The sequence below is a fragment of the Narcine bancroftii genome, chromosome 1, assembly GCF_036971445.1.
Source record: "Narcine bancroftii isolate sNarBan1 chromosome 1, sNarBan1.hap1, whole genome shotgun sequence".
Classification (NCBI taxonomy): Eukaryota; Metazoa; Chordata; class Chondrichthyes; order Torpediniformes; family Narcinidae; genus Narcine; species Narcine bancroftii.
In genome coordinates this window covers 128,725,183-128,934,011 of record NC_091469.1, presented here as the reverse complement: position 1 = coordinate 128,934,011, position 208,829 = coordinate 128,725,183, and the positions used below count along the sequence as shown (strand labels likewise).

The 208,829-nt window shown below is 41.3% G+C and overlaps 1 protein-coding gene across 6 annotated transcripts; it reads left to right on the top strand.

The window, feature by feature from the left end:
• The first annotated feature begins 700 nt into the window (after positions 1-700).
• Positions 701-152,381, top strand: LOC138763992 (splicing regulatory glutamine/lysine-rich protein 1-like). 6 transcript variants are annotated; one of them, XM_069939134.1, is made up of 13 exons: positions 701-1,107; positions 36,806-36,939; positions 46,006-46,121; positions 50,520-50,726; positions 55,877-56,055; positions 60,378-60,508; positions 61,951-62,041; positions 80,743-80,871; positions 131,836-131,976; positions 132,268-132,651; positions 140,141-140,900; positions 149,792-149,891; positions 150,632-152,381. In XM_069939134.1, the coding sequence occupies exons 1-13, from the start codon at positions 992-994 to the stop codon at positions 150,718-150,720; spliced, it is 2,577 nt and encodes an 858-aa protein (XP_069795235.1). In that variant the 5' UTR covers positions 701-991; the 3' UTR covers positions 150,721-152,381. The 6 variants fall into 6 exon arrangements, with proteins under 6 accessions (XP_069795235.1, XP_069795227.1, XP_069795254.1 ...); XM_069939126.1 differs by lacking the exon at positions 150,632-152,381 and having other exon boundaries at positions 149,792-150,389; XM_069939163.1 differs by lacking the exons at positions 701-1,107; positions 150,632-152,381 and adding an exon at positions 45,619-45,741 and having other exon boundaries at positions 36,852-36,939; positions 149,792-150,389.
• The last annotated feature ends 56,448 nt before the right edge of the window (positions 152,382-208,829 follow it).

Below are 208,829 nucleotides of genomic sequence, written 5' to 3'. Positions count from 1 at the left end.
GTACCCCGATTACATCCACAGTGATCGGGGATCCTCGTTCATGAGTGAGGAGTTGGGCCAGTACTTCCATGCCAGAGCCAGTGGGACCACCAGTTCTAACCCCAGGGGTAATGGATAGGATAGTCACTGTTTGGAAGGCTGTGCTCCTGGCCCTGAAGTCCAGTCAGTGTCGTGCTGGCAGGATGTCCCACCAGAGGCATTGCATGCCATTCACTCGCTCCTTTGTCCCACCACCCCTCACCAATGTATGTTTGCCTTCCCTAGGAAGTCGGTGAATGGTTCCTCGATTCCTCCATGGTTGGCCACAACAGGTCCAGTCTTTCAGACTGACCCGTCGGTCGAAGAGGTGCACCTCATTCATGCGAACCCTCCGTACGGTCCCCTGAAGACCACGAGGAGCCTGAAGATTAGTGCTCAGCAGCACAAGGAAGCGCCTTCCTCTCTGCCATCAGATTTCTGAATGGACAATGAGCCTGACTTTCTCTTGGAGTTTTTATTTTGTCAGGTGGTTCTCTGGATGTTTGCACCGTGACGCAGCTGCAAACCAATGAATTTTGTGACATGTTCATGACAATAAAATCTGAAATGCCTGCTCACTCCTTTTACAGTTGCAGCTTTTATGTGATCATTTAACGAGAGTCAATACATTTTGCCTTGCATCGTAAATAAATGAGCGCATCTGGTTCAAAGGAACCCCCCCCGCCCCGCGCGCCACGGGCATTTGCGCGCGGTGGGAAGACCCAGTGCAGGGCTGAGTGTCAATCATTCGCCGCGCCGCGGGGGCTGCTGGGAGAGAGGCCTAACGCGGGGCGCTTGTCCAAGCGAGCGGCGAGAGGCTGCAGTCCGAGAGTCGGAACAAATCAGCAGGCCGAGGCAGAGAGACACGTTCGCACACCAACACAGTCGCGGAAAGCGGGAGTCGAGGCGCCTTTCGCTTCTCCAGAGCGAGGAGTCGCGGGCGGGCGGGCGGGCGGACGGGGCCGGCCGCATCATGATGACCGCCGTGGTCCAGGTCTCCAACGTGTCTCCGGTGGCCAGCAGCGAGCAGCTGAGGACGCTCTTCAGCTTCCTGGGCGACATCGTGGAGTTCCGCGTCTTCCCTCCCGAGTGAGTAGCCGGGGCCCCGTCGTGGGTGCGCTGGGGCCGGGCCGGGGAGAGGAGCAGGCCGCCGGCGCGCTTTCCTGCCCTCGCCCCCGGCCGCTGCAGCCGAGCATTCGCGCATCGGCGCCATTTTACGTCGCTCCCCACACCCCACGCCAGCTAACTGCCCCTTAATTCGTCGTGTCCTTGCTTCGGGTGTGAGGGGGAGGGTTAGAGAGGGTGAGAAAGGTTCATTGCTGCGACCGTTCAGTTGGTGTAGGGGGGGGGTGCTCTCCTCTGGGGGGGTGGGGTGGGGGGGGTGGGGGGGGTGGGGTGGGGGGGGTGGGGGGGGGGTGGGGGGGGGGTGGGGGGGGGGTGGGGGGGGGGGTGTGGTGGGGGTGGGGGTGGGGGTTGGGGGGGGTGGTGCTCAAATGCACCTGAAAATAAATCGAGATCCTGCACGGTAACAGGCCCTTCCAGAACTTGGATGTGTTTTCAGACATGTTTGGGTTGACTGCATCTGGTGGTCTCGACATCGGAGAGACTGGGTGCAGACTGGGAGGTCGCTTTGTTGAGCGGTCCGCTGCGATAGCCCGGATCTCCCAGTGGGCCACCCAGTTCGATTCCCAATCCCATTCTCTTCGTGACTTGCCCTCTGCGCTGCCAGACTGAGACCACCTTCAAATTGGAGGAACAGCACCTCGTGTCCAGTGTGGGCACCCTCCAATCAGGTGGCACTTATTCCGTTCCCCCTTGTTGCCAATCCCCCCAGCTCTGTCGCTCTCCCTTTTCCCTCAGGCTTTTATGTGATCATTTAACGAGAGTCAATACATTTTTGCCTTGCATCGTAAATCAATAAGCGCATCTGATTCAAAGGACCCCCAACCCCCCCGTGCCACGGGCATTTGCGCGCGGTGGGAAGACCCAGTGCAGGGTATATGTTTCATGATATAATATATGAAAAAAATAAACATTTCCGTGTATTTTGGCAGATAAGTCGAGTCCCCATTTTTGGCCTCATTTTAATGGTTTTATCATATATTGGGCACACAAGTCGACCCCCAAAAATCATGATGACTGAGCTGGAGGGTGCTGGCTGAGGGTGGTTAGCATATAGGCTCCAGCAACACATTGAAAGTATGAAGTTAGTTTTAAAGTAATAGAAATGCCAAGAAACCCAACAACTGAGCTGCTGCAAGAAAATTTGATATATGAGAAGTTGGTAATAGATTGGAGAAAGCAAGAAGAGATTATAAGAAAAATACCAAATCACAGAGTCAAAATCGATCTTATCTCTCCTCTTAACTTATCCAATTAACACCTTTTGTTGTTTTGGGACTCCTGCTGCCAGTCTTCAATCTTTATTCTTCTGACGCCTTCCTGTTCTTTGCTTCGAAGGGTCTGAAACATCACCAGTTTGTCTTTACCTCTTATGTGTACTGCAAGACCGGCTGAGTTCCTTCAGAATTTCTGTGTGTTTTTACTACAGTCTCTGTCTGCAGACTTCCATGTTTTACTTTGATGTATTTTGATAAAATAATAGGAATAAACAGAAATGGGAATTGTGGAAATACTGATGAACCTTTGTTTCAGTTTAAGGATCCTGCAGGGGTGAATGAAGTCGGTAAAGATGGCACATGCATATTTGCCTTAGTTGAATTGTTTATTGTCACTTGGAACAAAGGACAAACCCTTTCAATTACACGTGGCAATAAACTCCGTGTTATTTCAGGCAAGAAAACCTGTACTTAAATGCATCAACTTGTGCAGTAACAATGAAAAGTGAAAGGTTGTGTGAAATACAAGGTGCAGCATAAAGAAAAATTACAATTTTAAAAAAAGTGTAGGGGCATTATCTTTTACCAATGAGGGTCTATTTAGTGGTCTGAGTATAGCAAGAAACAAATCATCATTGAATGTGGAGATCTGTCTTTTCAAGTTCAAGTATCTTCTGCTCAATATAAAGGGCAAATAGGAAATATTGTAGATACTAGAATACTGGATTAACACACAAAATGGTGGAGGAACTCAGTGGATCAGGCAGCATCCATGGAAGACAATAGATAGTCAACATTTTAGCTTTAGCCCTTTGCTGTCTATTATTGGCTTACATGAATACTGTCTGACTCATTGAGTTCCTCCAGCATTTTATGAATGCTCAGGGTGGCAGGGTCCTTTATGTTGGCAGGAGGTATGGTACAGACAAATTGATGGAGGTTTGCCTGATGGTTTGAGCTGTGTTCACAACACTCTGAAGTCTTGGGCAGAACAGTTCACATATCAAGCTGTGATGCATCCAGACAAGAAAATTTTAGGATACTTGCCAAGGCATAAAATATAAGCTATTGTGGTGTAGAATATTAGTTTGCACACAAGAGACTGCAGTTGCTGGAAATTGAAGCTAAATACACTGATAGACTAACTGTTTTACTTGGTTCTCTCTCCCTTTCGCATCTGCCAGTCTACTTGCCTTTCACTCATGTTTCGCCTCTTCCTGTTTCACCAGTCCTACACGGGGCCTCTGTCCCACTTCTCCCACCCTTTCTTGTTTCTCAATTTCATTTCTCCAGCCTTGCTAAAGAGTTTTGGCTTGAATCATTGGACATTCATTTTTCTCCTACTGATCATGCTTGATCTATTGAGTTCCTGTAGCAGGGTGATTAGCATTAGTTTATCCTCATTTGGAGGAGTACTTTGTGCACTTCCAATTGCCATATTATATTCTTGCATGTGATGTAGAGGAGATTCACTTGGCTGCATCTGAAATAGCGCATTTCAGCAAAGAGAGGAATGGATAAAGTGAATGCTTACAGTCATTTTCCCAGGGTGGGCGATCCTAGAACTAGAGGCATCAGTTTATCGTGAGAGGAGAGATTTCAAAGGGGCAACTTTTTTATGATGATGGTAGTCCCTCTCAGGAATGGACTGCTGTAGCAGCAGGTACAAATGTCTTTGGGTTAATAGGCAGGACCTGGAAGGATATGCATCAAACGCAGATTAAAAAATAGACTAGTCTAGAATTCCAACTTAGTTTTGTGCTTTGACTATCATTTTATTTATATGTTCACTGGATAGGTTTTCTTTGGAGGTGAGTAGGCTGAGAGGAACCTGATTGAGATGTCCAAAATTATTAAGGTCATAGACAAAGTAGATAATATTTTCTCTGGCAAAAGATGTGTATAATAAGAGGCCCTAGGTTTAAGGCAAGTGGTAGGAGATTTAGAGGGCATTAGGGGATTTTTTTTAACCCAGAGTGGTTTGAATGTGGAACACGCTGCCTGGTGGATGCTGTAGTTCAAGCCAACTATTTTCATTCTATGCGTCAGTTTTTTCATGCATGAGTTAAGGTGCGCCGTACAACTCTTGTACCCACCCCCCCATTCAATTCTTGTAAAAATATTTTAATATGACACATTTAGCATTTTCTCATGATATATTGATTTAATATATGAAAAAAAACCATTTCCGTGTATTTTGGCAGATAAGTCGAGTCCCCATTTTTGGCCTCATTGTAATGGTTTTATCATATATTGGGCACATAAGTCGACCCCCAAAAATCATGATGACTGAGCTGGAGGGTGCTGGCTGAGGGTGGTTAGCATATAGGCTCCAGCAACACATTGAAAGTATGAAGTTAGTTTTAAAGTAATAGAAATGCCAAGAAACCCAACAACTGAGCTGCTGCAAGAAAATTTGATGAGAAGTTGGTAATAGATTGGAGAAAGCAAGAAGAGACTATAAGAAAAACACCAAAAAGGCAATTGCTGGCCAGAACTGGAAAATCACATTGCAGAATGGGTACGTGAATAGAGGCAAGATTGCTACATGGTCATGTGAAATAAAAATATTTGCAAAGAAGTGGGCAAAGTCGCATCCAGAACACAGCAAAGATTTTGAAGCTACAGTAGACTGCTGCAACCATTTCATGTCAGGAAAAATCTGGTATTATGACTAAAAATTGCAGGCAAAAGGCAGTAAACATTGTGGAAGACTCCAAACACCCCTCATGTAAACTGTTCTCCCTTCTGCTATCTACCGGGCACTTGTGTCCAGATTGGGCAACAGTTTTTTTCCCCAAGCCATCCAGCTCCTGAATTCCCAGAACATGCATGGATAGTGTACCGTGGAATTTAACTGTATATGTCTTAATATTTTAATGTGTTTAACTTCCATTCTAACTTGTATTTATGTAAATATGTTCCATGGTTCTGGAGAAACACTGTCTCGATTTTAACGTACGAGCATGGTATGAACAATAAATCAAAGTGACGACTTGAAAACTGCAAACCAGAAGTACAGGCCATGAAAGGGCCATGTTTATTGTGCATGGCCAATGGGGTGAAGTTAAGACCCATGGTAATCTTCAAGCACAAACTTAAATCTAAAATAAAATTTTCATCAGATATTTTTGTACATTTTCATGAAAAAGGATGGATGCATGAAAATGGTGTAAAGCTATGGATGGACAATGTTTGTAATGTGGCCAGGCGGTTTACACAAGGAATAGAGTTTGCTGGTCTGGGATATGTTTTGTAGCCATTCAACTGAGAACACTAAAAGTAGATTAGCACTAAATAATACTTGTATGGCTGTTATCCCGGGTGGTTTGACAGATTCTATTGCAATCTCTTGATGTCTGCTTGAATAAGCCATCCAAAGACCCTGTGTGTGATGAATGGAATACTTGGATGATGTGCAGAAAAATAAGTTACAAAAGGCCAGGCAAGCGTTCTGCATTACTTGATGTGCTGTGATTTTGTGCTCAAAACATGAGATAAAGTGCAAGTAGATTGTAATAAAAGCGTTGAAAAAGTATGATTTCTCGTGTGCAATGGGTGGCATGGAAGATAATTTATTGTGGGATACTGACGATGAAGCCACCTCATCACATACAGACTGGGACCCGTATGATGACTGTTTAAACAGTGAGAGTATGGATGTGCTTGCTGCTATGTCTCAGATGATGAGAGTGATTTTGAAGGAATCTAAATGTTTTTTTTCCAATAAAAATTTTGTTTTAATATTCTGGTGGCATTAAAATTTGTTGTAGTCGGGGTTTTGGGTTATTTTTTCCCCAAGGGTTGGCTTTTATGCTGAATTAGTCTTCAAAGGTCAACTTGTTCACTGAATTGGTGTTGAGTGGTATTTTGAGTTGAATTTAAGGCCTAAAAAGTATACCTGACATATAGTTGACTACTCACCCCTCATTTTTGAGGGTTTCATGACTTGACTTGAACGCTGAAATATACGGTACTTAACTTAATGAGACTTTGAGTCTGTTTTGATTTCGCCAAGCTTTTACTGTTTGGAGTTAATTAGTTACTGAGAGCAGCAGAGCTCTTCAAATTTGAATCAATGATGGCCTCATTTTGTTTTTAATCAGTCTCATGGCTGAAAATGTTTGTATACAGCTGTACGTCATTCAGAAACAACAGATATAACTGGACAATTTTACTTAGTTCTGGAAAATGTTCACAGGGTAATGATGGCCATGTAGCGGCAGCTACTCTGCTACTGAAAGAACACACAACCAGACGGGTTGAGCTCAGTGAGTAGAAAAAACTGGTTTATTGCTGGCTGCCGGGCTGGACTTATACTCCCAGCCCGGACCTGGCTGAGAACTGCGCTGGGGGGGCGCCGATGTCACTAGGGCGTCATGTGGTCCCCCAGCGCAGGCATCTGAGGCTGGTGCTGAGAAGAAGGGGAAACCCCCGATGGCGACATTTTGGCCGGCTGCCCTGCCGCGTGGATTACAAGCGGGGCTGGTTTGCCTGCCTAGTGGCATGCTGCCACACAGCCCCCCCCCCCCCCCCCCCCAGAACCGGCGCCAATGGCCTTTTTAGCTGGGCGGCCTCGCTTCTTGGGCTGGGTCACAATCACTGGTTTGGTGGGCTCGAGGTGAGCTAGCTTCAGCCTCTCCACAGTAAACAGCTCCCGCCTGCTGCCGATGTCCAGTGTGAACGTAGATCCTGAACGCTGGACAACCCTGTACAGCCCCTCATAAGGTCTCTGCAGAGGTGCTGCAGGCGGGCCCCGCCGAATAAAGACGTACTCTGCGGAGTGCAGCTCGCTGGGGACGTAAGATTGCCGTGTGCCTTGTCTGGGCAGCGGTGGTGGTGCGAAGGAGTCCAAGTGGGCCCGGAGGTGGGGACGTAGCTTGTGCGGCGACCGCTGGGGGTTGTGAGGTGTGTTGATGAACTCACCGGGCAGTGCCAGTGGTGCGCCGTAGACCAGCTCAGCTGATGACGGCTGCAGATCCTCCTTGGGTGTGGAGCGGATGCCCAGGAGCACCCAAGGCAGTTCGTCCACCCAGTCGGGACTGGCGAGTCGGGCCATAAGTGCCAACTTAAGGTGGCGGTGCAGACGCTTGACCAGCCCATTGGCCTGCAGGTGATAGGCCGTGGTGCGGTGTAGCTCTATCCCCAACCTGTTGGCGAGCTGTGTCCATAGCGCAGAGGTGAACTGGGCCCCCTGATTGCTGGTGAGGTGATTCGGAACACCGAACCGGGAGACCCATCCATGCAACAGTGCTCGGAACCAGGAGTCCGTAGAGGCGTTTGGCATCGGGATCGCATCTGGCCAGTGAGTGGTGCGGTCTACCACCGTGAACAGGTAACGGTTGCCCCGGGAAACTGGTAAGGGCCTGACTGTGTCCATGTGAATGTGGCTGAATCATTCCTGGATGTGCTCGAACTCTTGCACGGGCACCCTGGTGTGCCTATGCACCTTGGACGTCTGGTAATGGGTGAGTGTTCTGGCCCAGCCTGCGATCTGCTTCCGCAGCCCATGCCAGACGAACTGCTCTGCCACCATACGGACCGTGGACCTGATGGACGGCTGCGAAAGGTCGTGGATGTGACGGAAGACTTGCCTGTGCCACTGCTGGGGAACCACTGGCCGCGGGGTGCCCATGGAGACATCACACAGGACGGTGCCTTCACCACTAGGAGTTGGGAGGTCTCGGAACCGCAGGCCCATGATGGCAGTCCTGAAGGCTCGCTTCTCGTCAGATTTCTGGTCCCGGGCAAACTGGTGGAAGTCGAGGCCAGGTGTCAGCACGCAGATGGCCAATCATGAGAGTGCATCGGCGACCACGTTGTCCTTCCCCACCTTGTGCCGAATGTCGGTGGTAAACTCGGACACGAAGGAGAGGTGACGCTGCTGGCGGGCCGACCAGGGATCCTTTGCCATCGCGAGCACCTGAGTGAGGGGTTTATGGTCGGTAAAGATGGTAAAAGTCCTCCCCTCCAAGAAATAGCGGAAATGTCGCACAGACAGGTACGTGCCCAGTAACTCACAGTCGAAGGCGCTATACTTGCCCTCTGGTGGGTCGAGAAGCCGGCTGAAGAATGCCAGTGGCTTCCATTGTCCATTCACCTGCTTCTCCAGGACGGCGCCACTGGCTGTGGCAGAGGCACCGACGGAGAGCACCATATGCAGGTTGGTGTGCAGGTGGGCAAGCATGGGAGCCTCGCGAGGGCGTCTTTGGTGACCTCGAATGCATTGCAGGCCTCTGGGGTCCAAGTGAGCGTTTTGTGCATTGCTCTGATGAGGGCGAATAGCGGTTGCATGATGTGAGACGGTGAACCTCCATGAGAACTTTCACCAGCCAATTTGGAAGTGGACCGTCTTGTTCCTATACATCCAGATCTTTGTTGCGTTGGCCGCACGGAGGGGAGGTCCTCTAGGTCTGTTCCTGGACTCGATGGCTGTGGCCGAGATGATGCTGATCTGGGCCCCAGTGTCGACGAGGAAGCGCCAGCCGCTGACTGAGTCCCGCAGGTAGAGGAGGCTGTGTCTTTGGCCAGCTGCCGCAGCCATTAACAGCAGCCGGCCTGCTCGTTACCCTGGAACGAGCAGGGCTGACGACACTTCCGAGCCTTGGCTCCCCAACGCTGGTGGTAGAAGCAGAGGCCCGGAGTGGATGCCGTGCCCCTGGTTATGCTCTTGGTGGCCCCTGTAGGGGCCGGGTGTTTTACTGCAGCGCTAGGGGCAGGCTTGGCATGGTCATGCCTGTGCATCATGACCAGCTGAACTGCCAAGACCTCCGGGAATTGCTCGAGCCATAGCACTTGGGCCTTCTGAGCAACCTTCCTCAGGTCGGTAAAACTCTCTTGGGCCAGTAACGGCTGGATATTGTTGGGCAGATGGTCGAGGAAAATTTGCTCAAAGAGTGGGCAGTTGGTGTGATCACCCATGAGTACGAGCATCTCGTCCATCAGCTCCACCGGGGACCTGTCCCCCAAGGCGTCGAGGTGCAGCATCCAAGTGGTACGCTGATGTCTGGCAGTCCGAGGGATCCGGTGAGCACTCGCTTGATGGTCCCATATTTGTCTTCGGTGTGCGGGTGCTGAACGAGGTGCAGCACATGTTTGGCGGTGGCCTGATCCAGGTCAGCGACCACGTGGTGGAATTTGGTCTTGTCGGATGAAATCTGGCAGAGGTGAAACTGCGCCTCCGCGTGGCTGAACCAGGTCTCCGGCTCCTGAACCAGAAGTCGGGCGAGGAGGAGTCACGCGATGGAGTAGTGGCCGGACGGTGAACTCCAGCCCTCCCCAGAAAAGTCGGGAAAAACAAGAGAAAACACAAAGGCACAGAAATAAAAGTTACAGAAAAGTGAGTATAAAGGTGGAAAGAAGATGGCGACAAAAAAAGAAAAGTCGAAAGCAACGGTAAGAAGAGAGAAAGAGAAGACAAAGGAGGAAAAAGGTGAAGGCCTTACCTGTCCGAAGAGGCCCGCTGCGGAGAGAGAAACCCGCTCCCTCAGGTCGGTAAATAATGGACTACAAAAATGGCTCGCAGAGCCGAGTAAAAGTGCGCAACCGCGCATGCGCGAAGTTACGCGCATGCGCGATGCGAATGAAAAAAAACACACCGACGGGAGGGGGGACCAGCTGGGGAGTCGATCTCCACAGCCAGCAACGACAGCTGCAGAACACCTGCAGCAAGAAGAGACCACAGAAGACAACAGAAACAAGAAAGAAGAGGAGGAAAGGGCAACAAAGAAACAACAGATGGCCAACCCAGAGGAAGAAGAAGAGGAAGAGTATGGTGAAATAGAAGAAGAAAAGAGAGGCAAGGTAAAGGATATACTTGCTCTTATTAGAGGATACATGGAATCATTTAAAGAATGGCAAACACAGGAATTTAAGGATTTAAGAAAAAGAATAAACAACACAGAAGAGAAAATAAATAAAATGGAGATGACCTTAACAGAAATGGGAAAGAAAATGGACAAGATGGAAGAGCGGGCAGTAGCAGCAGAAATGGAGGTAGAAGACTTAAAAAAGAAATTGGAGAAATCTAATAAAAAAACTAAAGAGACACAAGAACTACTAGCTCAAAAAATAGATACAATGGAAAACCATAACAGAAGAAATAACATAAAGATAGTGGGCCTTAAGGAAGATGAAGAAGGCAAGAATATGAGGGAGTTTATAAAAGAGTGGATCCCTAAGACCCTAGGATGTCCAGAACTACAGCAAGAATTGGAAATAGAAAGGGCACATAGAGTATTGGCCTCTAAACCACAACCACAACAAAAACCAAGATCTATTGTAGTAAAATTCCTAAGATATACTACAAGAGAAAAGGTACTGGAGAAGACAATGGAAAAAGTAAGAGAGGGCAACAAACCACTGGAGCATAAAGGGCAAAAAATCTTCATTTATCCAGATATAAGTTTTGAACTCCTAAAGAAGAGAAAAGAGTTCAATACAGCAAAGGCGATTTTATGGAAGAAAGGGTATAAATTTATACTAAAGCATCCAGCGGTATTGAAAATATTTATTCCAGGACAACAAAACAGACTATTCTCGGATCCAGAAGAAGCACGAAAATTTGCAGAACAATTACAAAAATAGACTGAGGGAGGAAGACGGGTAATGAGAGTTAAAATGATCACAATTGATATGTATGTGGGTAAAGACAAAAATAGACTGAGGGATGAAGACGGGTAATGAGAGTAAAAATGATCACGATTGATATGTATGCGGGTAAAGAGGTATAAGAGTGAATAGAGACAAGGAGCATACGTGAATGTATCTGTACTTAGAGGAAAATATAGATAGTATAGACAAGAATTAATAAGGGAAGGTAATGGAATAGAGAGAATAAGGAGGGAATTAAAAGAGTGACCTTGGTGACATATGGAAAGTGAAATCTTTTCTGGGGGAGGCGGGGTGGGGGGAAATAGCGGTCACTGCAAAATCAGTTGACGCTTGCGAGTGGATTCGCAAATCCAAATGGAGAGGGGAGATGTGGTTGTCCGACAAGGGATAAAGGACAACTCAGGAGGTGAATGGGAGATTGGGGATAAATAAGATAGAAATAGGAGAATAAGGAAAATGTTGGATGTTGTAGGAATGTTGTCTTATAAAGAGTTGAAAATAAGAAAACAGAAATGGAAAAGGAGGAAAGGTAATGATGGAAAAACGGAAAGAGAAGATAAACAAAATATAAAAGGGCTACGCTGAACTATATGTCTTTAAATATTAATGGAATACATAACCAAATTAAAAGGAATAAACTACCAAATTTAAATGAATAAATGTATTCCATTAGAAAAAATAACATATTGGTTAAGAAATAATATTGAAATATTCGAACAAGTATAGGAGCCTTACATTAAATACAATAGCGAAAACCTACCGGGGACAAACATTACCTAAGTTGATGGAAGGAGAAGGAAAGAAAAGAATGGACTCAGTAGAATTTCTGGTGTAATTTTGTTGAATGACAACATTGTCTGACTGGATTAATGCAACCTAGATTGTATACCTAAAATGGATGAGAGGGGGGGTGGGGGGGTGGTTTGGGAGGAAAGGGGGGGGGGGGGAGAAAAAGTCACTGTATATGTGTGAAAAAGAAATTGTGTATATCATGGCTAATGTGATTTATGGTGTGAAAAATAAAAAAATTTATATAAAAAAAAAAAAAACCAGAAGTCGGGCAGCTTGATAACTATTGCACTGATCCCAGGTTCGTTCATGTTGGGTTCAAAGACGTTTGAACCAGTCGGGGTCACCCACTGTAGCGGCAGCTCACTGTTACTGAAAGAACACACAACCAGACGGGTTGAGCTCAGCGAGCAGAAAAACTGGTTTATTGCTGGCTGCCGGGCTGGACTTGAGCTCCCAGCCCAGACCTGGCTGAGAACCGCGCTGGAGGGTGCCGATGTCACTCGGGCATCACGTGGTCCCCCAGCGCGGGCTTCTGAGCCCAGTGCTGAGAAGAAGATGAAACCCCCGACGGCTCCGTTTTGGCCGGCTGCCCCACTGCATTGATTACAAGCGGGGCCAGTTCGCCTGCCTAGTGGCATGCCGCCACAGCCAGAAATTAATCTTGTCTAACATTTGGGACTGAGGGAAGCTCATAAAATTTCATGTTCAATAATGAATTTGTTTTCAAGTCAATAACTTTCATTTGTATGTTACTAGACATCTTCATGTTTTTTTTTGTTCACTGAGTGAAAATGGGTTTATAAATGCAAGTATGCAGTCTTATTCTTCAAGCAAAATGACTTTCAAATTACTCTTGCAATAACCTGATTTTTTTCAATATATTTTGTAAAATTCCCAATATCTTCAGCACATTGACTCTCCTGTTTAAGTGTGGAAACTGGCTCAAATCCTCATTTTCTAACTGAGAGATGAACAGTTTTAACTTTATCTTGAATGAATTGATATTGACTTCATCGTGAATGCATTGATATCATTTATCAAGGAAACCATTTGTTGTTTCCCTGGAGTTTTAAATTTAGATCATTGAGATGGCTGGTAAAATCAACTAAAAATGCAAGATCAAATAGCCATTTGTTATCACATAAACAGGCTCTTTCCTCAGGCAGCTCATTTTTCTCTTCTAGAAAATTATGAACTGTATTTTTCAGTTTCCAAAATTTACTCAGAACCTGTACTTTAGAAAGCCAGCGCACCTCACAATGAAGGATGAGATCGCCATATTCCAAATCTAACATTTCACAATATTCTCTGAATTCTCATCTGTTAAATCCTCTTGCTCTAATTTTATTGACGCATTACACAACCAGTAACATAACATGGTGCAAATTTAAAGTTTTTCCACACAGATATTTGGTGACCAGGCTTAATTTTTCCCCATCAGAGGAAGTGTTCTGTTTTTTGGCCAACGCTAAAGCAATTTCATAGGACGCTTCTGTCATCGACAAAGTTTTCACATCTTCTTTTAACAAATGTATTTTGTCTTTTGATTTCTTCATTTTTCTTAATCACATTCTTTCTGTAACTCAGATCCAAGTTTTCCTTCTATTTCAGCCTGGTGTGTTTTATAGTGTCAATTAAGATAATGTCTTCTAATATGTGAGAAAGTGTTTTTACAACGGTTTTCCTGATTGACCCGCTATAATAACTTATTTTTCCATTGTTCATTGAATTCACGCTTACTATCACTTTCTGCTTTTCTTTTGCTCATTTTCTTTAGCACTGTGATGGGGAACTGAATGTAAGTACAAAGATTAATTTTCAAATAAGTACAAAACTGCAAATGTTCATAGTCTAACAAAGCCCAACCCTGTGGCAGACGAGCGTCAATTGTAAACTGACTGGGAAAAACCTGCGATGCATCGGTGGTGCAGGCACCTGGCGCTTCCAAATCAAACAAGATTCAAACGTGTATTGAACAGTTATGGAACAACTGCAGAACAAAAGTCCTTTCCTCATTTGACTCATTGAACATTGTCTATTTTATTGAAAACAGTTTAATGTGAAAGAAAATAACATTTGTCAAAAGATGTGCACAAAATAATTAAATCGCTAAAAAATAATTGCTACATTTTAGATTTATTCTCTGTAAAACCCATTTCTAGTTCTCAGGTACTTGAATTCCTGCTATAGATTTTTTCTACAAATTGATTTTTGATTTTTGTGTAGGCATACTTTTATTATTATTGGGGTGCAATGTGCCACTACTAATCATCCAATACACCACTTTTGTCACATGCGCCATAGGTTGGCCATCCCTGCTGTAGTTGATATTCAACCAGAACATTTGACTGTAATTCATTAGTTTCCTGCCTGAGAATAACAGCCACAATTGATGCCACTTTCCAAACCAATAGCTAGCTTGCCCAGCTTCAGAATTGTCATTCGCCCCTTTCACACTGGCACCTTATCCTAGTGATTAACAGCCAATACACCAGTTAAGGGACCAGTGTGACACTCTGAGTCAGCACACAGGCATCAAATCACCACGGTGATGGACCGCCTAGGTAGGTTGTATCATCCCTGGTGTCATCTGATGCCTGCGTACCAATTAGCCCAGTGTGAAAGGGACATGGATTATCCAAGGACAAAGTAGTGACACGTTGATGACGTTTTTGTGTGAGTGCAGGAACATGAAGGAAACAAAAGATTAAAAAGAAGGTATAAACTTTGTATTCAGTTTACAAAATCTTGATCAATGTATTATGATCTTGTATTTAAACAAAATTAATCATGTCTGATTATAACATAATTAAGTATTATGTATAGCACAGTATGAGCCCTTCAGCTCCTGTTGTGCCAACTTATACAAACCTTTATAAATTTATAAAGGACTGGGAAAGTGGTGGCAGCAATAAAACACTTAGGGACATAATTTATAAAAACCCATGGGAAAGTCACAGAGAGAGAGAGAGAGAGAGCGATGGTGGGCCTACCCTACCAGAATTATGTGTGGTAGAGAAAGGGTTATATGCACAGAGCACTCATGGAGGGTTTTCTCTGCCACACGAAATTCTGGGAGGACAGGTCTGCCATCACACACTCTCTTTCTCTGCGACTCTCTCAGGGTTTTTATAAACTGTGTGCCTGTGTGATTTATTGCCGCTATTGCTTTTCTATGGTCCTTTATAAATTTATAAAGGTTTATATAGGTTGGCACAACAGGGGCTGAAGGGCTCATTCTGTGCTATACATAATGATTAATTATTTTATAATTAGTCTTGATTAATTTTGTTTAAATACAAGATCTTAATTAGCGGATCCGTCACTTAGACATCGCTGGTGGAGGATAGGCGCCCCTCTCCCCAGGGATACTTGGTGATGTGGAAGGACGCAGAGAACCGGTTAACAGTGGCCCAGTGTGAACAGCAAAAATGGCTTCTTTAACTGGTTCATTAAACAGCCAATTTATAGGTTAGCCAGTGTGAAAAGGGCATCTGTTCTGTATAATTCAAATTGTTCACTCTTCCTGATTGGGGTTGCTACATCTTCTGAATGCAGTTTGGGATTTTTTTTTTTTTTTGCTGACCATAACCTAGTTCAGGGGTCGGCAATCTTCAGCATTAATAGAGCCATTTGGGTCTGTTTCCCACCAAATAAAACCCAGCTGGAGCCGCAAAACCAGTTTGATCCCTAAGAAAACACCGCATATATAGGTTAATTACAGGAACTACTGACATGGTCTTTGCCCTCAGACAGCTTCAAGAAAAGTGCAGAGAACAAAACAAAGGACGCTACATCACCTTTGTTGACCTCACCAAAGCCTTCGACACCATGAGCAGGAAAGGGCTTTGGCAAATACTAGAGCGTCTCGGATGCCCCCCAAAATTCCTCAACATGGTTATCCAACTGCAGGAAAACCAACAAGGTCGGGTCAGATACAGCAATGAGCTCTCTGAACCCTTCTCCATTAACAATGGCGTGAAACAAGGCTGCGTTCTTGCACCAACCCTCTTCAATCTTCTTCAGCATGATGCTGAAACAAGCCATGAAAGACCTCAACAATGAAGACGCTGTTTACATCCGGTACCGCACGGATGGCAATCTCTTCAATCTGAGGCGCCTGCAAGCTCACACCAAGACACAAGAGCAACTTGTCCGTGAACTACTCTTTGCAGACGATGCCGCTTTAGTTGCCCGTTCAGAGCCAACTCTTCAGCGCTTGACGTCCTGTTTTGCGGAAACTGCCAAAATGTTTGGCCTGGAAGTCAGCCTGAAGAAAACTGAGGTCCTCCATCAGCCAGCTCCCCACCATGACTACCAGCCCCCCAACATCTCCATCGGGCACACAAAACTCAAAACGGTCAACCGGTTTACCTATCTTGGCTGCACCATTTCATCAGATGCAAGGATCGACAACGAGATAGTCAACAGACTCGCCAAGGCAAATAGCGCCTTTGGAAGAGTACACAAAAGATTCTGGAAAAACAACCAACTGATAAACCTCACAAAGATTAGCGTGTACAGAGCCGTTGTCATTCCCACACTCCTGTTCGGCTCCAAATCATGGGTCCTCTACCGGCATCACCTACGGCTCCTAGAACGCTTCCACCAGCGTTGTCTCTGCTCCATCCTCAACATTCATTGGAGCACTTTCATCCCTAACGTCAAAGTACTCGAGATGGCAGAGGTCGACAGCATCGAGTCCACGCTGCTGAAGATCCAGCTGCGCTGGATGGGTCACGTCTCCAGAATGGAGGACCATCGCCTTCCTAAGATCGTGTTATATGGCGAGCTCTCGACTGGCCACCGTGACAGAGGTGCACCAAAGAAGAGGTACAAGGACTGCCTAAAGAAATCTCTTGGTGCCTGCCACATTGACCACTGCCAGTGGGCTGATATCGCCTCAAACCGTGCATCTTGGCGCCTCACAGTTCGGCGGGCAGCAACCTCCTTTGAAGAAGACCGCAGAGCCCACCTCACTGACACCAACACCCAACCCCAACCAACCAATTTTCCCTTGCAACCGCTGCAACCGTGTCTGCCTGTCCCGCATCGGACTTGTCAGCCACAAACGAGCCTGCAGCTGACGTGGACATTACCCCTCCATAAATCTTCATCCGAGAAGCCAAGCCAAAGAGAAGAGACTTATGCCATGTACATAAGGACCATAATTTGTTACATTTATGAAATAAAGGAACTACAAACAGAAATGACTGACATTTTATTTCTGTTTGTAACAAAGCAAAACAACAAATTCTTTTGAACTCTTTATTTAAAAAAAAGGACACTGGCATGTATAAGTTTCAAATAAAATACACAATGCGGGCTGTTTGAGTTCATTCTTATTTTTGGAAATATTCGCTTTAATTATAAAGAGCAAACAAAAAAATGCGAGTTTGTATTTTATTCTGAAGGTTGCCGTCATCCCTTGATTTCCTCAGTCGCATAGCTACAGCAGTCCACTGCCAACCTAAATATAAAACACAACTACATCAGTTTAGGGTCCAATATAAAAACGTATATTTGCAAAATAATAACTCATTAATGATTTCTTTCACCTGGTTAATGTGACTTCTGCTCCTGAACCTCACGCACAGCTGATCAATATCAGGGCAGTAAGATGTCACTTTGATCTTCACGCAGGATTGCATGCTGTCATCTGTGAAGCGTGAGCAATGTTTGCTTTTTATGTAGTTCAAGCTGGAGAAAACCTGCTCACATAAGTATGTGCATCCAAAGATCGACAGACTCTGAATGCATATTTTGTCATGTTCATATAAGTGTTGGGAATTGAATTCCATGTTTCGAACACAAATTTGTGCGGTTTGGGGAAGTTTTCAATTTCACTTCATTTGTGCTTCTGAGCAAGAATTGCCTTCTGACGAGCAACGTCTTCAAGATCAGCTGTCAAGCTTCTGAACTTAGACACCTATAAGTTTTTGCCAGCTATATCAGCCAGTTTGATCTCAAGATCGGTTTTAAATGCAGTCATATTCAACAGGGATAAATTGATGTTTAGGGGAGTGACAGGGGAAGGACAAAATGTTTTTTCCTCTCTGAACTCACAGAATCCTTCCCCAAGCGCAGTTTGCATTGCAATGATTGCACGCTGTAAATGCTCGTAATTGATCTGATGGTGTGCTTCTTTGAACTTTCTCAAAGAGGGGAAGTGAGACAGTGTACCTCTCTATACATCTCTAGCAAACACTGTCATCTTGCGCTCAAATGCCAAAACCTCCTCCAGCATCTCCAGGGCTGTGCCTCCTTTCCCCTGAATACTTTTGTTCAGCATGTTAAGGTACACTGTCATATCCACCATGAAGTGCAGATTTTCCAGCCAATCTGGCTGTTTTAGTTCCGGAAAGGTGAGCCCTTTGCTTTCCAGGAAAGTTTTTACAAGCTCAACTGCTTCAGCACCTCCTGTTTGGACAGCCACCAGACTTTGTTGTGCAGCAGGAGATCAGAGTATGTGCTTTCAACTTCTTCCAATAATGAACAGAACTGTCAGTTCTGCCATTATTTTGTTCATTATCTGCATGACAAGATTCATCATTTCTGTGCATTCCGGAGGAAACGTTTGTGCGCACAATGCCTCTAGATGCAGAATGCAGTGAAATGTCAGCAGTTTTCTATTGAGTGACTTCTGAAGTAAAGTCACAAACCCCTTCTGTGCTCCTGTCATACTCCGTGCCCCATCAGTAGCCACTGACACCAACTGGGTGGTGTTTATTTCTTTGGTCTTTAAACAATCTAACACAGCCTCACAGATGTCCTCCCCCTGTATTTGGCCTTTGAGTGGTATCAACTTAATGATTTCTTCCTGTGGCCCAGCAGAGTTCACATATCTGCATAATAGCGCTATTTGCTGAATATCACTTACATCTTTTGATTCATCACAGGCGATTGAGTACATTGGAGCCGAATTAATGTCCCTAATTAGTTGACTGGTGATATTTGCTGCCATTTTTATGGTCCTGTCCTTGACAGTCTTTGCAGAGAGTGGCATATCTCTGATTTTCTGAAAATTTCACTCTTGTTTTTGAAGTCTGAGAATAGATGTTTTGATATCTTGATAAACGATTCTTTTATATGTTCCCCATCTGTGAACGGCTTCCCATGCCTGGCTATCTCCTGAGCTGCCACAAAACTAGTAGAAGTCCTTGAATTTGTAGATTTCATCCACTTCTTCAAAGTATTTTTACTCTTATCAGCTTTCCGCACCAGTTCCAAAACTGCTCTTTTTCTTTCACCTCCAGATGGGTATTTTTCAGCAAAAGCTGTGTTTATTCTGGAAATGTCTTTCAACATTAGATTTGTTTGCTAATTTCTTGCCACATATTAAGCATACAGGTAAACCAGCTTTGTCAGCAGTGAAAGCAAATGAATCTGTCCATGAAGCAATAAATGTTATTTTCATCAGAAACTTTGAATTTATCTATGGTTAGCTTACCAGGGGTCGCAAGTTCAAAACCAGTCACTTGTCAGGTGGCGACAGGTGACGCATACAATGGTATCAACCACTACAGTGCTGTGACGCAAATTTTGAACGACAAAATATTAAAACACGTTTTATTTTAATGTTACAAGATCACCTTAATCTCCAAAATAATAATTATTACATTGATAAAACTAACTAAATAAAAAAATAATTATTTAGATAAAATAGCCTTTTACAGGTATTCACATTATTTTTTCAAAGCCACAGGGAGCCACGGCAGAAGGATGAAAGAGCTGCGGGTTGCAGACCCCTGACCTAGTTACTCTTAGGAACATTGAAATCTCAGACTATTTTTGTTCTATTTTTTTCACAATTTTTAGTAACTATTCCCAAACACCCAGAATATAAACCTCTCCATCCTGAACCAACCTTCTGATGAAGAGCAGCTGACTCTCCCTTCTGCAATTCCCAAGGTGCACTAGTGGCATTTGCATTTGTCACATGGTTAGTCAGCACTAAAAATGATTTTTCCAACTTTTTTTGAATATTTTATTTATAATAAACACATGCAAAAATAGTTTTCATATATCACAATGTTACAAAAATTTATTAGATGTTAATTTTATATAGAAAAAAAGAAAATAAACATAGAGAAAAAGAAAAAAGACAAAAACAATCTAACACACTCCCAACCCCCTCCCCCCCAAGTTACTCACCATCAGCCCAAAAATTTAAATAAAACTACAAAAATGTATATTAAAAAATAAAAATACTAAAAACCTAAAGATTATATAATAGATATATATTGAATATATATATATTATATATATATATATATAATATATAATAAACTATGTTTTTTTGTGAAAATGTTTTTACGTGATCTTTTGAGTGTTTCCAAGAGCAATCCAACTTGTGTATATATATATATTATATATATATTATATATATTTATATATATTATATATTTATATATATTATATATTTATATATATTATATATTTATATATATTATATATTTATATATATATTATATTTATATATATATTATATATATTATATATTTATATATATTATATATTATATATTTATATATATTATATATATTATATATTTATATATATATATTATATATATTATATATACACACAAGTTGGATTGCTCTTGGAAACACTCAAAAGATCACGTAAAAACATTTTCACAAAAAAACATAGTTTATTGAGGGACGGCTTCATGGAACTGGAGGAATTATGAATAATTTCAATCCTAATATTTGAGCATGCATGCTCCAAATCTGCAAGAAAGTAGAATATTTGCCTCTCAAATTATATGTGATTTTTTTTTTCTCTCTAATGGAATACAGCTTTGAATTTCTGTTTACCATCTTCCTAATATTTAAGAGACATCGGACTTCCAAGTAAGAGCAATACACCTCGCTATCACCAAGGCTAATTTAACAAATTTTAATTGGGAATCTGATAAATCTAATTTAGGAATTCTCAAAATTCTCCATCAAAAATAGCTCAGGATTCAATGGAAAAACAACACCTGTAACCTGTTGCAAAAAATTGCTAATAGAAATCCAAAAAGGTTTAACTATTAAACAACACCAAGTAGAATGAAGAAAAGTTCCAATTTCTTCACCTCGTCTAAAACATTGATCTGATGTATCCGATTTCCATCTATTCAATTTTTGAGGTGTAAGGTATAATTGATGTAAAAAAAAAAATTATATTGAAATAATCTATATCTTACATTATTTGTATTAGTCATTGTATTCTTGCATAAATTTTACCAAATTTGGTGATGCATTGATATATTTAAATCATGTTCCCATCTTTCCTTAGGCCTAAATAAACCTAGTTTAGTCATTTTTTTCCTGTAATTTCATGTATACCAATGAAATAAATTTATTAACAATTCCATCATTAACCAATTGTTCTAAATCAGTACAATTCATTAATATCATTCCTGGTCCTAATTTATCTCTCAAATATGCTCTCAATTAAAATAACAAAAAAGAGTATTATGCGGAATATTATATTTAGTTCTCAATTGATCAAATGACATCAATTGACCACTCTCATAACAATCCCCTATTTTACAAATTCCTTTACAATACCATATATTTAAAAAATGATTATCTTTCAAAAAAGTTATAAAAGGATTGACTAATGGCATTTTTGGTGACAGAGAGCCTCCGTTATTTTCTGAATTAATCTTATTCCAAATATTAATCAAATGTTTCAGAAATGAAGCATCCCTGTCAGCAGTCATCAATCTTGGTTCCCATTTATAAAAAATTTCTTCACCTATATCTTCTCCAATTTTATTCAACTCAATACCTACCCACACTGGTTTGATATTTCCAAATTTTTTCTTTGGCTTGGCTTCGCGGACGAAGATTTATGGAGGGGGTAAAAAAGTCCACGTCAGCTGCAGGCTCGTTTGTGGCTGACCAGTCCGATGCGGGACAGGCAGACACGATTGCAGCGGTTGCAAGGGAAAATTGGTTGGTTGGGGTTGGGTGTTGGGTTTTTCCTCCTTTGCCTTTTGTCAGTGAGGTGGGCTCTGCGGTCTTCTTCAAAGGAGGCTGCTGCCCGCCAAACTGTGAGGCGCCAAGATGCACGGTTTGAGGCGTTATCAGCCCACTGGCGGTGGTCAATGTGGCAGGCACCAAGAGATTTCTTTAGGCAGTCCTTGTACCTTTTCTTTGGTGCACCTCTGTCACGGTGGCCAGTGGAGAGCTCGCCATATAATACGATCTTGGGAAGGCGATGGTCCTCCATTCTGGAGACGTGACCCATCCAGCGCAGCTGGATCTTCAGCAGCGTGGACTCGATGCTGTCGACCTCTGCCATCTCGAGTACCTCGACGTTAGGGGTGTGAGCGCTCCAATGGATGTTGAGGATGGAGCGGAGACAACGCTGGTGGAAGCGTTCTAGGAGCCGTAGGTGGTGCCGGTAGAGGACCCATGATTCGGAGCCGAACAGGAGTGTGGGTATGACAACGGCTCTGTATACGCTTATCTTTGTGAGGTTTTTCAGTTGGTTGTTTTTCCAGACTCTTTTGTGTAGTCTTCCAAAGGCGCTATTTGCCTTGGCGAGTCTGTTGTCTATCTCATTGTCGATCCTTGCATCTGATGAAATGGTGCAGCCGAGATAGGTAAACTGGTTGACCGTTTTGAGTTTTGTGTGCCCGATGGAGATGTGGGGGGGCTGGTAGTCATGGTGGGGAGCTGGCTGATGGAGGACCTCAGTTTTCTTCAGGCTGACTTCCAGGCCAAACATTTTGGCAGTTTCCGCAAAGCAGGACGTCAAGCGCTGAAGAGCTGGCTCTGAATGGGCAACTAAAGCGGCATCATCTGCAAAGAGTAGTTCACGGACAAGTTTCTCTTGTGTCTTGGTGTGAGCTTGCAGGCGCCTCAGATTGAAGAGACTGCCATCCGTGCGGTACCGGATGTAAACAGCGTCTTCATTGTTGGGGTCTTTCATGGCTTGGTTCAGCATCATGCTGAAGAAGATTGAAAAGAGGGTTGGTGCGAGAACACAGCCTTGCTTCACGCCATTGTTAATGGAGAAGGGTTCAGAGAGCTCATTGCTGTATCTGACCCGACCTTGTTGGTTTTCGTGCAGTTGGATAATCATGTTGAGGAACTTTGGGGGACATCCGATGCGCTCTAGTATTTGCCAAAGCCCTTTCCTGCTCACGGTGTCGAAGGCTTTGGTGAGGTCAACAAAGGTGATGTAGAGTCCTTTGTTTTGTTCTCTGCACTTTTCTTGGAGCTGTCTGAGGGCAAAGACCATGTCAGTGGTTCCTCTGTTTGCGCGAAAGCCGCACTGTGATTCTGGGAGAATATTCTCAGCGACACTAGGTATTATTCTATTTAGTAGAATCCTAGCGAAAATAAAGAAGCAAGAAACCTAAATTTTGCTGCATTGTAATAATTCTTAAAATTAGGAAGTTGTAATCCACCCAGCTCATACCTACATGTTCCATTGATACTCTTGCCATTTTTCTTTTCCAAAGAAATTTCCTAACTTGTTTATTTAATTCCTGAAAAAATTTTTGAGGAACAAAAGTTTGAAACAGATATTGAATTTTTGGACAAAATATTAATTTTAATACAGTTAACTCTTCCAAGTAAAGTGATAGGTAAATTAACCCATCTCTTCAAATCATGGTTTATTTTCTTAAGTAACAGAAGATAATTCAATTTGTATACATTTTTCAAATTGTTATCTATACGTATCACTAAATACTTAATCCCATCATTAGGCCATCTAAATTGAATATCCCTTTGACATTGTGTAGAGTCACCTTGTACTAATTCCATAACTTCACTTTTATTCCAATTAATTTTATAACCAGAAACTCTTCCATATTGTATCAATTGATCATAAAGTCTAGGTAGCAACAACTGTGGTTGGGTCAAATATACTAAAACATCATCCGCAAGGAAACTAATCTTGTGTTCAATTTGATTTAACCATAAAACCCTTTAATTGCTTTTCTGTACGAATCATTTATGCAAGAGGCTCTGTAGCCAATACAAACAAAGCTGGCGATAAAGGGCATCCTTGCCTGCTTAATCGAGTTAAATTAAATGATTGCAATATCTGCCCATTAGTTATTACTTTAGCTTTAGGATTTTTATAAAGTGCTTTAATCCAATTTGTAAAATTAGATCCAAAGCTAAATTTACCCAAAACTTTAAATAAAGTATCTCATTCTAATCCCATTCAAAAGCCTTTTCTGCATCTAATGCTACTATTGCACTTAAATTTCCTAATTTTTGTGGAAAATGAATTATACTTAATAATCTTGCTGCATTTTCAGAAGATTGCCCATTTTTATAAAACCAGTTTGATCTGTATTACCTTCAATATAATTTTATAATCAACATTCAACAACAAAGTAGGTCTATATGAAGTTGATTTTAATGGATCTCTTTCTTTTTTAGGAATAACCATAATTATATCTGTTGAAAAAGTCTGTGGAAGAATGATCAAGTCTTTAACCTCTTTATAGAATTTCACAGGAAAACTATCTTCTCTTGGTGATTTATTATTCTGTAAACAACTAAGTGCTTCTTCAACTTCATGTTCAGTAAATGGTCTATCAAGCACCTCCGTATTTAATTCAATTTATCTAGGTAGAATTATTTGTGACAAATAATTATTTATGCTAATATCATTATGTAATGATTCCGAAGTATATAATTTTTCATAAAATTCCCTAAAAGTTTCATTTATTTCCTGAGTTTTAAAGGCCACTTTGGTAGTGGGGTCGGTACAGTTATAGCTCGAGGTTGAAAGAAGATTCACGCACCAAGGGAGTGTAATCAATGCTGGCTTTATTGGGCTGTAGCTCTGCCTTTTATAGGCAGCCGGCCCTGCCACGATCAGGGCATGGCTTGAGCGAGCCCAGCTCCTGATAGGCTTCCCCAAATATGTGGTCCTGGATTGAACCTCCTGTGATCCGCTGGCGGTGATTGGTCAATTCGACCGCTATCCCTGCAGTCTATGGGAGTGGGCATCTCATCCCACGTGCTGTCGACCTAATTGCTGTGTTTGATGGCTGTTTGCTATGTTGGCCCGCAGAGCGGCCGGGGCTGCTAGACGACCACCTCTCAGAACCAGCGATCGGGATACTGTCTTTTTGACAGCTGACCCTATGTTGTGGGGTTGGGTGAGTAACTGGCTGGTCAGTGTCCAAGTGGGCTGGTTTCAGCTGGTTGAGCATGAATGTCTCCACCCTGCTGTCAATGCCCAACATCCAGGTGGAACCATTTTTCCTGACAATGCGGTATGGCCCTTCATAAGGCCGTTGAAGTGGTAGTCTGTAAGCCCCATGTCAGATAAATACGTAGTGACAGTCTGTAAAGTTCTTTGGGATAAAGATGGTGGCTTGCCAGTGAGCTCTGGGCTTAACTGGAGCTAGTGAGCCCAGGCGCTTGTGTAGTCGAGTCAATATGGCCACCGGGAGCTCCTCCAGGTTCTCGAAAGCCGCCATGAATTTACCCTGGATGACTAGGGGCACAGCATAGACCAATTTGGCAGAGGCTGCCTCAAGATCCTCTTTCGGTGCAGTGCAGATGCCAAGCAGGACCCAAGGGAGTTTATTGGCCCAGTTTGGTCCGGTGAGTCGGCCATCAGAGTTGTCTTCAGGTACCACCAGCCCATTGGCCTATGGGTGGTATGCTGTGGTGTGGTGGAGTTGAGAGTCACCAGGGCATTAGCTAAGGTGGTCCACAGGCTGGAAGTGAATTGGCCCCCCAGCCAGATGTTAAGTGTTTGGGGACCCTGAAACATGCCTGTGTACATTTCTCCGTATAGACACTGCCTGTGGCCATCTAGTCATCCAGTCAACCATGGTCAACAAACAACATGCACCTCTGGATATCGGTAGGGGCCCCACAATGTCTATGTGCGTGGGTTGTGTGGATTTGAAGGGCTGTGGAGAGGGTTTAATGTGGGTCTAAACCTTGGATGCCTGGCACTGAGTATATGTTTTGGCCCACTGCATGACCTCTTTATAGAGCTGTGCCAGACATACCTGATGGCTACCATTCTAACTGTAGTCCTGATAGCGGGGTGAGCCAAATTGTGGACCGAATTGAAAACTTGCCTCCTCCATGTGACTGGAATGATGGGGTGCAGTTTATCTGTGAGGTGTTGCAGAGCAGTGTGCGATCTGGATGTCCTCTTGTTGCAGGCCGGTAAGGGCTGTATGGTATGCTGGTACGTCAGGGTCTGCCTGCTGTGCATCTGCCAGGGCTGCATAGTCGATACCCGGGGCAGGGGGGGGGGGGGGGGCGGAGTCTTGCACTGCTAGGATAGCTGGATGGGATAGGGCATCAGCTACCACATTGGACTTGTCAGCGATATGTTCATTGTCGAAAATTCAGATATGTAGGACAGGTGCCGCTGTTGCCTGGCTGACCACGGGTCTGACACCTTGCTGAAAGCAAAGGTAAGTAGTTTGTGGTCTGTGTAAAGTTTGAACTTCCTGCCCTCCAGGAAGTAACGGAAATGCCGAATTGCCAGGTATAATGCTAACAACTCCCTTTCAAAGGCCCTGTACTTGAGTTCTGGTGGCCTGAGATGTTTACTGAAAAAGGCCAGCGGCTGCTACTGTCCGTTAAACAGTTGCTCAAGTACACCCCCCAACCGCTGTGATAGAGGCATCTACCGTGAGGGTGGTTGGGGCATCTGCCCTTGGATGCACAAGGAAGGTGGCTATGGCTAGGGCATCTTTGGATGTTTGGAAAGCCTCAATTGCCTCCTGTGACCATTGAAGGTCTTTACTGGACCCTGCCATGAGAGGAAATAGGGCTCATGATGTGGGCCGCTGCAGCTACGAAGTGATGATTAAAAAGTGACCATTCCTGTAAACTCTTGCAGTCCCTTCACAGTCAATGGTCTGGGGAAGGAACAAATAGCATCCACTTTGGTGGGTTATGTGCTGGCCCCATGTTGGTCAATGCGATGGCCCAGGAAGGCACTTGGCCTGATTGATGGTTAAACCAAACTCACTTAACCTGGAGAACAATAGTCTTAAGTGAGCAGCGTGCTCGATGCGGGTGTGGCTGGGGCTGGCTATTAAAATGTCATCACGATAGATGAAGGCAAATTGCAGATCCCGGCCCACTGCGCCAATCAATCTCTGGAAAGTCTGAGCTGCACTTTTCAGCCTGAATGGCATGTGGAGGAATTTAAACAATCCAAAGGAGCTTATGCTGACAGTTTTGGGAATGATAACCCCTGATGAGGTCCACCTTAGAGAATAACCATTCCCCTTGCAGATTAGCAGTGAAGTCCTAGATATGGGATACGGGATATCTGTCCGGCGTGGTGGCCTCGAGGTATAATGGGTTATAGCTCTAGGTTGAAAGAAGACTCACACACCAAGGGAGTGTAATCGACACTGGCTTTATTGGGCTGCAGCTCTGCCTTTTATAGACAGCCGGCTGTGTCACCACCCGGACGTGGCTTGAGCGAGGCCAGCTGCTGATTGGCTGTCCCGGATGTGCGAGCCCGGATTGGACCCCCTGCGATCCACTGGCAGTGATTGGTCAATTCAACTGCTATCCCTGCGGCCTATGGGAGCGGGTGTCTCATTGCACATGCTGTCTACCTGATCATTGTGTTCGACGGCTATTTGCTGTCTTCAGACCTAACTAATGTCTTTGAAGACCTCTCTAACAAAGAATCTAAACAATAATTAAAATCACCCCCTTTTAAAACATTCTCATATGCATCAGCTAAATTTATAAAAGTACCCTGTATAAATTTTTCATCATCTAAATTAGGTGCATAAATATTCAAAAAAGTCCACATTTCAGAAAATGCCTGACAATTCATTATATATCTACCTGCAGTGTCCGTAACAACATTCTGAACTTTAATTGGCAATTTTTTCCTAATTAAAATTGCTACTCCTCTAGCTTTAGAATTAAATGAAGAAAAATTACTTGACCTACCCAATCTCTTTTCAATTTTGAGTTTCTTCTAAAAAAGCTATATCCACCCCTAGTTTTTTTTTTATATAAGGTAATAACTTTTTTCTTTTTATTTTCCCATTAATCCCATTAATATAAAAAACTAACATTTTAAATAGCTTTATTCATTTTTCCTTATTTTTAATTCCCTTTTCATCTCTCCCAGGAAGAATTCCCCTACAATAATACGATCTCGAGCGTTGCCTCCTGCAATCCAAAAAAAATCTAGAAGATTAAATAAAGAATTATAAAAAAACCCTAAATATAACACATGTATTTACTACTAAAAAAAAAACAAAAATCCCTACCCAACAAGTGCCATAGAATACAGCACTATCTCCCTCTACAGGTCATGGTAATACCTCAAAAACACACGTAAACAGTAGCGATATTAACAAACAAAAGTTTACCAATTGAAATTTTGGATGTAATGACTAATAAACAGAGGAGGTATGTGATGATAAATTGTAAAATATATTTTGAATATTGGACTTTGAATATATATGCACCAAATGTAGATGATGGAAAATTTAATCAAGATGTTTTTATGGAGTTAGCTAATGCAAAAAGGAAAATAATAATGGGAGGAGACTTCAATTTTACCTTTGATTCCAAGTTGGATAGATCAGGAGGAATAAGGTGACAAAGGATGTGAAAAATTTCATGAATGAAATGAAACTTGTTGATAGTTGGAGGACGAGTCATCCCAATATTAGAGATTATTAATTTTATTCTTATAGGCATAAGACATATTCCCATATATAGATATGTTTTTAATTGCCTCTCAACTACAGACAAGAATTCATAGTATTGAATATCAAGCAAGAATATTGTCTGAACATTCACCTTTATTTATGTCAGTTTTACTGGAGGAGGAGCAAAATATAGGTTATAGATTGAGGTTTAAAGAAGCATTGATGAAAAGGAAAGATTTTTGTGACTTTATAAGGCAATAGATAAATTTTTTTTTGGACCTGAATGAACATTGTGTAACTAATAGGTTTGTGGTATGGGTTTCTTGGAAGGCTTATTTAAGAGCCCCACGCGTACAACAGAATAACGCACAGCCACTACAGTTAAGCAAGCGCATTACCAGAGCGCATAGCCTCCAACAACGTCCCAGTCCTCCAGCTACAGGTCAGACACCAGCAATTAGGAAAAGCGCGTGAATAAGAGCCCGCACTTTTTATGGCACCCGACACCCGAGGCTGGAAAGTGACATCACTACTGCATCCCAGAGGCTCAGTGTGAAGCATGCAGTGGGAACTAAAAGCTGTGGTTAAGCACAATAAAGGTACTGATTCCTGACTCTACTGACTCCAGTGTCATTTATTGCCACTTGTGTAAGGTCGTGTCGTAAGATAGGCCTCTACAGAGGACAAATAATAAGTTGTATGGCTACGGTTAAAAAAAGAATATATGTCTGAAGTTAATTCTTTGGAAAAGGAAATAAAAAAGATGGAAAAAGAATCGCAAAATCGAGGGAATGATGAACAAAGGAAAATTTTGGATTTAAAGAAACTGAAGCTTAATACAATACAAAAATATAGAGTAGAGAGGGATACAAGATAAACCCGACAAAAATATTATGAAATGGGAGATAGAGCACAAAGTTTTAGCGTGGTAATTGAAGACTGAACAAGTATTGAGAACAATAGTAGCTGTAAAAGAAGATTCAGGTCATCTTACTTATAAAACACAAGTTATTAATGTGTTTATGAAATTTTATAAGAACTTATATAAATTGAAATCTTTGAAGGATGGGGATAAAATAGACGAATATTTGTCCAAAATTACTTTACCACAGTTAAGCATAGAAGAGCAGACAGAATTAACAGTTACAGAATTATGCTATATTGATGTCTTTACTAAACAATAAGGCTCCAGGGGAGGATGGTTTCTCTCCGGAGTTTTATAAAGAATTTAAAGAGTTATTAATTCTGATATTTGTGGGATTGTTAGATCAAATAGAAGATCTTTGGGACTTAATAATTAATCCATCAGACAGGATTTGTTAAAAAGAGACATTTAGAAGACAATGTGGCCTGATTATTTAGTATTATACATGCAGCACAAACCTTTATAAATTGGATCAAGGCATTATATAATAATCTTAAAGTGAAAGTAGTAACTAATGGACAAATGTATGATCCATTTTTATTTGGTGAGATCTAGTAGACAAGGTTGTCCCTTATTCCCAGCTTTGTTTATTTTAGCTATACGGCCACTGTGAGGTAATTAGGAGTGATTTAGAAATGAGTGGGTTTAAGGTCAGTCATGAGGAGTACAAAATTAGTCTATTTGCAGATGTTTTGATATACCTGACAGAACCAGAGAATTCCTTATGCAAATTACATTTAAATTTGGAAGAATATTGTAAGATTTCAGGTTATAAAGTAAATTGGGATAAAAGTGAAGTTATGACCTTTACACAAGGAGATTATACACTTTGCCAAAGAAATACTTAATTTAAATGGCCAAAAGAGGTGATTAAATATTTAGGGATCCGGATAGACAATAATTAAATAATTTATACAAACTGAATTATTTACCATTGCTTAAAAAAGTCAAAGGCTTTTAAAGAATGAATCACCTTGCATTAGTAGGTAGGGTATGGTATTAAGATGCATATTTTTCTGCAGGTACAGTATCACTTTACCAATATTGCTACCAAAAAAGTTCTTCTCCTCCCCCCTCCCCCCAGAATTAAATAAATATATACGAAGATTTATTTGGAAAGATAAAATGTCAAGAGTATAGAAAGATTAACATGGAAATATGAATTGGGAGGTTTGCAACTTTAAGAATAATTGTCAAGTGGCTCAATTGAGATTTCTTACTCTTTATTTGAGGGATCAGGAAAAGTGGCATGGGTCAAAATAGAGATGGATAAAATAGGAGAGAAATTAGCAGAAAAATTTATATGTGTTACAAGATCAACCAGCAACCACAAAGAAGGCATATCACACAGGGGTAAAGATGAACAATTACTTTATTAACAAAATTTCACCTTCAAACTTTAATTCAATATCCCCCCCCCCCCCCTTTTATAAGAATACCCACTGGTTAATATACAAATTTCTATAACAGTGTAAAACTCATACATTCCAGAAAAAAACACACTTTGGCCATAAAACCATTGGCAGAGCTGATAAGAAAAGAACCTATGATAAAGCGAATAAAAGTAAAAGAGGAAGAATTTTAAATTAGCTTATTTGCAGATGATATAGTATATTTAACAGACCCAGATAAATCAATAAAAGGGTTATATACAAAATTGAAAGAAAATGGGGCGATATCAGGATATTGATAAAAATGAAGTGCTGACAAAGAACAAAGTCAATTATACAAAATCACAAGCAATGCGTATCAGGATGGATAATAATTTAAATCATTTGTATAAATTAAATTACCAACAGTTAATAATGAAATACAGGAAGACTTAGAGAAGTGGAAAGCTCTACCACTAACTCTAATAGGGGAGAGTAAAGTGCTTGAAGATGAATGTATTTCCACGGATACAATATCTGTTCCAAACGTTTCCGATTCCCTTGATGGGAATTTTTAATGAAATTAAATCAATTAATAAGAAAGTTTCTATGGAAGGGTAAAAAATCAAGAGTGGCTTTGGAAAAATTAACAAGTGGGATTGCATCTACCAAATTTCTAAAACTATCAGATTTTTATCAGACAGGAGATAAACTGGCTTGGCTAAGATAGAATTATATAAATTAGGAGAAAAGGTCCCTGAACATTTATTCTATAAATAGGATGAGAAACTGATGCAACATAACAATCTACCAATACTACATCATATACTAAAAATATGGAAGAGAATACATCTGGGGCGAAAGATGATAAATTATCAAATACCAAAAATGTTACTAACGTAAAGCCCATTAATTCCTTTTACAATAGACATTTTTTAAGGAATGGGCAAGAAAAGGAATTAAACAATATTTTCATACTATCAGTTGAAAACTTATTTAAAAGAAAAGTTGGGAACTAGTCTGAGATGACCTGAGTGTAGCTGCTATGAAACTTAATTACAGACACTGTGATTAGTAAAAAAAAAATCACAAACATGTAGAGCAAATTGCAATACAAGGAAAATGATGAAGCAATATATAAACCCAAACAAGGTTGGGGGAAAAGATTTAAATGTACAAATAAAGAATAAAACATGGAAGGAACTATGTGCAGGTACCATGATTAATACAATAAATTCTTGGCTACATAGATTATATGTTACACCTCAAAAATTAAAATAATGGAAGCCAACAATATTGGACAAATCTTCTGTTCTAAACAAGAAATTGGAACAACAGTACATGTAATTTGGGCATGTACAAAAGTAAAAAAATTTTGGGAGGATTTAAACCTAATATTAAATAGAATTACAAAAAATAGGATACTAAAAGATGCAAAAAGTCTTTGTTAAACAACATAAAAGATAAAGAATTAGGTCTAAAATTAGACAGGGTTCAAAAATGGTTTATTATGATTGCGCTTTGCAGCAACAAAAGGGTGCATAATGATAACTTGGAAAATGGAAGCAACCTTAAAAATACAACAATGGTACATCGAAATGAACAAGTAATCCATTAGAAAAAACTACATACAATCTAAAAGACAAATATATGCTCTATTTTAACAAATTTGGGAACCACCCATAGAGTATATTAGAAACCGACAGTTTCAGACCTCCATCTCTTGCGATAAGATACAAGTATGAAAAAAAATAAATATAAAATATTGGAAGACACGGTTTATTTTTCTTATCTCTTGTTTCTTTCTTTCATTTCTTGCTTTAAATTATAAGGGGTGGGGGGAGAGGGTAAAATGAAAATGTCGCTGAGTTTATTTTAATGCTGAATATTTGTATATATTGTTATTGACGTGGTTCACGGTGAAGTACTAAATAAAAGTTAATTGAAAACTTTGCAGTATGTGCGATCTTTCACCTGAAATGTTAAAAATCTAATAGCTTGGTAGGAAGGTGGAGAATGATTAGGGGCTGGGGGTTGAATTAAAGCAGCTCGCCCAGAAGTGGCCTCTTAGTCAATTACCCAGCGGTGCCAACCAGCCCTACCAGAGTGTGACTAACTACCTCCAGGCACTGTGGGCAAGCTGCTTTAATTCAACCCCACTCCCCAATCCTCCACCTTCTCACCACCAAACTATTAGATTTTTAACGACCAATTCATTGGAGGGACATTTAAAAATCTAATAGTTTGATGAGAAAGTGGAGAATTGTGGGTGGGGAACGGGGTTGAACTCTGCCCATAATGCTGGTTAACAGCGTAACAAGGAAGAGTTTAGGAGCTCCCCACCCCTCACCATGATGAGCAGAAGACCACCTTGGCTGAAGCTCTGGTTTAAGGTAATTGGCATCAGAATCTCAAAGGGCTGTTAAGGATTTTATTTACCTCACAATTCACTGTGATCCACACTCCACTGCCTGAAAAAATGGGGTTCTTAGAGAACATTTCAAAGCAAATAGGCTGAGTTTGTGTGTCCCAAGGGCATGTGGGTGGTGGTGGCAGGTTGTGGGGGGGGGGGGGTGAAGAGACTGGAGGAGGGTGACAACCTATCTTCATTCCCTGAACTTCATTGCTGTCTTGGCCTGTGTTTACCACGAAGACGGGTAAAGTCATTGCCTTCTAATGTAAACTGCAGTCACCTTGCTGTTTCCCAAGAACCTCTCACATCTCGGTGGTGTCCCGAGTTAACATGCTTAATAAAAATAACCTTGTTCTTGCAAATTTCGCAACTGAACAGAAATGTATCTGCATTTTCAGTGTGGTATTTATGATTTAATGAATCTGAATCGATTGAAAAGCTTTTAATCGTGTTGTCAAGGCTTGAGCAAAAGCAGACCCTTGACAGGGTGTTCTCTTTTAATCGATGTAATTAGAGGAAAGGCAAGGCCAGGGAACTGTGTGGAAATAGAAATATACATTTAATAATAGATTATATAAAAGTAGATTACATCTTAGAAATTTGCAGATGCTTGACTTTTACCTAGCTGTTTTTCATCTCCAATTATATCTCTCAACACGAGCCTGAAGGCTCAGGGGATAAAATGCTAATGTGACCAGACCAGTTACACAGGTGGTCATCAGTGTCAGAACCCAGTGTCAGAGGTCGCAGCCGGCTTCAACGCACCCCACTACCAGCCCAACCCCTCCCATCTTCTTTCGCCCCTCTCCACTGAGCTATTGCCACCTGGCCTATCAATTCTATCCTGCCATTGCAGAGCACAGCATATACATTCGCACCATTGAGTAATACCTGGGGGGCTCGGACAAGGTCAGGGGGAGCTTACTAAAACTCAGCCTAGGAGCCCGAGTGGTAGTTAATCCGCCACTGCTTGAGCCTTTCATCAAAATGTGAGCAAAATATAGGCAGGTGTCCAAACAAAATAGTGGTGAGGAGGGGGAGCAGGGGAAGGAGCACAGGTCCACAGACCGGAGGTAATAGGTGGATAAGGGAGGAATGGCATACCAGCAAACAGAAACAGGGGAAGGGAGGGTTGTCTCTGTGTTTGGAGAGGGAAGGGATGGAGAGCTCATGGAAAGGGGATTAGAGGGAGAATGGAGAGTGGTCTAGCTGAAACTGGAGAAGTCTATGTTAATGCCATCCGGTTGGAGTGCGTCCAGATAGAATGTTAGGCGTTGGTTTTGCAGTGCATGAGGGCATGAACAGACATGTTGGCATGAGAGTAAAGTGCAGGATTGAGATGATTTGCTTCTGAGTGATTCCTGTCATTGATGCAAACAGAGTGGAGGTGTTCAGCAAAGGGATCTCCCAGCCTGTCACCAGTCTCTCTGATGTTGACTTCTTCTTTCTGTTGGACACTTCCTGTTCTCCCTCTCTTCCCCATCCTTGTCTTCTTTCCTCCAGTTCTCTTCCCCTTCCCTCTTCATTCACAAAGCCACTCCCCCTTCCCCCTGTTTGCTTATGTGGCCTCCCTCCCTTATCCAGCTGTTATCTCATGCCCCTCCTCAGCACCCATCATTTTATTTGGGCACCTGCCTACATTTTGCTCATACCTTGATGAAGGGTTCAATGTTAGTTATGTATCTTTACCTTTACTAGATAAAGTACACTGTTTGACCTGCTGAGTTTCTCCAGCGTTGTGTTTTTACTTCAATCACAGTGTCTGCGGACTTTCATGTTTTACTTTGGATCCTTTATTTATGTTACTAAGCTGTTCTTCGGGAACATAGGAAATAGGAGCAGTAGGCTATCTGGCTTGTCGAGCTTGAGCTAATCATGGCTGTTCTGGCTTGTAATCAGCTTCATTTACCTGCCTTTTCTCCATGACCTTTAATTCTCTTACATCTAACTGTGTCTTGTATATCTATGGCAACCATACTGCACTGCTGCAGCTGCTCTGAAGTCCTGCTATCTTGACATTACGCCAACAAACCTATACAGGTTTAAGTGCCCTGGAGAATAAAGCTGATGGAATTTGTTTTAACGCCAGCATATCTATGGAGGTCCATTCCCAGTGCCTATGTGTGGCAGCCCCGAAGAACACAGGAGATTGTGGACTCTAGGGGAGCGGCAGACTGACTCAGCATCCGAGCAGGAGAACACTACCCTACTGAGAAGGAGAAAAGTGGGAGAGGACCTACAGATTGGATCATAGCAGTTGGCTAGCGCAGGGATTTGTGGTTAAAACACACTCACCAGGCTGCAGGCTGCCTGCTGAGACTGGGTCTTGAGAACTCAGTATCAGGACCAGGATTTGAGAAGGTGCCAATGGCGATCAGGGCTCCCAAAGTACCTTGGGCATTAACAGCTTCAGTTCAGAACCAGGGGCAGAGGAAGGTAGCTTGGATACTGGAGCTTGGGTTCACCGCTGGGGCAAACAGGAGGCTATGGAGGCAAAGGGAGTGTAGGAGGCAGGGACATCGGAGGAGGAGCTGGGATGCACAAACACTCAATGTCTCTGAAGGGACTCTCTTTTGCTTCTCTTCCTCTTCTTGATAAGCTGCTAGATTAGTTGCAATAAAGGATGTTGAACAGAGTAGGTACCTGCAGGACTGAGAATAATTGGATCCTTTATTTGACTTAGCTACCCTTCAGGTACATAGGAAATAGGAGTAGTAAAGGTCATCTGATTTGTCGAGCTTGTGCTATTCAGTAAGATCATGGTTGTTCTGGCATGTGTTCAACTTCACCTACCTGCCTTTTCTCCATGACTCTTAATTCTCCTACAATGCAAAATTCCATCTAACTGTGTCTTTAATATACTCAATGAGGCAAACCCTGAAGCCCACCTATGTTAGACTTCTTCATGAAACTTGTGTGCACTAATATCTACTGGATTTTGTAGTAATTTTGTTCGTATCATAAGCGAGGCTAATGATGAAGACAACCTAAATTCTAGCATGGCAACAGGTGGATAAGCATAGCGTTTAGTGCAGCGCTGTTACAGCGCTAGCGACCCAGCTTCAAATCTGACACTGTACGGAGTTTTTATGTTCTCCAGTGTCTGTGAGGGTTTCCTCCGGGTGCTCTGGTTTCCTCCCATGCATGAAAACACACCAGGATGTAGGTCAATTGGGTGTAATAGGGCAACACAGATTCGAAGGCCAAAAGGGCATGCTACCATGCTTGCATGTATGTTTATATATATCAAAACAATCTCATTAAATTTGTGGAAAACCTCTCATCTTACCTAGACTGACCTTTTTCTGACTCCAGTTGCAAGTCATTGCAGTTCAGTTCATTGTCTCTGAGTTAACATATTAAATTACTTCTTCCATCCTCATTGTATGTTTAATATTTGACCTTGTCTGTGCTGTTTATGTCCTAAGAATTAATTTTCTTAAATGCCATTTGTCCAACACATTCATTGTCTTAGCATCTCAGCCTTGTAATCTCCCTTTCTCCTTCTTTTACTGTTGTTTCATACTTTACTATTTACCAATGTGTTCAGCATTTTAGTGTTTATATTTTGATATATATTAAATACATGTTTATACACAGTGAGCACTAATGGCAGAAGTACCAAATATATTTAAATAATTTGTTATTGCTTTATTGTAACAGTGTTATTAAACTAATACTGACTTTTTCTGTTTGCAGCAATTCACCTATCCCAGTTTCGTCAAGGGTATGTTACATTAAATATCACGATCCCGTGAGTGTTGGTGTGGCCCAGCATCTAACAAACGTGGTTTTTATAGACAGAGGCCTGATTGTTGTACCCTTTAATGAAGGTAGGTACTTAAGGCTTTGTTGCAAGTTCATCAGCTCTTTGATCTACTTTAATTGCATATCTTTTTAGCTGAGAGAAAGTTTCCTGGAAGTGGACAGTGGTCTTTATTGCATTTAACACAGACTATTCTGCTGTCAGGGATAACAGGTAAATCAGGAAGTATTAAAAGGTAGATTTTTAATGAAACTAAATATTGTATCAGAAGAATACTTCAAAGATTCACAGCGGGGAAACAAAACTCTTATTACGTGTGATTGAGTGCATACATCCAAAGTCCACATCCACATCTCTTTCTCCAGCAAAATTCATTTGTCTTATGATGTTTCAAATCCAGGAGATTTGGGATGTGTTGTAACCTGTTGTTGTTGTAGTAGTAGTAATTCATATGTCATTGCACTCATTTATTTTTGGCAAAGATAGTATAATCTACCCCTGTACCCATTTTCATTAAAAAAAAATAGGCAAGACATTTCACATACTTGTTTTAATATTTATAGTTTATGACTTTTTGTGCCTTTCATTACTAATATTGTAGAATGTACCTTCAACCCTTTTTAAGGAATTAATCTGCATTTCGTTCTGGTACTTATTTTTGTTGAAATCCAGTTAGCCTACTAAATTTAGTCCCGACAAAACATTAAAACAGGGATGTACCTTAATTGAGCTGTGTCAAGCTGCTCAAGGTTTAGCAAAAGATTTGTGAGCAGACCTATATTTCTTAAACAGTAAAATTGCCAAAGCTGATTAAAATAAAATAGCCTTCACATAAAATTACACGTTTTCCCTTTATATGTTTTCTTTCTAAAATGTTTTTTATATATATATAAATATATATATACTAATATAAATTAAAATGAGGTAGTTGTGTATCTCCTGTACTTGAACAAAATGAATAAAATATCAATTTTTATTTTCAATATGCCCAATTCTTTTCCTCCCCCAAAATCAGTTTGTTAAACAAGCAGGAAAGTGAGATTGCAAATGCATGAATCCAGCACAAAACTGACAAATACACATTCATTAATTTTGTTGTTGTAAACCATAAATGGTTTTGGACTAAATCTATAAATTGTATGTTCTATTTTGTTTTATGACAGATATAAATATTTTTTAGGGTTGTTAGTTGACATTGGGCTCTTGAAAGTGCTTGCCAATACTCGCAGTGAGGAAGCTGTAGTTGAATGGTGGGACTTGAGAAATTTAGACCTGATTTATGGCACATCATGGAGCCCAGAAAGAAGTTGTGTAAATTCACATATTAAAAAAAAGCTAGAATAGTTCGCCAGCATTAAAGGAATATGTGGTGTAAATCAAGTTTTATACTTTAACATTATTTAAAATGAGTGTATTTCCACACTAAATTACAAATAATGCTGTTACCTGGCTGCCAAAGGTAATAATGTAAGCAGGTATTTGCAGGTGTCAAGGTTGCCAAGGAATTTTTAATTTCCCTGCTGAAGTTAAATTAATTAACGTTATTTACTTGCTTCATCATGGCATCTTCCCGAAAAACTTAAATGTCCATCATAGACAGTTTGACTAGAAAACCTAAGGGAGAAATTATAATGCTGGACTTTTTGTTCACATCATAATTATCTTTAGATTTCACCAGTAGAGAAAATATTTTAAAGGAGCGGTTTTGAAATTCTATCAAATTAATTTTCATCTAATTACCTATTATCGATGCAGATGCTGTTCTGTTCATGTTATTGTGCAGACTACAAAGATCATATGGCTGATAAAAATATACTTCGGAGCTTATTTGGAACTAACATTAAATGAACTTTTGCAGAGATACAATTCTTTTATATTTCTTCAAAATTACATTTTTAACACTTGAAAATTAATATTTTTGTCGATGACTTTTTGAGGCATTCAATATTAATGGAGTTTGGCATCTTGTAGGAATAAATGGATTTTTGTGATCTGTACAAATCCACAAAAATGTAGTAAGTCATCTGAACCATTTTTAATTGGTTCTACTTATTTATGTTGGCATACGTTACAATTTTAAAAGGTGGTTCAGAATTAAGGAGTTTTGAACAATAAAAAGCTGCATTTTCCTTCATATAAGCCAAACCAGTGGCTGGTTCTTTTCTTGCAGGTATATAATGTTGTCCGGTAATTTGAAATGCATTCTGATTAACTTAAGATTTTTCTCTATTAACCATATTGAATGGTAGATGGAATCCCAGTGCCGATATTAATTTGGTTTTGTATGTTTTCTCTGTGATGTGTGTGCATTAGTAGATGACTAGACTGGCGAAGGCAGACCTGTTCACTTGCCTACTGTAGGCATTGTTTGCCATGCCACTAATGCTGCCAACCAAGCAAAGCCTTCACGGGGGGAATAATGACTGGAGACTGCCCGCCGACCTCTTCCAAGATGGATGCCCTGTCTTTTTTTTTTCATTTGTCCCTTGTATGCGTCTTCTCTTTAGGCATTTTAAACTTTTTCTGTTTCTGTACTGTGTTTGTAAATGTTCTCTAACTAAAATGCTGTTTAATGAATCCGTTCTGGTGTGCAGCATGTGTGTATGCTTATGTGCGTGCATGACGTATGTATGTTTATAATGGAAATCAATTTTATTTTAGATGTAGAATTAATTATAAGATTTTAGTTTTAAAATGACAAGATAAATGTATATTAGTGTTATTTAACATTTTGCCAAAACATGTTTTAAACTGTAAGATTTTGTTTTCCACAAAATTACTTGTGAACTTAATATGTGGCCTCGAAATTTCCAGCTGATTTGAGACATTTCACTTGTTGGTTCCACAATATTTACTGTAAATGCTACAGCAAAACCCCTTATCCTGTATGAGAAAATGATAGCTATATGGTTATTTGTATATATTAGTAAGTAAAATAATGTAACTAAGTTTTATGGACAATATTAAATGCTGGCTATAGCAAAAAAAATGTCTTATACCACATACCGTATATTTCGGCGTATAAATCGAGCCTCTATCCTCAAAGATCCCCCCCACCACCTAGGCTATGGCCTCTTCACTCTGCTATCATCGGGGTAAAGGTACAGGAGCCTAAAGACGAGCACTCAGCGACACAAGGACAGCTTCTTCCCCGCTGCCATCAGATTCCTGAATGATCATTGAACCAAAGACACTGCCTTACTTATTGTTATTTTTTATATCGTAATGTCATAAGATGGTTGTAATATGTATATTTGCTCTCTGGTGCTGCTGCAAAGCACAGAATTTCATGACTTGTTCATGACAATAAATCCTGATTCTGATCTTGAAACCCTCAAAAATCTCTCAAAAAATGGAGGTCGACTTAAACACTAGATATACTTTTGAGATTTTAAATTCAACTAAAAATAAAAACCACTCGATGCCAATTTGGCATACAAGTCAACCCTTGAAAAAGCCCCCCAAAACCAACTATAACAAATTTTCATTCAAATTTTTATTGGAAAAAAAAGACATTTAGAATCCTTCAATATCACCATCATCATCTGAGCCAAAGATGGTGGCAAGCACATCCATACTCTCACTTCAGCTTTGTCATTAGTGTCCCACAGTGAATCATTTTCTGTTCCATCCATTGCACAAGAGCCACCTCACTTTTTTAACGATTTTATTGCAGTCTCTATTTTCATTTTGTCCCATGCTTTGAGCACCAAGTCCCACAGTACATCAAGTGATGCAGCCTGCCTTTCCCCACCTTTTGTGAATGATTTTTCTGCACTCATCATCCAAATATTCCATTCTTAATGCATACAGTCTTTGACTGGCTTGTTCAAGCAGACATTGAGAGGTTGCAATATAGACATCAAACCACCGGGGATAACCGCCATGTAAGTATTATTTAGTGCTAATCTACTTTTCATGTTCTCAGTTAAGTGACTATGAAACATATCCCAGACCAGTAAACTCCCGTTCCTTGCATAAACCACCTGGTCACCTGTTCCACACATTGTCCATTCATAGTTTTACCCCATTTTCATACGTCCATCATTTTTCATGAATTTTCATAAAATTCTGCAGGGAATTTATATTTTAGGTTTAATTTTGCGTTAGAAGATTACCATGGGTCTTAACCTTGCCCCGTTGGCCATGCACAATAATATCACAGTAAACCTGGTCCTTTCATGGCTTGTACTACTGTTTGCAGTTTTAACCCCTTTCCATTCCACTGTTCTATTGCCAATCATGTCGAAATTCATGGGGGTTTCGGCCACGTTTCCAATATTTGCCAATGCAGATTGGTGTTTCTGCCAGTTACATATGATAAACTGGTGAAAATTTGCAACTTTATAATCAATATCTTTCTGAACAATTTTTGTCTTTTTTTTATAATACCAGATTTTTCCTGTTTATGAAATAGTTGCACCAGTCTACTGTAGCTTCAAAATTTTTACTGTGTTCTGGGTGTGACTTTGCCCACTTCAGTGCAAATGCTCTTATTTTATTTCGGGTGATTAGGTAGCAATCTTGCCTCTGTTCACATACCCATTCTGCAACGTGATTTTCCAGCTGTGGCCAACAAGTGATCCCTCTTCTCATTGAACATTGTCTTTTTGGTATTTTTCTTAAAGTCTTTTCTTTCTCCAATCTCATATACATCATATTTTCTTGCAGGCACAGTTGTTGGTTTTCTTGGCCATTTCTATCACTTTTAATTTAAAACTCACTTCATACTTTCATCGTTTTGCTGGAGCATCCCATGATGACAGCCACCTTCAGCCAACGCCCAACAGCTCAGTCATCATGGTATTTTGGGGGTCAACTTATATGCCAGCCAATGCCCAAGTCATCGTTATTTATGCCTGATAGATAATGAAACCATTAAAATGAATGAGACTGAAAAAGGTGTGGGGGGGGGGGGGGTGGTGGGGGTGGGTGGAGGGTTCGACTTGTATGCCAAAATATACGGAATCCATTTCCAAACTGGTAGAATTCAGTTTTGTTTAATGATTGAAAATCTTCAGTGCTATAATAAGTGATTTATTCTTTTACTGCAGAGTATGAATTGAGTTTAAAAACGTGAACTTGATTTCCTGCTTGTGTTTAATGCCTTCACAGAAATGCTGGCTGTGCTTTCAGTTCATTCAAAAACTTATCTTTTTTTTTAAGTTAATTATTTTCATTATTCCTATTATGATCATATCAGTGCCAAATGGAACACTAATTTGGACTAGGAAAGTGCAATGTACTATGTGATCTTTATTTCCAAAATAATACTTTCTGCATGTGGTTCCAGGTATTTTTACATATGTAAAATCTAGCTGCTCGGTGATATCCTTTATAAAGTAAGAATTAATGTTTCTCAATATGACACATTGTCTGGAAGAATTTGTCCTAATGAACTGAACCTGTGTCTTTTTATTACAATCTAAGTTTCGGCATTTTTTCCAAAGTGTACGCAGTAATTTGTACTGAGGTGCAATTTCTTGGGTGCCATCAGTTCTTTGGTGTATTACTCAATACTTTTATCTATGTATGTGATGTGACAATAAGAGCAAGCTGGTTAATGAAAACAAAGCATTGGAAATGTTCAATGGGCCAGGCAGCTTCTGTTAAGAGAGAAACAAAGTTAATATTTTGCAAAAACCATCACTTGTCTGTACTACTGTGGAGAATAATTTTGTCCAGTTTGATCTCAATTTTATCCTTACTCAGAACCCATCCATATGATTTTAAACACAGTTCATGGATTAATGACGCAGTATGGAAGTTAACCCTTAGTCCAGCCATTCTCAACCTTTTCTACCTACAGCCCCCAAGATGTAAAGTCGGTTTTTGCTTTTTTGCCAGTACTTCTCTCTTACTGACTACAAAATATTTTTAAAAAATAATGTGATGTGAGGTGAAAAGAAAACAAGGCTTTAACTTAATCATGCTTTTACCCCCGCCCCCGGGGGATGGGCATGTTGTCCCTGTGGAGAATGGCTGCTAGACCTCAGATTAATGTAATAAATATACATTTATCACGTAATAGCCCTACCAGATTTATATGGAGCTGAACAGCAGGTCCTCACTTAATGTTGTTGATAAGCTTTTAGAAAGTGTTACTTAAAGTGAAACGATGTTAAACGAAACCGCGGTAAAATACATTTACATTTTTTCCACATCCATGTTAAAATGACATGGCAGTGAACGAAGCAACATTATTCAAGGACTTACTGTACTTGACTTCTTTTACTGATTTAGAAAATAGTTGTTAGGTTGAAATGGTATTAAAAACTATGCTTTGAGCATTGACAATTTAAATGTTAGACTGAAACTTGTACTTTAAAATCTGAAATATTTAACTTAAGTGATAACTATGAAAAAGGATTTTTGGAGTCGGTCCTTTAAAACCTGCTGGAGGCTCATGAAGAGGCAATGTCATTAACTTGGACATTGTTTACCAATTTATCCTGACGTTGCTGCTCAAGAGTCCTTCCAGTAACCGTAGAAACATGGAGAATTTGACCTGTCTAAGAATAGATGAAAAAGAGATGTGATGTATTCTCTTTAATCCAGCTTTAATGTCAGATTTGCCCATTGAATTCCAACCACAAGAGAATTTTTTGGGAAGGACCAAATAACTGGAAAACTATGATATTTCTCCGAATTGTATTGGGTTTTGGTTGTTGGGTGGAAGTGAAATCTTGAGATTGTTTCAAAAATTTACCTCTCGCTTCTTCATAAAGCTTTCTGTTTTTATTCAGAACCATGGAGCAGAAGCTTTACAGTACTTTTTATTGTAAAAAGCAGGATCAGGATACTCAATAGATGAGAGGGCCAGGTGGAGGAAAAGCCAACAAATGAGCATAATCTGATTCCAATCTGGCATTAATAAATACATTTCAATTTTTCTATGCCTGGTGAAATTTGTGTTGATTTTTTCCCACTTTGGAAAGGTAGAATGCTTTGTTATCATTATTTAGATTGAGTTCTTGCAGTGCATTAGAGTCCAGTTTAAAATTCAGTTCTGCCATGTCAGGCTCTCAGACATTGGGAGATCTGGCAGTGACAAGGAGTTGGGAGAAGGCACCCGTAAAGGTGGTTTTACAGCTTTCTTTGTGAGCCAGGGAACTGGGATACTTTTAGTCCTTGAGGAAGCCTTCAGCCTCTCAACCACTTGAGGGAATTCACAGTTGCCTGAGATTCTTTTCCCGTATTATAACCGACATTTCCTTCTCAGCTCACTGAACCAATAGCTTCTCTGGCCAGTTGGAATAGCTGTCAGTTGTGACATCTTGCAGATTGATTCCCTCTGGTCACATATATTTGGTTAGTTGTCAGAAGTAGATCTTAAATTATTGCAGTTAAATGCTCCTGTTAAATTTCTACATACCCTCCTGAAAGTTCTGCAGCTTCCAGAATAGATTGCAAATAATGTTGTCAGCATTTTTCTAATGGACTTTAATAAAAAAAAGGTAGGATATTAATGAATTAGTTGAAATGTTGAAGCTTGGAACCAAAATTAAATTCAATAATAATAAAATTCTTTAGGTTCAATAAATATATGTAGCTAATCATTTTACTGCAGCAGTTCTCTTTACAAGAAATGTAGGTGGTTATATTTTTCATGCTTTGGGCTTAACAAAATATTTAGCTGATAACAAGCGCGCTTCCAATTTTGCTACCAATTCAGTGCCATTTCTCCTCTTAATCCTTTGCTGCTTCTGTTGACTTCTTATGCTTATTGCTTCTCTCTTTCAAATACACTAAATCTTTTTCTCCTTCTACACTTTTGTTTTTGTTCTTTGTCTCGTGCATATTCTTAAATGGCATTCTCCCACTTGCTTGATTCCTCTTTCTCATTTTCCTTAATCTCATCTTATTCTTAGTCTCCTAATTAGTGACAATTCTATGTCTATTTGAGCAGTTGAGTAAGTAACAGACTTAGCTACTTTTCTGACCCAGAAGTTTGTAGAATTGAAGGTGCATGATTGGGACAGCAGCTTTATTTTTTGCAGCATTTCTGTTGAATATAATTAATTAGTTTAAAATAAATAATTACTCTGTTTGTGAAATTTATTTGTTTAGCTCATTAAGTCACATTTAATTTTTATTTTGTCTGTTAAGACAAATAAAACCAAAGTTTTGCATAATCTATGAATTTACCTGATGTTTGCTTTGTTTCAGAAGTTCCAGATTTAGAAGTAGCTCCCAATGAACTGAGACTTAGTTAAGATGATTTCTTGTACCATTTTCATATTGGGAGTTGTTGAGCAGTTACTTTGCTAATTCCAGCTATGTATACCATAGGATCGGGATGAAAGAAATTCTACCCTTTTAATTGTGCCTGATTAGAGAAGCTAGGAAAACATTTTTTAAAAAGCCGCACTTCAGTCACTTAAGGGCTGCATGCATCTGAGAATGGGATTAGTCCATCCCATTTTGCTATCGCAGTAACTGATATCCAGTTAACTGAGAATTCATTTGTCCTGATACATGCTATTCTGACACATTTATCGGGTAAACAAATAACAAATTTTAGAACTGCAACTTTATAACTATGATATTCAGGGAAAAATTAGTTACATGAAACATTTGTAATCTCATAACAATTATGGTTTCTTGCTGTGAGTGTTTAACTGGTTTTTATTTTTTTAAAAAATCAGCTCTCGGATTTTGGCTATGTGTCATTTTATTGGGGACTAAAAAAAGAATTTTAAAAAATGTTCTTCTTTTCTGTATCTGATGTTCTGTGTGCTAGTAGTGATGCAGCCAACATGAACGGTTGTCGTGTGTAACACAACTTTCGAACACTGAGAGTGATCGCCTGGGGAAAACGTCCATGCTTGATATCGTATGGTACATGACCAATAAGTTTCAAGTACAGGTGACCATAGCTCAAAGTGTTAAATTATTGTCTACATTTTTAATTATTAAAACAATTTTCCTGTAATATATGGTTGCATACAGTTTTGCACTTAATTTTATTACAGAGTAGGTTAAAAGACATCTTTATGTTTGTATGTATTTGGAAGGAACTAGAAGTGAGCTCTCAGATTAGACAATCTGTGTGATTGAGATGGGGAGCAAAAAAAAACACAATTTTTATTGGATTCCATTATCCTAAGTAATTGTCTTGTTTCTTTCACAGGTAAAATCCCAGATGAATCCAAAGCTTTGCCTCTTTTGGCTCCTGCCACTCCTGTTGCAGGATTGATTTCTGGTGCAGGGTTGCTCCCAGTACCTACTTCAAATCCACTTGCCTCTGTGAGTAACACTTTGATGCTTAAACATCTTTTTGTACTTGTGTTGCAGTTCAAAGGAAGGATAGCAAATGACAGCTACATTTGAAAATTAACATAGATGCTGTTTGATTTTGTAACACATAAGTTAAGCTTGATAAAGGAAGGAGGTAGCTGGTGATGTTGTTGGTAGTTACCTATGGGCACAAAGGAACTGGAAGCCAGTGGCTGCTTATGCTTATCTGTAAGATCTTTCCAAAGGGTGTAGGAAGGAGCAATCCATCCAAAGTTCCCTCAAGAGAACACTTTTCCTCCTGCCTCACTCTCTGATGTTGCCAATAACACTTGGCTTTCCTCTCACTCTAAGCACTTTGTTCAGTTGTTTCTTTCAGCAGGTTTATGGTCAGCATGCAAAATAGTTTGTGTTTCTATGGATCCTCCAGCATAGCAAACTAATTCAAGGGGTTTATTGGAAGCAGAATTTAACTAAATAAATTAAATTGTTATTTGCTCCGAAAAATGTTTAAAAGCTTGATTTTAAAAAAAAAAAAATAGACCCTGAAGGGATTCTCAAAGGAAGAAAGATGGGGAATAAAAATCTAGACCTTTCAACCTTAAATCTTACACAATACTGTGATGTAATATTTGTAGATGTATTTGGGAGATAAATTGGTAAAATTAGAGTAGGTTACATACATACACATATTTTAAAACAGGTGTTGTTTTAAATACTGAAGAATCATATTCAGTGACTTTATGGAAACTATGGAGAATGCTATGCACATTTCACAAGTAGGTGCTAATTGAAATGATGTCATGAAATAAATGGACTGGAGACAGGTCGTCTGTGTTGAACATTTTTACAAGACTTCTGACCTATCTGCAAAGTGCTCACTCAAAGGTCATTGAGACGTTTGTTTACCAAAAACAACAGATGGGAGCAGAAGACTAACTCCTGTTGTTTGCTGGAGAAGGATGTGGCTGGCAAAAAGAGAGATAGAGAGACTAAACAGTCACAGTTGAAACAAGCAGGAGAAGCTGGTTGGAACTGAAACAAAAGATCCAGAGCGGCAGATGGCTGGAAGTGCTATCTGTCTGATGTTTCTCTTGGAATAAGTGCTACAGAAAGGAACTCTGGTAGCCTGAAAGAAAGAGGTTATCATCTGGAGAACCCTGATGGGGCAACTTTCATCAGCAAGACATTGAGGTGACTAATGGTGGTACCTCAGTTGTGGAAATCCTGGAACAACAAATCTCTCTGCAAACCTACAAAAACCTTCCTGAGCGGTAAACATTTACCTTACGAGCACCAAAGCCTGGTGAACTTTATACATGTTAAATTCTGTGCATAGTATATGAATTGCCTGCAACCAGAGAACTTGGAAGAAGAAGTGAGATTGAACTGTGAACCAAAGAACCTTTCTTAAATTTACACACACATTACATACACGTGTGTTTAGAATTAAAAGGGAGTTAAGTTGGGTCAGTTAAGTTAATAGAGATAAGTTAAAATTTGATTCTTTTTTCATGTTTAAAGATATTTAAAAACAACTTGTTTAAGTAATTACTTGTCTTGGTGAATGTCTATTGCTGCTGGGTTTTGGGGTCCTTTGGGCTCATAACAAATACTGATAATAGAGTAATTTAATTTAATGGTTGGAAAAGGTGAGAATTGGGAAAAAAAACCCATCATCTCAGAGGATCATAGAGCTGGTTGAAGTTACAGAACTCAGGAAGAACAAGGATATTTTTGAAATTTAGAGTGAGAACTTTAGGATTGTATTGTTATTTAACCTGCTTAAGTGACCGCAGATATGGCAAATAACAGCAGGTTAATGACCAAAACAAAATTGCTGGAAATATTCAGCATGTCAACCAGCATCAATGTGGAGAGAAGCTAGGTTAGTGGTCCAGGCGAGGACCCTTCATCAGAAGTGACGAAGTGAGAAGACAAATATGTTTTAAGTTGCAGAGGGGAGGTACAACAAATGAAATGTCTGATGAAATGTAGACTAAAATTTCATCTTTTCAATCATCTGTGTTTCTCTCGCTGTGAATGATTAAGTTAAAAACAGCTTAAGTTTACACAGGTAGAATGAGAGGTATCAAGAACTACAGCAGCAACAACACATTTCATTTGCATAACATTTCAAGGTAGAACATTATCCAAAGATAATTCAGAGAAATGGTGCCAAAAATAGCAAGCAACATTAAGAAGTATGAGGGCAGGTTGGGTTAAAGAGCTGGGTTTTAAGGACAATCCTGACAGAAAAAAGAACTATAGAAAGAGGAAAGGTTGAGTCGAGGGAGATCCAGAGGTTTGAGGACTTGACCACAGAAGCAGTGGATACCAAAAGTAAATGGATTACTTTTTGAGGTGACGAATTGGCAGAATTTGAGGAAAGGCATAAATCTTGAGTAGGTAAGCAACAGAAAATTATAGAAATGACCACAAAAGGAGTTGAAAGAAAGGAAGAGCACTGTAACATTGGCATTTGTTGAACCTGGAGTTGTCATTGGTAAGCAAGTACAAGACTGATGGTTGAACAGGTACAGGGGAGTTTTTCAAATTGAAGAACTGTGGAGGTGGCCTGGTATGTTTTGGCATGATCAGCTCAAATTTTGAATGCATGACAAAGGGTTTCAGCAGCAGATGAACGGAGGCAGGGGCAAAATTTGGGGAATTTTAAAGAATAGAAATTGGCACAATTTCCTTGTTAAACTTGGTATCCATACTCACATAAATATTCAGATGTTAAATTCAAGGAACAGTAAACTGTGGGCCCTTTGATCCATGATGTTGTGCTGATGTATAAAAATCTTCTACATGATCAATCAAATCCTTCCCTCCTTCACAGGTGATAACCCTCCATTTTTCTTATATCCATGTGCCTATCTCAGAGCTATTAAATATGTATATTGTATCAGCCTACACCTCCACATCCTAAACACTCGCCATTCTCTGTGTTTAAAAAAAACTATCTCTGACATATTCCCTAAACTTAAACGGATGTCCTCTAGTATTGTCCATTGCTGACTTGGGAAAAGCTGCTGGTTAACTATGGCTCTCATAATCTTACACACCTCTAAATTTCCCATCGCTACTGTTATGAGCCCAGAGGACCCCAAAATCCAGCAACAATAGATATTCACCAAGACAAATGGTTACTTAAACAAAGTTGTTTTTAATTATCTTTAAACATGAAAACAGAATCACACTTCAACTTATTGCTATTGACTTAACTAACCTAACTTAACCCCCTTCTAATTCTAAGCGCACGTGTATGTAATATGTGTGTAAGTTCAGAAAAGTTCTTTGATTCATAGTCCAATCTCACTTCTCATTCCTCCAAGTTCACTGGTTGCAGGCAATTCTTATACTGTGCACAGAATCTAACATTTATAAAGTTCACCAGGCTTTGGTGCTTGAAAGATAAATGGTTACTGCTCAGGAAGGTTCTTGTCAGTTTTTAGAGAGAGATTTGTTGTACGCTATACACCCACAACTGATTCCTTTTCAATCAGCCACTTCATTGTCTTGCTGATGAAACTTGCCCCATCAGGGTTCTCCAGATGATAACTTCTTTCTTTCAGGTCACCACAGAGTTCTTTTTTGTTTCTCTTATTCCAAGAGAAACATTAGACAGCCAGTCCTCTCCTCTTACATGAACCACAAGGGCTTTGACCAGGCTGAACTAAGCACTTAGAACCTGTCTTCCAAATTGGGTTTTCCATAAGCTCGCCAGCTTGTCATGTTCCAGTCCCAGCTGCTGTAACTGTCTGTAACACTCGAACTGATCTCTCTCTCTCTCTCTCTCTCTCTCTCTCTCTCTCTCTCTTCTCTCACACACACACACACAGAGAAAGCTTGTTTGACTCTGCTTGCAAAACCACATGACCCTCTTAGAACAGCAAGTTCCCTTCCAGACAGAATGCGGCTCCAACACAAGCTCTTTCACCTGTTGCCTTTTTGTAAACAACAATCCATTAGTGATGTCTCTTGGGCACTCTTCAAAGCTTTTGCAAAGGCTCTGAGGCCCCGACATGTCTAGCATTATCAGAGTTCCAGTATTTTAAATAAGATGTGTTTTAAAGTGTTTGTATGTGACCTACACTAATAAACCTTGCCCCAATTTATTTCCCAAAAACCTATCTATATTCTGTCACACTACAAAGAGAAAAGCTCGCTTCAGTTTTTTTCCCCAAAAGAAATGTTCTCCAATCCAGACAGCATCCAGGTAAATTTCTGCACCCTCTCCAAAGCCTTCAGGTTTTTCCTATAATGAATAGGTGACCAGAACTGACTATGAATATGCAGTGTTTTGAAAGAAAGTAATTGTATTTGAAAAGGAATGGTTTTGACAGTTTTGATTGTCTTTAAAAAGTTGCTGAATAATTCTCAAGTTACATTTTTTATTGATAGATTACAGGAGTTGAAGTAACCGCAAGTGCAATGGGAAATGTTGTTGGTTCTGTCCCTATCACTACACTGGGAGCACTACAAGCTGGACTCGATCCTTCCCTAACAGCATTAGGACTAAACTCTCAACCCCCAACAATGGGAAATGTTGACCCTTCCAAGATTGAAGAAATTAGAAGAACTATTTATGTTGGAAACTTGAATTCACAGGTAGTTTATTATGCTGGTAAAGCTTTCAAGCTGTTGAGTCCTTTTTCTTTTTATACTGTTCTGTTCCTGGAAAAATTAAATGAATAATAGCTTAAAACATTACAACATAATACAGGTCCGTCACCCTACGATGTTGTCCCAACCTATGTAAATCTCCTCCACAACAATCATCCTTCCCCCTCACACCCGTAACCTGATCTAATTGTATTTCATTGTAATGATGGCTGACAGTTGATTGCAGTTTTGGAAGCATTAAATTGTAGTAAGTGATAGCTCTGGTTACTTTTTTTTGTGGAGTATATATTGCCTAAGGTTTCCCACTTTGGATCATTATGATTGAAGGTGGCATGTGGTAATAAAAAGGAAACTTTGTAGAACACAATAGATTATCTTGTAAATTCAAGAACAAACAATTTGAAATGATAAGTTCTGTGAGAAAGTCAAAGATAAACAACAAAAGAATATTTTTCTTCAGAATGACTGTTGAGAATTAATAGGCTTATCAACAATATTGAAAATTTTAAAAAAAATTATAGCTAAGCATACAAAATATCAGAGTCTACAGATATGAATCTCAAAAAATACCGACCAAAAATTGAGCAATTCAGAAAAAAAGGGGACTTCAAGAAGGTAGAATTACAGAGCTGGGTCATTATGTTGTACTTTTGCTGAACTTTGATCAGATGGTGCTCCGCATAGCCAAGAGATCTTTTCTACATCCCCGAGTCTTTCTTCTCTACTTGGATTCTCATCTTTTATGTACTAGGTGGCATCTTTCCATTAAATTATAACAATAAAATGTTTAATTTTATTAAATTTTTCTGGAGGTAAAGCGCAACTAATCAGCATGTTTCATAATCCTTTAGAATCATAGAACAGGACTGAACAGAAAAAAGCCCTTCAGCCCATCTAGTCCAAACAACATTTAACTGCATTTTGTCCCATTTGATTTGCACCAGGACCATGGCCCTCTATGCCCCTCCCATCCATGAACCTATCAAATCTCTTAAATGTCAAAATCGAACCTATATCGAAGACCTCTGCTTGCTCTGAGTTGGAAAGGTTCCCTTTAAACACTTCACCTTTCACTCTTTTTACCCATTTACTCTTGATCTTGTCTCATCCAACCTCTGGAAAAATTCTGATTGTATTTACCCTATCAAAACTCCATATATTTTGGTATACCTCTTATCAGATTTCCTCATTCCTCAAACCTCCAGGGAATAACGGCCTTACCTGCTTAATCTTCCTCTGTAACTCAGGTCTTCAAAGCCCAGCAACATCCTTGTATATTTTCTCTGCACTCAGCAATTGTCCTAAAACGCAGAAATGCTGAAGGAACTCAGCAGGTTTCACAGTATCTATAGGAGGTAAAGATAAATAACTGATGTTTCAGGCCTGAGCTCTTATAAGTAAAAAGCAGGCAGGTGCCTGAATTAAAAGGATGGGGAGAAGGAGAAAAAGGGCAAGGGAAGTGCACAGACAACATATAAATGGTGATTATTGGACATGGATAGGACAGGAGAGGAAAGATGAGAATTGATGGGGGAGGGAGTGGCTCTGTGAATTCAGAATTGGAGGAAAGGAGATGGAAAAGAAGAGTGAGACAGAGCTAGAGGAAAGGAGAAATAGAGATAAATTGGGGGATGGATTAATGGAAACAGGAGAAGTCATTGATGATACCATCCGGAATACGAGGGTGGTCCCGGTCTGGGAGTGCATGAGACCATTGACAGACAAATCGGTATGGGAATGGGATGGTGAATTGAAATGGGCTTCTACTGGGAGATTCCCGCAATTGTGGCAGACGACAACGACGCGATCTCGCAGCCTGGGTTCAGCCTCTCCACTGCAGAGCAGACCACATTGGGACCACTGGTCACACCAGTCAACTACTGGAGACCTTTAAGTGAAATGCCACTTCACCTGGAAGGACTGCCCTGGGCCTCGAACGATGGTGAGATGGAGGTGTCGGTGCAAGCACTTACTGTGGTCACAGGAGTAGGTGCTAGGTGAAGTTCAATCTGTGAGGTGATGCATTTTGGAAGATCAAACCAGAAGACAGAGCACAGGGTTAATGGTCAAATACATAACAGTGTGGAGGCACAGATGAACATTGGAGTCCAAATCCATACATCTCTCAAGGTTGCCGCACAGGTTGATAGGATAGTTAAAGCATATGGGATGCTGGTCTTTGCTAATGGGGGATTGAGTTCAAGAGTATTGTGTTCATTTCTGGTCAGGAAGGATGTGGTAATTGTGGTCTCATTAGTGATTTGTAGAGTTGTAACATGACCTCCTGACTCTTGAACTCAATCCCCCATTAGCAAAGACCAGCATCCCATATGCTTTAACTATCCTATCAACCTGTGCGGCAACCTTGAGAGATGTATGGATTTGGACTGTGCTCTGTCTTCTGGTTTGATCTTCCAAAATGCATCACCTCACAGATTGAACTCCACCTGCCACTTTTCTGTCCAACTCTACGTCCTGTCTATATCCTTTTTTTAAAAAATTTTTAATTTTTCACACTATAAACCATATTGACCAAGATACATACAGACAATTTTTTTCTTGAATATATACAGTGTCATTTTTTTCCCCCCCTCCCTTCCCTCCCTCACCCACTTTCCCATTTATTTGTTCAACTGTCTATATCCTTTTGTAACATTCGACAACCTTCAGCACTATCCACAGCTCCTCCAACCTTTGTCTCATCAGCAAACCTACTGACCCATCCTTCCACTTCTTCATCTAGGTCATTTATAAAAATCACAAAGAGCAGGAATCCCAGAACAGATTCCTGCAGAACTCCAGGCAGAATAATTTCCATCTACTACTACTCTCTACTTTCTATGTGCAAGCCAATTTTTAGGGTTAGACCAAAGTCCCACTGATCCCATCCCTCATGACTTTATGAACAAGTCTTTCATGGGGAACTTTGTCCAATGCATTACTAAAATCCAGATAGACCACATCTACTGCTCTTTCTTTATCAATTTCTTTTGTTACTTCCTCGAAAAACTCAATTAGGGTCCTGAGGCACGACCTTCCCTTCACAAAGCCATGCTGACTATCCTTGAGTAGACTGTTCTTCTTCAAATATTCATAAATCCCATCTTTAAGAATCCTTTCCAATAGTTTGTACACCACTGACGCAAGACTCTCCAGTCTGTAATTCCCAGGATTCTTCGTATCACCTTTTTTAAACAAGAGGAGCACTTTTACCATTCTCCAATTCTACAGCATCTCCACTGTGGCCAAGGAGCACTCAAAGATCATAGCCAATGCCCAGTTAGCTCTTCCCTCCCTTCCCATAGCCACCTGGGGTATATCGTGTCCAGTCCCACGGACATGTCAATCCTGATGTTTTTAAGATAGAACGCCATTGGATTCTTCTTAATCCTACTTGCCAAGGCCTTCTCGTAGAGACCTCCTGAGTCCTTTCTTATGTTCCTTCCTTGCTACTATACAATTCACATGATCCCTTCCTGTTTCCTGATAACTAAATCTAATGTATGCTTCCTTCTTCCTCTTAACTAGCTGTCTTGTTTGTCAACCATAGTTCCCTTTTCCTACCACCTTATCCTTGTTTCATTGGGACAAACTGATCCTGAACCCAGTGCAAGTAGTCCCTAAACATCCTCCACATCTGTACTTTCTTTCATGAACATCTGTTCTCAATTTACTCTCCCTAGTTCCTACCTCATCCCATCATAGTTAGCTCTTCCCCAATTGAACACTTTCCCATGTTGTATGCTATGCTAAAGCTCAGGGAGTTGTCACCAGCACTGAAATGCTTCCTTTCTTTCGGAAGCAGGAGAGACTTAGCAGGTCAGGTAGTATCAGTGGAAAGAAATTGGCAGTCAGTGTTTTGGGTTGGGTTCTTTTTTACAATCATAAAAAGTGGGCTGCAAGAGAAATGCTGGGAAGGAGCCAGTGATGGGAATAAAATGAGATTAGGAGCAAATCTTTCGCTGCTCTAAGTTCTATTTTCAATTCCTTTTCTCTGTCTAAGCTTTTATTCACTGTTCCTTTTGGCTGATTATCCATTTTTAAATTATTCTGCGTAGCACAGTGGGGTATTTTTTGATTTTAGAGGCACAATGTTTAATTTCCATGGATTTTCATGTTACCTGAAAGAACCTCAGTTCCAATTTGATTGTTGGAATTGTTGCATATGCAAATTAAATGAACAAAATACCTTTTTGAGCTGTCAGAATAATATATCAAAAGCCTACTGTTTGAGGAATCAAAACTTAGGTTTTAAATCATAAAAATTAAACCATAAGAAGGTTTTTGCAATGTATGGCATTAACTTCCTCAATAAAAGCTGTTCTTCCTTCTCCCTTTTCACTTCTGAATTATTCTTCTTTATTCACTCACAGCTCTGGTGATTTAGTTGGGCAGCTTCATGGCAGGATCAAGGTTCCCAAAAGGTTGAATTGATCGTAAAAGGAAGGCATTTATTTCGCAAGGACTAGGTTATAAAAGCAAGGATGTAATGCTGAGGCTTTATAAGGCATTTGCCAGATGATACTTGGAGTATTGTGAGCAGTTTTAGGCCCCACATCTAAGCAAGGATGTGCTGGCATTGGAGAGGAGGTTTATGACGATGATCCCAGGGATGAGAGGGTTAACCTATGAAGCATGTTTGATGTCTCTGAACCTGTACTTGCTGGAGTTCAGAAGGGGGATCTCATTGAAATCTACTGAATGTTGAAAGGGCGAGATAGAGTGAATGTGAGAAGAAGATGTGTCTAGTAAAGGGAGAATCTAGGTCCAGAGGACACAGCCTTAGAATAAAAGGATGCCCCTTTAGAGATGACAAGATATTTCTTCAGCCAGAGAGTGGTGAATCTGTGGAATTCATTACCACGTTCAGCCATGGAGGCCAAATCTTGGGTATACTTGAAGTAGAGTTTGATAGGTTCTTGATCAGTAAGAGGGTCAAAAGGTTATGGAGAGAAGTAAAAAGAATAGGGTTGGGTGAAAAAATACATCAGCCCTGATTTGAATGACGGAGCATGGCCTAATTCTGCTCCAAGGCCTTATTATTTGCATGTCACTTTGTAAGATTGCTGAATTATATATATTGCTGTGTCATCCAGTCCTCTTATTAGAGTAATATTAACTCTTTTTCTTTTAAGACAACAACAGCAGACCAGCTACTTGAATTTTTCAGTCAAGTGGGTGAGGTGAAATTTGTACGTATGGCTGGAGACGAGACACAGCCAACTCGATTTGCCTTTGTGGAATTTGCGGAGCAGCCTTCTGTTCTACGAGCCTTAGCCTTCAATGGAGCCATGTTTGGAGACAGGCCTTTAAAGTAAGTTTTGATTTTGTTTAGAAACTGGGCTTACTGGAAGCACATTTCCAAAGTTTGATTTTATGTCAGAATCTGGAAAAATATTTGTGGATACAGTACAAAGGCTCTGATTATCCGAAATGATCGGAACTGGGTATGTCGGATAGACTTTTTTTTCAGATAACTGATCTTTTTTTTAAAAAACAGCACAGTAGCAACAGCAAATCATTTGTATCAATGTTTAATTCTCACCAAAATGTTTAATTCTAACATATAAATAATAATAACATAACAATTTACAGCACGGAAACAGGCCATTAGGCCCTTCTAGTCCGCACCGAACCAAACACTCCTCTCACCAAAAAAATGACCTCCCAGCTGCCACCGTTGCTGATCCCCGGGGAGGCTTCCTGGGTCGGTGGAACACTCACTGGCGAGTCGGCAGGCTCCTGTCTCCCTGTTCACCAGAGCACCCAACGCACAAGCCTCAACTCCAAATCCTCCTGTAGGCTTGCCACACACGCACACCGGGGATCCGGTGTGGGTGTGCGGTAGTAGGCCAAGGGGAAAGTTCAGAGACGGTGTTCCAGTTGTTATGAGCCCAGAGGACCCCAAGACCCAGCAGCAATAGATATTCAACGATAAATGGTTAGTTAAACAAAAGTTGCTTTTAATTATCTTTAAACATGAAAGCAGAATTATACTTTAACTTATCCTATTGACTTAACTAATCTAGCTTAACCCCCTTCAAATTCTAAGCGCATGTGTATGTAGTGTGTATGTAAGTTCAGAAAAGTTCTTTGCTTCACAGTCCAATCTCACTTCTCGTTCCCCAAGTTCACTGGTTTCAGGCAATTCTTATGCTGTGCACAGAATCTAACATTTATAAAATTCACCAGGCTTTGGTGCTTGAAAGGTAAATGGTTACTGCTCAGGAAGATTCTTGTTGGTTTTCAGAGAGCGATTTGTTATACGCTGGACAATCACAACTGATTCCTTTTTAATCAACCATTTCAGTGTCCTGCCAAAGAAACTTTCCCCCTCAGGGTTCTCTACAGAGTTCCTTTTTGTTTCTCTTATTTTAAGAGAAACATTAGACAGCCAGTCTCTCCTCTTGCATGAACCACAAGGGCTTTGACCAGGCTGAACCAAGCACTCACAACCCATCATCCAAATGGGGTTTTTCCACAAGCTTCCCAGCTGCTGCTGCTGACTGTAGCGCTGCAAAACTGAATTCTCTCTCTCTCTCTCTCTCTCTCTCTTTCTCTCTCTCTCTCTCTCTCTCTTTCTCTCTCTCTCTCTCTCTCTCTCTCTCTCTCTTTCACTGAGATAAACTTGTTTTATTCTCTCTGCTTGCAAAACCACATGACCCTCTTAGAACAGCAAGTTCCCTTCCAGACAGAATGTGGCTCCAACACAAGCTCTTTCATCTGTTGCCTTTTGTAAACAACAATCCATTAGTGAAGTCTCTTGGACACTCTCCAAAGCTTTTACAAAGGCTCTGAGGCCGATGTGTCTTGCATGAGCAGAGCTCTAGTATTTTAAATAAGATGTATTTTCAAGTGTTTGTATGTGACCTACACTACAAACCTACCATATTTTATAAAACATATCTATTTACAGTGTGCCAAGGAGGGAGGGAAGGAGGGACGGGGATAGGAGGAAACGAGAGTAGAGGGAACACCACTGAGCCCGAGGTCCTGCCCCTGCCTGGAAGGCCTCTCTCCTTGATAATGCCGGGATAAGGGTTTCTGGGAGCTGGGAGACAGTGGTACGCTGTTTGAAAGGGAGAGTTGGAGAGAAAAGTTAATGCAGGAAGGTAAAGAAGGAATAAAGAGAGAGAGAGAGAGAGAGGGGAGGGAGTTACCTGAAATTAGGACAATTGTTATTCTAATTTTGTCGAGTGAATTCTTTTTCAAACCTCTTGGAAAAAAAAAATTTCAGGCTCCGATAAAAGGTTGGATAAATGAGGATTTCTGATTTGTTTCAGATATAATTTATCCGAAGTTTTAAAAATTTTTCAGATAAATTAGGACTTTGGAGAGTCCGATTTCGGATAATCAGAGTTAAAGCCAACACGATTGCGTAGCATTTAGTTCACTCAACGTTTTTGCAATACCACTTCAAATCTGCCCCTGTCTATAAGGAGTTTGTATGTTCTCTCTGTGTCTACATGGTTTTCCTCCGGGCATTTGCTTTCTTCCCAACCATCAAAACGGAATGGGGGTTGTGGGTTAATTGGGGTATTTGGGTGGGACTGGTATGTGGACCTGAAGGGCCTGTTACTGTGCTGTATGTTTAAATATTTTTTTTTAAAATCCTATATAATTTTAATTAAGTAGGGAAGTGCAGATGTTGCTATTGTAGTGCAATACACAAAAGTGCTGGAGAAGCAGTAAAGGATAACAAATGTTTAAGGCCTATATTTCTTATAGAAGCTACATTGCCTGCTGAATTTCTCCAGCACTTTTGTGTGTTATATAATTTGGTAATTTTTTTCCCTTTAATTATAATTTATATACTGTATTTTAATTTGTAAAAAAAAACAGCTGGAACTACATTATCTACAGAAAGTTATCGTAGATTCTGGTGATGTTATTACATCAGAAATTTGTGGTCATCATAATATCATGGCTGCAGTTGATAGAAATGAATCTGATTTGGATTTTGTTGGTTTATACATCAGTGTTACCAAAACAGCTGGTAAAATTATCGTCCCTTTTGCAATGTTGGGTCATTAATGTACACGTGAACATGCAAACTGAACGTTGATTTAAAACCTTCCATATAAAAAAAATTGATGCAACTACAACAGTTATTACAGTTTCAAAGTGTCAGTGGACTTGACCTCCAACCTTCAGCGTGAAGTGGAAACATTTGGATGGGAAATCCTGTACTCCCAATAGCAGCCTATCCCAGGGTACTATAGTACTAACATTTTTACTGTAAACTCTTCGTGTCAAACAAGTTTCCCACTTAGTCAGTGAAAATCATCCTGCAGTTTTAGCATATGAACTGCAGGACATTGTTACTCATGCTATTTAATCTTTGATGTGTAAAACATGGAAGTTTACTGTCTTTGAACTATCATCAAAAAACTTGATACTCAAAATCATGCAAGGAAATGCGCTGTCTGTGTAATTTATATATTATTGTCCAAGCACTAGAAAAGTGCAGTTGATTTGTAAAATTTTTTTTTTATTTTTCACACTGTGAACCATATCAACCAAATATAAACAGTGGCATTTTCTCCCTTTTTTTCCCCCTACCTTCCCCCCCCCACACCCCCCCCCCGCTTCTCACCCCCCTCCAAAACCAATAAACATTCAACATATACAATACAATAAACCCATTAAACAATGTCATCACACAATGAAAAAAAACAAGAAAAAATGTCATCGACTTTTACACACTGGATCAAGTCATTTTGTCTTATCATTTTAGGGGGTGGAGGTCCATGGTAGGCCCTCTCTGTTGTGTTCCATGGTTCCCAAATTTGTTCAAATACTGTGACTTTATTTTTTAAATTATATGTTATTTTTTCCAATGGAATACATTTATTCATTTCCATGTACCATTGCTGTATTCTCAGGCTCTCTTCCATTTTCCAGGTTGACATTATACATTTTTTTGCTACAGCTAAGGTTATCATAATAAATCTTTTTTGCGCTTCATCCAGTTTGAGGCCTAGTTCTTTACTACTTTTATTACTTAGAAGAAAAGTGCAGTTGATTAAAGGTGACTAATTGCTTTAGTCCATCAAGTCATTTGATCAACTGCTTGTGCTTAAAACAGGGGCAAATTATATTTTGGCTTTAGCTTTGACCAAGTATATTTCCGGCATTTTATGGTAACAGTTAATGTGCTCAGTGGACTTGAGAATTCCAGACTAGACAATCTATTGTGTTAAATCACTGGATACATTTTCAATTTGATCAAATTACTTTGTTGCATGTTTTCAAAATGAAAGTTAAGCTCCACTCTTAGGTTTTGGTGAGAGATAAGGAGCTCTATCTGGAATCAGAAAAAAAAATCTGCAAAATTTAGGGACACAAGAGACTGCAGAGGCTGTAATCTGGAGGAGAAAAAAAATAAAGAAAGTCAACAGCATGGAAAAAAAGAATTGTTGCTTTGAAATACTGATGAAATTTCTTAGCTAAACCGTCGACAATTCTTTGCTGCTTGACCTATGGAGTTCCTCCAGCACATTGTTTATTGCTGCAAAATTCAGATATGTTCCTTATTAGGAATTAACAAATTTTCTTTTTTTTAAAAAAGTAAGGACTAGAAATATGCATGTTTCCTTGTATTTTAATGCAGTTGTTTGTATATTTGCCATTCAGAATCAATCATTCTAATAATGCGATTGTGAAGCCTCCAGAGATGACTCCTCAGGCTGCTGCTAAAGAGCTTGAAGAAGTGATGAAGAGAGTGAGGGAAGCTCAGTCCTTTATATCAGCAGTTATTGAACCAGGTAAAATAAATGGGAATGTAAAGAAGTAAATAATGGATTTTCATGCTGGAGACATGAAACTCAACATTTCTATCCACAACCTCTATTTAGCTGAATGCTTGTTTACATTTTAATGACTGATATTTCAATTAGAACTACAAATCATAATTACATATAATATCTCCCCAAACTGGATTAATTTTAAATTGAATGTCTACTTTAAACTGCTTTCTGAGTCATGCAACAGGGAACAAGCACTTCGGCCAAATAGTCCATGCCAACTAATATCATATTTTGGGCTAATCCCATTTGCTTGCACTTGATCCATATCCCTCTAAGCTCTTCTTATCCATAAATCTGTCCAAATGCCTTTTGAATGTTGTTATTGTGCCCACTTCCACAGTTTTGTCTGGCAGCTCATTCAAGATGCGGACCATATTCTGAGTGAATAAAATTCCCCTCAGGTTTCTTGTAAATCTTACTTACCCCGTTAAGTTCTAGAATCATTAGTAAAAAGTCAGTGAGCATTCACTTTAGCCAATCCCTTCATGATTTTGTAAACCTCCAAGATCACCCCTCACTCTAGGGCACTCATTCTCAATTGGGGCCATATGACCTCCCTGCGGGGGAGAGAGGGGTGAGGTGGGGGGGAGAAGCAGCACATGGTTTGCCATGAGGATGTGCGCCGCCACAACATAAAAATTTATTTCCTGTTTTGGTGTTTTCCAGTTAAAATGTTGTTAGGTTAAAAGACGCAATAGAACATATAAAGTTAGACAATTATGAGTGATCCCCTGAACATATCAACTGGCACGCACTGTTCTGTCTAAGCTGTGCATGTGCCCATTTTTTGGAACCGATGCACATAGGAATGTAATGTATGCATAAAAGGATAGTTACCCAGTTCAAAGTGTAGAATAAAATCTGAACTAAATATGTAACTTTGTAGAATGCAATGATACTTGTATTAAAACATGCCAATATAGTTTTATTAGCCGTGAAAGAGAGGCTGTGCCAAAATGATCTTGAAACAATTTCAAGTTTACATTTGCACAAGCATTCAGTGCGCACATCCTTTTGTCACAGGAAAGAAAATTTGCACAAAAGATTTTTGCACACACTGACTAAAAATTAAAGGGAGCTTTGCTGGAATGTAATTCTTTTCACTTTTGTAAAGTTTTTCATACATGTTATCAGTTTATTTATTTAGAAACAAAATGAACAAAATCCAGTCACAAGCAAAAATTGGCAGCATAATTGTTAATTTTGTTTTCTCCTTTGGTCGTCAGTGTTAGTGTGCTATTCAGGGTCAACATCAAGAAAAGGAAACATGGCCCACAAGTAAATTAATTATAAAATGACAACTGTGTTTAGTTCAGTAGCTCTCTTTTTATTGCCACGACATATTTAATTCACACATTTCAAGTGAGATAGATATAATTTTTTAAATTTTCTTACTCAAGTGGCGGAAAAGGAAGATGGAGAAACAAAAAGAAGATCCCGATCTTATTCCCGGTCACGAAAGAAAAGATCTCGGTCCAGTTCAAAACAAAGGTGGGATATTAAAACAAATATAGTTTGGACCCAGCTGTGTAAACTCTCAAAAAAATTATGACCTGCATACAAACAGATGTGTTAAAGATAGAAATCCCCTCTTAAAACTGGTAGTTTACGAAGCTTTTGATATGGAAAGTGATGTTATTGTCACATCATGCATAGTGGTTCTCAATATATATTTGATAAGATGCAAGACTGGAACATTTTATTGTGTCAATGTATGCACTATCTCTTGACATGTATATAAATAGGACATGAAAGTTGCCATTCTTACTCTATTTAAAGATGCTACAGAAACAAATAAATGAAAGTTTATGATTAGCCTATTCAAAATGCTGATTTTGAATGTGGACTGAGCAAAAGCCTTGCCACTGTTTCATTTTAAGAAGGAAATTGATTTTTGTAGACAGCTTAACATAAGGAAACCCTTGGCATGATGTTGATTTTAGTAAGACATTTGTAATTATGTGATATGGTTCAACTCAAGTGCTTATTGGCATCTTTTGTGGCGCCTTTCTTGTGATCAGCATCCAGGAGTGGAAAGGATGCTGATCAACACTAAACAAAATGAAATTAACCATGACTTAATAGTCTTCTAATATTGTGGAATAGGTGGGGTTTACGGACTTCAAAAATATGTTTAAATATCAGGTAACAAATTTTACAATATTCATTTAATATTGATAAGCGAGCTAAATTCTAAGTTAGTCGGTGTTCACTTTATTCTGATCTTTTCATAATTGAGCTCAAATATTTGGATCCATCATTTGCTTTAAATACTATTTCAATGCAATTAATTTATTTTAAGGTATAATGGTTATATGATGGATGGGAAGAAGGCCATTCATCCCTTAGTGTATGTGCCACTAAAGGATAGTGAAATTTCCTCACCCTTTTGCCACTGTCCTGGAAATTATTTTCCGACAGACATTCGTCCATTAGCCAAACCCAGTGTTCTGTTTGAACCAACAAGGAAGTGAGTTCTAAAACATACTTTACGTAACAAAATGAAATGCTTAACTGCCCTTGTTTTGCCCAAAATTTTTAATCTGTCCTTGAACGATGTAAATAGGAATAACTTTCCTCTGTTTACCCCAGTAAAACCTTGTACATCTCAGACAAAACTCGCCATCTCCTTTGCCTCAAGAGAATAACCAGATGTAGCTAAAAATACCTTGTCCCTCGAAAAATCCTAGAAAAGGCAGTAGATTAAAAATACGCATTGCTACACTGGTCAATGTTCATATTAAATACCTTTGATTGACCATGTATTCTACAGTTTAAACATTTTTTGTTCATTTCATTGCACTCATTTCTTCTTTCTGTAAGTTGATTAGTTTATTTTGTGAATGACTTGGTCAGGTCTAAAGCAAGCAAAGCATGAAGTTAGGTGGAATAAGATTGGGAAATGGTTTCACCAAAACTCACTAGGCTGGCTACCATGTTGCAACTTGTCATGAATGCTATTTCCTACAGTAACATTTTAGTCATACTTTATACTAGTGTGAACAAATAGATTCCCGCCTGAAAACTGAGTGCTGTGATAAATTTCACAACTGCTAACCATCATGTTTTTTATTATCATTTCAATAGACTTTTTAGTATTTTGTGACAATAAGGAAACGTTCCTTCCTAGTCCCTGAACAAAGCACAAATATATTTAATGAATACTGCCTAATATTTTAATTGACTGTTCTGTGATGAACCCTGAATGAAGGTTTACATTAACAAAATAAAAGAGTTAAAAATCTGTTTTATGCAGCATACCTCTAATTGGTAAATAATAAATTAGCCTGCCATTTTGTGGTATTTTCTTTCCCTTAACTGCAGCTGGAAGTAACTTGCTGAAACATGATACTCAGTGAGTACGATGGCGTTATGCAGGCTACCTCCATGAACTCAGAATGGCTGATCTGATGATACATGTGAGAGAAATTACAGGTTGTTGCTTGTCTTTTTTTCCAAGATCTTGAATTAGCCACAGTAAGCGTGACTTAATTGAATTGTTTGAAACTTGCATTCAAGTTCCTTTAATAGTAATTTTAGTGGCGGAGCTTTTTAAAATGGGCTTAAAATAACAAAGAAATCAAGAGATTGTAGGAGTGTCTCGTATAAGTAGGCAAAAGAATGAAAAAACGTTTGGAAGTATTAATGAACAGCAAATGAAGCAGTTACAACGACAAGCTATTGAATATAGTTTCCTGTGCCGTGTTGATTCTATATTTTCCCTAACAATGAATATTAAGTATTTCACCTGTATATTCCAAATACACTGCCAATAACTGGGATAAATTCCATTTTCAGTGGCTTCCAATCAGTTATTTGTTAGTATGATATAAAATGTGAAACAAGGAAAACTAATCACCAATATATACCTTCACTTTGTTTGCTGGCTATTGGAATTATGGATACTTCCCAAATCTTTATGTGAAATCCAATTTATATCTAAATCTTAGTTGGTATTTTGAAAATCTGCATGATTTAAATTAAGTTTACATGTTATCAGGGATAGCAAAATATAAAAGGTTTTAATTTGTATGGAAACGCCCTGCTTCCTTTTTGAGCAAATCATCCATCTTATTTCTAATGCTGTGCACATTTAAGTATAATACCTTCAGACCAGTTTTTGATTGCATCGTGCCTCTGTTATGCCTCCCACTACAATTGTGTCTCATCATCTGCACACTATCTTCGGGCGGCATGGCAAGCGTAGCTTTTGCCAGCGATCGGGACTGGGTTTTAACCCCCCCTTCACTGTCTGTAAGGAGTTTGTACGTTCTTTCTGTGTCTACATGGGTTTTCCCTGGGGTCTCCAGTTTCCTTCCACCTTCAAAACATACCAGGGCTGTAGGTTAATTGGGTGTAATTGGGAGGCACGGGCTTGTGGGGCAAAATGGCCTGTTACCATGCTGTATGTCTAAATTTAACTGTTCCTTAAATTAATCTAGTGTTCTTTTGTTCAGCCCATTCAGCTGTTTGAGCTGTGTGTTTACTGAACAGAAATGTTTTCTGATAGTTATTCAGTTAAGTTCATAACTTATTCACAAATATGTGTTACAAGATCAAACCAGCAACCACAAATAAGGCATATCACACAGGGGTAAAGATGAGCAATTACTTTATTAACAAAAATTCACCTTCAAACTTTAATTCAAAATCCCCCCTTTTATAACAATGTCCACTGGTTACTATGCAAATTTCTATAACAGTGTAAAACTAATAAATTCCAGAGCCTAAATATAACATATGTAATTAAAGTCTGTTATATTTCCAACCAGCCCACAGTAAAACTTAGGCACAAAACAAACACAAAACACTCAACACATATACCAATACACAGCACAGAACTCTGTAACACCTTCCCTGCTAAAAAAAAATTGGTCCACAAGAACAAATTTTTAACAATTAATGGAAATATCACATAAACAAAATAAAATAAGCATTCCAATTTTATAGTAAGTATGTGATTAGATTCATATCTACCCAGATTATCATCTTGACAATCTGCTATTACATTATCCATCCACTTTATGTGTGTAATAATTAAATCATACTCTTGTAACAGTAGCTCCAATTCAATAACCGTCTTCTTATTTTTCATTTTAGACAGAAAAACTAATGGATTATGATCAGTATATTTTATTAACTGGTTTTGAGCAGTACAAATATACACATCAAAATGTTGCAACACTAAAACAAGCGCTAATAACTCCTTCTCAATGATTGAATAATTTCGTTGATGGTCATTATACTTTTTTGAGAAGTACGAAATAGGATGTTCTACTCCATCACCATCCTTCTTCTGTAACAGTACAGCACAAACCGCTTCGTCACTGGCATCCACGGCTAAAGAGAATGGCTTTTCAAAGTTAGGGGACACAAGTACAGGCTGATGGCATAAAATGGCCTTTAACTTCAGAAACGTTTCCTGGCATGCATCTGACCAGATAAATTTTTCTTTCTTTCCAAATAGTTTTGTTAATGGGAGTGCCATTTCTGCAAAGTTTTTACAAAATCTACGATAGTAGCCAATCATAGCTAGAAATCTCCTAAGAGCTTTCTTATTACCGAGGATAGGGAACGCAGTGATAGCCAATACTTTGACTCCAACCGGTGCTACCTGTCCCTGTCCTACCACATAACCCCAGATAAATTACCGTGGCATGTCCAAACTCACTCTTGTGCAAATTCACTGTGAGGTATGCTTCCACCAGTCTCTGAAATAACTGCTCTAATCCAAGCATGTTTTCTTCCCATGGATCCGTACTAATTACTAAATCATCGATTATAGGCTCCTGTGTACTCCAAACTCTGAATTACTGCATTAATCATTCTTTGAAATGTGCCAGATGCATTTTTCATCCCAAAAGGATACAATCCCGAAGGTGTAACAAATGCAGAAATCTCCCTGCCTCTCTCTGTCAAAGGAATCCTTTTAAAATCCTTTTAAGAGATCAATCTTTGTAAGAAACTTAGCCTTCCCCACCTTATCTATACAATCATCTATTCTGGGGATAGGGAATGCATCAGTCTTTGTCACCATGTTTACCTTTCGATAATCTGTACAAAACCTAATTGAGCCATCTGGCTTAGGCACCAGAACACAGGGTGAACTGTAATTTGAACTTGATTTTCAGATGATGTTATTTTTGAGTATATAATCCACCTCTTGATCCAACAATCTGATCTTTTCCTGCTTAACTCAGTCAGGATGCTGCTTAATAAGCTTAGCATCACGGACCTCCACATCATGACAAGCCACAGTAGTTCTTCTTGGAACATCTGGGAATATATCCTTAAATTTCAGAAGTAATGTCTTCATTTCTTCCCTTTCTAATTTAGTTAAATCCATTAACTTGGTGTCTAAGTTTTGCAAAACTGGAATTTTCCAGCCTGGGGCTTATCACTTTCTGTGCTCTATGACCTTCCATGAAACTTATCTCCTCCTTACTTTCCTCTATAACTAGCACCTTGGTTGGAATCCTAGTCTCCTTCTCAGTCATTTTCTCAAAGTAAGGTTTAAGCATGTTCACGTGACAGACCTGTGTCTCTCTTCAATGATCAGGCATCTCAATGACATAGATGACCTGGTTAATTTTTGATTTCACCTTATATCGTCCTGAAAACTGAATTCTCAAAGGGTTTGACTGCATTGGAAACAAAACCAATACTTTGTCGCCAGGTTTAATGTCCCTAATTTTTGCTTTTTGATCATACCGAATTTTCATTTTTCCCTGAGCAGTTTTTAAATTTTTCCTTGCCATCTTGCAAGCCTGATGTAATCTGTTTTTAAATTTGAAAACATAATCCAACAGATTTGATTGTATATAATTATGTATCCACTGTTCCTTAAAGAATAGTAATGGACCCCTGACTTCATGACCAAACACCAACTCAAATGAACTAAAGAGACTCCTGAGTTGCCTCTCTAACAGCAAACAATAACAAATAGATTCCTTCATCCCAATCCTTTTTATTGTCCACACAATAAGCCCTCATCATATTTTTCACAGTTAAATGGAACCTTTCCAAGGCCCCTTGACTTTCAGGATGATAGGCAGACGACACAATTTGATGGGTTCCCAATTTATACACTACCTGTTGAAATATTCCAGACATAAAATTACTCCCTTGGTCCGACTGTAGGCCAAACAATGTGAAAAATTTTAGCATACCTTTCACAATCATCTTCTCTTTAATATTTTTCAGGGGAATAGCCCCTGGAAACCTTGAAGCTGTGCACATGAGTGTTAACAAATATTCATTTCCCGCTTTGGTTTTTGGTAATGAGCCAACACAATCCACTAACGCTTTTGAGAAGGGCTCCCCGAAAGCAGGGATGAGTTGTAAATGTGCCACTGGTGGTCCTTGATTAGGCTTGCCCACCAGTTGACAAGTGTGACAGGTTCTACAAAAGTTCACAACATCCTTTCTTAATTTTGGCCAATAGAACTGTTTCCTTATTTTTTCTACTGTCTTCTTCACGCCAAGATGACCTCCCAAAGGTGTACTATGAGCCAACTTTAATATTTCATTCCTGTAAGTTTTGGGAATTACAACTTGTCTTATTACCACCCATTTTTACTGGCAGGTATCACTTGTGGTCTCCACTTTCTCATCACTATTCCATCTTGAACAAAGTAACCTACTGGCACAGTTTCAATTTCCTGGTTAGACAGAATCTTGTCTCTTATCCCAACAAGATCAGGATCCTGCTTTTGTCTAGCTATTACTTCTTCTCTTGACAATAGCAAAGCTGGATCCTTAGGTTTGTCCTCAATGCTTGCCTCCACTACAGGATCATCACAGACTTTCTTTACCTCTACCTTTTTTCTAGACATGGCTCTAGTAATGGCACATGCAGGGTAGGTTTCCAAAACCTTTTTGGACTCATAAACCAATGGCTTACTTGTGAGTTTCACCACAGGTATGACTTTACCCTCTGCTAAACCATTCCCTAACAAAAGCGAAATTCTATCCACCAGCAGACTTGATCTTATCCCTCTCGTAACCGGGCCATTAACTAAGTCTGATTTCATCACTATTCTATATAAAGGTATAGGCTCTGCTTCATCACCAATGCCTTTAATTAAATTCACATCTCCAGTGTCGGTCTCCTCACCAAAATTCAAAACGTTGCTTAAGGGGCTTCTCTAATTGTCTTGGGTAAACTTATACCTCTCATTTTGTTCATTTTAGATTGGTCACAGTGTTTGAGCTACCGAAAGAAAATAGACACACACCGAGAGCAGTTCAGTTTATACAAATGTTTATTACTAATTCAAAAGCTGATTTCACATTACAATATGCAAGCCCTTCCCAACTATACTTATCAACGCTTGGACTGGTCCCAACTGCCGAAACGAGGCAACGACTGCACACTTGTAGTAGGTTGTCAGGGCGCCGCTAGCAGCTTCTCCACCTCCCCCGACCGGGACGTTGCTCGGACTCTGGCTGTTCTTCCTTCTTGACAAGGGGTGTTCCCACCCCTCGGAGAGTCTAAATTTCAGCAGCAGGACCACAGGCTTATATACCCCAAAAACAATTAATCATGCGCCTACTCCTTCTAATATTTGTCAGTCAAAATCAAAATTGAACATTATATTCTACAATTTAGAAGATTAATATTATGGAACCAGGATGTTATGATTTCCTGGTTTATCTCGTAGATACAAAGACTTGTTAAAACTTCTCGAGGAAGACAGGTTGTGACCAATTGGTCAATTTCAGAGTGTTGCATTTGACAACTGCTTTCCCTGGGCCTCACAGTGGAATTCCATTTCAAAGTGTATCTTCAGATAAGTCCCCATGGCTGAGTTTAATTACATCTGCTAGTCCTGAAAGTAAGGTGACCTGCGTGTGGACCCAGTGTCGTCAGTTCCGCATAAGCAAAAAGCATCTGGGCACATGGTTTTAATCCTCCATTACATTCCACCCCTTGGTCACAATTTGTCATTTGCGAGGCCTAACCAGTATTTGAGTACAGAGGGAGCGAAAAAAGAGAAATCAAAACAACAATTACAAAGATAAGCAATGACGCGAGCAACCAACGGAGGATAGTGTGGCCCACTCCCCCAAATGTAGCAGTTAGCCATGAGAAAGGATTCCAACCAAGGCTCAAATTATCCCTATTGGCCACAATACCCAGATACTGGAGCTCACGAACAGATTTTGAAACATGCTGAACGATAAAATATTTATATAAGCTGCACTTGAGACGGGTGACCGAGGACTTCCTTGGTGTAATGCATCGGACCGTTTCCCACGGGGATCTCCCTCGGAACGTCCTCGACATTACAAATCCAATTGCTGGCATCAAAGCAGCTGTTAAGCCAGATCACCAGGAGTGTAAAATGGAGAACCTGGAACAAAGAAGCCTGACACATGTCACTCACGATACCGTAAGCGTTCAGTGTTTAAACAGACTAAATCATCCTCAATAGCTACCCACCGAGTGTTACCCTGGCAGGTGTCACTATTTCCCCTTTTACAGGAGGGCCACTACCTGGTGGTGCCACCCATACCTTTAGTCCAACATTCTCTAGTTCGGGAATGGGGGGCAATGACTGTTATTCCTCTGGAATAGGCTGTAATTCAGGAGTGTGAGGAAGTCGGTGGAAAGGTGTACCTCCTTTTAAAGGGCGATGATTCAAATTGTCGACTGCCTGCTGCAGCACATGGCACCACCCCTTCTGGGTCCCCAGAATTTGTTCCTTCAGTAAGCCGTTCATTCGTTCAACTAATCCGGCAGCCTGCAGGTAATAAAGAATATGGTGAACCCATAAAATACCGTTGTCATTTGCCCAATCACAGATTGCTTTCCCGGAGAAGTGCGAGCCATTATCAGAGTGAATCTCCTCTGGAACATCATAATGATAAATCAAATGGTTTAGTACTTGGATAGTGCTAGCTTGGTCAGCCGTCTTGGTGGGAAAACCAAAAACCAGGCCTGAAAAGGTGTCAACCATTACTAGGACGTAATATTTACCCATGCAGTCTAGCATGGGGCCTATGTAATCAATTTGCCAGACCACAGCTGAGTGGGCACCCCATTTTATTCGGCCATGCGGACCAGGTGGAACGGTATGGAACTTCACAAGCTGACATTCTGGGCATGTACGTACGACCATGCGGACATCATCCTGATGGACGGGTAAAGCATGTGTACGGGCCCACATAGCTGATCCCTTCTCCCCCAAATGACCACTCTGTACATGTGCCCATCGAGCCAGGGGGACGGTATCAGCACGGCTGATAGTGGCAAGCTGATCTGCTACTGCATTATGTTGTGCCATGTTAGTCGCCATATTGGTATGGGCATCAACGTGATAAACGGTTATCTCACGGTGGTGGGAAGCATCCCACAACAGCTGCCACAACTCTTTGCCCCATACTGGGCGGTCATATATCATCCAGTTGTTCTTTTGCAAATCAGGCATCCGTACCACAAGTCCATTAGCCACAGCCCAGGAATCAGTAAAGAGGCGAAGAGGGTGATCATGGGGATCTAGTGGTAAAGTGACTGCCTTCAACTCAGCATACTGACTGGAGCCACCATCCTCCTCCTCCGATAAGTGAGTTCCTGACCTGGGATGGTAAGCCACCTGTTCGTGTATGCGGCCCACCCCTTCAGGCCCTCTGGTCGCACGACTCTGAATATACCACTTCCATTTAACAATAGAAGACAGCTGAGTCCTCTCGATCTTTAGATTAGCATCATTATCCAGGACCCAGTTCATTATAGGAAGTGCAGGTCGCAATTGAACATCTGCATCGCCTGTCATTCTTTTAGTCTCCAGCAGGGCCCAGTAACAGGCTAGTAACTGTTGTTCAAAAACAGAATAACGAGTAGCAACCTCGGGCATGGTACGTGACCAGAATCCCAGTGGGACTCGGCAACCCTCTTGTTTCTGCCAGAGGCTCCAGAAGGCCACATCATCAATATAATGGTGAATCGAGAGGGAAGGCGATACTGGCACCGTCTCCAGGTCACGGGCAATTAGGCTGTGACAAATGGTGGGAGAGTGTACATAACCCTGAGGGAGGCGAGTGAAGGTATACTGGCGCCCCTTCCAGGTAAAGACGAACTGCTCCTGTGAGTCCTCAGCTATAAAAATACTGAAGAAAGCGTTAGCAAGATCAATGACAGCATACCATGTTCCTGAGTTCCCAGTAGCAATGTTTTCAATAAGGGTAACAATGTCCGGAACTGCTGAAGCAAGTGGTGGGGCATGTTTGTTCAAAAAGCGATAATCAACTGTCATTCTCCAGGAGCCGTCCAGCTTCTGGACTGGCCATACAGGGCTATTAAAGGGCGACGTTGCGGGCCTCACTACCCCTTCTTCTTGCAGAGCATCGATGGTGGCATTAATCTCTTCCTGCCCCCCAGGGAGATGATATTGTGGAATGCACACTGGTTTCATGGGGGCTGGCACCATCACAGGATTCCACTTAGCCTGACCCACTTCTAGTTTTTTTGTAATAGTTCGAATTCCAAATTCAAATCCCCCTTGCCTAGTATTAAGGGCCATACCGGCCAACATATTAATACCCAGGATACACTCGTCAGTAGCAGCCACCAGGGCATGTAACCAGACAGGGGAAGGGCTATCACCCACCATGGCACAGACTTTTATTTCCTTTTCCAGGGTGACCGCTCCTCCCAACCCCTCTATTCGAAAGGCCGGTCCAGTCCAGAGGTAGGGGTTACCAGGAATCACCGAGTGCTCTGCACCGGTGTCGACCAAAGCCAAGTATTGGTGATCATTACCCCCACCTCAGTGGATTGTTAACGGTATGTAGGGCCGCGGATCCCTGTGTGCGCGCCGTGTCTCAATGGAGTAGACACGGGAATCCTGCCCACACCTTCAGGCTTCAGAAGGGTTTGGGGGCTTCCAGGACCACATGCTATTATTATCCTTAAGAGCCTGTTTAACCCATTGTTTTACCTCATCACGGGTAACTGGAGCAGGAGAAGCCGGCTCGATAGAAGCAGCAGTGGGAGCAGAAGGCACAGCTGGGCCAGGAGGGCTCAGCAGCTGGGAATGATGTTCCCCTCCTTTTCTCTTATAAAGGGCATAAAGGACCGCAGTAGGTTTCCCATCAATATCACTTTTAGGTCCGCCTAACTTTAACAAGGTTAGAAAAAGGTCCTTTCTTGTCGGTCCGTTATTAGCAGCAGTCCCTCTCTTTTCATCCTGATTGTCTGATGTAACCTGGGTTGTACGTGAGTGGATTTTACCTCCCAACTCTAATTCTCGAAGCCCAGATAAGGCGTGCATCGCCTCAGACACAGGGTGCCCAATTAGCGGACTAGTTACGGACAGAACCAATCCCCGTGTGGTGGGTTGGGCGGAACGAACCAATCTGGTATGCATTCCGGCCGTGAATATCTCTTCATCAGGGCTCCCCCCGTGTACCCACAGCCTCAAACGCCCTGCATACAAGGCAGAGGCCAGGGCCTGCTGACGAATTACTGCTATACCCTCCTCTGGGGTTCTCCAATTGTTTTGCAAATGTAAATCCCAATCTATTGGTGATGGGTATACTCGTAGCAGGGCATCCCCTAGAGTGGCAAGTAAGTAATCCATCTCTCTCCCTCTACCCCGCAGCTCAGCAGAGACCCTGATATCAGTAGATAATGTTCCTAATCCCAACAATTCCTCAGGGGTTAAATATACATTACCCTCTCCTTGTTCCCAGACACGCAGGAGCCAGGCTGCCAGAGTTTCTCCCGCCTTTTGCCTCAATCGATCTCCAATGGCAGCCAGTTCTTTTATAGAGAAGTCACGGATCATTGACTGCTCTTTACCTCTTCTCCCACTTTGACCCACAAGGTCCTCCACCCAGTCTAGGGGAGGAGGCCATAGAGCATAAGCAGGGGTTCGCATACCTTCCCTTGGGTCCTCTAGTGAGATCAGGGGATCATCTTCCTCTTCAATCTTGTCAGTTACTTTCCACCCCTCTCCCTCTCCGTCTGTTTGTAAAATCTGCTGCTTTATAGGGCGGGCGTGAACAGCGGGTGGAGATGGTAGTATGTTAGGCACATGCTGAGGAATATCTGCATTATTACCATTGTCATTCCAGATATTCCCGTCCCAATCATCAATTACATCAGGATCGTTGCCATTCCTTATCATGGCATGAATACGATGTGGATCGGGTTCTACTCCATGCCTTTCTTTATCTGCACAGAGCTGCTGCCGGAGTTTAATATTACGGCAGATCGTCTGGACGTGCTTATCCTCCCATTCTTTGGCTCGGTCCTGACTGGTGCAAACAATCTCGCTCATCATGGAACAGCATTGTCGCATGGCTTCTAGCTCCTCCTCTAATTGCTTTCTTTTGCACTGATATTCTACTTCTCTTTGAATTGATTCTGCTTCACGCTGAACGGAGTGGCGTAATGCTGTGGCCAGCAACCAAAAACCATTCGTCAGCGTCCCCTTTTTATCAGGAAATTTACTTTCTCAAAGGAGAGTGGAACCCGCTCTCCCAGAGGTGCACTTCTCATCCCAACTAAGGTCTTTGTCCCAACAAAGACCACCCATCGTCTTTGGAAGTCCATCCAGGAATCAAGAACTGCTCAGGGCTCACTTCTCTCTTTCGGCGAAATATCTTGAGACCAACCCTGCTCGCAGCGCCAATTGTTTTGGGTAAACTTATACCTCTCATTTTGTTCATTTTAGATTGGTCACAGTATTTGAGCTACCGAAAGAAAATAGACACACACACCGAGAGCAGTTCAATTTATACAAATGTTTATTACTAATTCAAAAGCTGATTTCACACTACAATATGCAAGCCCTTCCCAACTATACTTATCAATGCTTGAACTGGTCCCAACTGCCGAAGCGAGGTAACGACTGCACACTTGTAGTAGGTTGTCAGGGCGCCGGTAGCAGCTTCTCCACCTCCTCCGACCGGGACGTTCCTCCGACCAGGACGTTGCTCCGACTCTGGCTGTTCTTCCTTCTTGACAAGGGGTGTTCCCACCCCTCGGAGAGTCTAAACTTCAGCAGCAGGACCACAGGCTTATATACCCCAAAAACAATTAATCATGTGCCTACTCCTTCTAACATTTGTCAGTCAAAATCAAAACTGAACATTATATTCTACAATTTAGAAGATTAATTATTATGGAACCAGGATGTTATGATTTCCTGGCTTATCTCGTAGATATAAAGACTTATTAAAACTTCTCAAGCAAGACAGGTTGTGACCAATTGGTCAATTTCAGAGTGTTGCATTTGGCAACTGCTTTCCCAATTACATCTGCTAGTTCTGAAAGTAAGGTGACCTGCGTGTGGACCCAGTGTCGTCAGTTCCACATAAGCAAAAAGCATCTGGGCACATGGTTTTAATCCTCCATTACACCAGTATCCCGCAGGATTTTAACTGGCACTTGATTGGATCCTTCTTTAACCCAAATGAAACCTTCAGTCATGAATGGTTTAACAATATCCCTAACTTTCTCACTCTGAACACAGGCGGTTGGTACCACCCCTTTCTCTTTCTTCCTTTTCTGTACAGAACAATTTGCTATTATGTGTCCTGGCTTCTTACAATTGTGGCAAATAACACTCAAAAAATTTTCCTTCACCCATTTCTCTTCCTCTCTTCCTTTAACTTCACTTCTAAATTTTCTTTCTACTCTACTTGGATTATCAGCAGTATTCCTTTGAAAGGTTTTCCCTGGTGTCCGCTTAGACTCATGAGTTAAAGCATATTCCTCTGCAAATTTAGCCAATTCTTGCCAAGGTTTTATATTTTTCTCTGCCAAGTACACTTGAATATTGCCAGGAACACAATTTTTAATCTCCTCAATCCTCAATAAATCAAAGTTATTTTCTACTTTCATTGCGGCACACCACGGATCAAAACACATACCTTCCGATAAGCAAAATCCAGGTAAGATTGGGTTGCTGCTTTTTTTAAACTCCTGAACTTTTATCTATAAGCCTCTGGGACTAGTTCATAAGATCGGAGTATAGCCTGCTTAACAAATTCGTAATCAGCTGCTTGTACAGTGAGACACAAATACACCTGTTGGGCTTTCCCTTTAAGAACACTTTGTAGCAGGAGTGACCACTGGTCTGGTGGCCATTTTAAATTTATAGCTACTTTCTCAAAATGCTGAAAATACTGGTCTATTTCAGCTTCCTCAAATGGAGGAACTAACCTCACTTCTCTACTGACCAGAAACCTCTCTTCCTGACCAGCATGTGGGTTTTGGGTTTCTCCCTCTCCTTGGGTTAGGGTCACCTTTAATTTAGCTAGTTCTAGCTCATGCTTCCATTCTTTCTCTCTCTCCTCCCTTGTGGCTGCCCTTTCCTCCATTTCTGCCTGCCTTACTGCTTCCCGTTTGGCTTTCCTTTCTGCCTCTCTTTTTTCCTCTAACTCTAATTTTCTCAAAGCCAACTTTACTTCCTCTGAAGTTTTCTCCTTTGGAAGCTGTTCTAATGCAACTTCTTCAAATACCCCCTTTCCTACATAGTGCTTAACAATCTTTCGGGCAATTTCCTTCTTTTTCATCCCAGTTTTTACTGTAAGAAGTTTTAACTTGCCAACTATAACCATCAGTTCTGACGTTTTAGCCAGTTTTAAATTAACCATTGAAGGGTTCGCAATGAACTGGTCAATATTCATAGTTGTTGGTTTTTCTGCTGGTGGTTTATACCTTTTTCTTTGGCTTGGCTTCGCAGACGAAGATTTATGGAGGGGGTAAAAAGTACACTCACTGTTTATTTTTAATTTCAAGCTGGAGGTTGAGTCAAACTCAGACGACTGATAACTAAGCACAAGTCAATCGCTCCTAAAGCTTCCAAATTGTTTTTTTCCCAGACAATGCCCCAAATTATGTTACAAGATCAAACCAGTAACCACAAAGAAGGCATATCACACAGGGGTAAAGATGAACAATTACTTTATTAACAAAAATTCACCTTCAAATTTTAATTCAAATCCCCCCTTTTATAACAATGCCCACTGGTTACTATGCAAATTTCTATAAGTGTAAAACTAATAAATTCCGTAGCCTAAATATAACATATGTAATTGAAGTCTTAAGTTATATTTCCAACCAGCCCACAGAAAAACTTGCACAAAGTACACAACACCGAACTCTGTAACACATGATTTGAGGATTTCTTGATCTACAAAACCAAAATATTGATTTTTTTTGCTGTTTGATCTTGACGTGTAGGTGACATTGTCAGGGCAGTGTTTATTACCTGTCTTTAGTTGCAATAAGAATGACTGCCTAACAAGTATTATTGGGTAAATTTTGATCACTGAAGGACATTAGAAAACAAATTGGACTTTTAATTAATTTTCTCAACTTGGTGGAATTTAAGCTTGCAAATCTTATTAGTTTGTTCTAAAACATCTTGTGGAGCTGAAGAGCTGTGACTTACCATGACGTGTGTTAGAACCCGCATTTTCATCAAAATAATATTGACATCAAAAATGCATTCATTACTCTAGCAATAGTCACATCTAGAGCACAGGATACACTTCTGGTCACTACAACAGCTTTTGTGTGACTTCCAAAGGATTTTACTTTTGCTTATTTAGCAATATATCCCAGACCAGCATTTTCATTTTATTTCTCTCTTAATCTGTTTGGGGATGGTGAGAAACCAGTTTTGTAATACCCTATGGTTCTTTCATTTTCTCCACGGCAAGTTTTGCTGTGCTATGATGTTTGATTAGGAAAACTTGGTTTATCAACTGCTTGAATCAAAGTTGGTCTGCAGTTAGATTCATTGAATATTTATCATAACAATATAAGAAAATTATTTTATTTATATTTGTTTAAAGTCACAAACCTTGTGGAAAGAATCGTTAAGAAAATATAACCTCACTTTCAAGTGTCAAAATATTTTGGAGTAAAACAGAACATTTGAAAGCTTCTCAAAGGATACTGAAAATGTATAATGTTGTGGTAGAAGATGTTGGCATTCATTTTCAAAACCTTTATTTTTCTCTTATGCCAGGCCATTGGCAAGACTATGTATAAACTCCAATAGTTTGCTAATAAGCACAGGCTTGCTAATTTTGTAAAATAAAATGAGTTAGCCACATAAAATCTCAAGACCCTAACTTGCATTTAGGTTGACTAACAGCACGCTATATTTATAGATCATGTGAATTTGGTGATGGTTGGTGAAGAATCAGTTGAGAAATGAATTTCCACTGTTCTATTCAATGAATTCATATTGCTGTCATGACCAGACATTTTTGTCTTTGTTTTTCTCTCTCCCTCCCATTTCCACCCCCTTCTTGTTGATGAATAAGAGAGTGGTTAATTTGTAGACTTTTAGTTTTATTGTTGTCTAACACAGTCCTGTGGAATTTCAGAGGGCTCTAGGGCAAAGGAGAGGAGAGGGCAGATTTTGAATGGATTGAAAGAAAGTGTGGAGGGAAGAATAGAATGAATGAGTTGACATGCATTTCAATTAAGGGAAGAAAAGGCAAGGACAAATAGCAGGGTCCTTGAATAAGAGGGGAAAATATAGATTTTTGAATGGAGGTTAGGGAAATTCGGGGAAGGGGTAACAAGAAAAGAAGATTCAAAGACTCTTGACTTTGCAGATCAGTGGGGTCAAAAGGAGGTTGGATGGAGGGTCAAGAGAGGAGGCCATGGACAAAACCATCACTACCTGAACCTTTCTGTGTGCAAGTCTGATATGATTTATTGTCACATAATAAAACAGAAATGTAATATTACATAAAATTGCCTTTGATCTGCCATAAGACAGACAAAGGTTCATTATTAACATTGCCCAGCACCAGCACCCCTTATGGTCAGAGAAAAAAAAGCAAAAGAGACACCGACTTTGCCTCCAGCATTCCCACTGCCTCTGCTGCCCCACAAGACTCCAGTTCAGTTCAAGCCATCAACAACCCGAGCTCAGATACAAACCTCCAATAAGGATCCCTACAGTGCCCTGGAGCCTTGGGAGGCCCTTCTTGCACTCAGCACCCTCCCGATTCCTGGTTCCAATACCTGGTTCTCATGAGCCAGTCTCCAGCAGCCCATGTCCTGATATGAGCCTTTTGACCTTGTTGCCAGCAGCCGGCAGGTTGTGTGGGTTCCTCACCCACAACCCGGCAACAGCTCGCCACCTGTGTGTTTCCTTCAGCCACAGGGCCCCTCGCTGGTCTGTCCCTGTGGTACTGTCCTTAGGGTTGTCTCTTCTGCTTTTACTTCTCCCCGTTACTGGTGTCTTGCATCAGTCTGCTTCTAACCTGGAGTCTGCAACCCCTTGTGGCCTCTGCTGTACACAGGCTTGGGCACAGACCCCCCCCCCCCCCTCCCCCGACCCACTCACTGTCACAGGATTTTAAATAAAGCTGTTTAAAGCCTGTATGGAACAGTTGGTGGTAGGACCCTTCAAGGGAATACTATGCTTGCTTTCTAGATACACACAAGTGACAGTGCTGCCATTTGTTTTTCTGCAGGTCCACTTGTATGTTAATATCCTTGCAGCAGAACCTGCTCTCCAGTTGGGGCCACTTCCCACAAGGATATGACTTTACTCATAATTATGGTAGCTAATGTCACTTACAAGTGACTTCTGCTTCTCAGCAAGAAGTTCAGTACCTGGGACTTTGCTATTTTTTAATTGGCATTCCTTTACTGCAGAGTAAAAAATTGAAAGGCTTGGATGGATTTTGATAATTAAATGAAGCAAAGCATAAATAATCCAAACATCATTCTAAAAATGTTCTTGAGAATAAATATCTTCTTAAAAATGGTGCACAAGAAATTGAAACCATTGTTTTTTGTGTCAATTCTATCCTCCCTTCTAAAGCTTTTCACTGAACTCGAGAATGGACTTCCAGTTCTTGAACCTCAATACTGTAAAGTTAATATATACACACCTTAATATGGCCTCTGATACAATGTAATTGCATTTGAAGTGATATATATTCTAATCAAAACTTGATTGCGTTTTATTTAGTTGCATGTTGCTTGTCCAATTAATATGACATTTGAAGATTGCAAATAAGTGCCCTAAACCAAAATTTGCAGTACACAATTAGCTTCTAAAACTTGATTAATATATGCATTTAAATATGCAACCTTTTGGGAGAGAGCAACATTTTTGCTATGTGATTAGAGTCCACATTTATTTATGATTTTTAAATCTGCCTCACTTTTCGTTCTCAGATTTCTTAGGGTAAGCCCACATTCCTTTCTAAAGACCTCAAGCCTGTTCCCTCCAAATGAAATGCAGATTTCACCAGTTCATTTTCCTGAGCAATTGTGAAATGGGTAATTTCTCGTCCATGTGCAATTCCCAAGTTTATGCTTCCTTAAATTAAGTGGGGAAAGCAGTGATGACCTTTCCAAATTTATTAAGACATTTTTTTAATGAGGAAGTGGAATCTCTTACATTAAATGTAATTTGTCGCTTCATTGCATCAAAATTGTTTTTAATTAATGATTTTTGATTATGATAATAAAAGAAGACAGTCTAAAATTGGTCAATGTGCATTCAGCAATAAGGACGTAATTCCCCTTCACAATCCTAACTATCCTTATCCGATTTCTAAGTGTGCATTTTCTAACAGAGTTTATTTACATTAGTTGTGAGCCAGATCGATTACTAATAATTCCCCCCCTCCCCCTTGTAGTCCAGAAGATGCTACCTGTATAAATATTAAGTGTATAGTCAGCATTATTTAAAAGTACTGGAGAAACTCAGCAGGTTATGCAGCATCGATGAAGAAAAAGGGCTCGGGCAAAAATTTTGACTGCCTTTTTCTTTCCATTGATGTTATATGACCTGAGTTTTTCCAACATTTATGTGTATTGCACAAGACCCAGTATCTGCAGATTTCTTGTCAACCACAAATTAATAAATGCTCATATGCCATATATTGACAGGTAACTGGGCATGATGACACATTTTATTGTGCTTTGTGTGGGATGAAAGGAGTTCATCTTTATTATAGATGTCTGTTTAATGCTAACTATTACTGTATTTTGTTATTTTAATCTTAATATACCAGATGTTTATTTAAAAAATAATGGTAAATACAGGTTAAACTAAAGTGAAAGAAAAATTGTGATTTGTTTTCTTTTGAAGTAATTTTAGTTGTTAACGTTCTTTAATTTGCTACATACTTTTGATCCTTCTCAAACATTTTGTCGCAAACTGTTCTTTATTCCTGGCTTAATTCTTCAGACAATCCAGGAGTAGATCGCAACACAGATCTCCCTCAAGGCACAAAGATAAGCGTGATTCGAAGAGTCCTCAAGCAAAGCGCTCACGATCAAAAGATAGACAGACATCAAAAAGTCCATCCCAATCAAGGTAAACCAATTTGGTTTAAGGTTTAAATAATCAAAATTGCACCTTGTTCTTTCCTGAGCAACATATTGATAATCTTAAGTTAATGTCCTGTCAGAACTGAAAAATGTATGCTACTGATAGGCTTGACAGCAAACCATATCTAAATAGTTCGATGGATTAAAAGTGCAAGTTCAGAGTAAGCTGCAGAAATTACCAAATACTGCCAAATCCATCATGGATTCCATTGAAGACATCTGTGTGAGGTGATGCCTCAAGAAGCAGCCAACATTATAAAGGAACCCCGTCATCCTGGTCAGAACCTCTTCTTTCTCCCACATTCAGAAGGAAATCACAAAATGCAGGAGCAGAAGCAGGCCCATTGGCCCATCAAGTCTACTCCACCATTCTAATCATGAGCTAATCTATCCTCCCACAATCCCACCCCCCCCCCCCCCCCCCGGTTTTCTCTCTGTACCCTTGATGACCTGATTAATCAAATACCATCTCTGCCTTAAATTCACCCAACGACCTCACTTCCACAGCCATCTGTGGTAACAAGTTCCACAGACTAATGACTGTCTGAGAAAAGTAATTTTTCTGCATTTTTGTTTTCATTTGATGCCCATTTATCCTGAAGTTGTGCCCTCTTGTCCTAAACTCCCCCACCTTGGGAAACATCCTTGCCACATCTACTCAGTCCAAGCCTTTCAACATTCAAAATGCCTCTATGAGGTCCCCCTCATCCTTCTGTACTCTACGAGTGCAGTTCAAGAGCTGACAAACATTTCTCATATGCTAACCCTTTCATTCCTGGTATAATTCTAGTAAACCTTCTCTGAACTCTTTCCAACTACAGCGTATTTTCTCAAATAAGGAACCCAAAACTGTACCCAGTATTCCAAGTGAGGTCTCACCCGTTTATTATATAGAGTCTCAACATTAAATCCCAAGTGCATGACCGTCCACTTTCCAGCATTGCATTTCATCTGTCACCCCTTTGCCCATTCTCCTAAACTATCTAAGTCTCTCTGCAGCCTTTCTGTATCCTCAGCACCAGTTAATAGGATACTTATTTACCCTCAGACCATTTAGGCTCCCAAGTTCCTTCTCTCGTGAACTTCAATACATTCACTTCTCTTCCAAGAGGCCCATGGAAGTCCAGTATGCCACTGCTTTCCATAGTTAAGAAAGATCGAAAATATTGATTCAGTTCCTCTGCCAATCTCCTTATCTCCCATTACAATTTTTCCAGTGTCTTTTAAAAAAAAATAGGTCTACTTTGATCACTTTTTAATATATTTTAAAAAGAGTTTAGTATTTGCTAACCTCCTTTCATAATTCATCTTTTCCTTCCTAATTGCCTACTTAGGTGTCTTAGTTGTTTTTGAAAGTCCTCTATCTTCCCACTAATTTTTCCTTCCTTGTATGTCCTCTCATTTGTGTTTACTTTGGCTTTAACTTCCCTCATCAGCCACAATTGTCTTATTTTTTCATTCACAAATTTCTTTCTTTTTGGTATATACCTGTCCTGCACTTTCCTATTTTTTGCAGAAATTTCAGCCATTACTGATCTACTGTCTTCCCCATTATCACAAGGCCACAGGAACAGAAGGAGGCCATTCGGCCCATCAAGTCTGCTCCTCAACTCCATCCTGAGCTAAATTGCTCTCTCCTCTACCGGTAGTTCCAAATTCCGCCCTTTTTCCCATATCCCTTGATACCCTGACTAATTAGCTACCTATCAATCCCCTCCTTAATCTCCACCAAAGATGTGGCAACGAATTCCACAGATTCACGACCCTCTGACTAAAGAAATTTATCTTCATCTCTATTTTACACGGGTACCTTCTAGTTCTAATTCTGTGCCCTCTTTCCCTAGATTCACCCACCAAGGGAAACGTCTTATTCTCATCTACTCTGTCCAATCCTTTCAGTATTCAAAATGTTTCTGAGATCCCCTCTCTTTCTTCTATTCTCCAATGAATACAGCCGATAAACGTTCCTCATATGTTAGCCCTTGCATTTCCAGGAATCATCCTTGTAAATCTTCTCTGAACTCTCTCCAACATCATTACATCCTTCGAAGATAAGGGTGCCAAAACTGCACACAGTCCTTCAAATGAGGACTCACTAGTGCCTCATAGAACCTCATCAACAACTCTTTACTCTTATACACTATTCCTCTTGAAATGAACGCCAACGTAGCATTCACTTTCTTTACTGCTGATCCATCCTGGTGGTTAACCTTTAGGGTATCCTGCACAAGGACCCACAAGCCTCTATGTACTTCCAAATTTTGAATTTTCTCCCTATACAAATAATAATCCACCTGTTTATTTACTCTTCCAAAATGTACAACCGTTTCTCAACATTGTATCTCATCTGCCATTTCTTTGGCCACTCTCCTAAGCTGTCCCAAGTCTTTCTGCAACCTTTTGGTTTCTTCAACACTTCCTACTCCACCACCTATCTTGATGTCATTTGCAAACTTAGCCACAAAGCCATTTAATCCATAATCTAATCTAAATCATCAATATAGAGAAGCTGCCCCAACACCGACCCCTGTGAAACACCACTAGTAACCGGAAACCAACCAGAACAGGATTCTTTTACTGCCACCCTTTGCTTCCTGCCTATCAGCCAATGCTCCACCTAATCTTATATCTTCCATGGGCTCTCATTAAGCAGCACCTTATTGAAGGCCTTTTGAAAATCCAAATACACAACATACACAGCCTCTCCCTTGTCCATCCTATTTGAAATTACCTCAGAAAATTCCAGTATGTGGTCTGGCAGGATCTTTCCTTCATGAAACTGTGCTGACTTGGACCTATCATGTCGTGGATCTTGAAGATTGATTCCAATAACTTTTCAACTTCCGATGTCAGACTAATAGGCCAATAATTTCCTTTTACTACCTCCCTCCTTTCTACATTTGTGACCATCCAGTCCTTCAGAACCATGCCAGTCTATTGATTTCTGGAAAATCATTTCCAATGCCTCGACAATCTCCAAAGTCGCCTCCTTCAGAACCCGTAGGTGCACCTCCTCCAGTCCAGGAGACTTATCTATTTTTAGTTCATTCAGCTTACTAAGCACTATCTCTCGAGTAATCTTGACTGCACTTAATTCTATTCCCTGAGACCTCTGACCATCAGGTATATTGCTATTGTCTTCCTTGGTGTAGACTGACGCAAAATACTCCTTTAGTTCCTCTGCCATCTCTCTGTTACCCATTATAATTTCTCCAGCATTATTTTCAATCAGTCCTATATCTACCCATGTCTCTCTTTTATATATTTTAAAAACTCTTCATATCCTTTTGTATGTTATTTGCCAACTTCCTTTCCTAGTTCATCTTTTCATTCCTCATGATTTTCTTTGTCTTTTTCTGTAAGATATTAAAAGTTTCCCTGTCCTCTGTTTTTCCACTCATTTTTGCTTCCTTATATGTCGTCCCTTTTGCTTTTATTTTAGCTTTAAACTTTCTTGTTTGCCACATTTGTGCCATTTTTTCCATACATAATGTTTTTTTCTTGGAATATATCTATCCTGCACTTTCTTTATTTCTTGTAGAAATATCATCCATTTCTGCTTTGCCTTCTAGCTTACTTTTCCAGTCAACTTGGGCCAATTCCTCTCATATCACTGAAATATTGACACACGTGATATCAGCTTTTCCCTTTTATATTTGAAACTGAACTCAATCATATTATGATCACTATTTCCTAAGGATTCCATTACCTTTAATTCCCTAATCACCTCAGGTTCATTACACATCACCCACTCCAAAACTGCCAATTCCCCACCCCCCGGTGGGCTTATCAACAAGCTGTTCCAAAAAAAGCATCTTGTTGGCATTCTACAAACTCTCTCGCTCTCCTCTCCCTCTCTCTCCCCCCCTCTCCCCTCTAGGGATCCAGTATCTTTGTGACTCCCCAATCCCCTTGCATGTTAAAATCCCCCAAAATTATTTTGACACTTTCCTTCTGACACACTTTTTTTATTTTCAGCTGTAACTTGTAGTCAACCTCCTGGCTGTTGTTTGGGGGCCTATATGTAACTATTAATAGGGTCCTTTTATCCTTGCCATTTATTAATTCAACCCATTAGGATTCTACCACTTCTGACCCATGTCCCTTCTTTCTCGTGATTTAATGTCATTGCTTACCATCAGGGCCATGCCACCCCCTCTACCTACCTGCTTCTCTTTCCTATACACAATGTACCCTTGAACATTCAGCTCCCAATCACATCCATCATTAAGCCATGCGTCAGTGATGGCCACAATGTCATATCTTTTAATCTGTGGCTGTACAACAAGGTCATCTACTAATGCTTCACGCTTTTAAATACAGTACTCTTAGACCAGTATCTGTTGCCGATGTTGCTGTATTTGTGTTGTACTGCAAACTATTGGTCTTTTCCCCTGCCTGTCCTTTTTGTCATCTTTGCTGCACATTATTTTTGACTTTTTTTTCTATTTTCCTCTTTCTTGACCCTAACCCTTCTACCCTAATCTCTGCGCTCACATTTGGATTCCAACCCTCCTGCCAAACTAGTTTAAACCTTTCCCCAATAGCTCTAGCAAACCTGCCTGCTAAGATATTGGTTTCCCTTCCAATTCCGGTGCAGCCAGTCTTTTTTTTAAGCCCGACCTTCCCCAGAACAGATCCCAATGATCCAGAAATCTGAACCCCTTCCCCTTGCTACAAATCATCAGTCACACATTCATTTGTCACAACTTGCTCTTCGTACCCTCTCTGGCACGTGGCACGGGCAGCAATCCTGAGATTACCACCCTTGAGGTCCTGCTTTTTAACTTCATTCCTATATTCTCTCTTCAGGACCCCATCCCTATTCCTATCTATGTCATTAGTGCCCACGTGGACCACGACATCCAGCTCACCACCACCTCATTCCAACCCCCTTCAGAATGCTATGACATCCCCGACTCTGGCACCTGGGAGACAACAAAATCATGGAGCTCTCTCTCATTCATATTACCCCCATTCACATATCTAACCAATGAGTTCCCAGTCACCATCGCTTTCCTCTTCTATCCCTTTCCCTTTTGAGCCAGGGGCCAGCCTCTCAGCTGGAGACATGACCACCTCACTTTGTCCATGGTAGGTCGTCCCCATCAACAGGATCCAGGACAGTGGAAGGAACCCAAAGGAGGCAGTTATTACAATAAGATAGTGTTCACTTTGAAACTTGAAAAGGAGAGGCTAAAGTCCGATGTGTCAGTATTTTAATTGGGTAATGGAAACTGGCCAAAGTCGATTAGAAAAGTTAGCGTTTAAAAAGATTCAGAAACTCTTGTTGATAGGAATGGCCACAGGGGAACTCTGCACTGTCTGTATCTTCCCCTTCCCTCTCCTGACAGTCACCCAGCTACCTGCCTCTTGAATGTTAGGGGTGACTGCCTCCTTGGAACTCCTGTCTAAAACTGCTTCTGCCTCCCTTATGATCTGCAGTTCATCCACTCCAGCTCCAGTTCCATAACTCAGTTTGTAAGGAGCTGCAGCTGGATGCACTTTTTGCAGGTGTAGTCAACAGGAACAAGTACACTGTCCCAGATTTCCCACAACCTGAGCAATCCACTTCCCCAGCTGACTCCATTATCTAAATTTAATTAAAGGATTTAAACTACCTCACCTGGCCTTACCTGTCTGGTAGCAAGCAAGCTCTTTCTCACTGAAGCCTCTCAAACTGAAGCCTCTCAAACTGAAGCCTCTCAAACTGAAGCCTCTCAAACTGAAGCCTCTCAAACTGAAGCCTCTCAAACTGAAGCCTCTCAAACTGAAGCCTCTCAAACTGAAGCCTCTCAAACTGAAGCCTCTCAAACTGAAGCCTCTCAAACTGAAGCCTCTCAAACTGAAGCCTCTCAAACTGAAGCCTCTCAAACTGAAGCCTCTCAAACTGAAGCCTCTCAAACTGAAGCCTCTCAAACTGAAGCCTCTCAAACTGAAGCCTCTCAAACTGAAGCCTCTCAAACTGAAGCCTCTCAAACTGAAGCCTCTCAAACTGAAGCCTCTCAAACTGAAGCCTCTCAAACTGAAGCCTCTCAAACTGAAGCCTCTCAAACTGAAGCCTCTCAAACTGAAGCCTCTCAAACTGAAGCCTCTCAAACTGAAGCCTCAGAGCTCCACTCCTACCCTGTGCCTCTTGAGCCAAAGCCTCAGAGCTCCACTCCTACCACGTGCCTCTTGAGCCAAAACCTCAGAGCTCCTCTCCTCACTGGCCACTTCTTTAGCTGTCCCTCTCTTTATTGGTCTTTGCCAATTATCTTAATTACTCACTCTCACAAATCAACACTGCTTAATCCTTTAGTTGCCTTTTTGACTCTTATTAAACCCGAGCAACTCACCTCTCTCTCTCTCTCTCTCTCTTTGCCATCTGTTGCTCTTCCCCTCTCCTTAACTTTGCTGCCATTCAAATGGCACTAAACCCTGTTTCTGACCCTTTTTAAACCTTAACTTTTCTAATTGACTTTGGCCAGTTTCTGTTACTCCATTAAAATACTGACACATCAGACTTTAGCCTCTACTTTTCAAATTTCAAAGTGAACTCTTTCATATTGTGATAACTGCCTCCTTTGGGTTCCTTTACACCTCTCTTATCACCTCTAGTTCAAGGTGGGCATAATTGGGAATTAAATATTTAAGGGTATCAGGTAATACAAAAAGATAGGAAGGTAAAGGTGGTGGGGGAGCACTCTTAATTAGGGATGAGATCAAGGCAATAGTGAGAAACTACAAGTTCTAAGGAGCAGAATGTTGAGTCCATCTGGGTAGAGATTAAGAATAGGAAAGGAAAAAAACATCACTGGTCAGAGTTGTCTATTGCCCACCAAATGACAATAGCACAGTGGCACAGGCAGTTAACCAAGAGGTAGCTGAGGGATGTAAGAACAAGATGTCATCATGGGGGACTTGAACTTCCACGTAGATTGGGAAAATCAAGTTGGTCGAGGGAGTCTGGAGGATGACTTCATAGAATTCATCCATGATGGCTTTCCTGAGCAACATGTTAAGGAACCAACAAGGGAGAATGCTATTTTAGATCTAGTATTGTTCAATGAGATAGATAACAATGTAGTGGTTAGGGACCCTCTTGGAAAAATGATTGAATTTCTCATACAGATGGAGGGTGCAATAGTGGGATCTAAAACTAATGTATTATACTTGAACAGAGGAGACTACAACAGGATGAGGGAGGAATTGGTCAGCGTGGACTGGGAGCACAGGCTGGTTGGCAGAACAGTTGAGGAAAAGTGGAAGACTTTCAAAGAGATTTTTGACAGTGCTCAACAAAAATATATTCCGTTTAAAAATAAGGGCAGTAAGAGAGGGAGGAGTCAGCATTGATTAACTAAGGAAATAAAGGAAAATATAAAATTAAAAGCTCATATGTACAAAGTAGCCAAAAGTAGTGGGAAACTGAAGGATTGGGAAAACTTTAAAGGGGAACAAAGGACAACTAAATGGGAAATAAGGAAAGGGAGGAAGGATTGTGAAGATAAATTAGCACAAAATATAAAAACAGATAGCAAAAAATGTTATAAATATATAAAACAGAAGAGGGTGGCTAGAGTCAACATAGGTCCCTTGGAAGATGAGAGAGGGAGATTGATATTGAGTAATGAGGAAATGGCCAAGGCATTGAACAGATATTTTGTGTCATTCTTCATGGTGGAAGACAGTTCCAGCATGCCACAGAGTGGAGATAGGGAGGTGAAGGCCTTGATAAAATAATTGTTACAAAAGAGATAGTGATGAGCAAACTAATGGGACTGAAAGCGTACAAATCCCCTGGTCCTGATGGGATGTATCCCAGGGTACTGAGGGAAATGGCGGGAGTTATACTCAATGCGTTGGTAGTCATTTACCAAAATTCTCTGGTCCCTGGGCAGGTCCCAGCAGATTGGAAGACAGCAAATGTCACACCACTTTTTAAAAAGGGATGTAGGCAGAAGATGGGTAACAATCGACCAGTTAGCTTAACATCTGTAGACAGGAAAATACTTTAAGGTGTCGTTAAGGATGAAATAGTGAGACATTTAGAACAAAGGAATTCCATCACACAGATGGAGCCTGGATTCAGAAAGGGCAGGTCTTGTTTGACAAACTTGCTGGAGTTCTTTGAGGATGTAATGGGTGTGGTTGATTGAGGGGAACAGGTTGATGTTGTATATTTAGATTTCCAGAAGGCATTTGATAAGGTGCCGCACAAGAGATTTATCAATAAGATACAGATGAATGGAGTCGGGGGAAGTATATTGGCATGGATTGAGGATTGGTTAACTGACAGAAGGCAAAGAGTCAGGATAAATGAGGGTTTTTTTGATTGGTGAACAGTGGTAAGTGGGGGGCCGCAGGGGTTGGCCACAGCTGTTCACCATTTACATTGCTGATTTGGAAGAGGGGACAGAGTGTAGTGTAGCCAAGTTTGTGGATGATAATAAATTGAGTGGAAAAGCAAATTGTACAGAGGATGTGGAGAGGCAGCAGAAGGATATCATTAAGTTAGGTGAGTGGGCAAAGGTCTGGCAGATGGAGTACAATGTTAGTAAATGCGAGATCATCCACTTTGGTAGGAAAAGTAGAAGAGCAGATTGTTATTTAAATGGTGAAAAACTGCAGCATGTTGTAGTGCAGAATGGCTTGGGAGTGCTTGTGCATGAATCGCAAAAGTTGGATTGCAGGTACAACAAGTTATTAAGGCAAATAGAATGTTGGCCTTCATCGCGAGAGGAATTGAATTCAAGAGGAGAGAGGTCATGCATCAACTATACAAGGTACTGGTGAGGCCACACCTGGAGTACTGTGTGCAATTCTGGTCTCCATTCTTGAGGCAGGATATGCTGGCCTTGGAGGCAGTCCAGAGGAGACAAGGGGATTGACCTACGAAGAGAGACTAAATCGCCTGGGATTCTGGAATTCAGAAGAATGAAAGGAGATTTTATAGAAACATAAAATTATGAAAGGAATAGATAAGATAGAGGCAGGAAAATTGTTTTTACTGGTAGGTGAGACCAGAATTAGGGAACACAGCCTCAAGATTCAGGGGAGTAGATTCAAGGCGGAGATGAGAAAAAACTGTTTTTCCCAGAGAGTAGTGAATCTATGGAATTCTCTACCCAGGGAAGCAGTTGAGGCTACTTCATTAAACATATTTAAGGTTCAGTTAGATAGAATTTTACTTAAAAAAGGAATTGAGGGATCTGGGGAAAAGGTAGGTAGGTGGAGTTGAGTTAATGATCAGATCAGCCATGATCTTATTGAATGGCTGAGTAGTCTCGATGGGCAGGATGGCCTAATCCTGCTACTATTTCTCATGTTCTTATTACACAGCATCCAATCCAGAACAGCTGATCCCCTGGTGGGCTCATTAACAAGCTGCTCTAAAAGTTCATCCTGTAGGCATTTCACAAACTCTCTGTCCTGACATCCCATACTGAGCTGACTTTCCCTATCTACTTTTATGTTAAAATACCCATGATTATCGTAATACTGTCCTTCTGTCATGCCGTATCTATTTCCAGTTGTATTTTGTAGTCCACATCCCGGCTGCTGTTTGGAGGCCTGTACATAACTGAATTGGTGTCCTTTTACCTTTACCACTTCTTAATTCAAAAGATAAGGATTCTACTACTACTGATTCCATGTCCCTTTCATATTTTTGCTTACCAGCTGAGCCACGCTGCTCCCTCTGCCTACCTACCTACCTATCCTTTTGAAACTCCTTGTATCCTTGGGATGTTCGTCTTTTAATGACATCCATCCATCCTTTAGCCACGACTCAGTTATGGCCACAACATCATACTGTAGCTGGGCTGCAAGATCACCTTGTTTTTAATGCTGCGTGCATTTAAGTAGAATACCTTCAGACCAGTTATTGAATGCACTGTGCATCTGTCATCCCTCCCGCTACTATTTTGTCTCATCGCCTGCCTGCTGTCCTTGGTGCACACTATCTTCAGGTGGCATGGTTAGCGTAGCGTTTAGCGCAACACTGTTATAGCACCAGCGATTGGGACCAGGGTTTGAACCCCCTTGCTGTCTATAAAGAGCTTGTATGTTCTCCCCGTGCCTGCATTGGTTTTCCCCGGGGTCTCCACTTTCCTTCCACCCTTCGAAATATATTGGGGTTGTAGGCTAATTAGATGTAATTGGGAGGCATGGGCTTGTGGGCCAAAATGGCCTGTTACTGTGCTGTATGTCTAAATTTTACTGCTGTTTCCCCCCCCCCCCCCCCTTCTTCAGCCCTAACATTCTGGTTCACACCCCCCTGCCAAATTAAATTAAATTCTCCCTAACAGCTATTTGAAACCTGCCCATCAGGATTATGGTCCCATTCGGGTTCAGGTGTAACCCATTCTTTTTGTATTGGTCGTACCTTCCCCTAAAGAGATTCCACTGATCCAAGAATCTGAACCCCTACCCCCTGCACCCGTTTTGTAGCCACACATTAATCTTCTTGATCTCTCTATTATTGCCCTCATTAACATGTGGCATAGGCTCAAATCCTGAGATTACCACCCTGGGAGGTCTTGCTTCTCAAATTCCTCCTAATTCCCTCTATTTCTTCTTCAGGGTCTCCTCATTTGTCTTACCTATGTCACTGGTTCCTACATGTACCAAGTCTAGCCTGTTCTGCCAGCCGAGAAGATCATTGCTGATCTTCTGCCTCAGTGCAGTGCTGCAACATTTCCACTTTCTCCCTTGATTTACATAATACCTAGTGATCTATTAATTTTGGTATTTAATGATTGAACTTCCACAGCTGTGCAGTTAGAGTGGAGAATTCTTAAAGTTCATGTACCCTTGAGTGAAGAAATTTGCCCTCTTTTTCATCTTTTATGGTCTGCCCGTTATTTTCAAACTGTGCACGCTGGACCTTGACTGCAATGACATTGGAAATATCCTTCCTGTATTTAACTTTTTATGTCCTTTAAAAATATTGAACATATCAGTGGGATTTTTTAATTCTTCTGAAGCCCAAAGAACATCATCTCACTCTATTCAAATATCTTATTCAGCAAACTTACCATTCTTTGATTCACTGAAACTTAACTGTGCTCACTTCTATGACCAAAACTGTACATAATACTCCAGGTGCTATTCATGTACCTCTGATTACCATAAAACTTACTTACGCCTTTGATGAACCCTCCTCTTAATAAAGGTTAACATACAACTTTCCATCAAGGGATTGATGGTGGGACCCCATTTGTTTGTCATGTACTCAAATGACTTGGCTGAAAAAGTAGATGAGTAGGTTAATAATTTTGCAGATAATAAAAAGATTGATGGAGTTGTGAACATTGTGGAGTGTTGTCAAATAATGTGACAGGATATAGATCAGATACAGATCTGGTAGAGAAATGGCAGATGAAGTTTAATCCACATAAATGTGAGATGTTGCACTTTGGGGGACTAATATAAGGGCAATCTATACAGTTAAAGATAGGTCTCTTAAAAGCACTGATGTGGAGAAGAGAGATCCAGGGTGAGATCCATATCTCATTGAACGTAGCCACACAAGGAGATCGGGTTGTAAAGAAGGCATATAATATGCTTACTTCATTGAGTATAAAAGTAAGGAAGTCATATTGTAGCTATGTAAAACTTTGACCAATCAACACTTGGTGTTTTCTATGCAAGCCTGAGCATCCTATTACAGGAAGGGAATGAAAAGTATGGAAGGGCACAAAAGAGGTGGTGTCTACTTTAGAAGGAATGAGTTATGGAGAAAGTTTGAACAAACTGGATTATTTTTTCTGAAGTGCAGGAGGCTGAGGCGTGACCTAACAGATGTGTATAAAATCATAAGGCATCAATAGGGTTGACATTCAGAATCTTTTCTCCAGGACAAAAGCTTCATACGCTAGAAGATGTGTATCTAAAGTGAGGGAAAGGAAGTTTAAGGGAGATGTATTGGGCAGAAATTTTGCATAGACTGGTAGATAACTGGGGCGGGCTGTCAGGAGGAAAGGTGGTAGCAGATATAATAGCAGTGATTAATAGGCCTTTAGATGGACACATGAACATGAAAGGATATCTGCTTGGTGCTAAAAAGCATATTTTTAGTTTGATTTGGCTGTCATATTTGGCATAGACTCATGTGCTCTACTTTTCTTTGGTCTATAGTCATTCACAACATATAATGTAGATATGCTTGCTGCAGCCAAACAAGTGCTTTTATTTTTTTTAAACCCACTCTAATAGTACACTTTAATAACCATACAGAAAGAGATAATATGTGTAAAACAGATGGATAAATATTCACAATTACAGTAGTGTAAGAAAAAAAGTTTCAATAGTGCAGACAAGTTTGAGTGGTTTATGATTTGGGTCGTAAGGGGAGGTTCAAGAGCCTGATTGATGTGTGGGGGGAAACAACTGTTCTTGTACTTAGTGATGCTTGACTTCAAGCATGAAGAGATTGTGACCAGGGTGATGCAGATCCTTTGGTGCTGCTATGTCCTTGAGGTTGTGCCTCATAAACGGATGGATTTGGCTCTGTTTGCTATCTTTCTCCGCCTTCTGTGTTCCTGGGCATTCAAATTACCAAACTAATCAGTACACTTTTCATGGTGCACCTGTAAAATTTGGCTTGAGTATTCAAAAATGTCCCAAATTTCCTCAAACTTCAAAGAAAGTAGAGATGCTGGTGTGCCTTCTTCACAGTTGCTTTAATGTGCTGGGCTCTGAAATGTGAACCCTCTCCATCTCCATCCTATCAATGAGGTCCATCAGTCTCCCTTTCCCAAGATCCACAGTGTTAGAATATAGAACATTACAGCCTAGTCCAGACCCTTTGGCCTTCAAAGTTGTGTCACACCCATAACCTTTTATTTTTCTTGCATCCATATGCCTGTCTAAGCATCTTTTAAATGTTCCTATTGTAACAGCCTCCACACCACTACCCATGGCAATGCATTCCAGGCACCCATCTCTCTGTTAAAAAAAACCTTTATCCCTTATGTGCAGGATAGCTTATCAATACGTGGAGGTACCAGCTAGAGAGAGGGAGCTGTGTTGGATTTACTGTTGGGGAATGAGATGGGTCAGGTGACGGAGATATGTGTGGGGGAGCACTTCGGGTCCAGTGATCATGGTGCCATTAGCTTCAAGGTAATTATGGAAAAGGATAGGTCTGGGCCCAGAGTTGAGATTTTTGAGTGGGGAAAAGCTAGGTTTGAGGAGATGCGAAAGGATTTACAAAGGATGGATTAGGACAATTTGTTTTCTGGGAAGGATGTAATAGAGAAATGGAGGGCCTTTTAAAGGAGAGATTTTAAGAGTATAAAATCTTTATAAACCTGTTAGGTTGAAAGGTAAGGTCAAAAGTTTGAGAGAGCCATGGTTCTCAAGGGATATTGGAAACTTGGTTCAAAAAAAGAGGGAGTACTACAATAAATATAAGAAACAGGGGAAAGAAGAGATGTTTGGGTACTATATTAAATGTAAAAAGAATCTTAAGAAAGAAATTAGAAAAGCTAAAAGAATGTATGAGGTGGCTATAGCAAGCAGGGTGAAAATAAATCTAAAGGGTTTCTACAAATATGTAAATAGCAAAAGGAAAGTGAGAGATAAAATTGGTCCAATAAAGAATCAGAAAGGACAAATGTGTATGGAGCCAAAAGAGATGGGGGAGGTCTTGAACAATTTCTTTTCCATAGTATTTACTGAGGAGAAGGATATTGAACTGGGCAGGGTAAAGGAAGCAAAGGGAGTATATATGGAGACTATAGTGATTAAGAAAGAGGTAGTACTGGAGCTTTTGAAACATATAAATGTGGATAGATCTGCAGGTCCTGACAGGATTTTCTCCAGGACCTTGAGAGAAGTTAGTGAGGAAATAGCGGAGGCTCTGTCAGTGATTTTTCAAATGTCATTAGAGACGGGTATAGTGCCAAAGGATTGGCATGTTGCCCATGTGGTTCTTTTGTTTAAAAAGGGTTCGAGGAGCAAGCCTAGCAATTATCGGCATGTGGTAGGTAAATTGATGGAAAGCGTTCTTAGAGATAGTATATATAAGTATATGGAGGGACAGGGTCTGATCAGGGACACTCAACATGGATTTGTGTGTGGAAGGTTGTGTTTGACCAATCTTGTTGAATTTTTTGAAAAGGTGACTAGGAATGTTGAGAGTAGAGCAGTGAATGTTGTCTATATGGACTTCAGTAAGGCCTCCGATAAGGTTCCGCATGGGCAGATAGGAAGGCAAAGTCCCTGGGTATTAATTTGGAGATATTCAAATGGATTCAACAGTGGCTGGAAGGAAGGTGTCAGAGAGTAGTAGTAGATAATTGTTTGTCAGGATGGAGGCCGGTGACAAGCAGTGTACCTCAGGGTTCAGTACTGGGACTGTTGCTGTTTGTCATATATATTAATGATCTGGAAGATGGGGCGGTAAATTGGATTAGTAAATATGCAGATGATACTAAAATAGGGGGAATTGTGGATGATGAAGAGGTTTTTCAAAGATTGCAGAGGGATTTAAACTGCTTAGCGGAGTGGGCAAAAAGATGGCAGATGGAGTTTAATGCTGATAAGTGTGAGGTGCTTCATTTTGGAAAGAATAATCAAAGCAAGGCATATGTGGTAAATGGGAGGGCATTGAAGAATCCATTGGAGCAGAAAGATCTAGGAATAACAGTACATTATTCCCTGAAGGTAGGAGCGCAGGTGGATAGGGTGGTGAAGAAGGCCTTAGTATGCATGCCTATATAAATCTGCATAGAATATAGGAGTTGGGAAGTAATGATGAAACTGTACAAGGCATTGGTGAGGCCAAATTTAGAGTACTGTGTGCAGTTCTAGTCACCAATTTATGGGAAGGATATTAACAAGATAGAGAGAGTGCAGGGAAGATTTACAAAAATGTTACCCGGGTTTCAGCATCTGGAGTACAAGGAAAGAGTGAGCAAATTAGGTCTTTATTCCTTGGAATGTAGAAGGGTGAGAGGGGATTTGATAGAGGTGTTTAAGATAATGAGAGGGATAGATAGGGTTGATGTGGAAAGGCTTTTCCCATTGAGAGTGGGAGAGATGAATGTCATGGGTTGAGAGTTGACGGGCAAAGGTTTAGGAGTAACATGAGGGGGAACCTCTTCACTCAGAGAGTGGTTACTGTGTGGAATGGGCTTCCGGGAAAGGTGGTGGAGGCAGGGTCAATTTTGTCATTTAAGAAAGAGTTGGATAGGTATATGGATGGGAGGGGGATGGAGGGATATGGGCAGAGTGCTGGTAAGTGGGAATAGAGGAGGGTACTTGGATCACTGCGGACTAGAAGGGCCAAATTGGCCTGTTTCTGTGCTGTAATTGTTATATGGTTATGTCTCCTCTAAACTCTCTTGCCTTCGACTTCTCAGGAGTTAAAGTTATAATTAACTGATGTAAAAAAGTTATAATTGACTAAACTATATCTCAGATTAATTAATTTTGTAACACTACACACATATTCATCCATTTCTCCTGAGACAACATAAGAGATAAATCCTTCTCCCACTTATTCTTCATTTTATATCTTCTTTTCTTTGGCTGAGCAGGAGTGTGGGTATGACAACGGCTCTGTATACGCTTATCTTTGTGAGGTTTTTCAGATGGTTATTTTTCCAGACTCTTTTGTGTAGTCTTCCAAAGGCGCTATTTACCTTGGCGAGTCTGTTGTCTATCTCGTTGTCGATCCTTGCATCTGATGAAATGATGCAGCCGAGATAGGTAAACTGGTTGACCGTTTTGAGTTTTGTGTGCCCGATGGAGATGTGGGGGGGCTGGTAGTCATGGTGGGTAGCTGGCTGATAGAGGACCTCAGTTTTCTTCAGGCTGACTTCCAGGCCAAACATTTTGGCAGTTTCCGCAAAACAGGACGTTAAGCGCTGAAGAGCTGGCTCTGAATGGGCAACTAAAGCGGCATCATCTGCAAAGAGTAGTTCACGGACAAGTTTCTCTTGTGTCTTGGTGTGAGCTTGCAGGCGCCTCAGATTGAAGAGACTGCCATTCGTGCGGTACCGGATGTAAACAGCGTCTTCATTGTTGAGGTCTTTCATGGCTTGGTTCAGCATCATGCTGAAGAAGATTGAAAAGAGGGTTGGTGCGAGAACGCAGCCTTGCTTCACGCCATTGTTAATGGAGAAGGGTTCAGAGAGCTCATTGCTGTATCTGACCCGACCTTGTTGGTTTTCCTGCAGTTGGATAACCATGTTGAGGAACTTTGGGGGGCATCCGATGTGCTCTAGTATTTGCCAAAGCCTCCAGGAAAAATAAGGATTGGTTCGACGAAAACAGCCAAGAAATCCAGGAGCTGCTGGCAAAGAAGCAAGCTGCCCACCAGGCTCACCTTACAAAGCCGTCCTGGCCAGAGAAGAAACAAACCTTCCGTCGCGCATGCAGCCATCTTCAGCGCAAACTCCGGGAGATCCAAAATGAGTGGTGGACTAGCCTCGCCAAGCGAACCCAGCTCAGCACGGACATTGGCGACTTCAGGGGTTTTTACGAGGCTCTAAAGGCTGTGTACGGCCCCTCACCCCAAGTCCAAAGCCCGCTGCGCAGCTCAGACGGCAAAGTCCTCCTCAGCGACAAGACCTCCATCCTCAACCGATGGTCAGAACACTTCCAATCTCTTTTCAGTGCCAACCGCTCAGTCCAAGATTCCGCCCTGCTCCAGCTCCCTCAACAGCCCCTAAGGCTAGAGCTGGATGAGGTCCTCACCCGGGAAGAGACATATAAGGCAATTGAACAACTGAAAAGTGGCAAAGCAGCAGGTATGGATGGAATCCCCCCCCAGAGGTCTGGAAGGCTGGTGGCAAAACTCTGCATGTCAAACTGCATGAGTTTTTCAAGCTTTGTTGGGACCAAGTAAAACTGCCTCAGGACCTTCGTGATGCCATCATCATCACCCTGTACAAAAACAAAGGCGAGAAATCAGACTGCTCAAACTACAGGGGAATCACGCTGCTCTCCATTGCAGGCAAAATCTTCGCTAGGATTCTCCTAAATAGAATAATACCTAGTGTCGCCGAGAATGTTCTCCCAGAATCTCAGTGCGGCTTTCGCGCAAACAGAGGAACTACTGACATTGTCTTTGCCCTCAGACAGCTCCAAGTAAAGTGCAGAGAACAAAACAAAGGACTCTACATCACCTTTGTTGACCTCACCAAAGCCTTCATTTTATATAGGTCAACCTTAACTGTCTTCTCTTGTAACAAAGCGTACATTTCAGAAATGAACTCTTTCTTCCCACTATCATCAATTAAAATCTCAAATTTAGTTTGTCCAGCTAATACCAAATCCTGTCCAAAGTTTTCTGTCAATAATGCCGATACTTGATAGCAATCAAATAAAGAGCTTGATGATATCCCAAATTTTTCTCTAAGTCTAATAAAAGAAAGAAACATACCAGCTTCAAAACAGTCCTCCACCAATTTAATACCCTTCAGTTCCCAAGCTTTCAAGTAGGGGCTATTAAATGAAAAATAATTATTTTATTCTGATATAATGGTGTCTTAGCTGAAATTTTATCTTTAATTCCTATAATTTGATCCCTTTTATAACAAGTCTCCATTAAATGATAACAAAGGTAGGATGGAGATTAAGGTAGAAGGTAGAAAAGAGAATGTATGTGAGGGTCATTCTCTGAAATGCATATATTTTAATGCAAGAAGCATAGTGAACAAGGTAGATGAGCTTAGAGCATGGACAGATACTTGGGGTCACAATATTGTGGCAATTAGTGAGACCTGGCTACAAGAGGGGCAGGACTGGCAACTTAACGTTCCAGGATACATTTGTTTTAGATGTGATAGATCAGCGGGTAAAAAAGGGGGAAGAGTTGCTCTGCTTGTTAAGGAGGACATTACGGCCGTGAGGGGGCAAGATGGTTTGGAGGGATCGTCCAGCGAGGCTATTTGGGTGGAATTGAGGGGTTAAGGAGGCATGAGGGTGTATTACAGACCTGCAAATGGGTCAAGAAAACTAGAGGAACAAATGAGTAGAGAGATAACGTATATGTGTGAGAATCATAAGGTAGTGATCATGGGAGATTTTAACTTCCCTCACATTGATTGGGATACCCATACAGTTAGAGGGCTGGATGGGCTAGAGTTCGTTAAATGTGTTCAAGATTGTTTTCTGAATCAATTAGTAGAAGAACTGACTCGGGACAGTGTAATACTGGATCTCCTGTTAGGGAACGAGCTAGATCAGGTATCAGACATTAATATTGGAGATCCAATTGGGTCTAGTGATCATAATTCTGTTAGTTTTAAGGTAGTTTTAGGGAAGAGCAAGGAGGGGCCTAAAGTTGAGGTTCTGGATTGGAGAAAAGCAAATTTCGAAGGAATAAGAAGGAATATGGGGAGTATTGAGTGGGACAGGATATTTTCAGGTGATGGTGTAAATGAAAAATGGAGGATATTCAAAAAAGAAATTTTGAGGGTACAGAATAGTTATGTCCCAGTGAGGATCAAAGGAAAGGCTGGAAGTCAGAGGGAGGCTTGGTTTTCGAGGAATATTGGAAATTTGGTTAGGAGAAAAAGGGAGGTGTACAAGAGGTATAAAGAACAAGGAGTTGACAATTTGAAGGAGGACTACAAGGAGTGTAGAAGGAATCTTAAGAAAGAAATTAGAAAGGCCAAAAAAAGGCATGAAGAGGCTTTGGCAGACAGAGTAAAAATAAATCCAAAGGGTTTCTATAGGTACATTAAAAGTAAAAGATTAGTGAGGGATAAAATTGGACTCCTTGTAAATAGGGAGGGTAGGCTGAGTGAGAAGTCAGAGGAAATGGGGGAAATTTTGAATGATTTCTTTGCCTCGGTATTCACTAGGGAAAAAAAATATTGAACTAGTTGAGGTAAAGAAAAATAGTGGGGAGGTAATGAAGCATATAAGGATAACCGAGGAGGTAGTGATGGCTGTGTTGAAAAAGATAAAGGTGGATAAATCTCCGGGACCGGACAAAATATTCCCAAGGACACTCAGGGAGGCTAGTGAACAGATAGTGGAGCCATTAACAGATATTTAGGATGTCGCTGACCATGGGGGTAGTGACAAAGGATTGGAGGGTGGCGCATGTGGTTCCGTTGTTTAAGAAAGGGTCTAAATGTAAACCTGGGAATTATAGGCCCGTGAGTCTGACGTCTGTGGTGGGCAAGTTGATGGAAAGTGTTCTGAGGGATGGTATTTACAAATATTTGGACGTACCAGCATGGTTTTGTCAGGGGTAGATCATGCTTGACAAACCTGATTGAGTTTTTCGAGGGGGTTACAAAAAAGATTGATGAAGGGAAAGCTGTGGATGTTGTCTATTTAGACTTTAGTAAAGCTTTTGACAAAGTTCCCCACAGGAGGTTAGGAAAACAGGTGGAGGCATTGGGTATAAATGAGGAGGTAGTGAAATGGATTCAGCAATGGTTGGATGGGAGGTGTCAGAGAGTAGTGGTAGAAAATTGTTTGTCCAATTGGAGGCCGGTGACTAGTGGAGTTCCTCAGGGATCGGTCCTCGGTCCACTATTGTTTGTTATATATATTAACGATCTGGAAGCAGGGGTGGAGAATTGGATAAGCAGATTTGCGGATGATACAAAGATTGATGGTGTTGTGGACAGTGAGGAAGATTACCGTAGATTAAAAGGTGATTTAGGAAGGCTGGAGGTGTGGGCTGAGAAATGGCTGATGGAATTTAATACAGATAAGTGTGAGGTGTTACATTTTGGAAAGACAAATCTAAATAGGTCATATGCATTAAATGGTAGGCTATTGAGATGTGCAGAGCAACAAAGGGATTTAGGAGTTGTGGTAAATAGTACCCTCAAGGCTGATACTCAGGTAGATGGTGTGGTGAAGAAGGCATTTGGAATGTTGGCCTTCATAAATCGGAGTATTGAATTCAAGAGTAGGGAGGTTATGATGAAATTGTACAAGGCATTGGTGAGGCCAAATTTGGAGTACTGTGTACAGTTTTGGTCACCAAATTATAGGAAAGATATAAACAAAATAGAGAGAGTGCAGAGAAGGTTCACGAGAATGTTGACAGGATTTCAAGATTTGAGTTACAGGGAAAGGTTGTGCAGACTGGGTCTTTTATTCTCTGGAGCGTAGAAGATTGAGAGGGGACTTGATAGAGGTGTTTAAGATTTTAAAAGGGACAGACAGAGTAAACGTGGATAGGCTTTTTCAATTAAGAGTGGGGGAGATTCAAACTAGAGGGCATGGTTTAAGATTGAAGGGGAAAAATTATAAGGGGAACATGAGGGGAAATTTCTTTACGCAAAGGGTGGTAGGGATGTGGAATGAGCTTCCGACAGACATGGTTGAGGCGGGATCATTGGTTACATTTAAGGAAAGACTGGATAGTTTCATGGATAGGAGAGGACTGGAGGGGTATGGACCGGGTGCTGGCCAGTGGGACTAGGAGGGTGGGGATTTGTTACAGCATGGACTAGTAAGGCCGAACTGGCCTGTTCTGTGCTGTAAGTGGTTATATGGTTATATTCATTTTAATTCAATTTACTCTCCCTATCAAAGTCAGAGGTAAATCCTTCCACCTGTTTAAATCAAACAATTTTATTTAATAAAGGTACGTAATTTAATTTATATAAATTTTGATCATCTCTATCTGCCGTTTACACCTAAATATTTAATTTTGTTGGACCACCTAAACTTAGTAAGCTGTTTACAATCTGAATAATCCTGATCTGAAATTGGTAATATCTCACTTTTATCCCAATTAACTTTATAACCAGACATTTCTCCATATTGATTCAACAAATTCTGAAGTTGCCCCAAGGAATTTCTAGGATGTGTTAAATATATCAACACATCATCTGAAAACAAGTTAAATTTATATTCTTCCTCACCAACTTTAATTCCCTTAATATCAACATTCTGTCTAATTACTTGAACCAATGGTTCTATAACCAATGAAAATAAATCCAGAGACAGTGGGCAGCCCTGTCTCGTTGATCTAAACAAATTAAATGCAGATGACACCTGTCCACCTGTCCATTTGTCACCACCCGAGCAGAAGGATTTTTATATGAAGCTTTCACCCAACCAGTAAAGTGTCGTTCGAATTTAAATCTTTCTAACACATCAAATAAAAAATTCCACTCAACACGATTAAATTGCTCCTAATTGGTTGGTTAAGTTGCTGCTTTTCCTTCTCTGAAGGAAATGCTTCTGTCCAATCAGCGCATGCTGGTCGCTTCCCACTGCCACCAAACCTCTTCCCCTCAAACGTCATCATTTCGGTGGTCCTCTTGTAGTGACGTCAAGGAAATGTGGTTTGACGGACCCAACGCCATTTTTTTTAAATAAAAAATGAGGAGAAATTTAATCAGAAAGAGGGATTCTCAGAATTAACCATCAGAATTAACCATCCATTGTCAACAAAGTATGTCAAGGAAAATATTAAATCAAAATCTAAAGGCACACAAGGTGGCAAAATATAGTAGCAGACCAGAAAACTAGGAGTTTTTCAGAAGCACATCAGAGGATTAAAGAAAGCATGGAAGGAGGGTAAACTGGCAAGCAATATTGAAATAAATAGCAAAAGCTTTAGTTAAGTAAAAAGTCGCTACGGTAAGTGTGGGATCCCTGGTGATGAGATGGCAAATTGGCAATGAAAAAAATGGGGGAGGTACTAGAGGATCTCCCAGTGTTCAAGAAGGGCTCCAAAAGTTAATCAGGCAATCATCGGCTAGTGAGCCTGACATCGGTAGTATGTAAATTATTTGAAGGATTACTGATAGATAGGATATATAGATATTTGGATCGTCATCAACTGATTAAGGACAGTCAGCATGGATTTATGCGTGATAGGTCGTGTTTAACAAATCTTGTAGAGTTTTTGAGGAAGTTACCAAGAAGGTTGACAAGAAAAAGGCTGTGGATGTTGTTTATATGGACTTAAGTAAGGCTTTTGACAAGGTTCCACAGAAGGTTAGGACACTAGGATACATAGAGACATTGCAAACTGGATTTGAAATTGACTTGGAGGAAGAAAACAGTGAATGGTGATAGTAGTTCTCAGACTGGAGGTCTATGTTGATCTGTGTTGGGACCATTATTATTTAACTAAATAAATGACCTAGATGATAACGCGGTAAATTAGATCAGCAAGTTTTCTGATGACACAAAGATAGGAGGCGTAGTGGACCGTGAGGAAGATTTTCAAAGCTTCAGAAGGATCTGGACCAGCTTGGAAATTTGGCCAGTAAATCACTGATAGAATTTAATACAGATAACTGTGAGGTGTTGCACTTTGGAAGAGCGAATCAGGGTAGGAAGTGCACAGTAAATGGTAGGCCATTGAGGAGTGCGGAGGAGCAAAGAGATCCTGAAGGTGGCGTCACATGTGGACAGGGTTGTAAAGGAAGCTTTTGGTGTCTTAGCCTTTATAAAACAAAGTATTGAGTATAGAAATTGGGATGTTATGTTGAAGTTATTCAAGTCATTGGTGAGGCCACACATCGAAAACTGTGTACAGTTCTGGTCGCCCATCAGCAGGAAAGATAGCAATAAGATTGAAAGAGTGCAGAGAGTTACTCAGATGTTTCCTGGTCTTCAGGAGTTGAGTTACTGGGAAACAGGTTAGGACTATATTCCTTGGAACGAAGAAGAATGAGGGGAGGCTTGATAGAGGTTTATGAGATTATGAGGGATATAGACAGAGTAGATGTGAGTAGGATGTTTCCACTTAGATTGGGGGAGATAAATACGAGAGTTCATAGTCTTATGGGTTATATTAGTATGGTTATGGATAAATATGTCTTTAAAAGTGGTCACTTCACAGAGTAACACTTCACAAAAGACATCTCATTTAAAATTCAAGAGCTTTGCTGAAGCTGGACATTCAGGCCCCGGTTGGCTTTGCTTAAGCAATGAAGAATGTGAATTTATTGTTTATGGGGAATAATGTCTATGCTCAGAGGCTGATAACATCTTTCAAAGGGTTTGGAGCCCTGTAAGAAGTCATTTGGTTTTAAGAAGCAGAGAGAGAAAGAGAAGTCGATTTTACAATAGCAGTTGAGGCTGCAAAATGGCAAACTGGCAGGCTTGCTGAAAAACTCCAATTTGAAGACGCATTGTGAATTCTGAGTTCAGCCTGTTCAAAACCCTTGTAGTCCTTACAGGGGGAAATGGCTGGCTAGAGTGTTTCTCCTGATATAACGGAAACAAGAGAAACTCTGTGGTGACCTGGAATAAGAGGTTATCATTTGGAAAACACATGATGGGGCAAGTTTCTTCGGCAAGTCACCGAAGTGATTGATTGGAGGAAATCAGTTTGTGTGTGTCCAATGGGCAACAAATCTCTCTCTCAAGCCAACTTGAACCTTCCTGACTGGTAACCATTTAACTTTAAGCACCAGAGCCTGGTGAAGATTCAGAAATATTATATTCTGTGCACAGTATAAGAATTGCCTGATGCCGGTGAACTTGGAGGAGTAAAAAGAATGATTGGATTGTGAAACAAAGAACTTCCCCGAACATATACACAGTACATACATGTCCGATTAGAATTAAAGTTAATAGTATTAAATTAATCTTTCTTTGGCTTGGCTTCACGGACGAAGATTTATGGAGGGGTAATATCCACGTCAGCTGCAGGCTCGTTTGTGGCTGACAAGTTCGATGCAGGACAGGCAGACACGGTTGCAGCACTTGCAAGGGAAAATTGGTTGGTTGGGGTTGGGTGTTGGGTTTTTCCTCCTTTGTCTTTTGTCAGTGAGGTGGGCTCTGCGGTCTTCTTCAAAGGAGGTTGCTGCCCGATGAGGAGTCACGTGATGGAGTAGTGGCCGGACGGTGAACTCCAGCCCTCTCCAGAAAAGTCGGGAAAAACAAGAGAAAACACAAAGGCACAGAAATAAAAGTTACAGAAAAGTGAGTATAAAGGTGGAAAGAAGATGGCGACAAAAAAAGAAAAGTCGAAAGCAACGGTAAGAAGAGAGGAAGAGAAGACAAAGGAGGAAAAAGGTGAAGGCCTTACCTGTCCGAAGAGGCCCGCTGCGGAGAGAGAAACCCGCTCCCTCAGGTCGGTAAATAATGGACTACAAAAATGGCTCGCAGAGCCGAGCAAAAGTGCGCAACCGCGCATGCGCGAAGTTTCACGCATGCGCGATGTGAATGAAAAAAAACACACCGACGGGAGGGGGGACCAGCTGGGGAGTCGATCTCCACAGCCGGCAACGACAGCTGCAGAACACCTGCAGCAAGAAGAGACCACAGAAGACAATGGAAACAAGAAAGAAGAGGAGGAAAGGGCACCAAAGAAACAACAGATGGCCAACCCAGAGGAAGAAGAAGAGGAAGAGGAAGAGTATGGTGAAATAGAAGAAGAAAATATAGGCAAGGTAAAGGATATACTTGCTCTTATTAAAGGATAAATGGAGTCATTTAAAGAATGGCAAACACAGGAATTTAAGGATTTAAGAAAAAGAATAAACAACACAGAAGAGAAAATAATTAAAATGGAGATGACCTTAACAGAAATGGGAAAAAAAATGGACAAGATGGAAGAGCGGGCAGTAGCAGCAGAAATGGAGGTAGAAGACTTAAAAAAGAAATTGGAGGAATCTAATAAAAAAACTAAAGAGACACAAGAACTACTAGCTCAAAAAATAGATACAATGGAAAACCATAACAGAAGAAATAACATAAAGATAGTGGGCCTTAAGGAAGATGAAGAAGGCAAGAATATGAGGGAGTTTATAAAAGAGTGGATCCCTAAGACCCTAGGATGTCCAGAACTACAGCATGAAATGGAAATAGAAAGGGCACATAGAGTATTGGCCTCTAAACCACAACCACAACAAAAACCAAGATCTATTGTAGTAAAATTCCTAAGATATACTACAAGAGAAAAGGTACTGGAGAAGACAATGGAAAAAGTAAGAGAGGGCAACAAACCACTGGAGTATAAAGGGCAAAAAATCTTCATTTATCCAGATATAAGTTTTGAACTCCTAAAGAAGAGAAAAGAGTTCAATACAGCAAAGGCGATTTTATGGAAGAAAGGGTATAAATTTATACTAAAGCATCCAGCGGTATTGAAAATATTTATTCCAGGACAACAAAACAGACTATTCTCGGATCCAGAAGAAGCACGAAAATTTGCAGAACAATTACAAAAATAGACTGAGGGAGGAAGACGGGTAATGAGAGTTAAAATGATCACGACTGATATGTATGTGGGTAAAGACAAAAATAGACTGAGGGATGAAGACGGGTAATGAGAGTAAAAATGATCACGATTGATATGTATGCAGGTAAAGAGGTATAAGAGTGAATAGAGACAATGAGCATACATGAATGTATCTGTACTTAGAGGAAAATATAGATAGTATAGACAAGAATTAATAAGGGAAGGTAATGGAATAGAGAGAATAAGGAGGGAATTAAAAGAGGGACCTTTGTGACATATGAAAAGTGAAATCTTTTCTGGGGGAGGCGGGGTGGGGGGAAATAGCGGTCACTGCAAAATCAGTTGACGCTTGCGAGTGGATTCGCAAATCCAAATGGAGAGGGGAGATGTGGTTGTCCGACAAGGGATAAAGGACAACTCAGGAGGTGAAGGGGAGATTGGGGATAAATAAGATAGAAATAGGAGAATAAGGAAAATGTTAGATGTTGTAGGAATGTTGTCTGATAAAGAGTTGAAAATAAGAAAACAGAAATGGAAAAGGAGGAAAGGTAATGATGGAAAAACGGAAAGAGAAGATAAACAAAATATAAAAGGGCTACGCTGAACTATATGTCTTTAAATATTAATGGAATACATAACCAAATTAAAAGGAAGAAACTACCAAATTTAAATGAATAAATGTATTCCATTAGAAAAAATAACATATTGGTTAAGAAATAATATTGAAATATTCGAACAAGTATAGGAGCCTTACATTAAATACAATAGCGAAAACCTACCGGGGACAAACATTACCTAAGTTGATGGAAGGAGAAGGAAAGAAAAGAATGGACTCAGTAGAATTTCTGGTGTAATTTTGTTGAATGACAACATTGTCTGACTGGCTTAATGCAACCTAGATTGTATACCTAAAATGGATGAGGGGGGGGGGGTGGGGGGGTGGTTTGGGAGGAAAGGGGGGGGGGAGAAAAAGTCACTGTATATGTGTGAAAAAGAAATAGTGTATATCATGGCTAATGTGATTTATGGTGTGAAAAATAAAAAAATTTAAAAAAAAAAAAAAAAAAGGAGGTTGCTGCCCGCCGAACTGTGAGGCGCCAAGATGCACGGTTTGAGGCGATATCAGCCCACTGGCGGTGGTCAATGTGGCAGGCACCAAGAGATTTCTTTAGGCAGTCCTTGTACCTCTTCTTTGGTGCACCTCTGTCACGGTGGCTAGTGGAGAGCTCGCCATAGAACACGATCTTGGGAAGGCGATGGACCTCCATTCTGGAGACATGACCTGTCCAGGCAGTTGGATCTTCAGCAGCATGGATTCGATGCTGTCGGCCTCTGCCATCTCGAGTATTTCAATGTTAGGGATGAAGTCGCTCCAATGAATGTTGAGGATGGAGCGGAGACAACGCTGGTGGAAGCGTTCTAGGAGCCGTAGGTGATGCCGGTGGAGGACCCATGATTCGGAGCCGAACAGGATAAAATAGTAAAATAGTTAATAGTAATAGTTTTATAGTAAAATATTTGATAGTTAATAGTGAAAAGTTAATAGTAATAAGTTAGAATTTGATCCTGTTTTTATGTTTAAAGTAAATGAAAAGCAACTTTTGTTTAACCATTGCCTTGGTGAATTTCTATTGCTGCTGGGTTTTGGAGTCCTCTGGGCTCATAACAAGAGCTTTAGACTGAAAGGAGAGAGGTATAAGGGGAACATTAGGGGAAAGTTTTTCACTCAGAGTATGGTAGGAGTGTGGAATGAGCTGCCATCTGATGTAGTGAATGCAGATTCAATCTTGAGTTTTAAAAATAAATTAGATAAATACATGGATAGGAGTGGTCTGGAGGGTTATGGAATGAGAGAAGGTCAGTAGGACTAGCAGGTTTTATTGGTTGGCACAGACCAGAAGGGTCAAATGGCCTGTTTTTCTGTGCTGTAACATTCTATGGTTCTAGAAAATTATTTGAACAAATACTTTGCATCGATGGATTAATGACTGAAAACATCCCAAAATGCAGACAAGATGCCCACACCCAATTGCCTGTATCCAAGGGTTATAAACAAAATGGTTACAAAGATAACAGAACCATTGTTAGTAGTTTTGTAAAACCTATCAAGTTCTGGCAGGTTACGAGCAGATTTTAAAACTGAATGTGACTATCTTTTTCAAGAGGAGAGGGAGTATTTTGTAATATCCCATATTTCTCTTTTAATTGATCAAATATCATAAAAATTGAACCTCTAAAACAATCTCGTATTTTCTTTATACTTTTTAATACCAATTGTCAAGTAAAGAATTATTCATTGTAAACAGAAGAAATTGATTTTGTTTTAAAGTCATTTGAGCCAACTGATAATTCCTTATACCTCTTTCCACACGTATTCCATTCTATATTCAAAACAAATGTTTTAAAATTGGTACCTCTTTTCTACCTTTAAAAATTTCAAAATTCCATTTATACAATATTTGGTTTGGACTTTCTTCACCTATATTATTCATCTCAATATCTACCCAAGATGTTTTTTCTTCCCTTTGATACCAAGAAGACAAAAATCTTAATTGAGCTGCCTTATAATAACTTTTAAAATTTGGTAATCTCAAACCTCCTGATCTTTTTTCCATATCACCTTTTTCATACTTATCTTTGCCAATTCTTCTCGCCATAAAATCAATCTAATATTCTTATTTAATCGTCTAAAAATCATTTCAGGCACCTGAATTAGTAATGTTTGAAATAAGTATTGAATTCTAGAAAAAATATTAATTTTATCCCAATTCATCCATCATAATAACATTACTGGTAATTCCTTCCATCTTTTTAACTCTTACTCCAATCTTTTTAAAAGTGGTAAATAATTCAATTTATACAAATTATTCTTATTATCCCCAAATATTTAATCCCCTCACTTTTCCATTTAAATGTTATTAATGTTTTATATTGTGTATAATCTGCATTAACCATCGGCATCATTTCACTTTTATCCACATTAACCTTGTATCCTGAAACTAATCCATATTCTGTTAATCTTTCATTTAGTATATCAGTGAAGTTTCAGGTTTAGTCAAAAATGCTATAACATCATCTGCAAAAAGACTAATTATCAATTACGATCATATTTGAAGAATAAAATAGTCAATTTGAATATGTTATAACAGATACCTTTATTATTCTAAGGTTTATAACTACTATGTAAAATTAATTACAAGATATAAAGGAAAAGAAAGATTTGTACAAAACTAAATTGAAGTAGGAACAGGATTTAAATATACAAATTCAAGAAGAAATATGGATGAAACTGTAGACATAGTGTAACTAATACAATTAATGTTAGATATCAAATGGTTCAATATAATTTTTTACATCAAATGTATTACACACCCTACAAGTTGAATAAATTTGATCTAAAATTTTCTACTCAATGTTTTAGATGTAAAAAAAGTTGGTAATTTCTTGCTTTGAGTATGGTTGTGTGAAAGAGTAAAAGATTTCTGGAAATAATTATTATGTTGGATAAGATGTTAAAAGTGAAGTTTAAGTGATGTTAAAAGTTGGAACTAGATAAATATAAAAAGATTTTTGAATCTAGCAAATGCAAAAGCAAGAAAGTGCAGCTAAATAGTGGAAATTGGAAAATAATGTAAAAATTGAAGAATGGTTTAATGACGGGGTTAATTGGTCAAGGGGCCTATAAAAGGAGTGAAAGGGGAGGGAGCGGCCAGTGAGGAGTGGGGCAGTGAAGGAGTGGAGACTTGGGACTTTGGCTTGAGGGACTTCGGTAAGAAGGAGTTCCCTGTGTGGTAAGATGTCCTTTTTGGTTAGTCTTTTAGTATTATTTGTTTAGTTTTTCTTTTTAAATAACCTATATATGTTGAGAAAGGAGGTAAATGAGTCAGCTGGGGTAGTCAAATGCTACAATTGTGGGATGTGGGAAGTCAGAGACAGTACAGCTGTTCCTGACGACTACACCTGCAAAAGGTGCATCCAATTGCAACTCATGAGCCATCGTGGTAGGGAGCTTGAGTTGCAATTGGATGAACTGAGGATCATATGGGAAGTAGAGGCAGTGATAGAGAGGAGTTACAGGGAGACAGTCACCCCTAGAACGCAGGAGTCAGGGAATTGGGTGACTGTAAGGAAAGGAGGGAGAGTGTCAGTGCAGAGTGCCCCTGTGGAAGTGCCCCTCAGCAACATGTATTCGGCATTGGATACTGCTGTGGGGGAGCAGCCAACCAGGGATGAGTCATGGGGGTAGGTCTCTTGCACAGGGGCTGCCCTTGAGGCTCAGAAGGGAAGGAGGGAAAAGAACAGGGTAATTGTGGTTGGGGACTCACTTGTCAGAGGGACAGATATGAGGTTTGTTGCCCCATCAGGCTGGAGGGAGGGGTGTGGAAATTAAAGAAAATTTTTTTTTTAGGGTTAGGGTTAGGGATCCAGGTTGGTCTGTTGCCTCCCTGGTGCCAGGGACAGGGATGTCTCTGATCGAGTTCACAGAATTCTGCAAGGGGAAGGTGAGCAGCCAGAAGTCGTGGACCATGTGGGGACCAATGACTTAGTTAGAAGTGCGGATGAGGTCCTGAAACAGGAATACATAGAATTAGGCAGGAAGTTAAAAAACAGGACCTCTAAGGCAGTAATCTCTGGATTGCTGACGGTGCCATGCACTAGAGAGGGTAGTAATAGGAGGATGTTGAGGATGAATACGTGGCTAAAGGGCTGGTGTAGGGGGCAGGGGATAAGATTTTTGGATCATTGGGATCTCTTCTGGGGAAAGTCGGACCTGTACAAAAGGGACCGACTCCACTTGAACTGGAGGGGGACCAATATCCTGGCAAGCAGATTTGCTAGAGCTGTGGGGGAGGGTTTAAACTAGTTTGGCAGGGGGGTGAGGAGCAGAGTTTGCGAGCAATGTCAAGGGTGCATGGCCACCTAGTCAAGAATGATAAAGATAACAAAGGAAGGATAGGAGGTTAAGGTAAAAGGTAGAATAGGGAATATATGTGAGGGTCATTCTCTGAAATGCATGTACTTTAATGCAAGAAGCATAGTGAACAAGGTGAACAATCCAAGAGCATGGATTAGCACTTGGAATCATGATGTTGTGGCAATTAGTGAGACCTGGTTACAGGAGGGTCAGGACTGGCAACTAAATATTCCAGAATACAAATGTTTTAGATGTGATAGAACAGGGGGTAAAAAAGGGGGAGGAGTTGCTCTGCTTGTTAAGGAGGACATTACTGCTGTGAGATGGCATGATGGTTTGGAGGGATCATCCAGTGAGGCTATTTGGGTGGAATGGAGGGGTGGAGGAGGCATGAGGGTACTAATAGGAGTGTATTATAGACCACCAAATGGGCCAAGAAAATTGGAAGAACAAATTTGTAAGGATATAGCATATATGTGTAATAAACATAAGGTAGTGATCATGGGAGATTTTAACTTCCCTCACATTGATTGGGATATCCATACAGTAAGAGGGCTGGATGGGCTAGAGTTTGTCAAATGTGTGCAAGATAGTTTTCTTAATCATACGTAGAGGAAACGACTCGGGACGGTGTAATACTGGATCTCCTGTTAGGGAACGAGATAGGTCAGGTGTCTAAGGTTAATGTTGGAGAACAAATTGGGTCTAATGATCGCAACTCTATTAGTTTTAGGGTAGTTTTAGGGAAAAGCAAAGAAGGGCCTAAAGTTGAGGTTCTGGATTGGAGAAATGCAAATTTCGAAGGAATGAGAATGGCTTTGGGGAGAATTGAGTGGGACATGATTTTTTCAGGAAAGGATGTAAATGAAAAATGGAGAATATTCAAAGAAGAAATTTTGAGAGTACAGAGTAGATATGTCCCAGTGAGGATCAAAGGAAAGGCTGGAAGTCATAGGGAGCCTTGGTTTTCGAGGAATATTAGAAATTTGGTTAGGAGAAAGAGGGAGGTGTACAAGAGGTATAAACAGCAGGGTGATGAGAAATTGAAAGAGGACTACAAGGAGTGTAGAAAAAATCTTAAGAAAGAAATTAGAAAGGCCAAAAAGAGGCACGAAGAGGCTTTGGCAGGCAGAGTAAGAATAAATCCAAAAGGTTTCTTCTTCTTTGGCTTGGCTTCGTGGACGAAGATTTATGGAGGGGTATGTCTCCATCTGCTCCAGGCTCGTTGGTGACTGACAAGTCCGATGCGGGACAGGCAGGCACAGTTGCAGCGGTTGCAAGGGAAAATTGGTTGGTTGGGGTTGGGTGTTGGGTTTTTCCTCCTTTGTCTTTTGTCAGTGAGGTGGGTTCTGCAGTCTTCTTCAAAGGAGGTTGCTGCCCGCTGAACTGTGAGGCGCCAAGATGCATGGTTGGAGGCGATATCAGCCCACTGGCAGTGGTCAATGTGGCAGGCACCATGAGATTTCTTTAAGCAGTCCTTGTACCTCTTCTTTGGTGCACCTCTGTCTCGGTGGCCAGTGGAGAGCTCGCCATTTAACACAATCTTAGGAAGGCGATGGTCCTCCATTCTGGAGACATGACCCACCCAGCGCAGTTGGGTCTTCAGCAGCATGGATTCGATGCTTGCGGACTCTGCCAGCTCTATAGGTACATTAAAAGTAAAAGATTAGTGAGGGATAAAATTGGACCCCTTGTAGATAGGGAAGGTAGGCTATGTGAAAAGTCAGAGGAGATGGGGGAAATTTTAAATGATTTCCTTTCCTCGGTATTTACTAGGGAAAAAAAATATTGTACCAGTTGAAGTAAAGAAAAATAGTGGGGAGGTCATGAATCATATAAGGATAACTGAGGAGGTAGTGATGGCAGTGTTAAAAAAGATAAAGGTAGATAAATCTCCGGGTCCATACAATGTATTCCCAAGGACACTCAGGGAGGCTAGTGTACAGATAGTGGGGCCATTAACAGAGATATTTAGGATGTCACTGGGCATAGGGGTAGTGCCAGAGGATTGGAGGGTGGCTCCTGTTGTTCCGCTGTTTAAGAAAGGGTCCAAATGTAAGCCAGAAAATTATAGACCTGTGAGTCTGATGTCTGTGGTGGGTAAGTTGATGGAATGTGTTCTGAGGGATGGCATTTACAAATATTTAGAAGAACAGGGATTGATAGGAAGTAATCAGCATGGTTTTGTCAGGGGTAGATCATGCTTAACAAACCTTATAGAGTTTTTCGAGGGGGTTACAATAAAGATTGATGAAGGGAAAGCTGTGGATGTTGTCTATTTAGACTTTAGTAAAGCTTTTGACAAAGTTCCCCACAGGAGGTTAGGAAAAAAGGTGGAGGCATTAGGTATAAATAAGGAGGTAGTGAGATGGATTCAGCAATGGTTGGATGGGAGGTGTCAGAGAGTAGTGGTAGAAAATTGTCAAATTGGAGGCTGGTGACTAGTGGAGTTCCTCAGGGATCGGTCCTGGGTCCACTATCGTTTATTATATGTATTAACGATCTGGAAGAAGGGGTGGTGAATTAGATAAGTAAGTTTGCAGATGATACAAAGATTGGTGGTATTGAGGACAGTGAGGAAGATTACCGTAGTTTAAAAAGAGATATAGGAAAGCTAGAAGAGTGGGCTGATGGAAATTAATACAGATAAGTGTGAAGTGTTGCATTTTGGAAAGGCAAATCTAAATAGGTCATATACATTGAATGGTAGACAATTGAGGAGTGCAGAGCAACAAAGGGATTTAGGAGTTGTGGTAAATAGTACCCTCAAGGCTGATACTCAGGTAGATGGTGTGGTGAAGAAGGCATTTGGAATGTTGGCCTTCATAAATCGGAGTATTGAATTCAAGAGTAGGGAGGTTATGATGAAATTGTACAAAGCATTGGTAAGGCCAAATTTGGAGTACTGTGTACAGTTTTGGTCACCAAATTATAGGAAAGATATAAACAAAATAGAGAGAGTGCAGAGAAGGTTCACGAGAATGTTGGCAGGATGTCAGGGTTTGAGTTACAGAGAAAGGTTGAGCAGCCTGGGGCTTTTTTCTCTGGAGCGTAGAAGATTGAGGGGGGGATTTGATGGAGGTGTTTAAGATTTTAAAAGTGACAGACAGAGTAAATGTGGGTAGGCTTTTTCAATTAAGAGTGGGGGAGATTCAAACTAGAGGGCATGGTTTAAGATTGAAGGGGGAAAATTATAAGGGGAACATGAGGGGAAATTTCTTTACGCAAAGGGTGGTAGGGATGTGGAATGAGCTTCCGGCAGACATGGTCGAGGCGGGATCATTGGTTACATTTAAGGAAAGACTGGATCGTTACATGGATAGGAGGGGACTAGAGGGGTATGGACCGGGTGTGGTCAGTGGGACTAGGAGGGTGGGAATTTGTTCCGGCATGGACTAGTAGGGCCGAACTGGCCTGTTCTGTGCTGTAAGTGGTTATAAATGAAAATTTGTTTCCCATTAGAAAAAAATCACATAATATGAGAGATGATTTTGATAAATTTTATCAAATTTGGGAGCCATATATGAGATTTATGAATATAGAGTAATCCATACCTTCTAATCCAATCCCCCCTCCCCAAAAATATGGTACTTTCATCCAGAAATATGGTATTATTAATATGGTGGTTATAACTATTATGAATGTGTTCTTTTTTTTCTATCTGTAGGGGTTAGGGATGGTGGGAGGTTGGGTGGTGAAAAATGAAAATTATTTAGTAGATTATGTAATGATACTGCAAGTTAATTTGAAATGTATGAAAGATGCTAATGAATAAAATTTTCAAAAAAAGAGGGAGTCAAATAACGGGGAACTATTGGCCAATTAGCTGAACATCTATTGCTTAAGTCTTTCTTTGGCTTGGCTTCGCGGACGAAGATTTATGGAGGGGGTAAATGTCCACGTCAGCTGCAGGCTCGTTTGTGGCTGACAAGTCCGATGCGGGACAGGCAGACACGATTGCAGCGGTTGCAGGGGAAAATTGGTTGGGTGTTGGGTTTTTTCTCCTTTGCCTTTTGTCAGTGAGGTGGGCTCTGCGGTCTTCTTCAAAGGAGGTTGCTGCCCGCCAAACTGTGAGGCGCCAAGATGCACGGTTTGAGGCGATATCAGCCCACTGGCGGTGGTCAATGTGGCAGGCACCAAGAGATTTCTTTAGGCAGTCCTTGTACCTCTTCTTTGGTGCACCTCTGTCACGGTGGCCAGTGGAGAGCTCGCCATATAACACGATCTTGGGAAGGCGATGGTCCTCCATTCTGGAGACGTGACCCACCCAGCGCAGCTGGATCTTCAGCAGCGTGGACTTAATCAAGAAATAACTGACTTAATTTAAAGAGTTAATTTACAATTGTACCAAGTTAACAGAGTTTTGTGTGAGCTAAATCATGTTTGATAAACTTGCTAAAATTCTCTAGAAGTAATGTGCAGTCAACAGAAGGGAACAAGTGCATTGTATTTACATTTCCAGAAGGCATTTGATAAGGCACCACTTCGAAGGCTGGTGCATAAATAAGATCTCACACTATTTGGGGGAGTGTGTTAACATAGATTGAAGTCTAGTTATCACATAAGAGGAGTCAGAAAAATGGGTATTTTTCACTCTGAAACACTTGATTTAGTGGGCTGACCTATGAATCATCTTTGGTTAATGACATTATTAATGACTTGGGGGAAGAGGTAGAATATGAGGTATATAAGTTTGGACAAAGGATTGGCAGGATTTAATGTCAAAAAATGTAAGGTCATGAGCTTTGATTGAATGAATCACAAAGCTGGCTTATCTAAATTAAAAGAATCTACAAAGTATACAGGATGAACCTCTCTAATCTGCTGCTCTGTGATCCAGCAACCCTCATGGTACAGCACGTTTTGAATCTGCTGCCATTAGTACTAAACTCCTTATAGACAGCATGGGATTTGAACCCCGGTCCCAATTGCTGGCACTGTAAAGATGTTGTGCTAATCGCTACATTAACCGTGCTGCCCCACAATATTATTTCCTGCTTTAAGCTTTGTTCCATCTTTGATATGTTTATATAGGGGGCTCCCTTAGGGGTGAATTTCTGAGGTCCGGCAATGGCCAGGTCCCAATGTCGCCGGACTAAAGAGGTTTAACCTGCTAATGTAAGTGTGTGTGATGCGCGCACACACACACACACACACACACACACACACACACACGCACACGTACTTGTCTAATATATATATTATATATTTTTTTTAAAAAGCTAGCATGCAGATACAGCAAGGATCTAAGAAGTCTAATGGCATATTGGCCATATTTTCTTTGAGACGAGAGTTTAAATGTAGGGTTCGTTCGATACAATTGAACAGGAAGTTTGTGATCTACACCTGAGGCACTGTGTACTATTCACATTCTGCTTAAACTAGCACAATTTTGCAAATCTTTATAACTTGATAATTGAGATTTAAAAGTTTTAAATTTAGACATGCTGCACAGTAGCAGGTCCTTTCAGCCCTTGATGGCCAATTAAACCCAATCAACATACAGCCCTGGTAAATGTTAAATCAGAGCACCCGGAGAAAACCCACACAGACATGGGGAGAATTCCTTGCAGACAGTGCCTTATTCAAACCCCAGTTGTTACTGCTACAACAATGTTAAACTAACTGCCGCCATGTTCATTAATCTGGTGAGCTTCCCTTTCTGTAATAAGGCAACATCATGCTATCAGGAAGCAAGTACAGTCCCTTTGACAACTTTTGAGGTAATTTCCTTGAGCCACCATCTTTCTCCACTACAAAATAGGAGCTCTTAACCCTTTAAGAATAGGACTGAAATCAAACCCCTTAAATCTAACACTCTCTTCCTGTTTTCATTTCATGTGTTTCACCTCTTTGTGCAGTGGCTCAGTACCTCTTTCAATCCCCTGCAGGCAGGGTGTATCTAAGTTGGTACCTGAGATTGCAAATTTTCTTTCACAGCAACCAAACATTTAAATAATTTTGAAGATCACTGATGTGCAAATCATAACCTCGAGCACAAATTAATTATATTTAAAAAGCATTCCAAAGATAAGTTATTGAAAAGTGCACAGTTAAAACCCTTGCATTAAACTGAGGTAACCTGGTAAAGATGCCAACATCCTAAAAATGAACAAAATGTTCTGCCTCTCCTGCATTGTGGTTTTATTATTTTCTGGCTGTAAAATGATGCTGCTGTAAGACGTAAACAGTTCTAGATGCTTTTCATTACCACACTGACAAATACATCCAATATCGTCTTAATTTTACAAAAATACCTTGTAGCATATCTAACTTGCAATCTACAGGTTTATACTGAAGAAGACCTATGAAGTTAAAATTAGAAACTGTAGGTCAAGCAGAATCTCAAAAGATGTTTGATATTTTGTTTAGTGTGCTTTTCACCTGAACTCAATTTACATGTTAGATTGCATTATTCTCTCAATCCAGCAGGTGGGGCTTGCAAGCAACATTTACCAGTGCATTTAGAACATCGATAAAAGAACATCAAACATGGACATAGAACATTTACAGCACAGAACAGTTCATTTGGCCCACAATGTTGTGCCAATATAAATATATATATATATATATATATATATATATATATATATGCACCCACATATACCTACCAAAACAAAACTGAATTCTCTCTACCTCATAATTCTCTATTTTTCTTTCATCCATGTGCCTATCTGGAGTCTTTTAAATGTCCTGTTGTTCCAGCCTCCACCACCATCCCTAGCAATATATTCCAGGCACCCATAACTCTATGTAATAAAAGTTAACCCTAAATTTAACTCTGTACAGATGACCCCACATGCATGTACTCTTCCAACCTCCTCTTGCATGACAAAGTTAACCATTAATCCTGCTGCAATCACCTGTTCCAGAAGGACATTCCACTCAGCCACCATTCTCTGAGTGAAGAAGCTTCCTCTTACGTTACTTCTAAAGTTTTGCTCCTTAACCCTTAACTTATGACCCCACATTTCAATCTCTCATACCCTCAAGGGGGAGAGCCTATTCACATCTACTCTATCTATTCCCCTCATAATTTTATATACCACTATCAAATCCCCCCTCGACCTTCTACACTCCAATGAATAAAGACCCAGTCTACTCAATCTTTCTCCATATTCTAGATACTGCAATCCAGGTAACATTTTAGTAAATCTTCTCTGCACCCTCTCCACCTTATTGATATCCTTCCTATAATTTGGAGACCAGTACTGCACACAATATTCCAAACTTGGCCTCACCAATGCCTTGAACAGTCTCAACATCACTTCCCAGCTTCTATATTCAATGCTATGATTTATAAAGCTCAGCATACCAAAAGCCTTCTTCACCACCCTATCTACATGAGAATCCACCTTCAAAGAACGATGAACCGTTATTCCAAGATCTCTCTGCTCCTCTGCATTCCTCAATACCCTCCCCTTCACTGCCTATGTTCTATTTTGATTATTCTTCCCAACATGAAACACTTCACATTTATCTACATTAAACTCCATCTGCTAACTTTCAGCCCACTCTTCTAAGCAGTCCAAATCCTTCTTCAGTCCATGAAAACCCTTCTCACTATCCACAACTCCCCCAATTTACCACCCCATCATCCAAATCATTAATGAAAATGACGAACAAACCCGATCCCTGAGGTGCACCGCTCATAACTGGCCTCCATCGTGACAGACAGTTGTCCACCATGACTCTCTGGTGCCTATCTTCTAGCCACTGTTGAACCCATCGGACTATCTCAACATTAATCTCTAGTGCCTGAACCTTCCTCACCAACCTTCCACGTGGAACCTTATCAAAAGCCTTACTGAAATCCAAATAGACCACATCTACTGCTCTATCTTCATCAACCTTTCTTGACACTTCCTCAAAAAATTAAACAAGATTTGTCAAACATGACTTTCCCCTCACAAACCGATATTGGGTGTCCCTGATCAGTACCTGCCCCTCTACCTCTAAGAATTATTTCCCTAAGTTTACCCACCACCGACATCAAACTTACTGGGCGATAACTACTGGGCCTACACCTGGAGCCCCTTTTAAACAGAGGAACCACATTTGCAATACGCCAATCCTGCGGCACCACACCTTCCTCCAGTGACTGTTGAAAAATCACTATCAGAGCCTCTGCTATTTCCTCACTGACTTCCTTAAGGTCCTGTGGAAAATCCAGTCAGGACCTGGAGACCTATCCACCTTTATATACCTCAGAAGTTCCAACACCCCCCTCTTTCCTAATCCCTATGTTTTACATAATTACCTTTTTCGCCTCATTTATCCTACATAATTCCATATCCCTTTCCCTAGTTAATACTGACGAGAAGAATTCATTCAATATCTTCCCCATCTCATTTGGCTCCTCACACATTCATCTTCTTGATTCTCCAGTGGACCAATTCTATCCTTCATTCTCTTTTGCTAATCAAATATTTGTAAAAAGCCTTTGCATCTCGTCCATACCTTGCTTCCTGTATTTAATGTAGTCCTCCCTCTTATCTCAAACCAACTTCCTAATCTCCCTTGAAAACCACGGCTCTCTTGAACATTTTGGCCCTGTTTTTTATCCTAACAGGAACATAAAGATTCTGTACCCTCAAAATCTCACCTTTAAATTCCCTCCAATTCTCCTCTACCTCCTTCCCAAAAATCAAATCAGCCCAAACCACTCCTTGCAAATCCCTTTTCATTTAATCAAATCTGGCTTTCCTCCACTCAAAAACCTTAATCTTTGGACCAGACCTATCCCTTTCCATAATTATGTGGATCCAAAGTGCTCCCCAACACACATCTCCATCACCTGCCCTATTTCATTCCCCAACAGTAAGTCCAACACTGCCCCCTCTCTAGTGGGTACCTCAACACATTGCTGCAAAAATCTATCCTGCACACATTTTACAAATTCTAAGCCATCCATCCCTTTCACTGACTGCGTCTCCCAATCTATATTAAGAAAATTAAAATCCCCAACTAACACAACTCTGTGCTTATTGCACATATCAGCTATTTCCTTACACATTTGCTCCTTTAGTTCTTGCTCCCCACTAGGTGGTCTATAATACACCCCTATAATTGTAACCTCACCTTTTCTATTTTTTAATTCCACCCACACCACCTCCCTATCACACCTTAGCACTACTGTAATATTTTCCCTGACAAGTAATGCCACACCCAACCCCCACCCCTCCAATTCTATCACACCTAAAGCAGCGAATTTCCGGAATATTTAACTGCCAGTCACAACCCTCCTGCAAATAGGTTTCACTAATTGCCACCACGTCATACTGCCAACTACCTATCCACACCTCAGCTCGTCCAACTTCCTTAGAGTATTCCTTGCATTGAAGTAAATGATATGATTAATTTGCAGATTATATTCTTGTAATATTAAACTCCAGTTTAACAATCTTTTGTTTTTATTGTTCATTTTTCAGTAAATATCACAATTGGTTCATGAGAGGTACCAAGATATACATCAAAATTCTGCAGAGCAAATATTATAGTCAACAGTTCTTTCTCAATAGTGGAATAGTTCCTTAGATGAACATTGAATTCTTTTGAAAAGTAGGCAACTGGGTGGTCAATTTCATTATGTTTTTGCAATAAAACTGCACCTGCTGCTAAAGAAAATGGTCTGTCAAATTCAGGACATTTTGCAAAGCATCTCCTTTAAATTTTCCAAAGCTGTCGACAAACTTTAGTCCACACAAATTTCTCCCCTTCAAAAGATTGGTTTAAGGAAGAGCAACCTCAGCAAAATTTCCGCAAAACTTCCTATAATATCCTGCCATTCCTAAAAACCTTCTCATTGCTTTCTTTCCATTGGGAATAGGAAACTCAGAAATTGCATTCACCTTAGTTTGAATAGGCGCAACTTTACCATGACCAACTACACGACCTAAGTATGTTACAGTGGCATTTGAAAATTGACTCTTTACTAAATTAACAGTTAGTTTGATTGGATAATTTTACAAACAATTGGTCCAATTCCCTTGGATGTTCTTCCCATGTGTCACTTTTTGTGACTAAGTCATCAATATAAGCATCTGTATGTGTTAACCCTTGGATATCCAAATTAATCATCCTTTGGAATGTTGCAGGGCCATTTTTCATGCCAAGAGGTAACACATTATACTCATAAACTGGATGGAGTTACAAAAGCCAAAATATTCTTTCCTCTCTCAGTTAAAGACACACACCAGTAACCCTTGAACAAATCCAACTTAGTAAGAAATTTAGCTTTCCCAATTTTACCAATACAGTCATCTATTCTCAAAATTGGACAAGTATCTATTTCAGTTACTGAATTAACCTTCCTGTAATCTGTACAGAACCTAACAGTTCCATCTGGTTTCGGTACCTGAATACAAGAAGAACTCCCATCTGAGTTTGAAGGTCTAATAATATAATTTCTCAACATATATTCCACTTCCTGGTCAATGATTTTACTCTTCTGAATGTTTATTCTATGTGGGTGTTGTATTATGGGACTTGTTTCTCCAATGTCTACATCACGATAAATCACTGGTGTCCTTTTTGGCACATCAGGAAATAAATGTGTGTATTTCAAAATTAATTATTTCAACTGCATCTGTTCTTGTGACTTAAGATGGCCTTACTTTTCCTCCATATTTTCCAAAATTGCTGAGTTAGACAGGAACTCAGGAACCATGATTTCTTTCAGGTTACCCTCAAAAAATTATTTTCCATAATCTTATGATCCATAACTTCCTCAACCCTGTCAGCAACTAACACGTTTGATACAGATTGTTCTCCACTACCCTTATCCTTAGGTTTCAACATATTTATGTGTCAAACCTAAGTTTTATTCCTTCGATCTGGAGTATTAACACATAGTTAAATCAAAACTGATTGATATTAACTACGTACGGTCCAGAAAATCTAGCTCTCAAAGGATTGTCATGTGTTGGAAACAAAATCAAAACTTTACTTCCTATCTTAAAATTCCTCACTTGAGTTTTCTTGTCAAATAAACGCTTGATTTTACCCTGAGCTATTTCTAAATTCTCTTGAGCCAAAGTCCACACTTTTTGTAACCTATCTTTAAATTTAAAAAGCATAATCCAGCATTTTCAACTGCACATCCTCATTAACCCACTGTTCTTTTATTAAAGGTCCTCTAACATGATGTCCAAACACAATTTCAAAAGGGCTGAAACCTAATGAATCCTGAACAGCCTCCCTTGCTGCAAATAACAATAAATGAATACCTTCATCCCAATCTTTTCCATTTTACGGACAATAAATCATCATCATATTTTTAAGAGTAGAATTAAATCTTTCCAAAGCTCCCTGAGTTTCAGTATGGAACACAAATGAAGTGATCTGTTTTATTCCCAACTCATAAATTAACTGCTGAAACAACCCAGACATAAAGTTAGATCTTTGATGACTCTGGATCTCTTTAGGTAATCCAAAAACTGTGAAAAACCTTTACAGATCCTTTACCACCATTTTGGCTTTAATATTCTTTAATGGTATAGCCTCTGGAAATCTCGACGCTGTACACATAATTGTTAATAAATACTGATTTACCAGACTTAGTTTTAGGCATGGGACCTACACAATCCACAATATCCCTAGTGAAAGGTTCCCCAACAACAGGAATAGGTTGCAGTGGAGCTACTGGACGATCCTTGTTATGTTTCCCCACAACATGACAAAAATGACATATCTGACACCAATTTACAACATCCTTCCTCAAACCAGGCCAGAAAAATTGTCTCAAAATCTTATTCATCGTTTTTTTTTTAAACACCAAGATGACCACCCAAAGGTGTACTGTGGGCTAGATTAAAATTTCATTCTGGTAATTTCTAGGAATGATCACCTGATGAATCACGCACCACCACCACCCCCCCCCCCCACCCCCCACCCCACCCCCACTCTTCATTAGCAGGAATATCAAGAGCTCTCCATTTTCTCATCAACAATTCACCCTTCAAGAAATATCCACAAGCCATTTCTTTCATCTCCTGTTCAGTTTTTGCTTTATCAATAAGATCTCTATCTGTCCTGTGTTGCTGAATTAACTCTTTCCTTAGCAAAGAGAAATCCTTTATTCTCACAATTACCCTGCTCTTTCAAAATTATTTCAGAAGTGCTGGGCAAGTCTCTTTCACTGGATCTTTGACAGCTCTCATAATTTTCTTACACAAAGACCTTGTAACAGCACATGCAGGATATATCTCACAATCCCCTTCAACGTCATCCTTACTCGCCAATTTGTTAATCTCAAAACTAACCCAACTTTATCTTCCTCCAAATCATTCCCTAATTAAAATGAGACACCCTGAATGGGTAACTTTGAAATTACTCCTACTACAACAGGTCCTTTAACTAATTGTGAATTTAGCACTATGTTGTGAAGACATATTAACACCACCTCACCTCCGACACCTTTAATCAAAGTTGTCTCTCCTGTGTCAGTCTTTTTAACAAAAGTTGAACCATTTTCCAGTGACTCATCAGCCCTAGTATCTCATAAGAATTTTAACTGGAACCTTTGATTCTCGCTCCTTTACTGAAACCAAGCCCTCTAACACAGAAGGTTTGAAAATATCCATGACACCCTTAGCAGGTTTGGAACATCTACTCTCATAAATTCAATTTTCTGAATACATGCTTCTGGTAAAACTTCCTTTTAACCATATAACCATATAACTGCTTATGGCACACATGTCAAACTAAGGCCCGCAGGCCAAATTTGGCCCGTGATATAATTGTATTTGGCCCGCAAAATCATATCAAATATGTATTAGAGCTGGCCGCCGCGCCAGTATAGCGCATGCACAGCTAATACTACAAATCCCAGAATGCTTTGCAAATGCGTTGGCGCCGGCCTGTCAGCCCGCTAATCGCCCCCACCTCCTCTGTTTACTTTCGTTAGCATCTGCGACCTGTCGCCGAACTCACATGTAATAAACCCCTTACGAAAAATGGCCAAACGAAAGACAGAAAACAGGACCTTTCAAGACAGGTGGGAGGCAGACTATATGTTCATCATTTTAAAAGACAAAATTGTTTGTCATTGAAGCAAGTTGTTTTTTTTTTGACTTGTTGGCTTGTGAAAAAAAATACATTTAAAAGGAGCCTAAAGGCTATAGAGAAATATTATTTATTGAATATTTTATTTCTCATTTGTTAATGCTTCTTCTGGAAAGAGTTTAACCAAAACTATTATTAAACATTTATTTTAATAAGAAAAGGTTTAACATAACATATGTTGAAAGAAGGGAAAACATGCAGATGTTGTTGAAAATTTTCAATAAATATTTAGTTTGGCCCATGACTTAGTCCAAGTTTTTAATTTTGGCCCTCTGTGAATTTGAGTTTGACACCCCTGGTTTATGGCGTGGAAACAGGCCATGTCGGCCCTTCAAGTCCACGCCAGTTCACTTGAACAACTCCACTAGCTTCCCCCTCCTGCTCTTCGCCCATAACCCTCCAACCCCTCACACCCATGTACACAACAAACCTTCTCTTAAATGACAGAAGGGACCCTTCCGCAACTATCTCTTTTGGAAGATCATTCCATTCTGCCACCACTCTCTGAGTGAAAAAGCATCCTTTAATATTTCACCTAAAGTTTTGCCCCTTTACCCTTAACTTTTGCCCTCTTGTTCCAACCTCCCCTGCCCTCAGGGGAAAGAGTCTATTTACGTCTACTCTATCTATTCCCTTCATAATTTTAAATACCTCTATCAAATTCCCTCTCAGTCATCTCCATTCTTGTCTCTTTTTCAAGATTAGATCATTCGCAATAACATGACCAGGTTTCTTACAAAAATGACATACAAAACTAGAAGTTCTGTCCTTTCTCACCTTACCTTCATCTTTTCTCTTAACATTCTCTCCAGACTTAATTTCAAGTTTACTGGTCTTCTACACATTAACTTTCTGAACAGGCTTATTAATCTGTTCAACATTAACTCTCTGAAAATGTTTAATATTCTGAATTGTGTTTTTGTGAATTAGGGCAAATTTGTCCACTATTCTAGCTGTTTTCTGCCACGTCCCCACATCTCTTTCATTCAGGTATAATTTCATCTCATTTGGAACACACCTTTTAATTTCCTCAATTAATATCAATTCTCTCAATCTGTCTAAATCATTATTTATTCCTTTTGAGGCGCACCAATGGTCAAAACATACAGATTTTCTCAGAGCAAAATCCATATAAAATTGATTCCATGTTTTCAAACCAAATTCCTGAATTTTTGTCTCTGTGGTTCTGGAGCCAATTCTGCACACAACTGGCCGAATCGCCGTAGTGAATAACCAGCGGGGTAGGGCATAGGGGCTTTTCCCCCACCATGCAGAAGTTCCAGGCTGCAGGAGCGCAATGCCAGGGGAACGGCCAGGCGTCACAGCAACATTATGACATCACTCCTGTGAGCCTGTCAGCTCCCCTAAAGAGGAAGGCATGTGGTTTAAATAAACGGCAGTTACTTGTTTACTTGCTTGGTGTGGACGGCGTTTATTTCAGCAGCTTTGCCTTTAGCAGGGCTACAACAGAGCAATTAACAGACAAATTAATCTTGAAAATTGTTGATCGTTTGAAAAATCTCTCCAAAATTGGACATTCGCAGAACATATGAATCTGAGAGGTTTCAAAAGATTTACATTTCTCACAAAAATGATCAATATCTGCATAGAAATGGGATAATTTAAGTTTAGATATACGAGTTCTGTGCACTATCTTAAATTGTAATAAAGCAGTGACTTGCACAAAACGAGGAATCATTAATCAAGCTGAGAGTGGAGTACCAATCTTCGTCTGAAAATGTTATATTCACGTCTCTTTCCCAATCTCTTTTGATCCCAGCTATTGGGACTGAATTTAAGTCCAGTAAATTATTATGAATCCACCATGAAAATAAAATTGTATATTTAAAAAAAAACAGATCAAGAGTCTTCGTATTAGAAAATCGTGGAAAATCAGAAAGCTTGGACTAAACAAAATGACTAATTTTTAAATATCTTTAAAAAAATGCACATCGGAAAGATTAAATTTGGCTGATAATTGTTCGAAAAAGGCAAAATTGTTTTGAATAAAAAGATCCTTGAAACTTTGAATACTTTTTCTATGCCATTCTTTCTTTCAATACAATTCCTCATACTCATCATTTGACGGAAGATATTGATAGGCAATTCTATTATGGCAAAATCACATGTAACACAATCTTGACACCCCCGCCCCCCACACCACTTGCACTTATACTGGTGGTTGTTGGATAGAGATCAGGAACAAGAATGTTTGTGAATTTCTGTGTAATCCCATCCTAACTACAGGATTCTCGTGAAATTTTAGTGCCCTTAATAAAGATTACCAACCAAGAAAAGCATTGAAGTAGAGCCTTCTCACCCAGGTTTCTTATTTGCTGACTTGATGACCGTATAGAATCATTTATTTTTTTTTACACAGTCGCTGGGTTCCAGGAAATTAGTGCCATTTTCCCAAAACGCAGTCTGTGTAAAAAGATTGGAACAGGAATAACGAGTCATTCCTGTTCTGATATTTTACCTCTTTGACCCCTAGTAAATTTCCTGGAACACCTGCAGTCTAAAGTTAACTGTAGGCATTCTGCAAACAATGGATGACACGCAATTCACTCCTCTCAACGTCGCTGCAGTAGCAATGTTCGTCCCACGTACTTCAGACATCGACATCGCCACAGCGGAATTGGAAGTTCCGCCTCTAATTACAGTACTTCTAGTATTCTGTCTGAACACGCGGTGTGATACGGACATTTGGAGTTTCAGTGGTTCCTGTGTGAATGGCCACTCACGGAAAGTAGGGAGATGCTTCAGAATGGAAAAATCATGGAAGTTCCATTCTTGAGGGAACCTTTAATTAGAGTAAAATTGAGAGTCTCTGAGCCCTGATATCTCATTCATTTATTGCATAAATACAAACAGTTTTCTCTCAAAAGATTCCAATAATAAACTGAGAAGATAATGAAGATAAATACAAACACCCCAAAATACAGAAACGTAATCTGAGCCATCAAGAAATTCATTAGAAAAGTAATGGGCGTTCACACAGCCTTTGATCCTCCAGTGGCAGGAAACATCTTGGATCTATTCAAGAAAAAACTTCAAGCAAGTTCCAGGAAATGTTTGGAACTCTATTTTGGAGGACTTCAATTGTTTAGTCGCACTATAAACAATTAATGATATTTCCATGTAAATAAATATTAACTGCAACTGAATTTTGCTCAATTTAAAAATTTCAATTAATTTATTTTAAAATTTTGACATACAGCATGGTAACAGGCCATTTTGGCCAAAGAATCCATGCCACCCAATTAACCTACACCCCCAGTACATTTTTAACAGTGGGAGGAAACTGAAGAATGTAAAAACTCTTTGCAGACGGCGTGGGATTCGAACCCAGGTCCCCATTGCTAGCGCTGTAAAAACGATGCACTAACCGCTATGCCAACTTGCTGCCCCAAACAAGTATATGATCAATCTATGATTTCCTTTCTCCCTTTACCTAACTTTTCACTGGAGTGACCTAATAATTTCAAAAATACATAAAACAATTCGTCTCTTTCCCTGCATTTGCATTTCTCAAATTAGTCTTGTCTCAATACATGCTATTTCAGCACCAGTAACCTGGATTCAAATCTGGCACTGTCTGTAAGGAGACTGTGTCTTGCATTTGATTCCTTGTGTGTTCTGGTTTCCTCCGACATTGCAAAGATACGCGGGGTTGGAAGATTAATCAGGTTTATTTGGATAGCGCAGGCTCGTGGGGCCTGTTACTACGCTGTTTTTAAATTAAAAAAAAAAGATTTGACACCTTTTGTTTATTGACTGTAGAAATCTGATCTCTGTGCAATGCATGAATGATTTGCAGTCTTTTGTTACTTCCTCAAGCCTTACTGAAGTTAACATTTTCTGGTTCTTAACTGTATTCTTGTCAAGCATAGAGATAGAAGTGTTCTACACCATGGAAGCAGGCCCTACAGCCGAAGTAATCCATGCTGACCAAGCTAGTTACATTGGCCTGCGTTCAGCCCATATTCCTTTCAACCTTTCTTATCTGCATATCTGTTCCAAATATCTCTTGAAGATTATAATTGTCTCCACTTCTACGACTTCCTCTGGCAGCTTGTTCTAAATATCTACCACCATCTGTATGAAAAGATGTATCTCAAGTTCCTTTTAAGTCTTTCTGATCTTAAATACATATGCCTTTGGTTTCAGATTCTCCTATCATCGGAAAAAGATCACGACTATTAACCTTGTCTGTGTCCCTCATAATTTTATAAACTTCCATAACTTTCGTCCTTGTCCTCCTAAGATCCAGGGAGAAGATTCAAGATTACTTTATTGTCATGTGATAAAACAGAAAATGTGATATTACACAAGATTTCCTTTAGTCTACTATAAGACAAAGATTCGCAATCAGCAGAGATTGCCCAGTGCCTATGACAGTCATTCTAGCGAAAGAGCTCTTATGCAGCCCCTCAGCCTTTAGTCCAAACAATCAGCAACCCGAGCTCCAGGTGCAAGCCTCTTATACAATCAGAAAGCCTCGAGCACCATCAGCATTCTCTTGCATCCCAGTTCTGATACCTGGTGTCCCTTTAGCCAGTCTCCAGCAGTCCACAGCCTTGGCCATAGTCTCCAGCAGGCTGCAGCTGATTTGGGTTCCTCGACTTGAGTCGCCAACAGCCCACTGCCTGCGTGGTCTTCTGCCTCAGACCTCATTGCTGGTCTGCCACTGCCATCACTGTCCCATGATTCATCTCCTCAAACAGGGGGTGCTCTCCCTGTTTTTCTGGTGCTCTGTGTGCCAGTCCTCTGCTTCCCTGGAGTCTGCAATCACTCGTTGCCGCTGTCGAATCCAGGCCATCTTGGGCCCAGCCTATCGATCCTCTCCTTATTATTCAAGCTGATCAGTTCAAGCATCATCGTCATGGTTCTTTTCTGCACCCTTTCCTTTTTAAAGATATATTTCCAGAAGTCAGAAAAATAAAGTGGCGGACAATGCTCCAAATGTGGTCTCACCAACAACTTATATGTTTGTAATGTGACATACCTGCTCCTGAACTCAATGCCCTGACTCATGAATGCCAAACTCCTTCTTCACCACTCTGTGTACATGTGTTACATCAAAATATGTACCTGTATCCAAAAGCATTACCTCCGCATTCTAGCATTCACCATGCAAGTCCTGTCCTGATGTTACCTACCTCAGTGCAACACCTCACACTTTTCTATCTTGGCCCACTTTCTCAGTTCAAGATCCTGTTATAATCATGGATAACATTTTCTGTCCACTAAATGTCCACCGACATTGCTATAATCTGCAAATTTGCTAACCCATTTCCATCCAAGTTGTTAATATAGATAACAAACATTTGTGGACCCAGCACTGATTCCTATCACAGTCACAAGCCTGCTATTTGAGTAACAAACCTTTACTACCACTCTCTGTCTACAATAATCAAGCCTTTGCATCTAATTGACTTACCAGATGAGTCTACCATATTGGCCTTTGTCAAAAGGCTTGCTGAAGTCTACGGACAACAGTTATGGCCCTGCTGTCATCAGTCTTCTTGGTAATCTCTTAAAAGAAAAAATAGCTTCATGAGACAATATTTCCTGTACATAAAGTCATCCTGATTATCCTTAATCTGTCTTTGCCTTTCCAAATGTAAATAGATAGTGTGTCTCAGATTCTTCTCCAATAATTTACCCACAACTGATGTTCTCCTGACCTCTCTTGTAACTTTTTAAAAATAAAGGCACATTAGCCACTATCCATTTTTGCGTCATCTCACCCATACTTAATGACGATGCAAATGTATCTGCGCCTGCCTTTTTTTTCCTTAGCCTCCTCCCATAATGTCCATTATGCGTTTTAAGAACTCTAGCACTACTGTTTGTCTAACATGGGCTTTCTTCATGCATCACTGATTACTTCTCTGAGTTCCCTAGTCTCCTGCACAGTAATAAATAACCTCACCCTCCTATGCCTTAACACATAGACAACCTTGTTGATCTTTAAGAGGCCTATTCTTTCCCTAGTTGCTTGCAATATATTTATCCATTATTTATATGCCTATGTAAGCTTCTCGATAGTTTTCGTTAGTCAAAACATAATTCTTTTCCCATCTTAAATTCATCATTAAAGATTAGCTCATGTTTTTTTTTGTCCAATTTGAAGGCTTGGCTGTTTCTTCAACCTTGCAATCAATGGCACTAAGACCAAGGAGCTAATTGTTGACTTCATAAAGGGAAAACTAGAGGTGTATGATCCAGTGATCATTGGGGGATCAGAGGAGGAGAGGGTGAGCAAATTTAAGTTCTTGGGAGTCACTATTTCAGAGGATATTTGCTGCACCCAACACACTAATACTATAGTAAAGAAAGCACGTTAGTGCTTCTATTTCCTCAGGAGTTTGTGGAGATTTGATATGTCATTGGAAACCTGGGAAAATTTCTACAGATGTATGGTGGAAAGTGTGCTGACTGGCTGCATCATAGTCTGGAATGGGGACTCCAATATCCCTGAGCGTAAAGCCCTGCAAAAATAGTGGACACTGCCCAGGATATAATAAGCAAAACACTCCCCACCATCAAGAACATCTACAGGGAACACTGCCATTGGAGAGCAGCAGCAATTATCAAGGATCCACACCACCCAGCACATGCTCTATTCTCGCTGCTAGGAAAGAGTTATTAGTGCTGCAATACGAACCACCAGGTTCAGGAACAGCTGCTACCCCTCCACCATCAGATACCTCAACAATAAATTCAATCAGGGACTCGTTTAAGGATTCTTACTTTTGCACTTTGTTGATTTTATTTTTCTCTGTGTTGTAGTCAGAACAGGTTTTCTGCCTCACCCACAGGAAAAAGAATCTCAGGGTTGTATGTGATGTCATGTATATATGCTTGACAATAAATCTGAAGCCTGAGGACAGGAAATCTTGGTTTCTATAATGATCAGAAATAAAAGAGGCGTAGAATTTCAGGATCATTGGATTTGCTTTTGTTGTGATAGATGTATCAGTCGCTCATTGAAATAATAAATTGGAGGATTTCATGACCTTTCTTTCATTTGCTTTTCATTTTGTAACTCCCAGTGCAAAGTCCAGCTTACTTGATGGCATTAGTCCATTTTAGAACCAATTCCTTGTGTGAAATACATTCAGTATATCAACAGATTGACATAAATTTAATGCAAACTTTTATGAAGGGACAAACAGCCATATTCCTTCTATGCAAAAATTGAACCTTAATTAAACTGTAAATTCTCAGCTGCATATTAAATTTACTATCTTTAATGGAATTCGTTTAAATGAGTATTTTTCAGTTAAAATCTATATTGATTCAATTTAAAGAACTAACAATGAATACTTTCTATCCTTGTAAGTCCTAGCAAGCTTGGACAAAATATTTTGATGAATGCATGATAGACATACTGTATATTTTCTGTTTTACAAAAATAATATTTCTGTACTTGCTATTGCACTGCAGAAGTGTCCATCCGTTCAACAGGGAAAAGTCCCATTCCCCGTTCCCTCAGCAACCTATTCTCCCTCATTTGACTTTAATTCTCTTGCCACTTAGCTATGTTTAGGGATAATTTACAGTGACCAGCTCATCATTTGGAAGTGGCAAAAACCCATGCAGGGAAAACTTGCAACCCCACATGCATGGTGCCCCTTAGCAGGATCAATCCCAGGTTCATGGAGGCATGAGGCAGTAGCACTATGCACTCATTAGTGTGAGTTGGGAAAAATATTGGAACAAAACTGGCATTAATTATAATTATTTGAAGTTAATCATTTTTAAAATTATGCGAACACTAGCTAATTTCCTGCTTAATGTGACTTTTTTAAAAATATATAATCTCTTTTCAAAAACAGAGAAAAAAAGCCTGAAGGAAGCACTAAAGGGAAGGAAGAAAATAAAGATGGTGATGGGGAAAATGGGAAGAAGAAAGAAAAAAACTCCAGTACCCCACCAAGAAGAAACAGTTCATGTAGAAAATCACGAAGTTCAAGCAAGTAGGTGATACAATGATAATCTAAGGTATTTAATTATGTTAAGACTTTTTTTTTAGAATGACCATGAATGTTTAATTATGTTGACATCTTTTTTTTAGAATTACCATGAATGTTATAGACTCAAAGTAAGAAAAGTAGATTTACTTACTCCTCCATCCAGATAATTTGAAGTGATTCTGTGCACCCATGTTCCTCCTTCACCATTTCCAGTATTTCTAGAAAATAGTTAAAAAGCATTTACTTATTTCCCATAGTAAAAGAATGTTCAAAGTATCACAATTCTATTTACAGAGAAAAATATGGAAAGAAAAGCAGAAGTTTATCAAGAAAAAGATCCAAGACACCAAAAAGGAGGTCCAAGACTCCGAAAAGGAGGTCACGGACACCGCGAAGAAGGTCTCGGACACCACGGAGGAGGTCTCGGACACCACGAAGGCGATCTCGAACACCACGAAGGAGATCAAGATCACCTAGAAGGCGGTCCAGATCGCCAAGGAGGAAATCCAGGTCACCAAGGAGGAGGTCCAGGTCGCCAAGGAGAAGGTCCAGGTCGCCGAGGAGAAGATCCAGGTCGCCGAGGAGGAGGTCCAGATCACCAAGAAGGAGGTCCAGGTCTCCAAAAAGAAGGCCAAGGACACCAAAAAGAAAGCTTTCTAAATCTCCATCTCCAAAAAGGTGAAACAAATTGTTATAATTGACCATATTAACAAATGTGATTTATTTTAGATGTGATTAATGCAGATGCATTCATATATTGTGCAATACACAAATGTGCTGAAGTAAAGGGTAATCAACATTTTGGGCCTGAGCCCTTCATCAAGCTATGAGCAAAAAAGCAGATAGATGCCTGAATAAAAAGTTTAGGAAAGGAGAGGAGGGAGGAAGAGACAAGGTTCACAGGGAATATTTGTCACATTCCTCTTTTTTTATGCTCTTGATAAAATAGCACTGGGGTTAAAATCATTGATCAAAAAATTTTTTTTAAATTTCGTATAAATGAGGATTTCAGAGAATACGATTTTTGATAATCGGAGTTGTACTGTATTTCTTTCTTTTTGCCTTGTTATTAACTGGGCCTTCAAGGTACATTCTTGATTGTTTTCTGAGGTCAGTTGTCTTGTGTCATTAAACAATGACTTGTTCTATTTTCAAAAGATGAATCTCCTCCTCCAATTGTATGTATCTTGATAAGCCTAAATCCCTTTCTTCAATAACTGCATTAATTTCTTAAGCAGTTAATATTTTCTTCCGCTTGGCTTTGCAAATTCTATTTATGATTACCTGTCCATGCATGTCAACTGCTCTTTGTTTTTTTTCCCCATTGATCACTTTCAAAACCGAAGCATCATCAGATTCATTCCCATTTTTCTGAAACATTACTTTGTTTCCAAATACAAACTTAAAAACCTTTTGGTCACTGTCTTCTGGAATATCCATACTTTGAAGTTCTTTTCAATATTTTGTACTCTGAAGGCAGTTGCACCATATTGTCATTCAAATGCTTCTTTATACCATCAGCGCAACTTTATATGTTCGCCTGTTGGTAAAACATGCTGCAAAATTTCTTCCTTTTTTTGAATACTTGTAATACAAAACTCTCTGGTCTAGCAATTCCCATGGTTTAGCATGTTTTGAAATTTTAGTGCACATCTGTATGAATGAATCAATTTTAAGTAAGATCTAATCTGATAAACTAAGATCTGTGCTAAGATCAGCTAATTAACTACTAGTGCAACTTTTGTGATCTGATAATTTTTTAAGTGATGGAAATTTTGACTTACTAGTGGTTCTTGCAATGCTTGCATTATGCAGGTATTTATAAATTTTTAAACCACAATAATTGTTACATTACATTAAATTTTAGATTATTTCAAAAGAAATTATACATGTGGTATATATCATCCCACCCACCCTCCCATTCTCCCATATCCCAACCCCCCCCCACCCCTAAAAAAAAAGAAAGAAAAATTGGAGAATGCCGAGAAAATTAAGCATTTATACAATAAAGTCTGTTGGAGGTTACCAAGAAGTGAGGTCTTCAAAGAGTCAGTTATACATGCAAACTCAAGATTTCTTCATTGATCTTGTCTGCTGGTGTATCTTTCAATACTTCATTTTCATCCATTTTTGATGAAAACAATTCCTTCTTTACTGGTTTAGATGCAAGATCTTCAAAGAACTGTTTGTATTCTTTTGAAGGTTTTTGGTCGTTATCGAAGCACTCAGGAAAGTTTATCTTGATTGGTTGTTTCAATGGTTCATTGAGTTTCACAACAGATATTGACACTGTTGTTGACTGCTTCTGAGCAATATCATTCTTTCTTCCTAATGGTCCATTAGGAAGCATAGTTTTGATAGTATAAGGTATTACTTCTATTGGTTCCAGAGCCTTTGATACATCTAAACCAATTAGCATCTCTATCTCAGAGCTATCTTCCAGTATATAAACCTTCCTCAGAAATGATCACCGATCCACATCATTTTGATATGGGATGTTTCCTTTGTGCACAGGCATAGTTTTCTGTCCAGCAACCGATAACCCTGAAGCAATGACCTTTTCTTGTCCCATGGTTTTCAATAGAATCTTTAATCTTCAAGATAAAACTTATTCATATGTTGCAAAATGATGTTGTGCACCTGGTTCAAGAAATCCATATGTATGTACCATTGCATTCCCGTTCTTGGCCTTGTAAGGCACTATTGAGAGTTTGTAGTTATCTGCACTGACCCCAGTAAGACCATTTGTCAATACTGAGGCTTCAGCACCATTTTCAACTGCTTCTTGTCATTTGTTCTTTTGCCATGTTCCTTTTTCCTGAAAGATATGTCATATTTTGGAGTGTTTTTGACTACATATGTTTCAGTTGAGTCTCTTTTTGCAATCTTTGCTGATGTGTCCTTTACACACAGCCAAAACATACTCCATTTTCCTTCAAAAATATGATTTTCTCACTAGGCGCGTTCTTTTCCATTTGTGCACATTTTTCCAAATTATGCTTATCATTACAGAACAAACATTTCTTCACAACTGGGAAACTTTCATTTTCCTTATCTGCAACTAATACATTGGTGGTAAAGGCATTTCCCTTTATCTTCAGTTGAGGCTGTGACTTGGACATCTCAACTTCTTTACTTACTGTTTGAGTACCTTTGATAATTCCATACACTGGATCTGTGACAATGTCCACTTGCCCTTCATTGAACTCCACCAAATCCTTAAAAGTAGCCGTTTCTTGTATTCAACAACTTGAGTAAATTTATTTACAATGATTAGCATGTTATCAGATATGTCAAGCTCTCAAAGATGGCTGATCTACATCATGACAGTGCAACATCTTCTTAGAAAGAGGGCATAAGCTTGTAGACTCTTTATGTGTTCCGGTCTTATATTAGACCATGAAAGAGTCTTCTGTACATAAGCTGTAGAAATTCTATATTTTATGCCATAATGCTTCTTTAGTAATGACTTAGCCTGTTTGAATTCTTCTTTCAAAGTTATATGTTGGCAGCTCTTGACTGTGACAGAATATAGATATGTTTTTGGGAGATAAATTGGGGCAGATTTTAGTGTAGGTCACATACAAACACTTTAAAACAGATCTTATTTAAAATACTGGAGCTCTGCTCATGTTAGACATGTCGGCCACTGCCCTTTGCAAAAGCTTTGGAGAGTGTCAAGAGACTTCACTACTGGATTGTTGTTTACTACAAAAAGGCAACAGATGAAAGAACTTGTTGGAGCTGGAGACAGTCTAGAGGGGATCTTGCTTTTCTAAGAGGGTCATGTGGTTTTGCAAGCAGAGAGAGTCAAACAGGCTTTTTCTCTTGAGAGAGAGAGAGATGCACAGAGATCAGTTCTCTAGTTTTACAGCCAGCAGCAGCAACTGGAACTAGAACAGGACAAGCTGGCAAGCTTTTGGAAAACCCCATTTGGAAGAGGGGTTGTGAGTGCTTAGTTCAGCTTGGTCAAAGCCCTTGTGGTTCATGCAAGAGGAGAGGACTAGCTGTCTAATGTTTCACTTGGAATAAGAGAAACAAAAAGGCACTCTGGTGACCTGAAAGAAAGAGGTTATCATCTGGAGAACCCTGAGGGGGCAAGTTTCTTTGGCAAGATACTGAAGTGGCTGATTAAAAAGGAATCAATTATGGATGTCCATTGTAAAAAGTTTTCTCTCTGAAAACTGACAAGAACCTTCCTGAGCAGTAACCAAGCACCAAAGCCTGGTGAACTTTATAAATGTTAAATTCTGTGCACAGTATAAAAATTGCCTGCAACCAGTGAACTTGGAGGAATGAGAAGTGAGATTGGACTGTGAATAAAAGAACTTTTCTAAACTTATACACATATTACATACACGTACGCTTAGAATTAGAAGGGGGTTAAGATAGGTTAGTTAAGTCAATAGTGATAAGTTAAAGTGTGATTCTGTTTTCATGTTGAAAGATAATTAAAAGCAATTTTTGTTTAAGTAACTATTTGTCTTAGTGAATATCTATTGCTGCTGGGTCTTGGGCTCCTCTGGTCTCATAACATTACAAGATCTTGTGGTTGTCCACATGTGAACTGCTCCAAATAATATAAACAATCCTCCGAGCTTTTACACTTAATTTCAATACTGTGTTCAAAGCTTTTCATAAACTCTTGCGTCACCATCAAAAACTGGAATCATTTTCCTGGCCAGAGAAGAGAGTCTATAATTGAATTAATGATGCAGCTATTTCATCTTGTTGTGCCTGGGCAAAAATGACTTTATTCATCCAGATGTCTAATACCTGCTGGGACCTAGTGGTATTCAGTTTCGCACAGTGGCATTTGGCTCACATCTCTGTCCAATGTGATCAATATTGGGGTTTGAGATCTAGCACTACCGTGCCTTGTCCTGTCTAGTTTAGGCCAAGCACGTATTATGGTTGTAGCACTGGCTCAGTACCGTGCCTTAACCTGATTAGCTCAGGACTAATCATGTCTTGTGACCATAGCACTGGCTCAGCCTTGGTATTCAATATTTTATTTTTTTGTTGTCCTTCCTCAAAGCGTGATTCTTTAGATAATTTACTTCAAGCACCAGATACCACTGAGCCTCCTAGTGCTTTCGACCTGACCTGTTTAACAGCAATTTCTGAGTCCAGTAGCAGTAGCTCCAATTGAATCCTTACCTGCTCTTCCTGCTGTTCAAAGGCATATCTCATGTGAAACAATTGCTGCTCCTTTTGCCTCTTTAACTGCCTCTTCTGTTCTAGATTGCTCAAAAACAGCAATTCATACATACGGCTGCTCTTCATCGCTTACATCTTGGTCTTCAATACCATTATTCTCTCAGTGCTGGTCAAAAAGCTAGGCCTCAGTACCTCCCTCTGCAACTGGATCCTTGACTTTCTCATCAGAAGACCACAGTCAATACGAATTGGAAACAACATCTCCTCCTCACTGATTATCACACAGGTGGACCCCAAGGATACATGCTTATTAGCCCACTGCTCTACTCATCATTGCTAGCCACAATTCCAATAGCCGCTTTCAGGTGGCCAGAATACCCCAACATAAAGGCGCCTAAATACCCGAATGCGGCTTTTGGGAGGCCACCTGAAAGCGGAGAACCCTGACCTGAGGAGTACTTACCCAACCCTCCTCGGATAGGTGTATTCTCCACTTCTGAGTGCTCCCCCAGGCACCTGAAAGAGCGGGACTACGGCCACAGTTGACAGGAGCCGACGTTTGCTCTGCGGTGCCTCTCCCTGCTGCAGTCTTTTCAGGTGCCAGAACAGCGCCTTCATTGCTGCCGTCTGAATGTCGCTTCGCGCACACCCGAAGCCAGCTCCGGAGCCACATTCTCCCAGCTATTCCACCTGAAAGCGGCTAATGCTATATACGAGTTTGCCGATGACACCACAGTTGTCGGCAGAATCACAAACAGCAGTGAGGGAGGGAGATCGATCAGCTCGTTGAATGGTGTAATGACATCAGCCTTGCCCTCAATATTAGCAAAACCAAGGAGATGATTGTGGACTTCAGAAGGAAGTCAAGGGAACACGACCCAGTCCTCATCGAGGATTCAGTAGTGGAGAGGATCACGAACTTCCAATTCCTGGGTGTCAGCATCACCGAGGATCTGTCCTGGAGCCTCCATGTTGATGCAATCACAAAGAAGGCTCACCAGCGGCTATAGTTTGTGAGGTGTCTGAAAAGATTCGGTATGTCACCGAAAATTCTCAAAAACTTCTACAGGTGTAGTATGGAGAGCATTCTGGCTGGTTGCATCACTGCCTGATATGAAGGCACCAACCCCAGAATAAAGTCCAGAGGGTTGTAAATTCGGCCTACAACATCACAGGACATCTACCTGAGGCAGTGTCTTATAAAAACAGCCTCTCTCCTCAAAGGCTCCCAGGCCCTCTTCACTGCTACCATCAGGGAAAATGTACAGGAGACAAGGGCAGTTGCTTCCCCACTGCCATCAGATTCTTGAATAATCAATGAACCAAATACACTGCCTTACTTTTTGTGCACTACTATTTTTTATATTTATAGTAATGTTGTCAGATGGTTATAATATGAATGTTGTACTGTGATGCTGCTCCAAAATACCGAATTTCATGACTTGTTTATGACAATAAATTCTGATTTGTTCTTCTAAGTTGAAGTTAATGTGAAGGAATTTTCTTTTTGCTTCAAGAGCTGCCGTATAAGCCTGAATTTTTACATAAGTAGATGCAGTACTTGAAACACTGGAACCCGATCTGGAACTCCTCTTACTTCTGCTTCCAGCATTTGACACACTATCCATTGGTCCTTTATGTCAGATGATGTCTCACTATCTGAGCCTGTCTCCATTTTGGTTTGCCTATCCCCCTCACCACCATCTTGAGACACAGCTTCAGCCATTTCCTTGTGGCTGATCATTGTTTCTATTAATATATTTTGCAGTAATACTGTGGGATCTGTATTTCCAGCAGCTGTAACCTTCTCCCTGTCTATATCCTCACTCTGCCTTGCTTGATGAGTTGCTTTGTTTCCACTTGTCTCTAATTGCCGCCTTTGCAAATTCTTCTATAAGTTTTGTGACCTTCATCTTCTCAAAATGTAGCTCCTTAGGTACAGCAGCTGCCATCTCATCCATCCAGTCTATCGTCGCACTCAGTCATCAAACATGCACAACAATTACTCGAAAACTAAAACAGTCCTCAAAGGACAAGCGGCATTTTCTCCAAACTATGTACTAACTTGCAATATGACACAGAAGGAATCCTTTAGTAAGGCTTACCACTTCTTCATTGGTCTTTGTGCTGTTGATGTTTGTGCCTCTTTCTTCGATATGCTCTAAACAGCCCGTTCGATCCAGTCTGAATACCAAATCTAATTTCCAACTTTCTATGTCTTAAATTCTGTACTTTATTGACTACTGAGTCAATAGTTCCTCTTTTATTGAGTAATGAGCCAATAGTCCTTTTTATTGACTAAATATTGCAACGATCTTCCTTTATAATCACTTGGAAAGACTTGAGTATCGTTTATGGCTCGTTCAAAAAAAAGTCTGTACTAAAGTTGAGTTTTTTCAACTACATTATTACAACTTATTATACGGTAGCAAAACTATAATTAAAAACAATTAATTATACTTAAAACAATGATTATAATGGTCAATAAAAGTATTCAGACCCATTCAAGTCTTTCCATCTTCGTTGAACAAAGGAAACTTCAAAACTGAATGTTATCTCAAAACACACAGAAAGCTAGCCATAACTTTGAAGCTGACTTTTACGATGAAACACTCAAAGAATGTATAAACAATATCCCCTGGCTGCTTGCAGAATATGCTTACAATCATGATTCTTTTTGGGGGACACTGTGTCTTATTTCCATCATCCTGCCTCCTCTTCAGAAGGTCATGAAAGTGAGTTTTTCTTGAGGAAGTTCAACTTTCTTGTCCTGCATTATGCTAGTGAGTTAACCAACTGTAATGCAATTATTTAGATTTAAATATTTGAGCTTCTAGGAGTTGTTGCTCTGCATTTTCAATATATTCCATTGATGGGATCCGAAATGTAAATGTTTCTCTGTGCACGGATAAGATTGAATCCGCACGTTCTATTACCTGCTTTTGTTTCCAATTACAGAATTCATAGTATTTTATTGTTTTCAGTACAAAATGCTTCTGTTTTTCAGGAATAGAAAAGAGAAAAGAAAAGACAAAGACCGAGAACAAAGCAAAGATGGAACTGAGAACAGAGAACATTTAAGCAGCCAAAGCACAGACAAGAGTAAACGCGATCATTCCACCTCAAAGAAGAAGAAAGAGAAGGAAAAAGAAAAGGAGCGAGAGAAGGACAAGAGCAAGGATAAAGAGAAGGGCAAGGAAAAGGACAAAGAGAAAGAAAAGGACAAGGAGAAAGAGAAGGACAATGAAAAAGACAGGGAGACACAGAAGGAGAAAGACAGGGAGAAGGGAAAAGAGAAAGACAGGGAGAAGGAGAAAGACAATGTAAAGGATGAGAAAGGTGAGGAGCAAGGCACATTAAGGGAGGTGAAAGATGATGGGAAAGATACAGTGGAGGAGAAGGATGATGGAATAGAGGAGAAAGATAAAGACAAAGATAAGACTGAAGAGAAAGATAAGACAGAAATGAAAGATGAAAAAGATAAAACAGAAAAGAAAGATGAAGAGAAAGATAAAACAGAAGAGAAAGGCAAGATGGAGAAAGGGAAAGATGAAACAAAGGAAGAGAAGGGTGTGATGAAGGAGGAGAAAGATGAGGCAAAAGAGGAGAAAGACAAAGGGAAAGACAATGTGAAGGAAGAGAATGATGGGGTGAAGGAGGAGAAAGAAATGTTCAAAAACTTAAAGGAGGAGGAGGAGGAAAAGGAGACAGAAGTGAAGGACAAAGAGGAAGACTGCGAAGGCAAGCTGGACAACAGTGATCTCAAGGTGAAGTTCAAGGAATAAAGTTTCTTGATAACTTTGTGTCAACAAAATAATTTGATGCAGTGTAGGGTTAATTTATGCAAATGGTTGATTGTACATCTATATTATGACAGAGACTGGAAAAATGATGAGGCTCTGAAGGGTGTATATAGGGAGTTAGGAAGGAAAATAAAAGAGCATGGCCTCGAAGTTTTGGACTGCTGCCTGTGCCATGCTGAAAGAAAGGGCAAGAAGAGAAAGTTATGGCAAATGAAAGCATTGCTGAGGTGTTTATGTAGGGGCGGGGGTTCAGGTTGTGGATCATTGGGATTTCCTCTGGGAAGGTATAAACTGTACAAAAAGGGATGTGTTGCACCTGAAGTAGAGTGGGACCAATATCCTTGCAGGCTGGTGTCCTAGAGCTGTTGGTGAGGGTTTAAAGAATCTTAAGCAGGGGGGTGGAAACCAGAGTGTTAGGTCAGATGATGGAGTAGTTGGTCACAAGGTAGATGATCTGACTGAGGAAGGAAAGGCAGTGGATAAAACATAAATGCAGTAGTAAATTGGATGGGTGGAAATATGTGTACTCTAATACAAGGAGTATTAGGAACAGAGCAGATGAACTCAGAGTGTGGGTCATTACATGGAACTATGACATTATGGCTGTTATAGAAACTTAGTTGTCTCAGGAGCAGGAATGGATGCTTAATATGCTGGACTTTACATATTTCAAAAAGGGCAGGGAGGTAAAAGAGGTGGAGGATTTGCATTGTTGATGAGGGGTATCATGGTTGCAGAAAAGGGGGAGGTAGCAGAGGAATTGTCTACTGAGTCAGTGTGAATGGAAGTCAGGAACAGGAAGGGGGCAATAACTACAAGGTCTACGTTATAGCCATGTCATGTTGTTCCACCACCCACCCACCTAATAGCAATAGGAACATCAAGGAGCAGCTAGGGAGGCAGGTTCTAGAAAAGTGCAAAATAATAAGGTTGATTTTAACTTTCCTAATGTTAATTGGCGCCATCTTAGACTGAAAGGTTTGAACAGAGTGGAATTTGTTTGGGGTGTTCAGGAAGGTTATGTAGAAAGGCCAACTAGAGAAGAGGCTATATTTCATCTGGTATTGGGAAAAATACCATGTCAGGTGTCAGATCTTTGTAGGCAAACATTTCAGACAAACTGATCATAACTCTCTCTCCTTTACCATAGCGCTAGAGAAAGACAGAAATAGAGAATTTAGAAAAACATGTAATTGGGGTAGGAGAAAATATGATGTTATTAGGCAGGAGATTGAGAGCATAAATTGGGAGCGCATGTACTTGCGGGGAATGTATTGCAGGAATGTGGCAAATGTTCATGGAACATTTGCATAATGCTCTGCACAAGTATGTTCCATTGAAGCAGGGAAAGGATGGTAAGGTGAAAGAACCATGGTGGACAAGGGATGTTGAAAATCTAGTTAAGAAAAAAAGAAGCTTAAGAGAATTTTAAGAAGATAGGAACTGATAGAAATCTAGAAAATTATGAGATTACCAGGAAAGATCAAAGGACTTTAGAGATAGAAAGGTCCATGTGAAGACCTTGGTGAGCAGGATGAATAAAAATCCCATGGTGTTCTATAATTGAAGATCAAGAGGATGAACTGTGTGAGGATAGGACCAATCATGGGTGTTAGTGGAAACGTGCATGGAGTTGGAGGGTGTAATGCAGGTCCTTAATGAATACTTTGTTTCAGTATTCACCAGAGAAATGGACCTTTGCAGTTGTGAGGATGGTTAAAGTGGACTGAAATGCTTGAGCATATTGACATTAAGAAAGAGGTTGTGTTGGGAAATCTACCAGGTTTTAATGAAAGAAACCTGAAGAACTTTTGTCAAGAACTTTTGAAAAACATGAAGTTAAATAAGTCATCGAGACCTGACGAGATTTACTCAAAGCTATTGTGGGAAGCAAGGGAGGAGATTGCTGAGCCATTGGCAACGATCTTCCCATCATCACTAGGGGTAGGAGAAGTATTGGAGGATTGTGAATGTTGTTCTCCTGTTCAAGATATTGAGTGAAGATAACCCAGAAAATTATAGACCATTAAGTCTTATTTCAGTAGTGGGCAAACTGAGCTTAAGATGCTGAGATACTAAGAGACAGAATTTGGAGAGGTCATGTCTCATGAGCGTGATTAAATTCTTTGAGGATGTAACAAAGAACTTTGATGAAGGTAGACCGGTAGATGTTGTGTATATGGATGTCAGTGGGCATTTGATAATGTTCACCATGCAGGATAGGCTAATTCAGAAAGTAAGGAGGCAGAAATCCAGGGAGGCCTTGCTTTGTTAATGTAGAAGTGGCTTGCCCAAAAAATGCAAGGGTGTAGATAGTTTGTATTCTGCATGACCAGTGATGTTTTGTAGAGATCTGTTTTGCGACCTCTCCCCTTTTGTGATTTTTATCAATGACTTATGTAACAAGATCAAACCAGCAACCACAAAGAAGGCATATCACACAGGGGTAAAGATGAACAATTACTTTATTAACAAAAAATTCACCTTCAAATTTTAATTCAAATTCCCCCCCTTTTAAAACAATGCCCACTGGTTTCTATGCAAATTTCTATAACAGTGTAAAACTAATAAATTCCCCAGCCTAAATATAACATTAGTAATTAAAGTCTAAGTTATATTTCCAACCAGCCCACAGAAAAACTTAGACTCAAAACAAACACAAAACACACAAGACTTGCAAAATTTCGATCTCAACCGAAGCAAAGATCATAAAACAAAATTCAGTTTGTTTGGTAAACTGAAGTCAAAAGATCTTTGAGAGAGAGCACAAAATTCAAAGTTATCTTGTGTTGCTTTCAGAGAGAGGAACAACGGGCTTGGTCCGGATCCTTCTGGCTGCCTTTGGAATGTTCATCCTTTTTGAAATCCCAACATTCTAAACTGTCCTCCAGACCATGACTCATGCTCTGGGCCTTCTTCCACTCCACAGCACCACTTGGTTTATCGTCTAAGGGCCAAAATTTTTAGATCATTTTCTGCACATGCTCAGTCCGTCTCCCACTCTCTCAGCAGTCCACCTTCACCTTGGCTCTTAAAAGCAAACTTTCCATCACAAAACCACACAACACATAGGCCAATACACAACACAGAACTCTGTAACACTTGGATGAGGAAGTGGAAGGGTGGGTGAGCAAGTTTTTTGTTGACACGAAATTCGATGGTGTTCTGTATAGTCTGGATGTTTGCCAGAGGTTACAGAGAGACATTGATAGGATGTGGAGCTGGGCTGTGACGTGGCAGGTGGAGTTTAATCCAGCAAACTGTGAGTGCTTCAATTCATTATGTCAAATTTGAGCACATGGGAGGATTCTGAGCAGTGTGGACGAACTGAGAGATCTTGGGGTTTGTGTCCATGGGGCCCTCAAAGCTACTGTCCAGGTTGATTATGTTTTTAACGAGCCATGAGGTACTGTTGCAGCAACACCAGACCTTGGTTAGACCCCACTTGGAATATTATGTTTAGTTTTGCTCACTCACTGCAGGATGTGGATGCTATCCAGAGGGTGTAATGGAGATTTCAAAGGATACTGACTGGATTGGAGAGCATGCCTAAGAGGATAGGTTGAGTGTATTTAGTCTTTTTACCTTGAAGTGATGAAAGATGAGGGGTGACCTGATAAAAGTATTTATGCTGATGAGTGGGATTAATCATGTAGATGCCAGGGGCTATGTTCCCAGGGCTGAAATGGCTAACATGAGCAGACATCGTTTTAGGGTGCTTGGGAGTAAGTACAGGGGGGATGTAAGAGGTAAGTTTTTTACACAAAGAGTGGTGGGTGCATGGAATGTGCTGCCGGGAATGGGGTGGAGGCAGGCACAATAGGATCTTTCAAGAGATTATTAGGTAGGTACATGGTTCTGAGAAAAATGAAAGGTTATTCACTAGGGGAATTCTGGGCACCTGTTAGAGTAGATTGTTAGGCCAGTACAACATGGGCTGAAGGGCCTGTATTCTATTCTGAGAGCAAAGAGAAAAATCTTCAGATCTAAATAGCAAAAAAAAACTACTGGAAGAACAGCAGGCTGGACAGCATCTGTGGGGGGAAATGAATCCAGTTCAAGATTATTGTCATGTTTACTGAGGTACATTTAGAAAGTTACTTTTGCTAACAGTTCACCTCGACAATCCACCTATAAGAACTTCAAATAAAACACAGAAGAGAGTGTCGTTACAGATAGAGATCAATTAGAACAGAGCAAAGACAACATCATTTTACTAGTATGAGGTTCATTCAGAAGTCTGATAGCAGCAGGTAAGAAACTGTTGATGAATCTGGTGGTATGTGATCTCACCCTCATTAATCTTCTTCCCGGTGGAAGGAAAAGAGCGTGTCTGAGGTGGGATGAGATGTTTAATGTATTGCTGCTTTTCCAAGGAACAGGAAATATGGTGCAGTGAAGTTTACGGGTGAAGGTCTGTGCGTTCACAACTAGTTATTTTTTTGTGATCTTGGGCAGAATACTTTCTGTACCCCTCAGTGATGTAAACTGACAGGATCATTTCAGCAATACATCTATAAAGGTTTTTGAGGGGCATGAATTTCCTCAGGCTGCAAAGGAAGTAGAGGCACTAGTACACTTTCTAGCCATTGCATTGATATGGTTGGACCAGCAAAGTTCATTTGAGAGGTTTACTCCTAAAACCTAAAGCTGTCTACCATCTCTTGCATCCTTTGATGCGGACCAGGGAGTGAGCTCCACTCCTTTTCCAGAAGTCTATGACCAGTTCTTCGTCTTGTTCACATTGAAGGAGAGGTTGTTGTTCTGGCGCCAGGCCACAAGTCATTCGGTCTTCCTTCTATATTCTCTGTTGTTTAACATCGAGCCTACAACTAATGTTAATATTTTGGGTCAAGAGTCTGTGTCAAGACTAAGAGTGGAGAGGGAAAATAATAAGTTTTAAAAGGGCGGCATGGTTTACACAATGCTTTTACAGCGTCAGCGACTTGGGTCTGAATCTGCCACTGTCTCTATAAGGCATTTGTACGTTCTCCCTGTGACCATATGGGTTTCTTCCAGATACTCCATTTTCTTTCAATCCTCCAAAAACGTACGGGGTTTGTAGGTTAACTGGTGTATTTAGGTGGCATGTGCTTGTGGGCATGCGCAGGTGGGACAGATGATCCTTACGACTGCAATAAGTACGTCATTAAGATTACATCCCACTCTATCCATTAAATTTTGGATAGTCTGCGCAGTATACTTGAGCCCAAAAGGCATCCTTCTGAATTGTAAAAGGACAGGGTGTAAAAATAGCCATTTTTGGAATATCATTCGGGTGGACTGGGATCCAGGTCAACCTTGGAAAAGATGCGGGCTCACTGCAGGTTGGATGCGAAGTCCTGTAAATGTGGTACTGGGTAGTGATCCAGTGCGGTAACCTCTTTCAACCTGTGCTAATCAATGCAGGGTCTCCATCTGCCTGCGGCCTTGAGTACCATGTGGAGTGGGGAGGCCCCAAGCTATCGGACCGTTGTACAATACCCATGTCTTCCATCATTTTAAACTCCTCTTTGACCAGATGAAGTTTAGCTCGGACATGCAGCAGTAGCCCTTCAGTTGGTATGTGGTGCCCCATGTTTTGGCATTGCCGAGGTGAATTGCGATGTAATTATTCTGGGGAATTGTGCTAACAACCTGGCGAATTCATTCTCTAAAAGAGTAATGGAGTCCAAATGCAGGGCTGGCAACTTGGTCTCACCTTGGGCGAAGGTCTGGAAAGTGTTGGTATGAACGGGCTTTCATCCCTCTAGATCAGGGGTGTCAAATTCAAATTCACGGAGGGCCAAAATTAAAAACTTGGACTAAGTCAAGGGCCGAACTAAATATTTATTGAAAATTTTCAACAACATCTGCATGTTTTCTCTTCTTTCAACATATGTAATGTATAACTTTAGGAGGATAATGTTACAGGTCAGGAGTAGGTAGCTCAAGTTCACCCTTTGCTTGACCTGAGGGAAACCTATTTGGTCCCTGTGGAGATGTAGTCAGCATTCACAGGCTGTGTCCATTTTGGCCTGCATCAGGACTCAACATTTCCTGCTCACTCCTCAGGCTCTAGGCCTCTATTCACCCTCAACCCATCATCCCTCTACCTGACCAGTCCTTTACCCAACCTCTACTCATCCCTCACTCCACTTGCTCTGCCTCTACCCACCCCATCCTATACACGCCCCTCTACTGCCTCTCCCCTCAACCTCTTCCTCCCTCTACCCGTCTCTCACCCTCTAATCACCCCACCCCTACTCGCCCTGTCCCTCCCCTTTTACCTCTTCCCTATCCACCCCTCCTTCTACTCATCCCTCCCTCTAACTGCCCCTCGCACCACCATAAGTTCCCCTGCCCATTACTCCTCACCTACACCCTCTGCCCACCCCTGCTTACCCACCCACTCAGGCCCAGCGCGCTGCCGATCAGCCTTTGCAGACAGCCACGATCTCTCTCTTCACGTGCAGGGCCGAACCAGCCGTCCCTGGGGTCCGCGCAGGTGCAAGCGCTGAAGGCCGTGGCGACCGGGAGAAGTGCGCTCGCGCTGTGGAAGGGCCGTCCAGTGCCAGTCGCGTGGGGCTCGCGCTGCCCGGGAGCCGTGCGCAGCCTGCCATGCCCGTCGCGCCGACAGGAAATCCGCCGCACTGCTCGACGGGTGGGAGAAGTGACTGGTTGTGCGGGGAGCCTTCCAACCGGCTTGCCGGCTGATGACATCGACAGACTTCTCGTGTTACAATTTCTCGTGTTACAATGGGGAAGGATGTGCAATGAAGGGGGAGGATGCTGGGGGTGACATTACCAAAAAACAGCATCGGCTCTCGCTGCAGGGCGGGCCACCTGTAATACATTTTTGAAATGATCTTGCGGGCCAAATATAATTATATGGCCCGCGGGCCAGAGTTTGACATGTGTGCTCTAGATCAACCAGCAGGTCACATGCTCTGAGAAAATCAGCTCCCAGTAGTGGTTGTGCGACTGCGACCGGTGTGAACGTTTACATCGCCGAACTGGATAGTACTGCAGTTGGCAGCTTTCAGTGATGGCCCAGGTTTTCTGTTACATGTGTCACGCCACGAAGGGGGAAGCATGCTGATCTCAGTATCCCAGACTTCTAAAAGGCTGTATCATTAGCCAGCCGCCACAGCCATTAGCAAATGCTGGCCCCGGCATTTCCCTGAAATGCACAGGGAGGTTGGCAGCGGCAAACTTGTGTGCCCCTCATTGATGGTAGAAACACCAATGGGTGCTATCTTCTCGTTGTCTCCTGGCCAACTGGCAATCTGACAGCGGATTTGATTGACCCTGCTGCCAGTCAAATGTTGGAGTTGCACAATCCTGCTTTTGTAAGTGGGATCTGGTGACCTGTTCTACTGTCACTTTTTCTTGCTTAGCTTGCCATAGAATGTCAGCACAGGCTGCGGCTCTCTGAGGGTCACTGAAATCCTCATCAGCCAGCAGCATGTGGATGTCTTCTGGAAGGCCCTATGCCTTTCCACTAGTGCCAACATTTCATTCATGAGCACTGAAGACGTCCTGTCTCCTAAGCCATTTAAGTGAAGTAAACGAACCGCTTGCTCACGTCATGAGAGGCCAAAGGTATGGATGAGCAGACTCTTGGGTGCCATACACTTGCCCTCCACTAGAGGCTGCTGCAGAAAACTGGAAACTCAACATGTCGTCTCTTGATCCAGGGCACTTACTACATGGTAGTGCCACATGGAATCAGATGTTATCTGCCCCAACAGGAATTGGGCTTCTGCTTGGTCAAACCAGACACGTGGTTGTGAAGTCCAAAACGTTGGCAGTTTCAGAGCCACAGCATGAGTTGAAGAAAAATTTTCCATGTTGGGTTTTAATAATGTTTGGACAGTCAGGGTCACCAGTTCAGCAAAGTATTCTATACTGAGCTACTACAGATGTCGGGGTACACATTGTCAAGTTGATGTATGCACAGGGAAGTCAATGTGCACATTGTGGAGTCTAGTTAGTGCAAGACTGACAACTCCAGGCTCGTATGTTGGGCTAAAATACATCACTGCGTCTGTCACATGAACAGGAAGTGATGTCATCAACCAGAATAAAAACCTGTGTTGGATGCAGCTCATTTTCCCCAGCACATCAGCCACTTTGGGAGCCAGTTGGCTTGCTGATAAGTTAGTGTTATGTTTTTAGGGATTTGTCTTAGATCTAATGCTCTTTTTTTAAACAAATTAAATTTGTTTGAGTTGTGACTTGTTGATTGAAGACATTTAGAGAAGTGTAGCCCGTTGATTATGAGATTGATTCTTTGGTGAATTTCTGTTGTATCAGGACACCGCTGTATTCATTTGGGTTACTGATTTAAAGAGCTGCTGTTGTAGTCTGTGATGGAGGAATATGGAAGTGACTAATATAAAGAGTCCCAACATCACACAGTAGTTGTGCTAATGTTAACAAACACTTTAAATTTATTCTTTTTAAAATTTAGGTATACAGCACAGTAACAGGCCATTTTTGCCCATGAGTCTGGGCTGCCAAATTTACACCCAATTAACCTTCACCCCCTTTATTACAGTGGGAGGAAACCAGAGCCCCTGGGGAGTACCCATGCAGACAAAGGGAGAAGATACAAACTCCTTATAGAGCATGGGATCTGAACCCCGCTCCTGATCGCTGGTGCTGTAAAGGCGTTGCACGAACTGCTATGCCAACCATGCTGGGTCAGCTATTCTCAAGAAATGTTACTGGAGCAAATTTTTATGGTATACGTGGTGAAGCGTTCAGTCCAGTAAGATCAGCAGATAATGTTGAATGTGTCCATTACTTAAATCTATGTTTTATTGAAATATTGTACTTAAATATGATTTCTGTGGATAATTTTGTTTCAGGTGGAAGAAGACATTGTTAACGAAGATGGTTTTAATTGTGGCAAAAGCAAAGAAATCACAGGACCGCGGAGAGAGGTCTTGCTTGATGTTAAAGAAAATGGTAACCACAGCCTGATTCAGCTGAGCACAGAAGAAGCACAAAAGTCTGACATTGCTCTTTTAGTTAGTATTGAAGGGGGAAGTGGGGGCAAAACAGACACTCTATCTATGGACTTAAATGAGACGCAGAACAAGTCTGTTTCTTTGGTTGAAGAAAGTGGCCTTTAGCAAGTCTTTCTAGAATGGTTATTTATCTGTGTGACAGTTTTGATGAGTTTCTGAATTAGGTATTTCTTCAGTCTTGGAAAATTTAGAAATGGAAGGAATATATATTGTAAAAGTACACCTTGTCACTTCATGAACTTACAAGCATTGAATGGCTAGATGTGGAAGTAGTGTCACTCAGATTAAACATGACAAAGTCACATCTTTGTCGTGAAGGAGCTGTAAATATGTGTATTACTTTTTTAAGCTTACATAATACCCACATTTGCCTTCACAGAATTTTGTTAAATCTGTAAGATGTACGTATATTATTTTGTTAGTATTGTTAATGAGCGGGAGCGGGGGGTGGGGGGGGTGGGGTGGGGGGGGGGGGGAGAGTATCAAACTGCTGATTATTTCATGAACAATTTCATCATCTGCAATTTTTTCACTCCTTGCAACTGTAGACTTGGCTATGTGCCAAAGTATTGATGCCCAGAAAATGATAGACAGCTGGACAGAACAAGTTGCATGTTGACCACATGTCAAATAAAATTGACAATTTCAATCTCTGTATTTTTCTATTTGTACTTTTAGATTTGAAGAAAAAAATGCATCCAAGAAAGCACAAGTTTTATGATGTTTTGGGCAGGGACGTTACATGGAACCAACTATGTGCGGTTTAATTTTCTAATTTTTATTGTAAGATTGGTACATTGGCTGTGATTGAGATTGAAAAGAACAGTACTAATTTATTTACAGTTTACAAGATTCATGAATCGACTTGTTTCCACAAATTATTTTTGTTACTGAATGCTATAAACTGGCTCTTTTTATTAATGTTTTGACTCTTACTGGTATATAACAAATTCCAGATAAATTTTGAAGCATTTATGAACAAACTTACCAAAACTGGACATGAGAGGTAGAGTAGATAGAGGTCTAGCAATTACATAAGGACGCACACTTACTGTACATTAAAATCAAAATGACCTAAACTGATGCTAATTCACACCTTTTAGTGACCATGTTCAGTGATCTGATGGGTTAGTTGGGATTTGGCAAATGGATTCAATGTTGTGGAAGAGAAAATGGATCAGCAAATAACCCTTGCAAGAATTGTTCAGATGCAGATTTTAAACAAGGATTGGTTTCATATCACGGAATACTATAATGTACATTGAACGTTTTTTTTATGAAGAGCCAACTTCAGAAGAGGGAAATAAACTGAACAAAAATGGGATAGGACAGTTAGCGTAGCAAATCAGTGCAACACTATTACCGTGTCAGTGACCTGGGTTTAAATCCGTTGCTGTCTTTAAGCAGTTTGTACGTTCGCCGCATGGTGGCCAGGCGGACCAGTTTCATCCCACATTTCTAGGCGTAGAGGTGAGTAAATCACTTGGCTGCAAGAGTGTATTTGAACTGCGTGGGTTCATGAGCCAAAAGTGCCTGTTACTGGTCATATCTCTCAAATTTAAATTGAGTATTCATTTTAACCCATTATTTCCAGGAAACATGTACAGTGTATGGCAAAAAGGAATTACCTCATCATCTTGATTTTTATGAGCTTAAATGCTGTAGCATAATATTGAATATTTGTAAGTAGTTAATGGAATGTTTTTCTGACAAAAGTGTTCATTTGTATTTTATTAATTTCTTTATTTTCTCAGCCAATAGAGTGTTTTGTCCTAATTAACAGGAATAAAGATACACAATATTAATTAATATTTTTCATGACCCAGTTCAGTAAGAAAGTCAATATATATTGCTTTATAAAGGTCAAAATTTCTCTGTTATTCTATGCCATTGAATGTTTTGGAGAAAACGTCCTTCTATGTGAAAATATGAACATTGAGTTCTAAGTGCTGTAAGGGGAAAGATTGCATTATTGTCACGTGATACTACATTTAGAATGTAACGTTCATGAAATTCGTTAACTCTTTTTGTTCGCCTTGTCCAGCACCCCTCTCTGTACACAGTAACACAGACTGTAACAACTCCAAAATTAGTCTTTTTAAAATGAATCAGAATCCAAGTAGCCATTTCATGAATTTTACGAAACAACCACCAGGTTTATTATTTCTGAGTTCACTGAACCAATAATACACAAAGAAAACGTCAGATTACTCATGTTAAAGGTTCTCAGATGAAAAATACGCTTCAAGCCTGTACTGCTTATATTTTGAAAGATGCTGTATGTTACAGTGCAGTATATGGAATGTTTACTGACATTTTGTAGTATTTAACATTTGTAAGGCAGTGAAAGTCTGCAAAGATGCTATTTGTATGTTGTGTTCAACTGTGAAGTGCTACTTTCTATTAAAAAGTTATACTACAAAGAGAACCACTAATAATACATGTAAGTTCACCAGTAGCTAAGAACAAACCATTTCAAAAATGTGACTTGAGTCATCCTTGTAGCATTGAGATTGTTATGTGATACCCATTTACAAGAAGTCACATATTGATATTTGTTCCAGCTGTTTCGTAATTGTTCAATAAATAATAAACATAGTTAAACTCAATAAAAGATAATTATTTGATCAGCTGCTGCCTTTCCTCTTACAACATGATGTGGCACAGCAGTCTATTCCTAATTGTATTAATTAAGAAAACAAAAAGAAAGGAAATTTTGTCAAAAAATCAATTTCTTTATGATTTATTAATTATTTTTGATCAAGTTTCAAAATGCAGGCTTTTGAAGTACACTAAAACCTCGTTAGAATGCAGTAGTTGGGGTCCAAGATTTCATACTGCATTACAGCCAAGACGCAGAACATATGCAAACAGGTCATGATTCAGGAAGCAGGAGAACAGAATAACATAAACATAACATAACAATTACAGCACGGAAACAGGCCATTAGGCCCTTCTAGTCCGCACCGAACCAAACACCCCTTTCTAGTCCCACCTCCCTGCACAATACCCATAACCCTCCATCTTCTTCTCATCCATATACCTGTCCAACCTTTTCTTAAATAATACAATTGACTCCGCCGCCACTATTTCTCCCGGAAGATCATTCCACACGGCTACCACTCTCTGAGTAAAGAAGTTCCCCCTCATGTTACCTCTAAACCTCTGCCCCTTAATTCTTAACTCATGTCCTCCTGTTTTAATCTTTCCTCCTCTTAACGGAAATAGTCTATCCACATCCACTCTGTCTATCCCTTTCATAATCTTAAATACTTCTATCAAATCCCCTCTCAACCTTCTACGCTCCAAAGAATAAAGACCTAATCTGTCCAATCTCTCCCTATATTCTAGATGCTTAAACCCAGGTAACATTCTGGTAAACCTTCTCTGCACTCTCTCCACTCTGTTTATATCCTTCCTATAATTAGGCGACCAGAACTGCACACAGAACTCCAAATTAGGCCGCACCAACGTCTTATACAATCTCAACATCACCTCCCAACTCCTATATTCCATGCAATGATTGATAAAGGCCAGCATACTAAAAGCCTTCTTCACCACCCTATTCACGTGAGTTTCTACCTTCAGGGAATGATGTACCGTTACTCTTAAATCTTTCTGCTCTTCTGTATTCCTCAATGCTCTGCCATTTACCACGTATGTCTTATTCTGATTCTTCTTACCAAAATGAAGCACCTCACACTTATCAGCATTAAATTCCATCTGCCATTTTTCAGCCCACTTTTCTAAGCAGCCCAAATCCCTCTGCAATCCTTGAAAACCTTCTTCATTATCCACTATTCCACCTATCTTAGTATCGTCTGCATATTTACTAATCCAATTCCCCACCCCATCATCTAGATCATTAATGTATATAACGAACAACAATGGGCCCAATACAGATCCTTGAAGCACACCACTGATCACCGGCCTCCAACCTGACAGACAATTATCCACTACCACTCTGGCCTCTCCCTTTCAGCCAATGTTCAATCCATTTGACTATCTTAAAATTTATACCTAAAGACTGCACCTTCCTAACTAACCTTCCATGTGGTACCTTATCGAAGGCCTTACTGAAGTCCATATAGACAACATCCACTGTGCTACCCTCATCCACATTCCTAGTCACCTCTTCAAAAAATTCAATTAGATTGATCAAACATGACCTTCCTCCCACAAATCCATGTTGAGTGCTCCTGATCAGACCCTGTCTATCCAGATGTTTATAAGTACTATCTCTAAGAATTTTCTCCATTAATTTACCTACCACAGACGTCAAACTTACAGGCCGATAGTTGCCAGGCTTCCTCCTTGAACCCTTTTTAAATAACGGAACCACATGCGCAATGCGCCAATCCTCCGGCACTATCCCCATATCTAATGACATTTGGAAAATTACCGCCAGAGCCTCTGCTATTTCCTCCTTCACTTCTCTCAATGTCCTGGGGAAGATCCCGTCTGGTCCCGGAGACTTATCCACCTTTATATTCTTCAAAAGCCTTAAAACTACACCTTTTGTAATCTCCATATTCCCCATATTTACCCAATTTGCTTTTTTTTATCTCACATCTCCCAATATCCTTCTCCTTAGTGAATACCGAAGAAAAGAAACTGTTCAATATCTCCCCCATTTCTCTAGGCTCCACACACAGTTTTCCGCTCTGATTTTCTAAGGGACCAATTTTGTCTCTAGCTTTCCTCTTACCATTAACATATTTGTAGAACTCTTTTGGATTAGTTTTCACCCTGCTTGCCATAGTTTTCTCGTACCTTCTTTTAGCTTTCCTAATTCCTCTCTTAAGATTCCTCTTACATTCAATGTATCTTTCAAACATCTCCTTAACTCCATGCTTCTTATATCTAATGTATGCCTCCCTTTTTCTTCAAACCAAGTTTCCAATATTCCTTGAAAACCACGGCTCTCTCAAACCTTTTGCCCCTCCTTTTAACCTAACAGGAACATAAAGCTTTTGCACTCTCAAAATCTGATCTTTAAAAGACTTCCATCTCTCTACTACATCCTGCCCATAAAACAAATTGTCCCAATGCACACCCTGCAAGTCCTTTCGCATCTCCTCAAATCTAGCTTTTCCCCAATCAAAAACCTCAATCCTTGGCCCTGATTTCTCTCTTTTCATAATGACATTGAAGCTGATGGCATTATGATCACTGGACCCGAAGTGCTCGCCAACACTAACCTCTGTCACTTGACCCATCCCATTTGCCAACAGTAGATCTAACACTGCTCCTTCTCTGGTCGGCACCTCTACATATTGTTGTAAAAAACTATCTTGCACACATTTCACAAACTCTAACCCATCCAGTCCTTTCGCAGAATGTGTTTCCCAATCTATATGTGGAAAATTAAAATCTCCCATAATTACAACCCTGTGCTTATCACAAATATCTACTATCTCCCTACAGATTTGCTCCTCTAGGTCTCGGTCCCCTCCGGGTGGTCTATAATACACCCCTACAAGTGTAACCTCTCCTTTCCTACTCCTCAGTTCCACCCAAATAGCCTCCGTAGATGTGCCCTCTAATCTATCCTTCCTAGGCACCGCTGTAATATTTTCCCTGACAAGCAATGCAACCCCACCTCCTCTTGCCCCTCCGACTCTATCACACCTAAAACAACGAAACCCAGGGATATTCAATTGCCAATCACATCCCTCCTGCAACCATGTCTCACACATCATACTTCCAAGTATCAATCCACACCTTCAGCTCATCCACCTTTTTTTACAATACTCCTGGCATTAAAATATATGAATTTCAGGGATTTCCCAATTTTTAATTCCTGTTTTCCCTCATCTTTAAGAACAACATTATTTACTTTTCCTGCCAATTGCCCTTCATCTTCTTCAAGAGCATTTCCCTTCTCTATCACCTGCCCATCCATATTCAAATACTCACTACAAACTTTCTTTGTTTGCATTCTAACCTCCTTACTGCTCTGTACTATTTTGTTCTCTCCCTGTGACTCAAGACTTTTAAGACCTTTAAATTCCACATATTAACATACACATCTTGTAAATGAGTCAAAAGAGTCCATTTTTAAGTTTGTGGCTGTTGGCCACTGTTAGCCTGGCATCCTAAAATCAATGTTTGGGGTCCACAGACACCCGCGCTATAAGCGATTCCGCAGATTAATGAATCACGTTCTAACGAGGTTTCACTGTATATTTTTCCTGACCATCAAACTGACTCAACCACTAACAAACCAACTGATCAGAATGTAAGGAAATACCATGACAAATGTACTGTAAAGGAGCAGAAAGTAAAGAGGAGTTGGGAAAAACTGGCCGAAGAATTAATCTCAATGGGATTGCAATTATGATACGAAAATTGAATACAGATGTTGAATCTGGAACAAAGCACAATACTAAGAAGCCACGGGATCAAGATGCTGCTTGACTTGCTGGTTTGCATTGATGTTATACTTTCATTGCAGAAAGAAAAGTAAGATGCTGAGGGGAAAGGGCATACTAAGATAAAGAATGATGACTAAAGCTGAGTAAAAATGTGGCTTTTAAAGATAGTCCAAGGTAGGAAAGCTACATATATAACAGATTAAGATGGAAAGGCCAGAAGGATGCAGATACAGCCTTTGAAAGTGCAGCAAAGTTGTTTCTATATCATCATGCTGTTGCCGAGAATATTACTTGAATAATTCTTACTCCCGGATTTGAAACCAGTCGCTAACCATGAGCAGAGGGATTGAGTTCAAGACCTGTGAGGTAATGTTACAGGTTTTTTTTAAAATGGTTAGACTACACTTGGGGGTATTATCTGCAGTTTGGTCACCTCATTACAGACTTTAGAGGGAGTGCATAGGAGATTTACCTGATGTTGCCTGGAATGGCGAGCATGACTTAAATGAAGCAAAAAAGTTAACCAAGCTAGAACTCTTCTCTTTGGTGTGACAGGGATGAGAGCAGATTTAATAGAAGTACCTAAGATTAAGAGAGGAATAGATAGGGTGGACAATCAGTACAGTTTTTCACAGGGTAATAATAGCAAATACAAGATGACACATGTTTAAGGTGAGTGGAGAAAGGTTTAGTGGAGATGTCAGAGGTACAGTATGTGTTTTTAAACATTGGTGAGAGCCTGGAATTGAGCATATCAACATCAAGAATGAAGATGTATTGGAGCTTTTGAAAAGCATGAAGAGCAATAAGTCACCAGCATCAGATGAGATTGAGATTTTCCCAAGGCTACTGTGGGAAGCGAGGAGGATTGCTGAGCTGTTGGCAATGATCTTTGCATTGTCATCAGAGACAGGAGTACTAGAGGATTGGACGGTTGTAAATGGTCCCCAGTTCAAGAAAAGGAGCAGAGATAGCCCAGGAAATAATCGACCAATGAATCTTACTTCAGTGGTGGGCAAGCTGTTGGAGATGAACATGGGGGATAGGATTTACAAGCATTTAGAAACACACTATCTGATTAGGGAAAGTCAGTATGGCTTCGAACAGGGGAAGGTCATGTTTCATGAGCTGATTGAATTATTTGATGAAGGTTAAGTGGTGGATGGATTTCAATGAGGCATTTGATAAGTTCACCATGCAAGGCTTGATTCCAGGGTGGCCTTATTTTGTGGATACAAAATTGGCCTGCCCAATGAAGGCAGAGGGTGGTTGTTGGTTGAGGTTGGTGGCCAGTGATGTTCTGCAGGGATTTGTTTAGGGACTCCTTTGTGAGTTTTATAATTGTCCTGGTTAAGGATGTGGAATGATATATTTGGAGATGATGCAAAGATTGGTCGTGCTGTAGATAGACTGAAGGATTGCCAGAAGTTACAAAAGGATATTGATACGATACAGAGGTGGGCTGAGAATTGGCAGATGGAGTTTGACACAGAAAAGTGTGGAGTAGTTCATTTTGGTCAAATTTGAAAACAGTACAGTGCTAATAGGAGAACTCTGAGTAGCGTGGATAAACTTGGAGATCTTGAGGTCCCACTCAAAGCTGCTGCACAGGTTGATAGTGTTAAGAAGGCGTATGGTGATTTGGTCTTTATTAGCCACAGGATTGAGTTCAAGAGCCTTGAAGTAATGTTGCAGCTGTTCAAGACCCTATTTAGAATATTGAGTTCAGTTCTGGTCACTTCACAACAGGAAAGATGTGGATGCTATAGAGAGGGGGCTGAGGAGATTTACAAGGATGCTACCTGGATTGGAGAACATGCCTTATGAGAATAGGCTGAGTGAACTTGGTGTTCTTGGAGCGATGGAGGATGAGGGGTGACCTAATAGAAATGTACAAGATGGTGAGAGGCATTGATCAAGTAGATGGCCAGAAGCTTTTCCTTAGGGCTGAAATGGCTAACATGAAGGGGCATAGTGATCCTGGGGTAGTTTTTCATTGGGAAGTTCAAAAGCCAGATAGCCATTGGAGACAAACTGTTCTGAACCTAGGGTTGCTGGACTTCTGGCTTCTGTACCAACTTTCCAAAGGTCGTAGTGAGGAGAGATTTGTTTCGGGGAGGGGGGGGGCTCCTTTATGATGTTGTTTGACCTCTGAGGCAGCACTTCACATAATTGTCTTCAGTCAATGAGAGGTTGGCATCCATGATGTTCTTGTTATGTTTGCCACTTTATGCAGCCTTTATGTTTCTAGGCACTCAAAATTACCAATTCAGGTCATAACACAGTCAATATACTTTTCACAGTGCACCTGTAGAGGTTAGAGTATTCGATGGCATGCCTTCACAGTTGTGTTAATGTGCTGGCTCCAGGACCTTAAAGATACTAACCTTCTCCACTGTCATCCTATCAATGAAGACAGATGCCTGGTCCCTCAGCCTCCCCTTCCTAAAATCCACAATAAACTTCTTGGTCTTGTGGACGTTAAGGGCAAGGTTGTTGTTCTGGGATCACCCAATGGTTTCTGTCTCCATCCTGAATTCTGAATCATTTCCTGTACTTAAGTCAACAATGATAATGGTGCTGTCAGCAAATTTATAGATTGCATTCACCATCATGAGATTGGGCTAACCAAGGTCTTGATGGATCTTGAGCTCAATCCCAATAGTTAATGAAGACCATATACCTTCTTAACAAAATTATCAACCTGTGCAGCAGCTTTGAGTGTTCTATAGGCATGGTCCTCAACTGTTCAGAGTTCTCCCATTAACATTATACTCTGTCTTCCAATTTGATCCACCAAGAATCCCTTCACACTTTAGAAGAGGAGAAATGAAACTTGGAACCTTCAGGAGCACCTGTGTTGAGGGTCAAAGGAGGAGGCAATGTTGTCAATCTGCACTGAGGAGGCAATGTTATCAATCTGCACTGAATGGGTCTGCTGATGAGGAAGTCAAAGATCCAATTGTAGAGGGATGAATAGACACCCAGATCCATTTGCTCATAAATTTTCTGGTATGATTGTGTTGAATTGCCAAACTAGCCAATGAACAGCCTGATGTTGGTGTTCTTGTGTTCTAGATGATCAAATGCAGCGTGGAGGGCTAGCGAGATGACATCCTGTTGTGTACATAGGCAAGTTGAAATGGGCCCTGAGCCTTCAAGAGATAGTAGTTGATTTGTTCTGCATCCAACCTCTCAAAAGCATATCATCATGGTAGTCACAAGTGCCACCAGCCAAGAGTTGTTGGCCATAAGATATAGGAGCAGAAATTGGCTATTCAGCCCATCAACTCAGCCCTGCCATTTAATCGACTCAGACCCACCACCCAGCCTTTTCCCCGTAACATTTGATGGCCTGGTTAATCAAGAACCTATCAATATCTGGCTTAAATACATCCAATGACCTGGCTTGCATAACTGTCTGTGGCAACAAATTCCACAGATTTACTACCCTCTGTCTCAAGAAATTGCTTTGCATTTCAAGTAGATACCTTCAAATTTGAAGTGTTTTTTTGTCCAAGGCTCTCCCACCATGGGAAACAACTTTTCTACATCTACTCTATTCACACCTTTCAATATTTCAAATGTTTCAATAAGATCCTCAATTCTAACTAATAAGGGCCAAGAGCTGTCAAACACTCTTCATATAACCCTTTCATTCCTAAAATCATCCCAGTGAACCTCCTTTAAACCCACTCCAACTTCAGCACATATTTTTCTTAAATGAGAAAAACTGCTCACAATGTTCCAAGTGAAGTTTCACCAATGCTTGCTATTATATTCCATTCCTCATCAAACATTTGCCTTCACCGCCGTCTGAACATGCAAGTTTACAGTACCTTCAGTCAATCCCACACAAGGACTCCCAGATCCCTTTATATCTGGTTATTTTCAAATTTCTCTTCATTTAAAAAATACTCTGCCTGTATTTTTTCCACCAAAATTCATGACCATGCATTTGCCATTTCACTGCACATTGTCTAAATCTAAGTCCTTCTACAGACTCTGTGTACTCTGTGTTTACACTACCTCCTCTTCCACCTACCTTCATGGCCTCCAGGAATGACCACCAAGCCATTCATTCCATGATCCAAATCATTAACATGCAACAAAAAGAAGTGGCCCCAACACTGACCCCTGTGAAACACCACTAGTAACTGGCAATCGATCCAAACATGACCCCTGAATTCCAATCCTCTCCTTCCTGCCAATCAGCCAATGCTTAACCACGCTATTATGTTTTCTGTTATACCATGGGCACTTATTTTGTTAAGTAGCCTCATGTGCAGCATCTTGTCAAATGCCTTCAGAAATACAAATACATAACATCCAGTGCATCGCCCTTGTTCAGCCTGCATGTCACTTCCTCAAAGAATTCCAATAGGTTTGTCAACAAAGATTTTCCCTTAAGGAAACCATGCCAGCTTTAGCCTATCCTGTCATGTGCTTCCAAGTGCTCCATAACCTTATCCTCTACAATCGACTCCAATGTTTGGCTAACCAGCTGTATTGTGTGGAAAGGGTTCATTATTTGGGTACAGCAGGCAAGCGATTCCTTGTGCATATACCTTCTTAACAACATTATCAACCTGTGCAGCAGCTTTGAGTGTTCTATAGCCATGGTCCTCAACTGTTCAGAGTTCTCCCATTAACATTATACTCTGTCTTCCAATTCGATCTACCAAGAATCCCTTCACACTTTAGAAGAGGTGAAATGAAACTTGGAACCTTCAGGAGTGCCTGTGTTGAGGGTCAGAGGAGGAGGCAATGTTGTCAGTCTGCACTGAATGGGTGCATCAATACTCATGTTTTATTAAAGCAGTACACACAAAGAAAAATGGCTCTGGAACAGTCCCAGAGCAAACACAGTTAATCTGCTACAAGACCTACACACAGCTTAAGCTAAACGGGTACAATACAAGCAGCTTCACAGACACACAGGTTAAGGTTACTGGCTTGCACACAGCCTTGGAATCCAGACCAAAGGAAGGGGCTAAGCGACAAAGGGGTGTGTTCGAACCCTCACCTAACTGGAAAACAATGACCTGTGGGCAGGGGTTCTGACTCCTGACGAGGTGCCCTAACTGGCCACCTACAAGGAAGAAACACAGCCTCTAACCCCATGTAAACAGAGGATTGCAGCTAAAAATGCTGGTATCTACTGAGTTGCTAGTGATACCCTGTTTGGCCAAAGGGTTGCTAGCCCCTTACTTGCATTCCCCTCCGGATGGTGTCCACCATGGTGACAACATCCCGGAACGAGTGCAGGACCTGACCACATGGCAAATGGAATGAACAATGGAGTGCTCAGGTTTAAATATCCCGCTCTGCTGAGCAGGGGTTGTGATGTACAGGGCCAGCCAATGACGGTGTGTGCTCCAACTGGTGAGCGGGCACACACCTGATTGGCAGGCTGGAGAGACTGTGCAGTGCCTTAGGGATGATGGACAGTTCTGTGTGGCTTCCAATATCAGAGGTAAGGTTACCTTGCCAACTTAACACCATCCTATAATTTTCTTTCTTCTCCCTTCTTGAATAATCCAGAGATTACCACCTTGGAGGTCCTGCTCTTCAGCTTCTTTCCTTACTTTGCAAAACCTCTACCCCACTCCTGCCTATGTCATTGGTACCAATCCCTGGCTGATTACCCTCCCCCTTAAGAATATGTCAACTCGGAAACATCCTGGACCTGAGAAGAAACACACTATCACCCATCTGTTCCACTGACTATGGAGTCCCCTATAGGTACTGCTCTTCCTGGCTTCACCCTTCTGAGGCTCAGAGATGACTATAGTGCTCTTGGTCTGACTGCTGCTGCCTGGCCCAGATGGATCATCTCCCCAGCAGCATCCAAAGGTGTATACATGTTGCTGAGGGCAGTTGGATGCACTTCTCACAGATGAAGACATCAGGGATAGTCAGGGTTGGTTACCCCGGCCATCCACATTCTGCAAGAGGAGCAGAACACCTTGCTTTACTTGGGCACCAGTATAACGGATGTCCTTTTGAAGCAAGTGAGAGGTTGAAAAATATCTGCAAAAACTCCAGCCAGTTTGGTCTGTGTGGGATTTGAGGAACCAGTTAGTATACCATCTGGGCCAGAGAATTCATCCTCTTTCTGTTCACGTCAGCCACAGAAACCTGAAGGACCGTTTCCAGGAACTGTGGTGGCTCATGAGGATCTTTCACTGCTTTCCCTTTCAAAATGAACATAGGCATAGAGCTCTTCCTGATATCCAGCTCCTCTGTGGACTGGTAGATGCCAGATAAGTGTATTGTCTGGTTGCTTGAGACTTAGTCACACAATGCCTATCTAATATATCTGCATTAAGAATAGACAGTTTAAAAGGCAAAAAGATAAAAATACTTACACTGAACAAACTTCACTTGCATGAATATATAATCCTTAAAGAATTTTACTTTATTTTCATTCTCATTCTTTGAAAACATAGCAGGTTCCTCCCCCTCTATGGAGCCACCCGAAGAGACGAATAATAGCATTATAGATAATTAACCCACCCCCCAAGTTTGCTGATAAAATCACTTACTTGGGTGGAGTGACTTACTGAGCAGGAATAAGGAGATGCAGTAAGAGGTGGAGCGAACAGCATCAACCAGCTCTTCATCCTGGGTGACACCATTTTATTCCAACACAAATTAATTCAAACTTCATTCAAACAGCTGCTACGAGCAAAGCCCAACCAAGGCCCTTTGCTGGCTGAATGTTCGTTCCCATCTTCACCAAAGGTTTATATCAGGGGTGGCCAAACCGTGGCTCACAAGCCACATGTAGCTCTTTGATCTTCAATATGCAGCTTGCTGCTGAACTCCCCCCCACCCCTCGCCTGGTCGACTCATGCTGCCTGTCTCCCTTCCTCGCCCGCCCGACTTGCTCTACCGGTCTCCCCCCCTTGCCTGCCCGACTCACGTCTTTATTAGCCTGATATTTGTAGCATTGTATTTTAGTAATTAAAAAATATGATTATAATAAGACTAATTTTGTAAGGTGGAAATCAGATTAAAATATCTCACATTTTTTTGGATTACTCTTTTTACATTATTTGTGTCTTTGTGATAACTGAAACTAATACAAATTAACAGTTTATAAACTGCTTACGTGAATAAATATTATATTTATATAATTTTTTGTTACAAAATGTGTATGTAACAATAAAAACGTATGTGTGAATTTTGTTCTTGTCCTTCGGCTCTCAAGCATCTGAGCTTTATCGTTTGTGGCTCTTACATTAAGCAAGTTTGGCCACCCCTGGTTTATATGTTACTTCAGAGAACATTCACTTTTACAATTTAAAACTTGCGTATTTTTACTTATTATTTTATTATTTATTTTATTTCCTGAAATTTATTTTCCTTTTTTTTTTTGCCGGTTGCTTGAATTACGGATACCAGGAGTTTTACTGATACTACCTTATTCTGGGTTATCGGATGTGATGGTGAGCAAGCCCTGCCATTCTGCCGAGCGTCTGACTGAGACTCCAGCTTCATCTGGAATTGTCTTTATGCATTGGTAAAGGCCTTCCACAGGTCCTACCTAGTCCTTCTCTATATTTCTGTATCTACTGATCTGAATGCCATAGATCTAGTCTTCAAGAGTTTGTCAGTCTTTTGGTTCATCCTTATCAGCTCACTGCCAGCCGTTATTTGCTCTCAATGATAAATACATAGTAAGTCTCGGCACATCCTCACATTTCTGATATTTAGTGCACTCCCTGCATTTGGTTTTTCTAACAGATTCATTGTCAGAATTGATTCACTCCAGTCATTCTATGTATGTTTTTTATCTGTCTCCAAACATTTTGCTGCCAGTTTTGATTCAGTCCTGCAGATAGTGGATCTCTCCCATGGATCTACTGAGAACACCAACATGATGCGGACGCCCCTCTGTTCTTGCTAAAGGAGTATAAGACCAAAGAATTCACAATGTCCCTTTATAAAACTTAAAAAGCAATCCTCCAGATTGAGGATAATTCATTACATCTGGGTTTTGATGTGACTGATGGGAACAACGAACCCTGCCACAGATGGGGGTGGGTGATGCCCAGTTGCATCAGTTGGTAGGTCATTTGTGAGGTGGTGTGTTCCTTCCATCATTCACGATAGGGCCTCTGTAGATCCTTAGTGCCATCCTGAATGTGTCATGGGCCAGGATTCCGAGGAATGTTTCAATTTTTCATTGAAGCTTTGAGCATCTTGATTCTTAAATCTTTACCTCTTTCTGCCTGGTAATGGCTTCTCATGACAAGGTTCAGAATTGACATCTGCTTTCAGAAAACACCAATTTCCAAAGTGCTTACTTTCACCTGGCAATCCCCAGCTTTTTATACACAACAGGACAAATGTGTCCAATACTGTGTACCAAATGTTAGGAAAGGTAGAAAATTTTGAGAGGGTAGAAAATAGATTATTCCAAGCATTTTGGACTTTATTTATGAAGTTATGTGGAGAAGATCCAATTATACTCCTTCAAAGAGAGGAGGGGTTTAAAATCAGGATGGATGTTGTTGAGAGAGGCTGTTCGTATTGGCTGAAGGAAGTACAGAAGTCTGAAATCCAGCTCCTCTAGGTTCAAGAACAGTTCTTTTTTCAATGTCAATCAGACTGTTGATCCTTCCCTTACTACCCTAATCGCTAATGACTCTGGTACCACCAAAAAGCCCATATACACTGTTGTAACAGCACTTGTTATTGCTTGCACTGTAGTAAGTGTGAATATTGATTACCTATCTTGTGTATTTATTGTCTTTTTCTGCACTATAATTTAATGTATAGTTTTGCAGTTGTTTTATTTTAAAGTACTTTGGCTGCAGCAAGTGAGAATTTCAATGCACATATATATTGTACAATGTGTACAACAATTCATTGCTTTGTCAACCAAGAGTTAGGGGCCAAAGGATGAAAGAAACTGGCAAAAGAACCAGAAGTGACAAGAAATGTTTTGCTCCGGGAACTATTGGGATCTGAAATCCACTGCCATGATATCAGTGGAGGCAGATTCATTTATAAATAGTTTCTCAACCTATTTTCAAAATAGGTTTCTGGCAGGAAATGACCTGCAGGACTACTTGGAGAGCATTGGGAGTGGAGCTTACTGGATTCACTATGATTCTATCACTTCCAAGAACTGTTGCAACATTGCAGATGGCTTATTTGATATAATTATATTATTATTATTTATAATTATGTTATATTGTCGACATGGACTTTAACAAGGCCTTTGAGAAGGTCCCTTATGGGAGCATGGTTGGCTGAGCTGCCAGTTGGATACAGAGTTAGCTTGCTGGTAGGAATCAGAGGGTGGTAGTAGAGGATTGTTTCTCAGATTGGAAGCCTATAACTAGTGGTGTGTCTCAGAGATCAGTTTGGGTCAACAGTTATGTGTCATTTATATGAACAACTTGGATGACAATGTACTTAGTACAGTTAGTAAGTTTGCAGATGACTCCAAAATTGGTGGTATAGTGGACACTAAAGATTGAGATTACAGCATGCATTGAACTGGGATTCACTGGTAGGGTGTTGTCCTGATGGCTGGCCCCGCATCCTGGCTCCACCCCCATCTTCTCACATATACCCTGGTTTCCTGCCTAAACTCAGAGCCCTTCTGAAGACTATTGTGAAACCTTATCCTTAGTTATAAGCTTATAAAAGCATTTGTTCTCCTTCCAGTTGTGAGAGCTTTTATTCACACTACAATTTGATTAGCTTAATCCCTAACAAAGGGAATGCTACTCAAGCCAGGTATGATAGACCCTCTGTCCCCCGACGTGGTTGAGGAGTTCACATACTGGAGGACTGCTTCCAGGCCTACCTGAACGCAACCAGAGACGTCTTCCACACCAATGAACTCAGGAGGTCCTTGGTTTGAGGGCAGGAATGAAAGGGTATGCAGTCATCAGGGACTGCTCTACGTATGACGCTGCTATCAAGGCATTGAAGGCTCGTTACCTGAAGTCACAAAATGAGGTCTTAGCATGCACCAACTATGTTGCCAGTGGCCTGGAGAGACCATCGATGACTACCTGCTGGATCTATGGACGCTTGCCAAGAAGTGCAGGTATGACGTCGCTATGGGCCACGTTCGTGAGGAAGAACAGATCTGGGACACTCTAGTCACGGGGGTCCGCTCGAGGTACATGAGGCAGCGACTGCTCAAGTTGGGAAAGAAGGACCTGGCTAGCCACGTCGAACTGGCCAAATCGCTGGAACAGGCCAAGCTTGAGAATGATTACCTCAAAGCCTGCGAGCTCGCTCACCCAGCTGACATCTTCCAAGGACCAGCTGCTCCCGCTACCCCAGCCCTAATAGCTGCCACTTCCCGTGCTAGGGAGGGCTTTTCCTGCAGCAAGAGCCAGCACCCCCGATCTCGTTGCCTGGGCAAAAGACTCAGTGTGTTCCAACTGTGGCAAGAAAAGGCATTGGGTGAGGGTTTGCCACGCGACGGGAAGTCCGCGGCCTGCACTGCTCCCGGATCCGATTCCAGCCCCAAACCGTCTGCCCCAAATTTGCCAGAACCCACTTGCTGCACAGAAAGCCGACAGGGGTGAGGGGGTACAGTGGCAGTGAGGAAACAGCACGTAAAGGCTCGGCGATCATCTTGCTGTGACCCAAATTCAAACTTGGCGCATCATCATCAGAGGAAGGAGGAGGGCGGCCATCTTGTTGTGCCACGATGTTGACACCATCTTACCCACGCAGGGTAACCCAGGACAGTGGGAGCCACTCAAGTGAGGAGCATGGAGTTCCAGGGACCTAGCCTCAATGGACCTTGTTCAGGACAGACATCGCCAGTTCAACAGCTCCATAGAGACTGTGAAGGTAAAGGGAAATTCCACTAAATGCCTAATCGACACGGACTCTACTGAAAGCTTCATAGACTCACAACCTGAAGATGTATCCTTCTAATTACCGCATATTCCTCGCATCTCATTCGCGTTCTACGCATGTTCAACAACATTGTTTAGTATGTCTGTTGTTTGAAGGGGAAAATTCTGTAAATTTGGCTTGAATATATTTGATAAATTGTGTGCTCTGGTGTTGTTGAATCTGGATCTTAAAAACGTGATCTTGGAGTATTTTGGTTCCCTTCCCCATAACAGTTTGGAACGGAGGATGCTTAAAATCAGAACCCACATGTAGCCTCTCCACATTGATATCGACCCCCCCCCCCTCCTCTCTTCCCAAATCTGTCCTCAGACCCCAAACCCATTGCTACCAAGAGCAGGAGGTACAGTAGAGCAGACCGAGATTTCATAAAGATTGAGACACAACGTCTACTCGATGAAGGTGTCATTGAACCTAGCACCAGCCCGTGGAGAGCGCAAGTGGTAGTGGTAAAAGGGGAAAACAAGTCTAGGCTAGTAATTGACTATAGACAAACTATTAATTGGTATACCCTCCTGGACACATACACCCTCCCTCATATTTCGGACATGATGAATGATATCGCACAGTATCGGGTCAATTCGACCATCAACCTGAAAGCTGCTTACCACCAGGTGCCAATCCATTCTGTGGACTGTCCATTTCTGGCATTTGAAGCTAACGGTCATCTCTATCAATTCCAGAGGGTACCTTTCAGTATCACTAATGGGGTTTCTCTCTTCCAGAGGCAGGTGGACAGAATGGTGGATGAGTATTGGTTGAAGGCTACCTTCCCCTACCTCAATAATGTCACCATCTGTGGCCACACCTTGGAAAACCATGACGCTAATGTCCAGAGTTTTCTCTATGCGGCGAAAGCCCTGAACCTCACTTATAACTCAGACAAGTGTGTGTTCAGGACTAAACGTCTGGCTGTCCTTGGCTACGTGTTGGAGAATGGCATCATTGGCCCTGATCCCAATAGGATGTGCCCCCTGTTAGAGCTCCCCATTCCCAGGACCATGAAGGCTTTGAGGAGATGCATGGGGTTTTTCTCATATTATGCCCAGTGGATCCCTCAATTTGCCCTCTCTTAAAAGCCACTAATTTCCCCTTCTCGACTGAAGTCCAAATGGCTTTTAACTACCTCTGGAACCATATTGAAAAAGCCACCAAGCATGTGGTGGACGAGAATGTGCCTATCCAGGTGGAAAACGAACCTTCGGACGTAGCCACTACCCTCAACCAGTCCAGTTGTATTTTTTTCACAGACATTACAAGGCCACGAGCTCCAGAGCCCATCAGTGGAAAAAGAGGTTCAATCCACTGTAGAAGCCATAAGGTACTGCAGGCACTACTTGGCTGATAGAAGATTTACCCTCCTCATTGACCAGCACTCGGTCGCATTCATGTTTAATAATGTCAAGAGAGGCAAAATCAAGAAAGACAAGATTGCTAGGTGGAGGATCGAGCTCTCCACCTACAATTATGACGTTGCCTATCATCCAAGAGCCCTTAATGACCCTCCAGATGCTTTATCCAGAGGAAGCTGTGCCTCTGCACACACAGGCCAACTGCAGTCTTTGCATAATGAGCTCTGCCATCCAGGGGTCACCCACATGACTCCTTTTGTCAAGGTGCACAATCTGCCATGGAAGATGTCAGGGAAATGACCAGGTTTGCCAGGACTACGCAGAGTGCAAGCAGCACTTCTACCGCCCCATAAAGGTGCACCTGATCAAGTCATCCAGCCCCTTCAATTTTAAGGGATCTCTCCCACGAACAGGAACATCTTCTTTTCTGTCATTGACGAGTACTCCCTCTTCCCAATCGCCATTCTGTGCCCAGACACATCCACCTTGTCAGTTATGAAGGTCCTAGACTCCATGTTTGGGTATCCCAGCTATATTCATAGCGACTGGAGTTCATCCTTTATGAGTGTCGAGCTGTGTCAGTACCTGCTGATGAGGGGAATCGTGTCCAGCAAGACTACTAGCTACAACCCCCAGGGGAATTGGCGTTGAAAAGGAGAATGCCATGGTCTGGAAGGCTGTCAAACTGGCCCTAAAGTCAAAAGGCCTTCAAGACTCATGCTGGCAGGAAGTCCTCCCCATGGCACTCGATTCCATCCCGTTGCTGCTCCTCACAAGTTCCTATTCACTTTCAAAAGAATGTTCGGCATTGGGAACTACACTCCCAACCAGGTTCACCACTCCTGGTCCAGTCCTTCTCAGGAAGCAGGTGAGGAGAAGCAAGACCGACCCCCTGGTGGAAAGGGTGAAACTGCTCCATGCCAATCGCACGTACACCTATGTGGAGTACCCGGATGGCAGGGAGGACAGCATCTCCATCAGGGACCTGGCATCCTGCGAGCCACAGAGCTCATTCTCGCCACCCCAGTCAGGGCCTCGGGGGATCCGGTTCAGGAGGAAAATGCATCCCCCTGCACCTTTGAGCCAGACACCCAGCCCGCTTCTCCTCCCTCATAAGGGGCCCAGGAGATCCAAGGAGTCCAAGGTCCCCAGGTGCTAAGACGCTCCACTAAGATCTCAAGACCCCTGGTCCACTTAAATTTATAAATTTGTAAATAACTGTATATTTTTTTATCCATTTGTTCCTGAACCCATGTTCTCTGTCTTCATTCACAGACCCTAAATTCTACAGGAAGGGGTGAATGCAGTGAACTGGGATTCACTAGCTTGTGTTGAGCTGATGGCTGGCTCCGCCTCCTGGCTCCACCCTCATCTGCTCACATATGACCCTGGTTTCTCACCTAAACCCAGAACCTTTCTGAAGACTGCTGTGAGACCCTACCCATGGTTATAAGCTAATAAAAGCGTTTGTTCTCTCTCCAGTCATGAGAGCTTTTATTCATGTTACACAGCGGTATCCAGATCAACTGAGGAAATGGGCCAATGAATGGCAAATTGCCTAGAGTCTGTCTACATTTGGTTCATACCTTGATGAAGGGCTCAAGCCCGAAACGTTGATTATATTTGCTATATAAATACACTGTTTGACCGGCTGAGTTTCTCCAGCTTTGTGTTTTCAACTACAATCACCACAGCAGATACAATATCACTTTGCCTTTTTTCTTGTATCATTTTTATTTATTTTATCATGTGGTTCAGATAAATGTTTGCACTGTGATTCTGCTACAAAACCACACATTTCATGACATGCCCAAGACAATAAATTCTGATTTTGACTTTGCAGACTTTCAACAAGAGTTGGGGCATCATATTACAACTGTGCAAAGTCCTAATGAAAGCACATTTAGAGCATAGGGAGCAATTCTGATGGCCAAACTATAGGAAATATGTCATTAAGCTGGAAAGGGCGCAGAAAAGATTACTGATGATATTACTAACAATGGAGTGCTTGAATTATCGGGAGAAGCTGGAGAGGCTGGGGCCTTCCACCCTGGAGCATAGGCACTGAGGAGTGATCTCATAAAATGGTGAGGGCCATGGACAAGTTAAACCATCATAACATTTTTTTCCAAGGCCGGGGAGCTTAAAAGTGAAAGAGGAAAAGTTTAGGGGGAATTTCTTCAAACAGACAGTGGTGGGAGTGTGGAACAAGCTGCCAACGGAAGTGAATGCAGGCTCAATTTTAACATTTAAGAATTTTGACAAGTACAGAGCAGTACATGGATGGGAGAGGTATGAAGGGCTAAGGACTGGGAGTAGGCCAGTGGATCTAAGTTAAAAAAATGGTTTGGCACAGATCAAAGAGGCCTGTTTCTGTGCTGTAATATACTATGGTTTTAAGGTAAGGGGGAAAGCTTTTAATGACGCCTGAGGGGCAATTTCTTTTCACACAGATGATAGAGGTAAACTGAACGAACTTTGATAGACCACATGGCCGGCATGGATGAGTTGGACCCAATGACTTCTGTGTCAATGAATTCATACAAATGACAAAACAACGTTTCTCTGCTCTCAGGTACGGTTTTGACCACTTTCAGCTGACACATCAGTTTTACACAGAATTGAAAGTCTGCCCTTTACATTGTCATTTGATCAGTGTTAACATGGAAAGTTTACTCAAGGTGGATTCCACTGCTCATGAAAAGTATGGATGATATAAATCATTGATTCTAGTGGCTTAAGATTGGGTTCGATAAAAGATAAAATGTACCTTATTAAATGTGTTGCACTTGTCGTGTTGTCTCGGCACCAACCAGGAAGCTCTGCTCTCCACTGTATAGAAATGATTAAGTTATGAGATAGTATCTGAGGCTCGAAATGCATAAAAGCATACAAAATCTATGTTAAACTCAAAACCACATCTGCTCAATGTGTCTGCAGGGAAAAATATAAGGTACTTTTTTTTTTAGCATTCAGAGTTAATTTATAAATATTACATGGATAAGAGTCTGATTATTCAGTCCTTCTGCTTTGGACTATCAGTGTCAGGGAAAGTACATATTTAAATAAGGAAGATAATATCTTCTTTCTCAGTATGAAATGTTAAGTACTTCCAGAGCATAACCCATAAATGTTTCCTATAACTTCTTTACGTCATTTTATCAGACTTTTTTAAAGTCAGGGTGCAGTCGAAATTTGATTCCATTGCCTGATTGTGTCAGTGGGGATTTAAATTGGTGAGTAAGGTTGCAACCATTAAACATTTAAAATTAAGTTATTTTGTGGGTGCTGATGAGTCATGTATGAATGAGCTGACCTGAGAGGTGTTAAAGCACACATGTCAAACAAATTTGGCCCGTGATATAATTATAGTTGGCCCGCAAGATCATATCAAATATGTATTAGAGCTGGCCCGCTGGCCGCCGCGCCAGTCTAGCGCATGCACAGCTAATACTACAAATCCCAGAATGCTTTGCAAATGCATTGGCGCCGGCTCGTCAGCCCGCTAATCGCCCCCACCTCCTCTCTTTACTTTCATTAGTATCTGCGACCTGTCGCCTAACTCACATGTAATAAACCCCTTACGAAAAATGGCCAAACGAAAGACAGAAAACAGGACCTTTCAAGACAGGTGGGAGGCAGACTATATGTTCATCATTTTAAAAGACAAACCTGTTTGTTAATTTTTTGACTTGTTGGCTTGTGAAAAAAAATACATTTAAAGGAGCCTAAAGGCTATAGAGAAATATTATTTATTGAATATTTTATTTCTCATTTGTTAATGCTTCTTCTGGAAAGAGTTTAACCAAAACTATTATTAAACATTTATTTTAATAAGAAAAAGTTTAACATTACATATGTTGAAAGAAGAGAAAACATGCAGATGTTGTTGAAAATTTTCAATAAATATTTAGTTTGGCCCACGACTTAGTCCAAGTTTTTAATTTTGGCCCTCTGTGAATTTGAGTTTGACACCCCTGTGTTAAAGGATGGCACAGCTTGGGAGAAAGTGAGCTATTGTGGTGACGCACATGATTGTAGCGACAAACTTGTCATGCGCGGTCAGTGGGGCAGCCGCGGCAAAAATGGCATCGCAGGTTCTTCTCTTCCAGTCCAGACCGGAAGAGCGAGTGCGCACTCATATCTGCATGAAGCAAGTTCCAGAATACGTGGAACGGCCTTAAAGGCTACAGCGTGAACTTCAAAGTAAATCAGTTGTGCTAAACGAGCGCACAGACTGCTGTCTCAGTCTTTTTGCTGTACTCGTGTACAACCCGCTACACTGGTGACCCCGACGAGTCTCCATGTTCTGAAGACTCGGCACAATGGACCCCGTAGCCATAGGCACCGTTGTGTTGAAGCTGCCGACTTTCTGGACCAACAGGCCCCGCACTTAGTTTGGCCAAGTGGCGCCCCAGTTTCAGATCAAACAGATAACCTCTGATTCAATTAAATACTTCTATGTCGTCAACTCACTCAACCAGGAAGACACTTCTCGGGTTGATGACCTCAATCAGGCACCGCCAGTGGAAGATAAATACATGGCTCTTAAAAACCTCCTCATTTGGTCTTACGGCCTTTTGCGGCACCAATGGGCTGCCAGGCTCCTTCACTTGGACAGCCTTAGGGACAAGACTCTGTCCGCCCTCATGAACGAAATGCACACCCTGGCAGAAGGACACAAATCCTGCCTCATATTCAAGCAGGCATTTCTCGAGCAAATGCCTGAAGACATTGAGCTCCTATTGGCTGATGTGGATTTCAGCGACCCACGTAGGTTCGTGACACGAGCAGATATTCTCTACAGCCAACCTTGAGCTCATAAGCATAGTCAATCATGTTACAAGTTAATCATGTTACACATGAGTAGGAACACTCCTGTCAAAGACCAAAAGGGCTGAGCCAAAATGGTGTTTCTATCATCAGTGGTGGGGCGCAGGGGCACACAGGTGCTGCCAGCCATGTTCGTTTCTTGGAAATGACAGGGCCAGCTGCCTTTAATGGCCAGGGTGGCTGGCTGAGCGAACAGCCTACTTCATGTCATGGACAGGATCTTAGGCCACAGGTTCCTCATGGATACGGGGGAAAAGATAGGCGTCATTCCCCATACATCACTTGAGACACACACGAGACCTTACGGCCCCACCTTGCGCGCAGCCAACAATACAGCCGTTAAAACTTTTGGCAAAAGGTGCAGTCATGTGCGTTTCAGTTAAACCACTTTCAATTGGTCATTCACACTGTCTTCCATGGACAAAGCTCTGTTAGACACAGATTTCCTTTGTGCACACTCCCTACTGGTAGGCCTCCAGGGCCGATAACTAATCCCGCAGAGACTTTCCAGATGGTGCCCCTTGGCATGTCCAATGAGCTAGCCACCCAGCTCCATTCCGTTGAGATGCCACATGGCCAATACAGCCACCTCCTCACCAGGTATCCCTCCATTCTGTGTCCACGTTTCACCACCGTCATGCCAAAACAAGGTGTCCTGCACCACAATGCGACCACAGGCCCACCAGTGCATTCTTGAGTCTGTCGTCTGGCCCCTGACAAACTCAAACTTGCCAAGAAAGAGTTTACAAGCATGGACAAAGTTAGCATCATCTGCCGTTCCAACAGCCTCACTCCTCCACTTGGTGCCCAAGTCCAATGGCAGCTGGAGACCCTGTGAAGACTACAGACACCTCAATGATGCCAGACCGCTACCCGATACCCCACATCCAGGATTTTGCAGCAAACCTCCATGACGCACACCTTTTATCTAAGGTTGACCTGATCTGGGGATGCTACCAGATCCAATTTCACCCGGATAATGTCCAGAAAACCACTATCATCACCCCTTTCAATCTTTTTTAGTTTCTTTGCAAGCAGCCCAGACATTCCAATGCCTCATGGATGCAGCTGGCAGAGACTGGTGTTATGAGCCCAGAGGACCCAAAAACCCAGCAGTAATAGAAATTCACCAAGACAAATGGTTACCTAAACAAAAATTGCTTTTAATGATCTTTAAACTTTAACTTATTACTATTAACTTAACCCCCTCCTAATTCTAAGCGCACATGTATGTAATGTGTGTGTAAGTTCAGAAAAGTTCTTAGATTCACAGTACAAGAGTAGAATGAAATCATTCCAAAGCTCCCTGAGTTTCAGGATGATACACAGATGAAGTGATCTGTTTTATTCCCAACTCATAAATCAACAGCTGAAACAACCCAGGTATAAAGTTAGATCCCTGATGACTCTGGATCTCTTTAGGTAATCCAAAAACTGAAAAATCTTTCCAGAGCATTTAGTACCATTTTGGCTTTAATATTTCTTAATGGTATAGCTTCTGGAAATCTTGATGCTGTACACATAATTGTTAACAAGTACTGATTTACAGACTTAATTTTCAGCAGGGGACCTACACCATCCACAATAACCCTCGTGAAAGGTTCCCCAACAACAGGAATAGGTTGTAATGGAGCCACTGGAGGACCCTGGTTAGGTTTCCCCACAACCTGACAAAAATGACATGTCCTGCATCAATTTACAACATCCTTCCTCAAACCAGGCCAGAAAAATTGTCTCAAAATGTTATTCATGGTTTTCTTTACACCTAGATGATGACCTAAAGGTGTACTGTGGGTTAAATTTAAAATTTAATTCTGGTAATTTTTAGGACAACAACCTGATGAATCACCCCCCCACTCATCATTAGCAGGAATATCTAATGATCTCCATTTCCTCATCAACAATTCACCCTTCAAGTAATATCCACAGGCCATTTATTTAATCTCCACTTAGTGCTTTGTCCCTTAAGTCAATAAGATCTGTATCTGTTTTCTGTTGCTGAATTAACTCTTCCCTTGATAGAGTTCCTTTTTGTTTCCCTTATTTCAAGGGAAACATTATGCAGACAGTGTTCTCTTATATGGACCACAAGGGCTCTGAACAGGCTAAACTAAGAACTCACAACCCATCTTCAAAATGGGGGTTTTCCACCAGTTTGCCAGCTTGTCCTGTTCCAGTCCCAGCTGCTGCTGCTGAACGGTAGAACTGAATTCTCTCTCTCTCTCTCTCTCTCTCTCTCTCTCTCTCTCTCAGAGAAAAGCCTGTTTGACTCTCTCTGTTTCAAAACCACATGACCTTCCTTAGAACAGCAAGCTGCACTCAGACTGCAGCACCAGACCCATTCTTACGAGTTCATTCATCTGTTGCTTTCCAAGACAATAATCCATTAATCCACAGCATGCCCAATTAACACCTACTTGTGAAGTCCTTATTCAAAGTTTCTGCAAAGGCACCCGAATCCTGGACTGTCTGGCTTGAGCAGAGAGATCTGTTTTGAAGTGTTTGTATGTGACCAACACCACAAAACCTGCCTCAATTGATCTCCTTCAAAACATATATTTATACAAAATAAAATATAACATAATCTGTCACACTTGCCTTTCCTTTTCATCCACATAGATGATATCCTGGTAGCGATCAAGACTCTTGAGGAGCACATCTCATATCTTTGCCAACCCTTTGACCAACTGGCTGAGTTCAGCCTCACCATTAACCTGGCTACATGCCAGTTTGGCCTTGAGGAGATCGAATTTTTGGGTCACAGATTTACCAAAGTTGGTGCCATTCCTCTACCCGACAAGATAAAGACTATACAGTAGTTCACCAGGCCAATGACTCTGAAGGGACAGCAAGAATTCATGGGCATGGTAAATTTTTACAACAGGTTCATCCCCGTAGCTGGTAACATTATGCACCCACTCTCCTCGGGCTCCATGACAAGTGGGCAGATGAGGCACAGCCTGCTTTTGAAAAGAACAAAGAGGTCCTGGCTAATACAATGATGCTGGTCCACACACGCATGGGCGTGCCCACATCTCTCACTGTTGATGCATCCAACACAGTGGTAGGTGGTGTCCTGGAACAGTTCGTGGACAACACCTGAAGGCCCCTTGCCTTTTTTAGCCGCCACCTGTGACCACCTGAACTGAAGTACAGTGCATTCAAAAGAGAGCTGCTGGCCCTCTACCCTGCCATCTGCCATTTTTGCTACTTTTTGGAGGAGCGACCTTTCACGGTCCACACCAGCCTCAAGACATTGACGTTTGCATTCTCCAAATCTTCCCACCCATGGTCTGTCCACCAGCAGTGACACTTATCTTACATCTCTGAATTCACCACCTCAATCTCCCACCACTCGGGCAAAAGAATGTTGTCGCCAATGCACTCTCCAGGCCAGTGGTTAATGCTCTGTGGCAGGGCATCAGTTACCGTGACCTGGCTTGAGCCCAGCAGGATGACCCCAAGACCCACAGTTTCAGGTTGGCAATCATGAGTCTGGAGCTCCAGGACCTCCCACTGGACACCAATGGCATGACTATTCTCTGAGACATCTCCACGGGCCAACCCCAACCGCTTATCCCCGCCCAATGGTGAACAGTTTTCAACATGATGCATGGCCTGTTCCATCCCTCCATCCGATTAACAGTGTGGATGATAACCTCCTGTTTCATCAGGCATGGGCTCTGCAAGCAAGTTACAGCATGAGTAAACATAGGAACATAGGAAGGAGGCACAGGAGTAGGCCAAAAATGGCCCATCGAGCCTGCTCCGCCATTCAATACGATCATGGCTGATCTAATTTATGATCTAACTCCACCTACCTGCCTTCTCCCCATATCCCCTAATTCCTCTATCATGTAAAAATTTATCTAACCAAATTTTAAATATGTTTAATAAGGCAGCCTCAACCACTTCCCTGGTTAGAGAATTCCAAACATTCACTACTCTCTGGGAAAAACTATTTTTCCTCATCTCTGTCCTAAATCTACTCCCCCGAATCTTGAGACTGTGTCCTCTCGTTTTAGTTTCCCTGGCCAGCTCAAAAAACCTTCCTACATCTATCCTATCCATACCCTTCATAATCCTATATGTTTCTATAAGATCTCCTCTCATTCTTCTGAACTCGAGCGAATACAATCCTAGACGATTTAATCTTTCATCATAAGTCAACCCCTTCATCCCAGGGATCAACCTAGTAAACCTCCTCTGGACTGTCTCCAAAGCCAGTATATCCTTCCTCAAATATGGAGACCAGAACTGGACACAGTATTCCAGGTGCGGTCTCACCAGTACCTTATACCTTAAAAACTTATATGAACTGCCAGACTACAATGGTCCAGCGGCACACTAAGTCCCACCTCCAACAGTTTGACGCACCATCTCGCAGATTCCAGAACGTCCACCTCGACATAACTGGCCCCTTACCAGTCTCCTGAGGGTTGCACAACCTGCTCACAGTGGTGGACAGGTTCACTTGATGCCCAGAGGCCGTCCCCATCTTGGACGCCACCATCGACACTTACGTCAGGGTTTTTCTCTCTTCCTGGGTCTCCCGTTTTGGAGTCCCCATGCACACACCCACCGACCAGGGGGCCCAATTCACCTCTGTTCTATTGAATGAGCTCTCCAAACTCCTAGACACCCAGTTACATCGCACCACTGTCTACCACCCTCAGACCAATGGCCTAGTCGAGCGTATTCATCACCAATAACACAGCTCGAGAGGCCAAACTGGGTGCTTGAACTACCATTGGTCCTCCTCAGTATTTGCACAGCCCCTAAAGACAACCTCAAAGCTTCCTCAGCTGAATTAGTATATGATTAAACCCTTGCAGTCCTGGACCAGTTCCTCCCTTTGACACCTGGCCGAGACACCAACTCTGCCATCATACTAGAAAGACAAATTGGGCTCACTCGGGCCACCGCCTCCATCAAGGCAATGTCAATCACCCTTCAATTACCCCACAAACTTAAACTTCTGTGACTATCTGTTTGTTCGAAGGACCAGACACAGGACACCCCTCCCTTGTCCATTTGAGAGACCCTACAAGGAAATGCCACCACTTTCACTCTCAACATTGGGAGCAGAGAGGAACTTTTCACACTGGACCGCTTCAAGGCAGCCCTGTGGTGATACGTGTGGGGGGCGATCTCTGTACCTGCAGAAAGACCATTGTTACGAGCCCAGAGGACGCCAAAACCTAGCAGCAATAGATATTCACCACGACAAATGGTTACTTAAACAAAAGTTATTTTTAATTAACTTTAAACATGAAAATCTCTATCTACTTAACTAACCCACATGTATGATGAGTGTGTAAATTTAAGAAAAGTTCTTTGGTTCACAGTTCAATCTCATTTCTCCTTCTTCCAAGTTCTCTGGTTGCAGGCAATTCTTATATTGTGCACAGAATTTAACATGTATAAAGTTCACTAGGCTTTAGTGTTTGAAAGGTAAATGTTTACTGCTCAGGAAGGTCCTGTAGGGTTTGCAGAGAGATATTTATTGTTCCAGGATTTCCACAACTGAGGTACCACCATTAGTCACCTCAATGTCTTGCTGATGAAACTTGCCCCATCAGGGTTCTCCAGCTGGTAACCTCTTTCTTTCAGGTTATCACAAAGTTCCTTTCTGTTCCACTTATTCCAAGAGAAACATCAGACAGATAGCACTTCCAGCCATCCATCACTCTGGAGCTTTCCAACCAGTTCTTCCTGGCTTCTGGCTTGTTTCATCCATGACTGTTCAGTCTCTTTCAGTGTCACACACACTGGCTGAGAGAGCTTGTGGAGCTTATCTTCTCTCTCTCTCTCTCTCCCTCTCTCTCCCTCTCTCTCCCTCTCCCTCTCCCTCTCCCTCTCTCTCTCTCTCCCTCTCTCTCTCCCTCCCCCTCTCCCCCTCTCTCTCTCTCTCTCTCTCTCTCTCTCTCTCCCTCTCTCCAACTGCCAACTGCTAGAAAGCCCATGTGGCTCTCTCACTTGCAAAAACCCCCACCTTCTTCAGCAAACCACAGGAGATTTTCTTCTTGGTCAAGCTGTTATCTTAGGTAAACAAAACGGGGAGTGACCTTTCTGTGAGCACTCTAGGTATTTGCAAACAGCCATTTTGTCTCCTCCAAGGCAATGGTCTATTCATTTCATGACGTTATTTAAATTAGCACCTACTTGTGAAATGTGCATTGCATTCTCCATATATCCTGCAATGTTACTGAATATGAATTCTTCAATATTTCAAATAAGATCTGTTTTAAAATGTGTGTATGTATGTAGCCTACTCTAATTTTACTAAATTCTCCCAAATATATTGTTACAAAATCAAACCAACAACCACAAAGAAGGCATATCAGACAGGGGTAAAGATGAACAATTACTTTATTAACAAAAAATTCACATTCAAACTTTAATTCAAAATCCCCCCTTTTATAACAATGTCCACTGGTTACTATGCAAATTTCTATAACAGTGTAAAACTAATAAATTCCCCAGCCTAAATATAACATATCTAATTAATGTCTAAGTTATATTTCCAACCAGCCCACAGAAAAACTTAGACACAAAACACACAAGACTCACAAAACTTCAATTTAAACTGAAGCAACGATCATAAACAAAATTCAGTTTGTTTGGTAAACTGAAGCTAAAAGATCTTTGAGAGAAAGAGCACAAAATTCAAAGTTATCTTCTTGTGTTGCTTGCAGAGAGAGGAACATTGGGCTTGGTCCAGATCCTTCTGGCTGCCTTCGGAACGTTTATCCTTATTGAAATCCCAACATTCTAAACTGTCCTCCAGACCGTGACTCATGCTCTGGGCCTTCTTCCACTCCACAGCTCCATCCAAGTCCAGTCTGTCTCCCACTTTCTCAGCAGTCCACCTTCACCTTGGCTCTCTAAGGCAAACTGTCACTTTTTAACATAAAACCACACAACACATAGGCCAATACACAACACAGAACTCTGTAACTCCGGTGTCAATCAGCCAACCTGAATAGATCCCCTATGGGACTTACTCCAACCACCCTCCTATGGACAAACATGCAAATAAACACCATGCTGCCCACACCCATGCCCGACATGACCATGCTGGACCCAGCCAGCCCTCAGGCAGCTACTGCACCCTCACTGACCTTTGACCAGGAGTAAACCCTGTGACGGTCACAGAGACTTCGACAGCCGCCAGACCATCTAGTAAATATCACCTGGCACCATTTTCCACATGCCCCCCAGGACAATTTTAAGAAGTAGGTGAATGTGGTGATATGACCACCAGCCTCCTGCAGGGGGGGGGTGATCTCTGTACCTGCAAGAAGACCACCTAAGAGCTGTCAATCAGCCGACCTGACTGTAGACCTGAGCCGGCCCCTCCTGAGCCAGTCACACGGGAGCCACTGAAGCATGAACTGGTGTTCAGATTTTTACCTGAATAAAGTCTGTTGTACAGTTTTTTGAGTTTTGTGTTTGCTTGCTGCTACCTCAGGGCACCACAAGCCTACCTGTACTTGTCAGAACCAGTAAAGGTCCCTCCGCCAGTATGTAGAGGTCGGCCATCGAAGCAGCAGATCTCACCCACAAAGCGTCGTGAGACCACCGGTGCCATTTCTGGGGGGAGATGGGTTGTGTGGCTATGCACATGATTGTAGCGGCAAACCAGCCCCGCTTGTTATGTGCAGTCAATGGGGCAACAACAGCAAAGCTGGCATCGGGGGTCCTTCTCTTCCGGTCCAGACCAGAACAGCGTGTGCATGCTTATGTCAATGTGACGTAAGTTCCGAAGTATGAGGGGTGGACTGAGGACAGCCTTAAAGGCTGCAGCGTGAACTTCAAAGTAAATCAGTTGTGCTAAACGAGCTCACAGTCTGCTGTCTCAGTTCACTGCGCTCGTGCACAACACGCTACACTATTATATAAATGGTATCTGTTTAGGAAAAGGGGAGATGCAGAGAGACTTGGGTGTTGCTGTGCATCAGTTATTGAAAGTGGGTGTGCAGGTGGTGAGGAAGGCGAATGCTATGTTGGCATTCATAGCAAGAGGACTTGAGTACAGGAGTACAGAGATCCTGCTACAGATTTTCAGGGCCTTGGTGAGATCACACCTGGAGTACTGTGTGCAGTTTTGGTCTCCTTTATCTGAAGAAGGACATCCTCACCATGGAGGGGATGCAGAGAAGATTCACTAGATATCAGGGATAGAAGGACTTGCATATGAAGAAATGTTGGCTAGATTAGGCTTGTATTCTCTGGAATTTAGAAGATTGAGGGGGAATCTTATAGAAACATATAAAATTCTTAACGAATTAGACAGACTAGATGCAGGTAAGTTGTTTCCAATGCTGGGGAAAAACTAGAACCAGGGGTCACAGTTTAAGGATAAAGGGGAAGTTTTTTAGGACTGAGATGAGGAAAAATTTCTTCTCTCAGAGGGTGGTGGATCTGTGGAATTCTTTGCCACAGGAAGTAGTTGAGGCTGGTTCCTTGTCAATATTTAAGAGTAGGTTAGATTTGGCCCTTGTGGCTAAGGGGATCAAGGGGTATGGGGAGAAGGCAGGAACCGGGTACTGATCAGCCATGACCATATTGAATGGCGGTGTAGGCTTGGAAGAGCCAAATGGTCGACTCCTGCATCTATTTTTCTGTTTCTATGTTTCTATCAAGTTTTAAGGTGCACCAGAGGCCTGAATGGAAGAGGTAGAGATCAGGACTGTTTCTGTGTTTCTCTGGAGAAGGTCACTGTCATAGTGATAAATAATACTTCGGTTATCAACTATAATGCCTTGCAGGATAATACAGATTGGTTATCGATTGTAATAGGTGGCATGTTGCACAGGACCACGAGGGAGTAAGAAAAACATGGAATAAAGACTGAGCATATTTGAACTCAACCTCAGAATGTTGACTTTATTTGATCTCAGGATTCGACAATAGAGACGAGGATGAACTAAGATTCTTGTTATTGAGCTACAAAGGAGAAAATATGGCATTTGGAGGAACTGAAGCCACAGGAATTAAAGACCCGACTGGAGAAGCAAGCATAGTTAGTGCTCACTGGGTAGCTTGGTACGAGGAGTTCAATTCATATGCTGACAGTATGGGACTGTTTGCCAATGGGGCGACGCTGGCGGAGCTCACAAGGAGGAGGGCTCTATTCTTTTATACTGCTGCAGGTGCGGTGCGGGAGATTTTCAAGATGCTGTTTGACACGGGAAATAAAGCTGATTATAACAGGGCTGTTGACGCCTTGAAAAAGCATTTTGTTGTGGAATCAAATGCCACATTCCAACACCATATCTTTCGATAGATCAAACAGAGGGACATGGAAAGCATTGCTCAATTGGTCACACGACTCAGGAAGGCAGCCGAAGGTTTGAAATTATGGAGCAGATTTGGAAAACCACATTCGAGATCAGGGTGGTACAAAGTTGTACATCAAACCACTTGAGACCCAAGTTGTTGGAGAAAGGTGCAACACTCACACTGGCAGACACGTTGACAACAGCAGCATCATTTGAAGTAGCAGAAACTCAGTTTCAAACTATAAAATTGGATGGTTCCCCAGCTGGACGTGATGCCGCAATTTCTGGTCAAGTTCACAATATATTTAGTTTACAAGCAAAGGATTGGAACATGGTAAGCGCACTAGTTATTCGGAACGTTATGAATGTTACCAATGAGGCAATATCGGACATTTTGGCAAGGATTTGTGCTGTCTAGCCAGGGGTCAAGCGTGCAGATGCTGTGGTAGAAAGGGCTATTTTGCCAAGATATGCAGAGCCCCACCCCAGCCAAGAGGTGAGCTCGGACATACAAATAATTGTGGAGGAAGAAGAGGAATGAGAGTGGGACGTAGGCCGAGGGGCGAATAAAATGTATGTCATGTTGAAAAGGGTCCATGTGAATGTATATGTGGTGATGAAGAACAAACTGAAACAAGATATGCTTTTGCCATTAACAATAAGCATGCAAATGCAAAGGTGCCAATAGTGATTGGAGGTGTGAAGGTTGACATCATGGTGGACAGTGGGAGTGATACCAACATCATAGACAGAGAATTGTGGGAGGAACTGAAAAAGAAAACAATAAAATGCACAACCAGAAGATGTGAGAAAAGGTTGTTTCCGTACACCTCATCAAAGCTGCTTCAAACAATTGGATGCTTTACAGCAGAGGTGCAGGTGGATGTCCAGAGTAATCCTACACCACCTACCACGAGGACAGAGTTTGTTGTCATAGAGGAATGAGGGAAACCTCTACTGAGTAGGGAGACGGTGCAGGCAATGGGTGTATTAGGTATAGGCCTGAATGTGAACTCAGTGCAATCCTATATTGATCTGAAGGAGAAATTCTGGTCAGTTTTTGAAGGATTTGGAAAACTAAGGAATAGGCAGATCAAACTGAAAATAGATCCAGAGGTCAGGCACAACCCATGAGAAGGAATCCATTTGGGCTGATGGAGAAAGGAGAAGCAAAAATACATGAACTTATCCAACAAGACATAACTGAACCAGTGGAGGAACCGACAACTTGGGTCAGCCAATTGTTGTAGTCCTGAAACCCAGTGGAGAGATCAGACTATGTATTAATATGAGGAGAGCAAACAAAGCAGTAGTAAGGGAAAGGTACCCCATTCCCATAGTGGATGAAATTCTACAGGAACAATTGACAAGCTAAGTCTTCTTGAAGTTGGATTTGAAATGGGGTTTCCACCAGCTAGAACTAGAGCCAAAGTCAAGAAAAATCACTACATTCATCACACTTTGTGGATTGTTTAGATATAGGAGGTTACTATTTGGTATGAATGCTGTTCTGGAGATCTATCAACACTAAATCCACAAAATGATCCAAGGAGTTCCAGGCACAGCTAACATCTCAGATGATATCATTGTCCATGGTGCCACACATGAAGAATATGATGACAGACTTAGACAGACATTAGCCTGGTTGAGAGATGCTGGATTGACGGTTCGAAAACCAAGGAATGCGACAGAAGTGAGGAGCTTCCTGGGCCAAGTGAACTTTTGTGCTGGGTTCATACTAAATATAGCAACTATTACAGAACCACTGAGGAGGACAAGGAAAAATGCTCACTTTGTGTTCGGACCTGACCAAAGGAAGGCATTCCAGAAAGTGAAAAGAAGCCTAATGAGTGCACATACATTGGGATATTTTGATCCAAAGGCTCAGACACGAGTCATAGCTGATGCTAGCCCAGTGGGACTAGAGGCAGTCCTAGTTCAGAAGCAAGGGGAACAATGGAGAGTTATTGCATATGCGAGCAAGTCACTTACTGATGTTGAAAGATGTTATTCACAGACAGAGAAGGAAGCCCTGGGACTCGTATGGGCCTGCGAACATTTCCATCCTTATCTATGTGGCATAGAGTTCCAGCTCTTAACTGATCACAGACCACTGGAAGCCATTTATTTTCCGAGATCGAAGCCATGTGCTAGAATTGAAAGATGGATCCTGAGACTACAACAATGTCGCTACAGGGTGATTTCCATAGCAGGAAAAAACAATATTTCCAATTCATTATCAAGGTTGCTGAAAGACGACGGGGTAAAGATGGAGGTTGAATCGTTCATGAGATTCGTTGTGGTGAATACTATGCCATGGGCAGTACAAACAAGGCAGATCGAGTAGGAATCAAGCATGGACTGATGGGCATTAGGGATCGGATCAACAGCGGTGACTGGAATAGCTGTCAAAACAAAACCTATGTGGCCATCAAAGATGAACTGTGCACAATTGAAAGATGTATATTCAGGGGAAACCGATTTGTCATTCCACAGAAATTGAGAGGGAGGATGGTAGCACTGGCTCACGAGGGACATTTGGGAGTTGTTGGGACAAAACAAAACCTCTGTACAAATGTTTGGTGGCCAGGAATGGAAAAATATGTGGAAAAAGATGTGAGATCATGTCATGGGTGTCAGGTGACAAGCAGACCTAACCCACCTGAACTTATACAAAGCACACTGCTACCAGCAGGACCATGGGAGGATATTGCAGTGGACTCCTTGGGCCCATTCCCAACTGGAGAGTTGATTATGGTGGTTGTCGACTATTACAGCAGATATTATGAGTATGTCATAATGAAATCAACAACAGAAGAAAAGACTATCGCAGCACTGAGGGAGATCTTCGCCAGACATGACTTACCAGTGTAACAGAGCATATAGAAATACTTTTGGGAGATAAATTGGGAAAAATTAGAGTAGGTTAAATACAAATACTTTAAAACAGATCTTATTTGAAATACTGAAGAATTTATATCCAGAATGACTTCACAGAAACTTTGAAAAATGCTACAGTAAAGGAGGGAGAATCTCAGGTACGTTAAAATTCTTTGAGATACTGGAGCTGCTCAGTCCTTGTTGTTGGGAAGTATTTTATCTCTGGATCAAAGGACTGGCACAGGGGAGACAATTTTGATTAAAGGTGTTGGAGGTGAGGTGGAGTCAATGCCTCTTCACAATATAGTGCTAAATTCAGAGTTAGTTTAAGGACCTGTTGTAGTGGGAATAATTTCAAAGTTACCCATGCAGGATGTCTCGTTTTTATTAGGGAATGATTTGGTAGAGGATAAAGTTGGGTCTGTTTTGAGATTAACAAATAGGTCTAGGAAGGATGAGGTGGAAGAGGATTGTGAGATGTATCCTGTGTGTGCTGTAACAAGGTCTATGTCTAAGAATTTATTGAGAGATGAAGAAGATCTATTTGATAAAGACTTGCCCAGTGCTTCTGAAATGGGTTTGAAAGAGCAGGGTTATTATGAGAGTAAGGATTTCTCTTGTCAAGGAAAGAATTAATTCAACAGCAGAAAGCAGATATAAATCTTGCTGACTTAAGGGACAAAGCAGTAACTGAACAGGAGATGAAAGAAATGGCTTGTGGTTATTACTTGAAGGGTGAATTGCTTGGCCATGGCACACGAACCATGGGTGTAAAGGGTGGGGCCAGTACTGCGTACACTGCACTCCACCTAAAAGCTCCTTTGCGCAGGCCCGAGGACATGTCCACGTCCTCCCCCTCCACGTCCTCCCCCTCAAAATGCGCTGGGTAGGTCACGTCTCCAGAATGGAGGACCATCACCTTCCCAAGATCGTGTTATATGGCGAGCTCTCCACTGGCCACCGAGATAGAGGTGCACCAAAGAAGAGGTACAAGGACTGTCTAAAGAAATCTCGGTGCCTGCCACATTGACCACCACCAGTGGGCTAATATCGCCTCAAACCGCACATCTTGGCGCCTCACAGTTCGGCGGGCAGCAACCTCCTTTGAAGAAGACCGCAGAGCCCACCTCACTGACAAAAGACAAAGGAGGAAAAATCCAACACCCAACCCCAACCAACCAATTTTCCCTTGCAACCGCTTCAACCATGTCTCCCTGTCCCGCATCGGACTTGTCAGCCACAAACGAGCCTGCAGCTGACGTGGACATTACCCCTCCATTAATCTTCGTCCGCGAAGCCAAGCCAAAAAAAGAAAAGAATTGTTCATGAGAAAATGGAGACCTCTTGATATTCCTGCTAATGAAGAGTGGGGGGTAATTTATCAGGTGGTTATTCCTAGAAATTACCAGAATGAAATTATAAATTTAGTCCAAAGCACATCTTTGGGTGGTCATCTTGGTGTAAAGAAAACCATGAATAAGATTTTTAGATAATTTTGCTGGCCTGGTTTGAGGAAGGATGTTGTAAATTGGTGCCGGACATGTCACGTTTGTCAGGTTGTGGGGAAACCTAACCAGGGTCCTCCAGTGGCTTCGTTACAACCTATTCCTGTTGTTGGGGAACCTTTCACTAGGGTTATTGTGGATTGTGTAGGTCCCATGCCTAAAACTAAGTCTGGGAATCAGTACTTATTAACAATTATGTGTACAGCATCGAGATTTCCAGAGGCTATACCATTACGGAATATTAAAGCCAAAGTGGTGGTAAATGCACTGGAAAGATTTTTCACAGTTTTTGGATTACCTAAAGGCATCTAGAGGGATCAAGGATCTTACTTTCTGTCTGGGTTGTTTCAACTGTTAACTTATGAGTTGGGAATAAAACAGATCACTTCATCTGTGTATCATCCTGAATCTCAGGGAGCTTTGGAAAGATTTCATTGTATTCTTAAAAATAGGATGACAATTTTTTTTTCTGGAGAATGGGAAAGATTGGGATGAAGGTATTCATTTATTGTTATTTGCAGCAAGGGAGGTTGTGCAGGAGTCATTAGGTTTCAGCCCTTTTGAAATTAAATTGTGTTTGGACATCATGTTAGAGGACCTTTGATGTTGATAAAAGAACAATGGGTGAATGAAGATGTGCAGTTGAACTTGCTGGATTACTCTCTCTCTCTCTCTCTCTCTCTCTCTCTCTCTTTCTCTCTCTCTCTCTCTCTCTCTCTCATGATCCCCCTCACAACAGCAAACATCAGTTTCTGTCTGGCCATCTCTTGCTTTCAAACCAATAGTCCATTCACTCCATAGCATCAGTCCAATTAACACCTACTTGTGAAGTCTCCATAGGCATTCTTCTATGTTTCTGGGACATGGTGTCTCTTTCAGCAAAGCTCTTGCATTTTAAGTGAGATGTCTTTTGTGAAGTGTTACTCTCTTTTGTGAAGTGACCTATACACTAAACCCCCCACAATCTATCTCTTTTAAAAACATATTTATATTTAACATAACCCATCACAGGGATTCCCTAGATGTTGCTTAGAGCCCTTCAGTATGAGGAGAATATGTCATATTTATTTTCCTTCAATAAAGGAAGCTGAGAAGATAATTTGGTAGTTAAGCATACTTTGCATATTTGGTTCCAACTTGGAAAGCACTTTGGTAATCATAGATTTTTATTAATTAGTCCTTTTTTACCCTTGGTTCAAGATAATGGATTTACTCAATGATCGAGGTTAGGTATTCATTCTTTCTTGGACTTATGTATAGACCAAAATCTTGGCTTTTTTGAGCAATTATCTGCCAAATTTAAATGACCTAATCAACATTTCTTTCACTATTTACAGATTAGGAGTTTCTTAAGTTCCTTAATGTTGGGGGCTTTCCCAAGATTTAGATTTTAATCTTATCTGGGAAGTGTATAATTTTAGACCTGATCAGAAAGGACAGCTTTCAGCCCTTTGTGAAACTACTTTTAAGATTCTTTATCTAACATTAAGAAAATTTGGGAACGTGGCTTTTGACAACTGTTTGCTGAAGATACATGGGAGTCTATTTTGAAAAATGTTCTTTCATCCTCTCTCTGTGCTGGAGATTCCTCATTGCAATTTAAAGTAGTCAATTGGGCCCACTATTTCAAAGTGCAATTAGCTAAATTTTACCCCAATATATCCTTTAAATGTGATAAGTGTGCAAATCAGGAAGGTACTTTATATCATATGTTCTGGCTATGTCCCTCTCTCTGCAACTACTGGAAAGAGGTATTTACTACAGAACCTTTAATTCTTGATATAAATCTCTCTTAAGCCATTTTTTTGATATTTTTGGAGTGAGTGGACTAATTGACAATTTTAACTCCATCTCAATCCCATGTCGTTGCTTTTGCTTCCCTAATTGCTAGAAGACTAATTTTGCTGTGGTGGAAAGATGTTGTTCTTTCCACAGATATACAATGGTTATTGGATTTGATGGCATCCATCTCGCCAGAGAAAATTAGGTGCTCAACTACTAAAACAAGTTAAAAAAAAGTTTTCTCTTTGGGGTTCTTTTTCAATTATTTTCAAAATGTGTACATGATTTATTTTTGCTCTTTATTAAAAGTATTTTCTTTTTCATCATTTTTTGAACTATTAGTATTGAAATTAGTAGTTGATGCCTGGCTTTGATTGTAATTGCTCAGATAATAGGTTGGGGTTAGAAATTACATGAGTGAAAGATTTTTAAATTTTTTTATCGACAACATGAATCATATGTATCTTGTTTACCATCTGTAATTTTAATTTACTTTTACCTGAACTTTTTTTATATGTATCTATGCATTTGATATTATTATTTTCTCAAAAACCAATAAAAAGATTGAAAAAGAAAGAAATTGCAAGAATAAATATCTTTCTCAAATACAAATAAAAATATTTTGGCACACAAATCATTTGAAACCGAAGGGCACTTGGTAGAATGGATTGCTCCGCCAAGGGCAACACAACGTTGAACCCTTTTATTATCTTCCAGTGGCCATTTTTTCCCACAAGAATGATGCAGTATGAAAATGCCCCTTTGGCCCATCAAGTTTGCTCTGACTTTCCCGTAACCATTTTTATAAATCTATGCTATTCCCTTTTTTATTTTCCCACATTTCTATCATTTCCCCCTAGATTCTACAACTCATTTACACACTACAGCGATGGCCAATAATCTTCCTGCCCACATCTTTGTGATTCAGAAGAAATTGAAGCACCCAGAGAAAGGTCACATGGGTCACAGGGAGAATGTGCAAACTGCACACAGAGCCAGAGTTCAGGGCAGAAACCAGGTGGCTGGAGTGATGAGGTAGTAGCTCTATTAATTGCACCTCTATGAGACAGCATCAACTATAGCAATAATAAAGTTAATCGCATGTCTCTCTAGAACAGCCTGGAAGGACAGTATCTCCATATTACACAACTGTGAGAACTTGCAATACATTGACAGAAAACCCTGAGCAAAATGTATCTACATAATCTCAGCATGGCTTTACACACAGAAATTCAAGAATGTTAGTCTGCCTTTTGAAGTTCTCATGTTTTATGAAACTTTGCCAACTAAGATAAACAAAATCATTAATTAATATAATGACAAAAATAGCATAGAGTAATTGCTGAGTTGATACTTTTAAAGAATTATCTATTTTTTATTTCTCATCTATGAACGTTGATAGTTACTCTGCTATTAGAAACCAGCTTGGAGTCAGGACTCGCACTTTGGCGTCGCGTGCTCTGGTGTAGGCCATGGGGAGGGTTTGGAGATGGGCATCAGAAGCTCCAGCTCCAGTGTCTGGAGCACCTGACACCTGACTCCAGAGGCCGTATCCTTCCCTTGGCAGTCAGCGTACAAGTGCACACTGGAGCTTCTGACTCTAACACCATAGCATCCCTATGGCAGTCAGCTTACAAATGCTCACTGGAGCTTCTGACGCCAAATCCGTCAGTAGTCGGCCTACATTGTTATGAAGTCCAGAGGCCCCCAGAAACCAGAAGCAATAGATATTCACCACAACACAGGGTTACTTAAACAAAAGTAGTTTTTAATTATATTTGAACAAGAAAACAGAATTGAACTTTAACTTATTACTTAACCTACCTAACTACTTAATCCCCCCTCTAATACTAAGCGCAGGTGTGTGTAATGTATATTTAAGATTAGAAAAGTTATTTGGTTCACAATGCAATCTCACTGGTTGCACGCAATTCTTGTACTGTGCACAGAAGTTAGCATTAACAAAGTTCACCAGTCTTTGGTGCTTAACAAGCAAATGGTTACCACTCAGGAGGGTTCTTGCTGGTTTTTGGAGAGAGATTCCTTTTCCAGGACATCCACAACTGATTCCTTCTCAATTAGTCTTGCTGAAGAAACTTGCCCCCTTCAGGGTTCTCCAGATGATCCTCTTTCTTTCAAGTCACCTTTCACACTGCCAGTCTTCTCCTTTGACCAGACAGCCTTCCAAAGTTTGCCAGCTTGACCCTCTGGAATGGATTTCTGTCTCTCTGTTTCACACCCTCCATCTCTGAGAGCAAAACTCTTCTCTTCTGCCTGCAAAGATCACAAGCTCTCCCATGCAAGCTGAATGTTGATACTTTGTTGCCTCATGCAAAAAGCGCTCTGCAAAAGTCCTGCAAATATTCTGTGTTTTATAATGTTTGTGAGCAACCTGCTTTAACAATTCCTCCCAAACCACCTCTAAATACTCTTATCACAACATGTGCACACCGGAGCTCCTGACATTGACTCCGAACCCTCACCTCAGCCTATCTGAACTGTGGGGCACAATTTGCTCTCTTCAACAGCACCCCTCTGCAGTCTGCGCCCTAGGCAGCTGCCTAGTTTGCCTAATGGTAGCGCCAGCCCTGTATTTATGAATACTTGTCATCCAATGTATTGTTTGTCTGTATGCGAGTTATCTGGTTGTGTGTCTGTGTGTTTTGTACCAAGGATTAGAGAATGTTGTTTCATCAGGTTGTACTTGTGCAGTCGGACGATAATAAACTTGACTTGACGAGTCCACTTCCAACAGTTTCTGCATTGTTTGTCTGTCCTTCTCTTCTATAATGCATGACCTAGGACAGCTCACTTGTGCTGAAAGCTTGAAATAAACTCCCAGCGGCTAGGGAAGCACACACTGCAAGTGAAAGGTGTGATGAATCTCTGCTAAGCTGCCTGTCTTCCCTCTGGCGAGCCTTGCTGTACTAACATTGGCTGTGCATTATCTCTACTGTTAAGGACACTCCCCTTGGGTATAACTGTATATGCATCTATTGTCTTTCATTATTGTACCATTAGTTTCTGCTAATAAAAGCCATGATTATTGTTTGATCACATTGTCTTTGTCTACTTCATCAACTGGCACTTCAAAAGGATCTTTGTAGAAGAGTACGAACTACACGGAGGATCTGTGACCTTTTTAAACAAAACATCTGCTGCAAATGTGTTCAACACGTACCTCGTCCTCCACATTGTGGTTCAAGTAAAGCTATCTTTATTTATTGTTCATACCGTACTTGGACACATAACGTTTCTCCAGGTCCATGGCGCGTGTTAAAGACAAGATAGTCTGAGAAGTGCCTTCACGTTCACAAAATATGTTCGAGACAAAAGTTGAGAACAAAGAACATTTATTTACATTTACAACATTGCAAGGTTGGGTACTCTTCCCCTACCTTGGGAAAGTACACCAAGGGTGGGAAGCTTTTTTTGTTTTTATACATTTTTCAATTCACCTCCCCTTACATTTTTCTTACATTTATCCTTCTTGGATTGGTTTGGCATTTTTCCCTATTTGCCTGACTCTTGACTGACTCCGACTTTCTCCTATCCTGTACTCACACCTCCTTTCCTCACCCCCTATTAAACAAGCTCTTTGTGTGTGTACATGCATATTTCTTAAATTCCTCTGTTATCTTGTTTACTCTTTTCTGCTGTTTTTCATGCGCCATTTTACACAAAGAACATTTTAGCTTTTTTCTTGCTTTTTCTTTCTACCTTCTATAACTGTTTCAGAACTCCTAACATTAAAATAATAACTGTTTCTAAACTCCTGCAATTAAAATAATAACCATTTCTAAACTCCTTTAATTAAAATAATAACTGTTTCTAAACTCCTACAATCCACCCCTTAAAAAGAGCTACGCTTTCAAACCTGTCTAATTAATAGAGGTTTCTTTTTCCCATAGTTTCAGAAGGTTTTCTGCCACCTCAGTATAATCCTGTTGTTGCAGAACCATAATGGGACTGATTTGTCGAATGGCTCGTCTAACCAAACACTGGAGGCAAGGAAGGATGCAAGGGATCAGTATTAAGGCAAGAAGTATAAAGGCAGAAAAGATAAGTGCTGAATGTATCCATGACCAGGAGCCACTAAACCATTTAGACAACCATGAGCCAATGGCGGGGTGCCATGTTTGCACAGGCACATGGGAAAGTTTCCGTATACCTGAAGAGATATCTTTAACAGCTTGTCCATTATTATCAATTGTAAGGCAGCAATTGGAGAGATTCAGCTTGCCACACACACCACCTTCTGCAGCCAATAAATAGTCCAGGGCTAGGCGGTTCTGATAAACGGTTGCCCGGATTTGCTGTTGTTCCTCTGCCATCATATCTAAGGCACGAGGTGTCTGGTTAGTAATTACTTCTAGGTCAGCCTGCAAACGGATTAGACAATTAAGCATGTAAATTGGAGTTCGGTACCCCCATGAACCATCCTGTGCCCACATAGCCGGTCCGTAGTATGAAATTATGCAGTCATCCCCCCATTTGCTGATCTCAGCCGAACGGCGTTGTATGGGGAAATGTAATCGAGTGGAAATATGTTCATCGGAATCTGGAGGAAGAAGATGGAAATGTGGTTGAATCATACCAATACAACAAGTCCCACTCCAGTCGGGTTCAAGGTATGTATAAGCCATATTCCCACAAATCCAATATAAGCCATCGGGTGCATAGCCGGAAGGACTAGAAACTTCCAAGAAGGATGTCAGCGCAGGAATAGCCTGATAAGGGTTGAAACCAGTGCAATTCCAAAACTCAACGTTGGCAAGGTCAGATGGGAACCAAGGGTACACAGGGAACATCTGATCGATTAGAAAGGGACAGGAAGCCAATAGGTGGGGTTGGAACCCAATTTCCACTAGTGATATTATTCCAGCGCCAGCAAGCCAAATCGCCCTTTGGGTACCTGCCATGTTCTTTTACCAAGCACTCAAAGCCTTGTGGATGATTTTCCAACTTCAAAGACTCACGGGATCGACCAGAAGTGATAGTGGAAAGATTGGAGGCAAGAAGTGAACGATCATCTAATGGCTCACCTCTCCATGGCCAAGTTCCATCCCGGGTTGGGCCGCTACAAATCCAAGAGTTACGAACACCAAGCTCCTGGACGGTAAGTTGATGTAAATCGACCCATAGGTTATCTCCAAGTCTATGCCTATTGGCTTGTATTCTTGCCCTCTCATATAAGTTCTTTTGAGACTCATGTGACGAAACGATGATCATGTTGGTACCACTATACTTAGAACCTGCCCGCAGTGAAATCACTTCCTTCACTAGAGGGTCTCCCGGTTTGCCTAATTTGGAGGCACAGAAGGGTCCCGGGGGGGAGGGGGGGGCAGGACAGGAAGAATCTATTTCTTGACCTACCTAGGGGAGAACCCTCTCCTAGACTTAGAAAAATGGTATATGTCTCGGAGGCAAAAGAACAATTGTCGTTCTTTCTTGGGACTATACAACCCTCCTTCGGCCCCGTCCACTTTTAACATAACATACATAACATAACAATTACAGCACGGAAACAGGCCATTAGGCCCTTCTAGTCCGCACCGAACCAAACACCCCTTTCTAATCCCACCTCCCTGCACAATGCCCATAACCCTCCATCTTCCTCTCATCCATATACCTGTCCAACCTTTTCTTAAATAATACAATTGACTCCGCCGCCACTATTTCTCCCGGAAGATCATTCCACACAGCTACCACTCTCTGAGTAAAGAAGTTCCCCCTCATGTTACCTCTAAACCTCTGCCCCTTAATTCTTAACTCATGTCCTCTTGTTTTAAACTTTCCTCCTCTTAACGGAAATAGTCTATCCACATCCATTCTGTCTATCCCTTTCATAATCTTAAATACTTCTATCAAATCCCCTCTCAACCTTCTACGCTCCAAAGAATAAAGTCCCAATCTGTCCAATCACTCCCCATACTCCAGATGCTTAAACCCAGGCAACATTCTGGTAAACCTTCTCTGCACTCTCTCCACTCTGTTTATATCCTTCCTATAATTAGGCGACCAGAACTGCACACAGAACTCCAAATTAAGCCGCACCAACGTCTTATACAATCTCAACATCACCTCCCAACTCCTATATTCCATGCAATGATTGATAAAGGCCAGCATACTAAAAGCCTTCTTCACCACCCTATTCACGTGAGTTTCTACCTTCAGGGAACGATGTACCGTCACTCCTAAATCTTTCTGCTCTTCTGTATTCCTCAATGCTCTCCCATTTACCACATATGTCCTATTCTGATTCTTCTTACCAAAATGAAGCACCTCACACTTATCAGCATTAAATTCCATCTGCCATTTTTCAGCCCACTTTTCTAAGCAGCCCAAATCCCTCTGCACTTCTTGAAAACCTTCTTCATTATCCACTATTCCACCTATCTTAGTATCGTCTGCATATTTACTAATCCAATTCACCACCCCATCATCTAGATCATTAATGTATATAACGAACAACAATGGGCCCAATACAGATCCTTGAGGCACACCACTGGTCACCGGCCTCCAACCTGACAGACAATTATCCACTACCACTCTCTGGCCTCTCCCCTTCAGCCAATGTTCAATCCATTTGACTATCTCAAAATTTATACCCAAAGACTGCACCTTCCTAACCAACCTTCCATGTGGTACCTTATCGAAGGCCTTACTGAAGTCCATATAGACAACATCCACTGCGCTACCCTCATCCACATTCCTAGTCACCTCTTCAAAAAATTCAATCAGATTGGTCAAACATGACCTTCCTCCCACAAATCCATGTTGAGTGCTCCTGATCAGACCCTGTCTATCCAGATGTTTATAAGTACTATCTCTAAGAATTTTCTCCATTAATTTACCTACCACAGACGTCAAACTTACAGGCCGATAGTTGCCAGGCTTCCTCCTTGAACCCTTTTTAAATAACGGAACCACATGCGCAATGCGCCAATCCTCCGGCACTATCCTCATATCTAATGACATTTGAAAAATTACCGCCAGAGCCTCTGCTATTTCCTCCTTCACTTCTCTCAATGTCCTGGGGAAGATCTCGTCTGGTCCCGGAGACTTATCCACCTTTATATTCTTCAAAAAGCCTTAAAACTACACCTTTTGTAATCTCTATATTCCCCATATTTACCCAATTTGCTTTTTTTATCCCACATCTCCCAATATCCTTCTCCTTAGTGAATACCGAAGAAAAGAAACTGTTCAATATCTCCCCCATTTCTCTAGGTTCCACACACAGTTTTCCACTCTGATTTTCTAAGGGACCAATTTTGTCTCTAGCTTTCCTCTTACCATTAACATATTTGTAGAACTCTTTTGGATTAGTTTTCACCCTGCTTGCCATAGTTTTCTCGTACCTTCTTTTAGCTTTCCTAATTCCTCTCTTAAGATTCCTCTTACATTCAATGTATCTTTCAAACATCTCCTTAACTCCATGCTTCTTATATCTAATGTACGTCTCCCTTTTTCTTCGAACCAAGTTTCCAATATTCCTTGAAAACCACGGCTCTCTCAAACCTTTTGCCCCTCCTTTTAACCTAACAGGAACATAAAGCTTTTGCACTCTCAAAATCTGATCTTTAAAAGATTTCCATCTCTCTACTACATCCTGCCCATAAAACAAATTGTCCCAATGCACACCCTGCAAGTCCTTTCGCATCTCCTCAAATCTAGCTTTTCCCCAATCAAAAACCTCAATCCTTGGCCCTGATTTCTCTCTTTCCATAATGACATTGAAGCTGATGGCATTATGATCACTGGACCCGAAGTACTCGCCAACACTAACCTCCGTCACTTGACCCATCCCATTTGCCAACAGTAGATCTAACACTGCTCCTTCTCTGGTCGGCACCTCTACATATTGTTGTAAAAAACTATCTTGCACACATTTCACAAACTCTAACCCATCCATTCCTTTCACAGAATGTGTTTCCCAATCTATATGTGGAAAATTAAAATCTCCCATAATTACAACCCTGTGCTTATCACAAATATCTACTATCTCCCTACAGATTTGCTCCTCTAGGTCTCGGTCCCCTCCGGGTGGTCTATAATACACCCCTACAAGTGTAACCTCTCCTTTCCTACTCCTCAGTTCCACCCAAATAGCCTCCGTGGATGTGCCCTCTAATCTATCCTTCCTAGGCACCGCTGTAATATTTTCCCTGACAAGCAATGCAACCCCACCTCCTCTTGCCCCTCCGACTCTATCACACCTAAAACAACGAAACCCAGGGATATTCAGTTGCCAATCACATCCCTCCTGCAACCATGTCTCACTAATCGCTACCACATCATTCATTTTCAAAATACTTAATCTCCCTAAGCTCAACATCATTACCCGAAGTGCTGCCCCTCTTCCAAAAGGACTTAACACATTGGGAGGAAGATGGAGTGGAGGCGAAAGCAATGGGGAAAATAAAGAAAAATACAAACAAGGACATTATTATTATACACACATCAAATTTTCGTCACAGGGTGAGCTTGAGGTTGCTAGGATGTCGCTCCAACTGCCAATATGAGCCTTCTAGGTCAGTGGAGATATTCTCGAGGGGCTGGTGATAACGTTTCGCCCTCTGGACATGAGTCCACCCTTTTTCACGCTTTCGTACAGCAGTATCTGTAACTAGAAGGACACAAAAAGGACCATCCCAGGTTGGCGACAACTTAACATTTTTCCAACTCTTTATCAATACCCAGCCACCGGGTTGAATGGTATGTATGGGGAATTCCAAAGGCTAGAATCCCCCTTCTTCTCAGATCAGCCAACATGGTGGAAAGTTCCTGCAGATACTTAAATATAAATTGGTCATTTGCCTCTGGTATTGGGAGGTCTGTATGGGAGACCAGATAAGGAAGCCGAACATCATTTCATATGGGGAGACAGCAATATCACGACAGGGAGCGGTACGAATATGAATCAAAGCCAGGGGTAAACATTTAAACCAGGAGAGACCTGTCTCAGCACACAGGCGGGTGAGCTGAAGTTTACTCCCATGGATGCCTCCTTTGCGACCTCATCTGCCTGTCTGTTACCTCAGTCTTCGGGGCTTTCCCCTATCTGATGTCCCCGGACATGGACCACGGCCACCTCCTTAGGCAGCATTAAAGCATCCAAACATTTGATTATTAAATTTTCATGGACTAATTTTTGGCCCTTTCCTGTAATTAACCCCCATTCCTTCCAAATTTTTCCAAAGGTATGTACAACTCCAAAAGCATATTTAGAATCTGTGTAAATTGTTCCTACTTTCCCCTGTAGTCCCTGGAAGTCTCGACACAGCGCATATAATTCGCATGTCTGAGCCGACCAGAGACCGGGGAGGCGACCAGCTTCGATAATAGAACCATCTTTTCCATCCACTGTGTCATATCCACTGTAATGAGTTCCTTCTATACAACGAGAAGAACCATCTATAAACCATCTCTCTCCCTCACATAGAGGCTCATCCCCTAGATCACTCCAGCTGATCATAGGCCGTTTCACTTGACTCAGATACTAAGAATGCAGCTGGGTTCTGGTCCCGATTAATAACCAACGTCAGGTCATCTCGGTCCATCAAAATTGCCTCATATTTTAGAATTCTAGAATCAGTCAACCACCTCCCCGCACGCTGTAACAGAATAGTTCAGATGGTGTGCGGGGTATGGACAGTCATGGGTGCACCAAAGGTAATCTTTCGACCCTCTTCTACCAGGACAGCGGTGGCAGCAATAGCCTGGACACACTCCGGCCATCCGCGGCAAACTGGGTCCAATACTTTGGACAAAAACGCCACTGGTTGCCGGAGCCCCATTCGCTCCTGGGTCAATACACCCGTAGCTGCCCCATCCTTTGCATTAGTAAATAAGTCAAATGGTTTATTCAAATCAGGTAATCCCAACACTGGAGCCTTGGCGAGACAACTCTTTATCCTCTTAAATCCCTCCATTTCTTCCTCTGTCCAGACAACAAGAGAATTATCTAGGCCAGCTAACTTATCATACAAAAATTTTCCCAAACTAGAATAATTTTCTATCCAAATTCGGCAATATCCCACCAGACCAAGGAACTTCCTGAGCTCTCGGGCATCCTTGGGAGGTGAGACCTGCAAAATGCCACGTATTCTCTCCGGGCTTATTCGCCGACACCCCGACTAATTAGATGGCCCAGGTATTTTACCTCTGGCTGCACAAATTGCAATTTCGCCTCACTTACTCTCAGCGCCTTTTCTCCCAGAAAGTTTAACATATCCACCGTATATTGTTTGACAGCCTCCTGTTCTTTTCCTGTGATTAATAAATCATCTACATATTGTATTAGTTGACAGTCTGATTTTCTTGGAGCTTCTTCCAACACTTGATCTAATACCTAGCCAAACTGATTAGGAGACTCTGTAGAACCTTGCGGGAGAACTGTCCAGCGATACTGGCACTTTCGTCCAGTATACGGGTTTTCCCATTCAAAGGCAAACATGTCCCTATTACCTTCATCCAGAGAGCAAGCCCAAAAGGCATCTTTCAGGTCTAGCACACTAAACCATTTACTATTTGGATCTATTTTTCCCATAATTGTATAAGGATTAGGCACAATGGGGTATTGGGCCAAAATCACCTTATTTAATTCTCGTAGGTCTTGTACCAGCCGATAAGTACCATCTGGTTTTTGTACTGGCAGCATTGGGGTGTTAAAGGGGGACATACAGGGTTCGAGTAACCCATCCAATAATAAATTATCAATTACGGGTTGCAGTCCCTTCCTTCCCTCCATTGGGATAGGATATTGCTTTCGTCTGACAATCTGATTGGGGTCTTTTAGCGTGACCCGAAGTGGGGGAACATCCAATCCCCCCTCTATTTCCCTTCTTGGCTCACACCTTGGGGTCGATCAACTCGCGGTCTTCTTGTGTCAATGTGTAGAACTGAACCCCAATTCCCTTTCCTTGAGGCCGGGTCCCGATACCCAATAGATCCTGCAAATCCCATCCCAACAGGCAGACTCCTGCCTGGGGAACCAGTAGAATATCTCCCCTTATTACTTTTCTCCCCATTTGTATCCTAAGGCCCCTTAATTCAGGAACCTCAAAATTAGATCCCCTGACCCCTGAAATAATCACTCTCCCGTTAAAAACTGTTCCCTTGGGTTTGGTTAAAATATTAGAACGAGCAGCTCCCGAGTCTACCATAAAAATCATATCTTCTTCGTGGGGTCCTATGCTTAAGTTTACCAATGGTTCTCCATGTTGCCCCACGGCCCTCTTTACGAGAGAACCCTGACTTCCCTAATCTTTCTCCTCCATCAGGACATAGGATCGTGTGTCCCTGGCCCTCTGGGGACATTCCCTCTTGAAGTGTCCCTCTCTTTTACAATAGTAACAAATCTTGGGCCCTGTCTGCCATCCTTTGTTGGGACCACCTCTTGGAGCCCCCACTCGTAGTCGGGGACCCTGGGGTTCGTCCCATCCTTCAAATCCTGGCCCTCCTCTTTCTCTCATTCCCATCCATCCGCCCGGACCGTTGGTCTGGCATCTTTGATTTCCCTGCTGTCCATTTACGACTTCCTTTACCGCCTGCATTAATATCTTCGCCTTTCCTTTCTCACTCCTTTGGACATATGCCCTTTGGGCTATTTGTAGGAGCTGGGATAATCCCTGTTCATGCCAATTTTCAGTCTTTTGAAGTTTCTTTCATATATCTGGGACTGAGTTTGTAACAAATCCTGTCAAAATTAATTGTTCCCCAACTGGTGACTCTATATCCAATCCTCCATATTGTTGTATTGCTGCCCGCAGTCTAGTCAAAAAGGTTGAGGGGGTTTCTTCTGGGCCCTGGGAAACCACGAATGCTTTCTTAAAATTCTGTCCTTTTGGTACTGACTCCCTCGCTCCCTTTATTAGGTTCACCCTGTATTCTTCCATCCGGGTGCGACCATCTACCGTCCCCTTATCCCAGTGTGGATTGACCAGAGGGAATTTGTCCTCTCCAGCAACTGCTCCTGGACCTCCCTGGTGTTCCCGATCCCACACCCTAATTCCAGCTTGTCTAATCATTCCTCTCTCATCTAAAGAAAATAAAGCTTTGAATATAGACATTAACTCGTCCCAGGTGTAAATGTTAGGTCCCAGAAACTAATCTAATTGCTCCGCACAGGCTTGAGGATCTTCAATTAAAGACTTCATTTCCCGTTTAAAATTTCTCACTTCTATGCTAGTCAAGGGGACATTTACAAAGCCTATTCCACCCCCTGGACCTCCCAAGGGTACCTCGCGAAGGGGAAACATTTGCGCCTGAGAAGGGTCCGGTCCCCAGGCTCCTGATGGAACTGGATCTTCCTTATGATGTCTGGGACCCAAAGCAAATACCCCAGCCTTCTCTTCGTGAAGTTTTTCACACTGCTCTTCTAATAATCCCGTACAGTCTGGGTTATATACCTGGGGGGGGGGGGGGGGGTAAGAGGCGGTGGAGGACCCTTAGCTTGTAACCTAATCCTTATCGTGTTTTTTCGTTCATTTTCATTGATGAGTCTCGGAGGGGTTGGAGTGGCAGACATAGGAAGGGGAGGATAAAGCGGGCGGGGAGGAGAGGGCAAGGGAGGAGCTGGCTCAGGATATGGTGGAGGTAATTTTCAGGAAGAAGAGCCAAAGGCTCCTGTTCCTTAGATTTTGCCGGATCCCTTGTATTCATCACCATCTGGTCAAATTCTACAAACAACCAGCAGGCAGGATAATCTCTACTTTCGGAGTCCTCAGATCTATGCTCATAAAGCCAGGTATTCAACGCCTGGCATACCCAATCCTCATCCGAACCGTATTTTGGCCAAAATACTAAAGACTCCTTAATTGGATTCTCAGGCCACTCATGGCAACAGTACTGGATTATTTTCTTTTTATCTTTCCCACGGGTCTTTCCCACACCCCAATTCATCAATTGCCTGCCCAATGGACTTCCCAGGGGAATTCTATCAATCGGTCCTATTCTCAGACCTTTCTTTTTGCTCCCTCCACAACCCATGGTGGATAAAGTTGCCTCCCCAATGGGCTTCCCGGGGGAATTCTATCAATTGGTCCTATACTCGGACCTTTCTTTTTGCTCCCTTCCCCACCCATGGTGGATAAATCAGTCTTACCCGGCTGTCGAGCTTTCCCAGCACGACACTCGCACGGCTGTCCCGTCCTTTGTTCTCAACGTTTCTTCTCGGATATCACTCGCTACGTCCATTGGCCAGACACTCGATGACCAGGAGTCTGGCTAAATCAGCCGGGGTGCACCAACCCTCTTTCAGACAAGCACCAGTCAGTGGAGGGAGTGTGATCCCGGACAAGCCCCCAAGTTGTGAGAAGTGCCTTCACGTTCACAAAATATGCTCGAGACAAAAGTTAAGAACAAAGAACATTTATTTACATTTACAACATTGCAAGGTTGGGTACTCTCCCCCTACCTCAGGAAAGTACACCGAGGGCGGGAAGCTTCTTTGTTTTTATACATTTTTCAATTCACCTCCCCTTACATTTTTCTTACATTTATCCTTCTTGGAATGGTTTGGCATTTTTCCCTATTCGCCTGACTCTTGACTGACTCCAACTTTCTCCTATCCTGTACTCACACCTCCTTTCCCCACCACGTATTAAACAAGCTCTTTGTGTGTGCACATGCATATTTTTTAAATTCCTGTTATCTTGTTTACTCTTTTCTGCTGTTTTTCATGCGCCATTTTACACAAAGAACATTTTAGCTTTTTTCTTGCTTTTTCTTTCTACCTTCTATAACTGTTTCAGAACTCCTAACATTAAAATAATAACTGTTTCTAAACTCCTGCAATTAAAATAATAACCATTTCTAAACTCTTTTAATTAAAATAATGTTTCTAAACTCCTACAATAGCGTTTCTCCAGGTCCATGGAGCATATTTACATAAATATGCTGTTCGGACTGTTGCTGGGTTGATTCATGTTAGATAGGAAGAACGTTATATCACCAATGAAATTTAGCATAAAGGCTGTGGTACCATTTTTCCACTGAACAAATTTAATGGGGCTTTTCCTGGATGAATTCTGTTTCTGTTTGTCTTCAGTTTGTGCATTTTGTCATTCACTAGTTTTTGTTCAGTAACCAACCTCTTTTTGCTCTAGTTGTTACTTCTAACATGTAAATATAAGTAGTGTCAGACTCTGGCTCTACCTTACTCTTAATTTAGTCTATGTGTGGTCTGAGTCCAGCGTGTTCTTTGAATGAAGTGATAGGAGAAGGTATTCGGTTCAACAGTCAATTTATTACACAGCACAAGAATAAAGCTTAACAGAGCTCTGGTTCAGTCGTTAGTTCATAGGTCACCTGCACAATGAGCTATTCCCCAAGACTGACCCCTATTGTCCAGTTGGCTCACTTTATATAGATCAACCTTATCATATAGAACAAAAGTTGTCTTCCTTTGCTAGATCTTTTTGCATAAGGGTTATCACAAGTCATCTCCTGTTTTGCAGATATCTGGGGTGTAGCGCTCCCGTCTTAATCTTCCAGGCCAGACTATCCTGTTGTGTTGATCAGAAATTAATTCATCCCCAGATATTTCTAATCACCATTCTGTCCCTGACTGGCCAATTTCTGCTGTTCTCTTTAACACCTCCTCTTGCCTTAATCTTCCTCCTAGACTGGTTTTCCATTCCCTTTGTTTCTTGCAGGCCATTCTTTGTTCTGGTCTAGCCTGTGTGTCTCCTGTGCTACTCACCACCTCCTTCAGTTTGAGCATTCCTCCTAAATCGTTTTATGCATTTCCTCTCCCTGTATTTGGGAGCAGACCATTTTGCTCAGCCAACTTTGCTCCATGCTGTGATTGCCACTTAATCACATTCCTCTTTTTCCCTGAACCATGCAGTAAATATAAAATTATTAATTAATAATTTCTTTCATAATGTTTTAACCCCTAGGTTCCAACAGTAGATTAACCCTCCTGTTTTGAACCACGGTTCATTTTGTTATGCTGTTTTGATAAGTTACTGGATATTTTATCATCATTATATTTAACTCAAGGCATGATTGGAACCCTTTCTTCCAAATAATAATGCATGGAAAAACATCTTGTTTTTTTGACAATGAAGTGAGTTGAAGATCTTAAAATTTTAGGTATTTAATGAAACATTCCATCAGTTGTTTAAACAAATGGGGAAAAACAAATCATCCAAAAAAGATAATTTGTCAGAATTGCCTTTATCTTTCTTATTGATCCCTCTTTTTGTTATCCAGTTTCACACTGTTCCAAGAAAACACAACTCTTGAATGGCAATATTCATTCATCACTTCCTGGGCCATATGAAAGTGCTACTTTCAGTGTTTTGAAATGTTGATGATATCCTGTAGTATGTGAATGTGGTGTTTGAAAAACTACAAAGTATTCTCACAATAACAGGAAGTGACTGTATCCACCATATTAATCATTCATGCCTCTCACTTGTGCCTGGCTCACTGAGAAAATTCATGGCTCTGAACTTAACATCATGCACTTCTGTCACACCTACAGTGCCCTCCATAATGTTCTGGACAAAGACACTTTTTTCCTTTATTTTCCCCAGTACTCCAATTTGTAATCCAACAATTCACATGTGATTAAAGTGCACATTTCAGATTTTACTCAAGGCTATTTGTGTACATTTTTGTTTGATCATGAGGAAAATACAGCACTTTTTATATATAGTTCCCTTATTTTAGGGCACCATAATGTTAGGGATATTTGGCTTCATAGGTATGTTTAATTGCTTTATTAGAGCAGGTCTAAGAGAGCTTGGCTTACTTCTAAGCTTTTGATCACTTTTGAAATCTTTCGTTGCCATTTTACAGCAAGAAGACCAGAGATGTGTCAATGAAAGTCAAGGAAGCCATTATGAGCCACCGAAATAGGGTGGCCAAATTACAGTTTAACAAGAAGTACTTAAAATAACCTGTAGAATTCTGGAAAAAAGGTCTTGTGCACTGCTACAGCCCCCATGCCTGTAGTCCAGTGTGTGGAAGAGCTGTCCAAGATGCCTGCACGGCTGGATTGAGGTCTGACTACATTCGTGAGCTCGACTGCTCGAAGAGGACAAGCTGCCCCTGAAGAGGTTGACTCGGCCCATCGTGACCATCGTAATGCCGATGAAATCGCCAGTAAGAACGGGACTTCCACGTGCAGACCAGGGGCACTGGCATGTCGGGTCCTGGCATTACAGATGGCCTCCGTGATAATGAGCCACGACTCCACTACTCTGCCGCTGCCGCAATCAGATGACCAAGGTGCCATTTTTGCAGCCAGCAGAAGCACCCCTGATGACTCTTTCCAACTAAGGAGGCGATCTGCTCAGGATGCGGGAAGAAGGGACGTAACCAGCATGACTATAAGTCTAAACTCTCCCGAGTGAGCAGCACGGTGCTGACTTCATGTCTGGCCCCGAACAGCTCAACGTGTGCGCAACTCGGGAGTTGCCATCTTACCTAGCATCTCCTCCACCCTCCTGTATGACCTCACCTCCGCCTTCTGCTGCCTGGATGACATCACTTCCTCCTTCTTCCACCGAGGCAACAGTGTGGTAAACATAGAGGCTGTCATCTTACCGGTCGGGCCTCCCTTCTGACAGTGACAACAATGACCTGTTCCTGGCCTCCGTGACTCTGAACCAGGGCAGCCCTTATTCCATCTCCCACTCGATGATGGAGATCAAAGTAAATGCGAAATGAACGAACTGCCTATTTGACAGTGGGAGCACAGAGAGCTTTATCCACCTGGACACTGCCCAGAAACTCTCTCTCTCTCTCTCTCTCTCTCTCTCTCTCTCTCTCCCTCTCTCTCTGTCAGACCCATGAGCGGCTCCATCTCTATGGCTGCAAAGGACCAATCTACGGAGATCCAGGGGTACTGTGTAGCGTCTTTAACAGTGAGGGGTGAATGTTATGATAATTTTCATTTACTTGTGATGCCACAGCTTTGTCCACCTATACTCCTGGGCCTTGACTTCCAGAGCCAGTTTAAGAGCATGACAATGGCGTTCAGAGGACCACAACCACCCATAATAGTACTCAACCCCAACTCACAGCCCTCTTCCCCTGGCAGCCAGCCCCTGCCTGCGGCCTCTTCACCCTCCGCATATTGCCTCCGCCGTTATTTGAGAACCTGACTGCAGGCCTATTATCATGAAAAGCAGGCGCTATAGTGCTGAGGACAGGGCATTTATAAAGTCTGAGGTGCAGCATAGTTCCCAGTTCGAGCCCGTGGCGAGCCCAAGTCGTGGTGGTCAGGGGCGAGAGCAAACTCTGTATGGTGATCAATTATAGTTAGATGGTCAACCGCTTCACCCAGCTAGATGCTTATCCCCTCCCCTGAATAGCCGATATGGTCAATAAAATAGGCCAGTACAAATTTTACTCCACGATTAACCTGAAGTCGACCACCAACTCCCCCTTCACTCAGGGAACCGCAAAAAATACTGCCTTCAAAGCAGATGGCAGACTTTATCATTTCCTCAGGGCAGGGTGCCCTTCGGAGACACCAGCAGAGTCTCAGTGTTCTAAATGGAGATGGATCGGATGGTAGGCAGGCATAAACTGACAGCAATGTTCCTCTACCTTGACAATGTCACTATCTGTGGCCATGACCAGCAGGACCATGAGGTAAATCTGGCAAAATTTCTCAGCACAGCCAAGTCCCTGAATCTGACTTATAACAAGGAGAAGTGTGTGTTTAGTACTACTCGCCTGGCCCTCCTTGGATGCACATGTCCCATTTTTGACCTCTTGATATCACACAACCTCAAGGCACTGAAACGGTGCCTGGGGTTCTTTTCTTACTATGCCCGATGGGTGCCCAATTATGCCGATAAATCTTACCCCTTCATAAGGTCCACAAGCTTCCCCTTATCTGCAGAAGCCCGCCAAATCAAAGGACACATCGCTAAAGCCACAATGCATGCTGTGGACGAATTCATCCCATTCCAGGTGGAAAGCAAAGCCTCTGACTCTCAACCAGGCGGGCAGGCCAGTAGAAAAGATTTACCCCGCTGACGGACCAGAGTCAACACAAAACTGCAGGGTAAAATCAAGAATGATAAAATCCTGAGGTGGAGAATTGAGCTCTCCACCTATAACTATGATATCTTGTACTGGCCGGTCAAAATCAATGACCCCCCCCCTAGTTGCCCTATCCTGGGGGATGTGCAACAGCACGCATCTCGACCACCTCCAGTCCCTCCATGATGTCCTCTGCCACCCTGGGGTCAAGAGGTTGTTTCACTTCATAAAAGCCTGGAACCTCCTGTACTCCATCAAGGACATCATGTCTCTGACCAGACACTGTGTGTCTGCAGAACGTTAACCACAGTTCCTTCAGGCCCGACAAGACACACCTCGTCAAGACACGCCCCTTCGAACAGTTAAGTGTCAATTTCAAGGGACCCCTTGGGGTTGACCAATAGGAATGTCTATTTCCTTAATGTCATAGATGAGTTCTCCAGATTCCCATTTGCCATCCCCTGACCTGAAATTACCTCTGCCATAATTATCAGGGCACTCCGGAGCGTGTTCACCCTGTTTGGGTACCTGGATTATGTCCATAGTGAACGGGGGTCCTCCTTCATGAGCAATGAGCTGTGACAGTACCTGTTGGCTAGAGGCAATAGCCATTAGTAGGACCACAAGCTATAACCCATGGGAAATGGCCAGGTGAAGTGAGAAAACACCACCATTTAGAAGGTAATCCTCCTGGCTCTTAAGTCAAAAGGTCTGGCGGTGTCTCACTGCCAGGAGGTCCTGCCAGAGGCACTCCATGCCTCCTATACACTGCTACAAATATGATCCCACATGAACACATGTTTTCCTTCCCCAGGAGGTTGGCGACCAGAACCACACTGCCACCTGGTTCTCATCTCCAGGACCCGTCCTGCTGAGGAAACACACAAGTGGCCATAAGACCGAAGAAGTGCAGCTCCTGCACGCTAACCCACAATACACTTACATGCAGTACTCCAACGGCCATGAGGACACAGGACCTGGCGCGTGCCAGAGACACCCACCCATCCCCGTCCCGACCACCACATACACACACATCATCCCCTACAGGGACGGTGCAGGCTAGCGATGCCCCCCAGGCACCCCCACCACATGCCCGGGACCCTCACCCAGCCGAGCTGACCACCACAACCGTCCCCACAGAAAACCAAACCCCACCCCCTACAGCGACAGCCTTCCCCCCCAACCTCATGACACCCAACCAGCAACAGAGCCGACCAGAACACTCCCGGCGGAGCTCCGCAAGTCACAGAGGCAGAAGAAGCCACCTGACCGGGTGAACTTTTAGGACTGGGTTTTGTTTTTTAAAGAGGAGGTGAATGTGGTGATATGTATATACTGTTCTATGCTGTCCTGTGTATAAGTGGCTGGCCCGCCCACTGATGACTCAATCCCCTGTAACCCCTCCCCCTGTGCCTGGCCATAAAGGTTGATCTCCCTACCCCCTTCTATTCATTCGAGCATATGGAGTTCAGCCAGCTAAAATCTAATGTGTTTTAAAGCTTATCGTTCCTCACTCAGAATTTGGAGTCCTTGATAATGCGAAACATCACTTCTGGAAACCGAGAGCCTTTCTACATTTACAAGGCCAAAACCAGGAGGGCAATGGAATAATCTTCACTTGTCATATAAGTTCAGCTGCAAGAACACTCAGGCAAACGTTCTCTGCAATGATGCATTGACGAATATCTCACTATTCACCCTAATCATTCATTCACTCCACTAGCGTTCCATGTCAGCAGTGTGTACAATCTATGAAATACATTGCAGTTATTCAGAAGATGACTCCAACAACACTCCAAATCTACATCATCTACCAAGAAGAAGGAGCTTCGGACAAGGATTCTAACCTCACATCGAGATAGATGTTCGGTCCTCATTTATATGTTGTGACTAAATCCTGGAATACATTGTGAAAGAACATCCTTCCAAAAAGACTGCAGGAT

Coding starts and splice junctions, on each gene's coding strand:
- LOC138763992 (XM_069939126.1), top strand. CDS start 992: ATGATGACCGCCGTGGTCCAGGTCTCCAACGTGTCTCCGGTGGCCAGC. Junction 62,042..80,742: donor CGGTCCAGTTCAAAACAAAG/GTGGGATATTAA, acceptor TTAATTCTTCAG/ACAATCCAGGAGTAGATCGC. Junction 131,977..132,267: donor AAATCACGAAGTTCAAGCAA/GTAGGTGATACA, acceptor TTCTATTTACAG/AGAAAAATATGGAAAGAAAA.